Raw genomic sequence first — 275,009 nt, forward strand, 5'->3', positions numbered from 1 at the left:
AGAAAACCATTTTTCTCTCACATTTTTCTTGTCATAAACATTATTTACTGCTAAGACAACAGCACCATAATCCAAGTGTAAAGCCACTATATTTTTACTTTAAGCGTTTTCTCCCCCATTATAATTTTTTTTCTGTTATAAAGACAATGCTTAATGTGGCTAAATGTATTAAGACAGTGATATTAAAAGACCAAATTCAGTGTACACCTTATTAATAAAGCATACTATGTATACTATGTATTAATAAGGTGTGTACTAAATTTGGTCCTCCAATTTCACTGTCTTAGTAATTAAGCCATGTTAAGTATTTTCTTTATAACAGTTTTCTATGGGAACAGTTATAAACAGTTATAACAGTTTTAACATGAAACTTTGCAAGTTTTGTTCATATTCTGGGTTCATCTGCTTACCTGTACATAGAATGCATCATCAGTAAGGTACACTAAATGTACACTGAATTTAGTCTTTTAATATCATTGTCTTAATACATTAAGCCACATTCAGCGTTCACTTTCAAAGGGAACTCAATGTTGCATGAGCTCCACACTGTGGGAAGCACCCTCATGTGTGACCGGCATCTGAAGCTTATGCAGCATCATGCCTATTAATAGCTCTGCCGTGATCAGGTGATGTTGTTAGGGCAGTTAGCCCCAAGTACTACTGTAGGGCCTCCCCTAACCAAGGCTGTCCCAAGTTTTCAGTGTTCTCTGGTCAATGAACTGTCACAGGGGAACAAAAATCTGATGCTTTACATCCAATAGAATGTGGAAAAGTTAACGTCACTAAAAGACCATCTGGCAGTATGGAAACTACTGCCAACTGTGTCTCCATGGGTTCTGTCTACCATAGAAAAGTGTTACTGGGTCCAGTTCAGAGCCCCAACCCACGGTTCAGAGGTGTGCTCACCATAGTAGTCAGCACAGACAGAGCCCAATGTTAGCACAGGAACCATAGAACATGTAACCCATTCCCTGAGGGAGGGAGGTTTTTAAGGGGTTATTTCCTGTTCCTCAAAAAAGATGGGAGTATGCGGCCAATTTTAGATCTGCATCATCTGAACCTTACTCTTCGGACATACAGGTTCTGTCATGTAATGAGGTTTAGGATGGATGCAATCGCAGTTAAGAAATTTATTGAAGAGAGATAAATCCAAATCGTAAGACAGAGGCGTGGTCGAAATAACAGGCAGGGGTCAGGCGATCAACATATAGGCATAAACGAGGCAAGGCAAAAATCAAAGACGAGTAACCAGGAACAAGATAAAAAACCATGAGTAAATACAAGAAACAAGGTAACCGATTGGTAAATGACAGAGTCAATGGCAACTGTGCATATTACTTTGCAAACACATTGTGAATGAGCAGTCTCTTTTAAAGTAGTGTGATTGTGAGTGTGACTGGGAACAGGTGTGTCTGACTAGTGGTCCGGAGAAGGTGAACATGTTAGTGTGTGTTGGAAGTGTTGTCCATGGCGGCCATGTTTGTAGGCCACAGTGTGTGACAAGTTGAAATGTGATATGCTCTATGCTGTAACAAGGTATAGCAGATTCAAATTCATGATCAGTAATGATTAAAAAAGGGTTAAGTTAAATAGTCAAATGTTTAAAAAAGAGAGTTAAAAGAATGTTTATTTTTCACTGTTATTCCATTTTCATGTGTTAATACATGGATAATTCAAGTAAGTATAACGCTGATCAGTCATCTATTAGGATGGTCTGAATCCTGCACCTGGGATCGATTGCTTTGGTCTCCACCCACATACCTGGAGGAAGTGCGGTATTCTTTCATTCGAGTAAAGCTCTCGTGGAAGTGACACCAACTGTCATGCTTGTGACTTATTTCTCCTCTATATAGGTATGTTGTGCATGTTTAACTCAACTGTTTTATCCATTTTAACTTGCTGACATATTGAGAAGTACTTATATTTTGTTTCTGATAGTTTTTGAGTAGATATAAGTAAGTTTTGTCGTGTGTGTGTGTGCGTACGTGCAGGTCCCTGGTTTTGTACTTAAAACCAGAACAGCGCTAACTTGTGTTTAGCCGTAATTTGGACATGTAGAGCAGGAGAGCAGAGCGATGTCCTCAGTGGAGCAGGAGAGCAGAGCGACATCCTCAGCAAATCTTGGCATAGTGGCTTCCATGGCAGCATGCGAGACCTCCTCGTGGGTCTCAAGCTGGAGCTCTGAGGTCGCCACATTGACCTCTGGCTGGAGCTCACCAAGTGAGACCTCCTCGTGGGTCTCAAGCTGGAGCTCTGAGGTCGCCACGATGACCTCTGGCTGGAGCTCAGCATGCAAGACTGCCTCATGGGTCTCAAGCTGGATCTCTGAGGTCGCCACGATGACCTCTGGCTGGAGCTCTGGAGCTGCGGATTCTACCCTGCCCACCCACTCATAATAGAGGTGGAATGGCGGGTCAGCCTGGGGCATCCCATTGACCCTCCACCCCAGTAAATCAAGGCCGTGTAGCTGCCCTGGTTGCATGGACTCCTCCAGAAAAAGTTCCGCAAACTGAATGACATCATTGAGGGCGGTGGACCCTGTACGTATCAGCTGCTCCGCCCAGTCACGGGCTGGGCCGCAAAATCGGGACACTAAGAGTCCAAGCCACTGTTTCTTGTCAGGCTTGGGATACGCCAGGCTACAGAAGTACACCTAACAGTGGAAAAGGAACATCATTGGGTAGCTCTCCAATCCATACGTCTCCGGCGGAAGTTCGGCAGCAGTCCTCTGGGGAAACTGCACTGATAAGAAACGTGGCCAGTAATCCGCATATTTACTGTCATGATGCTCTCCTTGTTCTCCTGCTGCTTCCATGGTTTAGGCGAAGTAATCTGTCACGTAATGAGGTTTAGTACAGATGCAATCGCAGTTAAGAACTTTATTGAAGAGAGATGTGCAGATAAATCCAAATCGTAAGACAGAGTAGTGGTCGAAATAACAGGCAGGGGTCAGGCGATCAACATACAGGCATAAACGAGGCAAGGCAAAAATCAAAGACGAGTAACCAGAAACAAGTTCAAAAACCATGAGTAAATACGAGGAACAAGGTAACCGCTTGGTAAATGACAGAGACAATGGCAACTGCACATATTATTTCACAAACACATTGTGAATGAGCAGTCTCTTTTAAAGTGTGGTGTGATTGTGAGTGTGATTGGGAACAGGTGTGTCTGACTAGTGGTCCAGAGTAGATGAACATGTGTGTGTGTGTGGGAAGTGTAGTCCATGGCGGCCATGTTTGTAGGCCACAGTGCAGGATGGGAACTGTAGTATGGTTTGCTGTGACATGACAGGTTCAAGATGCTGATGCTCAAACTGATCATTCCACAGATTCAGGTTGAGGACTGGTTTGTGATGATAGATCTAAAAGATGCATATTTCCACATATAAGTAATGCCCAGTCACAGGAAGTTCCTGAGGTTTGCATTTGGAGGCAACACATACCAATATTGGGTTCTTCCCTTCGGGCTATCTGTATCCCCTCACACCTTCACAAAGTGCATGGATGTCATTCTGGCTCCCTTGTGACTCCAGGGCATCCAGGTACTAAACTACCTGGATGACTGGTGAATTCTAGCATGATCCATTGAACTGGCAATTCAACATCGAGATATTGTTCTCGCCCACATGAAGAGCTTGGGACTCAGGTTGAACCTCAAGAAAAGTATGCTTTCTCCGGTGCAGAGGACAACTTTTCTAGAGGTTATAAGGATTCTCCTATGATGAGGGCATTTCTAACCTTAACATGCGTAGAGTCAATCCTTTCAATATTGAGAAAGATAAAGCTGGATCTGGGCATTGTTGTGGATAAAAATGACATGAAATAAACACGAGGAAGACCTAGTATGAGTAATATGTAATTTTATTGAAAATTCACAGGACTGGTTGGATTCACTTTAAGATCTTTAAGAGTAACACACTATGGTTTATTAGTCACAGAGAAATATAAGAGCTGAGGAGTGCAGGCTGAGAAACACACACACTCTCGTACAGTCAAGGGCGGGCGTGCAGACATAACACACACAAAGGCCCCAACGCACACACATAACATTATGAGATAACAACATGAGACTAAGGTCTCTCTAAAATTGTTTTCTCTCTCTCCCACTTTCAATCCTAATGGTAGTCAGAAAGTCCTCTTTCAAAACATCATGGTAAATTTGATAAGCCTCTTTCAAAACATCATGGTAAATTTGATAAGCCTTTTTTTAAACATCATGGTAATGTAGATGAGCTCTTTTTAACCCTATTGGTATTGAAATCATAGTCTTTCTAAAATATATTGGTTATCTACTGTGTAAATACAGTATAAATACTGGAGCTTGAGCTCCAGGTGTCAGATCACTTCTGAGAATTCTCATTGGTGTGGATCTCGTGAGGTGGAAATAAAATCTGTACCCTTGCTTCTTCTCACTCACGGCTGGTGTCTTTTTTTCTATCTCCAACTGGGTTCACAGATGTGAGTATTTGCTTCTATGTTGAATTTTAAGTGTCTTTGGGTAATAGGCTAAATTTGGGCCAGCAGCATCCACTCCAGTCTTTATGAGAGACTGTTGGGGCTTATGGCAGCAGCAGCTAACATCATACCATTGGGATTGAGACTGTTTCAGTGGTGGCTGAAAAATTGGGGGTTTCGTTCAAGGACGAAACCTCTGAGAGTAATCAGTGTCACGCAGCAATGCCTACATGCTCTGAGAATTTGGGTCACACTCCAGGGGCATCTCCCCTGGTGGTTTTAGATGGTAATGGCAAACACCTCCCTCACGAGCTGGGGTGCGGTCTTAGACAGCTGTCCAGCACACAGTCTCTGGAGCGACCCTCATCTGGAGTGGCATATAAATCACCTAGAAATGCAGGCAATGTTTCTAGCACTGAAATTCTTTCTTTCTCAATTGAGAGGTCACTATGTGTTAGTTGTGACAGACAACACAGCGGTGGTCTCATATATCAACCACCAGGGAGGATAATGTTCGTGCTCCCTGTTCAGGCAGGTACAACTAATTCTTCTCTGGGCAGAGGGAAAGTTATTGTCAGTGAGTGCAATGTACATTTTGGGCAACTGGAATGTGGGGACAGACATCCTGTTGAGGCAGGGGCTGAGGCCCAGGGATTGGAGGCTCCATCTACAAGTGGTGGGGTCCGTATGGCAGAGGTTCGGACAAGCAGAAGTGGAAGTGTTCACCCCGAGGAGACAACACACTGCCCCCTGTGGTTCACCTTCACTCCTGCAACACCATTGGGGCTGGACGCCATTTGGCACACGTGCCATGGTCACACCTGTATACTTTTACCCTGATCGCTCTGCTCCCACAAGTTCTAGCGAGAGTTTGCCAAGACTGTCTATGTTTGCTGCTAGTAGCATCTTATTGGCCAGCTCGAATATGGTTATCATGATGCGTTAGATCCCTGCAGATGGGAATCTCTCAGGCCGGAGGGCCGGATTTATCACCCTTGGCCAGAACTATGTAAACTGTGGATCTGGTCCCTGAGGGGCACCAGCTCATAGATTCTGGTCTCACAACTGAGGTTGTAGAAACCATGTTGAACGCTAGAGCACAATCCATGAGGAAATTGTATGCGCTCAAGTAGTGTCTTTTTGTCTCATGGTGTGAGGAACATCAGCTAGACCCAGTGAAATGCACAATAGCTACGGCCCTGGAGTTCTTACGAGGACGTTTCTCAGCAGGGTTGGCTCCTTTTACAATCAGGGTTTACGTGGCCACCTTTTCGGTCAGCCATGCCCCTGTTGATGGTGCCTCTGTGGGGCAACATCCTCTAACTTCAAGGTTTGTGCGTGGTGTCAGGCGGCTGAGGCCCATCGGCAGACCATGCATAACTTCCTGGGACCTTTCTGTGGTCCTGGAAGGTCTGTCAGGTTCCCCATTTGAGCCCTTAGAGTCAGCCTCTGAGATGCTTCTGACACTAAATGTAGCTCTTCTGCTGGCCCTGGCATCTCTCAAGGGAAATCTACAAGCTCTCTCTGTTGCCCCTTCCTGCCTTGACTTTGCCCCGGGATTAGCCAAGGCCTTCCTGTGTCCTAGACTGGATTATATTCCTAAAGTGCCTACATCTGCTGCCCAGCCTGTGGTGTTGCAGGCTTTCTGCCCTCCTCCATTCCTCACACCGGAACAAGAGAGAATGCATCTGCTGTTTCCAGTAAGGGCTCTCTGTACTTACATCCACCGCTCCGGCCAGTGGCATAAGTCGGAGCAGCTGCTGGTCTGCTTTGGCAGCGACAGTTGAGGTAATGCTGTGTTGAAGCAGTGCATCTCTAATTGAATAGTGGAAGAAATCTCTATCACTTATGAGGCATGCGGTCTCACTACGCCTCTGGGCATAAGGGCTCATTCCACTAGGGGTGTGACTTCCTCAAAGGCTTTGTCCAAAGGGTTACCCTTACAGGATGTATGTGCTGCAGCGGCATTGTCAATGCTGCACACATTCATTCAATATTGCAACTTGGATATACGTTCCACTCCAGGCTTGAGTGTCTTGAAGTGACCCTTAGGCTCGGACTTTTTGAACATTCCATACCTTCAATATGACGGAGCGGGTATTCTCGTTCCCACAGCGTGAAGCCATTTGAAAGGGAACGTCTGGGTTACGCATGTAACTCTGTTCCCTGAAACGGGAATGAGATGTTGTGTAGCTTTGTCATACTGGGGCATACCTGTGAATTGCATCTTCGCTTCAGGTAATAGAGGCTGACAGCTTCTTATACCAGGTTTCTATGGGTTTTTGCTAATCAGTTTTTGGTAATCAGTTTGACCAGATTAACTAGTTCAAGTAATGCAGATGCTTGCTTCAGTAAACCACTGTGCTTTAAACAGCACACGAACACAACACTTTAAATGCTATCTCAGCCAACACACCCATGTGGGGCCCAAAAAGTTTGCACCTGGGGTGATATTTGGGCTAACCAACAGACAATTTTGTCCTCAGTTTCAATGGAGGCCCCACATGGGTTAACCCAGATGGGTTGATGATGGGCCCTTGATGGGCTCCATATCGGGCCCATATGTGTAACCAGTAGTTAATGCTTTACTTTATTAAGCAAGGTTTTAATGGGAATAATTTGTAGATGACTATTGTTACGGCCCGTGCCTTGAGTGTGTTTTTCTCCTGCATTTCACGTCATGACTCTGCTATTCTCTAACTCTGTCTGAGTCTGATTGTTTAGGTATGCCCTTGTGAATCTGTATCTTATTGCAAGCGTTGCTGATAAGACTATTAAGGACACTGAAACGGAGCATGGTAAGGGGAGAGGAGATTCACCAGCAAACAAGTTTTGTTTTCATTTATTGTGTTCTTTCTTAATTGCAGTTATTGTTGTTAATTTTGGTTGCTTTTATACTTTGGAGTTGTCCTGTTGCTGTTGGTTTGGGATTATCTTTTGTTAATTATTTTAGAAATATCTTTGTATTTTTTTCCTTTGTCATGATATGTGTTTCGTTCGTGTTATGGATAATTTCGTTATTTAATAAATGTTTACGCAATGTATGTTGGTTTCACATGTCCTTCTTTATGTTAAGTTCCCCTTTCTGCCAAATTTAAATAGGGGATTATAACATAAATTGGGGGCTCATCTGGGATAACTGTTTAATTTTGTTTTTTTGAGCAGATAATAATAATGCTGCTAAGCGACCTCCAGGTAGGTAGAGTAAACCAGGGGTACCGTGTCTAGCGCTGGCCCTAGCTACGGTTTACTGATTTATTGTTCTCTTTATTATTTTAGTTTGTTGTTTTTGGAGGTATTCCGGGGGAGGCTTGCCTCTCAATTGGTACCCTTTGAAGACTAGAGAGATTTTGGGTAGTGTTACACCACGGCGAACTCGCGGCTGCAATTCCCAGCGTGTAGTGCCGCCCAGGGACATGGCGGAAGAGGACTACACTTCCCAGCCATGCCCGTGCTTGAGTTCGCCGGAGTTCTGATTATGATTATGAGTTCTGATTACGGGAGGCGCTAAATCACTAAATCTGCCCCTGGAAAAAGCGCAAGAGGTTTGTGCATCCCTTCCTTTGGAAGAAAGTGTTCAATATGAGACTGTGAAAAATGTGATTCTCAGTGTGTATGAGTTGGTGCCTGCACATTATAGACAACGATTTTGCACAATGAACAAATCTGCCTCTCAGACATGAACAAAAGTTTAGTAATGTGCAACAAGCTGCCGTCTTGGCAGATGAGTATGCATTAATGCATAAACCTGTGTTTTTAAATCATTCGTGTGATTCTGGATACATTCACAGGAAAATAATGTTAGTTATTCTGATTCTAATATTGTCACGATTTCCCCTCTTGCTAGCGCTGTAGCATGCAGCGTGCTCGGAAACCCGAAGCATGAACTCAAAGTGAGCACACGCTTTTGGGTTTTCAGTGACATTGACTTTGTTTACTTTCGACACGTGCATTTGTTATGGTTTATGTTCTGTCTGCCCCTGTAGTGTCAGAGAGAGAGATAGTTTGTATATATTGTAACCTTATTTTTGACAGGTCTAGGTCAAAGGTCAAAAAGATACATATCATTACTCTCAGGTCAAGTTCAAGATCATTATCAATCAATCATATTTTATTTTGACAGGTCTAGGTCATCACCACCGTCATCGGACATATGTAGTTAAAGATATCTATTGTTCCATATTCTTAACTATTGATTAATCATTGATTTTGACAAGCCTAGGTCAAAAAAGGTCATCACCAACGTCATAGGACATATGTAGTTAAAGATATCTATTGTTCCAAATTCTTAGCTATAGATTAATCATTGATTTTGACAAGCCTAGGTCAAAAAAGGTCATCACCAACGTCATCGGACAGACGTAGTTAAAGACTACCAGTTTATCAGTAGTAAACTTTAAATCCGGTTTCCGGTACACACACACACACACACACACACACACACACACACACACAGAAGATACCCCTGACTAATCAGAAAAAAAGACACCTGTTTAAATATTTAGGCCATAGCTAATTGAATATTATCAGTAGTAAACTTTAAATCCGGTTCCGGTGCATTCCCACACACACAAACACACAAGTTCTTTCACATAGAATGTATTCATACATAGTATGGTCATGTGCATTCCACACACACATGCACACACACACCCCTGACCAATCAGAACAAAAGAAATTAAAATTGCTCCATCTGGTAGGTGTCGGTATAAACACCATAAGTTTCTAGAAGAAGAAGGAGGACTCACCCACCCTCTAGGTTTAAAATACTCTTGTACTTCGAACATCGTGTGCGATCTTACAACATGGCTAACTCATGTCCTGATGCTCCGAAAAATGCTCACTCTTTTTTATGACGAATAGCAAAAAATTTAGAGCATGAAAAGATTCAATATTGGGAGCTGTGCTACTGACACACACAAGTTTTTTAACATTATTTAAAAGGAATTAGAATTCCTGCAAATATCCCCTGTTTAGGCTAAAACTCATGAGTCAGGCCTAGGTCAAAAAGGTCATTACCCATCTGGACAGACGAAGTTAAAGATAATTATTGTTGCACGTTCTTAGCTATAAATTAATCATCGAATTTGACAAGCCTAGGTCATAAAGGTCATCAACAACGCCATTGGACAGACAAAGTTAAAGATGGATATCAGTAGTAAACTTTAAATCTGGTTCCTGTGCATACACATATACATACATACATACACACACACATACACACACACATACGACCCTGTATATAAAAGCGAGCACTCCATTAGTTGGACAATCAGCAAAGAGTTTAAAGAATTTCCAGACTCTATCCTTCAAAACTTCCAGACACCATGGATTTCTCAGCAGGTAAGATGTATTTTAAACAATTAAAATAGTTAATTATAAATTGAAATAGAATGTTTATGTAATTATTCATTATTTCATATTGATATTGATATAACCCTAAAACTAATCTTTCTGAGTACAACAATCATCATCCTTATCTGATCATTATGTAATCTGTTATGATACTATATCTAAATTTTATTCTTCAATACACTTATATTACAGTGCAAGACCGAGCTAAGCTCATCTGATTCTAGTGTATAGGTAATTAAAATTTGTCTCATAGATCTGTGTAGTGAGCTAAAAGGGAATTGATAAGTTATTAAAAGTATGTTTTATTTGCTTTACTGTTTTAAGCCAACAGTGTCGTAATTATTTCTGATGATGAATTTTCAGAGACATCTGATCGAGACCTTTTGAATCTGAGCTCCGCACGTAAGTCATATCATAAAATCATGAATGTTTCATGCTGTAAAGTCTTTCATATGTAATTATAACTTTGTTTGTGTCATATTCAGAAGTTGAGGATGTCGTGACTATCAGTGCTTACGACGGAGATATTTCAGGTGAGATGACATATTTTTTACCTTCTATTTACCCAGCACAAAAATAAAAAAATAAAAAACAAACCAGAAAAATAAAATAAAAACTCTTTTACATGTTCTGTGGCTTATAGATATGAGTGATGCAATAGAAGACCAAGAGGAAAACAACTTGGAAGCCGCCATTCAACAAGACATCGAATTACAGGAGATCTGCACAGCGTGATCTTCTTCGAAGCAAAGACTGCTTTATTGGAAAACTTTGGACAGATTGATAATACACTTGAAATTGGTCGAGGTACAGATTTTGTCCCTTTACTGTACGGCACACTTAAAAATGTGGCTAGATGCCTCACAGTGAATATAAAGCTGATTAGAAAAGTGTATGATAGATATGGTGCAGAAACGACCAAAATGCAGTTTGGATACAGAGACTAAAAAAATGAGAACCGAAAATTCTCCATTACCCCAAGATTTCTGCTATGAGGGAAACCAGAGTTTTTCAAATGGTCCGTTATATCATGATTCATACACAACCCTGAACCCATGTTTAACTGAAGCGATCAACCGGCTGAATGAAAGTTTAATTCCATCACAACAGGTTGTTAGTGAGAGACCTAATCAGAGTCCAAATTACAATGTATCAAACACACCGGTGACACCATACGATATATTTTCTGAATTAAATCAATGTCTGCTAGAGTTACAAAATAACTTAAATGAACACGGTCATTCAGTACAATTGAACCCTGATCTAATTGATGCAGTCAATCAGTTGAATGAAAATTTAAGATCGTCAGACCAAATTACTCAAAATGAAAACCCCAGACGAAATTCCAGTCAAACCGTATCAAGTACGCCGGTGACGTCGCACGACATATTTTTCGAATTAAATCAATGTCTGTTAGAGTTACAAAATAACCTAATCGAACAAAGACAATCTATGCAGATAAATCCTTGTTTAATAGATGCGGTGAATCAACTCAATGAAAATGGCATTATCTCCAAATCACAACATCGTCTCAACTCCAGAAAACGCTCAGGAACCTAGACCGTTATCTTGTCATGATATGATATACGAACTTAATCAAAGTCTTATGAGGATAAATGACAATCTGGTTAACTTAATCGAAAACCCCGTCAATATTCCACAAAATTCGGAAAACGATAATGAGTACAACCGTCCGAGGGAAAACATGCACTCGCCCGATATCCAGGATTCTCAAATGGAAAACATGCACTCGCCCGATATCCAGGATTCTCAAATGGAAAACATGCAATCGCCCGATATCCAAGATTCTCAAATGGAATACATGCAATCGCCCGATATCCAAGATTCTCAAATGGAATACATGCACTCGCCCGATATCCAAGATTCTCAAATGGAATACATGCACTCGCCCGATATCCAAGATTCTCAAATGGAAAACATGCACTCGCCCGATATCCCAGTTGAGCAAGATGGGAATGGGTTAGATCCTAATATTAGAATAATTAATTGTGAAATATTCAACACTGAGATTAGGAGAAGAGTGAATTTTTCTTCGATCACTAATGTCGACAGCTTTGCAGATTTTTATAATTATGTTTTAGAGATTTTAAACAGTGTGATTGAAATCGCTAACAATTTAATTTCTGCTGAGGATGTCGTCACCATTGAAATCAGAGGTGATACGATCAATGTTTCATCACGTGTTCAATTAGACAACGGTGTCATCGATTTACATTCTTTTCTGACCATGCTTGAAAGTGCAATTCAGAGTAAACGTGAAATTTTTACCGATAATACCCTTGAAATAGTCGTCCAAATCGTCCGACCACCTCGGGGTGGGGGAATTAGAAGGAAAATAGGCCATTTATTCAATTCAGAAACCATACAGAAGAAAATGAAGCATCTATACATTTTTCACAACAGAGACAACATGTGTTTCGCCTTGTGTGTTACCCAACTTTTGAATTGTGAAAAAACGATTTTGAAACCGAACAAATCGCTAGACAATTACAACACGATGTGGGATTATCCGTAAACACTGCAGTCAGCTTCACTGACGTATCAAGATTTGAGAAACATTTGAATTGTAAAATCGTTATCGTGCACTGTTCTGCTAGCAAAGCCGGATACTCTTTCTTTCAAACTAGCAAGACTCCCCACGATAAAACGATATCTGCAACGTTCGTCATGATTCCAATTGTTACAAGCACCCTAAGAGTGTAACTAAATGTCCAGAGAGCCAGAGACTATGTAGATCACAATACTGTTTTGTGAGGCATAAAGAAAAGATTCAATCGAGCAAAGGCAATTTTCTATGTGTGAAACGGGATTCTACTGCGGTAAATGTAAACGTGTGATACAGGATAAACCTTCTAATCGTGAGAATCACGTGTGCACATTCAAAATGCATACTCTGTGGCCAAAAACTCGACGAGGATATCGCGCATAAATGTTTTATACAGCGGGCTAGGAAAGAACGCGAAAATACGGATTATGTGTTTTATGATTTCGAGACTAGGAAACAGGAACTCATGTAGCTAATTTCATATGCTGTATTGATTTTAAGGGAGAGGAGTGGGTGGCTGAAGGGGATGATTGCATCAGTGCCTTCTTTAAGAAGTTTTGGTGTAATATGTACAACGGATATACTTTTATCGCGCATAATGCTAGAGGGTTCGATTCATACCTTTTGTTAAACCATTTAGTGAAAGAAGGAATCACACCCGAAATCATAGCGCAAAGCGGTAAAATTTTGTGCTTCATCAATACAGTGTTTCACCAGTCCTACATTGATAGTCTATCATTCTTACCCATGAAGTTGAGCAGCATCCCAAAAGCCATGGGGTTTTCAGAAAGCAAGAAAGGTTATTTTCCCCATTTCTGGAACACCGTAGAACATCAGGATAATGTAGGACCGTATTCTGACCCTAAGTTTTACGGTGCAGATGGCATGATGCCTAAGGATAGAGAAGAATTCTTTAAGTGGTACAGAACGGTTTCTGACAAAGTCTTTGATTTCAAGAAAGAGATGGACAAATACTGTGTGAACGACATACAAATTTTGAGAAAGGGCTGTATAGCTTTCAGAGAAGAAATTCTGGAAAGTACAAAGGTCGATCCTTTTAAATGCATAACGATCGCATCTGTGTGCATGAAAATCTGTAGAGCCAAGTTCCTGCGTAAAGACACTTTAGCTATTCCGCCGCTTGATAATTACATCACCACTCAGAAATCTTTCTCAACACCTTCCATTCAATGGCTCGAATACGTTTCTAAAACGCAAAACCTACCCATTCGCCACACATTGAACGAAGGTGAAGTCAGGTTTGGTACCTATTACATAGATGGTTACTGTGAGGATGGGGAAAACCGTAAGGTTTTTGAGTTTCTTGGATGTTTTTATCACGGCCGTGAAAAGTGTTTTCCCTCAATGACCCCGCATCCTCTTACCAAATCCATTGCTACCTTCGGAGATATCCGTCAAAAATCGATGGAGAGAATTAAGAATTTGCAAGATACTCACAATTTGCAAGTCACTCTGATGTGGGAACACGAGTAGAATGAAATGAAGAAAAACGACAAACGCGTGCTAAACTTTCTAAAAGACTTTGACTTTCCTGAGCGTTTAAACCCGCGAGATGCTCTTTTCGGCGGTCGAACAAACGCGTTACATTTGCATTATGTGACTCAGCCAGGTGAGAGAATCGATTATTTCGATTTCACCTCTCTTTACCCATTCGTAAATAAGACAAAGATGTACCCGATCGATCACCCTATCATCATTTATCGTGACTTTCAACCTCTGAAATATTACTTCGGTATCGTCAGAGCAAAAGTATTACCGCCTAGGGGTCTGTGGGCACCTGTTCTACCGTTTCGTGTAAAAAGCAAACTCCTCTTTCCTCTATGTAGAACGTGCGCCAAGCATCAGCTAAAACAATGCGATCATACGGATCAGCAGAGAGCTCTTACCGGAACGTGGGCATCTATCGAAATTGAGAAAGCTGTCGAAAAAGGTTACAAAATTCTAAAAGTGTTTGAAGAGTGGCACATTCCTAAAAGGTCTGATAAGCTTTTTACGAGATATATTAAAATGTTCCTCAAGACCAAACAGGAAAGCTCAGGTTATCCATCCTGGGTCGTTGATGAATCCTCTAAATGTGAGTACATTCGCAAATATAAGGAGAACGAAGGGATCATGTTGGATCCGAAATTTATCACCATTAATCCTGCCAAAAGATCCGTGGCTAAACTCGCACTAAATTCGTTGTGGGGAAAGATGTGTCAAAGACCTGACAGATCAAACACAACTTTAATTCGCAATCCTGCCGAGTTTTTACAGTTCATGTTCTCCGATATTTATAATGTGACTCAGTTCTTTTTTTTGAATGAGAAGGTGGCGATGGTGCAGTGGCGTTTTACAGACGAGAGACTGATTAAACCGCTGAATGTTAATGTATTCATCGGAATTTTCACTACCGCATACACTAGACTTGAGCTGTACAATTTGATGGATTGATTGGATCGGCGTTGTTTGTACACAGACACCGACAGCATAATTTTTAAAAGTAAGGAAGGTGACTGGATGCCGCTCTTAAGCGATTACTTGGGTGGTCTTACCAGCAAACTAGATGATGGCGATCAAATCGTAGAATTTGTAAGCGCAGGTCCTAAAACCTATGGTTACAAAACCGTAAAAGGAAAAAGAACCATGAAAGCTAACGGCATTACATTAAATTGTATCAATTCTGAAATTGTCAATTTGAAATCACTGACAGAACTGGTGGATGAGCGAGTGAAAAATCGGCCAATTCGTAACCACACATAACCAAATCGTGAGAGATAAAAAGGGGATTCATTTGAGAAACAAAACACAGATGAAAAGGTTCAGGGTTGTGTACGATAAGCGTGTTTTATTATCTGAGTTTACAACTCTCCCTTACGGATATTAAGACTATTCATGTATATATGTATATATAGTTTCTGTTGGTCTATTTTGTAATGGAAAATATGAATGTGACTGCTTTTGACCCTAGGATGCAACTTCCCTTTTCATGTATCGTATGTGGACCTAGTAATAGTGGAAAATCTTATTTTATCAAAATGTTGTTGGAAAACTGTAAATAGGCAATGTCAGTAGTTCCCAAAAACATTGCCTGGTGTTATACGTGTTGGCAACCTCTTTACGATGAATTGATGACCAGAATAAATATAAAATTTCTTCAAGGAATCCCTGATTCTTTGTGTGACGACGAACTATTTTCTCCCAATAAAATAAAATAAACTTGGTAATCGATGACTCGATGGAATCCGCCAGTAAAAACGACGAAGTAGAAAAGGCTTTTACAAAATACACCCACCACAGAAATCTGAGCGTCATCTACCTCATTCAAAACTTGTTTTTTCAAGGCAAGACCAGCAGAACAATCAACCTGAACACCAACTACATGGTTCTTTTTAAAAACCCTAGAGATAAATTACAGATCAGCATACTGGCTTATCAAATGTATCCGGGTAACAGCAAGTATTTTTTAGAATGCTTTCTCGATGCCGTCTCTATACCTTATGGGTATTTATTTGTTGACCTGAAAGCACAAACACCAGAAGAACTTCGTCTCCGGTCAGGGGTGTTTCCGGGAGAGAATCCGGTTGTGTATGTCCCAAAGAAGAAAAAAAAACTTTAAAGTATCGGCAACAAATGTCTGATCGATTGAAAAAAACCCTCACGTTACTGAAATCATTACATCTGTCTCCACCCCGAAGGAGAAAACATATATTACGTGATACTCCCACAGATCTCATCCTGAGCATATGTGAACTAGCTTTAAACGTGCTCAGGGGAAACATACCGCTGACGACAAAACAGTACCGGGTTTTAAAAAAACAAAAAAAATGGATCAAACTATTTGCGGATAAAAGAGCGTCCTAGAAAGAAAAAGGAAAGTTATTAATCAATCTGGAGGATTTCTTCTACCTTTGCTCAGTGTAGCCATTCCTTTTATAAGCAGCTTAATTGCACCCCGCAACAATTAACATGGAGACCGCAGAGAAAATGTATTTAGTCCCTCAACATCAGCCGATAAACTTAGAAACATCACCGCAGAGAAAACTTAAGAAAGACTGTTGAAAACGACTTGGATGATGCAATACGAGGTGTTTTGTCAAGGACTGATCTGAACGATTACGATAAGGCGAAACTCTACACGTCGGCGCTGCAAAATTTTTTAAACTTGGTTAAACTTGGTTAAACTAGGAGAGCAGGAATCCACTCAACTGACCCTGTCCTTACCTAAAATACCGGAAAGCAAAACGGAAGCAGCGGTGACCGAGTCGCCCAAAGACGAGATCGTACAAGAGGTGCTTGCTAACATTTCTGCGAGAAACAAAAGGAACGCTTCTGGACGATAACAGGAACGATAATGGTTATTTTTATTTTTAAAGGAAACACTATCAAAGGATCACACATGGTGGATTTACTTAAAAATCTCATGGCTCCTCATCGAGTATCCGATGAACGGAGACCTTTAGGCTGGAAAGAGTTCTTACAGACAATAGCCAACCTAAATATACCCTTTCCAGCAATACCTAATGGAGGTGTTCGACGCAAAATATCTGACATAAAAAGATCTAAAGATACCTCTCACCTTGTTTCCCCAACTAAAAGCAAAGACTATGATTCCGAACAAGTTTTCAAATCCCCCGTTTTTAACAGTTCTGACTGGTTTGGTTTTTGAAATGACGAGGAACAATGAATGTTATATTGTGTTACCTTTATTTCAATAAAATAACTTTTGTTTAACAATTTTCTTGTGAAGCGTAGTCATTCCACTACACATGCAAATGAAACATATCTAGAGAGTTAACACATTGTACACAAGTAAATGAATGCTTTTTATTTAATCTAGGGTACATTTTTTTTTAACAAAAGACACAACTGCATTATCATTTCTATTTAAATCTTTGTTATACATAGACATAATATGGTTAAACGAATAACCTTTAGCTTTGGAATGTGGGTCTTTGCCTCCAACATTGACACAAGCCACAATAGCTCTGCTTCTTAAGGAGGGTAAGGATCCATCCTCCTGCAGTTCTTATAGACCGCTGTCTCTGCTTAATGCAGATGTAAAGGTGTTGGCGAAAGTAATGGCATCTCGTTTAGAGAATGTACTCCCTTATATTATATCCGAAGAGCAGAACGGTTTTATAAAGGGACGTCAATTGTTTTTTAATACCCGTACACTCTTTAATATAATTTATTCAAAGCATTCGTCTGTGCTCCCTGAGATTGTGATTTCATTAGATGCTGAAAAAGCATTTGATAGGGTTGAGTGGGAGTATTTGTTTGCAGTCTTGAGGAAGTTCGGATTTGGGGATAAGTTTATTTCTTGGATTAGCCTCCTTTACTCAACCCCTAATGCCAGGGTTCAGACAAACGATATTTATTCGGATTATTTTGCTCTCGGACGAGGGTGTCGTCAAGGTTGTCCTTTATCCCCTCTGCTTTTTGCTGTCGCTATTGAGTCGCTGTCTATTGCACTAAAATCTTCTCACTTGTTTAAAGGAATAGTTCGATACGGTGTAGAATACAAATTGTCGCTATATGCTGATGATTTGTTATTGTATGTAACCGATCCTATTGCCTCTATACCAGCTGTCTTGGGTGTTCTGGAGTCCTTCGGTGTTGTTCCTGGTTATAAATTAAATTTAGATAAAAGTGACTGTTTTCCTGTCAATACTGCAGCATTTTCTCTCCAACAGTCAGATCTACCGTTTCGATTTAGTCAGTCAGGTTTTAAATACCTAGGTATCAATGTGGCACGTTCTTTATCTAATCTTTTATCAGCTAACTTCACTCCCCTTATCTCAAAGGTTAAATCTAACATTCAGAGTTGGGGTAACTTACCCCTTTCTCTAATTGGCAGGATCAATGTCGTCAAAATGAATATATTACCGAAGTTTCTTTTATTGTTCCAGCAAGTGCCTCTTTCTCTGCCAAAATCATTCTTCAATTCATTGGATAAGATAATTAATACATTTATTGGGGAGGGAAGCCACCAAGGGTTAGTAAATCTTTATTGCAGAAATGTAGACTTAGTGGAGGACTTGCATTACCCAATTTTCAATTCTATTACCGGGCTGCGCACATTCATAAACTTTGCTACTGGGTTAAATCTCCTGGATCTTCTTGGTCTAAATTGGAACTATCGTCTTGTAGGGAATCCTCTTTACCTGCTTTGGTTTACTCCTCTTTACCTACAAAACTCTACCTATATACTGATAATCTAGTTGTCCTCAACACACTTATGACTTGGTATCAATTTAGACGGCACTTTAAATTTGTAGGTGCATCCTCTTTGGGTCCTTTAGTCAGCAAACATCTATTTCCTCCATCGTGTTTGGACTCCACATTTTCAGTATGGTATGACAAGGGTATTAAACAAGTTAAAAATTTGTATGCCGATGGTGTGTTTGATAGCTTTGCCAATCTGGCATCCACTTATGACCTCCCTGTGACACATTTTTTTTGGTATTTTCAAATTCGGAATTTCGTTTCTAGATGTTTTCCTGATTTCCCCTCTGCGCCTCCTGAACAAGCTTGGGAAAGCTTGTTTTCAAACAATCCGCATCAGAGAGGAATGATTTCTAGGATTTATGATTTTATTCTGGTGCTAGGTAGTGAGTCGAGTAACAAAATTAGGAATGCGTGGGAAACGGAGTTAGGAGTACAGATAAGTGGGGAGTGTTGGGAACATGCTATAGGGAGGGTACAGTCTACCACTTCTTGTGCTCGTCTTGGACTTAGACAGTTCAAAGTTTTAAATAGAGTCCATCTGTCCAAGTCGAGACTTTCTGTGATGTATCCGTACGTAGAGGACGGGTGTGATAAATGCCATGGCTCTCCCTGCCATCTTGGCCATATGTTTTTCTTCTGCCCTGATCTCCATGGTTTTTGGTCTGGTTTATTTACCATCATGTCCACTATTCTGAGGGTAGATTTAAAGCCTTGCCCATTGATTCCCGTATTTGGGATTCCTGATGACTCAGTTCCATTGAGCTCGATACAAAAGGACGTTATTGCTTTCACATCCCTTATAGCAAGACGTTCCCTACTGTTGCATTGGAAGTCTGCTAAATACCCATCTATCTCCCAGTGGCTAAAGGACGTGATGTTTAGTTCAGCAGAAATGTTTAGCAGAAATGTTCAACAGAAATGTTCAGCAGAAATGTTTAGTTCAGCAGAAATGTTTAGCAGAAATGTTCAACAGAAATGTTCAGCAGAAATGTTTAGTTCAGCAGAAACGTTCAGCAGAAATGTTCAGCAGAAATGTTTAGTTCAGCAGAAATGTTCAGCAGAAATGTTTAGCAGAAATATTCAGCAGAAATGTTTAGTTCAGCAGAAATGTTCAGCAGAAATGTTCAACAGAAATGTTCTGCAGAAATGTTTAGTTCAGCAGAAATGTTTAGTTCAGCAGAAATGTTCAACAGAAATGTTCAACAGAAATGTTCAGCAGAAATGTTGAGTACAGCAGAAATGTTCAGCAGAAATGTTCAGCAGAAATGTTCAAAAGAAATGTTTAGTTCAGCAGAAATGTTCAACAGAAATGTTCAGCAGAAATGTTCAGTAGAAATGTTCAGCAGAAATGTACAGCAGAAATTTTCAGCAGAAATGTTCAATAAAAATGAAACTGGGAAAAAAAAAAAAAAGAATAACCTTTAGCTTTGTGACACAGAAAAACACACAGTGTTGCCCGCAGCAAACTGAAGTAAAGTTTTGAACTTGTACAGGGTTGTATTTTATTTTACAACAGTTCTTTGTCAAAAAATAATGAATCAATTGAGGAAAGAGTTCGTAGTCTGGAGGGTTTCCGTACGAGTCAAAAAATTCTCCGGTGGTTTCGTCATTAAGGCATAAAGCTAGCCAGTGCTCACCCGGCATATGTGTCGGATGTGTGTTTACGATGAACAAAGCAGGAAACTTTCTCAGTGTATGCATAGGTAGCTTGTCACAGGCCATCATGCCGTGAAATATTTTATCTATTTCAGGACAACTTCTCATAACCTCCATTAGTTCTCTGGTATCCATGCGTTACTGGTAATCAATGAGCATGTTTCTTCGATTGTTTCTTTCTAGAATACTGTCCAAACTGGCGTACACGATTAGATTCACCGTGCTCGGAAGCGGTTGTCGAAATCTGAGTTCCAGTCGCATATTTCCCGACTTTATTAATGACAAATGTTGCCCACAATCATCGTCAGGATTCAGGTTGAATATGAATAAAGTATAGCCGTTCAGGTACTCTTCTCTGTTTATTGACAAAGCCTGATCTTTCAGCTGCTTTCCTGATGCTAAAATTAAAGAATGGAATTCACGGACCACGTTACCAGACTGAAAAACAGTCTGAAAAGGTTTTACTGGATATTGAGTACCGTCTACGTAGAGCGCGATAAACTCTGCATTGTAATGTTTAAAATTAAAAGGGTTTTTATTGTACGACCCTCTGAAGGCATCGTTGTCTACCATCCCAAAGATAATGGTTTGAGGTAAAGGGCCGAGGAAAAGGTTCTCTTGTGAAAAAATGCAGCTCCCTGCAGCTAGACTGAAGGTCTTCAAACAGACTCTTTCGATCAGGTACTTGGCTGTGGCACTGAGAAGTGCTTGCCCATGACCGATTTTTACAGATGGTGAGACGGTTACTTTCTTCACAAAAAGAGATGCGTTGAGTATTTTCAGAATGAAATTTGCATTTCCTTCCTTCATCAAGCAGAATTCAGCTTTGCTGCGAACCATATTAATCCTCAAATCAATACCGTTCAGTAAAAGTTTATCCTGAAAAAATATATCCGAGTGAATGTGTCCAATCAGGTGAAAGGTGTTGCTTTCAGCACTGAAACTGGCCCTTTTTTTGAGACCTTCGTTTCGGTGGTCTGGGTCTGTGGCGTCCATATGCCCAGCTGTGTCTCTGTAGAATAGCCCGGTGCAAAATTGTGTTTCCAGGGTATCTTTTCCATAGTTGAGAAGACTTTCAAAGGTAGCATGGTATGGATATGTACTGCTGGACTGAGAAATAAGATCATCCCCGAGCATGACATCCACTTGTGAAAAAAGTGAGGCTACGGGATAGTTAACGACTCCAACCTTTGCATCGTTAGCTATATTGGAACCGTCGGGGTTCACGATTTTACAGGACATATGTAAAAAAGTGTTGTTCAAGTCGAGGTAATCCTCCCCATTTCCAGCTTCGTAGAACTCCAGGGGCCTGTTGTCCGTAAGAGCGGAAAGTGGAGGTATTTCGACATAAGTGTACTTTTCGATACTCGTTTGGGTATAAGGTAATGTGAAAATATCCAATTCTGTCTTGGTACACTCTGAGGATAGACTGTGTAAGAAAGCCATGATGTTAGAAAATGTTCAGCCGCTTTCTCTTGTGAGAGATGGAAGGATGCCTGTTGCCTCTCTGCTCGGTCTTTTTCACACTGGTCTTGAGTTTAGTAACCTTACGTCTTTTATTCGGAATCACGTGTCGACGTCCTGGGAGCCTTTTAGATTTTTTACGCGCAATCAATGCAAGGCCCGATCCATCTTGATTTTATGTCTTGTTCATAATGTTGCTCACCACGTCACTTACGAAACCTTTAGCTGCTGTTTTTAAATGAGGTTTTGCAATAGCAAATCCCCTTTTGAGGAACGGAACCACCATTCTAAAAAGACCCCTGAACAGGCCTCCTAGCCCCGACCCATACATGGTGGGGGCGCCTTGAAACCCTGGAAGGCCATTTCCAGCCTGGTGGACATAATAATCCACGTAGGTCTGTGGATGAACGTAGCCCCTATCCATCATTTTACATACGGAACGAATGTTTAGCGGGTCTAAAGTGTAGTTTAGCTATAAATTTCCCGTAACTAAAAGGTATAGGCTTGTTCTGATCCGTTTTGACTTCGATTACTATATCGGTGATGTGGTTCTTGGTGAAAGGTATGTAATGCAGCTTATCATAAGTAATTGTGACGACTTTGTTGTTTTCACCCGTTATATGTACGCATCTCAGTAACGGGGCAAAACTGTCACCAACTCGTTGATACTCGATAACGTCTGTATATACATACATCGTGTAAAAGCCTGCGTGAATATCAGCGGGGTTAGGTGCGTCTGGTTCTCGGGCCGTTATCGGAACACCTGGGTTCATACTGAGCATATATGCTATTTTCCATTAGCTTTGAACGCAAAATGTTTTTGGGACGCAATGTGTATTTTATTTTTCATAGGGTTATAGGTTATCTCAATTCCAAGTTCCAATTTCTTCATGTTTTTGTTGATTTCACTAACCAGTTCTTCGATACTTTTGTAATATCCTTGAGTGATATTAAAGTAACTGTTTTGTGTTTTCTTTCCATCCCTCTGGATAATATGACAAGGACAGTCTTCCTCTGTTAATGAGTACCAACTCTGGATATATTGAACCTCCGCGAGCGAGACTTCCCATATCCCGTTCAAATCGATTGGTTTGGTGAATTTAGTAGTGTAGTGCGCGATCTTATTATTAGGGTAAATATCCAACGACGCGTTGCTTGGTAGGGTCACAAAGAATCCACACTCTTCCATGGTTTAATGAATATAGATTTCAGCTTTGTTCATGACGATCCTTTTGTTATGTTTACGTCTTCGACTGGAACCCAGGAATTAAATTTATCGGGCCACCCCACCCATTTCACCAGGCAGGCTTTTTTCAGGTTTCTGGTCATTTCAGACAAGATTTTCTCAATTTTAAACGTCTTGTCCTTCCCGATAATGATCTTTTGCAACTCGGGTTCATAAAATGTTCCCTCAGTTTTTTCACCATCATAGTCTTGTAATTTATATACCAGGGGATCTCTCGGTATTTGTTCGGAGATTGTAAAATATTCATCCGTAAAGTTTTGCTCGTATCCTTTTTCAAACTGTCTTTTTAAACGGGAAATTCTAACGATACCACCGACTTTAAAGTTGAATTTTAATTTCTTTAATTTAGGTGAGAACAGTCCGTAGAGGGTTTTAAATACTCTGAAGGAATTGGCTTCGTTGACCTCGGCGGGTTTCATTTTGATGCTGGTAATTGTGATTGTACGCTTGAAACAGATCCTGGACTAAGTCGATGTATTTTCTCGTGTTAAAAGCGGTAAAATATCTCCACATCCTGGTCTTTCGCGTTCTGTTGAACCTTTCACACACCGATGCTTTTTGACCCGTACCCGTAGCAAAGTGAACAATGTCATGTTTTTTCATTAATGTTTGAAAATTTTTGTTAAAAAACTCCTTCCCTTGGTCAGTTTGTAGTTTTTTGGGGACTCTACCTTCCTTTAGAATGGAATCAAAGGCTTTAGTTACCTTGAGTCTTGTTTAGTAACACACATACCCAGGCATATTTGGATAAAATATCTATGCACGTAATCATAAATTTCGCGTTGTCATTACTCTCTGACAGGTTGCTCATATCGACTAAATCAGCTTGCCATTGTTCATCGATGTTCTTTACAAAAACCTTGTTTCTTTTAAACTTTGTAGATACTGGTTTATGTAGACTGTACACATCCTGCTCTGCTAACCAGTTTTTTATTTCAGTATCATTAGCTCTTTTACCTATTTTCTCAACAATAGCTCTTTGCAAACTCTCAACGCCACCATATGAACCAGGTTCTGATGGTGTATAATATATATTCTTCATCAATCGTTCAGTCATTTCGAGTGTCAAGACAAGAATGATCAAACGCAAATGTTGATTAAACATTTTATCTCAGAACACATGAGCATGGTATTACAAATTCAATCAAATTTTCCATTCTAAACAATTGATACCACACACAGGTTTAAACACATGAATAGTTTTACATTCAAACGTTTGAGCAATACATGTAAGATAAAACTTGATACACACAAATGTGTTAAGGACACACGTTATTTACGAATGTCTTCAGCATTTTGTTTTGTTTGGCTTCAGGCTCTTCTCGCAGTCAGAATAGACATGGCTTGTTTTGAATTTTCCCATGTATGAGGCGGGTCAGCAGGTTCCACAGATGAGTGAAAGGTCCAGTAGTCCACAACGTCTTCGTACACCTGATCATTGAAAATATCTTTGGTTTTCTCTTTGACCTCGTTCAGCACGGTTTTGATGTGAGGCTCATCTCGCCATTCACACACGATGGCTTCAGCGATTCCTTGAATTTTTTCCAGGGACGGAGTGTTTTTGATCCTGCACAATTTCTGACCTCTTGCCAACGTGTATTTGAACCACGGTTTAAACAGCTTTTTCAGCAATCTGTAGGTGTTCAGGTGCAGGTAGTATTCGTCAGGATCGAACAAACATGCATGTTGGAGTTGACTCGGATGATCGATCGTGCAGCCATGGCAGTTGTCCTTCAGATCTTGTTGGATAATTCTATCCAGCAGTTCTCCTGTAACCGCACGTATGATGGCCAGCACAGTGTTGGTTATACACCCGTCGGTTTCATCGTTCGTTGTCAGATAGGTCCGATTTCTTTTTCCTAGGTTTTCGCCATCTTCAAAACCCGAACTGGTCACATCATCATCATCCAGGAAAGAAACAGAGTTGTAGAAAACGGGTCTGGGTTCGCAAGCCATATCGCTTGTTGATGCTCAGAATGTTTTGACCTTCGATATGTAGTCAGACTCATTTATAGATCATATGGGAGGAGTCTTGGGGAAGGCGGAGTTTCTGCTCAAGAGTAGTATATTGACAATCTCAGAAGAGATCTTCTAGCCTTACTTTTATTTCCCTTGTTTCTTTTTCTCTTCCAATTTTTTGGAATAATTCATCGATTTGATGGAAGTAGCATTGTAGATCGTGCCAGCTGGTTTGGTCATACCTCACGTCACAGTTTTCTTTGTTATCCGGTTAATACAGCAGCACAGCGCAGTGAAACCTGGTTCTTGGAGAAATTTGTTGCTCTGATGCGGTATTTGCATTGCAGAGATGTACTGTTCCATTTATGTCTGTACGCATCCGGGGAAAAGAAGTCCATTCTAACAATGTAGTCAAAATCCATGCACCATTCTCTGAATTTTTTCCAGTCACCCTTGTTAAAAGTTATGCTCTCAGTAGCGCGGCTCCAGTGGATGTGACCCGGGACCAAGGACTTGAAAAGCAAAACGGTTCCATTTTCTGCATCGAAAAAAAATCCGGCTGTATATCCATTTGACATTACCCAATATTGTATCTTTTCATGCTCTAAATTTTTTTCTATTCTTCCCAAAAAAGAGTGAGCTTTTTTCGGAGCATTAGGACATGAGTTAGCCATGTTGTAAGATCACACACGATGTTCGAAGTACAAGAGTATTTTAAACCTAGAGGGTGGGTGAGTCTTTCTTCTTCTTCTTCTATAAACTTATGGTGTTTATACCGACACCTACCGGATGGAGCAATTTTAATTTCTTTTGTTTTGATTGGTCAGGGGTGTGTGTGTGCATGTGTGTGTGGAATACACATGACCATACTATGTATGAATACATTCTATGTGAAAGAATTTGTGTGTTTGTGTGTGGGAATGCACCGGAACCGGATTTAAAGTTTACTACTGATAATATTCAATTAGCTATGGCCTAAATATTTAAACAGGTGTCTTTTTTTCTGATTAGTCAGGGGTATCTTCTGTGTGTGTGTGTGTGTGTGTGTTTGTGTGTGTGTGTTTGTGTGTGTATATGTACCGGACCCCGGATTTAAAGTTTACTACTGATAAAATGGTAGTCTTTAACTATGTCTGTCCGATGACGTTGGTGATGACCTTTTTTGACCTAGGCTTGTCAAAATCAATGATAAATCAATAGCTAAGAATATGGAACAATAGATATCTTTAATGACATATGTCCTATGACGTTGGTGATGACCTTTTTTTGACCTAGGCCTATCTTCTGTATGTGTGTGTGTGTGTGTGTGTGTGAATGCACCGGAACCGGATTTAAAGTTTACTGCTGATAAAATGGTAGTCTTTAACTATGTCTGTCCAGTGACGTTGGTGATGACCTTTTTTGACCTAGGCTTGTCCTAGACCTGTCAAAATAAAATATGATTGATTGATAATGATCTTGAACTTGACCTGAGAGTAATGATATGTATCTTTTTGACCTTTGACCTAGACCTGTCAAAAATAAGGTTACAATATATACAAACTATCTCTCTCTAGTGTCATAGGTTGTTTCCCGTATGTTTCATGATTAGTCTCAGTTGTTTTGTGTTCACCCTTGATTATGTTTGTCATTTAAACCCCTCGTGTCCCTTGGCACTTCGCGAAGTATTGCGTGAGTGTTATCACCGTACCAAATGTTTGTACCCTGTTCCTTGTTTTGTTTCAGTCTTTGATATTGTTTCTTGTTTCTCCTTACATGCTTTTGCCTTCCTAGTTTATGCCTGTTTGCCAATCGCCTGACCCATTGTCTGTTTTGACAACGCTATTGTCTCATGATTTGGATTTGTCTGCACTTGCATCTGTCCTAACCTCCATTACATGAATTATGTGACAGAATACTTCACCTCACCATGGATGCAGCAGGAACACAGAGGAGACATCATGCCAGGGAAACCAAGGAAACTGTGCCAGCCTTGGATTTTATCCAGTTTCCTCAATGGACTGCCATGAAGCTCCCAGATCCTTATGATGGGTTTTCTTGGATATCCTGAATATTTTCTTGTGGACTGCCAATTTTATTTTGCTAGCCTTGCAGACCCCAAGCCGGAGGAGAAGTTGGCTCAATGGCTCAAGTTCATGTGGTCCCGGTTCTTTGAACCAGCCCGCCAATGGGTGTGGCTCCTAGTGGCCAAGGGAGTCAGGGAAGTTGGGAATGTAATCCAGTTTGTGGGAATATTTGTGACGGTGTTTGGGAGTCCAAAATCTAAGGCCGACCTGGAACATCTTTTTTTTGGGGGGGGCAAAGAGGGTGGCCCCCACACCAGAGCTCCAACCTGAGACACACAAGGTGGTCTCACCTGCCGAGCTCCAGCCGGAGGTCAATATGGCAACCTCCTCCCCAGAACTCCAACCTGAGACCCACAAGGTGGTCTCACCTGCCGAGCTCCAGCCGGAGGTCAAAGTGGCGACCTCCCCAGAGCTCCAACCTGAGACCAACGAGGTGGTCTCACCTGCAGAGCTCCATCCGGAGGTCAATGTGGTGACCTCATCTCCAGAGCTCCAACCTGGGACCCATGAGGTGGTCTCACCTGCCGAGCTCCAGATGGAGGTCAACATGGCGACCTCCTCCCCAGAGTTCCAGCATGAGACCTATGAGGTGGTCTCACCGGCTGAAAAATCGTCAGAGGTCAATGTGGCGACCTCAGATCCAGAGCCCTAGTTGGAGGTCAACATGGCGTCCTCTTTCTCAGATCTCCAGCACGAGACCCATGAGGTGGTCTCATCTCCAGAGGTCAAGCATAAAGTCAAGTTCCTGTCCGAGGTCGAAGAGACAGCCTCCCAAGCCACGTTCCTGTCCGAGGTCGACTAGACAGCCTCTTAAGCCATGTTTCTCACTGAGGTCAACGAGGCAACCTCCAACACCAAGTGTTTGTACCCTGTTCCTTGTTTTATTTCACAGTCTTTGATCTTGTTTCTTGTTTCTCCTTACATGCTTTAGCCTTGCCTAGTTTATGCCTGTTTGCTAATCGCCAGACCCATTGCTTGTTTTTGACCACGCTATTGTCTCATGATTTGGATTTGTCTGCCTGCCTATCTTTAACAAAAGCTCTTATCTGCACTTGCATCTGTCGTAACCTCCATTACATGAATTACGTGACAAAAATAAGAGCTAACCCATCAAGCCTGAAATTCATAGAATGTGGCTATTGTCATAAAGTGAGACATATGATTTCTGAGTGTCGAATTTTAAAATGAAAACAAAAGCGACAAGATTCTCTGCTGACTCAACCTCGCAGTTCAGTATTAGTGAAACTGTCTCAGCAGCCCACAAGTTCTGTATCGCCTGACGAGTGTTTGCAACCTTTCGTGTTTGTCAGTTTTGTATCGTTGACTGGTCATGTTGAGGACCAGAAGGCTGTGAAGATCTTGCATGATATGGGGGGATCTCAGTCTTTTATACGGATCGACCCTCTGCCTTTTTGTGCAGAGTCATACCTGTCCCTCTCTATCGCATCTGGTTGTCGTCTGATTTAGTCTCTGGTTGTTTTAATGTAGCGGTCCATTCTTCCCTACCTGTGCAAGGTATTGATTTTATCATGGGAAATGATATCGCTAGAGGCAAAGTAATGTCAGTTGTGCATGTTACTAATACTCCACTTACCAATCAACAACCTGATTCGCTCGCAAAAAACTTCCCAAATGTGTTTACTGCTAGTCTTCCTGACGGAGACCTGGGTTAGTCCTGGTGAGTCAACCGTCTTTGAGGAACTCTGTCCACTGAACTGTTGTTTTATTAGTACTCCAAGGCCTTCTGGTAAGGGCGGTGGGGTTGCTATGGTTTTAAAACAGTCACTGAACATTCGGAGAGGTTCTGTTGGGATTTACTCGTCGTTTGAGGTGCAGTGTGTTGTGTTAGAGTCGACCTCTTCCATGCTAATCTGTGCTTTGATCTATAGGCCACCTAACCCGGACAATGCCTTTTTAAGTGATTTTTGTGATTTTTTAACTTCTATTGTTCCGTTGTATGATCGTTTGTTATTATTGGGTGATTTTAATGTGCATTTCTACTGCCCTGGTCGACCCTTGGTTACTGAATTTTGTAATATCTTGGATTCCTTTGGTTTTATTCAACGCATAAATCAGGCAACTCATGTCCTTGGTCGTACACTAGACCTTATATTGTCATATGGAACCGCTGTTGATGATGTTAATATTGAAGATGCTTCCTTCTCTGATCACAAGCCCATTGTTTTTAAGGTCCCTGCTGCCAGCTCTGCCGTTATGACTAGGCCTTCAGGATATTATTCTCGTTGTATTAATTCACTCACTGCCTCTCAGTTTAGTGAAAGTTTTCTAGCTAATGCTGTTGAAACATCTATCTTGAGTGCTGCAGAGTCTTCTTCTGGCCCTGATGATTTGATTGCCTTATTATACTCATTTTGCTCCAATATTTTAGACTCCATTGCCCCTTTTAAACTGAAACAACCAAATCGTAAATCTTATTACTGGCTGGACGATAATACTCGTTCTCTCAGACAGGCTTGTCGTAGAGCTGAGCGGAGGTGGAAGCATGATCAGTTAACGGTGTCCTTCCAGATCTTTAAAGATTGTTTGTTTAAGTTTCAGAGTGCAGCAAAGTCAGCTAGGTCTAGGTATTTCTCTGACTTAATTGCTACACACTGTCATAGACCAAAGATCTTATTCACCACGATAAATTCAATTATTAATCCGAGTTGCCAATTCCATGGGGAACCTTCGGCTGAACTTTGTGAGAAGTTTTTAAAGTTTTTTGCTGATAAAGTAATTACCATTCGTTCTTCCTTCACTTTGCATTTATCAGAGCTGTCCCCAAATTCACTGGCTTTACCGGGTTCATTTGATCAATTTGAACACGTTTCTCTAAAGGAACTGTGTGATCTGGTTAACCAGATGAAAATATCATCCACGTCACTTGATGTTGTTCCCGCTGTGCTTATGAAAGCAACCTTTTCTGAAATTGGCCCCAGTATCCAAGTGTTGATAAATTCTTCTCTGGATGCAGGGGTGGTCCCAAATTGTTTTAAGCATACTATTGTTCAACCTTTGCTTAAGAAACAGGGTTTGGATGAAGGTTGCCTTAATAATTATCGGCCTGTCTCTAAGCTACCGTTTCTGTCAAAGCTGCTAGAGAAAGTGGTACAATCTCAATTGCTCCTGTTTTTAAACTCAGCTATGTTATTTGAACCTTTACAATCTGGTTTCACTGCTTTTCATAGCACGGAGTCTGCTTTGTTAAAAGTGTCCAATGACATTTTACTCACAGTGGATGCTGGAAAAAATACTGTGTTGATGCTATTAGATCTTACAGCTGCCTTTGATACTGTAGGCCATAACATACTTCTCTGGCGCTTAGAGCATCTGTTTGGTATCAAGGGCACTGCCCTACAATGGTTCAGCTCATATCTTGAGGACAGGTCTTTCTCGGTAGCGTTGGGTAATTTCTGCTCTTCTTCTAGTCCTATTATTAGTAGTGTTCCTCAAGGTTCCATTCTGGGCCCACTTCTTTTTAATTTATATATGCGGCCGTTGGGGAATTTTATTAGGGCTCACAATGTCTCTTTTCATTTATATGCTGATAATACCCAGTTGTACATTCCTTTGAAAGCTGGTGACTCCATTCAGCCATTGCTGGACTGTCTGGATGACATTAAAAAATGGTTGACAAATAATTTCCTCTGACTTAATGAAGACAAAACTGAAATAATTGTTTTTGGCCCCCTGAGATTGAGAGATGGTCTCATTAACGAGCTCCATAATCACTTTCCCTCAATTTCTTCCCAGGTTCGGAACCTTGGCTTCATTCTGGACTCAGAATTATGCTTAACCAAGCAGATAAATTCGGTCGTTAAGACTAGTTTTTATCAACTACAGATTATTTCGAAACTCAAAACATTTTTGTCTTTCCAGGATTTGGAGAAGGTTATTCATGCTTTTATTACTTCTCGCTTAGATTACTGTAATTCATTATACTTGGGTCTTCCTCAGTCATCTCTGGCTCATCTTCAGATGGTTCAGAATACAGCTGCAAGGCTGTTGACCAGGGCAAAGAAGTTTGATCGTGTCACCCCAATTTTAGCATCGCTTCACTGGCTCCCAGTCCGTTTTAGGATTCAGTTTAAGATTCTGTTGTTTGTTTTTAAAACTCTTAATAATCAAGCTCCTTCCTATCTCAAGGATCTTCTTAAACCACATTCATCAAACAGATGTCTAAGATCTTCTGATAGGTTTCTTTTGCATGTCCCTCGTTCCCGGTTAAAAACAAAGGGGGATAGAGCTTTTGCTGTTGCTGCCCCCCATCTATGGAATCAACTGCCACTGGACATCCGCCTTGCACCTTCTATTACCACTTTTAAAAATAGGCTTAAAACTTATCTCTTCTGCCAGGCTTTTTGATCAAATTTTCAATTGTTTAAACAAATTTTTAATCAATTTTTTCCATTGTCCATTGTCTGTTTTTATTTGGTCTAATTCTGTTTCTATGTTATTTTCCTTACTCTGTGCAGCACTTTGGTCAGCTTTGCTGTGTGAAACGTGCTATATAAATAAATTTTACTTACTTACTTACTTACTAGTGCAGTTACGACATGCACTCAGTTGAAACGTCTTGTTAAGGAGGATGAAATGTATTTAGGCAAGTCTGTTTTTGCAGATATTTTTGAGAAGGATGCATTCTCTGAGCCTTTGGATGCTCCAAAGTCTGTTGTTTGTCCAGATCCTGACGTATTTCTGCCTATTTCATGTGAAGTTTTTACTGAGGCTCAGAAAAGTGATCCTACGCTAGAGAAATTTCGTTTAAGTGCTGGCATTAGAATGTCACTGCCATGTAACCATCAGTTTTATTGGAATAACACTGTGTTAATGCACAGCTGGAATGCTCGATTATTGAGTGATGAGAATTCGGATTGGAATGTGGTCCATTACATTGTGGTACCCTTGAAATTTTGACAACATATTTTGAGTTTGGCACTTGATCATCGTTGGTCTGGACACTTTGGTGTAAATAAAACCTACAATCGGGTGCTCCAACACTTCTTTTGGCTGGGTGGAAAGCTGACGTGTCTCGATACTGTAAAACTTGCCATATGTGTCAAGTAGAAGGAAAACCCAATCAGATTGTGCCACCTGCTCCACTTCATCCTATTCCAGCTACAGGTGAATCATTTGAACAGGTTCTTGTAGCTTGCGCTGGTCCACTTCCACAAACTAAATCTGGTTCTCAGTATATTTTAACAATTATGTGCGCTGCCACACAATTTCTGGAAGCGATACCATTATAGAAAATAACTGCAAAATATGCCACTAAAGCTCTAACAAAGTTTTTACTACGTTCAGATTGCCGAAGACTGTTCAAACTGATCAAGGCTTGAATTTCTTGTCTAAATTTCTAAATGCATTGAAAGCTCTGAAAGATACATGTTGTATCGAGTGCCTATCATCCAGAAGCGCAGGGTGCTTTGGGTTACACTGAAATCTACTCTGTATAAATATTGCCTGGAGACGGGGAATAGGTGGGATGATGGAGTCCCTTTGGTTTTATTTGCTGTTCGTGAAGTGCGGCAAGAGTCACTTGGTTTTAGTCCATCCAAATTGGTTTTTGGACATAATGTCGATTTTGTTTCAGCCTGTGCTGTTGCAAAAGAAGCGCTTTCTCTCTCGCAAAAGAAAATTAAGCGTTGTTTTCACAAGCGAACTGTTGCGTGTAATTTTACACCGGGAGAAAAAGTGGTAGTGTTGCTTCCATCCCCTGGTTTTGTAGGTCCATATGTGGTTAAGAGCAAGATGAGTGACCCTGATTACATAATCCATAACCCGGAGCGATGATGGAAGACACAATTGTGTCATGTAAATATGCTGAAACCATATCTATGCCGTAATGAGAAAACTGACAAGGCAAATAACCTTTCCGAGCGTAAACCACATCTTGTGCCAAGGGTAGAACAAGTGTCTTTACTGTCTCATACCCTGGATACTGTAGATGATGAGATGATGGATTAAAAATGTCCACGGAAATGTTAAATTTTGACTTGGTGGAAAGTCTGGTACATCTGTCATCCACCATTGAGGTGGGTAATGCCGTCCCAATGAAGCAGCATGCGTATAGCTGTCCAGCAGGTAAGAGTGAGATTATGAAGCATGAATGGAATATCTAGTCCAGGATGACTTTGCTAAAAAGAGTAATAGCCCTTGGAGTTCACCATGTGTTTTAGTGCCTAAAGCTGACAAGTTTTTTTGTACGGATTTTTGCAAAGTGAATTCTGTTACTGTACCGGATGCATTTCCATTGCCGCGTATAGAGTATTGTATCGATAACCATGGCACCACTTGGTACATTACTAAACTAGATCTTTTAAAAGGCTATTGGCAGGTGCCATTGAATGAACGTGCCTCTGAGAGTTCCGCATTCGTAACTCCTGATTCCTTCCTTCAGTGTACGCAGATGGCGTTCGGACCTCGAAACATACCCGGTATGTTTTAAAGGTTAATGTCCATGATTTTGGGTGATGTTCCAAATTGTAATATCTACTTAGATGACGTAGTCATTTATTCTTCTACATGGGTTTACCACATTTATACATCGCACAATGTTTTTAGTCGATTAGCAGCCGCATCCTTAACGTTAAACTTGATGAAACGCGACTTTGCATAAGCTTCCGTCACATATCTTGGAAAACAGGTTGGAAATGGTCAAGTACATACCATGGACACAAAAGTGACCACTATCCTTGTGTATCCTGTACAATGCAAGAGTTGCAACGATTTTTAGGGATGGCTGGCTAGTACAGATGCTTCTGTAAGAATATCTCAACTGTGGTTGCTCCTTTAACAAAAATGTGCAGTCCTAAAGTTGTGTCTGTGTACAAAGTCTTTCCTTTGCAGTACTCCGGTGTTGTCTGCTCCTGACTTGGTTCATCCGTTTAAGCTTGAGGTGGATGCCAGCACGAGCAGCAGGAGTTGGAGCTGTCCTGCCTCTGGATGGTGCTGATGGCCTATCTCAAACAGTGTCTTATTTTTCTGCTAAATTTAATGGTCACCAACTGAATTATTCTACTATTTAAAAAGAGGCTCTGACTATGTTGCTTGCTTTGCAGCACTTCGATGTGTATGTCGGATACAGCTCTACGCCCATCATTGTCTACATGGACCACAATCCATTGATTTTCTTAAATAAAATTTACAACCAACGGTTGATGTGCTGGGCTTTAATGGGTCAAAATTATCTTGAGATCCACCACAAAAATGGAACTGACAATGTCGTGGAAGATGCCCTTTCTAGGTAATTGTTTAATTTTAATTTAATTTTCTTAAGTAATACTGGGTTTGTATAATTAATTCTCTTGTTGCTTTCACTACAAGCTTCACCCAGAACCTGTTTTGTGGGGGAGTGTTACAGCCCGTGCCTTGAGTGTGTTTCTTGTCCTGCATGTGATGTCATGACTCTGCTATTCTCACACTCTGTCTGAATCTGATTGTTTAGGTCTGCCCTTGTGCACCTGCATCTCGTTGCAAGAGTTGCTGATTAAGTCTATTAAGGACGCTGAAGTGGGGCATAGCAAGGGGAGAGGAGATTAACCAGCAAACAAGTTTTGTTTTCCTTTTTTTGTGTTCTTTCTTAATTTTAGTTATTGTTGTTAATTTTGGTTGCTTTTATACTTTGGAGTTATCCTATTGTTGCTGGTTTTAGTTTATTATCTTTTGTTAATTATTTTAGAAATATCTTTGTTTTTGTTTTTTTTTCCCTTGTCATGATACGTGTTTCCTTCGTGTTATGGATAATTTTGTTTTTTAATAAATGTTTATGCAATGTATGTTGGTTTCACATGTCCTTCTTTGTTACGTTCCCCTTTCTGCTGAATTTAAACAGGGGTTTGTAATACTATAATAACTTGTAAATAACTTTTGAAAACTTGATAAGAAAAATGCAGTGAAGCTCCTGCCAGACTTTAACTTGTACTGTTCATATCTGCATTTCTGAAAACTCTAAAATGATGTATTCCAAAAACAAAACAAACAAACAAAAAACACCACAGTGCCGCATCTCACTCCTCTGTCCCCTTTACAAAAGAGAAAATAAATTAATCAACCATTTTGCCACTCTTATTTATTCCCTTTTTCACGGTTAAATCAGATGCATTTATGACAAAGAACTGCACAGATGCAGATGTCATGACAATCTATCTATAAATCCTCATGTAAAATATAGTGATGGAGAATTCCGGCTCTTTTTATTGAGCCATTTGGCTCAGCTCAGCAATAAGAGCCGGCTCTTTCAGCTTCCAAACAGCTCTTCATTTTGTACCACTTCTGGCATTTATAATTCAGCTAAATTTACCAATATTTTGACCTATGATTAGTATGTGTACGCATATATCACTTAAATAATTCAATGTAATTATACTAAACATTTAATTGTACATAATTTTGAATTATGTTTAGCATAAAAACCTTAAATAATGTAAAAACATCAAACACTATTACACATGTATTGAATGTTTTATTTATATTGAATAGGGCTGCAACTAATTATTATTTTTGATAATAGATTAAACTGTCAATTATTTCTTCGATTAATAGATTAGTTGGATTAAAAATTAAAATTTTATTTTCTGTACTTCATAAAAACAAACAAACATGATATTTCATTTCAAATTCTTCCCAATGTTGTTCTTCAAACATTGTGCAAGATATTACAAGTATCTATGTGGGCTATGCTATACATTGTGCAAAGGATTTTAAAAAAATATTAACATTATATTCTGAAAACAAAAAAAAAACAACAACTGATTGTCCACAAGCTTTAAAGCAAAAGTTAAATCACCACATTAAAAATGTTATAAAAAAAGAAAAGAAAAAAAAATCACAAAGTAAGTGATAACTGGTAAGAGGTTGAATGTTCTTCATGTTCTTCAGTAACACGCACATTCACTCATCTGAACACAGTAACATTACTTGATTCTGTAAATGTACGACACTTCTTACATATGAAACATACAATTACATGTTATAACCCCATTACAGTTACAGCTCTTATAAAAATCACAATTACTTTTGTTTCTAAATATAGCTAAATATACCATCAAAACGTATTTGATCAAAATGAATATTTTAGTCAGAGTTATTGTGCTTCCTTTCTATTGCGCACTGTTTGATTGACATGAAGTTTAATGAAGACTCAGGGTGAGTCTTTACTGTCAGGGTGAGCCTTTATGTAAAATGGAAATATTGGCATGAATTTCTAACATTTACAGATAAGAATATAAATGTAAAAATATAATTTATTTGCTGAAGAAAACATGTCTGGAACACTTTAACAGCACATGCATCTGTAGAAACATCTGACACGACAAGCCACGTTAATACACTTACGAGTTTGTTTGAAGCACCTAATATAAAACATTCTCATGTTTTTGACAATTTGGATCATGCACTTTTCCCTCAGCAGTTCACTCTTTGACCTCCGCTGTTTTTCAGATGTGTTTTATTCATAGAAATGCATTTTTCACCATTGTGAAGTAACGTCACTATTGGGAGTTATCCACAGTGACGTCACAAACCCAACTAATCGATAATCGTTGTCGATTAGTTTAATTATCGATTATTATCGATTTTATCAATTAGTTGTTGCAGCCCTAATATTGAACTATCCAAAACACAAACCATTGCAAACAAATCACACTCACTACGCTGTTGGATGTACAATTCTAATATGGCTGTGAAGGTTAGTAGACCCTGCTCCATATGATATTTTTACCTTACCAATTCTACGTTCTGCCTTTATGTTGTCTATATTATTAAAATCCATGTATTAAATGTATTAAAATGGAGAATGTTATCACACGTGATTTGTCACATGCACATATACGTCAACACAACATTCAGTTAGTGGAGTGCATGGAGTGCACGTGGCCGAGCAGTGTGGCAAAAAGATCATCCTATTATTCTGTCTTGCATTAATTTACAAAAATAATAATAATAATAAATTGTCTCTCAGACAGGAGGTGGCTCCCATCGTTCACTTAAAGACTCGTTCGTGAATGACACATCACTAGTAAAATATAGTGGCTATGGATGAGAGGGCAGTTGACTGCCAGAAGTCAAAGATGTCATATTTAAGTTTATGTTCTGCTTGTTTACAGTTGTTTGATAAATTGCTATTAAACACATTCGGACAGATTTTAATTGCTAGTTTTATTTACAATTCTTATCGTTTTGGTTATGGGGTGCCAGAAATTCAGGAAATGGAACACTGTCTTCTAACAGTAAAAAAAGAGGGAGTCAGCTACCCAGGGATGTTAGCTAGCTGTAATTCTAATGTGACAAGAAGCCAAACGAATGTTTTGGTTAACATTATGTTGTGAAAACAATGTATTTCTAACACATTTTAGTTTTCAGTTCTGATATAATAATTTAGTTCTTACCTTGGGCACACTGAGTGACAACAAAGTCTCCTTTGGAAAATGAACAGCACTATGGCAGTGACACGAATGGAAAAGTCAGGGGGTGGGGGATGGGCATTACTGTGTCAGATCTCGCGAGATCCTGCAAAAAGTTTTGCAAGATCTCACAATAGTCTTTTTTTTTTTTTATCCATGTCCATGGGCTCTTGATACTTTTAAAAAACAGACAATTGGGTAAAATTGCAGGAGTATTGGCATTTTTAGATTTTGATTAGATTGTAGAAGTAGCTTAACTTACCTGCTATAACATTTGAACATTAGTCCGAGTGTCAAAACAACAACAATAACAAAAAAACATTTCAACGGTGCATATGTGTATACTATCTCTGACCCATGTAATCAGCCTATATCGGACTGATTGTGTTTGCACTTGTCTAGCCCATTCGGTAAACCAAAATGGACCCTATTTGTGTTGCCCATTTTGAGCCCATGCACTCATTTCCCATTAGTGACACAACTAGGAGCCACATAGGGAGCCCCATATAAGATGCCCATGCCCACTCGGTACCCCTGTAGCCTAAGTGTAACCCCATGTGGGGCCCATATAAACATGTTGGCTGGGATAATTAATATGATGCTGTTCAGCTTTATGTGACAAATAGTGCCACGCATGGTTGAAAGAAGTAGTATGTTCTTTCTGAACTACTCCTCAATTTGTTTGTCTTTTCTGGCCATAAAAAACTGCCTTATGTCTGTTCCCTCTCTCTTACTCATGACATCACCAGTGTTAAATTAAATCTGAGTGCAAAAATAAACCTCTGCTATTTACATATGAAAAGGTGATTGTATTTTCAATTTATTACCAACCAAAACTATACACAGACAAAACAGACATTCATATGGTAGGCCTATTGGTATGGGGCAATTTAGAAAAGAGGAACAAAAAGAACCACAGTTTTTGTATGATACACCTCAGTATGCCAGTATGTCAAAATTATATTGAATTGATTCCTAACCATTTAACCGCTGAATGGATGATCACGAGAGAACACGCGTACACACATAACTTATTGTTGCCATAATAAAGGACGTAACTTTCATGCGCGAGCATAGGCGCGCAATTAAAATACACGCTGTGAGAAAAGTAGCCTATATGGTCTAAATGACATTTTTGTGGTTGTAAATTATTTGTCCGAGTCGTATGCTATGTTAATTAACAGTATTTTATCAGTTTGCTTCCTTCACAGCGAAATCTTAAACTGACCTCATGACAACAGGTAAACTGTTAATTTCACCATAAACATTTCATTTTGATAAACTGTGCATGAAATTTATGCTCGAGATTCAACTACATTTAGATTATAACATTTATTTTCCAAGAAAAAACTGTCTTTCAAACACAGCATTTCCCCATGCTATCTCCATTGTATTCGGCCGATTGAGTGCACAACTGCATGTTATTTCCCGCATTTAGTCTACTGCGCTCATGCATTGACAATAGTATGACCCATTTTAGGGGTGGTCAACTTTATATTGACATTTTCTTTTCAGATAGACTGAGCAATGCGAACTATTTGTCACTATTAAAACTTAGTAGTGTATGACAATTTTCAAGACTCCCCCTTACATCCTGTTTTGATTCTCGGGGGCGGGAAAAAAATTCAATTAGTGCTCATTGGAAGCACCTGTTCTCCTTCGGAACTGGGGGATCACCCACATTTCGCCCTTTTCCCTGTTGGCGTTAGTGAACCGTTAAGACGCTTTGCGTTCTCTCTAGAATACGGTTTTCTTTGCAATGCAGAAAGCGTTGAAGAAGTATTTCGTGAACATGGATGAGTACCTAGCCAGTCTCGGTTTATACCGAAAAATGATGGCTCGGGACGCGTCCTGTTTATTTCGAGCTGTTTCTGAGCAGGTACTCTGTTTTCACTTTAAAATAAACGTGGGAAAATAAGGGGGTTTGCTTACCGTCTCCCAGAAGCTCGCTGCAGCTAGTCCAGTTAGTGTAGTTGAAGCGTTGTTCCTGAGTAAATAGCTAGGTTGATTTTGTGTCCTTTATAATCTGTGTAACTTGAACGACTTTTTGTTTGTTTATGTCGATAGCTTTATTTCTCCCAGAATTACCATCAAAAAATAAGAAAAGACTGCGTCAACTTCATGAGGGCCAATAAATACAACTTCGAGCCTGTGAGTTAATTTAGTTTTTTCCTTTTTCCCCCTCCCTCAGATTTTTGTTTGCTGAAATAAGTTGTGGCCTTTTTTTTTTGTTGTTGTTTTTGTTTATTGCAGTTTGTTGAAGGGTCTTTTGAGAAGTATTTGGAGCGTTTGGACGACCCGAAGGTTAGTGTATTTGAATTAAACAGCGCTGCAGGTGTCCTGACAAATTATTCTGCCTAGGGTGACGGCCTCATAAGAGATTTCGCGAGCGCACTTCAGTTTTGCTCACCCATAAGTTCATCCTTCTTAATGTTTTAATGCTAGAGGCATATTCTGATCTTGAGTTAGCCTATCAAAATATGCTACCTGTAGTTTTATGATGAAAGCATTTTCTGAAAGGGTAAAAAAAAAAAAAAAAAAAAATTTAAGTGGACAAAATAGCAAAAAATTTGGGATATTGTTTCACAAAGACCAAACTGTGTTGGACTCCGGTGAAATGGAAAATAATTGAGACTGAAAAAAAGTTGATGGAAGATTCTTGCAGGAAAAAACTTATCACGTAACTTAAAAATGGTAGCCTTTCACAGCAACAGCTAGTTTTGTTGCACCATCCAGGTTCCATTAATTATAAAAAAAAACAATGGAGATTTATGACATACAACATTTGATCTGGCAACGTTTGAGCATTTGACATTGTGCAGTTGCTGGGGTTTGTGTAAAATGTGACCTGATGTGCTATTTAAATTTACTTTTAGGAGACTGTGGGCCAAGTGGAGATTAAAGCTTTGTCTCTGCTTTACAGGTGGGGTATTCTTTAAAGTTGATTTACTGTATTGTTAATTTTGACACAAAAAAGTGAGTGTTCCAATTTCTGGTCCCTATATAGACTTAAACCTATATTGCAGTAGGAAATAATTTAGTTTCCAAAATTTCCCAAGTAAATATAATTGATGCACCTTTTACTGTGATCAGGGTTTAGAAGAAACTAGAGTATCCATGTATTATGTGGCCACCCATAAATCATGTGGCTAGGTGTAACTTTGTGGTTGGATTGTGATGTAAATATGGTGTTTGGTGCAGGCGACACTTCATCATTTACAGGTACCCTGGGAAGTCACCAACTGAGATTGGAGAGGAGGATCACTTGTCTAAGGCGAGTTGTGATTGATCAGTAGTGCTTGGTGTGTAAGACTGGGTTGCTTTGTTGGCAAGAGGTCTAAACATGTAAACATGAACTTGGGGTTATGGAAATTTTTATTTATTTATTTATTTATTTTTTTATTTTAACCAGAAAGTGCTGTAAAGATGCACGTTGGGTTTTGGCAGCTTTCACCCTAAAGTGCTGTAAAGGTTTTGGAAGTATCTGCTGTTTGAAAACAACAAAAAAGGCCAATTATAGTACATAATTTGTTTTAATGCTCTGAATTTTTATTGTGTATATATGTGTATATTAGGGATGCATCAAATGTTCGGCAACCGAAATTATTCGGCCAAAAAAGCATTTTCGGCCGAATAAATTTGACCGAACAGAGACGTGTTTGATGACGCGACCAAATAGCCTAGCAACCAGAGTGAGACGAGCTAATGTCACGACCTTGATGAGGGGGTGCGTGCATGCACGAGCTACGTGCATGAGCCACGTGCTCTTCGGATGTTTACTGTGGACATGTGGATTTGTTTTGTTTCTGTTCCGGAGTATTCGGTCACGTGGCGAGACGTAAGGGAGGCTGGGAAGCTGGTAAAGACATATTTATTTAAGGGCAGGCAGACAAATCCAAATCGTAATCCAAAAAACGTAGTCAAGACAGGCAAAGGGAATCAAAGTCGCAGTCACAGAAAACGGGGTCAAAACAAGGAACATGAACTAGTACTATGGACTGGGAGCGGAAAAACCAGTGGGGACTAAATGAACTAATCTATAGTTTAAATTAACTAGATCTATCAAGGAACATAACATTAACAACGTATCTAACTATACTATATCTACTATAATACTCCGCGAGGTGTACAGGGACGCGAGCGGTATACATCCCCAATATGATAAGCTGTATATAACCAAATAGAACCATTTTTTGCACTCTTGTCAATGCACTTTTTAATGCACTTTTTGGTTGTAGGCTACAGGGTGTTACATTCTTTCAGCAGTCAGTTATAGGCCTAACATGGGCTATTCAATGGGGGCTCAAGGATGATCACATAATATTTTTATTTTATTCATTTATTTATTTAAAGTTATATTGTGCCTTGTTGGTAGCCTATGCCTGCTGGAATGGAAAAAAATCACATTTTGACTATTTAATTTATGCAATGGTGAAAAAAATGGATGGCAAAATAAATGGGGGAAAAAAAACGTATTTTTTTTCCCCAAGTTTGTCATTATATTCGGTTTCGGCCAAGAATTTTTATTTCGGTGCATCCTGTGTGTGTGTGTGTGTGTGTGTGTGTGTGTGTGTGTGTGTGTGTGTGTGTAATATATTTTTTATATATATATATATATATATATATATATATATATATATATATATATATATATATATATTACACACACACACACACGGGATGCACCGAAATAAAAATTCTTGGCCGAAACCGAATATAATGAAAAACTTGGCCGAATACCAAACACGTTTTTTCATTTATTTTGCCACTTTTTTCACCATTGCATAAATTAGTCAAAATGTGCTTTTTACTATTTTGTCTTGCTTTTCAAAGACAAAACTACAATTTCAAAATATTTAACACTGAACATTTTTCTTTTTTTCATTCCAGCAGGCATTGCCTACCAACAAGGCACAATATAACTTTAAATAAATAAATGAGTAAAATAAATATATTTTTATGTGGTCATCTTTGAGCCCCCCTTGAATAGCCTATGTTAGGCCTATAACTGACTGCTGAAAGAATGTAACACTCTGTAGCCTACGACAAGAGTGCAATAAATGGTTCTATTCGGTTATATACGGCTGATTATATTGGGGATATATACCGCTCGCATCCCTGTACACCTTGTGGAGTATTATAGTAGATAGAGTATAGTTAGATATGTTGTTAATGTTATGTTCCTTGATAGATTTAATTAGTTTAAACTATAGATTAGTTCATTTAGTCCCCGCGTGTTGGTGTTTCGGCTCCCAGTCCATAGTACTAGTTCATGTTTCTTGTTTTGTGTTTTGACCGTTTTCTGTGACCGCGACTTTGATTCCTGCTCTGCCCCGTTTATGCCCGTTTGCCGCTCGCCCGACCCTTTGCCTGATTGACTACGTTTTTTTGGATTACGATTTGGATTTGTCTGCCTGCCCTTAAATAAATACGTCTTTACCTGCTTCTGTACTCTACTCCCTTAAGTCTCACGACGAGACAGAATACTCCGGAACAGAAACAAAAATGCACGTGTCCACAGTAAACATCCGAAGTGCACGTAGCTCGTGCATGCGCGCGCCCCCTCATCGAGGTTGTAATGTTCGCGCGTCTCACTCTGGTAGCTAGGCTATTTGGTCGCGTCATCAAACGCGTCATTGTTCAGTCAAATTTTTTCTGCCTTTTCACTTATTTCGGTTGCCGAACATTCGGTGCATCCCTAATAAATAAATATAATTAAAAACAAACCCAGTCCATCAGTTACCAATTTAAGCTTCATTAGACCTACCGCACCTCCTGTAATCACTCTTTACTTTTGCAACACAATATAGTCAGAGAGTACTGTTGGAACTTGAACACTTGTTTTTTCATTTTCTATCACTGCACTTCATACAGAGTGCAGTCACTTTTGACGTTTACAGTATTTTTATTTTGACTTCTGAATGATGGATTTAAACAGTAATTTATTGTGTATGACAGATTTTGCTCTGTTGCTCAAATAATGGCCACTATGACATTGTGTACCCAAGGACCTACCCAGTGAATGCAGCATTATGCCAATGTGAGTTTTGCATAAGCCTTCAAATTAAAGTCTACAGCCAGTGCTAGTCTGTTTGACACACTTTTTTTTTTTTTTTTTTTTTTTTTAATTGTAGCTGCATTATAGATTTAACCACAATAGTAAAATAAGTATTCTTAAATAAGTGCTTTTCAAAAAATTCCCTTAGGGATCAGTAAAGTACTCCTATCTGCATGGTGTACATCCTTAGGCATGCGTACTCTTTCATGAATGGAAACGGTTTGGCATAAGGAAAAAAGTGGTTGGATCTTTAATTCTATTTCTTTGTTTGAAGCCCTGCTATATGAGTTGTTGTACACACATGTTCTTGGTGTCGAAGAGGAGGATCTCCATATGGCACTGGATGGGTTTAGAGGAGGAGGAAGGCGCTACAGGAACAGCTTCTCTGGGTGCAGTGAAGATGCTGGTTATGATCCTGTTGAGGACAGTTCTCCCAGGTCTTGCTATACATTTTGTTTTGGTTCACAACTAAATGAATTGTAAAAGGGGGTGGGGGCTGTAATGCCCAATTGAATTTTGACGCAGCTTAACAGTGATTGAATTGGAGAGAGAAAAACCATATACAACTGGTTTTCTGAATATCTCGCCTGGATGCTATAGATTTGTCCCTAATAACTGCTGCTGTAATCATAAAGACTGTCTTGTGCTTATTCCAAAACCCTTATTCACAATATGCTCATCCTTTCATTCTTTCAGCATGCATTACTTTTTGACTCTACTATTTTGCAACTTGTAAGAGTGAAGTCAAACAGTACACTTTTAAACAAACAAACAAAAAAAATCCAGTATTAACCAGCAGTTGACTGGGCTCCCTTTGTAGTCCGGTTCCTTTCAAGGTTTCCTCCTCATTTTGTTTCAGAGGGTTTTTTTTTTTTTTTTTTTTTTTTTTTTTTTTTTTTTCCCCTCTCTCTTCATGCCAGTGTTGCATCTGGCTTGATCTGAGATCTAAACCCTTATTTCTTCAAAACTGCTTTGGCAATGTCTGTTAAACTTTATACAAATAGGAATTTTTGTTTCAAATAATATAAGGGACGTAAGGTTGTTTGAATTAATTCAGATCCAGTTCACATAACCATAAATGAAGGCAGTACATTTTATTAATATTCAGTTTTGTATATTAGCTTTATCCTTCTCAAATTAAATTTTTATGCACTTTTATATAATGTGCATTACTTTTATAGAGAGGAGTGGGAGCCAAGTGGTCATACCCGCTCTGAGGAAAAAGTTAAAGTTGGAACTGAAGACCAAAAGGTAATGGAATCCAAAGTGTCTTACGGAATAAAACCATGTACATTTGAGTGACTTGACAGATTATGCTTTGGGAACTTTACTTCAGGCTACGGACGGCCCAGCAAAGATTGCTCTTCCTTACAAGGTACTGAAAGCCTTAGACCCAGAGTTGTACCGCAATGTGGAGTTTGACATGTGGCATGACAGCCGAAAAGGTGAGATGTGGATTAAACACAATCGCAAACAAATTATATGCAACGGAGTATTGATTCATGTTATTTTTTCTAAAGGCGTGCATAAATTAGAATACTCCACTGTAGTTCCCCCTCTGTGGGGTTTTTTTTAATTTTTTTTTTTTAATATAAATGGTTTTCCAGACTCAAGCTGCTTCCGTGGCATGCGTATTGTGTGTGTGTGTGTGTGTGTGTGTGTGTGTGTATATATATATATATATATATATATATATATATATATATATATATATATATATATATATATATATATATATATATATATATATATAAAAAAAATATCTCTCTCTCACACTATCTAAACTGGTGGGCTAGTGTAACATACCCAGTGTGTTACTGCTTTGCCTGTCAACCTTTAAGATAATTTATACAACTTCTAAAGTAGTTCCTACTGTTCACCAGCATGTGTCCTTTAATGTCTGTAGTTTAGTAAGTGGCAAGATTCAGCAACAAGTAGTACATGTTAGTTCGTGGTGGCACATTGAACCAACAGGAGTGCATTTAGATGTACAGTGGTACTCGAAAGTTTGTGAACCCTTTAGAATTGTCTCTCTGTGCAAAAATATAACCTAATATAAATAAAACATTAGATTTTCAAGTCTAAAAGATGACTGAGAACCCAATGAGACAAATATTATACTAGGTCACTTAATTATTGAGAAATGATCCAGTGTTACATTGGATTAGTAGTTAATTTGAAGGTGAAATTAGTCAGGTGCTTTCAATCAATGGGATGACTATCAGGTGTGAGTGAGCACCTTGTTTTATTTAAATAACAGGGATCTATCAAAGTCTGATCTTCACAACACATGTTTGTGGAAGTGCATCATGGCATGAATGAAGGAGATTTCTGAGGACCTCAGAAAAATAATTGTTGATGCTCATCAGGCTGGAAAAGGTTACAAAACCATCTCTAGAGTTTGGATTCCACCAATCCAGTGAGACATTGTGTACAAATGGAAGAAACTCAAAACCATTGTTACCCCAGCAGTGGTCAACCAACAAAGATCACTCCCAAGGGTGAGATGTGCAATAGACCACCAGGTCACAAAGACGGTAACTTCTAAGCAACTAAAGGCCTCTCTTATTGGCGAACGTTACCGTTAATGAGTCCACCATCAGGAGAGCACTGAGCTATGGTGTGAATGGCAGGGTTGCAAGGAGAAAGTCACTGCTCTCAAAAAAATAACATTGCTGCCTGTCTGAAGTTTGCTAAAGATCATGTGGACAAACCAGAAAGCTTTTGGAAAAATGTTTTGTAGCTGGATGAGACCAAAATAGAACATTTTGGTATAATTGATGAGTGTTATTAAAACAGAAATTAAAACAATGCATTGCAGCATAAGAACCTTATTCTATCTGTAAAACATGGTGGTAGTATCACGGTATGGCCCTGTCTTGCTGCTTCTGGGTCAGGATGACTTGCTATCATTGATGGAACAATGAATTCTGAATTATACCAGCAAATTCTAAAGGAAAATGTCAGCACATCTGCCCATGAACTGAATCTCAAGAGAAAGTGGGTCATGCAGCAAGACACCGACCCTAAGCACACAAGTCAATTCTACCAAAGAATGGTTAAAGAAGAATAAAGTTAATGTTTTGGAATGGCTAAGTCCTAACCTTAATCTAATACAAATGTTGTGGAAGGACCTGAAGCAAGCAGTTCATGTGAGGAAACCCACCAACATCCCAGAGATGAAGCTGTCCTCTACTGAGGAATGGGTTCAAATTCCTCCAAGCCGACATGCAGGACTGATTAACAGTTACCGGAAACGTAGTTTGTTCCAGTAATTGCTGCACAACAGGGTCACGCCAGATACTGAAAGCAAAGGTTCACATATGTTTGCCACTCACATGTATGTAATATTGGATCATTTTCCTCAAATAAATGACCAACTGTATGTTTGTCTCATTTGTTTAATTTGGTTCTTTGCCCATGTTTAGGACTTCTGATGTTTTTGGTATTTATGCAGGGATATAGAAAATTCTAAAGGATTCACTAACTTTCAAGCAGCACTGTACATATCAAATAAGTTGGCATTTTTCTTTTCTGTGTGATGGATGGGAGGGAAAAAATGCTGGTATCAGCAGCCTGTTGACTAAACAATGCTGTGAAAAAGATGACTTCTGTTTTTGTACATCTCATACTAAATTGTTTCAGAAATGAAAACAAAGGCAACTTGAGTAAACACAAATTTAAATGATATTTATTGAAGCAAAAAATGTACCCAATACCAACTGGGCCTGTGTGAAAATGTATTTGCCCCTGTAGTTACTAATTCCCCAAATGTGTGAAACTGCATGAAATTTATAATTGGGGATACCTAAACCATGTTCAGTCAAATTAACATTAACACTTAAATATAACCTTTTAACAGCATGAAGTTGGTTAAAAGGTCTTACCCAGTCACACACTGTGCCAAAATTGAAAATTCCAAAAATGATGAAGAATGTGATTGAAATGCATCAGTCTGAGAAGGGTTACGAAGTTATTTCAAAGTCTCTGATCCCAGATCAAAGGACCAAAGTGAGAGCCATTCTCTCCAAATGGGAAAACTGTGCACAGTAGTACACTTTCCCATAAGTGGCCAACCTTCCAAAATTCCTCCAAGAACACAGAAACTAATCATCCAACAAGTCATAAAAGAGCTGAGGACAACATCAAAGGACCTACATGCCCCTCTTGCGTCTGTAAAAGTCACTATTCATGACTCCATTGTCAGAAAGATGCTGGGTAAAAATGGCATTGATTGAAGACTGGCGAGGTGAAAACTACCTCTAACCTAGAAGAACTTTAAGACTCGACTGCATTTATCCAAAACACTCCTTGATGATCCTCAAACTTTTGATAGGATGTTCTTTTGATTGATGACTCGAAAGTGGAACTGTTTGGAAGACGTGGGTACTGTTACATCTGGCATAAATCAAACACAGAATTCTACAAAAATAACATCATACCTATGATCAAGCACGGTGGTGGAAGTGTGATGGTGTCGGGCCGCTTCAGGGCCTGGGCAACTTGCAATAATTGAAGGAAACATGAATTCGACCCTCTACCAGAAAATCCTAAAGAATGTCTGTAAGTAGAAAATCAAGTGCAACTAGATCATGCAGCAAGAGCTCTCTCTCTCCACACACACATATATATATATATATATATATATATATATATATATATATATATATATATATATATATATATATATATATATATATATATATATATAAAATCTATCGCATGAAAACCTGCCCTTATCGGTGCATCTCATTCATATATTTCATGCTATCGGCCGATTAGTTTAGACTTCCGATGTTCAGGGCCGGTTATATTCGGACAATAAAAAGAAGGCAGGAAAACGCATCGATTTTTGTAAAGATGTCTTGTGCAGAATGATGACAACTGCAGTTTGTAAGCTCTGTAATCTCTGCACTGTTAAAACTTTACACTGGAAGTAGCAGCAGTGAAGCGTTTAATCGAGTCTAATCCCCCCACAACCTCCGCACTACTGAATTAAAGGGGCAGTACACTGTTGAAAGATTTAAATGAAGAGGAGTTGAAAAAATGTGTATATATTGCACAGAAATATTTTTAGAGTGGTATTTCATATGAAGTTAATGTTACTATGGAGTTAATATCAAAAAAGCTTAAATTGGTCCTATATATATTTCCAGTTTGATGTTCAAAGATAAAGTAGAAATGCTTTTGTTTGTGATGACTGAATGTGAACCTAACAGGAGGTGTTTGAGAATTCAGTCACTTAATTCTGATAATATGAATTAATAACGTTCAGTAAGTTAAAAAAATCTTACTTTAATCTTCAGACATTAGTGTTAATTTGAGTAATGTTTTCTGTTTGAGACCAGTTACTGTGAAACAACTTGTTGAAATGGAGAGAATAAAGTTTTTATTTGCATTTATTTCAGAATTGTGGAACTATTAATTTAAAAGAAGGCATAAAAGGTAGCACTATCGGTATCTGCTGAGAAGTTTAGTATTGGTGCGTCTCTAATTTTATTTATTTATTTATCTATTTATTTATATGGATGGATGGATGTATAAAAGCTAGCTGCAAGCAGTGAGGGCAGGCCCAAACACTATGGTGAGTACAGGAAGCGAGTACCGTAGAGTAAGTTGTTTTGTGCTGATGTTGGGTTAAACCCAGGTCTAAGGCTTTACAATGTCCTAATGAATCTTTGACGTGTGTGCCGAATTTCATGAGTTTTGAGCATGTTAAGGGCCTCAAAAGTCCCTGAAACCCCACAACATTAATAATTCTTAGTAAAACATTTGGGCCCTAATAACTGTTTTCTCAGGTTACCTTTGTTTTATGTTGTATTTTGTTTGAAGATCTAAAATTATTTAGAGATGCACAAAAATAGAGGAAATCAAATACTTTTTCGCAGCACTGTACTTGTCTTCCAGGCAACTAGAGATGACAAACTGACAGCCAAGACTGTCTTTTTGTCCTGGGTGACCAGGTTACTGATTTGTCTACTCCTAATGTACATGAGTATGTATAGCGCAGATATTTGTAGGATGGTTACTTCTTAAATTAAGCACTAGTATTATGCACTACACTGGAGTAACACCCCAAAGTGTAATGAACCTATGACATTAACCTGTGCTATAATAGATGCCACTGGTACGGTCACTTATTTTTTCCTTAACTAACTTCAGTACTTGGAATGTCCAGCCATTTAGGTATATGACTGACTATAGTTTTAGCACTTCATCTGGGTATTTATAGTCTATTATCCTAGCTCGGTTTACCGGTTTACTATGATTTGAGAAGCATCTCTGTTTAAACAAATTAACTAATCTTTTTATGGTGTAGTAGAGAGGGAAAGCAGAAAACTATGTAGTGGTGCCTTCCAGAAATTATGGTAGCAACAGTCATGCTTACAAGCCATTCAATCCACTCATACTTTTAGAAAAAGAATCACATTCCCTGTCAGTATTAGTAATGTCAAGATGTATGATAACTGTTGCCTTCGCTATTAAATTTACGATGGTAACTTGGTGTTTTCAGAACTCCAGAAGACTGATTATATGGTGTTTGCTGGTAGACAATATTTCTTAGGAGACAAGTGTCAGGTATGACTGTCTGGGATAACGTTGGTGTTAGTTTGGTGAGGTTTTGTGTTTTTGTTTTTTTTGTTTCTTTTTCTTTTTTTTTTTTTAAATAAGTTTTTAACATTCAGTATACGGCCAAACGTTTGGACACCTGACCATCACACCCATATGTGGACCTTCCCCAAACTGACTAGAAAGTTGGAAGCCACAATTGTATAGGATCTATTTTGTATGCTGTAGCATTAGTTTTTTCACTTGGAACCAAGAGGCCCAAACCTGTTACAGCATGGCAGTGCTGTTGTGCACAAAACGAGCTACATAAAGACATGGTTTGCCAAGGTTGCAATTGAAAAACTTGAGTGGCCTGCACAGACCGCTGACATCAACACCACTGAACATATTTTTGGGATGAATTGGAATGCCGACTGTGCCCCAGGACTTCTTGCCTAACATCAGTGCCTGAACTCACTAATGCTTTTGCAGCTCCATCGGTAAATCCCCACACCCAAGCCCCAAAATCTAGTAGAAAGCCTTCTCTGAGGAATGTAGGTCATTATAACAGCAAAGGAGGGTCTCAACCTGGAATGGGATGTTCAAAAAGCTCATATGGCTGTGATGGTCAGGTGTCGACAAACTTTTCACCCTTTAATCTTTGTTTATTTGCTCAGGTACGTTTGGATCCAAAAGGCAAGTACTACAATGCTTTCATCCAGGAGGTAGGGACTCATCCCAGTGCAGTGACCGTGTTTATTGAAGAGCTAGGTGAAAAGTGAGTTTTACGTAAACAAATGTGGGTGTCGTATGAATCTGAGAACAGTTCTTGGTATCTAATAAAACTTTGTTAAAGTGTACCTCAGTGTCATCTGCTGTGTCTTAGACACTTGGTGTCCTTGACTAATCTGAAGCCAGTGAATCCTGTCCCAGCATGGAACATTACACCAAGCAGGAAGACCAATTCCTACAGCCATGCTGAACAGTACCCAGGAGAGCTAGGTGACCTTCTTTTCTGTGTACCAGCTGTAACACAATGTTCTATAAATTGGAATTTTCCTAGTAAACAAGTTGATTTCAGTAGTAAGATGAGTATGCATAGATGTCAATACCCCTACAATTGGCAGGTTGTTCTGTATAATACGTTTGAGATTATTGGGAGAATCGGGTTTTATTTTCTTTTACAAATTCTAAAATTTATACCAACTTGTCTTATTATAAATGTCTGTCTGGTCCAGATCCGGAGCTGTGTGTGAGACGCAGATTTCTCAAGAAATCTCGGGGTAAAGAGGTGTTGATGACCATGTCGTATGGCCGCCCTCAGGCTGGCCTGCCCCCACGTCTACAGCCTTGCCCAGGGAACCTGGCACCTGTGCGCAGTCCAGGAGTACACTGCCCTCCTCCACCCCAAACAAGTGTGGCCTATGAGCACTATCGCCCACACTCTCCAAGACCACCACGTGGATATGGTCCATCTAGGTTAGGCAACCTGCTTCTTAATGCTCCTACAGTTGTTGAAGTGCAGGAGAGGAGTGTAATGTGTGTATGAAAATTAACTGATCAAGAGGGATTTTTTCTTCTTGTCTTTATTTACTCTCTGCAAGTAGTTAAATGATGAAACAAATGTGACACTTTTTTATTTATTTATTTGGAAAAAAGGAAAAAAAATGCATTGTTTACCTAAAAGTTAATAACTTTAAACTGAGGCACAGTCATGTGAAAAAATAAGTACACCCCACGGAATTTTTATTTATTTTTTTTTTTGAACAAGCGAACATTTGATCTGCTTTAAACCGGTGCCTATTAATAAAGTTGATGCACTCTATCAAATGACATGACACAAAATGTACATTTTGTATTAATTTTCACAAGTTAAATTAACAAAATTAACAAACGATCAGTCACATTGGAAAAAGTACACCTCCATACATTTCACACCTCCAAATCCAGAATCAGGTGTTCCACATTGGGTTAGGGAGTGCAGGTGGAACCTGTCTTATAGCCCTCTAGTGTCTGGTGTTCCCTTTGCTATTGAGGTGTGTGGTGGTGTCATGCCAAGATCTAGAGTTCTGTAAGGCCTTCAGAAAAAAGGCTGTGGATGCCTGAGTCTGGCAATGGATTTAAGAAGACCTCAATTATTATAACATCATTCCACTGTAAGGAAAAATAATTGACAAATGGCACAGACTTCAAACAATTGCCATTTTGTCCAGGACTGGCTATCTCGGCAAATTCAGCCCAAGAGCAGACTGTCTGATGCAAAAAGAAGTCATCAAAAACATGAAAATTTCATCACAGGATCTGCTAGATCCACCAAAGTCTTGCAACTGTTGGTGTCAAAGTGCATACTTTGACAATCAAATGGATTGCACAAAATTTTACCTGCATGGGAGGTGTGCCAGGAAAACGCCTTTGTAAGAATATTTTTCCAGTGAGCACATAGGCACTCCTTTAGGAGTAATGTGCTCAGGACAGACGAATCAAAGACAGTTGTTTGGTCACAGTAATGGCAGACATGTTTGTTGCGGGTTAACACAGCTTTTCCAAAGAAGCACTTCATGTGAAGCACTAAATGTCAAGCACGGTGGTGGAAATCTTATGGTTTTGGGTCCCTTCACTGCCTTGGGCACTAGACAGCTTGCATTCATTGATTCCACTATGATGTTTGCATTAAGTCTGCTTGAAGATAATTTGAGGCCATCTATCTGAAAGTCGACATTGAAGTGGACCTTTCAACAGGATGATGATGATCCTAAGCACACTAGCAAATCCACCAAGGAATGGCGCAAAAAGAAAAGGAGGGTTATGGAATGGCCTAGTCAAATCCCGGATTTGAATCCCATTGAAATATTTGGGGGGGGGGACTTGCAAGAAAACCCTCAATCTTCCAACTAAAAATGTTATATGGAAGCATGGTCAGAAATTCCAGCAAGCCTGGTAGACCATTATGCAAAACACCTACAAGTTATTTCTGCCAACGGGTGCAATTCACCTTCTGAGGCCAAGGTGTACTTACTTTTTCCACAGACGAATCGCATCTATTGTTTCTGTTAAATGATTTTAAAAATGTTCCTTGTGGTTTTATTCAAGTACATCAACTTCATTAATGGCACTGTTTCAAAGATGATCAAATGTTTGCTTGTCCAAAAAAGCCAACAATTTTCATGGGATGTATTTGTACTTATTTTTTCATTTGACTGTATATGGTATGTAGCCAGCCTTCGTGACAGTGGAATTTGTGTAATTTCTGATTTCTGTATGCCAGTGCTTTGTTTCCTGACCTCTTTATGCTTTTTCTGTTCTGCTCAGAAGTTCAGCACGTTTCCTGAATAGACACCATTTTATTGGACCTGAGGTGGCCTACTATGCCAGCCCTAGTAAACGCTGTTACCAGAGTTTTGACAATTATTCCTTCAAGTCACGGTAAGGGGAAAATGTGTGAACTCCAATATTGGAGTTCACTACTATGAGTTATCACACAAATATGTACAAAAATTAATTTCCCCTCAAAATAAAATGGCAGGTAAGCCAATTGACGTACCTCTAGAATGACTGACAGCTGTGTAGGTGTTCCTCACTCCTTCGGTCTCTTTGCTTCTTCTATTTTCCACTTTCTAAATTCTGCCCAGTCTGTCTCCCCACTGCCCTTTGCTTTTGTCATATGCTCCCTACATTCTTCTAATACCTTCACATTCAGAGTTCTTGTCTTCTACATTAGGCCTGCCGCAATTTCATCTGTGCCTCATCTATGTGGTCCCATGATCTCGTTCACTGGACCAGCCTTCCAGGAAGATTTGTCCTATGAATTTCCCCATAATCTCAAAAGGATTAATACACACATGCATGTGTCACTTTTCTATTACTTTTCTCTTACTGCAGTTTTACTCATTCATCCAAGGCATTTCAGGTCACCTGTGTGTGACTATAATAATGTTTCCTGAAAACTATGCATTTGCATAAAAAGTCTCACCTCCAATTTGTTATTCATATCGCCACCCAGTTCAGGACCCCATCACAGGGTTTACTGGCTATTTGCTTGCTATGGGGGAGGAAACTCACTCTATGTAGATTGTCGAAGATCTTCAGTTAAATTTGTCCTCAGTCCCAGAGGATGACTGATCTGGGATCTTGGAATCATGCTGGGGGCGGGTGTATCTAACGAGTATCTAACATTTCTTCTGATAAGTTCACTAATTATACCATAGCTTAATTGTTCATGCATAAAGCTCAAGCGTAATATAAAATTTCTTCCATAAACTCTGTAATATTAACTGTCAGCCTGGAAGCCCTGTCCCCTTCCCTCCCATCTCCCATTAGATGGCCTAATCGCTCATCTCAATTTTGCCACTTCAAATTTGCACCGATGCGGTTTCCTCAATTTGATAAGGTAAATTGAGATTGTTTTGAATGCGTTAATGTGAAGTGGGTGCCACCAAGAAAGAGGGAAAATACACTATGGCCAGAAGTTTGTGGACACCTGACCATCGCATAAACATGCTTTTTGGACATCCCCTATTCCAGAATTAATTCCCCATTCCTAAGAATGCAAAGGCTATCTAGTAAACTGGCTGCACACTTCCTCCCTATTAACTGGTAAAGATACCCTTATTTTTATATATATATATATATATATATATATATAAATAAAATGTAGTATGTTGCAATGGTATCAATTGAAAAATATCAACAAATTGATGAAAAGACTCACATAGTGTCCATTGAAGCCATGTCTCATGAACAGGTACAGGTCATAAATTTATTCCCCCTTGCAAAATGTGTAAAAAAAAAAAAAAAATTCAATGATCATATTGCATTTTTATTTAGTACAGGATGCCCAAGAAGTCATGATGCCTTAAGAGCCAGGGGGATGTAAACTTTTGAATAGGGTCATCGTTGTAAACTTTGTTTTAAAGCTTTTTTTTTTTTTTTTTTCATCATTTAGCACAGCTCTTCAGAAGCTACATAAGAGAGAATTTTTCTCAGAAGACAAAATAACAATTTATGAAGATCATCCTGTTCAAAAGTTTACATCCCCATGGCTCTTAAGGCATCATGTTGTCATCTTGAGCATCAGTGAATGTTTGCATCTCTTTGTAATACAGTAGTTTTGTATGAGTTGGGGATGTGACTGAGAATTTTTCTGCTTGTGGTCTTGGCTTTTGTGTGGCTGTTACTTTTGCCACGAACCACCTACCTAAACATTGTTGCACTCCAAGTACTCCCCTTCACTGTATTCCCTAATGGCCTCTTTCAGCAGGATAATGCACCCTGTCACACTGCAAAAATTGTTCAGGAATGGTTTGAGGAGCGAGAGTTCAAGGTGTTGACTTGGCTTCTAAATTCCCCAGACCTTAATCTGATTGAGCATCTGTGGGATTTGCTGCACACAAAAGTCCAATCCATGGAGGCCCCACCTCAGTTTATAGGACTTACAGGATCTGCTGCTAATGTCTTCCAGATACCACAGCACACCTTCAGAGGTCTTACACAATATATTTTATATTTATTGTGTTTCAGCAGAAGCAGGCGTCAGATGCAATCTGTAAATAAGGAGTGTCAGTTTAGCTTTGTGCCTGAGTCTGGAGAGGAAGCCCAGGACTTGGAGGGGAGCATCACATTCTATGAGATGGAGGAGGCAGAGGAGAATGCTTTCTCTCCCATTGCTGTTGGTGTCACGCTAGCCTGAATAACTACTGACTTCAGAACAACTTGCATGATTTACCTTTTCTTCTGAATCTCTCTCTTAAAATGTTTTTGCAGGGACAAGCTGTTGCCAGTACCATTGTACCTGGTGCTGCTACTTACTGGGTGCCAAGAGGCCCAAGTCCTATTCCACCAGGCAAACAACCTATAACGTCGTCTGAGGAAGATACAGACGAGAGAAGCACCACTGGAGGCCATGGTGGCCTGCTTCTTGCCTCACACATTTTGTATATTTAGATAATTAGACTTTAAATATGGAAACATTTACACATTGTCATCTTTTTTACAGGAGAATACTCAGAGGAGTACATCTTTTCTGCTACTGGTTAGTGTATCTTTACAAAATCTGTGTGTCATGCCTCACTGTGGTCTACTAGCTTTGATGTATCATGTTCATTTGCATTGTGTTAAATATTGCGCCTCTTGACTTCTTGCAGATGCAGGATTTCAGCGTCCAACTGTTTACACTGCTGAATCTAGTGCTAACCTGGTACTGCATGATCTTTAGCTTGATTACAAAACCCTCCATATCTTAATTTGTCTGAAATTAATTTGACCATCTATATCAGCTTATTTTACATGCATTCCTAAATACTCCAGCGGGGATATATATATATATATATATATATATATATATATGTATATATGTATGTATATATATATATATGTATGTATATATGGAGATATATATATATATATATGGAGATATATATAAAATAAACAATATAAAATCTTTTATTCTACGACACCCTGTGATATCTCTATTAAAAAAAAAAAACCCTAATGTACTTGCTTTAAATTGGTGACCAAGTATATTTCAGATGGAGATAATGTCGCAGCAAACTGCATGCATGGCGTTTCATAAAAATGTAAGTATTATTGATTCTTATATTTTTACAGACCATTCAAGAGGGTGGATCACGTGCTGGATCACCACAAGAGGGCGTTGCTACCTATAGTTACTCACAACAGGTTTTACTACATATACTACATCATAATGCAACTGACTGTACTGGACCATTTAAAAGCTCTTCACTTTTGGTGTATTTGTCTGCCATTTGCTCACTTTTTGCCTTTTCACTCTCTTGGTGTTTGGTATTTTGGTGTGATGTCCATTTGTCAATTGGTGATTTAGGTAGTGGTGAAATCAGCAGTCATTTCTTCCTCTCAGCCAGTGAACTCTGCCCCAGCTGCTATTTTTACATCCAACTCCTCTCCAAGTGTGAGTTCTCAGAGCTCTCCAAATCACCTGCAGGCTTCAAACATGACCCCAGGGCAGCCACCACCCCTACACACACTGGGCAGGCCAGGTTTGTCCAACACAACATTTATAATGGCATGTGTGCCATTTATAAATTAATTTCCAAAGTAGTACTTGATTAATACTTTTGTTATTAGCTGCAGGGTTTCCAAACAAAATTAACTCTGTAAGAAAGTGGAAACAAGGGGTTTTGTACCTTGCTCTGTGTAATTGGGTTACTTTGTCATGCTATTTATACATAAATTAATGAATAAAGTATTAGTTATTTGATAGGTGGCCATTTAATAAACACTTGGTCATTGGTTATTACAAGGTTGCAGAGTCAAGTGACAAGTATGCTTCAGTTTTGATTACTTAACTACTTGATCAGTTCAGAAATCTCCCTCCCTTGTACTAGGATTACTCGGACAATTTCAATTTTTTTTTTTTTTTTAATTTTATTTTATTTGTATAGCGCTTTTTACAATAGACATTGTCTCAAAGCAGCTTTACAGAAATATCAACATGGTATACAGATATTAAAGGTGCGAATTTATCCCAACTGAGCAAGCCACTGAGTGGCGACGGTGGCAAGGAAAAACTCCCTAAGATGTTTTAAGAGGAAGAAACCTTGAGAGGAACCCGACTCAGAAGGGAACCCATCCTCATCTGGGTAACAACAGATAGTGTGAAAAAGTTCATTATAGATTTATATGAAGTCTGTATGGCCTTAGGAGCAGCCGTACTCCCAGCAGTCTGGAATTAGAGAAGATTTGAGCTCCATCCAGAGGCAGAAAGGATCTGGATCTCTAGTATCTCCATAAATTCATGTGGGGCTCGGCGAAAGGAGAGAGGGAGAAAAAAGATAATTATGACTGCGAAGTAGTAGAACAGAATCTAGTCAGGGTAGGCTTGAGTAAACAAATACGTTTTAAGCCTAGACTTAAACACTGAGACTGTGTCTGAGTCCCGAACACTAATAGGAAGACTGTTCCATAACTGTGGGGCTCTATAAGAGAGAGCTCTTCCCCCTGCTGTAGCCTTCACTATTCGAGGTACCGTCAAATAGCCTGCATCTTTTGATCTAAGTAGGCGTGGCGGATTATATAAAACCAAAAGGTCGCTTAGATATTGTGGCGCGAGACCATTTAGTGCTTTATAGGTTAATAAAAGTATTTTATAGTTAATGCGAGATTTTACTGGGAGCCAATGCAGTATTGATAATATCGGTGTGATATGGTCGTACCTTCTAGTTCTAGTTAGGACTCTAGCAGCTGCATTCTGGACTAACTGGAGCTTATTTATATTCCTACTGGAACATCCAGACAGTAAGGCATTACAGTAATCTAATCTAGAGGTGACGAATGCATGAACTAGTATTTCCGCATCATGTAGTGACAATATGTTTCTTATTTTAGAAATATTTCTGAGATGAAAAAAGGCTATCCTAGTAATATTATCTACATGAGCATCAAATGATAGGCTGGAGTCAATAATCACTCCAAGGTCTTTAACTGCTGCACATGATGAAACAGAAAGACCATCCAGAGTAACCATGTGATCAGAAAGATTACTTCTAGCTACACGTGGGCCTAATAAAAGTATTTCTGTTTTATCAGAATTAAGTAGAAGGAAGTTAGTTAACATCCAATGTCTAATGTCCTTTACACAATCCTCAGCTTTACTAAGCTTCTGTCTGTCCTCTGGCTTCGCTGAAACATACAACTGTGTATCATCAGCATAACAGTGGAAGCTAATTCCATGTTTACGAATAATTTGACCTAGGGGTAGCATATATAAAGTAAAGAGCAGTGGGCCTAAAACAGAACCCTGTGGAACTCCAAAAGTAACCTCAGTACGCATGGAGAATTCACCATTTACATCTACGAACTGATAACGATCGGTCAGATAAGACCTGAGCCAGGAGAGGACTGTTCCCTTAATACCAACAACATTTTCTAATCTATCAAGGAGAATAGTGTGATCTATAGTATCAAAAGCTGCACTAAGGTCGAGTAACACAAGCAGAGAGACACAACCCTGATCGTAGGTCAGTAGAAGGTCATTTACTACTTTAACTAATGCTGTCTCTGTGCTATGATGAGGTCTAAACCCTGACTGATACATTTCATGAATGTTATTCCTATCTAAGTACGAGCATAACTGCTTTGCTACAACCTTTTCTAAAATCTTAGAGATGAAGGGGAGATTTGATATTGGTCTATAGCTGGACAGTTGAGACGGGTCAAGATCAGGTTTTTTAATCAAGGGTTTAATAACTGCTAATTTAAGTGATTTAGGTACATAGCCAGTGCTTAGGGAAGAATTGATTATATTTAGAAGTGGTTCAATTACTCCTGGACAAATCTGTTTAAACAAACATGTAGGTACGGGATCTAGTATGCAAGTTGATGAATTGGCTGAAGAGATTAATGTAGCTAGTTCGGTCTCTCTAAGCGAAGCAAAATACTCTAAACATTGATCTGATATTGCTACATTGTCATGTAATGGGTTTGTTACAGTACTGTCCGGTTTTAATTTAATGGCTTGTATTTCACGTCTAATATTTTCAACCTTATCGATGAAAAATTTCATGAAATCTTCACTGCTATGTAATGATTGAGTGTTTCAACAATTTAACTTTCGAAGGCATGGCTTTGGAGAGTACACTAAACCAAGGGGCTGTATATTGGCTTTTGAGTTGAAAATGGGCAGCTTACTGACTGTACCTTTTGAGTCTGTGATTATTTTTATTTATATATATATATATATATATTTGTGTGCGCATGTGTCTCTGCTCCTACTTAAAACAACTTGGTTCAGACAAGTGGGTTTTTTTTTTGTTTGTTTTTTTGGCTGTAGACCCATTTATCTCGCAGCGCGCGCTAAAGTGCTAACTCATTGCCGGGTTTTGGCATTACAAAATGACATCCCTGCGTCGCTCTTTGGTAACTAGCTGTAAGTTTATAAAGCGCTTGATTTGATATGCAGCTGAGTTTTCTATGAGCGGAGGACGAACTTTAAATGTCAATATCGCAGTCGATCATGTTCATGTAATCGTGGGCAGTCAAAATTGTAATCGATCAATATTCGATTAATAGTGCAGCCCTATGTTTTGGAATTACAGCCATTTGAGTCCTTGCATATGCATGGGCTCAAAAGTACTTGGACAGTCATTAGGATTATTTTTTTTTTAAAAATTGGATGCAGTTAATGTCTGCCTGAAATCTGGAACCCATGGACATCGTCAAATGCCAAGTTTCTTCCCTTGAGATGCTTTGCCAGGCCTTTACTGCAGCCGCCTTCAGTTGCTGCGTGTTTGTGGGTCTTTTGTCTTTAGATTTGTCTGAAGCAAGTGAAAAGCATTCTCAATTGGCTTGAGGTCATTGACCATTTAAGAACATTTAACTTATTTGCCTTATGAAGCTCTTGGGTTGCACTGTGAAGCACCATTCCCAGTTTTGCAGCTTTTGACTCAATTTGAGCAGAAAGTATAGCTCTATACACTTCAGAATTCATCTTGCTACTTCTAATTAGCAGTCAAATCAATAAACGGTGACCCAGTGGCCTTTTTTCTTTGTTTTTATTTATTTTATAACTAAAATAAGGTTTGTAAATCTAATCTGGCATTCTTGAGTGTTACCAGTGGTTTGCCTCTTGAGGTAAACTGTCTATTTACATTCATGAAGTAGGACAGTCACTCTCCAAATACTTGCTCACGTAGTGTGAAATATTTTGCATATATAATATATATTTCTATTTCTCTTCAGTGTGTTAATTTGTTTGCCTGTTATCATCTACCCATGTATTCATTTATTGTTTGACCTTGCTCCTGCCATGAATATAGCACTTGATGCTGGCATGGTGTTAAAAAGTAAGCATCTTACCTGCTCTTCCATTTCCAGTAATATCCATGCCGTTTCCTCCAGCATGTCCATGGTTTGTGAACGAAATGGGAGAACCAGTCACTGTGGCCCCGCCTCCATCTTACTCTTATGACCCCAATGGCAATGACCTACCTAGAGGTCAGAGCAGTCTAGCTGCAAACAGTTCTTGGGTCGTTTCCCTAGATCTGTGTATTAATGTGAAACTAAGCATTGCATTTTTTTCACAGATTGCAAGGTTCTCCAGTACTTTTTCAACTTGGGTGTGCAGGTAGGTAGCAGTAATATGTCAAAGAGGCAGTAGTGTTTTCAGTACCATTATTGTTGCTGCTTTACTATATATTCTATTTCATTGAAATGAAGTTTGTAAAACACTTTCAGACGTGACTAACTATCCATAATACACATGTCTTATGGATAATACTGTACTGTTAGAGAAAATATGCAATACAATAGCCAGTTCCCCTGTGAGTACTGATATGCAGTTGAAAATTTGTCTCCGCAGGCTTATCAGCAGACCTACTGGCACTCCATGGTGCCCATTCAGCAGGTGTACCCACAGCCTTGTGGGGAGCCCCAGTTTCAGCCTTACCCAGGTTCAAGTGTCTCTGCAAGCCCTGACCACACAGTGCCCCAGCCATACCTGGAATCTGCTCGTTCATGCCCACCCCCTCAGGGTGAGACACCCAGCAATTGTCAGCACCTCACAGCCAGCACCACCTCTACAAGCCTCCATACACACAGCTGGTGCCATCAGCATAGAACTCCTCATAGTCTGCCCTACTTTCCCCCATGCCATATGTCTCTTCATAGCTCTTGGTACTGTCAACCCCCCTACCCACCCCCCCCCCCAAAAAAAATTGCATGCATATTTACATTTTAAATTAAAACCTCCAATATGTTTAAACCAATATGAAGGAAAAACACAGCCTTCTTAAGCTGATAAATGCCTTCTCTAGCCTGTGCTACCTTCAAACACTGTGCACTTAGATTAAAAGAATCTGCCAACAGACAACACCTCGCCAAGGACTGAGCTCATAGCAAAAGGTTCAAACATCACTTCAGAGATATTCAGATGAACACATTTATGTAAAATATAATGCCGCATTACATCTAAGTGATAAATCGGTGGCTGGCGTCATTTTCAACCTCTGCACGTTGAGTGTCCTCAGTGCAGCCTGTAGCCTGATGTATTGGTTTAAATCAGCTACTTACTGGATGTTGTAACCCTAACCTTGGATAAATTACTCACTGACATGCTGTCTGTGCTGTCAGTCATTTTTCTGTCACTTTCCTGTCTAAATAAATTTACGCATGCGTAATTAAACGGTTATGTTATTAAAACCTACTATGGTGCATGTTTATACCATCCAGAACATAGTGAATCAAATCCAATATGTGATCACACTACAGGCTGCAGTGAGGACCTGTTGGACATGTTCGACCTTTACTGTTATGCTGCATAGGCGTAGGTAATGTTAAAAAAATGTGCAGTGTATCTCTTGGGCCATAATCCAGTGTGTTATGATTAGTGTCTACCTTTTTTATAAAGACTAAACCTAGGAATGTAATGCTCTTTTTAATTAATCTTTTGAACAGTCTGTTTTAATAATGCCAGCTTCCCAACAAAAAGTAATTTGATGTTTGAAAACCTGTGAATAATTGGGCAATACTTTCACCCCTATTTTCAGGCACCACTGTGACTGTGGAGTCCCCCACTGTGGTAACACCAGGCACTGCATTTTTCCCATTGGTGCAGGAGCAGTGCCAGCCATCCCTGCAATCATCCTATGAGCCATACATGCCTGTGCTTTCTACCACCTACCACTATCTTACACCCTGGACTTCTGGGCCCATCCCGAATCCACGCTTCCACCACACCCCGTATTGTCCCTCCTCCCACACTCATTTCAACTACATCACGACCTCTACCCCCACTTCACACTTTATGGCCCCTGCACAGTTTGTGCCCCCTGGTATGTAACGCCTCATTAGTCCCGTTCTGAATCACTACTTCACTTTTTATTTATTTATTATTTATTTTTTGTTCTAATTAATATAATTTTAAACGGTGTTCACCTTTTTTTGCACTTGTTTGGGTTTTGTAATATTGAATATTGGTTTGCTGTTTTATTAAAGAGTTAAGTTTCTCAGTATGTAGCATACCCATTTGCCTCTTATTTTTGTGTTTTTGCTGGTTTTAGAAAATCCCTGAAGCAATTTAAAGGTGTGCTGTGTAAGTTTTGGCCCGATTTAACTTAAATAAAACTACATGCATTTTGCGAAGAACACTGCTTGGTTGTACTTCAGCTCTGCGTGTCAGAGGGAATAAATATGGTTTGCGTCACCGGGCAGTGCGAGGGGGAAATTGGATATACACTTTTTTATTATTATTATTATTATTATTATTATTTTAAATAAACCAGCAAAGGGGTTGAAACACTAGCAGGAAAACAAGGTGTGTACAGTGCATCTGGAAAATATTCAGTGCTTCACTTTTTCCACATTGTCATGTTACAGCCTTATTCCAAAATGGATTAAATTCATTATTTTCCTCAAAATTCTACAAACAGTACCCCATAATGACGACATGAAAGAAGTTTGTTTGAAATCTTTGCAAATTTATTAAAAATAAACAAAAAAAAGCATGTGTACATAAGTATTCACAGCCTTTGCTCAATACTTTGTTGAAGCACCTTTAGCATCAATTACAGCCTCAAGTCTTTGAGTATGATGCTACAAGCTTGGCACACCTATTTTTGGGCAGTTTCTCCCATTCTTCGTTGCAGGACCTCTCAAGCTCCAGCAGGTTTGATGGGGAGCACAGGTGCACAGCCATTTTCAGATCTCTCCGGAGATTTTCAATTGGCTTCAAGTCTGGGCTCTGGCTGGGCTACTCAATGACGGTCATGGAGTTGTCCTGTAGCCACTCCTTTTGTTATCTTGGCTGTGTGCTTAGGATCATTGTCCTGTTGGAAGATGAACCTTCGCCCCAGTCTGAGGTCCAGAGCACTCTGGAGCAGGTTTTCATCAAGGATGTCTCTGTACGTTGCTGCATTCATCTTTCCCTCAATCCTGACTAGTCTCCCAGTTCCTGCTGCTGAAAAACATCCCCACAGCATGATTCTGCCACCACTATGTTTCACGGTAGGGATGGTATTGGCCAAGTGATGAGTGGTGCCTGGTTTCCTCCAGACATGACGCTTGCCATTCAGGCCAAAGTGTTTAAGCTTTGGTCTGAGTCCTTCAGGTGCCTTTTGGCAAATTCCAGGCGGGCTGTCATGTGCCTTTTACTGAGGAGTGGCTTCCGTCTGGCCACTCTGCCATACAGACCTGATTGGTGGAGTGCTTCAGAGATGGTGGTTCTTCTGGAAGGTTCTCCTCTCTCCACAGAGACATGCTAGAGCTCTGTCAGAGTGGCCATCGGGTTTTTGGTCACCTCCCTGACTAAGGCCTACCTCCCCGATTGCTCAGTTTGGCTGGGCAGCCAGCTCTAGGAAGAGTCCTGGTGGTTCCAAACTTCTTCCATTTACGGATGATGGAGGCCACTGTGCTCATTGGGATCTTCAATGCTGCAGAAATGTTTCTGTACCCTTCCCCAGATCTGTGCCTTGATACAATCCTGTCTCGGAGGTCTACAGACAATTCCTTGGACTTCATGGTTTGACTTGTGCTGACATGCATTGTTAACTGTGGGACCTTTTTATATAGACAGGTGTGTGCCTTTCCAAATCATGTCCAATCAACTGAATTTACCACAGGTGGACTCCAATCAAGTTGTAGAAACATCTCAAGGATGATCAGTGGAAACAGGATGCACCTGAGCTCAATTTTGAGTGTCATGGCAAAGGCTGTGAATACTTATGTACATGTGGGGTTTTTTTTGTTTTGTTTTGTTTTTTTTTAAATAAATTTGCAAAGATTTCAAACAAACTTTCACGTTGTCATTATGGGGTATTCGTAGAATTGAGAAAATAATGCATTTATTCCATTTTGCAATAAGGCTGTAACATAACATAACAAAATGTGGAAAAAGTGAAGCGGTGTGAATACTTTTGGGATGCACTGTAAAGTTCCAGTTTACACAAACATATGAGCAGAGCATAAGGTAAGATAATGTACTTTGCATGGCACTGTAGCAGCTAAACCTATAACTTAGTTGCGTCTTCCCTTGGCTAGTGACTCCAAACTAGCCTAGTTAGAAAAGTTTTCAGTCTGGTAGTCCTACAAACAGGGATGACACCCAAGGCAAGTTTTATTATAAATCTGGTTTCTGCTCATGGCATATGTTGACAGCCAAGTTATCTTGGCTTCCATAAAACAATTCTTGGGCTACTAGCTGGAAAAAATGCATCTGGGCTCAGCCCTGGATGATGAACAGTCCAGCTAATGTCCCTAGTTTTGACTAATTGGAAACACTTTTTTTAAATTAAGTTACAAAAGGTAACACAACTATTACTAGTCTGATAAGGTCAAACGGGGTACAGGTGGTGGCAGCTGTGTTTTATTTGGAGTAGAAGTGAATTGTTCTTTTTCATAACTAAAGCAAATGGAGATTATCATACTGCTTATAGAACATTTGCTACTAGGCTCAAGAGAGAAAACCAGTTTAGATGGAAAGGGTCATAAGCTGACTAATTGGACAGCTGAAAACATTAATGTAGCTACCCCTTAGGTTTATAACTTGTGTGGTCCTTGAAAATAAAATCCAGCACTTAACAATAACAACCCATACAGAAATCAACCTTTATAATAGATGTTGCTTTACAGTGAACTCTGTTCGAGAGCTACATGGCTGGCTATCATTTCAATGAAATATCTTACCTGTTGAGTAAGAAAAAACCATCTCCCGTTCTTGGTTTTTTTAGGACAGGTGATTCCCTGGAGCTTTGACATTTTGTATGGTCTGTGATCTTGGTCGTTGTGACCACTAACCTACGCTACTCCCACACCTTACACGTGAAAAAGTAGCTGGAGCTACCTTTTTGTTTTATGGATATGAGACTCCTTTGGGCAAATGATGCATGTATGCAATTTCCTGCGAAATCCATCCTGACAAGTTTAAAATATAAATATAATAGGCTTACTGTAGTGAATCGGAGTAAGACCAAAACACGGTATGGAAAATGGATTTATGATGTACTTACTCATTATATTTTGATTAATTTGAACAAAGTTACATAGTTTACCTTTTTTTATTTTTTTAAACACTACAGTGCTGTTTGTTTGGAATGAATAATGCCTAGAATGCAGGTCAGCACCACGTACAGCAGCCTCAGGAATCATGGCGTCCATGGGCGATTACCCATAAGGACGGAATTTACTTTTTTGTTGTTTGTTACTGCGAAAAGAACAGAAAACCTGTTTACTCAACTTGCTTACAATGGATTTCAAAGGGTGGTTGGGGCAGTAGATACCTTTTTGTTTAGTTTTTTCTAAATGCATAAATGTTTTGAATTCTTCAGCCAAAGGGATTTGTAAAGTCACTCTCTATAGTCTGTCATTTCAGAAACCTTTTTTTTTTTCCTCGAGATTTTTTGCCCAGAATTTGTGGTTTTGAATTGTGTGGGTCTGATTCTTTATGGATGCCACGAAACTTTTAGAAGGTGTAAGTAACGAGGATTACTTTAATGCTAAATTTTGAACATTGGAACAATAGAGTGAAACATGGTAGTAATTACTGTACATATAAGGCACATTTTAAACGCCCCAGGCACTGGGTTTACACAATCATGGATTTTAAGTAAACAGCTGTGAATGACTGAATAGGTTGTAAGGAAGATACATTGACTGTCCACTTTAACAGGAACACATGTACACCTGCCCACGTATGCAGTTATCCAATCAGCCAATCGTGTGGCAGCACCACTGTGCATAAAGTCATGCAGATACAGGTCACAGCAGAAGACCGCATTGGGTTCCACTTCTGTCAGCCAAGAACAGGAATCTAAGTCTATCATGGGCACATATTCTCCCAAACTGGACAGGTGAAGATTAGGAGGGGGCTGGATAAAGAATCAGCTGGTCTTTTTCCAGTCTTCAACTGTCCCGTTTCAGTTAGTCTGTGCTCAAGGCTACAGATTCTTGTCCTGCTCACAGGATTTAATTTTTTTTCCCCCCACTACCATTCTGTGTAAACTCTAGAGACTGTTCTGTGTGAAAAATCCCAGGAGGTCAGCATTTTCTGAAATACTCAAGCCAGCCCATTTGGCACAGACAACTCTGCTACAGTTGGTCACAGAGCAGATTCTGTGACCCCCATTCTGATGTTTGATGTGAACTGAAGCTCTTGACCTGTACATGCATGATTTTTTGCATTTTGCTACTGCTACATCATTGGCTGATTTAGATAACTGCATAAATGAGCAGGTGTACAGGTGTTCTCAGTAAAGTGGACAGTGAGTGTAGCTTGATTGGTTAATTTTTAAATTACGTTCATTGGCAATTTGTATTACTGAGAATCACTTTGTTTTTGCTTTATATTTTAGATTCTGTTTAAATATATAAAATGATTCAAAGTAGCCAACATTTAGGGCTCCACCATCATCAGTATGTGTATTAAACATTTTTTAAAAACAGTATTTTTGTGTTTTGTATGACTATATTTCAGTGTTTTGAAGCAGAAGTTGGGGAAACTGACAATTGCAAAAACTTTCATAATCTGTACCAACAATTCTAAGAACTTTTCCTAATGTCCATGAAAATTATAATTGGTATAAAAACTTTTAGCTTTAAGTTTAGTTTTGTTACCCATTTCTATACAATCCTTCATTTTCATTAGGAAATTATAGAAATTCAAAGCAAGTTATCCAAGTTGATGAATCCCTTGCCCTGAGACAAACTAAGCACAACACAACCTGCTTTATCTATGTTTTGTATGAAGTTATTTTTCTACATTTTGCAAAGCTTCAAAAAAGTAGATATCAAGTTAACTTATTGGCATAAATTAGACCTTATTACTGAACTACAATAGTGTAGAGGCTATTGAAAATTTGATTGCAACATCCTATATAGAAATTAAAACAATATTTTGTTAATACATTTCACAGTTCTAATTAATATACATGAATTTATTTCTCATTGGGGTATTTGCTCCCTTTTACACTACTGTTTTTTGTGAATTTACAAAAGCTCAGATGTTAATGTGATGTACTTTAGTCATTCACTGGAGACAAACTACTTTTATCCATTGCAGACATGCTCACTTCTCTTCTAAAAAAAAAAAAAATGTACATGCACAAGTCATTATTGTTCAGATGCTTTTTTCCAAATGTGGCATTTTGCATGAAATGTCAGGGTTACATGCCTCTCTATAATCAGAAATTTGGCTTTTGCCCTGGGGGCTTTGTGTTTAATCTGCCCTTGTTTTCCTGCATAGTGACAAATGGATAATCTTTTGACTATAAGGGAAAATTAAAGTCTCTGAACTTGGAGTGAGCTATACTTCTGAAGGCTCAAAGGGAAAAATTGTATAAGGGCACTTTGGCAATGTTGGTAAAGCCTAAAATGATACTTTCCAAACTCTTCCTACTTTCCAAATGCAATTCTACTCTTGTTGAGTTTATAGTTAAGCTCATAAATGCACATTTCTTGTAACACCTTAGAAGCCAGGGAAGCATTATTAAATAAATAACGTGAGTGATGTATTGATGGCTATATGTAGCTGTTAAAAGTATATGTGCAAATGGCATTTGATGTGTACTTGTAACAAAAAAGAAAGCATTGCAGTAGGAGTCATTGATTCAAATGCACTCTCATATTGCTGAAACTGAATCATTAACATTCTCAATACAGTATTTAAAGACTACTTATTTGCTAATTATAGGCTTATGTAATAAAAGCAAATATATATATATATATATATACACACAAGTGCTGTCCAATGCCTGTACTGATATGAACACAATCGTGGCAGCATACTCTTTGTGCAGCCAATTAGAGCTGTGTGGTGATTGACTCCTCCTGATCCCAATAAGAGGAATCAATGCTCTCACAAGGCCCTGGCAAGCCCTGATACAGATCCTCACTAGAGGAGAGCAAGAGGGAACTGGAGGCAGTCAGGCTGGAAGCACAGTGTAGACCAGGGGGCCTTAGCAGGAGATCATCTGTATCATTTGCCTGCTCTGACATTGACGGTGTTTGATTCTTGTCTATTGCACCAGATTCTCCTCCGAGCATGTGCAGGTGCATGCTGCTTCTTGTCAGCCAGTTCTCTGGCTGTGCTTGGGGGTCTCGCCAGGACGTTGGCGGTTGCAAAACCCCATCTGAAATGCTGTAGGTTTGTTGCTGCTGGGGACTCTTCAAGCGTGATTGAGCAACGTGTCCATTCACACGACGAAACAGTGATCCTAAACGACGCAGTGAGTCTTTTTTTGAGCGTGAGAAGTGCCGCAAGCGGCCACTTGTCCGCACGAATGATGAAGGGGACCACCTGTTTTTCTTCAAGCCATTGCTTTTTAGTCCATCATCCACATCCTCCAGACCTGCCATAGAGCGAAATAGAGCTGAAACTGTAAATTGGCCTTCACGCTTTCTCTTGTCTGCCTGGGCAAATGAAACAGAACCTGACTGAGCTTGTCCTCCAGGCCTTGCTCCTCTGTTCCTCATCTCTGTATCTTCCTTTTCATCTTCTTGCTCAGCCTCAGGTTGTGTGGCCTCACTGCTTGAGGAGTAGGTGCGGCGTGGCGGCTTGCGGTTGCCCAGCAGGTCCAGGACCTCGTATCGGAAACTTGAGATGTCCTGTTTGAGCTCCTTAATGGACCACATGGGAGATGCAAATTATATTAAAGGGAGAGCAAACCACATGAACCATAACACTCAATTACAGGAAATATTTGTCTATGTAATGTCTGTAATGTAATCTAGTGGAAAAATTCTGATGATTTTTTTACATCACAAAAACCTGCCATTTTAACATGGGTGTTAAAATGGGGGGGGGGGGGGAAAGTGGGCTTCAATCAAACCTATAATTTTTAAGAATGAAATTTTATATAAAGATATGTGAAAACTAGTTCAAGTTTTTCTTAAACCTAAAGTTATAGCCAAGATCTTACATAAGACACATAAATATATAAAGAACAGCCATAATCAGATGTAAGTCTCATTTATGCTTAAACTGCAGTACAGTAATGTTTACCCAATGACTATATATTTTCTACATTATAACTGTAATAATAAAATAGCTCACCTTGAAGTTTTCCTCAGTCAGCCCTTCATCGGTTTTGGTTCTGCGGATCATGGCTGCCACATATCTTTTCACCAGATTTTTGATCACTTCCTAAAACAATTGTACACAAAAAAGAAGCATTAGTGAGTTCATGAGTGTACAGGTGTTCCTAATAAAATGGATTGTGATTCTATGTTGTAAATGATGCATTCAAACTCAAGTGCATGTAGTTATACTTTCTGTGGTTCCTGTCTTTTTGGACACCCTGTATTTTTCTTATGGTTATTGTGGCTCTAGAGTGCAAAGGAAGAAGTAGAGTTTTCTTTTGTGGTGGTGGTGGTTGTTAAGCAGAGTACACATTTGCATATGAATTTTATTTCCAGTTTATTGCGAAAGAGAATAACAATTTGAAGCATGTTTATAACATGCATTAGCTGGAGGTGAAAGTCTAGAACCAAATATATAAAATATATTAGCATACATTTGAATAAAGAACAAGTCAGATTTAGGCACTACCTAAAAAATGCCTACTGAACACTGGGTTAGAGACAACTAGACTATCTGTAGTGCTCCCAGGTGTAGAGGTACCCTATTTGGCCACATTTGGGGAACAGACACAAATGAAGTGTATAAGCAAAGATGCCCAATACTAGCGGTATCAAATGTGTTTGCTTGATGTCTTCTACACTGCACACTGAACAACAAACATCTTTCACAAATTATCTACTTAATATTTGATCAACAAGAAAGTTGTCAGTTGAAACAATGGAAAGGATTATAAAACTCCTTCAAGAAGCAAATCTGACATGGAGTGTGTCAAAAGATGCTGGTTGTTTCCAGTCAGCTGTGTCTAAAATTTGGTGCAAGTATAAACAAAATAGGACGGTTATAAAAGGAAAACCATACGGGTAGACCCATAAGGAAGACGGCAAATGTCAGGATAAAAAACTGAAAGCAATATGCCTTGAAAATACAAAATGAACAACAAAACAGATGAAAAACAAATGGACGGAAACAGGAGTCAATGTTTGTGACAGAACTGTAAGAAATCGGCTGAATGAAATGGGATTTTCATATAGAAAAGCCAAACGAAAACCAGCACTAACACCTAAACAGAAGAAAACATGGTTACAGTGGGCTAAAGAGAAGCAATCATGGAATATGGATGATGGGATGAAAGTGATATTCAGTGATGAATCATGAATCTGCATTGGCCAAGGAGATGATGCTGGAACTTTTGTCTGGTGCTGTTCTAATGAAACATAAGATAACAATCAAATTTCCCCACTCATTTATGATTGCAATTATGGGTTGCATGTCAGGTAAAGGACCAGACAAGACCACAACAGTCAATGCACAGGTGTACATTGAAATTTTGAACACTTCTCTCATTCCATTGATAGAAAATAGGTTTAGTGATGAAGTCATTCTTCAGGATGATAATGCATCTTGCCAAAGAGCAAAGAGTATTAAATCTTTTCTTCAGGAACGGCATATCAACGGCAACATGGCCAGCAAACAGACCGGCTCTCAAGCCAATTGAAAATTTATGGTGGAAATTTAAAAAAAAATTGGTCCATGACAAGGGTCCATCCTGCAAACCTGATCTGTCAACCGAGAAAGTTGGAACCAGCATGATGTAAAATATTGTTTTTCATTAGTGAAGTCCATGCCTCAAAGAAAAAAAGCCAGAGGAAGAGCAGCAAAGTACAAATTGTGATTTTTAAATTTTTTTTGATGATTCCATAATTGTCATATCTCAGCCCAACCATGATTCGGTTCCCCCGGAAACACCGCTAACTACAAACATGGCCGCTGAGGACTACAGTTCCCACACACGCATGTGCTCACCTTCCCTGGAGTTCTAATCACACACACCTGCGTCTCATTACAAACACACTCACACTACAGTATAAGAGAGACTTTGGAAGCAAAGAAACTTCGTGAAATAATGTTCTGATTATTAGTTTCTCAGCCATTCTCTAAGCCCTTTTCTAAGACCTTTTCACGTGGGTTTACTGCAGTTACCTTTGACCAGTGTTTCCGTCTCCGACCTCGATTTCGGCCTAGTCCCGTTTTGTTTGTTTGCCTGATCGCCTGACCCTCGCCTGTTTACCGACCACGAACTTTGTCTTTTCCAATGGATTATTCTGCCTGATTCTGTCACCCGCATCTGCTTCCGTCTTCAACCACGGTACCTGACAGTATTTTTTTTCTTTTGATTTTGAAAAAAAAAAATTGCAAAAATGCCATTAATTAAAATACTTTCATTTAATGTATTTGAGGCATGTTTCAAGAAACCAGAATGTTCTGCTATTAAACAAAAATTGGTTTGTGTCATATCTGTGATTTGTTTATTTACTACAAAGTAAAAAAAAGCCAGGTGTACATTCTCGAAGTGTGGTGATTCCATAATTTTTGCCAGGGGTAGTATATCATTTTCACTGGCCACAGTATGGATGCATGACAGTAGTTCTTGGAGTTTATGTCAACTTTGTTACCTCAACAACCTTCTCAATTATAATATTAGGTATTCAAATAACAGCTTCATCTTTACTAATTATATTGCTGCTATACATTACATTACATTACATTTATTCACTTAGCAGACGCTTTTATCCAAAGCGACTTACAAATGAGAACGATACAAGCAAAGCGATATCAAGCAGAGAACAATACAAGAAGTGCTACCATACAAGATCTATTAATTGAATTCCAGAAGAAGCAAAGTGCAGAGTAGAGGTGTAAGTGCATTTTTTTTTTTTTTTTTGTATTATGAGTTTGTTAGGTGTTCATAGCCTAAGGTGGGTCTTTAGTTGTTTTTTGAAGATGGTGAGAGATTCTGCGGTCCGGATTGAGATTGGAAGTGCATTCCACCACTGAGGAACAGTTAGTGTGAAGGTTTTGGAAAGGGAGGGGCTTTCAGAGGGGCTAGCACAATGCTCTGATACAGTGATGCAGCACAACATTTGTTTGCTTACTAACAAACATGGCTAATTTTATTATTCACACAAAAATCCTACAAGAATCCTGCAGGAATATGATGCAGATATCCTACAGGATTTTCAGATCATTTTCCTGTAGAAATACCTGCAAGAATTCTGATTAGAAAGTCGGGGGTTCAAGCCCCAGCACTGCCAAGCTGCCATTGTTGGGCTCTTGAGCAAGGCCCTTAACCCTGTCTGCTCCAGGGGTGCTGTATCATAGCTGACCCTGCGCTCTGACCCCAGTTTCCTAACAAGCTGGGATATGCGAAAAACAAAATTTCACTGTGCTGTAATGTGTATATATGACAAATAAAGGCTTCTTCTCTATTTAAAACAAACACTTCCTGCAGGATTATTGTGCAGGATAGATCTGATATTCTGCAGGATATGGGATATACAGAGAAAATAACTAAAGTAGTTTTACAACTGAATTATTTTATTTATTGAAACAATGTCACATAATGACTGATGCAATCTGTGGAGTTTCCAAGCCTTGAGTTCAATTCATACCCAAAAATAAATAAATAAATAAATAAATAAACTAAAAGGTAAGAAATATTTTTGGGAATAATAAAATTAGCCTTGTTTGCTAATAAGCAAGCTAACGTTACGCTAACCGCGTATATAGAGTCGCAGCACAGAATAATAATGATCCCACTTTTCAAGATTGCGAATATAGTTGCCATATGACAACTGTATTTGCAATCTTGAAAAGTGGGATCATTATTATTATCATAATATTTATCATAATATTATCATTATCATAATTATCAGCGACAAAACTAGCAACTTTGGACAAAAAGTGGCTGAGAGTTGATCACACGGCAGCTGACACGGACGTGAATGTAAAAAGAAGCAAGCGCAGGTGTCCCACTGATTGATTTAACAAGGTCATGGCTAATGAGATGCGCCCTTCATCCCAATTTGCATAATTCATATGCAAATGTTTTTAGAATGCAAGATGAATGGAATGCAACATATTTACATGTAAAATAGTACAAGTTATTGCAGCCTAGTTCTCTTGTTCAAAGTAGTTATACTGTTCAGAAACATTTTTGATAATTCATGTTCCATACCTGGCCGTTATATAGCCTTATAAATGTCATGTCATTTTTAAAAAACATAAAAGTTATGAAAAGTAATAATAAAAAAAGGGTACAAAAACTCAAACAAACAAACAAAAAAAAACTAGAAATCTATACAGATTATAGATTATCTATTATATGTAGATAAATTTTATATAGAATAGGTAATCATTATACCTGGTCTCCTCCAATATGGGCGGGGGGGGGGGGGGCGTGCCACATGATAGGGGAGGCTTGGGGGGGCTTTAGTTACAAAAGTTTGAGAACCTCTCGTTTATATCGTCCGCTGAACGTTCTCCAACTGAACTAAATGGTTTTTATTTATATAAATAAAGCAAAACGACAGTGCTGCGGGGGACAAGGGTAATCAGTGTATGGCCGAACAAAACACCGGTAACACAGACTATCACTCCTTGTAAACATATTATGCCTTTTTTGCAACTATATGTTGCATACATCTTTGCAACTATCTGTCTCATATTAGCTCACCCTCTTTTCAACAATGTTGATAAAGAAGCTGTGCCTTTCGCTGACTCCTTCAGTTATTCTTTAATTTTCTGCCCTCTCTGTCTATTTGGCATCATGCCTTTGCTGACTATATAACACACATAATATAACAAGGTTACTTGCATGTCTGGATATGTAACAAACTTGAGTAGCTAGTACTCACCAATACATTCCCTCTCAATCAATTTGAAAACTACCGATGATAAACATATAAGGGTGTTTTCACATACAGTTCATTTTAAAAGAACCAAACCCAGTTCAATTAAAGTGAACCAGAAAGAGAACCAGACAAAAGTGACCTCAGTCAGAAAGAGAACCCGGTTCTTTTTTTTTTTGTCCTCTTCAGCAATGAAGTGATCTCAGACCCTTTCTTATTCACACCACAACTTCATAAGAACTCAGACCCCAGATTGCACCCAAAATTTCATCAAAGTCATCATAGAAGGGACAGGAATACTTAATTTCAAAGGACTCACCACTTCGACGCATTTTGTCACAGGTGCTCATGTACTTCTGTCGTAGATTTTTTTTTTTTACTTTTACCCAGCATTGTAGTGCTGCTCTATTATAGCCTCTTTCCTTCATTTTTTGAGAAAACAAAAGAAACACTTTTCAAGTTCAAGTGGCCTTTTTGTCATTTCAACCATATACATTTGGTACAGTACACAGTGAAATGACAGCGTTCCTCTAGGACCATGGTGCTACATAAAACAACATACTAACCACATGAGATGACACAGAACTAAATAAGAGCTACAAACATTCTACACAAAGTGTACTTGCAGACGTGTGCTAAAAATACAGGACAGTCCAATACTACTAAAACAGGACAATAGGCACAGTAAGTGACAGGGTAGTGCTGAATAGTGCACAGTTTTAGTGTGGAAGTGTCTGATATAATAGGTAGTGAAGAAGATAGGTGGCAAGGAGTAACAATATAATTTTAAAATGGTATAAATATAAACATAACATGCTATGACTGAGTATTCAGCAGATTAGCTTATACCAATATGGACATAGCAGTGATTGTGGTAGCAGCCAGGTAAAGTGTATAATAGTGACAATAAATTAAATACTATATTTTTTTATAATACAGTAGCAGCAAAAATGCAACAGAATCAATGAAGGAATGTACAAATATTGGGGGGAGTGAGTGAGCATGTGTTTGTGTGTGTGTGTGTCCAGTCTCTTAGTATTGAGGAGTCTGATGGCTTGGGGGAAGAAGCTGTTACACCGTCTGGCCGTGAGGACTGAAATGCTTTGGTACCTTTTTCCAGACAGCAGGGGGCTGAAGAGTGTGTGTGAAGGTTGTGTGGTGTCCTCCACAATGCTGCCGGTGTGTGTGGTGTAAATGTCTGTGATGGAGGGGAGAGAGACCTCGATGATCTTCTCAGCCGTCTTCACTATCTGCTGCAGGGTCTTGCGATACAATTAGGTGCAATTTCCGAACCAGACAGTGATGCAGCTGCTCTGGATGCTCTCAATACTTCCTCTGTAGAGACTGGTAAGGATAAGGGGAGGGAGATGGGCTTTCTTCAGCCTTCGCAGAAAGTAGAGATGCTGCTGGGCTTTCTTGGTTATGGAGCTGGTGTTGAGGGACCAGGTGAGGTTCTTAGTCAGGTGAACACCAAGGAATTTGGTGCTCTTGGCGATTTTCACGGAGGAGCCCTTGATTTTCAGCGGAGAGTGGTCACTCCGTGCTCTCCTGAAGTCAAGAACCATCTCTTTTGTTTAGAGACATGTTGTTGGCTATGCACCAGTCTGTTAGCTGCTGCACCTCCTCTCTGTATGCTGACTTGTCGTTCTTGCTGATGAGACCCCTCACGGTCATGTGATTGGCGAACTTGATGTGATTGGAGCCGTGCATTGCTACACAGTCGTGTGTCAGCAGAATGAACAGCAGTGGACTGAGCACACAACCCTGAGGCGCCCCCGTGCTCAGTGTGGTGGTGCTGGAGATGTTGTTCCTGATCCGGACTGATTGAGGTCTCCCAGTCAAGAAGTCCAGGATCCAGTTGCAGATGGAGGTGTTCTGGCCCAGTGGGTTCAGCTTTCCAATCAGGTGCTGAGGAATGATTGTGTTGAATCCTGAACTGAAGTCTATGAACAGCATTCGAACGTAGGTGTCCTTTTTGTCCAGGTTGGTGAGGACCAGATGTAGGGTGGTGGCGATGGCATCATCTATCGAGTGGTTGGTGCGATACAACTGCAGCGGGTCCAGTGACGTGGGCAGCAGGGTCTTGATGTGCCTCATGATGAGCCTCTCGAAGCATTTCATGATGATGGATGTTAGTGCAACGGGACAGTAGTCATTGAGGCAGGACACTGAAGACTTCTTCGGCATGGGGACAATTGAGGTAGCCTTTGGACTAGCACATTGGAACGGTGGCACTGCTCAGGGAGATGTTGAAGATGTCAGTGAAAACATCTGCTAGTTGATCTGCACATCCTCTTTTTATGTTCTTGTGTTGAGGATATTTGGCATTTAATGCGATCCTCTTTCCAAATTTCAAGAAGTGCACAGCTCTCCTACTGAGACCACACAACCTTGTGACCTGACATGGTGAAAAGTTTTGTGTCGTTTTCAGCAGTGACGGAACATGGCTGCAGGTATGGCAAGCCTCCATTTACATTTGTTGAAACAAAATGCAAAGTGGACCGGGACCTCAGTGCTTTCACATATCACAAAGAAATGGAACCACAAATGAACCATACTCGAACAAACATACTAAGTTCGCTTTTGGGTCCTTTTAGGGGGTCTGAGATCACTTGGTTGGTTCACATATATACATTGAACCGCTCAGAGAGCATTTGGATTGCTCAAATGAACTAGGTGTGAAAACACTCTAAAATGCTGCTAATATTACGAAAAGGTTAGCAGTAGAGCTAGTGGTTTCACCATACCTGTCTGCCTGTTGAAGCAAGACACAAAGCGATTGCACCATGACGAGACTATCTGACTGCAGACTCAAGTAGGACAAATAAATAGGAAAATTCTTCGACTTTCTTGTGATTAATTTGCTACTGTTTTGTGCACATTCTCGTGTTAATTTGCATTAAAATGCTTTTTACATAATATAATTGTTTATTAATTAAAGTTGAGAGGGACACTTTTAAATAACTTAGAAAAATAGCAGGGGAGCCCCCAGGCTCCCCTTCTGCACGTCCCTAGTCAATTTGTGACAATGTTGTGACATTAAAAAAACTCGCCATGTCCTCAAGAATTTCAGATTTATCCTGCAAATAGACCTGCAAGACATAATTCCTGGAGGATATAATTCGTGCATAATTTTCCTTCATAGAATTTACTGCAGGTATTTCTACAGGAAAATGAGCTGAAAATCCTGTAGAATATCTGCATCATACAGTATTCCTGCAGGATTTTTTGTAAGGGAGATTCTATACACAGAAATGACTGGTTCACCTCCCAAGTTCCTACTTCAGTCAGAGCATTTCATTCCTTTGTCATGTGACCGCTACTCGCCTTAGTATCTACTATCAATAATACTAACGTAATGTATTATTTATTTAGGAATTATCATACAATTATCAAAAGACATGTGCAATAAACATTTTCTGAAGTTCAGTCCTCCCCTTACAAAAAAAAAAAACCCCTACAGGGATCCTGCCGGAATATGGTGCAGCTACATATGTACAGTGCCCTCCACTAATATTGGCACCCTTGGTAAATATGAGCAAAGAAGGCTGTGAAAATTGTCTTTATTGTTTAACCTTTGGATCTTTTGCTCAAAAAATTCACAAAAATACTCTCCTCTCATGGATATCAAACAATTGCAAACACAACACAGGTTTAAAAAAAAAAAAAAAAAAAAAAAATACATATCTTTGTTAAATATAGGTGTGCAACAATCATTGACACCTCTATGAATTCATATGAGAAAAATATATTTGAAGTATATTCCCATTGATATACATTATTATTATTTTTTTAATTTATTTTTTTTAAGTACACCACGGTGATAAACCATGACTTCCTGTTTCACAGGGGTATAAATATGAGGTAACACATAGGCCAAATTCCCTTAGTCATTCATCACAATGGGACTATATTGGTATATAGCTGTGATGTGCAGCAAAAGGTTGTTGAGTTTCACAAAATGGGAAGTGGCTATAAGAAAATAGCACAAGCATTGCAAATGGCAATTTCCATCATCAGGGTAATAATTAAGAAGTTCCAGTCAACTGGAAATGTTATGAATCAACCTGGAATTGGATGTGTTCCTACAATGTGTCCACATACTGTGAAGAGGATTGTTTGAGTGGCCACAAAATCTCCATGGATCACAGCTGGAGAATTGCAGAGCTTAGTTGCATCTTGGGGTCAGAAAGTCTCCAAAACTACAATCCAAACTCACCTACATCACTACAAGTTGTTGGGAAGGGTTTCAAGAAAAAAGCCTCTACTCTCATCCAAAACCAACTCCACCATCTTCAGTTTCCCAGACACGACTGGAACTTTAAATGGGATTGGGTTCTATGGTCAGATGAAACCAAAACAGAGCTTTTTGGCAATAAACATCAGAGGTGGTTTTGGCACACACAGAGAAGTACCTCGTGCCCATGGTTAAATATGGTGGTGGCTCTTTAATGATCTGGGGATGTTTTTCTGCCAGAGGACCTGGACATTTTATATTAAATTAAAACTTGATTGCCTCTGCCAGAAAGTTTAAAATGGGCCGTGGTTGGATCTTCCAGCAGGACAATGATCCACAACATACATCAAAACACAAAAATGGTTTCCTGACCACAAAATCAAGGTCCTGCCATGGCCAACCCAGTCCCCAGCCTTGAAACCCATAGTGTGGGGTCAACTGAAGGGGAGAGTCCACCAGCATGGACCTCAAAATTTGAAGGATCTGGAGAGATTCTGTATGGAGGAATGGTCTCAGATCCCTTGCCATGTATTCTCCAACCTCATCAGGCATTATAGGACAAGACTCAAAGCTGTTATCTTGGCAAAGGGAGGTAGCGCAAAGTATTGATTAAAAGGGTGCCAATAATTGTTGCACACCTATATTTAACAAAGATATATTTTTGATAAACCTGTGTTGTGTTTGCAATTGCTTGATATCCATGAGAGCAGAGTATTTTTATGATTTTTTTTAAACAAAATATCAAAAGTTTAAACAATAAAGACAGTTTTTCACAGACTTCTTTGCTCATATTTACCAATGGTGCCAATATTAGTGGAATACACTGTACAGGGGAAATAACTATAATGATGCATACAGGGGAAATAAGTATTTCAGAAATAAATTATTTTATTTATTGAAATTATGTCACATAATGCCTGATGCAATCTGTAAAGTTTCCAAGCCGGAATGTAATTCACACCTTAAAAAAAAAAAAAAAAAAAAAAAAAAAAGGTAAGAACATTTTTTGTAAATAAATTAATCGTGTTTGCTTGTAAGCGAACTAGTTTGCTAACCGCTGTGTATAAATAATAAAATTAGCCATGTTTTCTAGTAAGCAAGTGAACATTACACTAACCGCTGTGTCACAAATACATAACTGAACAGTAATTTAGTACACCATAATGATTAAAGAAATTGTTTAAGAGTGGCACTATACCTCTACAGACACACTATGGTTGGTGACAGATGAATTTGTGCATTCAAATACCTGTGCGACTATGGTGCGAAAGAGTGACGTCGTCTCGGTGAATCTAATCTTTCCTCGAAAACCATTCATTGACATGCCCGTTCTGTAAATTACATTTTTATGCCAATAAAAGTGAAAAGTGAGTACTCTGGGGCATTGTGAATGACTCATTGAACCATTTACTCAACCAATTAATTTCTACCATTTTTTAAAATTATTTTTGTAGACTACATAACCTACAGATATTTTTCATTTACAGTAAATAAATTGGATAGATTAAGACTATCCTGCAGGATATATTAAGTACTTGGGAACTTTACTTTGTCTGCAGGAGGTGTGCAGCAGTCCTTCAGGAATTATAAAATCCTGCAGGATTCACCCCCCGACCCCCCCTTGTGCAGAGAGTGTGCTGATATTCCTGCATGTTTAATTCTAAAACTTATACAAATATACTGCACAGTTTGTCATTGAGTCCTGCAGGATTTCATAATTCCTGTATACCAGCAAGCATCCTGCAGAAAAATGAAAATCTTGCATGATTCCAGTAGGGTTTTTTGTAAGGGCTATGCGGCTGACGTGACAAAAGAACAAAAGACTCAGACCAGAAGACTCGGGAAGTGAACAAACCATTTCTGTTTCCTGTATGTAGCGTATACGGCTGCCACGTGACAAAAGAATGAACGACTCGGACCAGAAGACCCAGTTGAGTCTGTTTCTCATTATTTGTTGGCTGCATCATAATTTTTTCCTTATTTGGAATATGATCAAAGTTTGCGTTGGGACAATTTGGCTATTGAAAATTTAACATGTGAACTTAATTCTGCTCAAATGACCAAAATGAATGAAATGATTTGAATAAAGATTTGTACATTTTGTTGATTGAGATTCAAAGATCCAAGTCAGTAAAATGATCATATCTTCCCATCACTAATGGTTACACACTGCAGTGCCTCCCACAACCATCACACCGGCAGGATTCTGCCGGAGGCATTTGCTTTATGATGAACACACAATGGGGCACAGATGTTACAGTTTTAGCAACACACTGATCCCCAGAGGTCGAACTGTTTTCGAATTAAAGTGTGCCCTTTCTACCTCCCCCATGAATTTAGTTCAGTCATCCTTACAGTGGTGTACATTCCGCAGACAAAACAAAAGCATTGGGCGAACTGTACCGCACCATTAATGAAATAGAAATTGCATGTTCTGAAGCTGCTTTCATCATTCTTGGGGACTTTAATAGGGTGTACATGAACATAAGGTTCTTCCCAACTACTACCAGCACATTAATTTTCCCACATGAGGTGAACAGACTTTGGATTACTGCTATTCATCACTAAAGCAGTGTTACAAACCTAACCCCCTCCCTGCCTTCTGCAAAGGTGATCACATTAGCATACTGCAATGTCTTAAACAGGAAAAACTTTTTGTAGAGCAGTTCACAAATGGAGTGAGGATGCTGTCTTCAGACTGCAGGATTATTTTGAATCCACAGACTGGCAAATGTTTCATGATGCAGCAGGAGTCAACATAAATGAATATGCGGACTATGATAAGCTACATCAAGAAATGCACAGAGAATGTTGTCCCAACAGTTAACGTAAAGTCATTTCCCAGCCAGAGTCCATGGGTCACTGGAGAGGTGCGTGCCAGGCTGAGAGCATGAACTGCAGCCTTCAACTCTGAGGACCTGATGGTCTATAAGAAGTCCAGGTATGACCTTCAAAAGGCTATCAGATCTACCAAAAGAGATTCAGGGACAGAGTGGAGTCAAACTATGACCGTGTCAAGCTCTGATACCAAACGCATGTGAAGCAGTCTGTACACAATAACAGATTACAAAGGCAGGAAAAGCAGTGATCTGTCTACGTCTGCCTCCTTACCAGATAAGCTCAACACATTCTACACTCACTTTGAGGCAGGCAATACAGTCCCTGCTGTGAAAATACCTGATGACCATGACACCTGCCCTCTAACTACTCCCGAACTGAGCAGGGCCTTTGAGAATCAATGCTCAGAAGGCACTAGGACCAGATGGCCTCCACTAACATCCTTAATCTCTCTTTGAATCTGACCGTGATCCCCACAAGCTTCAAGCAGACCACCATCATCCCTGTGCCTAAGAAAACTGCTGTCTCCTGCCTGAATGACTACTACCTTGTAGCACTGACATCAGTGATCATGAAGTGCTTTGAGCATCAAATCTCATATCTGCTCCTCTCCATGGCACCTTGGACCTGTTCCAGTTTGCTTATCGCTCTAATAGATCAACTGACGTTCTACAGAGAAGAGGTCAAAGCACATTCAACATGGTGTGATGTCAAGAATCTGTCTCTAAATGTCAGCAAGACCAAGGAGATGATTGTGGATTACAGAAAGAAAAAAAAGGTGGAGAGAGTTAAGAGCTACAGGTTCCTTGGTGTCCACATTGCCCATCAATGTCTCTACTCTCTGAGGAGGTTTAAGAGGTTTGCTCTGACATGATGTCAAACTTCTACCACTGCACCATAGAGAGAATTCTGACCGGCTGCATCACTGTTTGGTACGGCAGCTGCTCTTCCTATGAATGTAAAGCTCTTCAGAGAGTGCTGAGAACAGCAGAGCTCATGACTGGAAATAAATTCCCGGCCTTACAGGACATTTACCAAACATGCTGTTTGAGAAAGGCCAGCAGCACTCACCCTGCTTGTTACCCGTTTGTGACACTGCCATCTGGTAGATGCTTCCGTTACATTCAATCACAGACAACTAGACTGAAGAACAAGTTTTATCATGTCATCAGACTACTAAACATCCTGTAGTCCTTCATCTAGCACTGCAGCACTTTATTACTGCCACTTCCGGACACTTACAGTGGTGCTTAAATGTTTGCGAATTTAGAATTTTCTATATATCAGCATAAATACAGTATGACCTAAAACATCATCAGATTTTCACACAAGTCCTAAAAGTAGACAAACGCAATTAAACAAATGAGACAAAAAATTATACTTGCACATTTATTTATTGATGAAAATAATCCAATATGTGAGTAGCAAAAGTATGTGAACCTCTAAGATCAGAAGTTCATTTTAAGATGAAATAATAACCTTATCCCATCTGTAAAACATGGTGGTGGTAGTATCATGGTTTAGGCCTGTTTTGCTGCATCTGTGTCAGGACAGTTTGCCATCATTGATGGAACAATGAATTCTGAATTACATCAGTGAATTCTAAGGGAAAATGTCACAAACATCTGTCTCTGAAGAGAAAGTGGGTAATGCAGGAAGACAACAAGCCTAAGCACACAAGTCATTCTACCAAAGAATAGTTAAAGAATAATCAAATTAATGTTTTGTAATGGCCAAGTCAAAGTCTGTATCATCAGTGCAGTTATCACACTAAACAACTCAGGACACACATGTGCATCTCACAGGATAACTGTTTAATTTTCTTCCCTTTCTCTCTATGCCCCTCCCATTACACCAACACTGCTCACGCATTATAGGTATTGTTGTCTATATCAGTACACCTCCCACTTTGAGCTAAGCAGTGCATTCACTCTCACTTTTGGCAACTGTAACTTTTCTTTTCAACACACTGTTTGAATAAAACTCTTAACATTAACTCATTTTCATTTCAACACTTTCTAAACATAACTTCTTATTTTAACACTTTTTTTTGTCTCTGTCTAGAGACAGAGACCAAAAAAAAATGTGTTAAAATAAGAAGTTATGTTAAGAAAGTGTTGAAATGAAAATGAGACTTTCTTGTCATGGTTTACATACTTCTTAATAATTTTTTTCCCCACAGACATTTATCTTTTCACTTTTTTCCAAGAACATCTTATAGTCCCATTTAAACTAACTGCACTAAAAGTTCAGTCTCTCAGGAGGATTGTAAACCCTGCCTGACCTAGTGACACCTTCAATGGGGCGGAGATGTTTTTTGTTTCTCTGCACTCCTCTATCTGTATGCACCAGGTATGATCTTCGAGTATGAGCCGGTCTGCAGACAGAACCATAGATCCTCTCAGTAGCAAGCCACACTTTTTGGTCATGGTGAAGCTGGGGTAAGGGATTTGACTTATGGCGGTAATTGTAATTCACTGCCTGGTGTTTCCTCACTTCCTCATCCTTTTTCCTGCACTCCTGCTGGTCCGGCCACATGGGCACCAGCTTCCCTAGGATTTGAGGTAAGGTGGTGTGTAGACATCTTCCCATAAGCAGCTGGAAAGGGAAAATCCCTGCTCCAGAGGTGTTGGCTCTGTAGGTCAGTGGTCTTTTTCCTTAGCCCACAGTCCTTTGAGTATGTGAACAGCCCTCTCAGCCTCTCTGTTTGCTTGGGGATAGTGTGGACTGCTTGTGGTGTGGTTGAAGTTGCAAACTTTTGCAAACTGTTTGTGTGTGAGACAAACTGAGGGCTATTGTCTGACATGACCTCCTCTAGGATGCCATGGCATGCAAAGACTTCTTTGACTGCTCTTACCATGACCTCAGAGGATATAGTTTTAAGATTGGCAACCTGTATATATCTTATATGTCCACTATAAGCAGGTATGTGTTCTTTGCCCACTCAAAGATATCCATGACCACTTTTTGCCATGGATGTTCCGGAACTGAAGTAAAAAGTAAAAGTGGTTCACAGTGGGGGACTCTGTGTTGATTGCATGTGTGGTATTGCTCACAGGGCTCCATGGTAACAATTTCTTTAAGGAGCACTAGTGTTCCTAATTACAAAAATTTAAGAGCACAGTCAAAAATTTAGGAGCACAGTTGAAGTTTAGTTTTTTTATTTTAGAGATGGTAACCTTAATGTGCCACATTATAACGCACAAGCAAGCATGAGAAAACTTGAGCTTGTCAATTATGACAGAATTTAGGAACATAGTATTTTATATATATATATATATATATATATATATATATATATATATATATATATATATATATATATAACGTACCTTCTGATAAACTAAATTTAAATTTAATATTTTCAGTTAATTTTACAGGCTGTATGCAAAAAAACAAAACAAAACAAAAAAAAAAACAACCATTAACCTGTTCCACCTTGTAAACAAATACAAGAAACCTCAATGTTCAGTCTCTGAAGTCTGCTCCTCTTAAATATATTTAAAGCTACACTGCTAGCCATTTTCCACTGTCATGGTTCTGGACTGGAGCCAGTTCTTGAACTGCTCTGCATATATTGTGTATATATCTGAATAATCTCATACAGGATGTCACTGAGTGAGTTCACTTGTCCACCAGATGCAAAGCGCTTTTGTTTAACAGTGTTCATTACTGATGCTCCGATCAGGATTTTTTACAGCCGATACCGATATCTTGTCATCTTGATCAACCAATACCGATCCAGATACCAATCTTTTTTTGTTTAAGCTTTAATCAGGAGGTCTATCATAAACAGCTAAATGTAAGCTCTCTGCTCATGGTCACTGTTAATTGAATTAAAATAATAGCAATGAGAAACACTGTCGGTTAATTGATAAGCATAAAATATTTATTTTTAAATATCTTAAACAATAGAGTGTCCTAATTAAAAGTAGACCAACACAAAAATTATCCATATTAGGAAAAAGAAGGCTAATTGCCTTCTGAGAAAATAGCCTACTAAGCTTAATGTCAAATTGATATTAAGTGCAACCTATAGTAATTAAACATTATTTCATTTCTCATTATATTTATATTTTATGAAGTTATTATAATATCAATTTTTTTTTATAATAAATGATTTATTTATAACTAAGCACATTTTCTGTCTTTACATTCTATTTGTTTCAGTTGTTCCTTTTAGATGGGTTCCCCAAGTACTGTGTTGCCATGTCTGCTGATAATATTGCATTTTTGGAGTGATTAAATCACAACATGAAAACAGGAGTTGACTTTTCTAGTGATATCTGGCAACCCTGAGTTTAAATGAAGTGAAGCACTGTCTAATAGAGTTGGTGAAGAGAGAGCGGCAGCATACTGTATGTTTGCAGACTAAACAGTTGCTACTCTTGAATATGATTTGTGAGGAATTATTTAATAAAGAAGTTTGAATTAAACCCCACCTTGTAGCGTTAGCATTATTATTAATTTACTCCGCCCGACGATGCTGTGTCTACACGAGCATGTCACTGTTGCAGGCTCAGGTCATTTTGCGTGATCAATAAAAGATGGTGGTTTGTGAGATCGGCAAGTTGAGAGAAGCAGATGATGTGCAGAGTTACTCTCGTCATCATAATGGCTTCTTTGCAGTATTTACAATCGGTGCTAAAACTAGTTTCAACTAAAAAATCCAGAAAGAAACACTTACCAGTTACTGTTCGCCAGGGTCAATAATCGCTTCTGCTGAGGTGATGAAAAGCAGTGCAAAGTAACTGTTGCGCGGTGTACATGCATTTTGGAGTTGTAGTTTTTATTCCGATTGTATTATACAACTCCGAACAGGTCACTCGCACCGGTGAGAATAAATATATTTTCACAGTCGCACAAAGTACTTTTCACTTGCAAATGTGAGTGAAATGGTCACACTGTAGAGCCCTGGCTCAACCATCTGGTGAATGTTTGATGATACCAGGCCACCATACTGAGCTCTGGCATGACACTTTGTCATTCCTTGGTTGCTGTCATGTATTTTCATCAGTATGTCTTTCTGTAGAGTCACTGGAATTATAAGTCTATCTCCTTTAACAGGATTGTCACCCTTTTATAGATTTGATCCTATTTGAGCCCTTTTTATCTGCTCCAAGTGGCTGTCTGTCATTGGGAGCGAAGACACAACAACATCTACAAAGACAAGTACATCTTTTTCTCACTGCAGGTCTGCTTTGGAGGGAGTCCCACTCAGAGGCGCACATGAAAGTGTGTCTGTTGTGATTAAACTTTCACCTGGGACATGTTAGATGTCATAAATGAATCTCAACAGATGAAGGCAGAATCTGAGGACTCCGCACCACAGCAGTGGTATGAGAGGTTTATGGTCAGTAAATGTAGTGAAGTGTAGACCATTGATAAAACCAGTCTTTCATATGCCCACATCACTGCCAGTGCCTCTTTTTCAATTTGTGCATATCGCTTCTCAGTATTCGTAAGACTGGATGTATATGTGACAGGTTTCCATGTGCCATCATTTTACTTCTGCATCAAGACAACACCTACCCCATAGGAGGACAGATCTGCTTCAACTTTTGTCTCTCTTTCGGGAGAGAAAGCAGCCAGCACCTTTGGTAAACTCAGTTCCTCTTTCAGCCTGCGAAAGGCCCGTTTCTGCGGTTTGTCCCATACCCATTCGTCTGAGCAGTTCTTTCAGTGGCATGGTGAATGAAGCAAGTTGTGGTAAAAAGATAGTTGGTCATCCCTGGCACTCTGTGTACATCTGCAACACACTTTGGTTCTGGCGTGTGGAGGATCGCTCTGACTTTGCTTGGGTCTGCCTCAAGACCATTTGCTGTGATTTTGTGACCCACAAAAAGCATTTCGCTCTTAGTGAACTCACATTTTTCATTTAGTGAGATCTACTGACTGAATTTTTGTCATTATTATTATTATTATTATTATGATGTAGCTCAAGGACACTTTACAATATTAATACAATAATACATAAACAATGCCCAATCATAGACAAACATAAAAAATAAAAAACACAATACAGATAGTACAGTCATTGAAGGTGAAAGACATTAAGACAAATGAGAACAAATTAATTTTGGAGTTGGGATTTAAACTCTGATATATGTGATGCTGCCTAGAGTCAGAGGGAGTAAATTCCAAATCTTGGGTGCTACTAGACTGAAAGACCTGCCACCCATGGTAGAGAGAGAGAAGGTGCAATGTCAGCTGTGTGGGAATTTTTCACAGTAAAAAAAGAGGACATCAGAATTGCAATTTGCAACACCTGACAATGCACTGCAATGCATTGTACTGCAAGCAGGCAGTAGAACCAAAACCTTCAAATACAACTAATTTAATTTATCATCTAAAGTTTTGCCATAAAGATTATCACACTGTCACTGCCAAACAAACAACATCCGGTACCGATTACTAGCGCTGCTGTAGCACATGCACTTCAGAGCATGTTAGTTCAGTAGGACATAATGAAAGATGGTGCATTCTGTGCTGCGAGAGCCATGGAAGATTGTGGTTTGAACAGTCTTGGCTCACTCTTCAGTTAACCATAAACAGAGGAGTTCTGAGACAGTGTAGCATCTGGCAATAGGGAAAAAGAATGTTGGACACTTTAAACATTCTCAGCTCACCATTTCGATACAGACAGCACTAGGATTTTCAAAAAAGGTGCTCCAACAAGATATTCCAACATGATGGAACAGTACATATTATATGATTTCAAGTTTGTTAGCGGAGAAGCAGGCAATTGGTGCATATGGGGCAGAATACGAGCTTCCTCCATCATTCAGCACATTTCAGTGTGGCCTTATTGGAAATGCAATAACACTCCTTGTGCCTTTTGAAGAACTGATTAGAGAAATAAGTTCACACATGGCAACTCCTGCAGACGTGATTCCCACTTAGTTTCCCTCGCAGTTAAGGTTTTCAAATAAAAGCAACTGTCCACTGTATATGTTTGCCTTTTGTTTTTGTAATCAGACTCAAAATCAGACAGAAACTTGAGTCTGACCAAAAAAAAAAAAAGAAAAAAAAGAAAATCAAGGTTTAGAGTTATCATTTTAGATTTATTGCCCAAAATAGGTTATCGGCTTCCAAATATAAAGAATTATCGGTTACCGGTATTGGCCAAAATTTCCATGTTGATGCATCCCTATATATAATGAATAGTAAAGGTACAAGAACTGATCCCTGAGGGACACACAGTTTCAGAGAGACTGTAGGCGACTGATAATCTTGCACTGAGATGTAAAATTGTCTATCTGTGAGATATGAAGCAAGCCATGAGAGAGCATCACTTGTGACACCGATATCCGAAAGCAGGAGAGAATTAAGTCATGACAGACAGTGTCAGAAGCGGAACTAAGATCAAGTAATAGAAGACTATAGAGTAATAGAAGAAATAGAGAACTTCAGATTGAAAGGGGTCAAAGAGTTTATTTTGAGCAAGGATAGACTGCAGCTGGGAGGCAACAATACTTTTTAGTATTTTGGAAATGAACAGTAAGTTAGACTAAAAATTATAGAAAACAGTAGGGTCCAAGTTTTTTTTTTTTGAGAACTGGAGTCACTGCCGCAGTTTTAAGTGCTAAAGGGAGAGAAGCAGAAGCTAAAGATCTGTTTATGAAGTGTGAGATACAGTGGCAAGAAAACGTATGTGAAGCTTTTGGAATTTCATGGTTTTCTGCATAAATTTGTCATTAAATGTGATCTGATCTTCATTTAAGTCAAGGGTATTGACAGATATAATGTGTCTAAAATAACAAAAAAAAAAATATGATATTTCATGTCTTTATTGAACACACTCATTCAACATTCAAAATGGCAGTGGAAAAAGTAAGTGAACCCTTAGAATTAATAACTTTTTGGAACTGTTGCTACTCTACCACGGTCTATCCATTTGTAGAATGTTTGCCTAACTGTAGACTGGTGAATTTCTAAAGTCTTTGAAATCACTTTGTAACCCTTGCCAGCATGTAAATCAACAATTCTGGATCATACATCCTCTGAAAGCTCTTTTTGGCAAGGCACGGCTCACATAAACGTGTGCTTCTTGTGCAGAACAAACTCCAAAAGTTTGAGGGGTTTTTATCAGTCAAAGTAGCTGTAGTCCACACCTCCAAACTCATTTTCTTAACGAGACTCCAGATGTGCTAAAACCTGACTCCAATTAGCTTTTTTGAGGTCATTAACTCAAGGGTTCACTATACTTTTTCCACAAGTACTATGAGGTTTTTTTGGTTGTTCTCAATAAAGACATGAAAGATCAGAATTTTTTGTGTTATTATTTTAGACACATTATATTTGTCAATACCCTTGACTTAGATGAAGATCCGATCACATTTTATGACAAATTTATTCAGAAAACCATGAAATTCCAAAAGGTTCACTTACTTTTTCTTGCCACTATAGGTGCAGAGAGGACAGAATGACAGAATTTGTGGAGAAATGTAGAAGCAGGATCAAGCTGGCAAGATGAAAAAATGGATTTCAGTATTAAGTCATTGATAGAAGAGGGGTTCTAAAATCTGAGGTCTTGCCTTGTCCTGGCGGACAGCATTCAACTTTTCCTGGTAATAATTCAGGAAAGAACAAGAGAGTTCTTTAGACGCGTGAACATTATGAGCTGGAGGTTGAGTGAGCTTATTTACCTTAGGCCAATTACTTGCTTTATTGATAATTGTAGAAATATAGCTAGTTCAGAGCGATTTTGTATGTGTTGAGGTGATCAATGAGAGCTAGACAGTGAACATTAACACCACTTTTCCTATAAAGCCGCTCGAGCCGTCTACCAGTGACTTTTAAGGCATGGAGCTCAGGTGTATACCAGGGTGAAGTGTGGGAGGAGGGAACAGACCTAACCTTAATAGGAGTGTGCTCATGCAAAATATCAGAAATAACAGATATATCAAAGACCTCAGAAATTGTAGAGGAGGCAGTAGACGCAGAGAATAAACAGATTTAAGGTCCCGATACCATTGTTTAACTCCATTTCTTTTGAGCAGGTAGACTGAGAATAAATTCAATAAGCTTATGAACAGAGATGCCAATGTAAAAAAAAAAATAATAATTAAAATAAATAAATAAATAAATAAATAAAAGCAATATCTAACCCAGATTTATAGATTAAATCAAGAGTATGACCATGAGTGTGAGTAGAAAGTCACATGTTGAGTCAAGACGTACACGGCTGTTTAAAGCCCTAAGTTGGGATGGTGAGTATCCCATCTCCATTTCAGTATTATCACCAAAAATGAAGCAGACTAGGAGCAGAAAGGGAGCAACTGCCCGAGAAATGTTTACCCTGACAGATATAATATAATATGGGCCACCAGGGATACCACGTTAGCCAGAGCCCCAACTATCACATCACCAATATACAGCTCACCAGAAGGAAGGCAACCCATCCAAGCTGTAAGCATTAATCAATCAGCATAACTGATCTGGAGAGCATTAACTCACCAATCTGAGCCAACAGCGGTGGTGAACATAACGGGGAGAAAGCTTGCAGCAGGCCAATGGCCAAACATTCATCAGGCAGCAAGGAAACCCCCCTACAAAATTATCAAAAGAGTCAAAAACTGAAGCGTTGAAGGTGAGGGAACCAAAAAGCGAAATAATCCACACAAGGCACAAACAAAACAGACTATGGTCCAGGTGCGAAATGGCAGCGCACAGCATTCTCACCCCGGAGGTGATTAAGGGTCATAGTAGGGCTGCATGATTATGGCCAAAATGATAATCCCAATTATTTTGATCAATATTGAGATCTCAATTATTTATCACGATTATTCAATGATTTTAGTGACAACATATTTTTCTTGTACTTTCACATTTAAATAAACAGACCACTGCTTTCACCTCCATGTTGTGCTACATTCCTGCCAATGTACAAATCTTTGCATCAAATTAGACTGATCCTTAAAGTACATCATCTCGTAGAAGCAAAATATAAATAAAATTGTTCCCAAAATATAGGATAAGTAAAAATGCCATCAACCAAATGAAAATATGCATCAAATATAACAATATGTAACTAAATAAAAACAATTTAGGCGTATGCAGAAAAGGCAATAAGTGTTTACAGGAGGAGAGACGCAAGACAATTTCTTTTAGGAGATTACAAAAATTTACGAGCACAGTTGAAGTTTAGTTGTTTTTTTTTTTTTTAAAAAAGAGATGGTAGCGTTAATGTGCCACAATATAACACACAAGTAGGCATGAGAAAACTTGAGCTTGTTAATTATGACAGAATTTAGGAACATAGTGCGTGATCAATAAAAGATGGCGTTTGTGAGATCGGGAAGTTGAGAGAAGCAGATGATGGTCAGTGTTACTCGTCATCATAATGGCTTCTCTGCAGTATTTACACACTTGGTCAGTTGACTGAGGTGAGGAAAAGCAATGTGAAAGTAACTGTTGCGTGGGGTAGATGCATTTTGGACTTCCTGTAGTTTTTATTCCGATTGTAGTATACAACTCCGAACAGGTCACTAGTACCGGTGCAAATAAATATTTAGTCACAGTCGCACAAAGTACTTCAGTCGCAAACACGACAGAAATGGTCACACTGTTGAGCCCTGAGTTTATCTGCAAAGTCTTTTCCTGTTCAGTGTGATGAGGTTTAATGTCCTCGACAACCTCTATAGTGCCATTTAGCATCGTGCTAGCTAGTGTCATGATTTCCCCTCGCACAAGCGCTGGAGCTCGCAGAGAAACTGGAAGCTCGAGCGCTAAAATGCTAACCCCATTTCCGGGTTTTGGCACTACAAAATGACATCAGCCCTGCGCCGCTCTATGTGACTGGCTGTAAGTGTAGGAAGCGCTTGATTTGAGTGAAGAAAACAGTGGAGTTTTCTATGAGCGGAGGACGAACTTTAAACGTCAATATCGCAGTCGATCATGTTCATTTAATCGTGGGCAGTCAAAATCATAATCGCGATCAATATCCGATTAATTGTGCAGCCCTACTTTCTTCCTCAGTCACTTGATGATTACGCCTCTGTCTTATGGTGACGGAGGTCATGTTGGGAATAAAAGGTGATGCTGACACAAAAAGTAAACTGAAGAAAATCATTGTCAGTGACTCTGGGTGTCTGCTAAAGCTAATGGCATCACATTACGTACGTATGACATCATGTGCCACTGACTGAGGAACAGCTTATACTTCTGGTTAGTAAAAAACTAATGTGTTCCATTTGAAACAATATTACCTTTATAAAATTCACACATTAGACCAGTCGTTCTCAACCTTTTGTGAGCTTTGGAACCCCAACATATTTCGAACAATCCACAAGGACCCCCTCATGCCACAACAATTACAGGCTATATATTTAACAGGCATTTCTATATATGTTGCTTTATTTTATTAATATTTAAGATTAATAATATTAACATTGGACTTTTAAAATTGAATCAAAACATTTCAAGATTTTATTTTTTACATTTTCTTGTTGGTGTGACATTTAATTTGACTCTCTGAATTATCCTTTGTTTATTTCATCCATCAGTGCAACACTTGAACTTGTCTACCACTCAGGTTTTTGCAAATTATCATTTCATTTGTAAATAAATTTCAAATAAATCAATGAATGATCGTCAGCTCAGCTAACATGACATTTGCGAATAACCAAACTGATTAATTTTAAAACATCTCATTTCAATATGTTTTGATATATATATATATATATTATTTAAACATTTTTAAAACTTTCCTATGGACCCCCTGCAATTACACCACTGGCCACTAGGGGTCCGCAGACCCCGGCTGTGAAACAATGCACTAAACGGTAGAGTAGTGCATAGTGTATAGTACGTCATTTGGGACACAACTTTAGTATTTACTCTCCGGAACATGTTTTCGGAACAGAAGTAACAATAAAAAAATTTTAAAAAGTAACGTGCCATGCGCAGACCAACTAATCAATAATGAGAGTCGTTGACAACGATTTTCATAATTGATTATATCGTTTAGTTTTTGCAGCTCTATTTAAATGTGAAAGTGCAATAAAAATGTTGTCCCTAAAAATCAATTAATAATTGTGTTAAATAATTGTGATCTCAATATTGATCAAAATAATCATGCTTATCATTTTGGCCATAACCGTACACCCCTAGCTGAAACAATGTGGTGTTCTCTCTTAACCCATTTGTTAAGGTTTGTCAAGTCCACACATATACAGATCTTTCCATTTGGCTTGGGGACAATACCCATCCATGAACACCATTCTGTAGAACTGCTCACTTTTGAAATCACCCCCCATTGTCTCCATTCAGTCTAGCTCCTATTTCACTTTTGCTCTTAGAGGTATGGGAACATGGCAGGGTGTTAATAGGGCATACGTCGCCTCGTTCTGCAGTTTGATGTGATATGGCTCTTGCAGCAAATATAGGCCTGTGAACACTGAGGGGTAAGCAGCAATGAAGTCAGCGTCTTGTTGTGTGACAGATTCAATGTGGTGAGCAAGGTTTAGGGCCTCTATCGCTGGTAATCCCAGGAGTGTATTCATGAGCTTATTAACAACATATACATTTTGGGTGCAGCTGTGTCCCTTTGCACTCAACACACTGAAAGGATGTTGCGCCCATGGCCCATACAATACCTTTGGAGGCGTCTTTAACTCACCAAATTTGTTTGCATTGGAAATGTTCTCTGGAACAGCAGTCATGGCAACCCCAGTGTCCTGTTTGAAGTTGACGGGAGACCCATTCACTGTAACCGTCTCTGTTAATTCTGTAACCTCAACTGTAGACACTTGTCTGAGAAAAGCATAGTCCTCCTCAGAATATTCAATTCCCTGCTGCAAGACCTTTTTTGTATTTCCGGCATGGGCGTAACTACGCATTCTTTGGGGTGGTTGTGTCCCCCCCGGTGTTGAGGAAATACCAATCTGTCCCCCCCAATATACAGTACAAAATATTTTCTATATGTCCCCCTTTAATGAACCCTGCCAACGGTCTGTCTTTTCTTCATCTATTCTATTTATTTATGTCTATTCCTTTTTAATATATTTCCGTTTGTTAAGGAAAATAGGTGTGTGCCCCCCCAATTGTACACTTGGTTGCGCCCATACTCAACGCAAGTTTGTTGATATATTTTAGCAGCTCAGTCTGAAAGAAATGGAGACAGCAGCCAAGCGTAGAAAAGTGCAGCAGAACATACAAGCTTTTTTTGAGACAGTAAGTAACTAGATACCTAAATAGTAGGTAACCCTCGCTTAGTATAGAAGGCATCATACCATGGCCTGGTTTGTTCTTAAGAACGTCAATAAACTTTTGACATTTGCACACCCACGAAGTAGGCTAGGCTAATGTCAGTTCCAGTTTTTGACCATTAACTTTACATTCACTTGCAAATCCTCCTGCCGAGTTCGTTGTGAACCCTCACGTTGTGACAGACTGTTATAAATGCGAGTGAAAGTGAGGAAAGGTGCACAGCATTTCGTTCCTTTACACTACATTTGGGCTAAGGACAACTAAGTGATTTTACAAATATAAGGCTCAGCATAATGCTGAGATGTGCTAGCTTGGCAACGAGAGATATGGAACTAACGTCTGAGTTGTGGCCATATTGTAGTTATCTATTCAGAACTAGTTATGGCAGTTTGTCTTTAGAATTAAGAAAAGAAAACTCCAGTACCCTTTACATAGCTAACATTTCAGGTTACCACTATATATTGTTGTACACTTTGTACACTTATTACATAGCAAGCTAAACAGCATGATGACATTAACATAATAAATGACACCAGGTACACAAACAGAATATTCAGTTTATCAAATTAAAATGATCATCTAAGTCAGTCATTGCTCTTCTGGGAAAATATTGGTACCTGGTCACAATGCAGGCAGCACAGCATTGCTTGGAAGCATCTGTGGGGAAATTGTATTTACAACATATATAGTGTTGAATTTAGCTTCATAGGTAGACATCCTTTCTGAGTTTGTTTAAAAGTCGTGATTGCATGTTTAAATGTTAGCGTGTGTGGTTTGCCTGCACAAATCTTAGCTCGCCTCTACTTGGTATGGTAGGTTTCATGGTAGGTTATGGAGCAGAGAATACATCTTCCCACAGGACGTCCACAGCACCCCCACAATTTCCCCATGCTGTGGGAGCTTCTATCACTCAGAAATCACGTGAATTCAAACGGTAACAGTAATCCTAAAACTATGTTCTAAATATGTGAATTTTCAGTATCAAACTTTGGGGGGGGGGGGGCTTGGACCCCCCCAATGTCCATACCATGGTTACGCCCTTGATTTCCAGCCCTTTGCATCTTTTGCTGGACAGTCTTTCCAAGAATGTCACCCCCGCAACTGCCAGTCTTTTTGTGTTGGCTTTTGTTTCCCCATCACTGTTTTTGTCTGTTTTGTTGATTGTCATTTTTACTCTGATTGTGTTTAAGCTATGATTAGCCATTGCTTCTGCCCCGTGCAACACTGCTTGAAGTTTCTTACCCATTTCATTTTGCCGTACGTCCTGTATTGCTTTGGCTAATGCCAGATCAGGGTCTAGTTGCAGACGTTCAGATAGTCCCCAATCTCTAACCCTACAATTATTAGATCTCTGATAAACTCCTCTTTCAATGTGCCACAATTGCAGTGTTCAGCCAGTTTGTGTATCGCTGTTATAAAAGTCTCTGCATTTTCTTCGTCTTCCTGGCATCGACGGTTAAACTGGGCACGTTCAAATATGACATTATGTTTGCCGACCATTGTTTTCGAGATGCTTCTACAAAGCTGTCATATTTCTTTCTGTCCGACTCACCCAACGGTAGTAGCGCGAGGATCTGCTTCTGAGTCATCTCTTTCGTCCCTCATAAAGAGTAAGGAGTTGATTTCGTATTCCTTCGGCTTTGTACTCAGGCCGAATGGCCTGATGAAAGCATTCAAATCGTCTAATCCACCTTGGAAAATGCGCAAAATTGGTCAAATGGCTCTAGATGTGATATTAGCACTGCTGCAACAGCCATATTATTTTGTAATCCGCACAGTTTCTGCAAGTTTCGCGCACGATTCTTTCAGTTTTCAAACTCCGGTTTTCGGCGCTCTAACCGGTCTACTATCACGTTTTTCAACTCTACCGCAAATGTGGTCTATTTCGACCTACAATATGGGCCATTTCTGACACCATGTATCATCAGTAAAGTTATCACATTAAACAAGACCCAGAACATGTGTGCATCTCACAGGATAAGTATTTATTTTCCTTCCCTTTCTCTCTCTCTCCGCCCCTCCTCTTACACCATTACTGTTCGTGCTTTATGGGTAATGTAGTCCCCTATCAGTACAAGTCCTGGCCTTAATCCAGTAGTAATGTGGTGGAAGCATCCAAAGCAAGTAGTTCATGTGAGAAAACCCACCAACATCCTAGAGTTTAAGCTGCTCTGTGTTGAGGAATGGAATAAAATTCCTCCAAGCCGATATGCGGGACTGATCAACAGTTACCAGAAACATTTAGTCGCAGTTATTGCTGCACAATGGTGTCACACCAGATACCGAAAGCAAAGGTTCACATATTTTTGCCACTAACAGATATATAATATTGGATCATTTTCCTCAATAATAAATACCAATTATGATTTTTGTCTCATTTGTTTAATTCAGTTCTCTTTATCTGCTTTTAGATAAAGAAAAGATGTGAAAATCTCATGTTTTCGCTCATATATATCCAGAAATATACACAGATCTATAGGTTTCACAGATTTTCAAGCACCACTCTAGATATTTACCATTCAGATTTACTATGTAGTATTTTTATACTTGTATTTACTGTTCTGGTTTCTTAAAACCACACTCTGCCATTGTCCACCACTGTTTTCACTGACCTTATTACTTTACAGAAACAGCTCAACCATTCACATCTAAATATGTTTGTTTGCATCTAATAAGTGTTGTACTGTCAACGTCTTAATCTGAGCTTCATCACAAGCATTTTTTTTTCCCAGTGTACCCAGCGTAACTGTGCAAATGACAAATAAATGACTCTTAACCCTTGATCAAGATACAAGTCCAGTAGTGCAGGCTGTTGGTGGAAATGTAATGGTCAGTAGTTCAGATGCACTGTGCCATTGAGACATCCTTTAATGGTCATCAGGAGCTTCAATGTGCATCAGGAAATTATTGTCCACACTAAATTCCATTCATTACTACATTTTAGCTACACATGGAAGGACAGTTACAAGATAACACATGATGGAACAAGGCATTTAAGGAATCCAGTTTACATTATATCAGTGACATGCCCATTTCCTGGATCACTGTGCTGCCATCCAATTTGTAGAAATGCAATGATTCCTGCATGCTAAAACATTCCTCCATAATGCAGCCAGCATCATCCATCAGTGAGGTCTTCCTTAGTTTTACCCCTGGTTTGTTTGCTCATTTGGGTCTCAGCTGTTTGCACACATTAACACAAACAGTAGCCTCCAAGAGTTTAATGTTGCTTTGTGATTCACATTTGAGTAAACTGTGTCATATTTAAAAGTGAACAGTTAAATTACCTGATACTGCTGGTTCTGAATGAGGCTGTCAGCATGTCGTTCCTGCAAAAAAGAACAATATTATTACAACCCAACAGTGTTCATTAGCATTGTGACGTGACAGTTCAATTGCATTCAATAATCAGCACACAGCTGTGCTGTTCTGTTGTGCTTTGCTGTGATAGGCTGGTGATAATGATAATGCATGGATGCAACTAAAGAGTTAAATGTGTTGATCTTTAAATGCTATTAGAATTATATGGGATTTATGTGTGGTTGCTATTCAGTTATATCATATTTAAGCAGGTTTACATTTATCCATCTGGCAGTATGCCTTCTCTCTACATTACTCGAAACTGAGGCAGAATTCAGTGCATATAGTGCCTTGCATCAAGAGCCTTGCTAAAGGGTCTAACAGTGGCTCTCTGGAGACCTCACTACATGACAGAGGGGTATTTGGACCAGGCCTGGGATTTGAAACCACAACATTTACCCACTAGCACATAACCATAACCACTAAACAGTCACTGTACCAGAAACATCATTAAGTGAAAGAGGGGGGATCTTTTTTCTGTTCATTTTAAAAGCACCTCTCACCTTCTCATTCTTCCAAATATAAATTTTAGCTGCCTTACATAACTTATTATTTGATTCCAAAAAACTGTACACTGTGTGTGGGCATCTGTGGGTGAGTGAGTTTACAGGGGAGGAGCATAAAATATATTCAGAAAAAGGAAAACTGGGCAGAGAATTCAGATGCTGATGGAAGACATCATATTAGAGGCACTGGCACTGTTAAAACATGGTTGCCTAGAAACTGCCTCTGGCCTGCAGTGACTCAAGGCTGGACAGCCAGACATTTTTTAAGCATTTGTTCATCTAGATCACTGTTCTAAAACAAACATGAGAAAGGTTCCTCAGTGTGTAGTGTAGGAAAAATGCTAATTGCATGCTTTAACTGCAGAGTAATATATCACATTTAAATGGATGTCATTTGACCCCTTCTTGCTTCTGCAGATTATATAAGTAAGGGGTGTGGACACAATTCACTCATTTGCTTGTAAAATAGGCATTCCTTTGAGTGCAGCACTACAAAAAGCTGCTGTCTTTAATTTATTATGCAACACAATATAGGTTTATTACCTTCCTATGGCTAAATGCACATTTCATGCCTTTTAAAACCACAAAATTTCTGTGCTGCACTGGTTATGCAACATTCATCTGTAATATCTATGGTTGGTAAAGTCTGTCTCAAAATGTATATGAACTATGCATGTTTATACTTTTTGATATCAAGTCTTAATTTGGCTATGACATGTCAATTATTTATTGTGACAAAAATGTATTTATTTATTTATTTAATGTTTTGCATAGCACCTACCTCCTGATTTCCTCTCATGCTGTCACTGGCATGAATCTCATTACAGGTATTGGTGCTGACAATTTTCTACTGCTTGAAACTGTTATCACTGGTGCTTTAGGTCACTGTGTCCCTTGCATTTATCATCCTTCTCACTTATCAAACACAGAATTCACAGTTCTTTCCCCTAAAATATTGTATGTCTGTGAAAGAAAAACCACCTCATTAATCTTATGTGGTAGTGTTTGCACTATAATTTAAACTCTACTTATCCCATACAAACAAAAATACTCCGATTATAAGGACAGTGGTGAATTCCCGTGGTAAATAAAATGGTCTGCATCTGACAGTCACAAACTCTACCAGCGATGAACAGTAACTAGAAACTGGCATGAGTTCTTGCACCATTCCATTTTGATGTAAGCAGGGTTCCTTGGTGTTCACCTGATGGAGAAGCTAACCTGGTCCCTCAACACCAGCTCTATAGCCAAGAAAGCCCAGCAGCATCTCCACATTCTGCAAAGGCTGAAAAAAGCTCATCTACCACCCCTCATCCTCTCCACATTCTACAGAGGAACTATTGAGAGCATACTGAGCAGCTGCATCACTGCCTGGTTTGGAAATTGCACCTTATCATATCGCAAGAGCCTGTAGCATATAGTGAGGACAGCTGAGAAGATCACTGAGGTCTCTCTTCCCTCCACCATAGATATTTACACCACATGCTGCATCCACAAAGCCACCAGCATGTGGATGACCCCTCACACAAACCTCACCCTCCTGCCATCTGGAAAACAGTACAGAAGTATTCCCTAAATTCAACTGAAAAAGCAACTTGTAATGATTTCTCCAGTTTCAGAATTATTCAACCCCCTGAATAGAATCCCTTACAACAGCACAAATATGCAAAACAAGTGTTGTCTCAAGCACACCTGATGCAACTAATCAAGGGCTTCATTACTTGCACCAGGTGTGCTTGAGATAACCTGGATGGGACAGAAAAGGAAGCTATCAATGGCTGCAACCAGATTTCTGAGATGGCAGGTTGTAAAAAACCCTCAAGTGACTGCATTTCATTATAAGTTGCAATTTCACTCGAATTTGGGGAAACCACTTGAAGCATTTGTTGTGTTGAACTATTTCAATTGCTTTTGTTTGATTTGTTCATTGCAAACAGCTGAAAGTCTGTAAATTTTGACAATAAACCGATTTGCAATGGGGGTTGAATAATTTTGATTGAAACTGTAAGTGCCATTTTTGTTACTCCTCCTCCAAATTTGGCTCAAATCATCTTGAGACCTGTCTAAACTTGCAGAAGTGGTGGGGAGGCCCAGACTGATGAGAAAAGATATAAATACCTTAGATGTTTTTAAATTGCAAGAAGAAAAATTTTCAGGTCAGAGCAAAAGCAAGTACAAGCACAGGTCAAAGTAACAACAGATCTGGCCTTGAGATCCACTATCGTGCAGAGTTTAGCTCCTACCATAGTCAAATACACCCGAACAAAGATCTTCAGAATTACTAGAAAATTGTGGGCAGGTAAGTTTGGAGTTTGGAGCAAAACTCTGCAAATTTGAAGAACCCTGTAATAGATAATGTTTCACTGTTGCCAATATCAAATGTACTAATATTTTAGTCCTCATTGACAAGCATAAACTATCGTATCTCAATCATAAACATAATTGTTTATGATTTCTCCAAACAGAATTCTCATTTAATGAAAAAGTTTTATTTTAATCTTATCCATCCACAAAACATTTTTCCAATAGCCTTCTGGCCTTGTCTATGTGATCATTAGCAAATACAGACAGGCAGCAATGTTCTTTTTGAGAGTAATGACTTTCCCCTTACAACCCTGCCATGCACACCATTATTGTTCAGTGTTCTCTTGATGGTGGACTCATGAACATTGACATTAGCCAATGTGAGAGGACTTTTCTTGCTTAAAAGTTACCCTTGGTTCCTTTGTAACCTTGTGGAGTATTACACATCTTGCTTCTAGAATGATCTTTGTTGGTCGACCACTCCTGGGGAGGGTAACAATAGTCTTGAATTTCATAAACTTGTACACAATCAGTCTAACCGTGGATTGGTGGAGTCCAAACTCTTTAGAGATGGTTTTGTGACCTTTTCCAGCCTGATGAGCATCAACAACTCTTTTTCTGAATTCCTCAGAAATCATCTTCGTTCATGTCATGACGCACTTCAACATACATGTGTTGTGACTTTGATAGATCCCTGTTCTTTAAATGAAACCGGGTGCTCACTCACACCTGATCGTCATCCCATTGATTGACGATACCTGACTCTAATTTCACCTTCAAATGAACTACTAATCTTAGAGGTTCACATACTTTTTCCACTCACAGATATGTATAATATTTTTTGTCTCATTTGTTTAATTTGGTTCTTGTTGTCTACTTTTAGGACTTGTGTAAAAATCTGATGATGTTTTAGGACAAATGTGTGTCACGATTTGGAAGCAGAGACGGATGCAAGTGCAGATTTTCATGAATACCAAAACAAAAACACAAAACAAGGACTATGAACAGGAAGCAAAACACTAAGGCAAGAATAAAACATTAACAAAGACCATGAAAACAAAGACCGAAACGACAGCAACGAAAGACAAATGTAAGACTAGGAATGAAGTGCAAACTATGGCTATATACACATAGGTGCTCGTTAAGTGAATGAGAATCAGGTGCAGGTGGCCATGTGATGATGCTGTGTGGTGCAGTGGCTTCTGGGAACTGTAGTAAAGAGTCTCTTCTGGGATATCCATGACAGAACACCCCCCTTCCTCTTTAACGCGCGTACTAAATCTGGGAGGGGGTCCGGGATACCCAGAACAGAGGTCCCCAAGTGTTCCAAAGTTCCCTTGAATGTCATCTCTCACAGGACCATAAAGAGGACACTTGGCATGTTCTCTGGGGTATGGACATGGGACAGTCTCTTCCATACCACAGAGAGATGACACAATATCTCCAGCCTGGCTTGGGCATGGAGTGATAGCCAACACCCAGCCAGCAGGGGGAACGAAGCGACGTTAACCACGGAGCTAGAGCGGGAAGCGACGCGCTCCGCGAGGCCAGAGGGTGGAGCGACGCTCTCCGCGAGGCCAGAGGGGGGAGCGACGCTCTCCGCGAGGCCAGAGGGGGGAGCGACGCTCTCCGCGAGGCCAGAGGTGGGAGCGAAGTTCTCCACGAGGCCAGAGGTGGGAGCGAAGTTCTCCGTGAGGCCAGAGGGAGAAGAGAAGTTCTCCGCGAGGCCAGAGGGAGGAGCAAAGTTCTCCGCGAGGCCAGAGGGAGGAGCAATGTCCTCCATGGAGCAGGAAAGGGGAGCAACATACGGTGCAAGGCAAATAAAAGGAGCCACACTTTAGGCAGAGCATGGAGGCAGAGCGACGTCCTCAGCCAAGCAGGAAGGCGGAGTGACGTCTGAAGCGGTGCCTGGTGTAGTGATGTCCAAGCTGGAGCAGGGAAGAAACGCGGAGGTCTTGGCAGCAGCGGGAGGCAGAGTAACGTCTTCAGCTGAACAGGGAGACTGAGAGGTGTCCTCAGCTGAATAGGGATGCTGAGCGGCATCCTCCGATGAGCAGGGAGGCTGAACAACGTTCTCTGTCGACACGGCAGGCTGCACAAGATCTATAGTGGGGGGTGGAGGGTGCGAGATGGTTCAGCCTGGTTGGAAGGGTCCTCCTTGACATACCCCGTGATTGACGTTAACCACTCCGCTTCGTTCCCCCTGCTGGCTGGGTGTTGGCTATCACTCCAAGCCCAAGCCAGGCTGGAGATATTGTGTCATCTCTCTGTTGAGCCACTCCCAGTTGGCTTGAATGAGGGAGAATTTCCCCTCCTTCTCCCACCTCTTGAGCTCTAAAAAAAAAATCTAATGCATCCATGTTAAGGTCTTGCGTTCTGTGACAATTTAGAAGCGGAGGCAGATGCAAGTGCAGATTTTCAGTTTTTATGAATACCAAAACAAAACAAGAACTACGAACAGGAAGCAAAACACTAAGGCAAGAATAAAACATTAACAAAGACCATGACAACAAAGACAGAAATGACAGCAACGAAAGACAAATACAAGACTTGGAGTGCAGTGCACACTGTGGCTATATACACATAAGTGCTTGTTAAGTGAATGAGAATCAGGTGCAGGTCATGTGATGATGCTGTGTGGTGCAGTGGCTGCTGGGAACTGTAGTCTGGAGTCCCTTCCGGGATATCCATGACATCATGCAGAAATATAGAAAATTCACAAACTTTCAAGCACCACTGTATAATGGGAAGGGTTCGGGTCTCAGTCTTATTATTCAAAAGTCACTTACTGCTTTTATTACAGGTGAAACAATACCACAGCTCTATTTATGACACTGTTATTTTGTAAAACACACAACTGAACACTGTAATTCCATATTTGTATAAAATCTATTTATGCATGCCAACTGTACAACTGTACTAAAATGATATATCAGAGTTCTTCAAATCTGGCCTTGAGGTCCACTATCCTGCAGAGTTTAACGCCTACCATAATCAAATACACCTGAACAAAGGTCTTCAGAATTACTAGAAAATTATGGGCAGGTAAGTTTGGAGTTTGGAGCAAAACTCTGCAAATTTGAAGAACCCTGTGATAGATAATGTTTCACTGTTGCCAATATCAAATGTACTAATATTTTAGTCCTCATTGACAAGCATAAACTATTGTATCTCAATCATAAACATAACTGTTGTAAAATATTGTTAATTTATATAATTTTTTATGCTTATATTACATCTGTTCATTTATCAAAATGCATGAATAAAGTAGCTTTATTATAAAGCTTAATAAAGCTTTTCCCAAGATTTCTACTAGAATCTCAAACTCTCAATTACAGCAGAATGCTACTATAGAGGGCTTATTTCTGTGACAATTTCAAGTTTGTATCTGGTCCCCCACCAGAGGTATTCATCCCGAAAGTGAGGGGAATTTTTACAAAACACACTTCGTGCCCCCATAAAAAAAAATAATAATAAGAGAAGTCTCAAACCTGAAACGTTCTGCTTGCACTCTATAATTACCCAAGTATGCCCCCCCCCCCCCAAAAAAAAAAAAAAACTAAGACTTGAACCCTTCCCATTATAAATTGACCCTAAATGTGGAACTGTGAGCAATCATGAGCATTAGATTTGGCCTTAAGTTTTGAGTCTAAGGAACAAGAATGCTCAAAATGTCTATATAATCTATATGTACCTTGTAATGTGCTCTAGAGATTGGGGAGCTAGGACCATCCTGAGCCGAGATATTGAGGTTTCCACAAACATATGTTTAACCAAAATTTGTTGTGTGCCATAATACAAAGAGGGGGGAAAAAACAGGTGGTTTTGCAATGCAATTCATAGAGGTAATCACTCAAGAAAAATTTAAAATGGTCAAGCAAACAACTTTACAATTTTTGGACCACTTGAGACGGACTGAAATGTGTGTGATGGTCAGGTGTCTACCAACCTTTGTCCATATAATATAACTGCACAATGTACATTGTTCTTAATCCTTATGTGACAATTAGCATACCCTAATAATCTCTCTCTCTCTCTCTCTCTGTGTGTGTATATATATATATATACACACAGTATCTCACAAGTGAGTACACCCCTCACATTTTTGTAAATATTTGATTATAACTTTTAATGTGACAACTCTGAAGAAATGACACTTTGCTACAATGTAAAGTAGTGAGTGTACAGCTTGTGTAACAGTGTAAATTTGCTGTCCCTTCAAAATAACTCAACACACAGCCATTAATGTCTAAACCGCTGGCAACAAAAGTGACAACCCTAAGTGAAAATGTCCAAATTGGGCCCAAAGTGTCAATATTTTGGGTGGCCACCATTATTTTCTAGCACTGCCTTAACCCTCTTGGGCATGGAGTTCACCAGAGCTTCACAGGTTGCCACTGGAGTACTCTTCCACTCCTCCGTGACAACATCATGGAGATGGTGGATGTTAGAGACCTTGTGCTCCTCCACCTTCCGTTTGAGGATGCCCCACAGATGCTCAATTGGGTTTAGGTCTGGAGGCATGTTTGGCCAGTCCATCACCTTCACCCTCAGCTTCTTTAGCAAGGCAGTGGTCGTTATCATGCTGGAATACTGCCCTGCGGCCCAGCCTCCGAAGGGAGGGGATAACGCTCTGCTTTAGTATGTCACAGTACATGTTGGCATTCATGGTTCCCTCAATGAACTCTAGCTCCCCAGTGCTGGCAGCACTCATGCAGCCCCAGACCATGACACTCCCACCACCATGCTTGACTGTAGGCAAGACACACTTGTCTTTGTACTCTTCACCTGGTTGCCACCACACACACTTGACACCATCTGAACCAAATAAGTTTATCTTGGTCTCATCAGACCACAGGACATGGTTCGAGTAATCCATGTCCTTAGTCTGCTTGTCTTCAGCACACTGTTTGCCGGCTTTCTTGTGCATCATCTTTAGAAGAGGCTTCCTTCTGGGACAACAGCCATGCAGACCAATTTGGTGCAGTGTGTGGCGTATGGTCTGAGCACTGACAGGGTGACCCCCCACCCCTTCAACCTCTGCAGCAATGCTGGCAGCACTCATACATGTATTTCCCAACGATAACCTCTGGATATGACGTTGAGCACGTGCACTCAACTTCTTTGGTCAACCATGGCGAGGCCTGTTCTGAGTGGAACCTGTCCTGTTAAACCGCTGTATGGTCTTAGCCACCGTGCTGCAGCTCAGTGTCAGGGTCTTGGCAATCTTCTTATAGCCTAGGCCATCTTTATGGAGAGCAACAATTCTTTTTTTTTTTCAGATCCTCATAGTGTTCTTTGCCATGAGGTGCCATGTTGAACTTCCAGTGACCAGTATGAGGGAGTGTGAGAGCGATGACACCAAGTTTAACACACCTGCTCCCCATTCACACCTGAGACCTTGTAACACTAACAAGTCACATGACACCGGGAAGGGAAAATGGCTAATTGGGCCCAATTTGGACATTTTCACTTAGGGGTGTACTCACTTTTGTTTCCAGCGGTTTAGACGTTAATGGGCTGTGTGTTGAGTTATTTTGAGGGGACAGCAAATTTACATTGTTACACAAGCTGTACACTCACTACTTTACATTGTAGCAAAGTGTCATTTCTTCAGTGTTGTCACATGAAAAGAGATAATCAAATATTTACAAAAATCTGAGGGGTGTACTCAAATTTTGTGAGATACTGTGTGTGTGTGTATATATACACACACATACTATAATGAACTTCCTGGACACACAATTGCACTTTTTGACCATGTAGTACACACTTATAGAAGGGAATTACTGTCACCTCTGGCTTGCTCATTAGGGATAAATTTATAAAGTTAAAATTTATATCCTGAATTTACTCATTTCTGCGAAGCTGCTTTGTGACAATGTCCATTACACTATAGATAAAAGCACTATACAAATAAAATGAAATTGAAATTGAAGTGAACTGTGGGTCTATAAATCAGGGTTCCCTGCCATTTAGAACCTATGCCAGTCCAACTGGAACTCAGTGTGAAAGTTCCAGGGAACAATGGCTGTATTTATATCAAACACTATATTATAGTCACTTTGTTTAAGATCATGGCATGCATGCTCAGTAGAAGGTATCCATGTGATTCTCACTGCTGCTGTCAGTTATCCAGTATTCATAGAAACTCAGTTAAATATGCAGCTGCATTTCCATACCACTAATTTCTACCATACATCATTTTACTTCAGGGTCACAGTTTTTACACCAAATTGGATTAGTTTTGGAACAGATTGCAGGTGGAAGAAACAAGTCCATGTGTGCCTTTATTTATTTATTTATTTATTTATTTATTTATTATTTGATAGTTTAAAATTAGTCCACAGACACCAAGATATTGTTTAAAGCAAATAATCTAAATTAAATCTAATCAATTTCTGTAAACTGTGTCAAACTGAGGGGAGGTGTAAGTGTAGACTGTGTATCTTTGCTATGTACACAACCATTTCTGTGCAGTGGGCAGTGTTGCAGTGTATGCTTTTTGTGTAGGTGGGCTAGCTACCACATCACATTTAGGAGAGCACTCTAGTCCGAAATGAGAATCAAAGACTATACATACAGTATCTCACAAAAGTGAGTACACCCCCTCACATTTTTGTAAATATTTGATTATATCTTTTCATGTGACAACACTGAAGAAATGACACTTTGCTACAATGTAAAGTAGTGAGTGTACAGCTTGTGTAACAATGTAAATTTGCTGTCCCCTCAAAATAACTTAACACACAGCCATTAATGTCTAAACTGCTGGCAACAAAAGTGACAACCCTAAGTGAAAATGTCCAAATTGGGCCCAAAGTGTCAATATTTTGGGTGGCCACCATTATTTTCCAGCACTGCCCAAACCTTCTTGGGCATGGAGTTCACCAGAGCTTCACAGGTTGCCACTGGAGTCCTCTTCCACTCCTCCATGATGACATCACGGAGCTGGTGGATGTTAGAGACCTTGTGCTCCTCCACCTTCTCACTGAGGATGCCCCACAGATGCACAATAGGGTTTAGGTCTGGAGACATGTTTGGCCAGTCCATCACTTTCAACCTCAGCTTTAGCAAGGCAGTGGTCGTCTTGGACGTGTGTTTGGGGTCGTTATCATGCTGGAATACTGCCCTGTGGCCCTGCTCTGCTTCAGTATGTCACAGTACATGTTGGCATTCATGGTTCCCTCAATGAACTCTAGCTCCCCAGTGCCAGCAGCACTCATGCAGCCCCAGACCATGACACTCCCACCCCCATGCTTGACTGTAGGCAAGACACACTTGTCTTTGTACTCCTCACCTGGTTGCCACCACACACTCTTGACACCATCTGAACCAAATAAGTTTATTTTGGTCTCATCAGACCATAGGACATGGTTTGAGTAATCCATGTCCTTAGTCTGCTTGTCTTCAGCACACTGTTTGCCGGCTTTCTTGTGCATCATCTTTAGAAGAGGCTTCCTTCTGGGACGACAGCCATGCAGACCAATTTGATGCAGTGTGTGGCATATGGTCTGAGCACTGAAAGGCTGACCCCCCACCCCTTCAACCTCTGCAGCAATGCTGGCAGCACTCATACGTCTATTTCAAAAAGAAGCTGTACACTCACTATTTTACATTGTAGCAAAGTGTCATTTCTTCAGTGTTGTCACATGAAAACATATAATCAAATATTTACAAAAATGTGAGGAGTGTACTCACTTTTGTGAGATACTGTAGATATGGCATTAAAACACAAGGATGTTCATTAAATTTCAAGTCAGGTGACTAAAGCTGGTTTAGACCAGACAGGGGGATGATGGGTAAATGTAGCATAGTTCCTAATAAAGTGCTCAGTGAGTGTACTGTATGTACCTACAAAGTGCGAGGCTTTATACCGTTATAGGTTAAGTGTTATCCCTAACCATCTATAATGGCCAGTTTAATCCTGCAGGATCGCACAGTTTACTTTAACTTTTTTTCTAATGGACTTCTAATAAAGGGACATTGTAGGTGTTGAAAACCACAGCAACTTAATATAAATTAAAATCTAAAGCAATGCAATTCCATGATTGACAGAAATGCTGATTTAAACACTTCTAAATTGATGTGCTTCAATACAAATGCTGCTGATACCACTGAATACAGACAAGTAAAAATACTTGAGAATTTTTTTCAGTGATAATTCAATTGGTTTATAATTGATGACAAGGTTTTTTTTCCCCCCAGCACTGTTCAAAACAAAGTTAGACTCCTTAACTTCTATCAATTATTTCTACAGTGACACATGGAATTTGCCCTTGTTTTCGTTATGTGCAAGTAGGAAGGCTTCATCCTGTGCTAGTGCTCACAGATATGTGCAGTATAAAGTATAAATCAGCCCTAAAACAATTGTGTGGTTGTTCTTTTTGGCTAATTAATGAACAAACTTAAACTGTATTGAATATACATGTTTTTGTCCCTGTTCTTTTATTTACCACCAACATTTTGAGCTAGTTCCAGGGTTTTATTATTATTATTATTATTATTCATTCCAGTTTTTGAGCTGTATTTGGGCCACAGTTTTTTTTTTGTTTTTTGTTTTTTTTGCTGAGATCTCTGCAGTTTGCTACATTTATAATTACTACATTAATATATAGAATTGAATAAAAATGCCTCCTGACGTCCTGGACACAGTTTATTTTGTCATTTGGGACAGATTTGGGATGGTTGGAGAAATTTTGGAAAGAATGCATGTATAAAAATGCATGTATAATGCATGAGTGGGCTACAGTTTTTCCCACAAGTCAGATTCAAAGTCAGAGTCAAATTTCAAAATGCAGTTGGAGGATTTTCCGTAAAAAAAGGAACGTGGAATCCAGTGGGTCAGGGGCTTGGGCAAATGTGCCTCAAGAAAGCAGAAAGAAGAACCAACTTATTTTTGTTTAATTATTATTTGTGCATGCAGTTATTTTGTCACAATTATACAATGGGTCCAAAAGTTTAAGAACACCACTGAAAATGCTTCTGACATTCTTTTGTAGCACAAAGGTTAAACCAGATGATCCATGTTCGATCAAATCCATCAGCATGTCATCTGAACACGTGCTTCTATGGAAGGGATAAGACTCATGGAAAATCTGACCTTTTGTACAAAGGAGATAACATGGTCAGTATCACAAATTGCTTAAATTTAAATAGTGACCTAGTGTCACGTAATGGAGGCTGAAACAGAAGCAAGTGCAGGTTAGGTAGTTTAATACAACAGTCCAAAGGATAAGGCAGAAGACAATAATCATGAACAGGCAAGGGTCAATCGAACAGACAAACAGTCCAAACTAGGCAAGGCAAAGAGACAAGGTCATAAACAAGAGCAAGGTCGAAACCAGAATAAACAAACACTGTATCAAGACTTGGTAACGACAGAGACAGAAGGCAAGTGAACATGTACTTTGCAAAGAGTAAATGCATAGAAAGTCCTTTTAAACTGTGGTTGTGATTGTGATGTGAATTGTATGCAGGTGTGCGTGATTGGAATGAAGGTGAGTGTTCTAGGAATTGCGGTCCATGGCGGCCATGTTTGTAGGCCGCAGTGCAGGATGGGGAATGTAGTCACTGGTTTGCTGTGATATGACGCCTAGAAATTCTGTAACATCTTGAATATTGAATAGTCAATACTGAATATTGAACATGCTGCACATTTTTCCCTTTTTTGTTGTTTTTAGTATTTTCAAAATTCTAAAACTTTCTGTTTATTTCTAGTTTTAAATGAAAAACAAAAAACAAAAAACAAAACAGATTTTCAATGTGGTCTCAGACTTTTGGACCCCAATGTATTTAGTAGTCTACTGTAATCTTAAGAATCTTCATTTTTAAATTTCGATCTTAACTAGCTAGCAAGATATAGTACACTGTATTAACGAATTATAACAGTTCATTCAGCTAATTAGTTATGTAACAGCCAGATATCACCTTCAACTAATATAAATGTATAATATAAATATAACTATATAAATATGTATAAAAAATATGGACATCAGGCAATTTTAAACATCTACCTCACATGTACGCAGGATGGAACAAAATGCATCCACTTCTAAATTGGTTAGGACTTTAGTTAATTAATTTTATCTTCAGTAACAAGAAATATTGTTACAGATCTCTCTCTCTCTCTCTCTCTCTCTCTCTCAATCTCTGTGTGTGTGTGTGTGTGTGTGTGTGTATGCATACTCATGCACAGTTTCAATGTTTAAAATACTGAATGTATTATCAAATTATTACACACAATTTTTTATTTTGTGAATACAGTGTAGGCCAGTCATGTAGGAGTGTGATTGCCCCTATCAAGTTATGTACACATCTATACTTCTATGTGTTTTCAAATACGGTATTCTAGATATTGTCAAGATTGGTTGTTTTTTATGGCAGAATTGGAACTTTATATTGTCTTCTGTTACTTCAATGCTCTATCACTAGACAGTAAATTGATAACATTATGAAGTTACCAGTTATAAGGTTTATAACAGAAGTGTATATTGCACCTCCTGGTCAGGTGGAACTAGGCAGGACAAATACAGACCCTCATGGGAAATCTGAGCGTCTAAAGTGTTTATTTTAGTGTATTACACATGCACAGCCAACATTTGGTTTTGCAGCATCAAAATCACTGGAATATATGTAACTGTATCACTTTGAACTTTGGGATAGTAGGATTCATTGTCTGGGATGGTTGATGTTAGACTTCAGGACAGTACCAGGAGGGTAGGGGAAAAGGTCATCATTTCCTCCATAACCCTTCAACTCCCTTTTTAGAGCATCTGATTGACAGGTCTACCTTGTTGCCAGTGAAAAAGCAAATGCAAAGAGAATTGCAAAAGTGATTTATATTTGTCAAATTGGAGTGTGAGGATTCAGAAAGTACAATCTCAAATGTAACGATTGCAATTACCATTTCAATATAGCAGTATACCAGCTTAGACACTGAAAATTAAATGTCAAATAGAAGTTTAAGTTTGAGTTCATTTTAATTTTAGCAGCAATCATATAACGCTATGTGCAGAAATTTCTTAAGGCTAATTCTTTTGCTTTTGCTGTACACTGAAGACATTTGGATTTGAGCTCAAAAGATGAATATGAGACATCTCAGACATCTACAGCCATGGGAAAAAGAAAGTACACCCTGCTTCAATTCTATGTTTTTATTTAAATAACAATTGTGTGGTCCTCATCAACTTCAATAAACAAACAAATAAAAAGAGTAAAGCAATTTTCATAAACTGGGTGGGGAAAAAATAAGTACACCTTATAATTCAGTAAACCAGCTTTAGCAACAATAACTTGAAGTAAAATTTTTCTTTAGAGGTTTATCTGTCTCTCATGATTTTGGAGAAATTTTGGCCCGCTTTTCTTTACAACATTGATTCAGTTCGTTGATGTTTGAGGGCATTCATCTATGCACAGCTCTATTAAGAGCCGGCCACAGCATCTCAATTGGGTTGATGTCTGGACTTTGACTTGCCCATTCCAACACCTTTTTTCCCCAAGATTTTTTCTTCTTTAGCCATTTAGATGACGATCAGCTGGTGTGCTTGGGACAGCTGCTGGACAGAAGGCCTCACATTTGTCTCAATAATATTCTGGTATAAAGTGGAGTTCATTGTTGTCTCAATAAATGCAAGATTCCCAGGTCATCTGACTGCAAAACAATCCCAAATTATCACCCCTCCACCATCATTCTTGACAGTGGGTATGAGGTGTTTGTGGTGACTTGATGACCAAACATCTCCACCTTGGTGTCATCCAAAGGATATTGTTCCAGAACTTTGTTCAGATGCAATTTTGTATACAAAGTCATTGTGCCATATTTATATTATTTTTCCTAGCCACCCTTCCAGGAAAGCCACACTTGTTCACTCTTTGTCTGATTGTGCTATCATGAACATAAAGATGTGTTTAAACATAAAGACACAAAAACAACAGTCAGTGACATCACTAACAGCCTCCACAGGGCAGGGGTGAAGGTATCACAATCCATTTGAGGAAGACTTCAAGAGAAGAAATACAGAGGCCATACCATAAAATGCAAACAACTCATCAGCAGTAAGAATTAGAAGGCCAGATTGGAGTTTTATGGACTGTTGAGACCAAGATTAATCTCTACCAAAGTGATGGAAATGCCAAAGTGTAGAGAAAGAAAGCATACGCTCATGTTCAAAACAATGTCAAGCTTGGTGGAGGTAGTGTCATAGCTGGAACAGACTCATTAAACTTGATGATGTAACTCATGATGCTGAATAAAGTTCGAGGTCTACAGAAATATTTTGTCTGTCAATTTACAGCGAAATGCATCTCATTCTAAATAGCAGGAACTTCATTATGCAGCAAGACAATGACCCAAAACACACTGCCAACACAACAATGGACTTCATCAGGGCAAAAAACTGGAAGGTTTTAGAGAGGGCAAGTCAATCACCAGACCTTGACCCAATTGAGCCTGCATTTCACCTCCTGAAGAGAAGACTGAAGGAAGAAACCCCCAAAGCAAACAGCAACTGAAAGCAGCTGTGGTACAAGCCTGGAAAAGCACCACAAAAGAAGAATGCAACAGTTTGCTGATGTCATTGGGTAGTCAGCTTGATGCAGTTATTGTAAGCAATAAATATGCAACCAAATATTAAGTGTTGTTTACATTAATTTACTTTAAGTCTATCTGTTCCTATACTTTTGCTCACCTAAATAAATTAGGTGGTCAGACACCAAAGGTGCCATGTTCTAAGTTTTTGTTGTTGTTGTTGTTTTTAACACATCTAGATGTAAATATCAGAAAATGAAAGCTGAATTTCTGCTCTATTGTCTCATATTCATCTTTTAATACCAAATATAAATGTCTTCAGTGTATAGCAAAAACAATAGAATTGGCCTTGCATATGTTCATAAGGGAAATAGAATTGCAAACATGTTTAAATTAGCATTATACAATTAGCATTTAAATTTGAATGAAGCATGGAATTCAGTACATTTCCATGTTCTCTGAAATAGAGAGACAGAGGAGGCTAGAAAGTGTACACACATATAATGTAAATTATTGTGTGTTTTAAATGTGTACCAGAATGGGAGGATCCTTTTCTATAAGGTCAGTGTGGTGACACTTACTTTGGGAAAACCAATGCTTGCATTTTTGTACTCTGTTCAGATGCATTGGTAACCATTTCCTGCTAACTGCATTGTGGTACTAGACTTTTTGTTGTCTGTTATTTTAGTGTCAGTTACTACGTTTACATGGACAACAATAATCCAATATTAACCCGATTAAGACAATACTCTGATTAAGAAACTACCATGTAAACAGCAATTTTTTAATTACCTTAATCCGATTAAGGTTATACTCGAAGTAAACACAAATCGAATTAAGACATGTGGAGTACTCCTGTTTTACTTGCATTATCGATGTGTATTACAGACATGTAAACACCTTAATCACACTATTAAAGTCATTTGTCGGGAGGACACGATCACAAACTGCAGTGCTCAACCGTTTTACGGCAAACAAAAGAGCACGGCTGCGTCCGAAACCGCGTACTTACCTACTACAGGCCTATAGTAGGAGAAATACATGTATCTCGACTACTATAGAGTAGATAAGTACGCGGTTTGGGACACAGCCCACGGCTTCAAGCAGTTGTCTATTTGCACGTATAGCATGAAAATAATTAACCGCACTTGAAGCGTTCGTAAAAATTTTTAATAAAAACACCCAAAACTGTATACGGTACCATAACGAAGACCACCTGTATGTTAATACATGAAATTCTGGAGGAACGTCGGACAGCTTGGCGCGGTGACGTAATGACGTGTGCCGTTAATCGAACTATGTTCTATAACGTAAAACGGGAACATGAAAGGAATATTCTAAAAGCGACTCATGTAAACACCTTAATCACAGTATTGTCTTATTCAGAATAAGGTCAATAATTAGATTACTGCTGTCCATTTAAACGTAGTCAGTGTTGTTTGCACCTGGCTTCCATGTTAAATCATGCAACCCTAAGAGGAATTTTTTGTTCTTTATCACTCAGTGCATTTACATGGACAACAATAATCCAATATGAACCCGATTAAGATAATACTCTGATTAAGAAACTGCCATGTAAACAGCTGTCTGAATGTTCTCTCCATTTATGTACTAGTTCAGTTAGTTCCATATTACACTCTATTAATCTATTAAACTCCATATGAATTAACATGGTATACTCTCTATGTAAATCTTTATGTATAAGCTATTTGGTGTGTTGCATAATAAAAGCTATAACTCTAGGGGTTTTTTTTTTTTTTAGCTTTTTCTTTCTCCACCTATCCAGCTTTATATAAGACCTACATCGAGACATCATACTAACCCTGTGCTACCCCTCTAGGCCAGTGCCCAATTTTAGTAGTGACATAACACATTAAGGCTGTCTAGGCTTTGACCTAGCACACACCACCATTATCCATCAATGAATACATAACCTCTGAAGGCATACCGTGAACTCTTTGAGGTTGTCATGTTTGTGCTGTTCCTCAGGGGTAGGCTGTCCTCGACCATAGAAACGGCTGTGCAGCCAGACACACAGGTACCACATCGACTTGGGACTGGGGATGATGTTGAATGGAGGTGGAAGCGTCCCTCCTTCATCAAAGTAGCTCATCCACAGCTTGGTGCGGGCAAACTTCCACTCAATATCAGCATGATCCTGAATGTGGAAACAGAGTTAGATTGTTGAGTATTGTCACTCATTTAAGTTGCTTCATCAGTTGTTTGTGATCTGGGAGAACATTTTAGTCTGGAATCTGACTGAATTCTACATTGTTCCATCTTTCTAATTTAACAAACTTGTGTGTTATTAACATGATGAGAGAAAAAAAATTTATATACAGATGGATGAAGAATGAAAAACCTAAATAAATGAGTGTATCAAAATAAACTATATGGCCATACTTGACTTTTACACCCATATGTGGGTCTTCCCCAAACTTTTGCCACAAAGTTGGAAGCACAAGTATTGGATGTCTTATTTAGAATTAAGTAAAAGGCCCAAACATTTTCCAGCATGTCAATGCCGCTGTAAGTAAGGTCTAAAGTAAAGTCAGGACTAAATCTGGAATGGAATTTTCAAAAGTCACATATGGGTGTGACGGTCAGGGGTTGACAAACTTTTGCCAATATAGTATAAGTGCAGATGCTTCAGACCAGTGTGCTGCATATTACTATTAAGCAATAGCATAACAGAGCCACCTATTTTCCTTTGTCAACCGTCTCTGCATAGAATTATTACAGTAAAGTTGCAGTGTATAAATCCCCTCATCCCCATATCTATGTACATGACTCTCCAAAGGGGATATTTTTTCTAACTTTGTTATTTTTCTAACCTGAGAAAAGCCCATTTGAATTTTTACAGGCCATCAATATTTTTGGGCTAGAAAGATATGTTTACTAGTTTACTATGTTCAATTCTTGGGTCAATGCATAAGACCAATTTACAAGTGATGTAACCATTAAAATCAGATGTTTCAATGTTTTTTCCAGACCTGATATCATTTCATTTCAAATAAAGGTCAAATCAAAATAAAATATCTTATTCAGGTGTAGTGCCACCACAAGCCACCAGAATAACTTCACAGAGCCTTGGCATAAATTCTACAAGCCTCTGTAAGTGTATTGGATGTAAGAACACAATTCTTCGAAAGGATCAAGTTTGGATGATGGTGATGAACTGTCTAAGCTCCAACATCAACTGGGTTGCTCTTGTGCCCATTGAATGGGGCAATGCCCATCCTGAAGAGACAACTGCCATCAGGAGAGAAATGTTTTATTACATCATATAAATCAGTCAGAATAACTTTTGTATTGATTTGTAGTGACCTGTCGTCTAAGGGGACAAGTAGACCCAAATCATGCAAACACAGTCCACTCTCAGCATTACGGGAGCCTCATGATCCCCTTACTGTAGACCTGTACCATTCTTTTGGCCACATATGGACTCACAAATTCATCCAATCCATTTTCCATACCACTTGAAACGGGGTCGCTGGGGAGCCTAGAGCCTATCCTAGGGAGCTCGGAGCACAAGGCGAGAGACACCCTGGACAGGGTGCCAACCCATAGCAGGGCACAAACACTCATACACCCATTCACACACTACAGACAATTTGGGAATGCCAATCGGCCTACAACACATGGCATGTATTTGGACTGGGGAGGAAACCGGGTAAACATGGGGAGAACATGCAAACTCTGCGAACACAGGGCAGAGGCGGGATTCTAGCCCCCACCAGGCAGTGCAAGGCAAATCTGTTACCCACCATGCCCCCCTGGACTCACAAACTCATTGAGAATACAGTGAGTGAAGACTCCAATGTCCCTATGACTTTGTTACATTTTTGCACAGCTGAACTCTCATATGTGCAACTCTACTACAATAACCCACTGATCATATGCTGCTTTGACATTCTGACATGAAAAGTTAATGATCTTTTTCCTTACACTGTCACAAAGCAGCTTTACAAAGTGGGAAAATCTGGCATTCCACAGGCACTACCAAGATCAGGCTGTCCTTCCAAACTGGGCACACAGGCTAAAGGGCAATTGCCCACATATATAATAAATATTTATTAATACAGGGTAATACAGGTGTCACGAACTGTATTCTGGGAAGTGGAGTTTGTGGCCTGCGTGGACCAGAAAGCAGAAGAAAGTGGTTACTGAAGATGAATGAATAGAAGATGTATTAAAGGAATGTAGGTGGTATTTGTGCTGTGTAGCAATTCCACACTCTAGTCCTTCATGTTGTCCTGGATCAGGGCCCGATTGGCCTGTGGGAAGAAGCTCCTCCTCATTCTCGCTATGTTGGATTTCATAGAGCAGAAGCACTGTTTAGATTTAGCAGTTAAGCAGTGCTTAGATTTTTCTTTTACTTTTAGATTTTTTTAGGATATCTAAATAAGTTATTTAATTTTAATTAAATTCCTGTAGAAAGTCACTTCAAAAGGAGCAGAAACAATTCTAAAATACTTCAATTTTATGTCGCAACACAGCAAAAATGGAAATAATCACTAGGGTGTGAATACTTTCTGGAGGCACTGTACATTTAGATCATGAGCAAGCCAGAGGCAACTATGGAAAGAAAACTATGCATGGCCATCATAGCAACTGCCTGTGTACATTTCCAATCCCATTTACTTATGTCTTTCCCATACACCTAAATGCAGATGTCATTTTAGACACTGTTCTTATTGAACACAGCCAGATAAGCAGTCTTTATGACTGATGCTCCTACCAACCGTGCCCCAATAATAAACCATTTTTATACATCACAGAGCTTAGTAGGATGTCAACTGTTTGATTATATCATGCAGTAAGTCTGTGTAGAAGTGCTTGTTATGTTTCTTCACTCATTCATATTTTTCCTTTTTAATTCCTTACCAGTATGTGCATTAGAAAAAACTGTTAGCATATGGATCTGGCTAGTTCTTGATATCAGGCTCTTTCAGTGCACTTCATTGCTTAGCAAAAAAATGACAAACTAAAAATGACAACTATTGATTTAATTTCATGCATGAAACAAGACCATTGCTGGGACACTAAACAACAGGCCAGTAATAGAAGGTGAGCATAACACAGAACTAATGTAATAACCTTCTCTAGAAGTTCATTGTTGACTGTCATTCTTACAGTACTTACAGCAATGAGCTGGTAGGAATTGTTCATCATAGCTATGAGCATGTTAAGCAGCACCACCAGTGAGATGACATTGTAAGTGCCAAACATAGTGGCCCCAACAAATTCTGTGAATTCGTGCCGAGCTTTCACGTTGGTTACGTAGAGGCTGAGCAGACCAAACACAGACCAGAAGAGAGACTGAAGTGTCTCAAATAACCTAAATGGAAAGGATAGAAAAAAGAGCTAGCCTGAGTGATAGAGAGAAAATGCAGACAGACAGACAGACAGATACACCCACACACCCACACACACACATACACACACACACACAGACAGACATTCCACTCAGGTAGGCAAAATAAAAAAGAGAGACAGATCGGTCTCTGTATGATTCAAGGACAAACATGAAACATCAGATGAGATTTGTCACCAACATCATTATTCAATGCGGGTTGAAGGAAAGTGGGAGACTGCTGACTTAAAGAAAATACAAGTGAGTGATGGTTCTTCATTTTTTTTTTAAATTACATTTTATTCCCTCCCAGGACCATGCATTCTGTCTTCATTGAAATCTCCTATATTTTTGAGCATGCTTTTCCCACAATACCTGAGGAGTGGGTTTTATATGGTGCACATATGATCACATCTTCAGACCTCAGCGTCAGTCCTCAACCATAATAAAAGGCTTGTCAGGTCTCATACAGTTAGGCATCGGGCAAACGGCCTCAGACATAAAGGCATTGTGTGAAACGGCCTCATACATAAAAGCATTGGGTGAAACAGCTTCAGACATAAAGGCATTGGGCAAAACAGCCTCAGACACAAAGGCATCAGGCAAAACAGCCTCAGGCATAGAGTAAAGGCACTGGGCAAAACAGCCTCAGACATAATTGCATCGGGTAAAACAGCCTCAGACATAAAGGCATCGGGCGAAACGGCTTCAGGTGGAAGGTTCGCATTACCCCGCTCCCAAGTGATGTCAAGTCTGCACGTGGTTTGGAGGCAGTTCAGAACGGTGGATGCAGACAAATGGGTAGAGACAGAAGGTAAGCCATACCTGATATACTTTATTCTTCCTTTTTTAAATTAACTGTTACATTGATTAAGTTCTATACAGAAGAGGATATTTCCCACTGCAATTATTTAGTATTATTTGAGGGTTTTATTTGCACATTTAAAAAGTTAGCTAAACAAAATGTTGCAACTAGCTAGGTTGAATGTTGGTGAGTTAATTTTTATAAGTGCAAAAAAATTCGTAAATAATACTAAATAATTGATGCCGAATGAATAGATGCTTTTTTGTCATATGTCACATGAGAACTGATGCTGAGGTCTGAGGATGTCTTAATATGTACACTGTAGTTTTATTCTCTCTGAGAGAGGTTGAAAGGTGATACACTATCAGTAGTTCTTCTGTAGGCCTATCTGGTAACATTTATGGCATTTGTTCTGATACAAAATTTCAAACATCAGAAAAATCTCGTTTCATAACTAACTTTCAGTTGCACTACAAACAAAGGATGTGCCTATTTTCTTTTAATAAAGAGGAAATTTAAGGATGTCCAAGACGCTTTCCTCACTCACGTGGAGAAGGCATTGTTCTGCTTCTCACAGCGGATGCCTTTGCAGTGGTTTGGCTCATCGGCTGCCTCAGTTTCATAGTAGAAATAAAGCTGGTTGAGACCATTAGCGAAGGCCAAGAGCACCAGGCAGTAGATGAAGAGGAACTTGAGTATATCAAGCAACATTCTGCCCAGTGAGATCTGCAGTGGACCCAGGTGAGAATTGGCTGTGAAAAGTGAGATGAGCCGAAGCGAGCTGAAGATGTTGGCAATGGCAAACAACGCTTCTGCAATCAGTGTTGGGTGCCACATCTCCCACTCTTCACGAGGACGGGAACTGTTGTACTGTCACAGACCCCCCCAAAAAAGATAGTCATAAATTAAACCGTAATAGGATATGTTAGATTTTGTTTTCAGAACAAAAGTGTTCAATTCATTCAGTAAACTACAGATAAAATAGGTACACTATATGGCCAAAAGTTTGTGGACACCTGACTCTCACATCCATATGTGCTTTTTGAACATCCCATTCCAGTTTCAGTCCCCCTATTATAACCTTCACTTTTCTAGGAAAACGTACCACTAGATTTTGGAACGTGGCTGCAGGCATTTGTCAGTTCAGCCACAAGAGCAGTATTGAGATCAGTCACAAAAGGCCTGGGGTGCAGTTTGCATTCCAGTTCATCCCAAATGTGTTAAGTGGGGTTGAGGTCAGGGCTCTGTGCAGGCCACTGAAGTTTTTCAACTCCAACCTTGGCAAACCATGTCTTTATGGACCTCACTGTGTGCGCAAGGGCACTGTCATACTGGAACAGGTTTGGGCCTCTTAGTTTCAGTAAAGGGAAACTGTAATAGTACAGCACACAAATACATACAGTGGGGGAAAGAAGTATTGAACGCATCAACATTTATTTCAGTAAATATATTTCCAATGAGGCTATTCACATGAACTTTTCACCAGACTTTGGTATAAACTCAAGAAATCCACACATATAAAGAAATCCAAACATTTAAGTCCATAAATGAAGTTATGTGTAATAAAGCAGAATGACAAAAGAAAAAGCATTGAACACGCTAACTGAAATTTATTTAATACTTAGAGGAGAAGTTTTTGTTTGTAATGACAGCTTCAATACGCTTCCTGTATGAAGAAATTAATCAGCTGCAGTATTGAGGTGTGATTTTGGCCCATTCTTCTAAACATATTATCTTTAAAATCTTGTTCAATTGGATTCAAGTCAGGTGATTGACTTGGCCATTCTAACACCTTGATTTTTTTTTCTCTGAAACCAATTGAGTTTCCTTTACTGCATGCTTTGGATCGGTGTCCTGCTGGAAGGTCCACCCAAGTCTCATCTTCATCATCTAGGTGGATGGCTGCAGATTCTTCTCAAGAATCTCCCGGTAAAGGGCTCCATTCATCGTTCCTTCAATTATGTGAAGTCTGCCAGTACCATGCGATGAAAAAATGCTCCACAGCATGATGCTTATACCTCCAAATTTCACTGTTGGTATAGTGTTTTCAGGGTGATGTGCAGTGCCATTTCTTATCCAAACATGGTGTGTAGTATGAGAGCCAAAAAGTTCAATTTTGCTCTCGTATGACCAGACTACACTCTCCCTGTATTTCATAGGCTTGTCCAAATGAGTTGTAGAAAACTTTAAACAAGCTTCGACATGCCTCTTCTTTATTAATGGAGTCTTTCAGGGTGAGCGTGAGCAGTGGAGTGCATTGCTTATTGTTTTCTCTGTGACTAAGTGTTTCTGGAGCTCTTTCCAAGTGGTCCTTGGCTCTTGGGCTACTCTTCTGACTATTCTTTTGACTCCCTGGTGAGAAAACTTGCGAGGAGCTCCTGTGCGTGGCCGGTTGATGACAGTGATGTTGCTTCCACTTGCAGATAAATGTCCCAATGGTGCTTACTGGAGGATTCAGAAGTTTTGAAATACGCCCGTATCCGATTCCATCAATATGTTTTGCAACAATAATGTTGCGAAGGTCTTGGGAGAGCTCTTTGCTTTTACCCATCATGAGATGTTTCTTGTGTGACACCTTGGTAATGAAAAACCTTTTTTATAGACCATCAATTTACTAACCCAGCTGATATTAATTTGCACAGATAGGAGGTATAATTACTTATGGATTTCAGCTGGTTCCTTGCCTTGGAGAACTGCTTTTTCGTAGCATATTTAATACTTTTTTCCTGTGTCATTCCACTTTATTACACATAACTTTATTTATGGAATTCTTTATATTTGCAGATTTCTTGAGTTAATACTGATGTCTGGTGAAAATTTCATATGAATAACTTCACTGGAAATATATTTATTGAAAGAAATATTGACTTGTTCAATACTTATTTCCCCCACTGTACTATACAATTGTGTGCTTTCAACTTTGTGCCAACAGTTTGGGGAAGGCCCATATATGGGTGTGATGGTCAGGTGTCCAGAAACCTTTGGCCATATGCTATAGTGTATCTCTGATTAGTTAAACATTATAATTTACAATTTTATCATTTTAGTTCAAATTTCATATGTGAGATCATCTGGGGAGTTTACCTTAAAGTAGGCCACCATTTTGAGAGATATAGTGGCTAGGTAGAGAGAGTTCATAGCAAAGTCCATCAGGTTCCACCAATCATGAACATATTCAGTAAAGCCTCCATCCCACATCTCTTTAATCTCAGCCCAAATAAAGCCTGCAAAGATGAGAACAAGTGTCTGTGTAATGGTATTCAGGAATGTCACCATGAAGGTTATACTTAAAACACCTGTATATATCCAGACCAAGCTGCTTTAAGACAAAGAAATTGCTCTGTTTTTTTCTGATTTTACCTGTCCTCATGAAATGATGAAAGATTTGACTGAATCATTTTGAGCCTGCCTTTGATTCTGCTTCTGAGTTGCCAAGGAAAGTTATCAAAATACAAAACATTGTGACTTGACCTTGAAACATAATTTTCTCTGCATTTGTCCTAAAACTAATAAATGAATTTACAAATAATTATTGAGTTTCTATTGTTATTTGCTTCCTAAAAGTGATTCCTTAACCATAAGTTTCTGTTTTCTACTTGAGAAAAGTTATGCTCATTAATGCTGCACTAAATTACCATTAAGCAAAGTTCATGTATACACTTTATGTCAAAAGCATCTATACACAATTTCAAAATCAAGTGACCGCACCTGCTAAAATTTAAGGTCCCATTAAGGTCACTCTATACTATGAAACATTTTCATTATAAAATATCTGATTGTTCAAGTGTGAAAAGGACTATGGCAGCAATATTCCTTTAAACCAGAGTTAGTATTCAACATATAATATGCATAATTATCATGTTCATGTGCAAGATGCATATGCAGTACTGTTTTACCAGGGTATGTTAGGGTTTGTAGAGTTTGTGGGTTTATGATTTGTATATTCATAAAAGATTTTTTTTTTTCTGATGAAGGTAAAAGTGCCATCATGTCAAGCAGTTTATTGTTCATTACAGAACTTTTTGTGTTTTTCAAAAGCACTTTTGGGTAACTTTAAGAAAAATATGTTAAACTAAAAATAAATATTAAGACATGTGTAAAACATGTAACACACAAACTCTTTACACTGAACAAGGTATTTTTAGCAACTTCTATAAGCACAAACAAGCATTCAGATACTGGCACTGGGCAATTAGGTTTCTAAGATGTTGAACAGACAGACAGACATGGGATGCCTGAATGACTTTCAACATAGTACCACTACAGAGACATACATTATATTAATCAACAGGCATCCTTACCCAGAACCCAAGGTAGGATCATCCATTCCACAATGGTGGGTGGTGGACCCTGAACATGCAGGTCAGTTTGCACAATGTGCTGTGAGGCCAAGAGCAAGAGGAAGAGGAAGGTCAAGTATGAGGCAGTATGACAGATAAATTTTATGAAGGGTTTCTTGATAAAGAGACCCAGTGTGCTCTTTGGTGCCAGCAGGTAGATGATGGAGAAGACAGGAAAGAGTAGGCCAATGGTGAAACATGTGATCAACTTCACCACCCAGTGACGTCGCCGCCATCCAGGAAAGCCATCGTACCACAGTGTGGCCAGTAGCTGCTGGCAATTGGGTTGAGCCACAAACTGTATCAGATAAAGACAGAACACTTAGTTATACAACACTCAGTAGTACTATCAGAACAGAATAATCTACTGAAAAAACAAGAAATAGCTGGGACAGCACTGCTGATGTCGATTTGTTTTTAAAAGATAAAAATGCAATAAAATTGTAGCTGTATTTACTAATATATATTAATTATATATTGAATGTGCAATATAAAATCAGTTTCACTCCAGTTAATATGCAGTCAGGGGAAAAAGAATGTACACCTTCCTTCAATTAAAAGTTTCTAGTTATCAGAGCTTAAATAGCAATTGTGTAATCCTCACCAACTTCAATAAACAAACAAATAACCTCACGTGACAACAGAAAAACACACCAGATTTCAATATGTAGTCATTTTTCCCCAAAAAGTAAACCAACATTCAGAACACACACACACACACACACACACACTTAATAATAATAGGTATTTATAAGGATTAATAAGGGCATCACATAGAGTGGCAATTTAAGTAGTCTGCAATCATGTTTAGGGAACGTAGGACAAAATTAAAGCTGCAAGCAGCGATGAACGATCCCTCGCACCTGGGTGTACATTGGGGCTGCTCTGCCAGGGGAATGCCATTCCATTTTTTTTTTTTAGCAGTTTTTAGCACTTGTATGTTGTTAGGTGTGCATCACGATGTAAAACATGTAATTTCCTGTTGGCAGTAGGTGGCACTATGACTATAACTGAGTATTGGCATGTAGGTGTCTTCAGGCGAGGATTCGTATCAAACATGTGAAGTTTTGGGAAGATTCAGCATTGTATGTTTGAGTTGTAACAACTTCCTGTTTAAAAGCAGTAATAGCAAACTTTAGCATTTAGCTAAGTGTTGGTAGAATGTTATAACATGTTGCTAGCATATTTTGTATATGTTACTAGGAACACATTAGTGTAAAACATGTCACTTCCTGTTGCCAGCAGGTCGCAATATGACTATAACTGAATATTGGCATGTAGATGTCATCAGGGCAGTATTCGTATGAAATGTGAAGTTTGGTGCAGACTGAACAATGTATGTCTGAGATAGTGAACAATGTATGTCTGAGATAGTGTAAAAACTGTTCATGTTGCCAGCAAGTGGTGCTATGACTATAACTTAATAACAACATCCTTTTTCATGGCGAAACATCAAAATTTGTGAGACCACCATGCCCACGCTGTGCAGAGAAAACTCAAAAGCAGGCCTTTAGATGAGAATCACCGAATATGATGTCAATCGTTCATTAAAGTATGAGGCCTGGAAATGGCAAAAAAAAGAGCAAAAAATTGAAGGAAAAATCAAAATGGCTGCCTTCCAGTTGAGTTTAGACCGAATTTTGTAAATGTAGATAAAATGCGCCTCGCACATTGTTGAAATTTTGTAGGTGGCGGTATCAAGCCATATTGCAACACTCAATTCTAGATCCCCTATGAGATGTAAAATTTCACAATTTCTGATGCTTCTGCAAGGGTTAGTGAGTTTTCAGGTAAGTTTAGACCCTCTAAAATGCGATTCATTTCATATTGAAATTTGTCAGGACACCACGGACACACCCTTCAATGAAAACTCAAAAGCTTTGCAACTTCGCATTGCCAAGGCCTTTAGAATAGTCTGACTTAACATGATGTTGATCTGCTGAAATCTCAGGGAGGAGATTGTTAAAGTATGCAGCCTTTAATGGTTGTTGGCAGTAGGTGGTGCTATGACTACAACTGATTATTGGCATGTATATATCTTCAGGCCAGGACTTTTCTAAAACATGTGAAGTTTGGTGAGGATTGAACATTGTATGTCTGAGGTAGTGTAAAACATATCACTTCCTATTGCCAGCAGGTGGTGCTATAACTATAACTGACTATTGGCATGTAGATGTCTTCAAGCCAGGATTCATAGAAACATGTGAGGTCAGATTGAACATTGTATGTCTGAGTTAGTGTAAAACATGTTACTTCCACGCCCACACCATGCAGCAAAAACTCAAAAGCTTTGCAATTTAGCATCATCAATGCCTTCAGATGAGATGGAACAAATATGATGTTGATCTGCTAAAATCTCTAGGAGGAGTTTGTTAAAGTACGAGGCCTGGAAATGGCAAAAAAACAGAGCAAAAATTTAAGAGAAAATCTAAATGACGGACTTACCGATGAGTTTAGGACAGGGGTTCAAGAGAAGTTTTAGTACGTATTGGCATGTTACATATGTTTACCAAACTTCGTACAAGTAGGTGACACGTAGCGCGACCGCACATTGGTGAAACTTTTGGGGTACGTTTAGGCCCTCTAAAATGCGATTCATTTCGGAAAAGAAGAAGAAGAAGAAGAATTAAAGCTTCAAGCAGCGATGAACGGACCCTCGCACCCGGGTGCACACTGGGGCTGCTCTGCCAGGGGAATGCATTCCATTGTTTTAGCACTTTTTAGCACTTACATGTTGTTAGGAGTGTATCATGATGTAAAATGTATCATTTCCTGTTGCCAGCAGGTGGCGCTATGACTATAACTGCATATTGGCATGAAGATGTCTTTAGGCTGGGACATTTATCAAACATGTGAAGTTTGGACTTCCTGTTGAGTTTAGGGTATGGGTTCAATAGAAGTTTTTGTACATATTTGCATCTTACACATGTTTACCAAATTTCGTACATTTAGGTGAAACATTGCGCGAGGCGCACATCGGTGACATTTAGTAGGGGGCGCTATCGAGCCATTTTGCCACACCTAAGTTAAATGACCAAAGAAATTTATCATTTTTGCCAGTAGGTGGCGCTATGACTACAACTGAGAATTGGCATGTAGATGTTCTCAGGCCGGGACTGTTATCAAACTTGTGAAGTTTGGAGCAGATTGGACATTGTCTGTTTGAGTTATAACAACTTCCTTTTTCATGGTGACACATCGAAATTTGTGAGACCGCCACGTCCATGCCATGCAGCGAAAACTCAAAAGCCTCACAATTTAGCATCGTCAATGCCTTTAGATGAGACTGACCAAATATGATGCCAATCTGATTAAATCTCTAGGATGAGTTTGTTAAAGTACGAGGTACGTTAAAGTACTGTTGTGTTTTCAGATATGTTTAGGCCCCCTAAAATGCGATTCATCGGAGAACGGACGAAGTAGAAGAACAAATGGAGCAGATCCAATAGGGCTTCGCACCAGTGGTGCTTGGGCTCTAATAATACACTGAGCAGATCCAATAGGGCTTCGCACCAGCGGTGCTTGGGCCCTAATAATAATAATAATAAACAGAGCAGATCCAATAGGGCTTTGCACCAGCGGTGCTCGGCCCCTAATAACATTAAACGGAGCAGATCCAATAGGACTTCGCACCAGCGGTGCTCGGGCCCTAATTAGACAACCCAGTCAGACCTTGGAAACTCTTTTTTTTTCCATGTGTGTTTTGCTACCTCAACTGTGAAACCACAATGACACATACAGTGGGGGAAAGAAGTATTAAACACATCAGCATTTTTTTTCATTAAATATATTTCCAATGAGGTTATTCACATGAAAATTTCACCAGACATCAGTATTAACTCAAGAAATCCGCAAATATAAAGAATTCCATTAATAAAGTTATGTGTAATCAAGTGGAATGACAGGAAAAAAGTACTGAACACGCTAAGAAAAAGCAGTTCTCAAAAGCAAGGTAAGGGAAGGAACCAGCTGAAATCCATAAGTAGTTAGAAAGTAATTATACCTCCTATCTGTGCAAATTAATATCAGCTGGGTTAGTAAATTGATGGTCTATAAAAAAGCCTTTCGTTACCAAGGTGTCACACAAGAAACATCTCATGATGGGTAAAAGCAAAGAGCTCTCCCAAGACCTTCACAACCTTATTTTTGCAAAACATATTGATGGAATCATATGCAGACGTGTTTCAAAACTTTGGAATCTTCCAGTAAGCACCATTGGGGCCATTATCCACAAGTGGAAGCAACATCACTCCATCATCAACCGTCCACGTACAAGAGCTCCTCGCAAGATTTCTGACCAGGGAGTCAGAAGAATAGTCAGAAGAGTAGCCCGAGAGCCAAGGACCACTTGGGAAGAGCTCCAGAAACACTTTTCTCTACACCATCGTCACAGAGAAAACAATAGGCAATGCACGCAACCGCCATGGCCTCTATGCATGCTCACACTACAAGATTCCATTACTAAAGCATTACTAAAGCACTAAACTAAGGCATGCCAAAGTTTAAAGTTTGCTACAACTCATTTGGACAAGCCTATGAAATACTGGGAGAGTGTAGTTTGGTTAGACGAGAGCACAATTGAACATTTTGGCTGTCATACTACACACCATGTTTGGATAAGAAATGGCACTGCACATCACCCTAAAAACACTATACCAACAGTGAAGTTTGGAGGTGGAAGCATCATGTAGTGGGGCTGTTTTCATCGCATGGTACTGGCAGACTTCATATAATTGAAGGAATGATGAATGGAGCTCTTTACAATAAGATTCCTGAGAAGAATCTGCAGCCATCTACCAGATTGGTGAAGATGAGGTGGACCTTCCAGCAGGACAACGATCCAAAGTATGCAGCAAAGATAACACTCAATTGTTTTCAGAGAAAAAAAATCAAGGTGTTAGAATGGCCCAGTCAATCACCTGACCTGAATCCAGTTCAACAAGATTTAAAGACAATATGTTTAGAAGAATGGGCCAAAATCACACCTGAATACTGCGGCTGATTAATTTCTTCATACAGGAAGCATCTTGAAGCTGTCATTACAGACAAAGGCTTCTCCACTAAGTATTAAATAAATTTTAGTTAGCGTGTTCAATACTTTTTTCCAGTGTCATTCCTCTTTATTACACGTAACTTCATTTGTGGACTTTAATGTCTGAATTTCTTTATATGTGTGGATTTCTTGAGTTAATACCAAAGTCTGGTGAAAAGTTCATGTGAATAGCCTCATTGGAAATATATTTACTGAAATAAATGTTGACGTTCAATAATTATTTCCCCCACTGTACTTTCATTTGTACTCTATCTAAGTGTCCATAAAAGTTTCTTGAATAGCACTGTGGATGTGTTTGGACCAATATAACCCTACTGTGTTTTGTGCTTCAGGAAAAGCAATAGTTTGACTGTAAAAACATACCAGAAATGATAACTTTTGGTGTTACCACTCTTTTAATTAGTTAACAGTTGTTATTATTATTGTCATAACCATATTTATTACAATGTTTTTCAACATTTTCAAGATGTAGTAATGTTCTGGTTTTATTTGCAATTTTGATGTTTGGTGTGTTGTGGTATGTCTGTGTGTGTGTGTGTGTGTGTGTGTGTGTGTGTGTGTGTGTGTGTGTGTGTGTGTGTGTGTGTGTTTGTGTGTGCGTGCGTGAATGGAGAAATATTGTAAAACGCGTTGTAGAACCACTAAGGTTAAAAGGCGTTATATAAGTGCAGACCAGTTACCATTATATCACATGGACTTGTTGAAACTAACAACTTTCATTGCCACTATTATTTACAAACCTCTGGCTTTATACCAATGTATGACTGGTCAAGGAGGATATTACGTTCCTTTCAAAAGTTTTCCTCCTACTTTTCTGCATCCAGTGCCTTTCCCAAATAACTTGCAACCTACACTATAGTTACCTCTTTCTGGTGGTACTTGATGGCCAGCTTGAGCTTGGCCAGGTCTCTGCATTCTCGGGGGTCCAACTCTTCACTGTGGTCATCACGGTGGTTGAGGATCGTCTCTAGCTCACGGGAACTTCTTGCTTGGTCCAGCAAGTCTTTAGCAAAGAGCTTGCATTGCTGTGAGAGCTCCTCATACTCCTGCCGGAATTCATTCTCCACCTTGCTGAGCTCCTTCAGCTCCCAGCCTAGACGGAACGCTGTAAGAATAGGGTCCTCACTGGACAAAGCAATGAGTGAAGGACTCGCCAGTGTCTTGTAGATGTTAAGTCGGGAGCGTGAATGCCGCAGACTGTCCACCTCTGAGCTGGACACACACTCGACACAGTCACAGCGGATCTGGTGTGGCCGTGGTACGGTGACCTTGCGCTGGACAAGTAGTTTGATGATCTCATAATTGTTGGTGTGTGCAGCCAGCATGATGGGAGTGATATCAGGTGTGAATTCTGAGAACTGGGTGTCCATCATAAGTGCGGGTACCTAATAATAAAGAATATTAACGTAGTTATACATACCACAATTTTTTTTTCTTGATCCCTCTTCTTAGTAATCTCAAGATCTGGAAATAACAAATAGTTTTCCAATAGTTTTCCAAAAGAAATCATGAGAAAACTACATAGTAGGCCTAAAGTAATCTAAAAATCATAGAATTTTTATAAAAAGCATAACAATTATTGTCAGAAACATAATTTTGTGTAGTATTCAACTTACAGATGGGTCTATAAGTATTTGGGCAGTGATACAATTTTTGTCATTTTGCCTCAATACACCACCACAGTGGATTTAAAATGAAGCAATCAAGATTGAAGTGTTGACTTTAATTCCATAATTTAGGAGCAAGTACAGAGAATACCTGATCACCCTTTGACTTTTGCTTAGACTGCGGTACAGCCAACAACATTTGAGCAGACTTTAAAAAGTGTGGCTACACCCCGATCCTGGCCAATTGTTCTTGGGGTATTACGGACATTATAGTTCATTGGTAATTGTTGAGAAAGAAGCCTTGCATGTGCAGGGTCAAGCCATGTCTCAGTTAAAAATAAAGTCCAGATTATGTGATACAAAGAATCATATAGTATAAACATTTTACACTGAAGACGTTTGGGTTTGAGATCAAAAGATGACTATGAAATGATAGATCAGAATTTCAGCTATCATTTCCTGATATTTTGATGTGTTAAACAACTTAAAACATCACACCTTTGGAACAGAGAGTCTTAAAGTAAATTAAAGTAAACAACACTTAATATTTGGTTGCATATCACTTGCTTGCAATAACTGCAACAAGCCGATGACCCACTGACATGACCAAACTGTTGCATTTTTCTTTTGTGCTGCTTTTCTAGGCTTGTACTGGTCCAAAGAATCTGGTTCCAGAACTAGGCAGACTTTTTATAGATGGTTTCTATCAAAATCTAATCTGGCCTTTCAGATCTTGAGTGTTATCAGTGTTTTGTATCTTGAAGTAAACCTGTATTTTACATTCATGAAGGTGTCTCTTGATTGTAGACTTTGACAATCATATGCCTACCTCCTCGAATGTGTTCTTGACTTGACTAGATGTTGTCGTGGGTTTTTCTTTGCCAATAATTCTGTGATCATCCACGTGGTCTTCTACGATTTGTGGTCTTCCAAGCCTTTTGGTGTTGCTGAGTTCACCAATGCATTCCTTCTTTTTAAGAATGTATCGAATTGTTGATTTAGCTACTCCTAAAGTTTCTGTGATCTCTCTGAAAGGTGTGTTGATTTTTCAGTCTAATGATGGCCTCCTTCATTTGCATTTACTCTTTGGACCCCATATTGAGAGCTCCCATAAACAGCTATGCAAATTCAACACTTGGAATGAACTAAAGACCTTTTATCTCCCTAATTTGTCAAGAAATAACAAGGAAACAGGCCGAAACTGTTTTTCTGTCAATTGTCAAATTACTTTTTAGCCTGTTAAAATGAATGGACTATGTAAAAAAAAAAATGGCTGAAATTCCTAAATGGTTAATGCAATGTTTCTGCTAAACCTCTCGAATTAAAACTGAAAGTCTACACTGCAATCACATCTACTTTATTTCAAATCAATTGTGTTGCTGTACAGAGGCAAAATTACGAAAATTATGTCACTGTCGAAACACTCGATAGTATTTTTTTTTGTAGTATTACTCGACATAGTAGTATTTAGATAGTATTACTCGACAGTAAATTTATAATAGAACCAACAATACCAAAACAAATGATGAACCAAAATACAAAATCAAAATAAATGATGTTTACATACAACATTAACAGCATATTACAAAAACACTAAAGTATTTATGGATGTTCAGATATACATTCATGAAGTATTCATAATTTACATGAGACTAATTTGGTGCAATAGATTCAGAGAAATTGCTTTCTAAAAAAATTTCTATGTTGTTTTCAATGAAACTGTCCATGCTTGAAAACTCAAAAAAGGTACTTACACTATTGAGTATAAGAGTGTAAAGCCAGTTTTGGAAATCTTTTATCTTTTATTTTGAAGAAATAAATCTCTCCAATAAAATGAAATACTATCCCATATAAATGTCAGGTAAAATAAAAATACTTAAAATATGTTGGTATAACTATTCATGAATATCTTGAAATGAGATTCATGTTTTATGATGACACCAATCCTATTAACTGTTAGCAGAACAACCATAAAAGCACATTACAGAAGTAGAAAAAATCTTGTTCTGTAAATCTTAACAGGTCTCTACATTTCCCTTTGTTTGCATTTTCCCAGTAAAACATTTTGTTTTTATGAAATTTTTAATTAATTAGGTCATCTCAGTAAAACAGGTGAAAATTAAAGGTTTCTTGAGATACACTATATGGCCAAAAATTTTGTTAATCCCAAAGGTGTTCACTGGGGTTGCTGTCAGGGCTCTGTGCAGGACACTTGAGTTCTTCCACACCAGCCTTGGTAAACCATGTCTTCATGGACCTGATTTGTGCACAGGGGCACTGTCATGCAGGAACAGTTTTGACCCACTTAGTAAAAGTGAAGGGAAATTGTATTACTACAGCATGGAAAGACATTCTATGGGCAACAGTTTAGGGAAGGCCACAGTAAACACAATGTTTTATCTTATGACATCAATAACTTGAGATTCTGAGGAAACCATTTTACTGAACTAGCTAACATTGAAAAACAGGGTAAATAAAATATTTCACAGGTCCTTTAGGGCTTACACACACACACACACACACACACACACACACACACACACACACTGATCAGCCATAACATGATAGGTGCAATGAATAACATTGATTATCTTGTTACAATGTGACCTGTATAGGGGTGGGATATATTAGGCAGCAAGTAAACAGTCAGTTCTCAACACTGATGTGCTGGAAGCAGGAAAAATGGGCAAGTGTAAGGAGCTGAGATACTTTAACAAGGGCCAAATTGTGATGGTTAGACGACTGATTCATAAGAGGCAGGGCTTGTGGGGTGTTCCTGGTATGCAATGGTTAGTATTTGCCAAAAGTGGTCCAAGGAAGGACTAAGCTGTTCTAGCAGCACAGCACAACCTACACAATATTACACAGGTGGTTTAAATGTTATGGCTGATTTATATATATATATAGCGATTGTTATTAATTATTATTAATTATTAGTATTATTAAGCGATTATTCACCCAGGCGAACAGTAACTGGTAAGTGTTTCTTTCTGGTTTTTTTCAGTTGAAACTAGTTTTAGCACCGATTGTCAGACAGAAGCTGTAACTGCGCTTCCTTGTTGCTACGAGCTGTGTACATGTTGCTAGATTAAAGCTAATTCCAGTATTCATATTCGTTTTCATTCGTTCACGCGACTACTCTTCGTTTTGCTAATCAAAGAGGCGTGCTCAGCTGTGAAGAACTGCAGTATTTAAGAAATAAGAAACGCTGAGGCGGAAGCATCAGCCCTTGTCGTGTGAAGACCAAGCTCATGTAAAGACCTGCTAGTCTACCTGCGCAAGTCCACCGAGCAAGGACACCGACAAGACACCACTCATGCTGCTAAGTATACTCCCCCCCCCCCACTTTATTCCTCTTGCTGTTTACCTGTTTACACATTAATATGTGTCATCAGTTTATCCCTGTTATTTGCCACAGGTGCAGACCGCGGTATACTCCCAGAAAAGTACGCAACTTTGACAACCTACGCTCTCTGAATGTGGCCTCTGCAGATTCCCTCTCATTCTCAATCGGACTTTGGAACTGCCAATCTGCCGTCAACAAGGCAGATTTCATTCCTGCCATTGCAACCCACTCCAACCTCAGTGTGCTGGCTCTGACTGAGACCTGGATCCATACTGAGAACACTGCCACACCTGCTGCCCTAGCCTCCAACTTCATCTTCTCCCATACCTCATGTCTAAACAGACGAGGCGGTGGTACAGGTTTGCTTCTCTCCGAAACATGGAAATTTACCTGTCTTTCTCCCTCTTGCTCCTACACTTCCTTTGAATTTCATGCTGTTGCAGTCACTGATCCTGCCAAAATGCACTTTCTTGTTGTTTACCATCCTCCAGGTCAACTGGGGAAGTTCACTGATGAATTTGACATGCTACAGTCCACCATCCCGGATGATGGAACTACTCTTGTGGTCCATGGTGACTTCAACATTCATCTAGACAAGCCACATGCAGCTGACTTTTTTGCTCTCCTTCCCACATTTGACCTCAAGCAGTTCGCCACACCAGCAACCCACAAAGCTGGCAAACAGCTCGACCTCATCCTCACACGTAATTGTACCACACACGGTCTTCTCATTACTCCTCTCCACACCTCTGACCATTTCTCTCCCCTCACCCCCTTCAGTGTCTCCATCCTCTATCTCTTTTCATCGCAATATTCGCTCCCTTTCCCCCTCACACTTCTCCTCTGTTGTCACAACCTTACTTCCCTCTGATAGACACCTCTCCTCACTTGACTTAAACAACGCAACTGACATGCTATGTTCCACCCTAACATCTTCTCTTGACAGCATTTGCCCCTAACCTCCAGACCTCCTCACACATCACCCTGTAGCCCTTGGCTCTCAGAAGCTCTGCGTAACAACCGGGCCAAACTAAGAGCATCTGAAAGGAAATGGCGTAAATCTAACAATCCAGCTGACCTAACCAATTACTAAACACTTCTCTTTTTCCAATAACATCTCCATTGCTAAAACCACATACTACCAAGAGAAGATTGGCAGTTCTCCCAACACCCGCACTCTCTTCAAAACCTTTTCTTCTCTTCTCTGTCCCCCTCCTCCCCCTTCCCCTACCTCTCTCACTGCAGACAACTTTGCCACTTTCTTTTCCAACAAGGTTACATCAATCAGGAACCAGTTCTTAACCCCAGACATGCATAGACCGGCTCCTCCTCCATGTAACTCCCAACTGACTTCCTTCTCTCCCCTCTCAGAGACTGATGTCTCTAAACTCCTCCTCTCTAGCCATCCCACAACCTGTCCTCTTGACCCTATCTCTTCTCACCATCTTCAGTCCATCTCTCCCACACTATTACCTGCACTCACACACATCTTTAACACATCCCTCTCTACTGGCACATACTCTACCTCATTTAAGCAGGCCCGGGTTACCCCACTGCTAAAAAAAAACATCACTTAACCCTGCTGTGGTTGACAACTACAGACCTGTTTCCCTCCTCCCTTTTCTTTCCAAAACTCTTGAAAGAGCCGTTTTTAATCAACTCTCCAATTTTCTCACACAGAACAACCTCCTGGACACCAAGCAGTCTGGCTTCAAAAGCAATCACTCCACGGAGACTGCTCTGCTTTCCGTCACTGAAGCCTTATGACTAGCAAGAGCAACCTCTAGATCATCTGTCCTCATCCTACTCGACCTCTCTGCTGCTTTCGACACTGTGAACCATCAGATCCTCCTGTCAACTCTCTCCAGCGTGGGCATCACCAGAACGGTTATGCGCTGGGTGGAATCCTATCTCTCAGACAGATCCTTAAAGGTACTGTGGAGGGGAGGTATTTCTGAAACTCAGCAATTCACAAGCGGCGTTCCACAGGGGTCAGTTCTGGGTCCACTGCTCTTTTCTATCTACACTACATCAATGGGGCAGGTGATTGAGTCTCATGACTTCTCATATCATTGCTATGCTGATGACACCCAGCTCTTTGTCCTTCCAGCCTGACGATCCATCCGTCTCTGCACGTATTTCTGCTTGCCTGTCGGACATCTCGGTCTGGATGAGGGAACACCACCTTAAGCTCAACCTGGCAAAATCTGAGGTTCTCGTCATCCCAGCCTGTCCCTCACTCAACCACAACCTCACTGTATAGCTCGGCTCAACCACATTCAACCCAACCAGGACGGTCAGGAACCTTGGGGTGATTCTCGATGACAGCTTGACCTTTACAAACCACATCTCAACAACTGCACGGTCCTGCAGGTTCATGCTGTACAACATCAAGAAAATCAGACCTACCACACCGAACAGGCTACACAGATACTAGTCCAGGCTCTTGTTATCTCAAAACTGGACTGCTGCAACTCACTACTCTCGGGCCTCCCGGCCAGCTGCATGAAACCCCTCCAAATGATTCAGAATGCAGCAGCACGCCTCGTCTTCAACCAGCCCAAGAGAACCCATGTCACACCCCTCTTCATCTTCCTCCACTGGCATCCTATAGCCACCCGCATCAAATTCAAGGCATTGATGCTCACATACAAAACCTTGTCTGGAACAGCACCTTCCTACCTCAACTCCCTCCTGAAGGCTTACGTGGCTCAAGGTCCCTTTCAAGAACGTTCAAACTAACTGTTCCTCAGTGGTGGAATGAACTTCCAACCTCAATCCAGACCGCAGAATCTCTCACCATCTTCAGAAAACAGCTAAAAGGCTAAAATAATAAATAAATAAATAAATTACTCTGGCACTTACACTTCTACTCTGCATACTTCTTCTGGAACTCAATTAATGGATCTTGTATGGTAGCACTACTTGTATTGTTCTCTGCTTGATATATCGCTTTGCTTGTATTTTCTTATTTGTAAGTCGCTTTGGATAAAAGAGTCTGCTAAATGAATAAATGTAAATGGGTGTGTATATATATATATATATATATATATATATATATATATATATATATATATATATATATATGTGTGTGTGTGTGTGTGTGTGTGTGTGTGTGTGTGTGTGTGTGTGTGCATATATGCAGATACAGATCAAGAGCTTCAGTTAATGTTCATGTCAAACATCAGAATGAAGAAAAAGTGTTAGGTCACAACAAGACCTCAGAAAAGTTATTGATGCTCATCAGGCTGGAAAAGGCCAGACAGCTCCACAGTTAAACAGACGGTGTACAAATGGAGGAAATTCAAGACCATTGCTACCCTCCCCAGGGGTGGTCGACCAACAAGATCACTCCAAGAGCAAGACGTGTAATAGTTACCCAGGGTAATTTCTAAGCAAATAAAGGCCTCTCTCACATTGGCTAATGTTAATGTTCAAGAGTCCACCATCAGGATATCACTGAACCACAATGGTGTGCATGGCAGGGTTGCAAGGAGTAAACCTCTGCTCTCCAAAATGAACCTTGTTGCCCTTCTGCAGTTTGATAAAGATCATGTGGACTAGCCAGAAGGCTATTGGAAAAATGTTTTGATGGATGAAACCAAAATAGAATTTTTGGTTTAAATGAGAAGCGTTATGTTTGGAAAAAGGAAACACTGCATTCCGGCATAAGAGCCTTATCCCATCTATGAAACATGGTGATGGTAGTATCGTGTTTGGGCCTGTTTTGCTGCATCTGGGCCAGGACGGCTTGCCATCATTGATGGAACAATGAATTCTGATTTATACCAGAGAATTTTAAAGGAAAATGACATGACATCTGTTCATGAACTGAATCTCAAGAGAAAGTGGGTCCTACAGCAAGAAAACAACCCTAAGCACATAAGCTGGGCTACTAAAGATTGGTTTAATAAGAATAAGGTTAATGTTTTTGAATGGCCAAGTCAAAGTCCTGACCTTAATCCAGTAGAAATGTTGTGGACGGACCTGAAACAAGCAGTTCATGTGAGGAAACCCTCCAACATCCCATAGCTGAAGCTGTTCTGTACTGAGGAATGGGCTAAAACTCCTCAAAGCTCATGTGCAGGACTGATCAACAATTATCAGAAATGTTTAGTTGCAGTTATTACTGCACAAGGGGGTCACACCATATACTGAAAGCAAAGATTCACATACTTGACCAAATATAATATTTTTGTCTGATTTGTTTAATTGGATTCTCTTAATCTACTTTTAGTGTGAAAATCTGTATCTATATTATGCAGAAATATAGAAGATTCTAAAGGGTTTACAATCTTTCAAGCACCACTGTATACAGTAGTAAAGATATTGACTCGATTTTCAGTTTCTTATTTTTTTTTCTCTTGCTCTCTAGGACTGACAACTTTATGTATAAGCTCAGCTTTTCCAAAGAGAGAGTCTCTTTGGAATTAAAAGAGAGTCTCTTTATGTTAATACGACCTAATAAAGCTGCAGCTGAACACAGGCAATCACTAGTTATAATTTTTAAATGGACATGTTGTTACTTGCCTGTTTTTCACCGCTGGGTTTCCTGTAGGATAGCAGCAACTCCACTGCACCCACCACCTCCTTGCGAATGGCGTATAGCAGAGCATCTCCCACATGCACACCATGACTCAGCAGCAGCTCCATTACCTCCAGATTCTCGTTCTCAATGGCGATCAGAAGGGCACTGCGTCCTAGCGGGTCCAGACAGTTAACATTAATATTGTAATAGATCTCAGCCTGTTCAAGGGCCATCTTTACACCTGCATAGTCCCCTTTCTCTACTGCACTTAGGTAGGCACGCTCCTCTGTTGAAAGCTCAGCCTCGGCCCGCACAATTTGCAGTGGTATCCGGTCACGGTATGGCGAATAACTCGCCTTCTTGTAGTACAGCTGCGCCATGGGGTTCATGAGAACTCAAGATCTCAGCAAGCTGGACAGAAATGAAACAATGAATTGGTTACATTTCAGGACAGTGTGATGAATAAGGAATAAAGAATGTCATCTCCAATTTGACTGCTATATAAACAGATGTTTCTTTGTCATTCTTTATCAGTCAGTACTACAGATTGTACTACTCAAAACTTTTGGGTTCATGCAGACTCATGATCCACAGATACTGCCATGCACAAGACCACATGAAGCTGGGCAGAAATAAAATGTAGACCACATTAAATTTTAATACTTTAAAACAATAGATTATGATGATTCCTGCCCCTCAGGACCTCTAGAAGTGCTCATTGCAATTTCCATTTTTGACCACAGGGTTCAATACTGCCACTGTGTGGAGCTCTGTAGAGCTAAATGAGGCAGTGAATATGCTGCTCCGTGATTACACATCTAGAAAGGGAGGAATGCAATGGAAGATCGGTTTATAGCTGTCAAATAGCTTTAAATGACTGGTTAGTTTAGCTTTAAATGACTGGTTAGTTTCTTGGTGTAATGAACAGAATCTGCTGTTTGTTAATAACTGGAATCTGTCCTGGGAGCGTCCTAGGTTGTTTCATCCTGATGGACTGCACTCCAGCAGCCTCGGAGCAAAACTGCTGACAACATCTCTAAGGCGCTACACTCCAAGTGTAGCCTACTTTAAGTACATCTTCCTACAATAACCATCTTCATCATAATCAATGTTCAATTAATAGTCCAGCACCTGTAATACATACTATAGAGACTATGTCTGTTCCCCGAACTATAAAAATACAGAGAAAATCTCGGAAAGTCTGTCTTCGTAACCTAATTAACATAAAATTAAATCATACTGAATGCACATCCAGCACCTTTAATCTGAAGCTAGGACTATTAAATATTAGATCTCTTGCGTCTAAGGCTCTTATTGTTAACGAAATCATTACTCATCAGGAATGTAATTTAATGTGTTTAACGGAATCTTGGATTAAACCAAACGAGTACATAGCATTAAATGAAGCCAGTCCTCCTGGATACAGTTATGTACATCAGCCTCGTTCAACTGGTAGAGGAGGAGGTGTTGGTCTCATCCATAGTCAAAATCTAGGCGTGACACAAAAACCTAGTCATAAATTTAATTCTTTTGAAATTCTTTATACCAGTATAACTTATGTAGCCACAAAAAATAAGTCAATTCCTCTAATTATTATATACAGACCCCCAGGGCCATATACTGAATTTCTTAGTGAATTCGCAGACTTTATCTCAAACCTGGTTGTGTCTGTAGATAAAGCATTAATCGTCTGTGATTTTAATATTAATTTTGATAACCTGGAAGACCCTCTGAGAATAGTGGTTGTGTCCATCTTAGATTCAGTAGGGATTAATCAGAAAGTAATCGGGCCTACTCATAATGGTGGTCACACTCTTGACCTGATACTAACATTCGGATTAAGAATAGAAAATATTATAATTTTTCCGCAGTCTGAAGTTGTCTCAGACCATCATCTTATCTCGTTCATAATACATATTGATCAGAATATTTCCACCTCGCCTCGCTACTGCGTAAAACATACTTTCACATCAGCTACTGCACCGAGCTTCATAAATAAACTCTCAGAAGCATCAATTAGATTTGGATCACCATCAGATCCGATAGAACTCGATCAGGCGACTGAAAGCTCAACACTCCGCTACACGCTAGATAGAGTGGCTCCACGCAAAAGAAAAATAATTAGAGAAAAAAAATTAGCACACTGGTATAACAATCAAATGCGTACCTTAAAACAGACAACTCGACAATTAGAATGTAAATGGCGTCAAACCAAACTGGTGATATTCCAAACAGCATGGAAGGAGAGCCTCCTGAAATATAGAAAATCTCTTAGCGATGCTAGAAAAATCTCTCTCTCCACCTTAATAGGAGATAACAAAAACAATTCTAGATTTCTATTTAACACAGTAGCAAAATTAACTAGGAATAAAACCACTACAGAGAGAAACACTCAATCATTACATAGCAGTGAAGATTTCATGAAATTTTTCATTGGTAAGGTTGAAAATATTAGATGTGAAATTCAGGCTATTAAATTAAAACCAGACAGTATTGTATCAAACCCATTAGATGATAATGTAGCAATATCAGATCAATGTTTAGAGTGTTTTGCTCCGCTTGGAGAGACTGAACTAGCTTCATTGATCTCTTCAGCCAATTCGTCAACTTGCATACTAGATCCTGTGCCTACATGTTTCTTTAAACAGATTTGTCCAGGAGTAATTGAACCACTTTTAAATATAATCAATTCTTCCCTTATCACTGGCTATGTACCTAAATCACTTAAATTAGCAGTTATTAAACACCTGATAAAAAAAACCTGACCTTGACTCCTCTCAACTGTCCAGCTATAGACCTATATCAAATCTCCCCTTCATCTCTAAGATCTTAGAAAAGGTTGTAGTAAAGCAGTTATGCTCATACTTACATAGGAATAACATTTATGAAATGTATCAGTCAGGATTTAGACTTCATCATAGCACAGAGACAGCGTTAGTTAAAGTACTAAATCACCTACTACTGGCCTCTGATCAGGGTTGTGTCTCGCAGCTTGTGTTACTCGACCTTAGTGCAGCTTTTGATACTATAGATCATACTATTCTCCTTGATAGATTAGAAAATGTTGTTGGCATTAAGGGAACAGTCCTCTCCTGGCTCAGGTCTTATCTGACCGATCGTTATCAATTCGTAGATGTAAATGGAGACTTCTCCATGCATACTGAGGTTACCTTTGGAGTTCCACAGGGTTCTGTTTTAGGCCCACTGCTTTTTACTCTATATATGCTACCTCTGGGTCAAATTATTCTTAAACATGGAATTAGCTTCCACTGTTATGCTTATGATACACAGTTGTATGTTTCAGCGAAGCCAGAGGACAGACAGCAGCTTAGTAAAGTTGAGGACTGTGTAAAGGACATTAGACATTGGATGTTAACTAACTTCCTTTTACTTAATTCTGATAAAACAGAAATACTTGTATTAGGACCACGTGTAGCTAGAAATAAGCTTTCTGATCACATGGTTACTCTGGATGGACTTTCTGTTTCATCATGTACAGTAGTAAAAGACCTTGGAGTGATGATTGACTCCAGCCTATCATTTGATGCTCATGTAGATAATATTACTAGGATAGCCTTCTTTCATCTCAGAAATATTTCTAAGATAAGAAATATATTGTCACTACATGATGCAGAAATACTAGTTCATGCATTCATCACCTCTAGATTAGATTACTGTAATGCCTTACTGTCTGGATGTTCCAGTAGGCACATAAACAAACTCCAGTTAGTCCAGAATGCAGCTGCTAGAGTCCTAACTAGAACCAGAAGATACGACCATATCACCCCAATCTTATCAACACTGCATTGGCTCCCAGTGAAATCTTGCATTGATTATAAAATACTTTTATTAACTTATAAAGCACTAAACAGTCTCGCACCACGGTATATAAGCGACCTTTTGGTTTTCTATGATCCGCAACGCCTACTTAGATCAAAAGATGCAGGCTATTTGACGGTACCTAGAATAGTGAAGGCTACAGCAAGGGGAAGAGCTTTCGCTTATAGAGCCCCACTGTTATGGAACAGTCTTCCAATTAGTGTTCGGGACTCAGACACAGTCTCAGTGTTTAAGTCTAGGCTTAAAACGTATTTGTTTACTCAAGCCTACCCTGACCAGACTTTCTATTATGCTAATTCCCAGTCCTAATAATCTTTTCTCTCCCTCTCTCCTTCTGCCAAGCCACACACGATTTTATGGAGATACTAGAGATCCTGATCCTTCTGATCTCTGGACCTACTTGATCCGTTTTGGATGTCCTGCCTCTGGATGAGGCTCTAATCTACTCCAATTCCATACTGCTGGGACTACGGCTGCTTCTAAGGCCATACAGACTTCATATAAGTCAATAATGAACTTTTTCACAATATCTGTTGTTACCCAGATGAGGATGGGTTCCCTTCTGAGTCTGGTTCCTCTCAAGGTTTCTTCCTCTTAAAACATCTTAGGGAGTTGTTCCTTGCCACCGTCGCCACTCAGTGGCTTGCTCAGTTGGAATAAATTCGCAACTTTAATATCTGTATACCGTGTTGATATTTCTGTAAAGCTGCTATGAGACAATGTCTATTGTTAAAAGCGCTAAAATTAAAATTAAATTGAAAATAGGAAAAAAAATTTAACTCATTGGTCACTCAGAAGAGGTAATTGGTATTTCAAGAGAATTTAAAATGTAATTAGGGAATTTAAAATGTGTGGATATATATGGAGAATTCTGCCTCATCTACCCCTAGGGACGAGTATAAATACTACAGTAGTATGCAATTAATAACAACACCAGCACTTAATAAAGTCTTCTTTAAAATAAAGGAAGCTAGAGACCATTTAATTGTCAGCTCAGCTATTATTATAAATTTCCTTTGGCATTCTCCAGTGGAATCTTTCAGTGGAATCTGTCTTTTTAGTGATTAACTGGCATCCACTGATTATGGGATTTTAACAGGAGTTCATAGTTCATTATTATTATTTTTATCTAACAATATATATTTTAATTGACAGACTTTGGAATATTGTGTCATTTCAGTTCTGTTTCTTTTCATGGAGTTTAATGTGAAATACACTGTACGTTGTTCTATATTATTACAGAACATGCTATGTGAATATCATATGGACTAATCACTGCAAAAGGTTTTAAATGGTGATTATGGGTATTTCATTGAAATCCTCTGGAATCATATGTGAATATGGAATACAATGTCAAGCCTTGAGGACTAAATAGTATATCTCCAAGCAAGTAGTGGAGGATTCTGAAGTGCAGTAAAGAGGCATTTACAGTGCATCCGGAAAGTATTCACAGCGCTTCACTTTTTCCACATTTTGTTATGTTACAGTCTTATTCCAAAATGGATTAAATTCATTATTTTCCACAAAATTCTACAAACAATACCCCATAATGACAATGTTAAAGAAGTTTGTTTTAAATATTTGCAAATTTATTAAAAATAAAAAGCAAAAAAAGCACATGTACATAAGCACATGTACTTATGTACATGTACATGTGTACATTTGCAAAGATTTCAAACAAACTTCTTTCATGTTGTCATTATAGGGTATTGTTTGTAGAATTTTGAGGAAAATAATTAATTTAATCCATTTTGGAATAAGACTGTAACATAACAAAATGTGGAAAAAGTGAAGTGCTGTGAATACTTTCCGGATGCACTGTATTTCAGATATGCATATAAATCCATCTCTAAAGAACTACCAGCTGTATGGATCTGCAGTGATATTGATCTAAAAAGAAATGCCTTAATTCCCCAACTTACTTTTGTGCTTGTTCTGCAGTCCTCCCAGTATGATACCTCCCCAGAAGACTGAATTAATCAGAAGGATAAATGTTTTACAGAGTTCTGTGTTTGATCCTGATAAACACACTAGACCAACTCTTGAAACTGACAGAAGCATGATAGGGAATTGATCCTCACTGTTCTAGTATAGTATAGGATTCAGCTCATAGTGAACTAAGAGCCTTAACTATACTTATGATACATGTTTATTTCAAATGCAAGTTTAAGGAGGGGTGCATAGCCCACTTAATTCTCTACCATGTTCTCTTTTACTACTTGGGGACTTGGGTCTTAGAGAATAATATCCATCCATCCATCCATCCATCTTCTTCCGCTTATTCCTTCTTCAGGGCCACGGGGAAACCTGCAGCCAATCCCAGGGAGCATCGGGCACAAGGCGGGGTACACCCTGGACAGGGTGCCAGTCCATCGCAGGGCACATACACACTCACACACACACACCCATTCATACACTACGGACACTTTAGACACACCAATCAGCCTACCATGCATGTCTTTGGACTGGGGGAGGAAACCAGAGTACCTGGAGGAAACCCCCACAGCATGGGGAGAACATGCAAACTGCTCACACACATGGCCCCAGTGGGAATTGAACCCCGGACCCTGGAGGTGTGAGGCAAACATGCTAACCACTAAGCCACCGTGTGCCCGAGAATAATATAAATAAATGAAATTTACTTATAAACACTTTAGTGATTTAATTAGAGCTTTAAATTTCAGCCATAACGATAAAACAACTGGCAGGTGAAGCGAATAACATTGATTATCTCATTACAATGGCACCTATCAAGAGGTGGGATATAACGCAGCAAGTGAACAGTCAGTACTTGAAGTTGATGTGTTGAAAGCAGGACAAATGGGCAAGTGTAAGGATCTGAGCGACATTTACAAAGGGCCAAATTGTGATGGTTAGATGACTGGGTCAGTGCAACACGAAAATGGTAGGTTTTCTGTGGTGTTCCCGGTATGCACTGGTTAGTACAGCAGTGTTGGAAAGTTTGTGAACCCATTCAAAGTTTCTATCTGTGTAAATATGAGATAAAACATCATCAGATTTTCACACAAGTCCTAAAAGTAGAAGAGAACTCACTTTAACAAATGAGACAAAAATATTATATTTGGTCATTAATTTATTAAGAAAAATTTTCCAATATTACACACAGTGGGGGAATTAAGTATCAAACTCGGCAAAAAAAATTTCAGTAAATAAATTTCCAATGAGGTGATTCACATGAAGTTTTCACCAGACTTTTGTATTAACTCAAGAAATCCACACATATAAAGAAATCCAAACAGTAACTCCATGAATGTTACACAAGTTATGTGTAATAAAGAGGAATGACACAGGAAAAAAGTATTGAACACGCTAACTGAAATTTATTTAATACTTAGTGGAGAAGCTTTTGTTTGTAATGACAGCTTCAAGGCCCTTCCTGTATGAAGAAATTAATCAGCTGCAGTATTGTGTGTGATTTTGGCCCATTCTTCTAAACATATTTAAATTTTGTTCAATTGGATTCAAGTCAGGTGATTGACTGGACCATTCTAACGCCTTGATTTTTTTCTCTGAAACCAATTGAGTGTTTCCTTTGCTGTATACTTTGGATAATTGTCATGCTGGAAGGTCCACCCACGTCTCATCTTCATCATCCTAGTGGATCGCAGCAGATTCTTCTCAAGAATCTTCAGGGAAAGGGCTCCATTCATTGTTCCTTCAATTATATGAAGTCTGCCAGTACCATGTGATCAAAACAGCCCCACCCCATGATGCTTCCACATCCAAACTTCACTGTTGATATAGTGTTTTACGGGTGATGTGCAGTGCCATTTCTTCTCCAAACATGGTGTATAGTATGACAGCCAAAAAGTTCAATTTTGCTCTCATCTGACTCGACTAAACTCTCCCAGTATTTCATAGGCTTGTCCAAATGAGTTGTAACAAACTTTAAACGAGCTTCAACATGCCTTTTCTTTAGTAATGGAGTCTTGTGGGGTGAGCAGTGGAGTGCATTGCCTATTGTTTTCTTTGTGATTATGGTACCTACTGCCCCAAGTGTTTCTGGAGCTCTTTCCGAGTGGTCCTTGGCTCTCTGACTACTCTTCTGACTATTCTTCTGACTCCCTGGTCAGAAATCTTATGAGGAGGTCCTGTGCATGGCCGGTTGATGAAGGAGTGATGTTGCTTCCAATTAAGGAAAATGGCCCCAATGGTGCCTACTGGAAGATTCAGAAGTTTTGAAATACATCTGTATCTGATTCCATCAATGTTTTGCAACAATAAGGTTGCAAAGGTCTTGGGAGAGCTCTTTGCTTTTACCCATCATGAGATTTTTCTTGTATGACACCTTGGTAATGAAAAGCCTTTATATAGACCATCAATTTACTAACCCAGCTGGTATTAATTTGCACAGATAGAAGGTATACTTACAGATTTCAGCTGGTTCCTTGCCTTACCTTGCCTTAGAGAGCTTCTTTTTCTTAGCGTGTTCAATACCTTTTTCCTATGTCATTCCTCTTTATTACACATAACTTTATTTATGGACTTTACTGTTGTGAATTCTTTATATTTGTGGATTGCTTGAATTAATAAAGTCTGGTGAAAATTTCATGTGAATAGCCTCATTGGAAATATATTTACTGAAAAAAATGTTAACGCGTTCAATACTTATTTCCCCCACTGTATGTGATTGTCAAATGTATTTGAACCTTTAGGATTAGCTGTTCATTTGAAGTTGAAATTAGAGTCAGGCATTTTCAATCATTGGGATGACAATCAGGTGTGAGTGAGTGTCCTGTTTTATTAAAAGAACAAAAAGTCTGATCTTGTTTGTGGAAGTATGTCATGGAATCAACAAAAGGATTTTTTGAGGACCTCAGAAAAAGAATTGTTGATGCTCATCAGGCTGGAAAAGGTTATAAATCCATCTCTAAAGAATTTGGACTCCAGCAATCCACAGTCAGACAGTAAAAATTGAGGAAATTCAAGACCATTGTTACCAGAGGTGGATAAATTAGCCAAAAATGTTACTCAAGTACAAGTACAACTACTTAAAAATATTTAAATACTTAAAAACTACTTTAAAATAAATTAATTAAATAATAAAAGTGATAATGTTAATAATTTACTTGAGTAAGCTTGCTACTTGAGTAATGAGAAAACTACTCAAGCAGCAAGCTACTAGTTATGTCGGATCTGATTAAAATGAAAGGAAAATCCTGAATCTCAGACTACATGGAAAAGTGTAAGTCACACCTCTCCTCGAAAGGCTGCATAGGATATGCTGCTTCATCTTGAACAAAGGTTTTATATCATATAAGAATATGATATAAAAGCTTTGTTCAAGATGAAGCAGCATATCCTAGTCCTGTGATGAACCTGTCATTTCCAAAACAAAATCTCTCTTACACACCTACACACACCAAAAAAACAAACATTTTCTCAACAGTTGACTGTCTTTATTTTCACTTCACAAACTTGTCAGCATCTGCATTTAAACAAGACAACAGAGAACAAAAGAACAGACTATGGAACGGAACAGATGAGAAAGTGTGTAGAGAGTGGTCATTGCAGACACTTTCAGAGCGGTGCAGCAGATTGTGAGACTCATGACCTCATAATATGTGATATGAACTAATTATTAAAACTACATATATGCATTAACATTTAACAGTAATGGAGGAATGACACAGAATGTAGTAAAAGTACATTCTGTGATTAAAAATGAACTTGAGTAAGTGTATAAGTATGGCTAGTTAAACTTACTCTTAAAAGTAACTTTTTTTCCCCAAAAAGTTACTCAAGTAAATGTAATGCATTACTACCCACCTCTGATTGTTACCCTCGCCAGGAGTAGTCAACCAACAAAGATCACTCCAAGAGCAAGACATGTAATAGTCATTGAGGTCACAAAGGAACCCAAGGTAACTTCTAAGCAAGTGATAGCCTCTCTCACATTGGCTAATGTTAATCAGGAGAACACTGAACAACAATCGTGTGTATGGCAGGTTTGCAAGGAGAAAACCACTGCTCTCCAAAAAGAACATTGCTGCCCATCTGCAGTTTGCTAAAGATCAAGAGGACAAGCCAGAAGTATAATGGAAAAATGTTTTGTGGACACATGAGACAACTTTTTCATTTAAATGAGAATAGTTAGGTTTGGAGAAAGGAAAACACTGAATTCCAGCATAAGAACCTTATCTGTGAAACATGGTAGTGGTAGTACCATGATTTGGGCCCGTTTTGCTGCATCGGGACCTGGATGGCCTGCCATCATTGATGGAACAATGAATTCTGAATTATACCAGAGAATTCTAAAGGAAAATGTCAGGACATCTGTTCATGAACTGAATCTCAAGAAAACATGGGTCATGCAGCAAAACAATGACTCACACAAGCATTCTACCAAAGAATGGTTAAAGAATAATAAAGTTAATGTTTTAGAATGGCCAAGTCAAAGTCCTGACCTTAATTCAGTAGAAATGCTGTGGAAGGACCTGAAGCAAGCAGTTCATGTGAGGAAAGCCTCCAACATCCCAGAGTTTAAGCTGTCCTATACTGAGGAATGGGCAAATGTGCAGTACTGATCAACAGTTACCGGAAATGTTTAGTTGCAGTTATTGCACAAGGGGCTCACACCAGATACTGAAAGCAAAGGTTCACATAAGCCACTTTTCTAATGCACAGTATGGCTCGACTCGACTCAACTCGACTTGCTTTTCTTTTCTGAGCTTGCTTTCCCACTGCAGTTTAGTGCTGCCTCAACATGGGTGCCATCTTCCACTCGCCTTCACGCAGGAATAATGTTGTATTATTGAAGCCCTGTACAAATACAGGGTCAGGCCGTATTCCAAATGCCTTTCCTGTTCACTGAACATGGACCCTATTAAGGATGTAAAATAACAATGTTCTAGAACCTACGTAGTGCTCGATATGACTGTTAGATTCAGCTGTGACATGAATGACTTTGATAAATGCCTGTTTCGAAATCGGTAACAAGCAAGCTGCAAAAATCTAAGACAGAAAACTTTGTTGTAATTTTATCTGTAATGAGATAAATGATACATAATTTTCAATTAACAGAATATTACCATACGCAAAGTATGTATTAAATGGCACACATTTATTCAGGCAAAATACAGAACCACTTCCCTACTCCCTCAGTGCGTGGATTACATTTAGTATCGGCTCAGCTCGCTTGGAACCTCGACCGAGGTGGTACTAAAAAATGTATCAGGTACCAGGTACTATCCACAGTGGAAAGGCCCCAGAAAGCGAGTCGAGCAGTACCGTGCAGTGGAAAAGCGCCAATACTTTTGCCACTCAGAGATATGTAATATTGGATCATTTGGCTCAATAAATAAATGACCAAGTATAATATTTTTGTCTCATTTGTTTAAGTAAGTTCTCTTCTACTTTTAGGACTTGTGTGAAAATCTGATGATATTTTAGGTTATATTTATGCAGAAATGTAGAAAATTCTAAAGTTCAAAAACTTTCAAGCACCACTGTACCTACCAAAAGTGGTCCAAGGAAGGGCAACCTGTGAACTGGCGACAGGATCACGGGTGCCCAAGACTAAAGGATCTGCTGCTAAAATCTTGGTGCCAGATACTACAGCATACCTTCAGAGGTCATGTGGAGTCTATGCTTCGATTGGTCAGAGCTGTCTTGGCTACACAAGGGGGGACCTACACACTATTAGGCAGGTGGTTTTAATGTTATGATTCATCTGTATAAGTCTATAATATAAAAGTGATGTTCTCAAACTGTTTTCACCAAGCGCAGTCTTTAGACTTATCAAATAAGAACATCCACAGCCATCTTTCAGGTGTCCATGTGGTACCATCCACAGCAATACCATGGTGATGGTAATGTCCATGTTTGGTATAAGCTAATCTGCTGAATACTCAGTCATAGCATGTTATATTTACATTTATACCATTTTTAAATTATATTGTTACTCCTTGGCACCTGTCTTTTGCACTACCTGTTATATCAAACACTTCCACACTAAAACTGTGTATTGTTCGCCGCTACACTGTCACTTACTGTGCCTATTGTCCTGTTTTAGCAGTTACTGTACTGTCCTGTGTTGTTAGCACACGTCTGCATGTGCACTTTATGTAGAATGTTTGTAGATCTTATTTAGTTCTGTGTCGTCTCATGTGGTTAGTTTGTTGTTTTATGTAGCACCATGGTCCTAGAGGAATGTTGGTTCGTTTCACTGTGTACTGTACCAACAGTATATGGTTGAAATGACAATAAAACCACTGGAACTTGAACCACTTGAACTTCTCCTAAAGGAGGTGCCAAGCAGAAGTATAGGATCAGGCAGGTACACTGTTGAGGCAAATGTTAATTTTCATAAATTCCTCATTCCCTTGACACATTTTAAATACTAATTAACTCTTTTGAATGACCATTTTTTTTGTTTGTTTCCATTTGACAGATACAAGCTGAAAATTCCATAGATTTACTTGCCTTTCAAGAAGTTGCACAGTTGTGGGGGAGCACAATCACTGCTCCGTTTAGCACAGTACTTATTATTGCATCTAGTGGTCAAAAATTGGAACAGCAACAGGTGCTAGTAGAGGAAAGCAGCAGACAGGACTGTTAATGGCAGGGTGGTTTTATGCCAAATTAGTTGAAAAAGGCCACAAACATCAAAGATGTTTCATTGCAAATAGTTGTTATAAATCTAATAAATTTCCACCAAAAAGGTGACATGTAAGTGCAGACAGTGTGTCTATGATGTACAGAACCTTTTCTATTGTAAGATATAGTGCAATGTCTGGGATAAGGAGAGGGGTATATTATGGAATGAATAGTTTATGTACATCAGAATTGTGTGTGCACCATGGTGACCTTGCGTCCCTTTTCCAATGTTTTAACTTTTTTTTTTTTGCTAGTTTCAGGTCTTTAGTGTGATTTTTAATATGTAGTTGGGCTGGAAATTCTGCTGAAACCTGACAACCCGGGTTTGTCTCACTTGAAATGACAATGGGCTGCTTGCACAAACACTTCTGCATTATAATCAAAATGGCACTTCTGCTTCTAGCTCGTCCACTATAATGGCAGTGGTACTATTTTACACCCAGTGTCTGCAGGAGCTCCCGAAAATGAACATCAGTGACGTTCATCATGTATGTAAGAACACTTGCATAGCTCTTCCTAGTAAGCTGGAAAAGGCATCAGGCTGTATGCTTTGTCATACCTAAACTACTATGAATGTAAGAAAATATGGATTAATAGTAATGAACACCCAGACACACAAACACAAATAACCAATCACCCATCTAGACACACAAACACCAACACAACCAACCCCTCCCCACACACAAATAGCCATAAACCATATACCTCCATACACAAAAACAGCTACACAACCCCCAAACACATATGCCTATCCCCCACCCCTATTCAGAAACAACTACACACACATACATGCACACACACACACACACACACACTTGCATGTATAAATAGGTGTCAGAAGATGGAAGCAGCCTTCGGATGTTTATTGAATATAGAATGAGGTTCTGACCCATATACCAAGCATGATGGATGGTAATGTTTTTTTCCACACTAGCATTAACTTGTTTGTTGATTGCTTTTCTGCTTGGGCAGTGAGATGGCAAATGCAGATCAATGTACTGCAGTCTGTTTTGCAGCTGCAGGAGAAACAAGCCAATCTGAACACTGCATGCTTAATGTAACTTGATTATAGTGTTTACATGCAGCTACTCATATGATCATATTTACTGCTACACAGTGAATAATTTATGCCTTTTGCTCTGGTCTCTCTAAGTAAAATGTGCTATAAAAGCGAATATCCATGAATATGCATTGTCATATAAAATGTCATATGTATGACATATATATTATGTATATTCTGCATGTTATATAAATATATAATAACAAGTTTTTCTGTTGAATTGCAGCTTTCCAGGTTTTTTCTTTATCTATGGTGATTTGTCCAGCATAGACAGTGTAGGGTAAGGGTTAATGCCACTGATTCAGTGTACTTGTAAAAAATATCCAGCATATGCTTGAAATATGGGTGGGTAGAGCAATGCCAATGTGTGTGTTTCAGCTAGAGGAATTACTAATTTGCAGCAGACAAACAGCAATGCCCTCAGTGGACCAAACAAGCCATTTGCCTGTGGACAAAATTGGTAATTAAAAAACATTACTTTGTTAGGAGAGCGAAAGAGCAGCATAGTGTTTGCCATTTGTGTTAGAGAGAGTGATAGGGAGCAAGAGAGAGAGAGTGTGAGAGAGAGTGATTAAGTGTGTGTGTGTGTGAGAGAGAGAGAGAGAGAGAGAGAGAGAGAGAGAGAGAGAGCCAGTGGACAAATCTAATGTCAGTCACATTCTTACACTTCCAAGTGTTTTGGTGGGTGTACAAATGTTTACCCTTTTCATAACATGATCATTTTCTTGTTAGTATATATATGTACCACAGTCATGCTAATAAAGCTTGTTTGAATTTGAGAGAAAGAGAGAGAGAAAGAGATTGAGAGAGAGGCAGGGCTGTAGCTTGAGCCCAACGCTATTCAGTATATACATCAATGAACTAGCAAGGGCTCTGGAACAGTCTGCAGCACTCGGACTTACTCTAGTAGACACTGAAGTCAAATGCCTCCTGTCAGCAGGTGATCTGTTGCTGCTGTCACCCACAACAGAGGGTCTACATCAACATCTAGACCTCCTGCAAACCTTCTGCGCAGACATGGGCTCTGTCAATTAACCACAAAAAGACTAAAACAATGATATTCCGAAAAAGACACAGTTGCCAAGACCAACATCATAACTTCACATCAGACAAAATCAGAGAAAAAGCATGAAGCACTTTTTACACTATTAAGACAAATATCAAAACTGACATCCCAATCAGAATCTGGCTAAAAAATAATTTAATCAGATCTAGAACCCATTGTGCTCTATGGAGGCAAGGTCTTGGGGCCACAAAACCGAGGTCTCGGTTTGGACACAAATCAAGAGTTCACTAAATGGGACAAACACCCAATAGAGACTCTGCCTGCATAGCAGAATTAGACTGTACACGCTAATAATTAAAATTCAAAAAAGAGCCTTTAAATTCCATGCCTACTTAAAAAATAATGACTGTGCTGCCAAATTCAGTTCTAATCACATCATTAAGTTTGCTGATGACACTACAGTTGTGGGCCTCATCAGCAACAATGATGAGTCAGCATACAGAGAGGAGGTGAACCAGCTTGCAGAATGGTGTAGAGACAACAATCTATCTCTTAATGTTGATAAGACTAAAGAGATTATTGCTCACTTCAGAAGGACTGAAGTGGACCATTCACCATTGCACAGCAACGGAACAACTGTGGAGAGAGGCAAAAGCTCCAAGTTTCTTGGTATGCACATGACAGTGGACCTCTCCTGGACTCTCAACACCACCTGCCTAGCCAAGAAGGCCCAGCATCACCTCCACTTCCTCCCATACTCACCTCATTCTACAGAACGATGATAGAGAGTGTCCAGACCAGCTGTCTCAGGTACAGGAACCGCACAGCCTCTGACTGCAAGACCCTACAGTGAATTGTGAGCTGTGACAGCTGAAAAGATCATCAGGTTCTATCTACCCACAATTAAAACGTCAATCAAAAACTGCTGCATCCGCAAAGCCACCAGGATTTCAGTATTTCAGACCTCTCTTACCCCTCTCATGGACTCTTCACCCTCCTGCCATCTGGCAGAAGGTACATGAGCATCCATGCCACCACCAGCAAACTCTGCAACGGTTTCTTCCCTGAGGCAGTCAAATTACTCAACACTCTGTTGCCTCCCAAAGCTCACCTGGGAGAGTCAAACACCTAACCCAGTAAGACTCAGTACTCAGTACTCCGCACTTTACATAGCTGCAACAGTCACTTAACATTATGGAACTAGTTTTTGCTCCCAATATTGCAGCTGTACATGTGCTGCCACATGCCACAGTAGCTTACAGTTTACAACCCATGTTCTGTGTATTTATTGTCTTGCACTCATCTCACACTGCTATGTATTGCACTTTATGTAGTCTTGTGTACTTTTCTTTGTTGCACCATGGTCCTGAAGAAATGACATTTCGTTCCAATGTATACAAGCTACAATATATAGAGGATTGACAAAAAAAACTCACTTGACTTGACTTGAAAATAATGACACAGAGACCCTCCATTACAAAGCCCTAAGATACCAAGATCTAACCCCAGAGAGAAGTCCCATTAGTCAGCTGATCCAAAACAAGTCCAGCCAAACCCCAGCACAAAACCCCTGATAGACCAAATTTTTTAAATTTGTAATACTCTGGCACTTACACCTCTATTCTGTGCACTTTCTTCCTCAAGCACTCAATTAAATATCTTGTATGGTCGCATTACTTATATTGTTCTCTGCTTGATATATTGCTTTGATTGTATTTCCTCATTTGTATGTCACATTGGCTAAAAGTGTCTGCTTAATGAATAAATGTAAATATCTAAAACACTGTACAAAAGCAACAGCTCCACAAAGTAAATTAGAATGTTATCTGTCCCTAAACAGAGAGTAGAAATTGTAAGTATACTTGCACATAGTGACGGACCCAAAAACCTTCAAACATTTACAAAGAACGCTGTTTATTTGAAGACCATGCTAAATTTTTCTTAGTTTAGAACTTTTCTTAGTTTAGTTTTCTGGACTTCCGTTTCTGGTTGACAGGGTACGCTGGTTATTCCACCTGGAATAACCTGCAGCATGCAATGGGAAATCAACACTTCGGTCCGGCTGCGTATGTGAATTGTACGACTTTGTGCTCACAGTGCACTTCGGAGTATCAACGCCTTGGCCCGGCTATGAGTGTGCACTTAATGACCATGGACGTAAAGTACACTACACACTCGCTTCTGAATTTAAAACAGAGCTCTTATTGTCTAGCTAAAGGCTCTTACAAACTCTGACAAGATGCTGGATTGCTACATCCTAAATCATATGTCCATCAGGGTTTGAGGCGCAGTTTTGCTGTCTCATCCTCTCCTAACATCTTTGTCCCTACCTGTCGACATAAGACCAACAAAACGTTTCATACTGGTGTTGATCACAGTAATTTAATATCGGTTCCCCGAGTGGAGATTAAACCACTGTCGTCACCGCTTCAGAGCCCGGCTTATGCTGCATTATTCAATGCGCGGTCCGTGAATTACAAGGATTTTCTTACAGATAAAAAGCTGGACTTCTTATTTGTAACCAAAATCTGGCATAACGAAAATATTGGGCTCCTGCTTAACCAGGTCACTCCAGCGGGCTTTGGAGTATTAGATCTCCCGAGGTTAACTGACAGAAGCGGAGGCATTATTGTGGTTTACAACCTGAAGTTCACTATAAGCTCTGTGTCCTTTCTCCAGTTTTCATCATTTGAATGCCTGGTCTTGAGTATTTCTGCTCCTATATCTACAATCATTGTGACAGTCTATAAACCACCTAAGGCTAAGACACATGCAGCTTTTATGTCAGAGTTTGCTGACTTACTGTCAATGTTGAGTATGAAGTTCCACAGAATACTAATTGGGGAGACTTTAACATTCATGTGGACCAGACTGACTCTGACGGCTAAGGAATTTCTGTCGGTACTTGATTGTTTTAACGTCACACAGTTTGTAACTGACCCGACTCATAACAAAGGCCCTACCCTGGATCTTGTGATTGCAAATGGCTCATTTGTATTACATTTTTCATCTGTTGACATTGGGCTGTCAGATCATTTAGCTGTCTGTTTAATCTGGAACTTTATTATCCAAGTGAGCCTACCATCCAAACAGTAACTTTCCGGAAGTGGAAGTCGATTGATTAGACAGTTTTCTCCAATTCTGTTGTTTCCACCTTTAGCGATCTGCATCGCTCATCGCTGGAAGAGAAAGTTCTACAGTTAAATTCTGCTCTTGCTACTAATCTTCACTCTTTTGCTCCCCTAAGGTCACATACGGTTACATTTGCCTGCTCTGCTCCCTGGTATAATGACAATCTGCGCACTAGAAAGGCTGCTTGTCGGAAAATGGAGTGTAAATGGCGCCTTACTGGCTTGAATGTCTACTATCAAGCGTGGAAGGATCTTCTGGGTGATGACAGAGCATTAATTGAGACTGAAAGATCATCTTATTTCTCTCAGACTATTGTAAACAATCAAGGAAATCCCATACACTTGTTCCAAACCATAAACAGATTGCTTCAAGTTAATGCTGTTGCCACCCTGCCTGTTTTTCAGCAGCTATGTAATTATTTTCTTCAATTTTTTAATTCTAAGATTGATGATGTTCACAAACAAATTTCCATCACATCTGACTCCGCCGCTTCACTCCTTCATCCATCTGGGTTCGCTGGTGTTTCTTTCACTCATTTCTCACTGTTTGATTCTGAGGCTCTCACAAGGGAGGTATCCAGCATGCTGTGATCGCTCGGCCTCCATTATCACTTTTTTACTGATGATACCCAAATCTACATTCACTCAAAATCTGGTGAAAACCTTGATGTTTGTTTTCTTTCTGACTGTATTTCTGAGATAAAAACATGGATGAATAATAATTTTCTGTGCCCGAATAGCGGTAAAACCGAAGTTATGCTTATAGGTTCCCGTCATCAAATTCTCAAAGCTGGTTCACTGTCTCGGTTTGTTGATGGCTCTGCTCTAGAGACTCTAAGTAAATGAGGAACCTTGGAGTAATTTTTGATTCCAGCCTTACATTTGATTCTTTTGTTCAGAGCACTGTTAAAGCATCCTTTTTTCACCTCAGAAATATAGCAAGATTTTAGCCAGAGTTTCTAAATCCACACTCAATAAACTCCAATATGAACAGAACTCTGCCGCCAGGATCCTGACTGGGACCAGGAAATACAATCATATTACTCCTGTTTTGGAGTCCTTGCACTGGCTCCTGGTCAGGTTCCATGTCGATTTTAAAATTATGATGGTGACATACAATGCATTACATGGCTTGGCTCCTCATTATTTATCTACTTTATTAATCTCTTACACCCCAAATCACAGACTGCACTCCTCACAGTGTAATTTGTTAACTGTTCCACAAACCCACTTAAAATCTATGGGTGACAGGGCTTTTTCTGTCTATGCTCCTTCCCTTTGGAACACTCTCCCTCTTGAACTTAGGGAAGCTCAGACCTTTGACATTTTTAATGATTGAGCTCAACTCAAGACTTTCTCTTTTAAACTTGCATTTGATTGCTGATGTCTACTTTTATTGTTATTATTATTATTATTATTATTATTATTATTGTTGTTGTTGTTGTTATTTAAAAAAAAAAAATTCTGTGTACTGCTTATTTTGTGTACAGTGCTTTGAGAAGCTGCTTTTAAAGGCACACTATAAAATAAAGTTGTTTATTATAGGGATGTCACGATACCAAAAATCTAGTAGTTGGTACCTATACCACCAAAAGTACACGATACTCAATACCAAAGTCGATACCATGATTGTGATAGGTGTGGTTTAAAAAATATATATATATATATATATATATATATATATATATATATATATATATATATATATATATATATATATATATATATATCTGTCCAGTCCCTATATATGCACATGTATGTATATATATATATATATATATATATATATATAAATGCAATAATGCTCTGTGGACTGCTCTCATAGGACTGGGCCTTACTACTCCGATGTTGTTCTCTCATGTTAAATATTAATTAAATTCTCCTGTATCTGCATCTAAATGTACTGTCCCCTCCAAAAATATTGGAATAGAAGGCCAATTCTATTAGTTTTTTTTATATACTTTGAAGACATTTGGGTTTGAGATCAAAAGATAAATATGAGATGATAAATCATAATTTCTGCTTTAATTTCCTTATATTTACATCGAGATGTGTTTAAAAACCAAGGACATGGCACCTTTTGTTAGAACCCACCAATTTTTTTTAAAAAAATATTTGAACACGTGACTGATAGATGTTTCTTGCTGCCCAGGTGTGTCCTGTTAAATTGATTGTTTAAAGAAAAGCTCTGAATGTCTACTCTTGGTTTGGGAGAGAGGTTTCTCCTGTGAAGACAACATTTGTTGTTAAAAAGGATAAACCAAAAGACCAGAGAGAAAAGCAGGAAAATCTATCAGAGCCATTGCACAAACATTGGGCATAGCAAGTACAATAATTTGGAATGTCCTCAACATTAAAGAAAACACTGGTGTACTAACAACAAGGCATGGAACAGTTCTGCCAAGGAAAACAACAGAAGTTGGTGACCAAAACACTGTGAGAGCGGTGAAGAAAAACCTCAAAACAACAGTTGGTGACATCACCAACAACTTTTATAGAGTAGGAGTGAAGGTATCACAATCCACCACACCTGCTTCTGGAATGGGCTCACTAATCTTTATTGATGATGTAACTCATGATGGTAGCAGCATAATGAATTTAGAAGTCTACAGAAACAATCTGTCTTGTATGTCCAATCGGTCCAATTTGCAGATAAATACAATACGTTGACACAAAAAGCACTGAAAGAAGCTACAGTACAAATCTGGAAAAGAAAAATGCAACAGTTTGGTGGTGTCAGTGGGTCACTCAAGTGTTATTTACATTCATTTACTTTAAGACTGTCTGTTCCTATACTTTTGTTCACCTAAAAATTGGGTGTTCTGCCACCAAAGGTTGTATAATGCATCTAGATGTAAATATCAAGAAATGGAAACTGACATTCTAATATAATGTATTTTTGCTAAACATTGAAGACATTTGAAGGCACCAATGATAAAACGATCAGAGTCACATTGTGCTGGAATTCCAGAATTTGAATTTAAAAGTTCAGAACCTTCTTATGTCATAATAGTTGAGAACAGAGAAAATCTTGATGATATGTTCACTAGACCCATTCATAGTCTTTATGAAGACACCAAAAGTTATCAGCCATTATTGTTTACATTGTGTTAATTGAAGCATGAAAAAATGCTTGCGCGGATTCTGATCTTTCTTTCGTGGGTATTCACAGTAATACAGTGATGAACTTATACTAATTTATTCAATTGAGCATAATCAACATCACTTAAATACTGAAAACTCACAGAATATACATTATACGTCAATCTCAACTTGAATATTATTAATTATTAATTATTAATATTAATTAATTATTAATCATTAATATTAATATTATATTGTTATATAAATATTAGAGCAATTAATAATGAGATATGTTGAAGAAATTTGACAGTAAATTAACAATGAAATTCACTCAGCTGGGTGTCCGTCATTACTCAAAGCCTATTGGCTGATTTCGGTCATGTGACTGGACTGTGATCATTTTTCCATAGCATGTCTTTATTTTAAATGGAAAATTCTGTAACCCTGATCTTTCTATCATCCAAGTACATTTATGAGATCATTCTTCAATGCTCAATCAATAGCCGTGGATGCACAACTCCAAAAAAATACAGTTTTGTGACTGATCATTTTTTCATTGTGGTCTTCATTTGGGTTTGAGATCAACAGCTGAAATTCTGATCTATTGTTTCATATTCATCTTTTGATCTCAAACCCAAATGTCTTCAATGTATAGCAAAAACAATTGGCCTTGCTGTTCTGATACTGTCAACAAGGCCAACAACAAAACCATTTTGTATATTGTGTTTAACCCCTGTAAATGATGGCAAAAATCCTCACTTGATCTCTGCTGGCTTTTGATCAGCAGAGATCAAGCAGAAGACTTTTTTTGTGTGTTGTTTTTACAAAACCACCCCATCATTCATGCGCATGGCTCACAATGTTCCCAGAGATGAAAATGATTGAACATTCATTAAATATTTAGGTGAACCAATGATACAAAAAGGTATTTCCTAGGCACAGAAATTCTATTATATGGCCATAAAATGTGTATAAATTATACTTTTCACATTTTGGTACAAAATGTGATTAAATTAATTGTAAAGAAGTAACAAAAACTGTGCATCACACGTGCTCAGCACAGAAATCATTTTATGTGAGTGGTATCTGACAGATATTTGGTACCAGGACTCATAACTCCTCCTGTCTCTACATATGCACTGGTTAAATGTGCTCTAGTGTACACAGTGTGACTTGCTGCAACAAATGCAATTTTAAATTTTATTCAATTATATAATTGTATTGTTTTCATTAATCTTTTCTAACAAAGTATGCATTGGCTAAAGCTCAAATTCCACATTGTACATAAACTGGGCATTCCTATTATTGCTCATTAGGGATGTACCGAAATGAACATTCTTGGCCGAAGACGAAGCCGAATATAAGCCGTTTTTTCATGGTTTTTTCATTTATTTTGCCATTTTTTTTCACCATTGCATAAATTAAATAGTCAAAATGTGCTTTTTACTATTTTGTCTTGCTTTTCAAAGAAAAAATCAATTACAAAAACTACAATTTCAAAATATTTATTTAACACTGAACTTTTTTTTTCATTCCAGCAGGCATAGGCTACCAACAAGGCACAACATAACTTTAAATAAATAAATTAGTAAAATAAAAATATTTTTTAGGTGGTCATCTTTGAGACCCCCTTGAATAGCCTATGTTAGGCCTATAACTGACTGCTGAAAGAATGTAACACTCTGAAACCTTCAACAAAAAAGTGTATTGACAAGAGTGCAAAAAATGATTATATTCGGTTATATATGGCTGATTATATTTGGGATATATACTGCTTGTGTCCCTGTAAACCTCGTGGAGTATTATAGTAGATATAGTATAGTTAGATACGTTATTAATGTTATGTTCCTTGATATATTTAGTTAGTTTAAACTATAGATTAGTTCATTTAGTCCCCACTGGTTTTTCCGCTCCCAGTCCATAGTACTAGTTCATGTTTCTTGTTTTGTGTTTAGACCCTGTTTTCTGTGACCGCGACTTTGATTCCTGCTTTGCTCCGTTTATGCCTGTTTGCCGATCGCCCGACCCTTTGCCTGTCTTGACTACGTTTTTTGGATTACGATTTGGATTTGTCTGCCTGCCCTTAAATAAATACTTCTTTACCTGCACCTGCTTCCGTACTCTACTCCCTTAAGTCTTGCGACGTGACAGAATACTCCGGAACAGAAACAAAACAAACGCACGTGTCCACAGTAAACAATGTCACGGTTGTCAACATCCGAAGAGCATGCTCTCGCTGACCACTCGTGCACGTAGCTCATGCATGCGTGTGCCCCCTCATCTCTCCAAGCCTGCTGCCGGAAGTGGAGGTCATGACATTCGCGCATCTCACTCTGGTTGCTAGGCTATTTGGTCACGTAATCAAACACGTCATTGTTAGGTTAAATTAATTCAGCCTTTTCACTTATTTCGGTTGCCGAACATTCGGTGCATCCCTATTCCTCATACCACATTTTTATTCATCTCAATTTGTTTGTTTGAAAAAGTATATTCACAATAAATAATTAATTAAGGCATACAATTCAGAAGAATTATATGTTCCAGCCAAAGACACCAGGGCCTTCTGGATTGGTAGAGAGGAATAAAAGGACACACAGAATATGCTTAGGCTGTTAATCTTAGGTAAAAGCTAAATGGTGGGGTTAAGCAGAACCACTGCCAGTATTGAAAACACATGGCACTCAGTCTGATATACTAATTAGTTACGTAGGCAGTTATTTACTAGAACACAGGAATGCAAGGCAGCAATTCTGTTGTTTTTCCTTTCTTTACTTGTACATTTTATTTTCTAACTGAACATACACTCGCTGTCTACTTTAATAGGAACGCCTGTACAACTGCACATTCATGCCATTATCTAATCAGCCAATCATGTGGCAGCAGCACAATACATATAATCATGAAGATACAGGTCAAGAGATTTTCACACACAACAGTCTAGAGCAGTGGTGTCCAATCGTATCCAGAAAGGGCTGCTGTGTTTGAAAATCTTTGAAATACTCAAACTCATCTGGCACCATCAACCATGCCACATTTTTCCCCATTCTGATGTTTGATGTGAGCATTAACTGAACCTCTTGACCAGTATCTGCATGATTTTATGCATTGTGCTGCTGCCAATGCTGTGACTCAGGTGTGGCTTCTGCTTGGTTGGAATGAAAACCAGAACCTACACCTGAGTCAATTGCAGTGACGTGTGGTGAGGTTTGTGGCTGGGGAGGCACTGACTCTTTCAAAGTCAGATTTACAAATAGCAAGTACAAGTACATGTACTTGTAAATACAAGTAGCACAAATTCACCATTCAACTGGCTGCTTGCTGGTTATGTTTCATATCCTATATCAGCATTCTTTACACACACGTAGGTAAGGTACATATTTGGCCAAAGAAGAACATTAAATTTATAGTGGCTCTGAGAGTGCACATTTGGTCTGCACCCTCCGTGTGTTCTTAATTTGCCATCACAATTCCACAATTCATACTCATTCAATACAAATGAAAGTATATACAGTCCACAATAAAAAGACAAACGTAGTTTTATTCTTTAAAATAACTTAATTTTTTTCTTATCTTGTTTTATATTTTTCTTATTTATTATTTTAAAAAAGGGCTGGTCTTTTATTTTTGTCGTGGACTGTACAGCAGTGTATGCATGGTCTTACCTTTACTCGTCTATCATTACTCACATCATCAAATCCCAAAAACGCCTCCTTACTTCACAGGCCACCTCACTTCACGCCACATAATGCAAAATGACAGAGATCTGGGCTTTGTTTGTGACATCCATTGTCTTGTCTACTTCTACAGCAACAAATAGGGCTGCATCTCCTTTTTTTATATCATTTCTAATCACATCACTTATTGCTTCAATTAAATCGTTCTGAATTCTGTTTGATAAGCCAGAAAACAGTGGATGTCTCCAAATGTCTAGCTAACCTAACATCTTTCTCAGCAAAAGTATGTAATAGTTCTACATAGTTGCCACGATTAGAAGAGGTCGTATTCTCATCGTTAGCACGAAATGCTAATTGCTGTTTGGCTAGGAAGCAAGTTGCATTAATGAGGTCTTTTAAAATCTCTCGGTTTTCTTTTACCTTAGCATTGTGGACGCTAACATTTAGTCTCCGCTGTTCGGAATGTGAGTAGTTGAACTTTCATGTCTGCTGAGGCTTCTTGGTATATTTTTCAAGTCACAAAATCCTGTTGTAGTCCAGACATTGTCACCCGTTGAGAACAAAAGGCAGGGAAAGTAGAAAAGACGGTTTCTCATAGCACAACCACGGAGCCAGTGTTTTCGAGTGTACCACTCCATTTGAAAAGAGCGTGTTATCTTCTGTCCCATCGTTTGAAGCAAATCTTTTAGTTCCGGCATCGGTCTTCCATTATTTATCACTTCCAGTTTTGAGAAATGTTTTAGCTTATATATAAATCTTCCATTTTTGCAGTCAGGGCAAAAAATAAAAATAAACAGACTGATGCAGTGCACTTGACTTTTTTAGCTAGCATATTACCCACAATGCCATTTGTCTGTAATACGTGAAGAAGAACAATAGCAGAACAAGCCCGTATGCTCTCACACGCCCCTTCAGTAAGGCAGAGGTACTGGCTGCCTCCCCTCCTGCTTTTTCACTGCGGTGTTATGTCAGATCAGCAAGACTAATATGTTATACACATACGTGAAATACATGACCTAGACTATGGAATGTGAGGACATATAATAAAAGTGTGTACAACCATTACATTGGTGACATACAGAGAGATCAATTGCACGTGCTCAAGTTGAGCAAAAAAAAAATGAGCAGCTCAAGCCAGTTTGTGAGGGATTGCGCAATCCGAGAGGAGGCTCAGCTCGTCGTTGCCTCCCTTCACGTCTTTCCCCATATTTGAACAGGAAAATACACAAATTCAGCGATATTGACTATAAAAATCATTGGACTGATTTTAATCATACAATAATTATAATTTCTATCACAGATCAGTGGACAAATATTTATTTATTTATTTATTTAGAATCATTATTTGTTTTTTACATTTCATGATGACACAGGGGAGGCACTGCCTCCCCTGCCTCACCTGGCCGCATGTCACTGGTCAATTGAAAGCCAAGCTCGACTGATTAAATTGGAAATAGGTTGGAATCAGGTGTGGCCCCTGTTTGATTGGAATTTTAAAAAATTTGCACCGACACTGGCCCTTTGCAGATAAGATTTGACTACTCTGCCCTTGAGTTTACACAGAATAGTGCAAAAAAATCACACCCAGTTTCAGTGACTCTGTGCCCATGATTCTTGAATGACCTCAGATTCTTGTTCTTGGCTGACAGGGGTGGAACTGATGATGTGCTCTTCTACTGTTGTAGCCCATCCACCTTAAGGTTTAATGTGTTGTGTGTTCTGGATGCTTTTCTGCTCACCACAGTTGTAAAGAGTGCTTCTGTGTGAAATTCCCAGGAGATCAACAGTTTACTCAATACTCAAATCAGCTCATTTGGCACCAGCAACCATTCCATGGTTAAAGTCACAGAGATAACACTTTTTCCCCATTCTGATATATGATGCGAACATTAACGAGCCGCTGAACACCTGAGACACTGCCATCAGGTCTGACGACAAGACAGCCCTCACAGCAAGGGCCAATGGTAAATATAAATGGTCTGCATTTATATAACACTTTTTTAACCTTAACAGTTCTGTAAAGTGCGTTACACTGTTTCTCATTCACCCATTCACACACACTCACACCAATGGCTGCTTGCGGTTCAGTGCTTGCCCAAGGCCACTTCAGCATGTGGAAACATGTGGTCTGGGAATCTAACCGCCAACCCTATGATTAGTGGACATCCCTCTCTACCACCTGAGCCACTGCCACCCCACTGCCAATCTGTCCCGGGCTATCAGAGAGGCAGAGCACAACTACACAGATAGAATCCACAGTTACTTCATAAACACCCATGACACAAGGCATATGTGTCATGGCATTCATGCCATAACAGACTACAAAGCTACAACACTCACTCCCAGATGCACTGAATGATTTCAACACATTGTTCAAAGCACAGAACAACATACCAATGGAGAAGACAACCCCAAATCTCATCGACCAAGTACTTTGTCTGTCTGCAGTAGGTGTCAGGAAAACTGTGTCCAGAGTTAACCCAAGGAAAGCTGCAGGTCCTGACAAAATACAAAGAAATGTCCTGCCTGAATGACTACTGGCCTGTTGCTCTAACACCTATAATCATAAAGCAGTCTTCCCACCACACTGGACCCATTTCAGTATGAAATCAAATGAAAACGGCTCAACAGAGGATGCCATATCTGCTACTTTCTACTATATCTTTCCCTGACCCATCTAAACAAAAAAGACAACTATGTAAAGATGCCTGTCATAGACTTCAGTTCAGCATTCAACACAATCATCCCACAACAACTGGTAACAAAGCTGAGCCTGCATGGTCTGACCACCTCCCTCTGCAAATGGATCCTGGACTTTCTGAGTGGAAGAGCCCAGTCCGTCAGGATCCCCACCTCCAGCACCACCACACTGAACACTGGCACCTCCTAGGGCTGTTTGCTCAGTCCACTGCTGTTTACCCTGCTGACTCAAGACTGTGCTACAAAGTTCAGTTCTAATCACATCATCAAGTTTGCTGATGACACTACAGTCGTAGGTCTCATCAGCAACAATGATCAGTCAGCGTACAGAGAGGAGGTGAACCGGCTTGCAGAATGGTGCAGAAACGACAATGATGTTGATAAGACTAAAGAGGTGATTGTCGACTTCAGGAGGACCCAAGTGGACCACTCACCACTGCACATCAACAGAACAACAGTGGAGAGAGTCAAAAGTTTCTTGATGCGCACATGACGGTGACCTCTCTTGGACTCTCAACACCACCTGCCTAGCCAAGAAGGCCAAGAAGCACCTCCACTTCTTGCAGAGGCTGAAGAGAGCTAAACTCCCCTTTCCATCCTCACCTCTTTCTACAGAGGGACGATAGAAAGCGTCCTGACCAGCTGTCTCACTGTGTGGTATGGGAACTGCACAGCCTACAACTGCAAGACCCTACATGAATTGTGAGAACAGCTGAAAAGATAATCAGAGTCTTTCTAGCCACCATTGACACCTCATTCAACAACTGCTGCATCCGAAATGCCACCACTATTGGGGACGACCCCTCTCACCCCTTCCATGGACTCTGGCAGAAGGTGCAGGAGCATACGTGTCACCACCAGTTTCTTCCCTGAGGCAGTCAAATTACTCAACAATCTGCTGCCTCCCAGTGCTCACCTGGACTAATCAAACACCTAACCCAGTATGACTCAATACCACTGCACATTGCCCTTTACATAGCTGCATCAGTCACTTCTATGTTATGGAACTCGTTTTGCTGCCAATATTGCTGCTATACTTGTTGCTGCTAGACTACACAACAATTTACAGCCCATGTTCTGTGTATTTATTGTTATGTTCTGTGTATTTGATGTGTTTTGCACTCATCTCACACTGTTGTGTATTTGCACTTTATGTTGTCTTGCATACTGTTCTGTGTTGCACCATGGTCCTGAAGAAACTATATTTCTTTACAATGTATACAAGCTACAGTACACTTCAATTATATTGGCACGCTTGGTAAATATGAGGAAATAAAGCTGTGAAAAAATGTTGGGGGTTTTTTTGGTTAATCTTTTGATCTTTTGTTTAAAAAATCTTTGTTAAATGTAGGTGTGCAACAATTATTGGCACCCTTTTAGTCAATACTTTGTGCTACCTCCCTTTTCCAAGATTACAGCTCTGAGTCTTCTCCTATAATGCCTGATGAGGTTGAAGAATACATGGCAAGGGATCTGAGACCATTCCTCCATACAGAATCTTTCCAGATACATTTCAAGGTCCATGCTGGTGGACTCTCCTCTTCAGTTCACCCCACAGGGTTTCTGTGGTTTTCAAGTCAGGGACTGACATGTCCATGGCAGGACCTTGAATTTGTGGTCAGTAAACCATTGTTGTGTTGACTTTAAGATTTCTGCCATAGGCAGTCAGGTTTTCATTTAATATCTCTTGATATTTGATAGAGTCCATGATGCCATGTATCCTAATAAAATGTCCAGGTCCTCTGGCAGAAAAATAGCCCCAAAACATTAAAGAGCCACCACCATATTTAACCATGGGCATGAGGTACTTTTCCATATGGTTACCTCTCTGTGTGCACCAAAACCACCTCTGGTGTTTATTGTCAAAAAGCTCTATTTTGGTTTCATCTGACTATAAAACCTGATCCCATCTGAAGTTCCAGTAGTGTCTGGCAAACTGAAGATGCTTGAGTTTCTTTCTCGATGAAAGTAGAGGCTTTTTTATTGAAACCCTTCCAAACAACTTGTGGTGATGTCTGTGACTTTGGGTTGTAGTTTTGGAGAATTTTTTACCCCAAGACGCAACTAACTTCTGCAATTCCCCAGCTGTGATCCTTGGAGATTTTTTGGCCACTTGAACCTTCCTTTTCACAGTGCATTGAGACAATATAGACACGCATCCAATTCCAGGTTGATTAAAAAAAATTGCTGCACATCACAGCTATATTCCTTGGTCTTACCCATTGTTATGAATGATTAAGGAAATTTGGCCTATGTGTTACCTCACATTTATACCCCTGTGTAATAGGAAGTCATGGTTCAACATATATTTAACAAATATATATTTTTGATAAACCTGTGATGTGTTTGCAATTGTTTGATATCCATGAGAGCAGAGAATTTTTAAATGATAAAGACAATTTTTCACAGACTTCTTTGCTCATATTTACCAAGGTTGCCAATATTCGTGGAGGGCACTGTATATAGAGGAATGACAATAAAAACCCACTTGACTTGACTTGAACTGAAGCTCTTGATCTGTATCTGCATGATCTTATGCATTGTACTGCTGCCACATGATTGACTGATAGGATAACGGCATGAATGTGTACATGTGTTCCTATTAAAGTGGATGGTGAGTGTATACAGAGAGATCAGTGAGCTGCTGTTTACATTAGGCTACTGTTTCTGAAACAAATAAACTAAATACTAATTAGCCATGAATTTTGGCCACAGAAGCCATGGCCTGATGACCTTTTAACTGATAGAGAGCATTGGTCATGGCTTCTGTGAGGCCACTGTAACCAAAGGAGTTTCTGAAAATATATTTTTGGTGTAGCTTAGTCTTTCCAGTATTGCACTATAGTGGCATAAACATGACAACAGATCTTCATTACATTTCTCAATGGAGGAATTCACATTTCTCATCACTTAGAGTAGACTGTTGGGTAGTAAAACCCTTATTCAAAGCACCAGCACTAGTCTTTATTTAAAGACTGCATGCCAGTCATTTGTTATATGTAAACACAATGTCCTCCTGGAATAGAGGAGACTAAGCAGGCAGGGTCACACTCTGTCTGTATTATGAACTGTGTGTTTCTAAAGTATACATGGACTGCACTTTTCTACCCCGAGGCATTTGTCATCCTACACCAACTGACACAGTGGACATTTCTGGCCAGTATAGGTAGAAGAACTAGTGGGAGTGTCAGATGTTGTGAAAGGACTATTTTAAATGCTTTTATCCAACAAAGTTAATGGTAATTATCCAATTATCAAACCCACTTGGAATTATTGTGTGTTTTGGTTTCCCTCTATTACTGTGTTGTAATTTCACACCCCCAGGATATTTCAGTGACTGTATTTGAAAGGTATGAACAGAAATGTTAAAAAACAACAACAACAGGGAACTAATATTATATCATCATTGACACTTTGCTGATTCTACAATTTTACCCTCTCATAGAAAAAGACAGAAAAAAGCATCCAGTGCATAACCCATAATTACCTTTTGGCAGATTTAGTTCAAATTAAGTTCAATGCTGAAGTTGCAGGGGCAGAAATTATGATGATTAATTACTAAAGCCTGTGTGAAAGATATAACAAGGGTTTAGTTTTCTTTTTTGTTCAGCCAGCTAAATCCAATTTGTTGCAGTGAACTGATGCAAAATGATTCTTAAAATAGATTCTTAAAATTTTGTGCTGTACTGCACTGATAAACATACAGCCATCATTAGGCAATATTGATTGATTGAATTCATTGCAAATTGACAGAAGATGCCTAGTCTATCCCATGTCCTCCCATCAATTTGTGGCTTCAGGCTTTCTGGTCTTTAGAGAGTGCTGCCTTGGGAGATTCATTGTACATTTAATACATTCATTGTACATTTAATACACATTGTACATTGTTAATAACCAGTTGGGAGATGAGTGCAGCACTGAATTGTGTTTGTCTTCTTTGAAAAGGTTGCTGTTGTGAGAGAGGTCACCTGTCCCTAAAGGCCTTGAATAGAATAGTCTGGATTGGAGTAACAAACACATACAGCATACACAGCTGTTGCTCGGTTTGGATATGAGGATAGTGCAGTACAGCTAGAGCTAAAATTGGACCAGGCATAACATCAATGCGTTTGTTCTTGATGTACCAATTTGTGCTGTGGGTTGCATAAATTCAGTGCTGCAATGTTAGCTGCTTTTATATCTAAAAGTCTTGTTTTAACCTAATTGCAACCTAATCAGTGCAACTCATTTGATATGTTGGTGCAATTTACTAAACGCTGTAAGTTGATCCAGAATGAAATATTCACTAAAAGCAAGATTAACAGATCCACATTTACATACTGCAGGGAAAATGCATATTGAGCCTTAGGCTGAAACAACACTTTAACATTTTCTCAGACATGATTGTGCATGTGAACTCACCCAAAAAACATTAGCTTTACATGGTTCACCTCTTTGGATTTTCAGTGCAGTTCTGAAGAGGATGAGTTTGGATTTCCAGTTTGGCTTGTTCGTTCCAAAAGGGAAACATGTGGTGTGAGTGGGTTCAAGCCCAACTCAGTGAATCCATCAGACTCCATCAAGGTACGAATACTTCTACTTAAAGCTCATCATATTTCTCCCTGTAAATGAGGAAGAACTCCGTGACGGCCAGCAACAGAAAGCACTCCATTCACCCCCACACCTCTCCACCACTAAAGAGCAAATGTGGAATTACACAGTCAAAAAAGCAAAAGGATGAAAAAAATCCACAAAAAATTACTTGGGTTAAAGGGAAGGAGTATCCTTCTTCATAGTGGTGGCCATTCTGAGCTGCTCTTGCCATTTTCTTTCGTTCCATGTTCTCCTGTTTCATAGCCACCGTGTCTGGTGTGCACTTGCCTTGGTTGTCATGGTTGCCAGATTTAGTGTGTTCTCCATTGCTCTACCTCTTTCTCCCTCTTTATCTCTCTGTCTCCCTGTTTCTTTTTCCTTGTCTCATGCTGTTCCTTCTGGTTGTTCACTGATTTCTCGCTTTTTCTCTCCTCAGCTCGATCCCCTCCTTCTACTCTCTTTCCCTCCCCTATTCTGTCTGTCTCCCCTCCCTCTATGCAGCATCCCTCAGTACCCCCCTCTCTGTCCTCTCACCTCCCCTTCTCCACGTTCAGTTGTTTTTGCCCATCTTGTCAGCATGTCTTCTCCCTACTTCTTTAAAGCCTTTTTTTTTAATGTAACAGCAACTGGTCTTTATCTCGGCTGGGGTGCTACCGGCATTAAACATGCTCAGGAGAGGCTGCCTCCTCAAACTCAACCCTAATTCTCTGACTGACATCCTCTTATTGTGCTGTGAACAGGGCTGGTGCAGTCATTTTTATGGTAGTTGTATTTGTATTTCATATGGGTGACAATGTATGCAGATTTCTTTCCCTCTACGCTTCCTCGCAGTGGGAATGATGATTAGAGGTGCAGGTGCATTTTCTACCTATCAACTCAGCTCTCTTGGAAAATAAAACAGGCATGTAGCATTCATTTGTTCATATAGCTAGGCTGGAGCAGACTGTGAATCAGAGAGCAACACATTTGTGCTTTTGTGTGCGTGCTTCTTCTGCTGCTGTTACACTTGCAAACAGAACAGCTGCCCTGGGATACACCCACCTTCGAAAACACACACACACACACACACATCAGATCAGATCATAACACTTCTCTCCAGACACAGTAGCAGCCAGCAGATAAGTGGCATTGTAGCGTCTCTCTGCTGCATTATTTAAGTGTGATGCTGTTTTCTGTTACAACCATAGGTTTGCAGTGGTTGCTTAATGGTTAACATGTTGGACTACTGATCAGAAGGTTGTTACTTCAAAACCTCAACTGCTCAGTTGTATAAATGAGATAAATGTAAGGTGCTCTGGATAAGGGTGTCTGCCAAATGCTGTAAATGCAAATCATCTGCAAACAGTAGAGCAAGTAAATTTTGTTTTCCTATGTCATTCCTCCTATTAGATGATAACTTTAATAATCCTCAGTTCTTGTACAATTAACATGTGTAACACATAGATAAAACATTTGTTGAATTTTATTAGATGACTTGCAGCCCAGATGTTCACTAAATAGCTCATTAACTCTCTAGTGTACTCCTGAAGATTCAGAAGTTTTCCCATTTTCAGGATGAAGTTAGAATTTCTCAAATGCTCTTTGCATGCTTCCTAAGAGGCTATGGATGATCTTGTTAAATGGAAGTGAACACCCTTTTTCTTCAGAAAGTCAAGCATGCCAGTGTTACATTCTCTAACAGGTTGTTATTCTTTTGTCATTTGGCAATTTATAATGCATGAATCATTTAAATGTTCCTGCCACACTAATGACCCCTGTGGACACTCAAAGTAACTGTGTTGATGAGTGCTGGACTCATTGAAGGACCTTTTGCTAAATGGCAAGGATTTCACATCAGAAAGATACTGACCATTCACAGATTTATACAGGTATTTAAAGAGTTCAAAGCATTTATGAAGACCATTGTCAACAGTGGAAAATGTCGTTCCTAAAAAGAAGCATATACACTCACTACACTGTAAACCCGGATAAGTTGATTGTACTTAAAAATTTGAGGAAAGTGGTTGCCTTAAAAAAATTAAGTAATGTTTACTCGATAACTTAACAGAACTTAACTTTATATATATATATATATATATATATATATATATATATATATATATACACACACACACACAGACACACACGAGGGGAAATAAGTATTGGATGCATCAACATTTGTTTCAGTAAATGTATTTCCAATGAGGCTATTCACATGAAATGTTCACTAGACATCAACATCATTATTGTACCACTGTATATATAAATAAAATAAATGTCAAATTTCTATAAAATATGAACATTGCAAATAAGAACTGAATCAAACCACAAAATCAGTGCCAATATCATAAAAGATGCACTTCAAGATTACATATTAACCACTTGCTAGTGGAACAGTAGTATAACAATTGGGAGGCCCATTTTACACTGTTATCTAATTTTTCAAAGATTGAATTTTGGGTGTCAGCATACCTCCCAGGTTGAGCAATACCTGCTGAATAAAGTGGAAACTGTTTTTCATACACTTAGGATAGTCCAGGTTAGGGATGTCACGATACCTAAAATCTAGTATTCGATACCGATACCACCAAAAGTACACGATACTCTATACCAAAGTCGATACCACGGTGTGGTATAAAAATAAAATTAAATAAATTAAATTACAAACTCTCCTGGAGGACATCCTCCTCTGGCTAATACTGGCAAAGAGAGAGAGAGAGAGAGAGAGAGAGAGAGAGTTTAGTTATCAAACAGTGACAATGAGTGGAGGCTACAGTGGAGGTGCAGCACTCCTAAACGCGCGCGCGCGCGCACACGCGCACACACACACACACACACACACACACACACACACACCTTATACTCTGAATGCAAGCATTAGTTTAAATTCACTGATATGGTGGCAGGCCAAAAAGATTTATTTAAAGCATGAACATGTGAATAATTATTAGTGACATTAGGCTACATTTTGCTGACAGGACACGGGCTGAATGGCGATGCATGGTGGCCCATTAGGAGGTAGTTCATAACATTGCAATGAGTTAGCGTCATTAACAAATAACTGGCTATCGCTAACATTACATGGAGCATAACGTTAGCTGATTTCACGGCTACAATGCCAGCTGCCTCAAACAAATATAATATAGCGAACGTCCTTCAGGTGCTTCACCAAATTCTAGGTGTTTCCTCGCTTTGTTTGAAATGAACGATAGCATCGGTTGCACACCAACTTCACAATATCAATTACATGTTTGTTGTTATCCGCCTTGAATGTGAAGTATTTCCATTTCGCATACCACCTTTCCTCTCAACGAGTCGCGGTGGAGCTAAACTTCTGTAGTTTTTCCCGTATGCTTGTAGTTGTTGTTGTTCTTCTTCACCACTTGTGGACCGACTAAAACGCTTGCAGGTTTTTGCTGCCCCCATCAGGTCCGGAAGAATTGCAACCTCGGTACCTCCATTAGAATCAGTTTAAACGCTACGCCAGAAAAACAAGTACCGTCACGTTATTTTTTGAAAATGCTTAGTTTTAGTCTTTATTAGTTTTAATGTCAGTTTTAGTCTTTTGTAATATGGGTTATTTGTCAAGGCCAGAAAAAGTATTGTGTAATAAAAACATCATACAATTTTAGAAATATGTATTCAACAATAACACCAGTACATAAAATGTACATATGGGCACAAATATGTAAACAGTCTACACAAGACGCCGCCGTATTTGCTATGCGTATTTACTAACCAGCAGCTATCGGTTCGCTGGTGAAAGCACTGCTGTAGTGTTCTCTGTCCTGCGGTTGTCTCCATCATGCTGCCTAGCCCTGTACCGGGGTTAGCTTCTGTTTCAGGGAGGGAGGCTTGGCTTTCTCCTTTACCTTATTAAGGTAAACTAGGTTAGCCTCCTTGTGTTTCTTCTCAAATGTTCTTTCAAATTCATGGGATTTTTCCTTTTAATAAATTGTCTACATATTTCACCACCTTCCACTGCAAGACACTTGCTTTTATCTGACACACAGTCATATTTAAAAGTAATCCCAAATATGACTCTGCCGCTTTCTACCGACTTTCGGTACCGCCATCATGCCAGGTAAGGAGCATGGACTATGGTGTGTTCAATTTGACATGGAATGTCGTAATTTCTGGGTTCCCAGTTGGAAATGCCAACTCTGAAAGATATTTGCTCTATGAAAGACATTGTCAAAGACGAAAACTAAGCGCACTTACTCTATAATTGTATTTTATTTTAGTTAGTTTTGCAAACAGACAATACAGTTTTAGTTAGTTATCATTTTTTTGTAGTGCCTCATTTTTATTTCGATTTCAGATAACGACAATGTTTTTTCACACCTAGTTTTCGTTATTTTGTTCGTTTACGATTATAACCTTGCTTGGTACCGAAGTATCGGTTCTTGTGACATCCCTAGTCCAGGTACAGGGCATAAATCAGTCCGAAAAGAACACAGAAGGCCTGAGGCAGGTCGGCCAGTTCATCCATCACCAAACTCCCTTCCAAGATGATGCTCACTTTGAATGGGTTTAGCTGAGGACTTTCTGATTCAAAGCAGAGGATTCCCACTGGAGTTTGACTGTATGAGTCCTTGTCAGTTACATCCCAACAGAGAAAGAAACAGATTGAAGAAAAAATGTCCGCTGAACTCGCCAGGTAGGGGTTAAAGTGGGAGAAAACATCCAGAATTGTTTAAAACAATGTTTTTCACTGTTAAAAATGAACAGACAAAAAAATGTTGGCGAGTTCAAGCGGGATCGTGTCCACCGCGCTCGAGTGAAAAACTAGCTAGTTAAAAGCTGAAAACAATGGGGTTTTTTTTGTTTGTTTTTGTTTTTTTTAACTACTCACAAACAGCACCTCGACTGGAAAAAAAAAACAATAAAAATTAACAGACGAAAAAATGCCTGCCGAACTCACCTGGCAGGGATTCAAGCAGGAGAAAACATCCGAAATGGTTTCAAGCAATATTTTTCACAGTTAAAATGAACAGACGAAAAAATGCTGCCTGAACTCGCCTGGTTCAAGTTCAAGCAGGAGAAAACATCCAAAATTGTTTCAAACTATATTTTTTATTACTCACAAACCTCTCAATGGAAAATAGAAACAATAAAAACTGGTTAAAACATACTTTCTAACCTCTCATCAACAGCTCCTCGAATTCACTTGCAACCACAAGAAAATGGCTTCCCTTAACTCTGCAACATCTAACCAGTGGGGAGGCGTGGTCAGGACAAAAATGTAATAATTTTAATCCATTTAACTTATGTCTACAAATTAGCAGAATCTACTTAAAATTTTTAGTAAGGTACTCAAACTTAAATAATTTAAGTATGTTGTAATTAAATTGTTAAGTAGATACAGTATCTCACAAAAGTGAGTACACCCCTCACATTTTTGTAAATATTTGATTATATCTTTTAATGTGACAACACTGAAGAAATGACACTTTGCTACAATGTAAAGTAGTGAGTGTACAGATTGTAAAACAGTGTAAATTTGCTGTCCGCTCAAAATAACTCAACACACAGCCATTAATATCTAAACCACTGGCAACAAAAGTGAGTACACTCCTAAGTGAAAATGTGCAAATTGGGCCCAATTAGCCATTTTCCATCCCCGGTGTAATGTGACTTGTTAGTGTTACAAGGTCTCAGGTGTGAATGGGGAGCAGGGCCAGGCCAGGCAAGATGGCCTAGGCTATAAGAAGATTGCCAAGACCCTGACACTGAGCTGCAGCATGGTGGCCAAGACCATACAGTGGTTTAACAGGACAGGTTCCACTCAGAACAGGCCTTGCCATGGTCGACCAAAGAAGTTGAGTGCACGTGCTTAGCATCATATCCAGAGATTGTGTTTGGGAAATAGACCTATGAGTGCTGCCAGCATTGCTGCACTATACACCACACACTGCATCAAATTGGTCTGCATGGCTGTTGTCCCAGAAGGAAGCCTCTTCTAAAGATGATGCACAAGAAAGCCTGCAAACAGACCAAGACCAAGATAAACTTATTTGGTTCAGATGGTGTCAAGCGTGTGTGGCAGCAACCAGGTGAGGAGTACAAAGACAAGTGTGTCTTGCCTACAGTCAAGCATGGTGGTGGGAGTGTCATGGTCTGGGGCTGCATGAGTGCTGCCGGCACTGGGGAGCTACAGTTCATTGAGGGAACCATGAATGCCAACATGTATTGTGACATACTGAAGCAGAGCATGATCAGTATGCAGTATTCCAGCATGATAACGACCCCAAACACAGCTCCAAGACGACCACTGCCTTGCTAAAGAAGCTGAGGGTGAAGGTGATGGACTGACCAAGCATGTCTCCAGACCTAAACCCTATTGAGCATCTGTGGGGCATCCTCAAACAGAAGGTGGAGGAGCACAATGTCTCTAACATCCACCAGCTCCGTGATGTCATCATGGAGGAGTGGAAGAGGACTCCAGTGGCAACCTGTGAAGCTCTGGTGAACTCCATGCCCAAGAGGGTTAAGGCAGTGCTGGAAAATAATGGTGGCCACACAAAATATTGACACTTTGGTCCCAATCTGGACATTTTCACTTAGGGGTGTACTCACTTTTGTTGCCAGCGGTTTAGACATTAATGGCTGTGTGATGAGTTATTTTGAGGGGACAGCAAATTTACATTGTAACACAAGCTGTACACTCACTACTTTACATTGTATCAAAGTGACATTTCTTCAGTGTTGTCACATTAAAAGATATAATCAAATTTGTGAGATACTGTATGAAATCTGGGCTAACAGTGTATACACTTTATTAGGAACACTTCTACCACTGCAGTTATCTAATCAGACAATTATATGGCAACAGCACAATGCAGGTCACGAGCTTCAGTTAATGGTCACATCAGAATGAAGAAAAAGTGTAATCTCTTTGACCTTGATCATGGCATAGATGTTAGTACCAGAAGGGCTGGTTTGAGTATACCAGAAACTGCTGATCTCCTTGGAATTACACACACACACACACACACACACACACACACACACACACACACCAGTCTCTAGAGTTTACACAGTATGGTGCAAAAAAAAAGAAGAAAAAAACATTAATAAGTTTTAATAAACATGAATAAGTGACAGTTCTGTGGGTGGAAACCCTTGCTGATAAGAGAGGTCAGAGGAAAATGGCCAGATTGGTTCGAGCTACCCAGAAGGATATAGTAACTCAAATAATCACTCTTACAACCACGGTGAGCAGAAAAGCATCTCAGGATGCACAAAACATCAAACATTGAGGTGGATGGGCTGCAACAGCTGAAGACCACATTGGGTTCCACTCCTGTCAGCCAAAAACAGGAATTTGAGGCTATCATGAGGACCAGAAAAAAAAATCACCTGGACATTTTCTTTCAACTTTTCTTCAACTGTCCAGTTTCAGTGAGTCTGCACCCTTATAGCCTCAGATTCTTGTTCTTGTATATATACTGAGACCAGATCTGAATCCAATATATTTGAATGATATATAATGTTTTTGCAAGAGTGGGAAAATATTGCAAAGTCAAAATGTGCCACACAGATAGACTCAGGCCCCAAAAGACTGAGTGGTGTAATAAAATCAAAAGGAATTTCACACTGAGAGTGGAAAAAGTTCTGACATAATTTATCTTGGTTTTATATACACAGAGGCATATCTACAGGGCAGGCAAGGCAGGCAATTGCCTGGGGCCCTGCATACTGAGAGGGCCCCTGATATTTAAATAATCAGAAATTTTCATCTTAATGCCCAGTAACATCTCAGCAACCCCCTTAAAGGGGGCCCCTTTTCGGGGCACTAACACATTTGAGGACTCATATTTGCTCCTGTGCCACCCCTTCACACTAGAGTTGGGCAAGATTTAATTCCTGAAAAATTAACTGATTAACTAAATTAACTAATCTGGCTGTTACGGAACGGGAGGTGGAAGCAGAAGCAGGTGCAGATCAGCATCTTTATTTTTACACAGCAGACAAAAGACAGGAAACGCGGTCTATACATTACATTCAGAGGTTCAAATACTCATTTAATACTGCGCGAAGTGCACAGCAACATGAGGGGTTTAAATAACAAACACAATCAAACTAAAACACAGACACCTGGAGTAAATCAAGACACACCCTCGAACATCAACTAATGCTTAAACAGAAGGAGGACCAAAACCAAAACAAAGACACGTGTCCATATGCCACAGTTCAGTCTCAGGCATGTCGACGCTGCAGTGCCATCTGCTGACGGGAGCGTAACAGAACCCCCCTCCAACGGCGGTCCAGGGCCCCTGTGTGAGCTGTCTCTCGATGCATCGGAAAACAAAGCGGCCTTTGCCGGACATCAGACAGGCGGAGCACTACCCCCAGTGGGGTTGAAACTCGGGGCAACGCCCCGCACGGGGCTGGAACGCTGGGCGACCTCCCCAGTGGGGCTGGAACGCTGGGCGACCTCCCCAGTGGGGCTGGAACGCTAGGTGACCTCCCCAGCGGGGCTGGAATGCTGCACAGCTTCCTCAGCAGGACAGGGCAGCGGGACAGCTTCCTCAGCAGAACAGGGCAGCGGGACAGCTTCCTTAGCAGGACAGGGCAGCGGGACAGCTTCCTCAGCAGAACAGGACAGCGGAACAGCTTCCTCAGCAGAACACGGCAGCGGGACAGCTTCCTCAGCAGAACAGGACAGCAGAACAGCTTCCTCAGCAGGACAGGGCATTGGGACAGCCTCCTCGGTGGGAGAGACCTCCCCGCGGGTCTCCAGCTGGAGCTCTGAGGTCGACCTTTTGACCTCAGGTGGAGGCTCCGAGGTCGCCACGTTAACCTTGGGCTGGGACTCTGGGGCTGCGACCTCCTGCTGCTTGCGTTGCGCAGTGTGGTCCCCCGGCCACGGGAAGCCCCAGTAATTCGTGTAGCTCGGCTGCCCGCGTAGCGCATTGTAGTCCTCTGGCAGCGGGGGCGGGGGAAACTGTGCGGGGTGCGACGTGGCGCATGGCCCAATTTGCGGCCGAGGTTATTTGATCCAGAAGGCGGCCAGTCTGAGCTAGCAAGTTACTCGAGTCCCAGAACGACCGACTCCACTCCTCAAACTCGGCAATAAAGGTGGCGCTCATGCTGGTCTGCTGGTTTTCACACAAACAGGTTTTCACACAAACGTTCAGGTACCACTTCCAGTTTTATTTCACCTTATTATAAGATGAATCATTGGTAATAGTTAACTAGGGTTAGCATGTTTTGAGTATCGTTAGCAGTAGGTACTGCGAATGATGTTCACAACACTGGCGGCAGCACTTGGCAAGTACCGGTACTGTGTCTCTTGCCCTTGTGAATCAACGCATTATGTTAGTTAATATGTTAGTTTCTCCCAGGGGCTTAAACTGGCCTCTGCATTGGGGCTGTAGGCCTGAAGATTTTTTCTCTAGCCCCTAATAATTCTCCTCTTGGAGTGGTTTGTCACTATGTAACTGAACGTCAGTAAAAGAAGACGGCAGTGTTGTTATGTTGTACCTTCCGCGCTGTATTTTATCTTCAGTAAATTGAGGCAAGAGCAATCAGACAGGGTTCACAGGAAAATACAATGCAATGGAAATACACTGGAAATACTTGTGTCTTTTTGGCTGACAGGTCTCTAGCTCACAGAGTCTGTTATATAGATATACGCTGATTTTTTAATTTTGTTTATTTATTTTTTTTACCAGTAAAGGAGTTAAAATTGAAACACTAACATCCTCTCATGCTGAGCCAGGAAAACAAGGTATGTAAATGTCTGTATGAGATTCAAGTTATGTGAATATGATATGAGCAGAGCATAAGGACAGCTACCGTACTTTTCATGGCATTTTCAATTCAATTTTCAAATCAATTTTATTTGCATAGAGCTTTTTACAATGGACATTGTCTCAAAGCAGCTTTACAGAAATATATATAATATACATATAAACACAGGATACAGATTTTAAGTGCGTGAATTTATCCCTATTGAGCAAGCCGGTGGCGACGGTGGCAAGGGAAAACTCCCTAAGATGATATGAGGAAGAAACCTTGAGAGGAACTAGACTCAGAAGGGAACCCATCCTCATCTGGGTAACAACGGACAGTGTTAAAGTAAAAGACAGTTCATTGTGGTTTTTACATGAAGTCTTTGTTGAACTAGTCCACTGTTCACCAAAGGAGACCCGAGTGCAAAATTGTATGTGGTAATTGCAGTCCCAAGGCCATAGTAGAAACCATTGTCCCAGCAACCACAGCGATAATGTCCAGGGTAACAATTTCTTCGGTAACAATTTCTACGGTAACAATTTCTTCTAGGAGCACTTGTACTCCTAATTACAAAAATTTAGGAGTACGGTTGAAGTTTAGGGTTTTTTTTAGAGATGGTAACGTTAATGTGCCACAATATAAAGCACAAGTTGGCATGAGAAAACTTGAGCTTGTCAATTATGACAGAATTTAAGAACATAGTGTGAGACAAATTAATATACAGACAAATTAATGACAAATTAATATACCTTCTGATAAAGTAAATTTAATATTTTCAGTTAATTTTACAGGCTGTATGCAAAAGACAACAACCATTAACCTGTTCCATATTGTAAAAAATAAAAAAAACCTCAATGTTCAGTCTTTGAAGTCTGCTCCTCTTAAATATATTTAAAGCTACACTATTAGCCATTTTCCACCGTCATGGTTCTGGGCTGAAGACAGTTCTCGAACTGCTCTGAGTATATTGCGTATATATTTGAATAATCTCATATAGGATGTGATTGGGTGAGTTCATTTATCCACCAGATGCAAAGCGCTTTAGTATAACGGTGTTCATTACTGATGCTCCGATCAGGAATTTTATAGCCGATACCGATTTTTGATCTTGATCGACCGAAACCGATCCAGATACCAAACTTTTTTTCGTTTAAGCTTTAATCAAGAGGTCTATCATAATCAGTTAAATGTAAGCTCTCTGCTCATGGTCACTGTTAATTGAATTAAAATAATAGCAATGAGAAATACTGTTGGTTAATTGATAAATAAACAAGCATAACATATTTATTTTATTTTATCTTAAATAATAAAGAGTTCTAATTAAAAGTAGACTAACACAAGCATGATCCATATTAGGAAAAAGAAGGCTAATGTCAAACTGATATTAAATGCAACGCATAATAATTAAACATCATTTAATTTCTCATTTTATGAATTTATTATAATATCTACTTTTTAAATATAAAATGTTTTATGTGTAACTAAGCACATTTCCTGTCTTTACATTTTATTCGTTTTTTTTTTTTAATCAGTTGTTCCTTTTAGATGGGTTCCCCCAGTACAGTGTTGCCATGTCTACTAATAATATTGCGCATTTTGGGGGATTAAATCAAAACATGTAAACTGGAGTTTATTTTCCTGGTGATATCTGGCAACTGTGAGTTTAAATGAAGTGAATGCACTGTCTATTAGAGTTGGTGAAGGGAGAGCGGCAGCGTACTGTATGTGCACACTGAACAGTTGTTATTCTTGAATATGATTGGTGATTTAATAAAGAAGTTTGAATTAAAATCCACCTTGTAGCGTTACCATTATTATTAATTTACTGGCACCCGACACTGCTGTGGCTACACGAGCATGTCACAGTCGCAGGTTCAGGTCATTTTGCATTATCAATAAAATATGGCGGTTTGTGAGATTGGCAAGTTGAAGCAGATGATGTAGTGTTATGCTTGTCATCATAATGGCTTCTTTGCAGTATTTGCACACTTGTTCAGATGACTAAGGTGATGAAAAGCAGTGCGAAAGTAACTGTAGCATGGTGTAGATGCATTTTGGACTTGTAGTTTTAATTCCGATTGTATTATACAACTTTGAACAGGTCATTCACACCAGTGCGCCTAAATATTTTTTCACAGTTGCACAAAAAACTTTTCAGTTGCAAAGGAGAGTGAAATGGTCGCACTGTAGAGCCCTGATGTCCATGTGGAATTGAGGTCCACAACTATTTCATGGTACTTCAAGCGGTACCATCCTAAGCAATCTCCAGACTGTAGCCTCCAGTTGATGAGCGCTCCATCCAGAGGTAGGGCATCCGGATGGATCAGGTAGGTCGAGCGTGCAGAAAGGGTCAGGATCACTGGCATCTCTATAAAATCATGTGTGGCTCAACAGAAGGAGAGAGGGAGAGGGAGGTAAAGAGAGGGAGAGATTATTAGGTATGCTTACTATCCTGTGATGGATAGATAGTGTACTTTGCGTAAAAGAAAGTCTACTCATGGTAACCTTGAGTAAACAAATACATTTTCAGCCTAGACTTAAACACTGAGACTGTGTCTGAGTCCCAAACACTAATTGGAAGGCTGTTCCATAACTGTGGGGCTTTGTAAGAGAAAGCTCTTCCCCCTTCTGTAACCTTCACTATTCGAGGTAGCAACAAATAGCCTGCACCTTTTGATCTAATTAGGCGTGGCGGCTCATAGAAGACCAAAAGTTCGCTTAAGTACTGTGGCACGAGACCATTTAGTGCTTTATAGGTGTCACGTCTCGAGACGTAAGGAAGATAGGGACGGATGCAAATGCAGTTTTACAGTTTTATTGAAGAGAGACACAGGCAGGTAAATCCAAATCGTAATCCTCAAACGTAATCCAGAAACATGCAAAGGTCAGGCGATCGGCAAACAGGCATAAACTGGGCAAGGCAGGAATCAATGTCGTGGTCACGGAAAACAGGGTCGAGAAACAAAACGAGAAACATAAACTATAGCGAGGAACTGGGAGCGGAGAAACCAGCGTAGACTAAATATACTAATCTAAACATGGAACATAACATGGACAATAACTAAGACTATGACTACGGTAAACTATCATAAGGAATTCTAAACTAAGTATCTTAACTATTCTAATCTAATATTCCACGCTGTGTGCTGGGAGGCGCGCGGTATATATACAAACATGATCAGCGTCAATTGCTGACGGCTGACACCAATCTAGACACACGTGAAATAACAGCCAATGACAGAACAGGGAGGAGACATAACAGAAACATAACAAAAAGCACGTGTCCAATGTACACAATGTCAAGATTGTCAACAAACGAAAAGCAGGTCCTCGCGCACCTTGCTCGTGCACATGTGCCCACATGATCTCCAGTGCGCTGATTAAAGGGGAAACCGTGACATAACCCCCCACCCCCCCATGGCCGCTCCTCCCAGAGCGCCATGAAACATCCCTCTCTATTGGCGGTCCCGGCCCCCTGAGCAAAATGTCCCCAGCTGAACCAGGAGACTGTGCGGCATTCTTAGCACAACAAAAAAACAGATCGACGTCCTCGGCAGAAGAGGAAAGCGGAGCGACGTCCTCAGCGGAGCAGGAAAGCAGAGTGACGTCCTCGGCGGAGCAGGGAAACAGAGCGATGTACTCAACAGTGCAAGAAAGCAGAGGGACGTACTCAGCAGTGCAGGAAAGCAGAGGGACGTACTCAGCAGTGCAGGACAGCAGAGGGACATCCTCGGCGGAGCAGGAACGCGGAGCGACGTCCTCAGCGGAGCAGGAAAGCTGAGCAGCGTCTGCGTGGCAGGACAGCGGGACAACTTCCTCAGCAGGACAGGGCAGCAGGATAGCTTCCTCAGCAGGACAGAGCAGCAGGATAGCTTCCTCAGCAGAACAGGGCAGCAGGATAGCTTCCTCAGCAGGACAGGGCAGTGGGACAGCTTCCTCAGTGGGACAGGAGAGGGGAGCAATGTTCTCTGCGAGGCCCGAGGGAAGCTCAAAGATTTCCGCGAGGCCATAGATTGAAGCAAGGTTCTCCGCAAGGCCAGGGAGAGTAGTGAGGTTCTCCACGAGGCCAACGGGAGGAACGATGCTCTCCGCGGAGCATGAGGGGGGAACGATGTCCTCCGTGGAGCAGGAAGGGGGAGTGACATACGGCGCGCAGCAAAGAAGAGGAACAACGTTTTCAGCGGAACATGGAGGCAGAGCGACATCCTCAGTGAAGCAGTATGGCAGAGAGACGACCTCAGCCGAGCAGGACAGCAGATCGACGACCTCAGCCGAGCAGGAAGGCAGAGCGATGACCTCATCCGAGCAGGAAAGTGGAGCGAGGTCCTTAGCCAAGCAGGTAAGCAGAGCGACCTCCTCAGTGGAGCAGGCAAACAGAGCACTGTACTCAGCGGTGCAGGAAAGCGGAGCGACGTCCTCGGCAGAACAGTAAAGCAGAGCGACATCCTCGGATGAACAGGAGTGCTGAGCGGTGTCCTCAGCAGAGCAGGCTGAACGATGTTCTTCATTGACTCGGCAGGGAGGGTGGGAGATGGAACTAGCCCCGACCACAGACTCCCACTTGTAATAGATGTGGAACGGCAGGTCACCCTTGTTTGCCACATTGACTCCCTTCAACAGTTTATCTGGGTAGTAGCTCTGCCCTGGATCCCCAAACTCCTTCAAAAATAGTTCCATAAACAGCTTACTGTTCTCCCGTCCCCGGGATCCCATGGCTGCTAAACACTGTGCCCAATGGGTCAAAAAACCGGGACACCATGAACCTTATCCATTGCCTCTCGCTGGGCTTAGTGTCCGTTAAGCTCGAAAAATATGTCTGGCAGTCAACCAGAAAATAGTCCGTAGCCAAAGAACCCATCAAACCGATCTGGAAGATCCACGAAAGTCTCTTGCGGAAACTGGATCGAATCCAAGGCGGGGATGGTTTGCGTAGCGTGAAGTCTCTCTCGTCCTCGTGCTGCATCCATGATAGGCGGAATATTCTGTCACGTCTCGAGACGTAACAAAGATAGGGATGGATGCAAAGGCAGTTTTACAGTTTTATTGAAGAGAGACACAGGCAAGTAAATCCAAATCGTAATCCACAAACGTAATCCAGAAACATGGAAAGGTCAGGCGATTGGCAAACAGGCATAAACTTGGCAAGGCAGGAATCAATGTCGTGGTCACGGAAAACAGGATCGAGAAACAAAACGAGAAACATAAACTATAGCGAGGAACTGGGAGCGGAGAAACCAGCGTGGATTAAATGCACTAATCTAAACAATGAACATAACATGGACAATAACTGCTGGATGGTGGAGAATTGCTGCGCTGCTCATCAGCTGCCAGCCGTGTGTGTGTCAGTGGCCCCGCCCCACTGCCATCATCCATCATCCGGCTGTCCAAAACATTGGTAGTGCTGAAGCGGAGCTGTCTCTTCAGCACCACAGCGGCAGTCGCGGGAGAAGCACTCTTTACTTCTTGTGCACCAGCCTCCGGCCTGTCACCACATGGTATAAAGAACTTCAAAAGAGTTATAAATAATAATAATGAACTTTATTTTATAAAGCACCTTTAAAAGCAGCTTCTCAAAGCACTGTACACAAAATAAGCAGTACACAGAACAATAAAACATATAAAAGTTAATAAAAATAACAACATTAATAATAATAATAATAATAAAAAGAAGACATCAGCAGTCAAATGCAAGTTTAAAAAGTGTGTCTTAAGTTGAGCTTTAAAAATGCCAAAGGTCTGAGCTTCCCTGAGTTCAGGAGGAAGAGAGTTCCAAAGGGAAGGAGCATAGACAGAAAAAGCCCTGTCACCCATAGATTTTAGCCCGGTTTGTGGAACAGTTAACAAATTGCACTGTGAGGAGCACAGTCTGCGATTTGGGGTGAAAGGGATTAATAAACCAGATAAGTAATGAGGAGCCAAGCCATGTAATGCCTTGCATGTCAACATCATGATCTTAAAATCGACATGGAACCTGACCGGGAGACAGTGCAAGGACTCCAAAACAGGAGTAATATGTTCACATTTCCTGGTTCCCGTCAGGATCCTGGCTGCAGAGTTTCGAACATATTGCAATTTGTTGATTGTGGATTTAGAAACTCTGGCTAAAACGGTGTTACAGTAATCCAACCGAGTGACAACAAATGAGTTAATCAACTTTTCAGCCACAGAGAAGTTTAGCATTGGGTGAAGTCTAGCTATATTTCTGAGGTGAAAAAAGGATGCTTTAACAGTGCTCTGAATAAAAGAATCAAAGAGAGAAAGTTATTATTCATCCATGTTTTTATCTCAAAAATAAAGTCAGAAAGAAAACAAACATCAAGGTTTTCACCAGATCTTGAGTGAATGTACATTTGGGTATCGTCAGCAAAAAAATGATAACGGAGGCCGAGCGATCGCAGCAGATGCCCAAGGGGAGATAGATAAATATTGAAGAGAAGAGGGCCTAAAACTGAACCCTGAGGAACACCAGTGAGCACAGAGCTAGTGTCAGACCTGTAACCACCCATAGAAATAAACTGGGAACGGTCAGTAAAATAGGATTTAAAACAGTTTAAAACTGTCCCAGACACACCAAAAACACTTTCAAGTGTAAGTAAAAGAACATGATAGGTAAGGTAAGTAAAAGAACATGATTCACAGTATCGAAAGCAGCTCTAAGATCAAGAAGAATAAGAATGGAAGTAGCTCCAGAATCAGAGGCCATCAACAAGTCATTGGTAAATTTGACCAACGCTGTTTCAGTGCTGTGAAATTTACGAAAACCTGACTGAAGGGGTTCAAAGAGGTTATTAATTGTAGGATGATTACATAGTTGAGAGGCAACAACACGCTCAGGAATTTTTGCCAAAAACGGAAGATTTGAGCTGGGACGAAAATTGTGAAAATCATCCACAGCAACATTTTCTTTCTTTGGTACATTTGTAACAGCAGCAGTCTTTAGTACTGCTGGAACGACCCCAGTCTCCAATGATACATCTATAATGCTGAAGATAGTAGGGCACCAAACATCGAAGGACAATTTAAATTGGTTTGTGGGAATTGGATCCAGTAAGCAAGTGGTTGCTTACTGGATACCTCCCTTGTGAGAGCCTCAGAATCAAGCAGGGAGAAATGAGTGAAAGAAACACCAATGAACCGAACGAAGAAGTGGACGAAAAAGTGAAGAGGCAGAGTCAGGTGTAACAATAAGTTCTTTGCGAACATTATCAATCTTAGAATTAAAAAACTGAAGAAAAGAATTACATAGCTGCTGAGAAACAGGCAAAGTGGTAACAGCATTAACTTGGAGCAATCTGTTTATGATTTGGAACAAGTGTCTGGGATTATTTTGATTGTTTACAATAACCTGAGAGAAGTAAGATGATCTTTCACTAATGGAGATTAGTGCTCGGTAATCACCCAGAAGATCCTTCCACACTTGATAGTAGACATTCAGTCCAGTAAGACGCCAGAATTTAACTGCAGAACTTTCTCCTCCAGCGATGAGGGATGCAGATCGCTTAAGGTGGAAACAACCAAATCGGAGAAAACTGTCTGATCAATAGACTTCCACTTCTGGAAGGTTACTGTTCGGATGGTAGGCTCACTTGGATGATACAGTTCCAGATTTAAGAAGACAGCTGAATGGTTTGACAGTCCAATGTCAACAGATGAAAACTGTGATACAAACGAGCCATTTGCAATAACGAGATCCAGGGTACGTCCCTTGTTATGAGTCGGGTCAGTTACAAACTGTGTGAAGTTAAAACAATCAATTAGCGACAGAAATTGCACATGAATGTTAAAATCTCCCACAATTAGAATTCTATCAAACTTCATTCTCATCATTGACCCTAACCCTAAGTCAATAAACTCTGACATAAAAGCTGCATGTGTCCTAGCCTTAGGTGGTTTATAGACTGTAACAATGAAAGTGGATATGGGAGCAGAAATACTCAAGACCAGGCATTCAAATGATGAAAACTGGGGAACGGACACAGAGCTTTTGTTGAACTTCAGGTTATAAACCACAATAATGCCTCCACCTCTGCCAGATAGCCTCGGGAGGTCAAATACTCCAAAGCCCGCTGGAGTGATCTGATTAAGCAGGAGTCCATAATTTTCTTTATGCCAGGTTTCGGTTAAAAACAACAGGTTCAGCTTTTTATCAGCGCCTTGTTATTCACGGACCACGCATTGAATAACGCGGCATAAGCCAGGCTCTGAAGCAGACACGACGGTGGTTTAATCTCCACACGGGGAACCAATATTAAATTACTGTGATCAACACCAGTATGGAGCAGTTTGTTGGTCTTACGTCGACAGGTAGGGACAAAGATGTTAGGAGAGGATGAGACAGCAAAACTGCGCCTCGAACCCTGATGGATATCTGGTTTACGACGTAGCAATCCAGTGTCTCGACAGAGTTTGTAAGAGTCTTTGGCTAGACAATAAGAGCTGGCGTGTAGTGTATCTTAAGGCCATGGTCGTTGAGTGCACACTCACAAGGCCAAGGCACTGAAATTCTGGAGCGCATTGCGAGCACGAAGTCGTACAATCCACATACGCAGCCGGACCGAGGCGTTGATTCCGCGTTGCACGCTGCAGGTTATTCCAGGTGGAACACAGAAATAAAAACAATAGTCCAAAGTATATAAAATGGCACCACCACGTCACAATCGTAATGGCACTAAAAACAATATAACTTAAAAAACTCGCAGTTATTTAAAACAATATGACTTAAAAACAAGCGAAAACAAACAGATCTCTTTCTCCACGGCCTCCAATTTCAACAGCACCATATGCAGCTCAAGCGAGTCCTCATCTGCACTCAAAGGTGGAGAAACAACCGACATATACGCCTTTAAAACAGCGGCGTGAATGAAAGAAATGAAAGAAATGTGAAATGTAAAACAAGGCTAGTGGTAAGGTGATGCTAGTGGGCTAGTCACGGATGTTTGTAAGATCTGATGAAAACTTAGCAACAGTGCAACGTTACGATTGTTTTTTATCTAAAATAGTATTGGTGATATATGTAAATGTTATAAAAGTAAAAATTATATTTTTAAAGTATAGAAATTTAGAAAAAATAGCATCAGCTCGAGGGACACTGCTTCCTGCGACACTGCTTCCTGCGACTCAGCAAGACAACCTTCTTTCCTTCTTACTGTTATTCATTCTTTCCAAAGAATATTTTGCATGTTCTCCCCGTGCTGTGGGGGTTTCCTCCGGGTACTCCGGTTTCCTCCCCCAGCACAAAGACATGCATGGTAGGCTGACTGGCATGTCTAAAGTGTCCGTAGTGTATGTTTGGGTGTGCGAGTGTGTATGTGATTGTGCCCTGCGATGGATTGGCACCCTGTCCAGGGTGTACCCCGCCTTGGTCTCCAAATTGGGCCCAATTAGCCATTTTTCCTCCCCGGTGTCATGTGACTTGTTAGTGTTACAAGGTCTCAGGTGTGAATGGGGAGCAGGTGTGTTATATTTGGTGTCATCTTGCTCACACTCCCTCATACTGGTCACTGGAAGTTCAACATGGCACCTCATGGCAAGGAACTCTCTGAGGATCTGAAAAAAAAGAATTGTTGCTCTACATAAAGATAGCCTAGGCTATAAGAAGATTGCCAAGACCCTGACACTGAGCTGCAGCAGGGTGGCCAAGACCATACAGTGGTTTAACAGGACAGGTTCCACTCAGAACAGGCCTCGCCATGGTCGACCAAAGAAGTTGAGTGCACGTGCTCAACGTCATATCCAGAGGTTGTCTTTAGGAAATAGATGTATGAGTGCTGCTAGCATTGCTGCAGTGGTTGAAGGGGGGGGGGGGGCTCAGCCTGTCAGTGCTCAGACCATACGCCGCACACTGCATCAAATTGGTCTGCATGGCTGTCGTCCCAGAAGGAAGCCTCTTCTAAAGATGATGCACAAGAAAGCCCGCAAACAGTTTGCTGAAGACAAGCAGACTAAGGACATGGATTACTGGAACCATGTCCTCTGGTCTGATGAGACCAAGATAAGCTTATTTGGTTCAGATGGTGTCAAGCGTGTGTGGCGGCAACCAGGTGAGGAGTACAAAGACAAGTGTGTCTTGCTTACAGTCAAGTATGGTGGTGGGAGTGTCATGGTCTGGGGCTGCATGAGTGCTGCCGGCACTGGGGGAGCTACAGTTCATTGAGGGAACCATGAATGCCAACATGTACTGTGACATACTGAAGCAGAGCATGATCAGTATGCAGTATTCCAGCATGATAAGGACCCCAAACGACCTCCAAGACGACCACTGCCTTGCTAAAGAAGCTGAGGGTGAAGGTGATGGACTGGCCAAGCATGTCTCCAGACCTAAACCCTATTGAGCATCTGTGGGGCATCCTCAAATGGAAGGTGGAGGAGCACAAGGTCTCTAACATCCACAAGCTCAATGATGTCATCATGGAGGAGTGGAAGAGGAATCCAATGGCAACCTGTGAAGCTCTGGTGAACTCCATGCCCAAGAGGGTTAAGGCAGTGCTGGAAAATAATGGTGGCCACACAAAATATTGATACTTTGGTCTCAATCTGGACATTTTCACTTAGGGGTGTACTCACTTTTGTTGCCAGCGGTTTAAACATTAATGGCTGTGTGATGAGTTATTTTGAGGGGACAGCAAATTTACACTGTTACACAAGCTGTACACTCACTACTTTACATTGTAGCAAAGTTCATTTCTTCAGTTTTGTCACATTAAAAGATATAATCAAATATTTACAAAAATGTGAGGGGTGTACTCACTTTTGTGAGATACTGTATGAAATCTGGGCTAACAGTGTATACACTTTATTAGGAACACTTCTACCACTGCAGTTATCTAATCAGACAATTATATGGCAACAGCACAATGCAGGTCAAGAGCTTCAGTTGCTGTTCACATCAGAATGAAGAAAAAGACCTTTGACCTTGATCATGGCATAGATGTTGGTACCAGAAGGGCTGGTTTGAGTATATCAGAAACTCCTGATCTCCTGGGAATTACATTAAAATTCCCACATTCCCGAAATTGTCATATTAAAAGATATAATCAAATATTTAGAAAAATGTGAGTGATGTACTCATTTTTGTGAGATACTGTGTATATATATATATATATATATATATATATATATATATATATATATATATATATATATATATTTTTTTTTTTTTTTAGGGATGCACCGAAATGAAAATTCTTGGCCGAATCTGAAACCGAATATAATGAAACACTTGGCCGAAAGCCGAAGGCTGAATACCGAATGCGTTTTTTTCGCGCTTTTTCCATTTATTTTATCTTTTTTTTTTTACCATTGCATAAATTAAATAGTCAAATGTGCTTTTTACTATTTTGTCTTGCTTTTCAAAGAAAAAAAAAATCAATTACAAAAACTACAATTTCAAAATATTTATTTAACACTGGATATTTTTTTTTTTCATTCCAGCAGACATAGGCTACCAACAAGGTACAATATAACTTAAAATAAATAAATGAGTAAAATAAAAATATTTTGATGTGGTCATCATTGAGCCCCCTTTGAATAGCCTATGTTAGGCCTATAACTGACTGCTGAAAGAATGTAACACTCTGTAGCCTACAACAAAAAAGTGCATTAAAAAGTGTATTAAAAAGTGCATTAAAAAGTGCATTAAAAAGTGCATTGACGAGTGCAAAAAATGGTTCTATTCGGTTCTATACGACTGATTATATTGGGGATATATTCCGCTCGCGTCCCAGTACACCTCGCTGAGTATTATAGTAGATATAGTATAGTTAGATACGTTGTTAATGTTATGTTCCCTTAAATAAATACGTCTTTACCTGCTTCCGTACTCTACTCCCTTACGTCTCGCGATGTGACAGAATACTCCGGAACAGAAACAAAACAAACGCACAACTGAAGAGCATGCGCTCGTGCACGTAGCTCGTGCACGCGTGCGCCCCCTCATCGCTCCGAGCGCGCTGCCAGAAGTGGAGGTCGTGAAATTCGCGCATCTCACTCTGGTTGCTAGGCTATTTGGCGCGTCATCAAACACATCATTGTTCGGTCAAATTTATTCGGCCTTTTCACTTATTTCGGTTGCAGAACCTTGATGATTACGGCTTACGGCTCATGGAAATCAAATATCCAGTGTATCAGTGTATCCAAATAAAGAGTTTATAATACAGAAATGTCAATCCAGAAAGAGCCCTAATCAGCTAATTAACTCAAAACACCTGAAAAGGTTTCCTGAGCCTTTAATCTCTGTCTGTTTCAGTACACACAACCACAATCATGGGGAAGATTAAAGTAAATTTTGCATTATGTCCCAGAGTCTGGCAGAAGAGTGGAGAGGCCCAGAATTCAAGTTGCTTGAAGTCCAGTTTGATGTTTCCACAGTCAGTGATGATTTGGGGTGCCATGTCATCTGCTGGTGTTGGTCCACTGTTTTTTTCCAAGTTGAGAGTCAATGTAGCCTATCAGGAGATTTTAGAGCACTTCAGCTTCCATCTGCTGACAAGCTTTATGGAGATACTGATTTCCTTTTCCAGCAGGACTTGGCACCTGCTTACAGTGTGTCACGTTTCGTGACGCAACGGAGATAAGGACGGATGCAAGTGCAGTTTGAACAGTTTTATTTAAGAGAGATACAGGCAGGTAAATCCAAAACATAATCCAATAACGTAATCCAGAAACATGCAAAAGGTCAGACGATCGGCAAACAGGCATACACGGGACAAAGCAGGAATCAAGGTCGCGGTCACGGGATACAGGGTCGATATACCAAACATGAAACATAAACAATCGCGAGAGACTGGGAGCGGAGAAACCAGCGTGGACTAGGACTATGACTATGACAAGGAATCTAAATGAAGTATCTAATCTATTCTATATTCCACGCTGTGTGCTGGGAGGCGCGCGGTATATATAAAAAACATAATCAGCCTCGTAATGGCTGACGGCTGAGGGCAATTCAGAGACACGTGAAACAATAGCCAATGACCGAACAGGGAGGAGACATAACAAATGCACGTGTCCAAATGTCACGATTGTCAACAACGAAAAAGCAGGTGCTTGCGCACCATGCTCGGCAGCGTGCATTCACATGCTCTGCAGCATGCTGCTTAAAGGGGAAGTCGTGAAAGAACCTCCCCCCAAGGGAACTCCTCCCGGAGTGAAACATCCATCTCCATTAGTGACCCCGGCCCCCTGGGCAAAATGTCCCAAGCAGAACCAGGAGACCGCACATCATTCTTAGCGCAACAAAAAAGCAAAGCAACATTCACGGCAGAGCAGGAAAGCAGAGTGACGTCCTCAGCAGAACAGGAAAGCAGAGCGAAGTTCTCAGCAGAACAGGAAAGCTGAGTGACGTCCTTGGCGGAGCAGGAAGGCATAGTGACGTCCTCGGCTGAACAGGAAAACAGAGCGACGTTCTCGGCAGAGCACAAAAGCGGAGCGACGTCCTCGGCCAAACAGGAAAGCAGAGTGACGTCCTCGGCGGAGCAGGAAGGCAAAGCGACGTACTCAGCAGAGCCTGTAGGCTGAACTTTGTAGGCTGTGTCAGCGGATTCGGGCGTGAGCATAACTTGGTTGGACAGGTTAGCAAACGTAGCCAGGAGTAGAGCTTGGTTGTCTGTTTCAGCAAACTTGGGCGTGAGCATAACTTGGTTGTCCCTGTCAGCTGACTTAGGCATGAACAGAACTTGGCTATCAGTGTCGGCAGACTCTGACGTGAACAGAACTTGGCTGTCAGTTTCGGCAGACTCGGGCGTGAACAGAACTTGGTCGGCCGTGTCAGTGGACTCAGGCTTGAACACAACTTGGTCAGTCATGTCGGCGAACTTGGGCTTGAGCAGAACTTGGTCGGTTGCGTCAGCGAACTCGGGCTTGAGCAGGGCTTGGTCGGTCGTGTCGGCTGACTTGGACATGAGCAGGGCTTGGTCGGTCATGTCGGCTGACTTGGACGTGAGCAGGGCTTGATCGGTCATGTCGGCTGACTTGGATGCGAGCAGGACTTGGCTGTACGTGTTAGTAGACTCGGGCTTGAGCAGAACGTGGTCGGCCGTGTCGGTAGACTCGGGCTTGAGCAGAACGTGGTCGGCTGTGTCAGTAGACTTGGGCTTGAGCAGAACTTGGTCGGCCATGTCAGTAGACTTGGGCTTGAGCAGAACTTAGTCGGTCATGTCGGCAGACTTGGATGTGAGCAGGGCCTGGTCGGTCATGTTGGCTGACTTGGACGTGAGCAGGGCTTGGTTGTCCATGTCTACAGATACCTGGTTGGTCAGGTCAGTAGACTTGGACATGGGCTGAGCTTGGTTGGTCAGGTCAGCAGACGTAGACATGAGCAGAGCTTGGTTGTCTGTTCCAGCAGACACATGGGACAGTAACTGGGCTTTACAGTGGATCTATGGAGCTGAGACCCCTCCTGAACCTCAGGCTGGAGGTCTGGTGCTGGAGCCTCCCTGTTGACCTCTAGCTGGAGCTCAGCCAGTGAGCCCACCTCGTGGGTCTCAGGTTCGAGCTCTGAGGTCGCCAGGTTAACCTCAGGCTGAGGCTCTGGAGCTGAGACCGCCCCGTAGGTCTCATGCTGGAGCTCTGAGGCCGCCATGTGGACCTCTGGCTGGAGCTCGGCGGGTGAGACCTCCTCGTGGATCTCAGGTTCGAGCTCTGGTTCTGAGGTGGCTACGTTGACTTCTGGCTGTAGTGTCATAGGGGCTTTTCTGTGTAGACGCTTGTGCTGACGCCAGCTGCTCTTGAAGCATTCCTTAGAGCAGAACAATGCTTCCTGGAGACCCAGCTTCTTGCAGGTGGGACATTGCAGCTGAGTCTCTTTCCCGCAGCCCTCAGTCATACATCTTGGAGAAACCTTCGCTGCATTGGCCGGAACCTGAAGCAGATCGGTGGAGACTGCCCTGTCAATCCCCTCATAATAGAGGTTGAATGGCAGGTCAGCCTGGGGCTGTCCACTGACTCTCCACCCCAGTAAATCCAGAGCATGAAGCTGTCCTGGCTGCCTGAACTCCTCCATAAAAAGTTCCAAAAACTGAGTGACATCATGGAGGGCAGAGGACCCAGTACTCACAAGCTGCTCTGCCCAATCACGGGCCGGACCGCAAAACCTGGACACCAAGAACCTGATCCACTGTCTCTTAGTAGGCTTGGGATACACCAGGCTGCAGAAATATTCCTGGCAGCTGAAGAGGAACTCCAGCGGGTAGCTCCCCAATCCCGCTGTCTCTAGCGGAAGTTCGACGGCGTACCTTTGAGGGAACTGCACGGACGAAAAATGCGGCCAGTAATCCGAGCGTTTCCCGATGAGGTACTGTCCTGCTACTACCCTGGTTTCTGTAGCGTGATGTCTCTCTCGTCCTTGTGCTGCATCCATGGTATGGCGGAATATTCTGTCATGTTTCGTGACGCAACGGAGATAAGGACGGATGCAAGTGCAGTTTGAACAGTTTTATTTAAGAGAGACACAGGCAGGTAAATCCAAAACGTAATCCAATAACATAATCCAGAAACATGCAAAAGGTCAGACGATCGGCAAACAGGCATACACGGGACAAAGCAGGAATCAAGGTCGCGTTCACGGGATACAGGGTCGATATACCAAACATGAAACATAAACAATCGCGAGAGACTGGGAGCGGAGAAACCAGAGTGGACTAGGACTATGACTATGACTATGACTATATACAAACATAATCAGCCTCGTAATGGCTGACGGCTGAGTGCAATTCAGAGACACGTGAAACAATAGCCAATGACCGAACAGGGAGGAGACATAACAAAACATAACAAATGCACGTGTCCAAATGTCACGATTGTCAACAACGAAAAAGCAGGTGCTTGCGCACCATGCTCGGCAGCGTGCATTCACATGCTCTGCACCACGCTGCTTAAAGGGGAAGTCGTGACACAGTGACAAAACTGCTAGTAACAATTTACTGACAATTTGCTGACAATGGTATTACTATGCTTGATTGGCCAGCCAACTCTCCTGACCTGAACCCCATAGAGAATCTATGAGACACACCAGACCCAGCAATACAGATGAGCTGAGGTATTATGGAAGGCTTGCATTCCATTACTATGAAAGTTCCACGTTTGGAATTAAATTACAGAAAAAAATTTACTTTTTCACGATATTTTATTTTTTGAGATGCACCTGTATGTATGTATGTATGTATGTATGTATGTACACACACACACACACACACACACACACACACACACAAAGTGCCCTCCACTAATATTGGCACCCTTCTAATTTTGGCTGTGAAAAATGTTCTTTATTATTTAAATTTTGATCTTTAATTTGAAAAAATCACAAAAATACTCTTCTCTCATGGATATCAAACAACTGCAAACACAGGTTTATCCTATATATATATATATATATATATATATATATATATATATATATATCTGAGACCATGTCTCCATACAGAATATCTTCAGATTCCCTTCAAATTTTGAGGTCATAGAAATCCTCTACAGGTTTTCTATGGGTTTCAAGTCAGGGGACTGGGATGGCCAGAGCAGGACCTTGATTTTGTGGTCAGTAAACCATTTTTGTGTTGATTTTGATGTATGTTTTGGATCATTGTCCTGCTGGAAGATCCATCCATGGCCCATTTTAAGCTTTCTGGCAGAGCCAGTCAGGTTTTCATTTAATATCTGTTGATATTTGATAGAGTCCATGATGCCATGTATCCTAACAAAATGTCCAGGTCCTGTAGCAGATAAGCAGCCCCAAAACATTAAAGAGCCACCACCATATTTAAGTGTGGGCATGAGGTACTTTTCCATATGGATACCTCTCTGTGTGCACCAAAACCACCTCTGGTTTTTATTGCCAAAAAGCTCTATCTTGATTTCATATGACCATAGAACCCAATCCCATTTGAAGTTCCAGTAGTGTCTGGCAAACTGAAGACGCTTGAGTTTGTTTTAAGATGAGAGTAGAGGCTTTTTTAATGAAACCCTTCCAAACAACTTGTGGTGATGTAGGTGACATCGGATTGTAGTATTGGAGACTTTCTGACCCCAAGACGCAACTAACTTCTGCAGTTTTCCAGCTGTGCTCCTTGGAGATTTTTTGGCCACTCAAACCATCCTCTTCACAGTGATACATACTGCATCAATGCAAGATGCAGTATGTAAGAGTAAATTGAATACTACTTACCATTAATGCGACTTCCAAATATGCAAATTCTTCTGTCCATTCGGACTGGAAAGGACAATACTCGTAATTTTTTCTTTTGGCCATTTCACCTTTGTTTAAAAAAAAACTGAAAACAAACTGGCTATGTAGTTTTCAACTCATTTATGAATTAGACCCAGAAATTACCATTCTGCTCCACATTGTCCAATGAAATTTAAGCTTGTTGTGCCACATCGTGATTGGTTGGTTGATACATGAAAAACTGGCATCAAATCTGAATTATGTAATAATTTAAAATATATAACATGCAGAGTTTTAATTTACACACTAGCTGACACACACTAGCTTTCGTAATTTGTGATTGTTTTTATTTATTTTTGTCACCGCAGTTGAGTCATAGGCAATTATCGAAAGAGCCATATTCAGTATGGCTCGCAACCACAGGATCCCGACCCCTGTTTTAGACATTTTTTAGACATTTAGGAATTGGAATGCGTTGAGGTATATTAAGGTAGTAGATCTCCAGTAGGAAGGTAAGGTTGTGGCATGGTAGACGGTAGACAGGCTGGTTTGAAAAGTTCAGAAACTGTTGATCTCCTGGGATTTTTGTGCACAATGGTTCACAATTTCATGCACAATACAGATTACAAAGCATGGTATAAAAAACAGCATTTCTGTGGGTGAAAGTGCAATGTTGATAGGAAAAGTCACTTTAACACTAACAGTTTTAACAGTTTTTTAATTAATAATTTAAGAAACTACATTTTTGTTTCTACATTTAATCCCTAAATGGTTCAGAAAAAATAAATAGAAATAGTAGTCTATACTGTCATGTGTTTGGCATAAGGGTAACACTATAGAAAAATATCTAGTATATCTAGTAGAGAAAAATACTAGCTCATTATCTATGATTATGATATCACTGGAAGAAATTATATTCTTCTTTAAGGCATGAATTCAGTTACTTATGCACACAGTGTTGAAATATTTGTCCAAATATTACAATGTTGTTAATATTCTATTAAATATGTCCAAAATGGGAGCTTATTTTCTGGCATGACTAATTTTTGCCTACAGGTCTAGAATAAAAACAGAGTAATAGAATGCATTTAAAGTGGACTTGCTATTGACTACCATGGAGAAGAGAATTGCATGTTGTTGCTATGATTTTGGCCTCTTAAAGCCAAATCCTACGCATTATTCCTGAGAGTGTACATGGCCTCCCACATCATACTAAATAGTGCCAGCATTGATGTGCAAGCTAACATCGTTACACTGAAACAGCTGAAGTGCATGACTGATCATCTGCCACTAGATTACTTTCAGTTGATTACAGGGTGTGAGGTGCTGGGACTATTTCAAATCCACTGATGCATATTTTTAATTCCTTGCAGACAAACGTACACAAAAATGGTTTCCTGACCACAAAATCAAGGTCCTGCCATGGCCTTCCCAGTCCCTTGACTTGAAACCCATAGAAAACCTGTAGGGTGAACTGAATAGGAGAGTCCACCAGCGTGGACCTCAAAATTTGAAGGATCTGGAGAGATTCTGTATGGAGGAATGGTCTCAGATCCCTTATCATATATTCTCCAACCTCATCAGGCATTATAGGAGAAGGCTCAGAGCTGTTATTTTGGCAAAGGGAGGTCGAAAAAGTATTAACTAAAAGGGTGCCAATAACTGTTGCCCACAAATATTTAACAAAGGTAGTTTTTTTTTTATAAACTTGTGTTTGCAATTGTTTGTAAATAATTATTTGTAAATAAAATTCATTCTCCGATCCTTCTTTGTGAACTCATGTATAACATTTTCATAGAAGCTGTACGATTTCTTCAGTTGGTGCAGCACCCGATTTTCATTGGACATCAGAGCAAGGCCACTCAAGCACCGTTGTCCAGTAGCATTGCGTTGGAAAGTCTTGATCCTTTTCAAAGCAGAAAATGTTCTCTCTACTGATGCAGTAGTAGATGGCACCATTAGAAACAGCTCGCATAGTTTGTACAGTTCAGCCATGCCACTACACAGGCCAGTGGAACGCATGAACAATGTCAACTCAGAGACTTTTCTCCTTGTAAGTTCAGGAGATGCATATAATACTTTCAGCTCATTGCACAAAAGGACATCGTCGAAAAAACATGCACATGTTTCTTACAAAGAGTTGAATGCAGTGTCTGGAAAGTTCTTAGCGTACTCCACAAATTTAGAAAAATCCAACAGGCTAAGAAAGTCCAATTTTTCCAGGGAGGAAAGCCTCTTCTCCATGTGTAAATCAATGGTGTCTAAAATTTTGAAAAAAAGATCTTGATATTGTTCCTTTTTGTCAGCACCTTTGTTCCTCTTTAAAGAGTCAAGATGTTCCTCTATGTGCGCATACATGCGATCAAACTCTCCTCACTGTTTTCTTCATTTCCATTACACATAACCCAATGTCAGAACCCTTTGATTGGAAAATGTTGAAAAGCATGTCTGTATGAGAGAAAGCATCCGAAAAAAGCTCCAAAACAAAAATAAATATGAAAATTTTGCAAAAATCCCCCAGCTGACAGAATAGATTTTTCATCCCAATCCAATGGGTTGTTCACTATGCTGTCAAAGAGCTCTATCAAGGATTCATGTTTCTCTTTGGAAGTGTTGACTAAACGAGATGTATAGTTCCATCGTATAGGTGCAGCTTTGGGAAATTGCCTCTTCACAATTTTATCCGAGGCCTGAGTGCGCTTTGCTGAGGTGGTGAAGAAAGACGCTAGGCAGTTCAAAGTGGAAAAAAAAAACTTGCAGTCTTTCAGAGTGCTGCAAGCTTGTGAAAGCCCTAAATTGAGAACATGAACACAGCAATGCAGAAAAATTGCACAGGGGTATTGAAAGGAAATTCTCTTATATCATGTATTCTCTTATATCAGGTGTTTTCCAAGTTAGTTATGGGAGGGTCTCCCTCCAGCCCGGTTCTTCCGTCTCCTGGCATGACACCCAGAGACTGGATTGAGTCCGTGTTAGGCGGATAATATACGGTTCCATATTTAGATTGTTTATACGGGTGGTCAATTGCATGCGCACCGCAGCTTCAAATTATTTCACTCTGTGGTTCCTTTGAGCCGCGGGTATTTGCTCAGATCAAACGAATGATTTATGACGGGGAAGGTGATCTGTCTTGGGATTATGAGTATATGGCAAAATGTTATATGGGATGGCTTCGTCTACTCCCCTTATGGAATAAACATTATAATTTGAAAGACAAATTACCTAAAACGTTCCATGTGAATGATAAGACACCTTGCACACCACCACGTAGAACTAAAGTTTTAAGCCTAAATTCCAGTGCCGCCGCTGCTCCAATTTCGAAGCAAAAACCCACTCGTGCTAAACCGCACATATACACAGCGCGCGCGCTGTCCTGTCGTGCTCATCTCCCATTGACCGGTCCTGATTATCGTTTAGGCACATCATGTCATTACTGTAAGAAACCTGGCCACTGGGCTCGTAACTGTCGTGCTAAAAAACGAGATCAGCTGCAAAAGAGAGGTCAAGGTGGCCGTGGTCGTGGTTTTAGGGTAAGAGGAGGCCTGCAGTATTTTCCTGCACAATCTGTCCTATATTATCAGCCTGGTCAGTATCAGCCCGCTCCTCATATGTATGGCCCATCTCCCGTCCCCGCTGCTACACGTAGGGCGAGGTCCCAATCAAACCATCAGTCAGACACGTTTCCACCTCGCATAGCTTGACACCATGTGTGGTTTAGTGTGGTAGATTGTGCTCTGTTGTTTCAGTGTTCAGCCACTGTTTGCATTTATGTAAGGGGACGCCAGCTGACCAGGACACACCTGCCAAAGGGCTACCTTGGCCCCATGTTTTCTCGTGGTGTGGTGAGACTCTTTGCAAGATCTCCATGACAACGCCTGTGTGCTGCGATACGGGACGATCTTCTGATACCTTCTGAGTCAGAAGCTTGCTGCTGAACTGCAACCTTGAGACTGCTAGAACATCTGCCTCACAATGGATTCAAGGTTTCACGTACAAAATTGCACCTAGGTAAAACAGAAGTCAAATGTTTGGGTTTTCTCTTATCAAAAGGACAGAGAAGGCTGTCGGATGGCTGGATGTCGGTTGTGATGACTTCTCAGCTGCCCGCTACAAAACAGCTCAGGGCCATCGTTGAACATTCGATCCACTTTTGACTCCTGGGACCCATACTCCAGTGACACACACACCTGAGACTGTTTCTGCATTTAAACATTTAAAAACTGCTTTTCCTCTCCAGCCCTGGGTCTGCCCGACTACACGAAACCTTTACCATCTGCCCACTCATGAACACTCTGGGGGTGGCACAGGAACATGCTGGACTACCCGGCTGTCTGCGGGCAGTGGCTGGGCAGTGGCTGGGAGTGCTGCTCTTTTGGTAGCAGATGCCGAACGATTGGTCTTGTCACACCCTTTGGTGTTGCACACGGCCCACCAGGTGAAACGGGTGTTATCCAACATTGAAACACAACACATGACGGCTCAGCGCAGAAGTGGTTATGAAACTATTCTCTGTGCTACCACAAATTTGACCATTAAATGCTCCACCGCTCTTGACACAATTGCTCATGCTCTACACCGTCTGCTAAATTCACAGAATGACACCATTCCTTTACTTGAAAATCATGATTGTTTAAAAGAAATTATTTCTTCATGTAGCATTCGATCTGATCTGTCTGATACTCCTTTGTTTAACAGTAAGTATGTTTTTGTAGATGGATCGTGTTCTAAGCCCGTGGATGGAGTTTTCCAGTGTGGGTATGCAGTTTGTACTCTACCAGATGTGGTAATTGAAGCACATTCGTTGCCATTTAATTCAGCTCAAGCAGCAGAGCTTTTTGCTCTCACTCGTGCGTGCACGATATTTGAAGGTCAAAGAATCACTATTTTTACAGACTTGCGCTATGCCTTCGGTGTAGCTCGATTTTGGAAGGATTTGGCTTCAGCGAGGTTTTAAATCCGTGGATGGTAAGCCAATCTCACACTCCACTCTAGTTGACAATCTAATCTCTTCCTGTGCTAAACCAATAGCTCTCGCGATCGTCAAAACAAAGGCGCATCTAATTGGCAACACTGTAGAGATATGCGGGAACGCGCTAGCTGATAGACATGCAAAACTGGCGGCTAGGTCACAATCACCTTGTCCTTTTTTAATGTCTAACGTTGTTCATTTTTATACTAGTGCTTTGTTGCCGGGGGTGGATTTTGCCCTTATGCAATCACATGCAACCCCTGAGGATTCTGATTACTGGCGAGCACAAGGAGCCTGTCCAGATCACCATGGCATCTGGTTTGATAAAGTAGGTCGTCTTTGCATTCCCACCTCTAGCGCACTTTTTCTAATACGTGAGTATCACGGTGTCTCACATCGTTCTCTATCATGAGTGTTGTCTGATATGACCTCCACATTTTGTATACGTGACTTACGTCCTCAAATAAAGACACCTCTCTCACGATGCTTGATATGTCTACAAAACAATACCACTGATTCTGCTGTAAAGCAGAGGCCTTTTGATGCTTTTTGAATGTCTGCAGTTCAATTTTACCCATATGCCAACCGTTTTGACTGCATACAATGTTGTTGGTCATTGTAGATCGTTTCTCTAAATGGGTTGAGGCTTTTCCACGCGCGAAGGAAAATGCTAAAACTGTCGTCAGGATTTTGGCGAAAGAAATCGCACTTCGGTGTACCTTTGCAAATTGACTCAGATAAAGGCACCGCTTTTACATCACAAGTAACTCGACGGCTTTGTGACTATTTAGCTATTGACTGGAAATTTCACATACCATACCACCCACAGTCATCTGGTGTAGTTGAGCGTATGAATCGCACTCTGAAAGACCATCTGAGCAAAGCAATGCAGCAGCGAAAGAGTACTGCCTGGCCTGACCTTCTACCTGCCGTTCTTACGGAAATTCGAATGACGCCATCTAAAACCACAGGCCTTTCACCCTTTGAGGTGTTATTCGGTCAACCTTTCCCCACGGCTTGGAAAATGTCTACTAACCTTTCTCTGTCTGCAGGAAGTAGTGTTGATATTCATCTAGACAACTATGTGTCTAAACTGCTTGACATTTTGCAGGAAAAACATGAATGTGTACGTGCTAAATTACCATTGCCCTCAAGGAATCCCACACATAGTTTTGTTCCAGGTGACCAGGTGCTGCTGCGGGTTCCCAAGTGGAACAAACAACTAGGGGAGCCTAAATATGAGGGACTGTATGAGGTTGTAGCTGTTACTAGAACTGCAGTTATGACCTCAGAAGGACCGATCTGTAGACATGCAAGTTGGTTAAAAAACTAACAAATGAGCTCTGACCATTCTATTTTTCCTCCACCTATTCTCTATGACAGGTTGCCAATTCGGGAACGTACCTGTACCCCTGACGAGGTCTGAGCATCGGTGAACATGTCTACAACGGAAGGAAGTCCTGTCCTGCTGGCTGACCTGATTCACATTTTACACATATACATATAGTTTTTCCTGTATTAGCTCTCATCACAAAACCATTAACATGTTTTTATGTTATTTTCTTTTGCTGTTCCTGTTACTGTGTATATTTATACCCCCAACATATCCTCATGGGGTTGATCCTCCTAGCCAAGGTGGATGGAATGAATCTGATGATTCTCATTTTTCAAATTCTGACAGTCCTACAGCCGAGTCTGATGTCTGATGATTTACATATTGAACATTTTAATCAAAATGCATACTATAAATATTCAGTTCTTACTGTGAAGCAAATGCGCCTCACTACACCCTGTTTTATCTGCGCTGTCATGCCGCATAGCACCTTCCATCCTTTCACCTTTTATCCGATGCGAGAAACATATCAACATCTGTGGTGCTCTGTAGCCGTCGGTCTTAGACGACACCGGTACGACAATATTGATCCACGGCGTCACTATGTTATTACGCCTTTTAACGTCACCGCCAGTAAAAATAAACCCTTAGTAGGCGTTGATAAACCAGGTGCTACTCCATATTGTAAAGATCTCCCCTATGATCTCGCTGACCATGAAACTAATTGGCCTACTAATTGTCTGGACCCCCTGTACTCCTGTCAAGAGGAAGGGTCTTTTAAAACGCCTCAGATACCGCTAACCTTGCATCAATCTGTCCGGTTACCTAAAGGTAATAAATTCGCAGTATGTTTTTATCGTGAAGTATCAGATAAAGTACCTGTAGCCCCTTAAACTATAGGAAAAGATGGCATGACATCTATGTGTATGGGTGCTCTTTCTCCTTATCATTTTGAGGAACTCGTCACACCCCCTAAATTGATTAACCCTAGCGAAAAGATTAACAGAATTGGTGGATGGTATACTGATAAATGGACTTGAAAGGACTGCCCGATACTTCTTTATTGGGCTTTCCGGTGTTTGGAGCAAACACAGTAGAGGACCATTACTGGGTTTGTGGGTTTAGGGCATACGCTTCTCTCCCCCATGGCTGGTATGGTCTCTGCACCTTTGCTCGACTCACTGATGGAATGTACGTTGTGACAACTGAGGATGTAGTTCATCATGTTCCTACTAGAACAGTAAGGGTCACTGTTAGTGTCCAGTCCATATATGCCCCGTCTCTTCCTAAGAGCCGACGTTCAAAGGGGGCTTTATATACTGCTTTCGATCTTTCTGAAGTCCCGAATGAACATAAAGTGTCAACAAAGGCCAAACGATTTTGGGCCTCTATTTTTCCTAGATTTGGAATGACGGAGATGTGGAATTTCACAGAAGTAACTCACTACCACTTCTCCGTGTTTGTAAATGCTACAACTGAAGCCACTGACTCTATTAACGATGAACTGACCGCACTTAGATTAATGAGTACCAAAAACCGACTCGCTTTGGATCTGATGCTAGCTAAAGAAGGAGGAGTGTGTGCTATGGTTGGTGAACATTGTTGTACATATGTACCCACTAATGATGCTCCCGGTGGTAACATTTCGCATGCTTTAGAAAAGATGAAAAAGGTCACCGAGGATCTCCGGCGAGATGAGGAAGGTAAAACCACTTGGGGTCTTTGGTGGGACTTATTCGGATGGTTTTCCCCTTATGCATCTGCCATCCTCCCTATTATTGTGGTTCTCATCTTTATCTTTCTATTAGGCCCCTGTATTTGTGCCTGTATTTGTCTTCAGGTATTGTTTCCGAACTTTTGCCTACAAGCCATTTAGTTCACCGGACATGACAGCCGCACCATCATATGTTTGGCCGACAAGTTTGGAGCCACATTCCATCCCCGCTATGGCAGCAAAAATATGTTCTGCTAAGGCAGTGGCTGATCGGTCAGTGCTCAGATCGGAAAACCCCACAAATCGTCAGAGTTATGCATGTAACCCTGTTCCCTGAAAAGAGAACGAGATGTTGCATTTAGCATAACAGTATGGGAACGCCTTGCGCGCGTGACCGGTATCTGAAGCTTGTGTAAACTCATGCCTCTACTTATAGGCCTGCCATGATCAGGTGACGTGGCAATTAAGCGCGTCGCATGATATATATATATATGGCACCTGTGAACCACGCCGCCAGCCTCTATTATCTGAAGCGAAAACGCAATTTACAGGCCTGCCCTGGTATGACAGTGCTATGCAACGTTTTGTTCCCTTCTCAGGGAACAGGGTTACATGCGTAACCCCGACGTTCCCTTTCAAAGGGAACTTCAACGTTGCATTTAGCATAACAGTATGGGAACGGGAATACCCACTCCGTCATACCGAGGGTACGGCCTGTTCAAAAATACCCAAGCCCGAGGGTCACTGCAAGACACTCGAGCCCGGGGTGGAATGAATATCCAGGCTGTAATAACAAATGAATGTGTGTGGCGTAGACCACCCTGCAGCCGCACACACATCCTGCAAGGATACCCCTTTGGACAAAGCCTTTGAGGAGGCGACCACCCTAGTGGAATGAGCTCTTATGCCCAGAGGCGTGGCAAGACCACGCACCTCTTAAGCCATAGAGATTGCTTCCACTATCCAATTCGAGATGCGCTGCTTTGACACAGCATCACCTTTACTGTCACCGCCAAAGCAGACCAGCAGCTGCTCCGACTTACGCCACTGGCCGGAGCGGTGGACGTAAGTACAGAGAGCCCTTACTGGACACAGCAGGTACATCCTCTCTTGTTCCGGTGTGAGGAACGGAGGAGGGCAGAAAGCCTGCAACACCACAGGGTGGGCAGCTGATGTAGGCACTTTAGGAATATAATCCGGCCTAGTATACAGGAAGGCCTTGGCCTTAGTTAAACGAGTGTTTCCTGCCTTAGTTGAACGAGTGTAAATAAAGACTTTACTCCTGCGCTTACTTCCTGTTGAGTCCTGTTTCGTTGAAAGCTGAGACTTTCTTGACAAACAGCTCATTGTGAATTCCGACTTTAAATGGTAGAGCGTATCACGTACACACGATACCATGGCATTGACAATATGAAGCACTCAACAGGATTATAATACAGAGCGCAAGACAAAAGGACAGTGCAGTCGCTGATTGTGGAATAAAATTCTAAAAGACAGACTGCTTAACATGTTGATTTTATTTGTTTGCGTCTGTGGATTAATTTAATAATTCGATCCGAGATGAAGCGAATAAATTTGTGTGGGAATTTCCTGCATTATAAAACCAAGCTTTTGCAGGAATGGTTATGAGCAATCCCATGCTGAAATTCAAGCCCTGGGAGTTATTGACAGCTAATAGTAACCAGTCTAAACTCTGCATTAAAGTTAAGAATGTAAAGATGATGTAGCACTTGTATGCTCTGATACAACTTTATTGAGCTACTGGACCAGTTCTAGGTTCAGATGGAGTGGGGTAACGGTGAAAAAATTAGACCAGAGACCAGGTACTTTAAATACAAAAGCCGGCAGTTTACTGAAGGACAACAAAGACAATACATTAAACAGACATCAGAACCAATTAATAGTCCTGCAAGTAGCAAAAGGTAGGTAGAACCCACTTTAATCCTTTTTTTTTTCCCTCTTTCCCTTTCCTTCACCTAGGTCACAAACAATATGGTTTACCTAGCTTATTTTATTAGATTAGACCGGTCTAAGTATCTTATTTTAGGTTAATAGGGTGTGCCTATTTTCTCTTTTTTTATCCCTTGAGTTAACTCTTTTTTCCTTTCCTTACAGGTGAGAAAACATTTATGTCGTTTCCAAATCAAAGTCAATTCAAGTAAAACACTCTTAAACCTTGAATCATAATATTCACAATGATGAAACCGCATACAATGTAAAGTAACCCTTCAGATCCAGTTCAAGTTCAGTTTCACTTATACCTTCAAATTCAATTAAGATCAGTAAAGTTCAGTTCAGTTCAGTTCAGTTCAGTTCCAAGGGAAAAATGAGTCCCAACACTCCTACCGCTCTGGCAGCGAGTTTACCGGCATCCCATCGTACACAGCAGATCCTCTCTGGCACGAAGAAGCCGAGTTGTCTCTAGAAACTTTGTCCATGTCTTTGGCTCGCCATCTTGTATCCCGTGTCTGTGTGTGTGTGTGCGCGCGTAGTCCCCACACGCCAGACTAAAGTCCAATTTCAAACAGGAACATAAACAACAATAAATAAATAAATAAACTAACTAACTAACTAACTAACTAACTGACCTGTAGAACAGGTCATAAAAGAAATAAATTATTCTAACCACATGAATAAAGCAAATACCCTTTTACAATTTCTGTGAAACGTAACATTACTGCTACATTACTGTACATGTTCAACTAGGCCTCAGAATAGCGACAGAGAAGTACCTCTCTCCTGCCGTCAGGCCGATAACATCTTTTTCCTTTACATGAGCTAAAACTCACATTTAATCAACTTAACACAATATAAATTCACACTTTGCTTCTTTAACTAACTCAAAGTTATTACTGGTAAATAGTGTTTGCGGCTTTCTCCAGAGTTACATCATTAGCTCTTTGCTACCGTTTACAGCATTCACTTCACAATGGCATTTACAACACTTCAAGTAAAAGGGGTTGAAACTCATCAAAAACATTGTGGTTTTCTTGTATTTAATCTTCATAATTGCCCAAGCAGGTAAGTATTGTTTTTGAGCTTCTAAATCAAGTCTTCACAAAAGCTTTTAACTTTTTAACTTGTTAGTCTGCCTGCTTCTCCTCTCCGCTCTGCGCAGTGCTGCTTCAAAACGGGCCAATGAGTCTCTTAAAGGGGAAGCGTCACCACAATTTCTTACAGCCATACTTCTATTTGTTTACATTAAATCACTGTCAAACTGTTTTAACCATTCTTAATTGTTTCTTACATGTATGTGTTTTAACCGATTAGCTTATTTATGCATTTTATGGATTATTTATTGGTGATAATTCAATGTGGGTTACAATGAGGTTTAATTGGTTATGTAATGTTGGATAGAACGGTGGACCACTGTATCAGCTCATAGCAGGCACATACTGTGCAGTAATTAGAGAACGTTTTGTGGAGAAATGAAAACCTGTTACACCACAACAATTATTTTCACTCGCTCAAATGCTTCCATATATATTTTGAGGTCGCACAGGTCAAATTTTGGGAGCATGTGCGACCAAATTGGTCACAAATTTGAGTCTTGGAAAATTTATGGTGGAAATTAAATAAATTAATCCATGACAGAGATGGAAACTTGAGTCTGCGACTTGGACTTGAGTCGCACTTAAGTCGCAAAAAAAATAACTTGTGACTTGACTTAGACTCGTCAACAACTGATTTGAGACTTGACTTGGACTCGTGAATAACTGATTCGAGACTTGACTTGGATTCAAGTCATTTTGGTTTGGCAGTCCTGATTAGGTTCTCTCTTTACTACCCCACATGACAGCATAAAACACTACATATTTCTATTCGTTCCTGTTACACCACGGCCAGCAGATGACACTGCGGCGCGGCTTCTGACTGGACACGTGACTGTTGTTTTGGTTTGTTCGCTTCCTGTTTAGACATTGGCTTATCTGCGAGGGTGTAGCTTAGTTTGAGCCAGGTGTCCATGTTTAGTTTGATTATGCTTGTTATTTAAACCCCTCGTGTGGCTGCGCACTTCGCGCAGTATTATATGTTGTAATGTTAAGGGATTATAGCGATAGCTCTGTGTGTGAGTGCCAATGCGTGTAGCATGCTAGCGGTCTCATGTCTCTGTTCTGTTCTCGAGTGACGCCTAGACTATAGTTCCATGTTTATCCCAGTTGATCTTATTCAGTATAGACCGTGCTCCCTGTGTTTGTCGATTTGTTTGTTTGTTTGTTTGTTTATTAATAAAGACTTTGATCTGCACCTGCATCCGTTTCCAGTCCCGTTCCGTGACAATTCCTCATTCCTTCCTTCCCTATCAGTATGTGCTGCAGGCTGCAGCAGCAAATATCACAACAATGCATCTCTAACTTGTATTATTATATACAAGTATGACCCTAAGGCATGTGTTCATCACCCATTGGAAAACAAAAACAATAACAATATAACCTAGTCTTACCTTGTGATATTCTCTGTGTCATTTAATTTGAAAAGCTATCAATTAATCCGAAGGGTAGCTGCAGTGTTACACAGCTGTCAGGGGCTTGCTTGCTGTCCATTTTTCAAGAAGTGCAAATGTCCTTTGAATGTTTTCCCCCCAAGTATTAGCTATCATATGCATATAATATCAGAGTTTACCAAGTTAAATACACTCTATGCACAATCGCTTCCGTATTTTGTCTCAGCCAGCTCAGTTACATCTGGTGCCACGCCGGAAGCCATTTTCGCTATTGTTGATAACTGTGTGAAGATGGCGCAGGAGAGTATGACATATTACACTTTGTTTACTTTGTTTATTACGCTTTGTTTATTACACACTGTTTACAAAAGTTTCCCCAGATTACCATGAATGACATTAATCATATTGTGAGGCAGTCAGCTGTTCCATTCTATTGAATCGTTCCACTTGCCTGTTCGAAGCTGAATGATATGGTGTGGACTGGACCTTGGAGACTTGTAACAGGCAACCAATGTCTGTGAACAGCGAGTTGAAAGTTCCGTACTTGGTCAGTGTGAATCTCGACGGGATACCAACCTCTTTGCTGTTGTCTCAGCTCCTTGTTCGGGGACAGGGAATGCCTCTATCTAGCGGTTAAACTGGTTGATTATGACAAGGATGCACTTGTTGCCTGGCTTGGATTCTGGGAATGGTCCTAGGACATCAAGGTGGAGTCAGTCTGTAGGCACTCCAGCTTGGTACTTGTGGAGCTTGGCCCTGTCCATTGGACTGTTTTTCTTACAGAAACTACACTGTGGGCACTTTTTGACAAAATAGTTGTGGTAACACCTGCGGAGCGTCATTTCCTCCCCTGCATGACCCGCTTGTGCTGGACTGTGACAGGTTTAGAGTACCTTATTCATTAGGGAAACAGTAACAAGTAAGCCTAGAGATTACATACCTCCCATGACATGGTCCCAACGTTAGTAGAGGATCCTATCTCGTATCTCCACTTGAGATCAACACAGCCAGTATTTGCGAACTGCTGGGCTCTGCATCATGACCTCTTCCTTAGCAGGCAAAGAACCATCAGACATCCATTTATGGAAGACTGAAAGATCTGGGTTAGCCAACTGAGGCAATTGAGGCCTTGCGGTTGCAGCCAGTTTGTGGAAGCCTACATAACCTACCTACCATTAACATGACTGGGACTGCTAGTGCAACTACCCTCATTCTGACAGTCAAGAGAGCATGTATGTCTTATTGCCAAGGGGATAACAATGCTGGAATCAAGCATTTTCCTGATAGATGTTTCCTCCTCATTCCAAAACTCTAAAGGGGTGTGTCGTACTGGCTTTCAATACTCTTAGATATTCATGTGTCAATCCTGTTTTCAATTGACACAGGAATATCTAAGCCTGTCGACAGGCTGTTACTTAGCAGGGCTACTAACATCTCTTGTTGCTCTTCAGTGAGCGTTTCACTTGCGGAGGTGAGCAACTGTCTGAGATGTTCTGGAAGGTCAAGAGCATTTTGTGATGACACTTTTCTTATATTGTGCTTATCTTGAGGCTTATTGTTAGGGTCTTTTGTCATTGAGCCCCCCCTTTGCATACAACTGAGCAATGACTGGAACTGAGCAGGTTCTCTCTTTCTGCCCTCTTTAACATCAGGATATGCTTCGATGAGCACACACAAACAGACTCCCCATGATAACGGTTTACTGGAAGCTGTGATGTTGCATAACCTGACTGGGATTCTCTGTTCCATGTTAATCATGATGCTACCTGACGACAATCCATCACCCAGGCTAACAGGCTCTAGAACAGCAGGGAGTTCTGGTTTTGGGTCATCTATCACACCCCAAACTAGACATTCACACTCTGGCAGCATAGTGAAATCACTCCCAAACATCACTCTCAAAATGGCAGAGTCTGGCCCCTTGCCTTCAGATATATAGGCTGGTATGAGTTCAGAGCCCATGAAAACTTTACCAAAGGCATGTATGGTGAAATCAGCAACTTTTAAGAAATCTAAGCCCAGGAGCAGGGCATCAAGAATTGGTGCAATGCAAACTGTCCACTCAAACACTTTTTTGCCAATTCTGAATTTCACTTTCATGCCGCCTGTTGCTGACATCTCCCTTCCAGTTTCTGCATTGTGGAGACACACGTTTTTAGTACTGAAGGCGATTTAACAGGTAGTTTGCTGTATGTCTCTTCAGACATCATTATAGCCTCAGCACCAGTGTCTATAACTGCATTAACTGGTATGCCATCAACGGTCAGCAAGATTATTAAACTGGGCCTTCGACTCTTAGCTCTGATCACATGTATAATAGATGAACTCTGCCCCTCATGTTCAGAGCGATTGTCACTTTGGGGCTCCATTTTGGCCATAATATTGATAATGAGACTAAAACAGGAGTACTCCACATGTCTTAATTCGATTTGTGTTTACTTCGAGTATGACCTTAATCAGATTAAGGTAATTAAAAATTGTTGCTTACATCGTAGTTTCTTAATCAGAGTATTGTCTTAATCGGGTTAATATTGGATTATTGTTGTCCATGTAAATGCACTGATTGTGAATGAACTTACAAGTCATGCTTTTAGGCGTTTGATTAAACTGTTCAACAATCCCATCCGTTTGTGCATGATAAACATTGGAGCAAATCAGTTTAATCCCCAACAATTCATATAGCTTGCATAGTGTTTGTGACATAAATGATGTGCCCTGATCAGTCAGGATATCTTTTGGGACCCCGACACAGGAGACTCCGTGCAGAGAGATTGTGGAGAGACACCACTTCTGGGTATCGCGTTGCATAGCCCACACATACATACACACACACTCTCTCTCTCACGTGGCGTGTATCTCTCTCCATCTCATCCTCACCTCCATCTCATCTCATTTCACTACAACAGAGTACAATCATTACCACTTACCACTTGCCTCCACAGCTGGCGAGAGCTCGGCCAGCTATCTTAGCGGAGTTGGGTTTCGCAGCCTCGCGGATCTGGGCCAAGGTGGCTCTGGTCCTGAGGATCCCATATGGATCTGGAGGAGGACCGCTGCTCTATTTCTTGCTCTGTCTTCCGGATCCATCTCTCCGCCAGGTTTTTGAGCTCATGTCATGACTCCTCCTTCCGGTATGGAGAGTTAACCCACCCTCTCTGACTCAGAGGAGCCAGAGGGGAAGCCATTGCACTAAAAATGGAGAGCAGCTATCAAACATATAAAAAGCTGCTTGAAGTGATTACTAGGGCTGTAGAGAAACTGAATTTAGACTGCCCAGGGAAGAGGAAGTGGCTCATGGCAGGCTGGATGAGTGCTATCTCCCCAGTTAAAATCAATCTCCCTCACACCTCAGAAAACTCCCCTTTTTTCCAGAAGTGCATGATGAAATATCATACTTCTTGCTTGATATCATGCTTCTTGGGAAAACCATACACCACCCATGTTTATAACCCCATGATGTCATATTATTTTTATTGTGGGGAATGAATAGTACGGGTATTTGGCTATACCAAAGGTGGAGGAGGCGCTTGCGAGCTACCTCTCTCCATCGATGTCAGGGAATTTAGAGGGGCCGGCTTTGCCATCCAAGCCATGTAAAGCCATCTTGGCATTGATTGGCAAAGTCTATGCGGCAGCGGGTCTCGCTTGCGGGGCACTGCATACAATGGCAGTGTTGCAGGCTTACCAAGAGTGAGCTTGACAGTAGGGAGGGAATTGGGCCTGAGGCAGTGGCAGAGCTTTGCTGCACCACAGATTTGTCTCTTTGGGTGAACAAGGCCCATCATATTGTCCATTCAGTGTAGCTTGGTTGTGGTGAAGAGGCCCCTATGTCTCAACCTCTCAGGGATGGGGCATAAAGATAAGGTCTCCCTGCTGGATGCCCCTGTTGAACCTTCCAGCCTGTTCAGCAGCACAGTTAACGCCATCGCCGATAAGTTTCGCGAGGCAGAACAGCAAACTGCGGTGTTCAGCTAGTTCCTTTCCCATCGTGTCAAGTTTGCCTAGGCATCCATGAGTGGAGCCCAGGCAAGCACTAGTGCAAAGGAGGCACAGAAGGCGAGTGTGGTGGCCCGCCTCCCCCGCAGAGAGTCAGGGGGACCAGGCGGCCACAGTCAGAGCCTGCTTATAGGCCTGATCTGAGAATGATTATTAATGCCAAGCAAGCAAAAAACGAGCGGCCCTGATGGGCCATGGAGAGAAGTATCAGGGCCGTGAGGTTGTTAGGGCAGTTAGCCCCCAGAATTACTGTAGGCCCTCTCCTAGCCAATGTCCTCCCAAGTTTTCAGTCTTCTTTAGTTGGTGAGCTGTCACAGGGCAATGGAAATTTTATGCTTTTCCTCCAACAGAATGTGGAAGAGTTAACGTTACTAAAAGACCATCTGCCAAATGTGTTTCTATGTGTTCTATCCACCATAGAAAAAGGTTATTGGGTCCATTTCAGAGCGTGACAACACCCCCAGTTCAGAGGAGTGCTCACCACAGTAGTAAGCCCAGAGCAGAGCCCAACGTTAGTGCAGGAAGTAAGATCCCTCTTGGACAAAGGGGCCATAGAAAATGTACCCCTGTCTCTGAGGGAGGGAGGTTTTTACAGCCGTTATTTCCTGGTCCGCAAAAAAGTTCAGGGAGTATTTGGCCAATTTTAGATCTGTGCAATCTGAACCATACTCTTCAGACATACAGGTTCAAGATGTTGACGCTCAAACATATTGTTCCACAGATGCAGTTCGAGGACTGGTTTGTGACAATAGCTCTAAAAGATGCATATTGCCACATAGAAATATTGCCCAGTCACAGGAAGTTCCTGTGGCTCAGGTTGAACCTCTTGCTTTCTCCTGTGCAGAGGACAACTTTTCCAGGGATTATAAGGATTCTACAATGATGAGGGTGTTTCTATCCTCAACATGCATAGGGTCAATCCTATCAACATTGAGCAAGATAAAGCTGTGTCTGGGCATCCCTTCCAATCTCTATGAGAGACTGTTGAGGCTTATGGCAGCAGTAACCAACATCATACTTTTAGGGCTTATTGCACATGAGAAAAGTCAGGGGTTTCATCTCAGGATGTGTGTGCAGTGGTGAGGTGGTCTACGCCTATGTGACTACTATGCAAATATGTGTTTACAGTATCATACATGTCAGGTTAAGCATGTTCCATTCTCTTCCAGTTCAGCTACAGAGTTCCTATATATTAACTGTTAGAGACAGCGTAAGAATGATAGTAATGCCATGTCCTGGCCTCCCAGGAAACACATACATTTATACAGTGAATATACTGAATGTACTGTAAGTTGCTTTAAATAAAAGTATCTGCCAGTTGATTAATTATAAAAGCATGTGTCATTGTTTTTTCTTTTAACAATTACTTAAAACATACCAATCATTGGTTAATTTATATCAAAACATGATTTGCTTCACCATCATCATGAAGACTCCTGTCATGTAATGTGGACTGAGATAGATGCAAATGCAGATAAGAGCTTTATTAAAGAGAGGCAGACAAATCCAAATCATGAAACAAAATCATGGCCAAAAACAGGCAATGGATCAGGCGATCTGCAAACAGGCAAGGCAAAGCATGTAATGAAAAATGGAAACAAGATTTAAAAAACTATGAAACAAACTGAGGAACAACATACAAATGGTTGGTATGTGGAAATCTCACGCAATACTTTGCGACGAACAAAGTGACACGAGGGGTTTAAGTACTAAAAATAATCGGGGTGAAACACAAAACAGCTGAGAGTAATGACACACAGGGGGAAACAACCACTGACGATACAGGGGCAGAGACAGGACAGAAATCACAACAAAACACACGTGTCATAAGTAAACAAAGTCAGTGTCACTGAAACCCAGAAGCGCGTGCTTGCGCTTCAGAGTGCGCTGCGTGCTCCAGTGCTTAGCACAAGGGGAAATCGTGACAGAACCCCCTCCAAAGGCGCTACTCCCTGAGTGCCAGAAAACACTCCCTCCCCTGGCAGCCCTGGCCCTCTGGGCAAAATGCCTTCACGGCCCCTCAGGTCCCAAGGTAAGCATTGTCCAACAGATAGCAGGCTCCTCAAGGAGGGTCGCTGGACAGCACCCAGGCATGGGAATCTGGGTCATCAGCTGCAGCAGGGCGAGAAGGCAGAGCAACGTCCTTAGTGGCACAGGAAGGCCGAGTGATGTCCTCAGCGGCACAGGAAGGCAGAGCAATGTCCTCAGCAGAACTGGATGGCAGAGCGACATCCTCAGTGGCATGGGAAAGCGGAGCAACATCCATAGAGAAGCCTGGCCTAGTGACATCTGTGGTACCTATTTTCACCTATTAATCAAACACTATTAAAGACTTTTTTCAAAGTTAGGTACTTATATCAGATAGCAGTTTGGAGAAAAAATACTCAGAGAACCAATGAGTGAGGAAAAGTAAAAAGGGTCCAAGTTGATTGTTCCACTATGTCCCAAGAGTGATCTAAATACCCCAGAAATGTGGCTCCCTTTTTATACAGTTTTTCACTCTCAGTGCCCACCCCTGGTTTCGCCCGATACCAATATATTTAAGTTTCAGGTGATTTCCAAAACCATTATCATAACCAGTGTGTTTTTCCATTATGTTTATTCTATCTTTTCTGTACTTCCCGAAAACCTTTATAACCATGTTTCAGATGTTTTCCAGAACCATTATGTTTGACCTGGCTCTGTTTTCCTTTTTAAAAAATCTAACTCCTACTTTCTTATGGCATTTTAACCATGGCTGAGTTATTTATTCATACTGGCGTTTTAAAGATATGTACATATATCCTTGTTTTTAAAAGTATGCCTTTATTTGACTTTATTGTCCTGTGTGTAATCTGGCTCAGTGAGTACATGGGTGGGTATATGAGTACATAGGGCGGCTGTGGCGCGGGTGGTAGAGTGGGTTGTCCACTAATCGTAGGGTTGGTGGTGCGATTCCCGGCCTGGGTGACTCCACATGTTGAAGTGTCCTTGGGCAAGACACTGAACCCCAAGTTGCTCCCGATGGCAAGTTAGCACCTTGCATGGCAGCTCTGCTACCATTGGTGTGCGAGTGTGTGTGAATGGGTGAATGAGACACAGTGTAAAGTGCTTTGGATAAAAGCGCTATATAAGTGCACCATTTACATGCCCTCTGTGTGTGTTTCCCCTTCTCTATGTTTGTGTGTTTCCCCTTCTTCTGCTAGAGCTGGTTAACGATTAACTTTTTGTGGAGTTTCTATGTAACATGAGTGTTTTTGGTTTCACTGGGTTTTTTTCTACAAGGAAGGTGACTCTGTTCTTTTTATGGTCTTTCAGCCGATCGACAACCCTTTTTCCCTCAATCCTTTGAAGACCTTGGCTTTGACCTGAATACTCGCTACCAACTCGCACATCTTTCTGCAGACCTGTCACTTTTGATTGAGGTTCTACAAGCTACCCCTGATGCTTCTGGGTTTCCTCCACCGCTGAGATACAGAATGTGTCCAGCTAAGGTGTGCGTGGATGCTTCCACGCAGACAGAATCCTGAGTGTCATTCTCTGTGAACTCTGCAGGCTGAAGTTGGTTTTCCGTGTCAGCAGACTCAGGAGTGAGCAGAACATGGTTATCCATCTCGTCGCCCTCGGACAGGAACATGGATTGAGAGGGTGTCTTGTCACCCTCGGACAGGAACATGTCTTGGGAGGCCGTCTCGTCGACCTCGGATAGGAACATGGCTTGGGAGGCTGTCTCATTGCCCTTGGACAGAAACATGGCTTGAGAGGGCATCTCGTCGCCCTTGGACAGGAACATTGCTTGGGAAGCCGTTTAGTCGCCCTTGGACAGGAACATGGCTTGGGAGGCCGTCTCATTAGCCTCAGACAGGAACTTGGTCTGAAAGGCTGTCTCTTTGACCTCAGACAGGAACTGGGCGTGCTCTCTGTGGTTCAGGTGTGGAGCAGTCTCTTGCGCACCACAGAGAGACAACATATAGCTTGAATACGGATGGCTACTGCACAGCCAGTGGGAGGAACAAAGCTCAAGGTGGAGCCTGAGGGGGAAGCGACGTTCACTATTATGCTAGAGGGGGTGCAAAGTTTTCCGCGAGGCCAGAGGGGGGAGCAAGGTTCTCCACGAGGCCAGGAGGAGGAGCGATGCTCTCTGTGAAGCATGAGGGGGGAGAGGCCGCTGTCTTGATCATCTACCTGGCACGTTTTATGCAGCCAGTTGGTTTGGCTAGCGTTCTGTAATGGATCATCAATTATCATACTTGTATTGTTCTCTGCTTGATATATCACTTTACTTGTATTTCCTCATTTGTAAGTTGCTTTGGATAAAAGCATCTGCTAAATGAATAAATGTAAATGTAATAGCTGATTAACATCAGTTGTTGCAGAGGTATTACTGTCTGCAGGCTTGGAATATACTGTACTTTGGGGGATTTAAAAAAAAAAAACTGTTGGTTGTGTTATATTAGTTTGTGCATTTTCTTTGATGTGCCCCACTCTCATACTTCTTGACATCCTGCAGCTTTCACACTACATTGCTAGTCAATGCTGGACAGGTTAAAGGTTCATGAAACCCCCCTCTTTCAGCTCAAGTCTACCTCACAATCTTTTCAAAAAATGCAAATTAAAGTGGATGGCTGTGAGAAGAAGGGAGGGGAGTGGGCGTGGCAAGGCAAGATAGGGGAGGAAGAGTTGGGGCAAGCAACTGTCATTTGTTAGTGGCCCATGCCAACTCTCACTAAAAATCAGGGGTAAAGTGTGAGGAATTGTAAGATTTATAGCTGGCAAAGTTAAAGTCCAATGAAATACATTGACTACCATCTGTTTTTTCCCTTTAAAAGTGACTGAATGTCCTGTTGCAGATATTAGATTAATCATAATTTCATATAATTTTTACATATACAGTATCTCACAAAAGTGAGTACACCCCTCACATTTTTGTAAATATTTGATTATAACTTTTAATGTGACAACACTGAAGAAATGACACTTTGATACAATCTAAAGTAGTGAGTGTACAGCTTGTGTAACAGTGTAAATTTGCTGTCCCCTCAAAATAACTCAACACACAGCCATTAATGTCTGAACCGCTGGCAACAAAAGTGAGTACACCCCTAAGAGAAAATGTCCAAATTGGGCCCAATTAGCCATTTTTCCTCCCCGGTGTCATGTGACTTGTTAGTGTTACAAGGTCTCAGGTGTGAATTGGGAGCAGGTGTGTTAAATTTGGTGTCATTGCTCTCACACTCCCTCATACTGGTCACTGGAAGTTCAACATGGCACCTTATGGTAAAGAACTCTCTGAGGATCTGAAAAAAAGAATTTTTGCTCTACATAAAGATGACCTAGGCTATAAGAAGATTGCCAAGACCCTGACACTGAGCTGCAGCATGGTGGCCAAGACCATACAATGGTTTAACAGGACAGGTTCCACTCAGAACAGGCCTCACCATGGTTCAAAGAAGTTGAGTGCATGTGCTCAGCGTCATATCCAGAGGTTGTCTTTAGGAAATAGATGTATGAGTGCTGCTAGCATTGCTGCAGTGGTTGAAGGGGTGGGGGCTCAGCCTGTCAGTGCTCAGACCATACGCCGCACACTGCATCAAATTGGTCTGCATGGCTGTCATCCCAGAAGGAAGCCTCTTCTAAAGATGATGCACAAGAAAGCCGGAAAACAGCTTGCTGTAGACAAGCAGACTAAGGACGTGGAAGAGGACTCCAGTGGCAACCTGTTAAGCTCTGGTGAACTCCATGCCCAATAGGTTTAAGGCAGTGCTGGAAAATAATGGTGGCCACACAAAATATTGACAATTTGGGCCCAATTTGGAAATTTTCACTTAGGGGTGTACTCACTTTTGTTGCCAGCGGTTCAGACATTAATGGCTGTGTGTTGAGTTATTTTGAGGGGAGAGCAAATTTACACTGTTATACAAGCTGTACACTCACTACTTTACATTGTAGCAAAGTGTCATTTCTTCAGTGTTGTCACAATAAAAGATATAATCAAATACTTACAAAAATGTGAGGGGTGTACTCACTTGTGAGATACTGTAAATGTTCATATAAACTATTATTATTATTATAAATGTATAAAAATTAGAGATGCACCAATACTAAATTTCTCAGCCGATACAGATAGTTCTGCCTTTTATGCCTTCTTTTAAATTAATAATGATTAATTCCACAATTCTGAAAGAAATGCAAATAAAAACTTTATTCTCTTTGTTACGTTATTCTATATATTTCTGTTTGCTCTATGTGCCATTTGTGTGTCTATGTTGGTGGTGGGCTGGGTTTTCTTTTGTCTCCTCCCCCTTCTCTAGACCCCACCTACTGCATCCGGCTTGCTGCTCTACGATCACGTCTTGTTCCTGCCTGCTCCAGCCTTGTGCGATGGGATTGGTTGCCGGCACGCTTCCGGAAGTGTACTTAAGCCTCGTCAATCTTCATCCCAGGGCAGATCATTGCCATTTGTGTTGTGTGTAGAGACAAGTGCATTTCGCCTGTGTATGACTATTTCGCCTGTGTATGACCTTATGCCTGTTTTGACTTTGTTTATGCTCTGCCGCATTACGATTCACGTGATACCCTTATATATATGTATAAAGTATTTTGTTATTTAACACACTAATAGTCACCTTTGTAAATAGTGCATGGTTACTAGTGGTTAGTAGGAAGTCGGCGCCATTTGTGTTGATTCATCTTTTCTCCTGTTTTTGGGTTAGCCAGGGAGTGAGGGAAGACGGGGTATTTTTGTTTTCTTTTCTTGTAGTTTAGTTAGTTTTCTTTGCTAAAGTTAGAGGGAATTTTTGTTTATTATTTTGGCCTGGCTGGCTTCTGAAGATTAAGACCACTGTGTATATAAAAGGTGCTCCATTTGGAGAATAAAAGCAAAACAAAAGCAATCTTGGTCTTGCCAACCCTTTTCCTTTTTTTTTTTTTTTTCTTCTTTTTTTTTTTTATGTTGCGGCCCGACCTAGACCGGGTTCGTAACATCTTCATTTCAATAAGTTGTTTCACAGTAATGTAGGAAATTATGTAGAAATTTAGAGTAATAAAATATAAAGAATTGAAACCTCATCTGATATTTGAAAAGCAGCTGAAATTCAGAGATGAGCTGAACGGGTTTGTGCAGTCTGTGTGTATGTATGGCAATATGTCTATGTGCATCTCCAAGGGCAACAAGCAGTGAGGCCCCATGCACAGTCAGAGAATGTAATGCATAAGCAGCCAAAAGTACACACACGTGCACACACACACACAGAAATGGGTTTGAAACAGGATTCGTATATTAGAAAAAGAATACATAGAGAAAGTATTACTTTTTCACAACAATGGGTTTTACATGAGATCTTGAAGGAAACATAGTTTCTCTGTTCACTGTCCAGGGGATCTGGGTAGCCTGGGTACACTTGGATGCAGAAGGATACTTGGGTATCTGTGTACCACAAGACACTGTAAAATGTATCTGATTGGACGCATCCAGTTTTCTCGTCTTAAGAGGAGACATAGTAAGGCGTGTTTGAGTAGATGCATCCACCTTTCTCTTTTTGAGAAGAGGTCCGGTAAAACATGTTTGAGTGGAGACATCCATTCTTTTCTTCTTCAAAGGAGGCCCAGAGGTCTGCCTGGATGAACCAGGGTTGAACCAGGGTTTGAACCAGGGTTGAACAAGGGTTTGACCTTACATCTAATCACAAAAGCAGAAAACATATGAAGGCTGTTAAAATGGCAAGCCTAAACATGAAAGCACATAGAGCAAACATGAGAGTCCATAAATACACTGTATAGGAATAGCTGATGTGGAAAAATCACTCACCCATGGTACAGGCACACAGTGGGAGAATGTAAAAGGTAGTATATTAACTCGTCCTTGGTAGGAGAAAGGCTCAAGGGTAAATAAAGATTAAGCAAAATGGTAGAGAACATATAGGCCCTTTAATGCAATGATGCAAATAGTGACATTCGCAGGAGGGGAAAGTAAACAAAGAGAAAGATAATGGTTAATTTACAGATGCATTAACTGGAAAAACTTGGAGCCAGTTAGAAATAATGGGAAAATATGTAACTAGGACACGTGTGGAAGATTGTGATTGGATGCACCCAAAAGGGAACTGTGAATGATTGATTAAAGCTAGATATGGTGCCATGCCTGAAATGTATATAAAGAGCATTTGCTGTCTTGCTGACTCCTAATAAACCTGCTTCGTCTGAATCCAGTCTTCGTGAGTTCTGCTGTGTTATTTCTCCTAATAACAAGTCAGATAGCTTAATTGAGTTTATAGTTTAAATTTGTGAGCTAGCAGGGTCAGTGTAGGTTGAAGAGGCAAAAATATCCTGCAGTAACTGGTCTCATAAACAGAAAACACATTATTCAAATTAACATTAACACATTAACTAAATTCTGAAGATTAAAGTAAGATTTCTTAATTTATTGAATGTTATTAACTCATATCGACAGAATTAATTGACTGAATTCTTTAAAAAAAAATTCTGTTAGGCTCACATTCACTCACCACAAACAAAAGCATTTCTACTTCACACTGAACATCAGACTGGTCATATATAATATAAACTTTTTTATATATTAACATTAACTGGATATGAAATTTACTACTCTACAAATATATTTTTCTGTGCAATATATACTTTTTTTTCACCTCATCTTCATTTAAATCTTTCAGTGCGAGCAGCATGGCAAAAAAAAAAAAATGTAGACATGACGCTACTTCACTGTGATTACATGACTTCCGCTTCACTGCTGCAGCGTCCGGTATTCCACATATAATCACAAGAATGCAAAAGAAAGAAGCCAATTAAAATAAACAAGAAAAGACAAAAGCAAAAAGAACCAAAAAATAATAATAAGCACACAGCCCAGCAGCAAAGGCACGAACCAAAGGGGCAAAGCAAAGCTGCATAGGAGCAAAAGCAAAACAGTAGCGCTGAAAGTCAAGCCATGCAGCCCTCACGTGAAGAGACGTACACAGGCATGCTACTTAGCTCATCTAAAATATAAAAACAAAATAAATAAACTAAAATATACATACCCATCAGTTTGCTATAATACAAAGAGGATCTACATACCAAGCATGTGGAAACCACACCATTCATAGGTAGCCCAGACTCGCGACTCCCCAGGAACACAGCTGAAATGCAGAAATCCTGTAACTACAGTGCACAATAAGTGAAACGAAAGAACTAAAAAAAACATAAGGAGACATACCTGGAAGGAACCAGCAGCAGCTATCCAAAAACACTATTATGTAGATACAAATAACGATTTACGTTGTAAGCACAACACCGGCAAGGGCACTCAGTCAGCCACGCATACCCGGAGTACACACAGACACTACTGCCAAAAGAAAGATGATCAATAAATGCAGATGCACCAAAAACAGATTATCACAAACAATTAACAACACACTTTCAATTCTGAAAAAGATGGCACCTGAAGTGACGGTTGACAAAAAGTGACACAATACCCGGTAGCATACAGCCGCCTTATATACACTTCCAGAATAGCTGCTCATGACTTACACACTTAAGAAGTCGGGGAGATCACTTAGGAGGAGATGCAGCACTTAGCTGCACTCTACTACATTCAGTCACATTAGTAGACATGAACCAAAGTATTGTCACCTCTTGTGGGACAGGAGACATTTTGGGAAAAATCTAGGAGGTGCAATTTTTAGGTTGGCATGATTGAAATCACCAGCAATAATAAAGGCACCATCTCAAAGTTTTGTTTGTTCTTTCATGGCTAGTTTAGCATTAACCTCAGGCAGCAGAGCTCCACAGCAGCGATTATGATGCATGTAAACTCATGCGGTAGATAGAAGGGTCTACATTTAATATTGAGGTACTCAACATCAATGTACAGTAATCACAGTGTCTGTACACCAACCTTTGTTTACATATATGCCAACACCTCCTCCTCTGCCTTTTGCCAGTGTCCACTGCTGTTCCGTCAGCTCTTGCGTCGCTCCATTGCACTGTTTGGAGTGCAGCCATTGAGCTAAGTTTCATATTGAAAATCATAACATTGCAGTCCATAAGTATAAGTGATTACAGTCATTTACTTGATTACAGTCAAGTATTTACTGACTTATCTAAAGCTGTATTTCGTCAATCTTGTTCGGCAGAGACCTTACATTAGCTAGAAATAAGCTAGATAGTGCAGGTCAATGAGGGTTAGCCTTTAGCTTAGCCCGGAGGCCTTCGCATTTGTCCCATCTTTGTTTACAGTTTCGGCCTGTCGGATTGGCTGAGTTGCCCGGGTGTGGTGTTCTGATAATTTCCAGAGGTAGCTGGTGAAAGTAGAATCCATTGTCTAATGCAATGTCTGTGCATCAAAGTTTTATATCCAAAAGTGATTTTCAGCTGTATGAAATGTATGCATAGCTGAATTGAACACCTAAACAGAAAACTGCTAAGTAGATTATCGCCATTTTTGCAAAAACTAGTTGGACACCGAGCATAGTTTTGCACTTAAAGTGTCATGAAACACTAAACTACATTTTGAGATTTTATCAGAAGTGTTTGTGTCGCACATCATAAAAGACAATGTTAGCATCCGTTAATTTAAATTGTAGGAGAAAACTGGTTAATTTTTATCTTTTTTCCGCTGTTTTTGTCTTCCAGGTTTAAAATCTCGTCGTGTCACACATCACAGGCAGTGACGTGGCAATGTATTATAATACTTCGATGATGCATCGGTGTCTCATAATTACTCATGAGCCTGTGTGTTCTTATCCTATGAGAAGATGCTGTCTCTTAATTATTCATGACAGCACGTGATGCTTTCCTACAGATGTAGTAGATGAGACAGGTGTTCAAATGGGTTGCAAGTGTTTGTTACAGTGGTCTAAGAGTTCGAGTGTGTTGTCTCGGGAGAGAGAATTGGAGAAAGGTGGACTTCGGACTTGCCCATGAAAGCAGTTTGCATCCTGGCACTACCAAGTTCCGAGAACTATTCCATCCCTTCAAATGAGGAATGTGTCCAATTTTTAACCATAACAGTTTTAATAGCTAGCTACCATTCTGACACTTCTCCCATCCACACTGCCTCCGGTTCGAGGAAAACAATATAATAAAATAAATTATAAAAACTGTACATACAATATATAATATAATAGCTCTGTGAGCCGTCGCATGCAAAACTATGCAACGAGAGTACATGTTCAAGGGAAAAGCCTTGGCCTTTTTATTCATGAAAAGCTCGAGCCTATTAGCTAGCTACCATTCGAACACTTCTCCCATCCACGCTGCGTCCGGTTTTGTTTTGTTTTCCTCCATAGTCACACCAGAGGCTAATGGTTCAAATAGATAGGGTAGAGGACCTGTGTACTGCTGTCACTGCAAACTTTTTGTCATTATGCATCTTTGTTGTGAGTGTTCTGAAGGCTCATCCCCCTGATCCTCCCCTGCCTTTCTCTGCTACGCCCATCCCCCCCTTCGTCGCACAGCCATCTACGCCCATTTAAGTTGCATTTTTCAAAAACATTGAGAGGTAGACTTGAGCTGAAAAAGGGAGGTTTCATGAGCCTTTAACAACGCAACAGCCCGCTGGCATATTTTATGTACATCTGCGTGTATTGCTACTATCTGCAAACCTTAAAATTATTTTCAACATTTTTTAATATTTATTTAAAAACTTTTAATTTTCGCGCAGTCAGTAGGACCCTCTACAGTGCAGGGTCCTGGTATATCACCAGGATATAGAGGCAAGTAGGAAAAATCATTGGTGACCCGTCCCACCCTGTTAATTGGACGCGTGTCTATATTGTCTCAACGCACTGTAAAGAGGATGGTTCGAGTAGCCAGAAAAAACTCAAAGGACACTACTGGAACTTCAAATGGGATCGGGTTCTATGGTCAGATGAAACCAAAATAGAGCATTTTGGCAATAAACACCAGTGGTGGTTTTGATGCACACAGAGAGGTAGCCATATGGAAAAGTACCTCATGCCCACGGTTAAATATGGTGGTGGCTCTTTAATGATTTGAGGCTGTTTATCTGCCAGAGGACATGGACATTTTGTTAGGATACATGGCACCATGGACTCTATCAAATATCAACAGATATAAAATGAAAACATGACTGCTTCTGCCAGAAAGTTTAAAATGGGCAGTGGTTGGATCTTCCAGTAGGACAATGATCCAAAGCATACATCAATATCAACACAAAAACTGTTTACTGACCACAAAATCAAGGTCCTTCCACTGTGGTGTGAACTGAAGAGGAGACTCCACCAGCATGAACCTCGAAATTTGAAGGATCTGGGGAGATTCTGTATGGAGGAATGGTCTCAGATCTCTTGCCATGTATTCTCCAACCTCATTAGGCATTATAGGAGAAAACTCAGAGCTTGTGTCTTGGCAAAGGGAGGTAGCACAAAGTATTGACTAAAAGGGTGAGAATAATTGTGGCACAATATTTAACAAAGTTTTTTTGTTTGAAATTGTTTCACTGTAAAACCGGATAGTTCGTTTAACTCAAAATTTTTAAGTTGATAAATCAATTTCAAAGCCAAATACACTTAAATATATATATATATATATATATATATATATATATATATATATATATATATATATATATAATAACTCAAACTTGTTATATTTAAGTGTATTTGGCTTAAAGAAATTGATTTATCAATTTAAAAAATTGTATGTAATTAGCTTCCTCAAATTTTTTGAGTTAAATTAACTTATCTTTTTTACAGTGTTGATATCCATGAGAGCAGAGTATTTTTGTAAAAAAAAATAATTAAAAAAATAAAATAAAAAAAAATTAACAAAAGATCAAAATGTTAAGCTATAAATACAATTTTTCATAGCCTTCTATGCTCATATTTACCAAGGGTGCTATTAGATTTCCATGTATCCCAGAAATCTCAGATTATGCCTGTCAGATCTTCCGTCATGCCTTCCAGCCTGTTCACCAATTACTTCTATTAACTTTTAGTTCTGTGCTGCTATGAGCTAGAAAATGTGATTTGCCTCAGAGCATTTCAGATCGATCTGGGGAGCCTAAGTGAACACACATGGACACATGCATGCTCAAATAGATATCCGAGTTTATTCATGCAAACCAAGAGTATTTATACACATTGATAACAAGCAGTGCGTGGACGGTTTCTACTGGTCCAGGTATCAGACAGATTTAAACAAAACACACAGCACATAGTCATAATACAAAATAAGTCCTGTGTCATGTTGACATGGAAATATATAATAATGTAATCAAGGATAGCAGTTGATCAGCTTATTTAAAGAGGTAATTAAATTAATACATTCATCATAGGTATTTGATAGCAGTTCATAATATAAGAGAGTAGATGATATAAGAGAATTTCCTTTCAGGTGCCAATATTAGTGGTGGGCACTGTATATACTATATATCATTACAATTATTTATTATATATCACAAATAACAGAGTACCACTCTGTTTAATGCATTCTGAATGGCACCCAGCTGCTATTTTTACCTCTTTCTAAATTACAACTGAGTCTACCATTTCCACTTACATTTGCATATTAGGATAGTAATTGTGTTGTGTTGTCTGTGTGTTGTAAACTGAGAAGAAAAAGAAAAACGCCTAATACACATAAATGTATATGGTGAATAAATTGATTCTGAATGTACATACTAATTTTCAAGTAAAAATTTGAATTTTGAGACTTTTATGTAGGTCTGTGTTTATTGAATTCATGCTTCTTGATCTGAATTATTTAATGCCACTACAATTATTAAAGAGTTAGAATAAGCCTTTAATCTGATTTTTGAGACTTAGAAAACTACTGAAATTTCTATTTCTGTCAGTGAAAGAGATTGTTTTAGTTTCCTTCCATAAAATGGCAGAAACAAGTTAGTGCACTCTAAAAAAAAAAAAAAAAAAAAAAAAAAAAAAGGGTTAAAAACAAGTCCGTTATTTTTAGCCCAAAGCTGGGTAAATATAGGACAGAACACATTTTGGGCTAAACTAACCCAAGTTGGGTTGTTAATTTTAACCCAGCAAATGGGTTATTTTTCAACCCAAATGATGAGTTCATTCTTACAAAAATGCTGGGTTCATTTTACTTCATAAATGGGTTAATATTTTCAGGGTTATTTTTACCCTTTGAAAATGTCAAATATACCACATTATAAACAAAGATGTCAGCATAGTATCTCCTTTATTTATACACAAGAAGGTGTTCAGAAATTTATTGCTAGAGCTGCTAATGTGGTGTTTGTCTTTAATTTATTTATTCATTTACATGTGATTCATTTACATGAGATTCATATTCATGAGATTCATATTCAAGTGATACATTTTCATGTGATTCATTTACGTATGATTCATTTACATGTGATTCATTTACTAATTTGCTTCTCTTTAAATCCAGTTTTAGACTGTGATATTACAAAGGTCTTTCCAGATTATTACTTGCTACACTGTATGAGATAACCCCAGTAAAATTGCCTGAATTCTATAATATAATTTGTTCACCCTGTTAGGTTTAAATCCTCTAAAAACAGATTTGCAATTAAATAACATTACATCCTTCAAAGCATTGGCATGTTCTGCTTACTCTCACAATCCTCCAAACACCCACACACCCAAAGTCTCCATAAACAAATGAGATAGCAGTGTATCCTACAAAAACCGAACATTGTCCACAATGTGAAAACAACTCGGAGAGTAAGCTGGACTAACCAACAAAATTACCAAGTCTGATAAACAGTCTGCACACAATAATAAATATAATGTCCTTACCTTTTAAAGACTTGTAACAATGTGGTGTTTATATATAGACTTTGAAGTAAATGACTCAAATAAGTCATATATTTAAGATGAAAACGTCATGAGGAAAACTGTCAGTCCTGAGTTGTTATTTCCAGCCTAAATCACAGCTAAAACACACAATATAGTAGACATTAATCCATCCATTATGCTGTTGTTAAATTGGTAACAAGTGATGCATTGAAACAAAAAGGATTAAGGGCACAATGCTGTCATTATTCTGTATACAGTACATGTACAATGCATACATGTGATTAGCATCATTACCTATAAAGCTTAAATTTGAGCTAATTTTTGAAAGCTTGTGCGACATCGGGTGGTTTATTGCTGTTAGTGCATAGAACACAGAAAGATTAGTAGGCACTACAACATTGTATTTCTTTTTTTAAATAATAATAGTACTATCACATTTACATATACCAAAATTATTGACAGTATATGGAATATTCTAAATGAATGAAAACATTTTGTCATTCTTAAACAACTTATATTACTTTTGATATATATATATAGTTTGTGAGCTTGCCTAGTTTACTGATCTTTTTTTTTTGTTCGATATGGGAAATAAATGCTGAGGACTGTGGCTCAGGAGCGTGGGTTTCTCTTTTATTTATATATTTTTTGATGCATCATCTTGTTGATAATCATTTTCTCGATAAAACGTTATGTCGAGCTAAGTCTAGCTCACAGCTGGCAGTGCTCCTCCTAAGTCATTTCAGTTTAGAAACCCAGTGGCTGTGCAGTAACACGTTTTAACACAACTTGCACATAAATGCATAGGCTTGACTGTAATTGTAATGAAGGGTCAACGGAGTGAAGATCCATGAGCAGCTTTAAATGAGGTAATATAAACAGACGTAAAGGCAGGCACAGATCGATCACAGACAAACTCAGTGTCATAGGCAGAACAGGGGCGTAGTCGTTATACAACACACGGTCAGGGCAGGCAGCGAAGGTTGAAAAACACGTAAACAGTCCAGAGTCATACACAGGCTAGATAAACTACAAAAGAAATGCTCAGAAATGTCCGCAGAGAAAAATAAGACTTTGCAAGGACGCAGAGTGTGAGTGAATCTTAAATAGTCCATGAGAAACGTGTGTGTACGATCAGTTCCAAGTGTGGTGTTATGGGAAAGCAGTCAGTACTTGGGTGATGGTGCCCTCTGGTGGTGAGTGGGAGGAACCATACAGGCCTGATACGTGACAGTAATATTATACTTTCATAATGTCAATTATGTAAATCAGTGGAAAGTCAAAAACAAGGTCTGTGTATTTTTTTTTTTTTTTAACTAACTTTTGATACTTTATCTCAGTAACCTTTCATGCCAATTTCAAAACTGTATTTCAATAACTGAAAGCAACCTATTATGTCAAAAATCCCTTGAGATAAAAGGAAAAGTTGTAGACAAATTTATGAACATCTTATATTGAAATTACAATGATGAATTTGATTAACTGTGTGGTTGAGCCACCTGTTAAAGTGTTCATATTAACTCTGAACTAAAATAGGCCAAAGAAGACACCACATGCTGTCCCTGTTGTCCGTTTGATGGGTGTTACAGAGCTGCTTTGATGATTTAGAGGTTTGGATTATGAGATCAAAAGCAAGAAAGAAGCCACTGCATTCTGCATATCACCAAGACTACTCAAATAGTCATAATTGATGTGTAATATAATGATGTATGTGGGTGTAAATTAATGTATGTAAATTAACATACTTTTCAGAAGGGTGACATTTCTGTATTATAAATTCTTTATTATAATATTTTGAGATACTGGAATTTTGATTTCCATGCCGTAAGCCGTAATCGTCAAGATTAAAACAAAAAAGGCTTGAAATATTTCATTTTATGTGTAATGAATCTGGAACATATGAAAGTTCCACTTTTTTACATTTACATTTTTACAATTAATTACAGAAAAAAATTACTTTTCTATGATATTCTAATTTTTTTTAGATGCATCTGTACATCTAGATGTGTTAAACAACTTAAAACATGGCACCATTAACATCACGTGTTAGATAAAGCTTGTGCTTTTGATTTTTACTCGATTGTATGTGATTAGAGCACAGATGCCACAGACTGTTAATTTTTAACAGACTGATCGCACCGCTGTTAATTTTTTTGCGGGGAGTTGACAATAACTTGCATTACGGAGGAGCTGCTTGATCTTAGAAGTCTAAAGGGCACAATAACAGCTAAGGACAATTTTGAATCTGTGTCAAATGCAATTGACAAGATGGAACTTAAATGGAACAAGCTGTGTGGAGTTACAACGGATGGGGCTCTCGCTATGACAGGTGAGCGCAAAGGAATGTCCTCTATGGTGTGTGCCAAGCTGAAAGAAAATGGAGATGAGGCTGTTAAATGCACTGTATCATCCACCAAGACGTCCTCTTTGCCAAGACAGTCCAGCTTGAGGATAATGATAATGATAATTAGTCTTTATTAATCACATACATGTGCACAGTGAAAATTTTTCTTCGCATACCCCAGCATGTCAGGAAGCTGGGGTCAGAGCACAGGGTCAGCCATGTTACGGCACCCCTGGAGTAGAGAGGGTTAAGGGCCTTGCTCAAGGGCCCAACAGTGGCAGCTTGGTAGTGCTGGGGCTTGAACTCCCGACCTTCAGTAACCCAAAGCCTTAACCGCCAAGCCACCACTGCCCCTGTGGTGTGATGAACACTGTTCTGAAAACTGTCAACATAATTCGAGCACGAGGGCTGTACCAGAATTTCAAGCTTTTCTATCCGATGTCGATGCTGAATACGGGACCTATTGTACCGTTCTGAGGTACGCTGACTAAGTTGTGGCTCCGTGCTGCAGCAGTTTTATTCCCTGAGAACAGAAATTGACAGTTTTTGAAAGAGCAGGACCGACATCTTCATGAGCTGAGTGACCCTCTATGGTTGGCAGACCTTGCATTTTTGGTTGATCTTACTGATCATCTTAACACACTGATCAAGAGTCTACAAGGCAAAGAACAGCTTGTGCCACAACTTTATGTGCACATGAAAGCTTTTTGAGACACAACTACGCAACTTCAATGTTGTGCACTTTCCCACGCAGTTCAAAATCAAATGTGCTTTTTCCAAAGGCCGACCTTTCTGCTAAAAAGGGGAAATGTGTGTCTGTGATCACATCTCTTATGACAGAATTCAGTCGGCGCTTCCAAGATTTTTCTGTCATTGAGAAAAAAATCAAGCTGTTCTCTGTCACGTATCAAGAAACTCTGGACTCCACTTCCCATCAGCCACTGCACTGCTCTAGTTGTCACATGACCATGTGTATATATATTCCTGGTCTGCACTATGTGCTTGTCTTTCGTTGTCTTAGACTCTTGTTGTTTATGTCTCGGTGTTTTTGTGTCATGCCACAGTGTTATACCAAGTTGTGTTCGTGTCTTTGTTTCATAATACGTTTGTTTCAATAAATGTCATTATCTGCACTTGCTTCTGGCTCAACCTCGATTCGTGACAGAACGAAAGACCCACTATCAGAAGCAGCAGATCCCCACGATGGATGCCTGGTTTGAAGCATATGCGGAGTAGTATTTAGGACTGCTGGAGCAGGGAAGAAGGACAGATGAACTGCTCACGCAGAATAACCGCATGCTAGGCCTGCCGCAGCTGGACAGACTATGCACCAGGCCACACCCGGCATTCGTAATGGATTACGCCAGGACACGCCGACGGGAGGGGGAATTTTTGGTCGGGGCTGAGACCAACTCCCACCCTCCCTCCCCTATTATGGATCTCGCTCAGCCATCATGCTCCGCCGAGGACGTCGCTCCACTTTCATGCCCCGCCGAGGACGTCGCTCCGCTTTCATGCTCCGCCGAGGACGTCGCTCCGCTTTCATGCCCCGCCGAGGACGTCGCTCCGCTTTCATGCCCCGCCGAGGACGTCGCTCAGCCTCCCTGTTCAGCTGAGGTCATCACTCAGCCTCCCTGTTCAGCTGAGGTTGTCGCTCAGCCTCCCTGTTCAGCTGAGGACGTCGCTCTGCCTTCCTGTTCAGCTGTGGACGCCGCTCTGCCTTCCTGTTCAGCTGTGGACGTCGCTCTGCCTTCCTGTTCAGCTGAGGTCGTCGCTCTGTCTTCCTTCTGTTCAGCTGAGGTCGTCGCTCTGCCTTTCTGCTCGGCTGAGGTCGTCGCTCTGCCTTCCTGCTCGGCTGAGGTCGTCGATTTGCCTTCCTGCTCGGCTGAGGTCGTCGCTCTGCCATCCTGCTTCACTGAGGATGTCACTCTGCCTCCATGTTCCGCTAAAGACGTCGCTCCTTTTCTTTGCTTCTCTCAGTATGTCGCTCCCCCTTCCTGCTCCACGGAGTACATCGTTCCCCCCTCATGCTCCACGGAGAGCATCGTTCCTCCCTTGGGCCTCGCGGAGAACCTCGCTCCTCTTCCTGGCCTCGCGGAGAACCTCGCTCCTCTTCCTGGCCTCGCGGAGAACCTCGCTCCCCCCTTGAGTCTCATGGAGAACATCGCTCCCCTCTCCTGTCCCGTGGAGGACGTCGCCCCGCTTTCATGCTCTGCCGAGGACGTCGCCCCGCTTTCATGTTCAGCTGAGGAAGTATCTCAGCCTCCCTGTGCCATTGTGGAAGGCGCCCGGCCTCCTGGTTTTGCTGGGGACATTTTCTCCAGGGGGCCAGGACCACCAGATGAAGGACGTATGATTTTGGGCGCTCCGGGAGTAGCACCCTTGGGGGAGGGTTCTGTCACGTATCAAGAAACTCTGGACTCCACTTCCCATCAGCCACTGCACTGCTCTAGTTGTCACATGACCACCTGCACCTGATTCACGTTTTGGTTAATGAGCACTCATGTGTATATATATTCCTGGTCTGCACTATGTGCTTGTCTTTCGTTGTCTTAGACTCTTGTTGTTTATGTCTCGGTGTTTTTGTGTCATGCCACAGTGTTATACCAAGTTGTGTTCGTGTCTTTGTTTCATAGTACGTTTGTTTCAATAAATGTCATTATCTGCACTTGCTTCTGGCTCAACCTCGATTCGTGACATTCTCGACTCCCTTCCTGGTGGATGCAGAAGAAGTGGAAGAGGGTCTGCAATTGGAACTTATCGAAATGCAGTGTAATGATTCTCTGAAGAATCAACATCAGCTCCTCTCATAACCTGACTTCTACCGGTGCTTGGAAAAGGCCAAGTTTCCTCTGATGAGAAGCTACACAAAAAAATTATGTGTCTGTTTGGCTCAACATACATATGTGAGCAAACATTTTCTCCGTTAACTCTGAACAAAAGCAGATGACCAACATCTCTGTGATGTGCTTCGCATCTCAACTACCAAACTTACTCCTGACCTGCCAGCCATCCTTCAGTCCAAAGCGCAACATCACTGCTCCCATTAAGTACAACACTGTTCCCACTATAGGTGAATTAAAAATATATATATTACACAGTATTCATGCATTAATAAGCTCAATTATTTAATAAATTCAGTCAATTCAAGTTTTCTAACATTAACATTTTCTAACAAATGTTGACGTTAACAAGCCCAATAACTTATTTGTATAATAAGCTTAAATATAGCCACCCGTTTCCCCCCTTATTTTTCCCACTTTATACAGGGCTGTGTGGGGATCACCATCCTGACTAAGAAGCAATCTGAGGTTGCTGTTTTGAGAATGAACTGCCAATCCTTTTTGTAACAAAAATATGAAAACCAATTCATGTAAAGTTGTGATGTAGGCTGTTTTTTTCTATAAGCATATTCAATAATCAAGCATAATTTACCTACATTTGACTGATATTGCTAACTTTAATACACAGAGGTGAGGCGAGGCACCTCTGGTGAGTGGCCCAGCCCTTTGTATATTTTTTGTATGTGGCCCTCAGTCAAAAAAGTTTGAACACCCCTGTGCAAGAGGGTAAAGGATGAGAGGTCATGGTCACAGTGAAGAACTCGGGAGACCAGAGCATATAAACATACACATGTTGTCCGATCATCTACTCAGAAGTTCTTTTACTATACTCAGTTATTTCTTCGTGTCTTCGCTATTTTATACTTTCGAATACAATGGCTGTTTTTTGTACATACGTTTGTTTTTCACAGAATGTGTTCACCTTATAACGAAGCAGTCACATATTATTTGGTCACAACTCTGCACGCAAGTCTGGGTTTACATGGCATGGATAATGATGCCATTGTGTGTAAGTAGCCTAACTTTGTGAATTAACCGTAACTTTTTTTTTTTACTGTGGTTACATTATTTATTTGTAAGACCCATTATGAGACCGTACACAGGAACTTCCAGCACAGTCAGCCAGCGCTTGCTGCTAAGGCTACAGCCATTAAAAGTTCTGCCCGGTGTCATTCGAGAACAAAGCAGGTAAGATTTTTTGGATTAGATTCATTGTTGGTCAGTGTGACATTATTTTTCAGTGAGCTGTATTGTGAACACGCAGTGCATTGTGCAGTACTGATTATGTGTTCTGTTTACAGCTGCTGGAAGTGAGGCAGAAAGTACTCTCTGGAGAGGTGTCATGATAGACCTGATGTCCGATGAGGAAGACGGCACCTTTGAGGGGGTAACAAGGTGGATTGTGTGACCCCCACGTTTCCGCAGCCAGTGTGACTCAAGGCCATTATCAAGGACGAAAATCCCACTTTTCATGCAGTGATGCGTGACTGGTAAAAAAGGTCTCAGTACCCTTTAATGTCACGTATCCTGTAAAGTCCTCCCATTTGATTACCTGATCCTTCACTACCATACCAATAGAATGAATAGTAGTGGAAGTTAGATAAACTTCTTTGGTAATCTTGGTGGATTAAAAGAAAGGTGGCAAAAAAATCCAAGGCAGCCAGTATATTAATTTCCAGTATACAGTGGTGCTTGAAAGTTTGTGACACTGTAGGGATAAAGCAAATAACAGCTTCTATTATTCCTCTTTCCTCTGTCAGCTTTCAGCCTCTCTGTGTTAAGAGTAGAGTGTTTCTCTTCTCTATGCTACCGCGCTGATGTGGTTTGCCTCAGAGCGTATATGGCATCGGAGAGAGTCTGATTGAACCACACTGACACACAGAGTAGTTCAGAGAGACTTCTGGTTTATTGCAGATTTCACAGAGGTTTATATACATATACAGAGGTACAAATAGCCGGGGTAGGTGTACTGCTGTGTGGAAATAATATGGCAGTTAAACTCTCTGGCCACGTACGTGGAAAACATCTTAGGCAATACAAGAAAATACAGCAGGTTTTGATCATATATGGTATAGTTTGCTTGACAGAAAATAGGAAGTTCCTATGGTGACATGTTTACTGGCATGTACACAACAGACGGGTTCTGGAAAGTTCATGAGACAGAAATTAAACTATAACCTAAACATACTTATACATATATGAGGGAATAGAGAATAGAGAGTTTCCAACAGAAACCATTAGAATTTTCTACATTTCTGCATAAATATGACCTAAAACATCAGATTTTCATACAAGTCCTAGGTAGACAAAGAGAACCCAATTAAACAAATGAGACAACATATTATACTTCATTTATTTATTGGGGAAAATGATTCAATATTACATATCTGTGAGTGGCAAAAGTACGTGAACCTTTGCTTTCAGTATCAGATCTGACCCCCTTGTGCAGCAATAACTTCAAATAAACATTTCTGGCAACTGCTGATCAGTCCTGCAACAATGGTTTTGAATTTCCTCCATTTGTACACAATCTGAATGTGGATTGGTGGAGTCCAAACTCTTCAGAGATGGTTTTGTAACCTTTTCCAGTCTGATAAGAAACAACTCTTTTCCCAAGGTCCTCAGAAATCTCCGTTGTTCATGCCATGATACATGTCCACAGACATGTGTTGTGAAGATCAGACTTTGATAGATACCTGTTCTTTAAATAAAACAGGGCGCTCACTCACACATGATTATCATCCTTTTGATTGAAAACACCTGAATTTAATTTCACCTTCAATTTAATTGCTAATCCCAGTGGTTCACCTACTTTTGCCACTCACAGATATATAATATTGCATCATATTCCTCAATAAAGAAATGACCAAATATAATATTTTTATACATTTGTTTAAATGGGCTCATTTTGTCTACTTTCAGGACCATGAAAATCTGATGTTTTAGTGTATATTTATGCAGATAGAAAATTATAAAGGGCCCACAAACTTTAAAGCATTACTGTACATCATTCCAGTAGACAATAACTGTTACAAAACAAGACTTGGACAGGAAGTAAGTGCAGGAGTAAAGCCTTTATTTACACACTAAAGTCACTAGTACAGGAGACGGGAAAACGGGTTCAAAACAGAAACTAGCTTTGAGGCATGAAACACAAAACTTAGAACCAGACTATGAAACAATACAGCGTAGCACAATAATCCATCAACCCGTTTTACACCTATACTCATCTAGCGTTTGGCTATTGCATGAAACTATACATGGAAATATTCAACTAAGGCTATGGCATGGAACAAGAAACCAGAACAAATCAGAGTAACACTATCGTTTAGCACATTTACTCAGATACTCATTAACTAGAACCGAGGCGTGATACATGAAAACAAACATGACACCTCTATACTCGTTTTGCTAAGGCATAAAACTCTCGTTTAACTAGGACATGAAACTCTCATTTAACTAGGACATGAAACTCTCGTTTAACTAGGACATGAAACTCGGAACAAGAAACTAGACAGGACATGGAAACTTTACCGTGTGGCACCATTACACTTATCGGTCTCTAATACCATGCGAAGTGCGCAGCAACACGAGGGGTTTAAATAACCGGTCACAATTACCTTAACTGCTGACAGCTGGTAACACTTGAAAACACACCCTCGCATCTCTGCCAATAACTGAACAGGGAGGGGACAGAACAGAAATTAAAACAAGTGCACATGTCCATTGTAAACAAAGTCTCCATGTAACGAGCAAGCATGTGCTCGCTCTGGTTTGTGTACGCCCGCGCTCTCCAGTTCTCCATGCATGTCGTCGCCGCAGCACCATCTGCCAGCGAGATCATGACAATAACTCAGAATATTTTATATTTATCATTTTTTCCGATGTAAGCCACAGGTCTCAGGATTTATAAAACACATTCGGAAAACAACAGCTGACACACATTTGGAAAACAACCAATGACAAAACAGGGGCGGAGACAGAACATAACCATAACAAAAGCACGTGTCCAATGTAAACAAAGCCAATGTCATTGAAGACCAAAAAGCATGCATTCGCTAAGGGCTCGCACACCTGGCTCGTGCACGAGCATGCGCTTCGGTTTTCCAAGCATGTTACAATACTGCAGCGCTGACTCAAGGGGAAATCGTGACAATTATATAGTCTAGTTGTGAATTTAAACAAACAGAAAAGAGGGACAAATGTGAAGATGTTGCTCTAAATTTATAAGAGAACTTTTCTATTGCAAAGTTAGACAACTCACTATAGAAATAAAACAAAATAAACAAAAATTAAGATGTTAATGTGATATGTATATTGACTGCATAAACAACTGTAACAACTTTAGCTACATTAGCCTAAATGCACTATATTGCACTAACAACTATTGAACATCAGCTAAAGCCACATTAGTCTACTGTAAATGTGTACTCATAACATAAACAATTAATGGCATGTACCTGTAAATTGCTACCATTCGTGTGTGAGTGTGTGTGTGTGGATGGGTGAATGAAACAGAGTGTAAAAGCACTTTGGAACCACTAAGTTAAAAAAGCGATATATAAGTGCAGACCATGTAACATTTGCATTTTTATTTGATGTAAGAAACTGTAATTTCAACAATATGAGCTTAGATTAGATGTCAAAGAATTTCATAAACCAGCCAGTTAAAACAGATTGCTATTTGTGCATCTCAGAAATCTTTGTCAGGACAGAAGTGCATAAAGCGCAGAAGGTCATTAACCAAGGCAACCCCAAAAGTTTATTAAATGCAGCTGTGAGCTCACAGTTTTTATAGGCACATTTATCTGCTCTAAATGTAAATTTAAATGTAAATCTTAAACATTAATCTAAATGTTATATATAGATTGAGCAAAACATTGTCGAGCAAAACATTTCGAGAACATACAAATTTATACCGTGTCTTGACTGATGCAAATTTATGTCTTGAATGATGACACTAAGCAAGTGCAACAGGCAGCAGAGAACCTCATTCAGAAGTGATTATCCCTATCTGCCCTGTTAATTTAGAAGACTTTATCATCCATAATTTTTATTGGAAGTTGTTGAAATGAGCTTACAGCATGACTATCATGATTGTTCTCCCTTCAAAGCACCCTCCAATGGAATCACTTACGCTGTTTGGTACACAGGGTCACTCGTTAAATGGCTAGTCTCTATACCACAGTATAGTTGGTTTTATATTGGGATATTTGCTGCACACACGAGATTCTCTCTTCTATTTATCAAGTAATAAACACACAAAAATGGTGTATTTTATTACACTGGAGTGGACAGAGAGCCAAGTACAACTGAATATATTTTTACATTTTCTCCCATTAAAGCTCACTGAAGCTAATTTTTCAGAAATGCACCATAGACATCAGCACCATAAACATATAAATAGACATCTCATTGGCCGATTTGGCCCATTGCTTCAATATGTCAACGCATCTGCCATATTGAACTGGGCAAGACTGCTCTATAAACAAATACAAGTAAACGGGGAGCTGCAGTTTTTCCGGATAAAAAGCACAATAACATTTACATTTCTCAACCGATTTCAATGGTTTATGATCTACATGGAGTACAAAAAAATTATGTCTCTTGTTAGGTAGAATCTCAATAGTAAGACTTGGAAAATTATTCATTGTCATAATTAATTGTGAAAAGTCATAATTGTGAAGACATCCCTAATGTAATATACATGAAATGTGCATAAAGGTTTTTCATTGTGGAAATGGCTTTTTCCGTCTTCAACTCCATCATTTAGCTTTCCTTGTGCTCCAGGTCAGAACACAGCTCATTCACTTTGAAATACTGGGGGAAAAAAAATAGAAATTTTTTTATATATATATTTTTAAATAATTATTTAAGTACTAATAATTGACCATCATTGATAAAATTAAACAAAATCAGCAAATACAAATCAAATAGTAAGACTCTGGCAGTCAGTCTCCTTTAAATATTTTTATTAGCAATAAAAGGATAGAGATATACTCCAAAACAGACAATTACAAATATAGTTATAAGACAATCCTTTATGGACGAGGTAAAACATTTACAGTTACAGTGCATCCGGAAAGTATTCACAGTGCTTCACTTTTTCCACATTTTGTCATGTTACAGCCTTATTCCAAAATGGATGAAATTCATTATTTTCCTCAAAATTCTACAAACAACATAATGACAACGTGAAAGAGGTTTGTTTGAAATCTTTGCAAATTTATTAAAAATAAAAAACAAAAAAAAGCACATGTACATAAGTATTCACAGCCTTTGATCAATACTTTTTTGAAGCACCTTTAGCACCAATTACAATTACCAATTACCTCATGTCTTTTTGAGTATGATGCTACAAGCTTGGCACACCTATTTTTGGGCAGTTTCTCCCATTCTTCTTTGCAGGACCTCTCAAGCTCCATCAGGTTGGATGGGGAGCGTCGGTGCAGAGCCATTTTCAGATCTCTCCAGAGATGCTCAATCGGGTTTAAATCTGGGGTCTGGCTGGGCCACTCAAGGACATTGTCCTGTAGTCATTCGTTTGTTATCTTGGCTGTGTGCTTAGGGTTGTTGTCCTGTTGGAAGATGAACCTTCGCCCCAGTCTGAGGTCCAGAGCGCTCTGGAGCAGGTTTTCATCAAGGATGTCTCTGTACATTGCTGCATTCATCTTTCCCTCGATCCTGACTAGTCTCCCAATTCCTGCTGCTGAAAAACATCCCCACAGCATGATGCTTCCACCACCATGCTTCACTGTAGGGATGTTTTGGCCAGGTGATGACTGGTGCCTGGTTTCCTCCAGACATGACGCTTGCCATTCAGGCCAAAGAGTTCAGTCTTTGTCTTGGTCTTGGTCTGAGAGTCCTTCGGGTGCCTTTTGGCAAACTGCAGGTGGGTTGTCATGTGCCTTTTACTGAGGAGTGGCTGCCGTGTGGCCACTCTACCATTCAGGCCTGATTGGTGGAGTGCTGCAGAGATGGTTGTTCTTCTGGAGGGTTCTCCAGGAGCTCTGTCAGAGTGACCATCGGGTTTTTGGTCACATCCCTGACTAAGGCCCTTCTCCCCCAATCGCTCAGTTTGGCCGGGCGGCCATCTCTAGGAAGAGTCCTGCTGGATCCAAACTTCTTCCATTTACGAATGATGGAGGCCACTGTGCTCATTGGGACCTTCAATGCTGCAGAAATGTTTCTGTACCCTTCTCCAGATCTGTGCCTCGATACAATCCTGTCTCAGAGGTCTACAGACAATTCCTTGGACTTCATGGCTTGGTTTGTGCTCTGACATGCATTGTTAACTGTGGGACCTTATATTGACAGGTGTGTGCATGTCCAATCAATTGAATTTACCACAGGTGGACTCCAATCAAGTTGTAGAAACAGCTCAAGGATGGTCAGTGGAAACAGGATGCACCTGAGCTCAATTTTGAGTGTCATGGCAAAGGCTGTGAATACTTATGTACATGTGCTTTTTTGGTTTTTTACTTTTAATAAATTTGCAAAGATTCCAAAAAAAACTTCTTTCACGTTGTCATTATGGGGTATTGTTTGTAGAATTTTGAGTGGTAAAGCATTTATGTGTTGATGATGATAATAATAATAGTAATAATAATAAGTATTATTATTATTATTATTATTATTATTATTATTATTGTTATTATAAACACCAAGCTATTAAATCACTATAACCTATCAATACACCTACTCTTTGGAGATGAGCCAGGAGTTAGCTCCATCTCTAATCCTGGTGGTCCGACCTGTCCTGTCAAAGTCCTCCGGCTTGAAGTGCTCACTGCATAGAAGTCAAAGTACATTTACAAATATGAAGGTGCAAAATATAAACTAGCATATGCAAACATGAACAAATGTGCAAAAAACCTGAATAAAAAATAATTCGAGAGTCATAGTCTAGTGTGCATCATTGAGCTTGGCTGTCCTTAACATCATCACCATCACTCAGTGAAGCAAAGACGGTCCACTATGATATACAGTAACAAATTGCAAGACCTGCATTTGTAAATAGTCTTGCTGTATTTCTTCCTTTGAAGGCAGAGTACACAGTAAACAGAGCACACACCTGCAACACTTCACAAACACGATGAACTTGTGGCTTCATCAATTATAAAAACCACAATTCTAGACCTTATGGCTAGAATTCTGTCATCCATTGCCAGGTTCTGGTGAGGTTGGTAGTATGCCCTGTATGTCACTAAGAGCTGCTTCCTGATGGGCTTCACATGCAAGAGCAATTAGAGCCAGTGATGTCTTTTAGCAGGTCATTCAGAAGATATGACCACATCACCCCATCTTATCCACACTGCATTGGCTCCCAGTAAAATTTTGCATTGATTATAAAATGCTACTATTGACCTATAAAGCACTGAATGGTCTCTCACCACAGTTCTGGAGCGAACTTTTGGTCTTTTATGATCTGACATGCCTACTTCAATCAAACAGTGCAGGCTATTTGTTGTTACCTTGAATAGTGAAGCAGGGGAAAGAGCTTTCTCTTACAAAGCCCCACAGTTATGGAACAGCCTTCCAATTAGTGTTTGGGACTTAGACACAGTCTCTGTGTTTAGGTCCAGGCTGAAAACATATTTGTTTACTCAAGCTTTTTGTTAATATTTTTTTTCTTAGGTAAAGGAGCAGATCTAGAAGGCTCACAGGCATAAAGTGCTGTGGTGAACTGGGATGTTTGGATGCTGTCCCCTCCCCCCACCTCACTTCATTATGGCACCTCTCATGTTTACCCAGGTTTGTTGATGGTGGAGTGGCAGGCTGCCTTATGTCCCAGGGCGCCCTCATGTCTGTGTTACCTACTGGTTCTCCGTTTTCATTATGCTGTCATAGCAAGTCTTGCCAGAGTCCCTGCTTGCACTCATGCAAAGTGCATTGTCCTTAACCATTACAGGACAATAAGCATACCCAATCATATCTAATCTCTCATTCTCTTTCCCTCTCTCTCCCTCTCTTTTTCTGTCGAGCTACACATAATACTCCTGAGATGCCAGTGATCCTGACCCCTTCTGCTCTCTGGACCTGCCTGATCTATCCTGATGCCCTACTTCTGGTTGGAGTTCTCATCAATTGGAAGTCACATGATGCTGCTGAGGATGGCCCCACATGGTGTAGCCTACAGATCATTGAAATTGCTGAGGATGGTATCACTTAAAAACCATAAGATGGACCTCAATTCATATGATCAGTTATGCTATGATGGCTAGGACCACAATTGCTATTATAGCTTTAGGACAATTACCACAAATAGGTTTGCACTCACGTCTCCATCAGTGAACAGTGGTTCCCTTTCAAAGCGAACTCTACGTTGCACTTAGTATAAGGCTGTGGGAGCGCCCTCGCGTGCGACCGGCATCTGAAGCTTGTGTAACATCATGCCTGCCGTGATCAGGTGATGTGGCAATTAAGCGTGTCCCTGATATATATATATATCTTTTTGTACTTGTATATATATATATATATATATATGGAACCTGTGAACCGCGCCATCAGCCTTATTATCTTCAGTGAGTCTGCATGTCAGTCATTTGTGTAAAGAAACAAAAAGACGCTTCATTTCCTCTTTATCTTTTCTCAAAATCTCTTGACTTTCCTATCCCTTTAAAAAAACAGAAGAAAAAAAAAGAATGAGCGAGAGAGAATTCAAAAAGTGTGTTACGCCTTGCTCCCATTTCATCATGGGGGAGACGGACACACTTTCTGTGTGAAGTGTTTAATGGTGGAGCATGCCACAGCAGCCCTCGAGGGGTCTGACTGTGAGCATTGTGTATGCTTTACAGTTAGGCAGCTCCGCTCATGACTCGCTCTCTTCTCGGCTGAAGGGAGATGGGTTTCAGAGCCTCACGGATCTGGGCCAGCCACTGCCGAGGCAGCCAGCTGGCTCTGATCCTGGGGATCTCATATGGATCTGGAAAAGGAGCCGGAGATGAGCACGGCTCTATCTCTTGCTCTGTCTTCCAGGTCCAGCCCTCCGCCTGACTTTGGAGATCACTGCACAACTCCTCCCTCCGCTATGGAAAGCCAAAACACCCTCGCTGACTCCGAGGAGCCAGTAGAGGGTGCCATTGCACTAAAAACCGAGAGCAGCTTTCAAGCATATAAAGAGCTGCTTGAGGTGATTATTAGGGTAGTTGAAAAGCTGAATATAGACTGGCCCGGGGAAGAGGAAGTGGCTCGTGGCAGGCTGGATGAGCGCTTCCGCCCCAGTGAAAATAATCTCCCTCACACTGCAGAAAACTCCCCTTTTATCCAGAAGTGCATGATGAAATATCACGCTTCTGGGGAAAATAACACACTAGCTGTGTTTATAACCCTGCGACGTCTGATTACTCAGCCATTGTGGGGAGTGAGCAGCACGGGTATTTAGCTATGCCGAAGGTGGAGGAGACACTTGCGAGCCACCTGTCTCCATCAACGGCAGATAATTTAGGGGGACCGACTTTGCCTTCCAAGCCATGTAAGGCCACCTCAGTGTTGGTTGGCAAAGCCTATGCGGCAGCAGGTCTTGCTTGTGGGTCACTGCATACAATGGCAGTATTGCAGGCCTACCAAACAGACCGGTTGAGTGAGCTCAACACTGGGGAGGGAATTGGGCTCAAGGCAGTGGCAGAGCTGCACCACACCACAGATTTGTCTCTTCGGGCGACCAAGCAAACAGCCCATCATATCGGCCATCCAATGGGTAGCTTGATTGTGGCAGAGAGGCACCTATGACTCAACCTCTCAGAGATGGGGGACAAAGATATGGTCTCCTTGCTGGACGCCCCTGTTAAACATTCTGGCCTGTTCGGTGGCACGGTTAATGCCATTGGTTGCCATCAGGTTTCGCGAGGCAAAACAGCAAACAACGGCATTCAGCCAGTTCCTTCCCCCTTGTGTCGAGTTCACCCAGACATCCATGAGTGGAGCCCAGGCCAGTGCTAGTGTGAGGGTGGCACAGAAGGCAAGTCTGGTGGCCTGCCTCCCCCCGCGGAGAACCAGGGGGACCAACTAATAGGCCTGATCTTAGAACAATCAGAAAAGCCATGCAGGCAAGAAAGGAGCTCACCACAGTAGTCAGCACAGAGCAGAGCCCAATGTTAGCACAGGAAGTAAGGGAGGGAGGTTTTTACAGCTGTTGTTTCCTGGTCCACAAAAAAGATGGGAGTATGCGGCCAATTTTAGATCTGCATCATCTGAACCCTACTCTTTGGACATACAGGTTCAAGATGCTGATGCTCAAACTTATCATGCCACAGATTCAGTTTGAGGAATGGTTTGTGACAATAGATCTAAAAGATGCATATTTCCAAATAGGAATATCGGCCGGTCACAGGAAGTTCCTGAGGTTTGCGTTTGAAGACAACGCATACCAATATCGGGTTCTTCCCTTTGGGCTAGCTTCATCCCCTCACACCTTCACAAAGTGCCTGGGTGCTGCTGTGGCTCCCTTGCAACTCCAGGGCATCCGTGTACTAAACTACCTGTTAATTCTAGCATGATCCAGGGAACTGGCGCATCAACATCGAGATGTTGTTCTTGCCAACATGAGGAGCTTGGGGCTCAGGTTGAACCTTAAGAAAAGTATGCTTTCTCCAGTGCAGAGGACAACTTTTCTCGGGGTTATATGGGATTCTACTATGATGAGTGCATTTCTATCCCCAACACACGTAGAGTTGATCCTATTAACTTTGAGCAAGATAAAGCTGGGTCTGGGCATCCCCTCCAGTCTCTACGAGAGACTGTTCAGCCTTATGGCAGCAACAGCCAACGTCATACCATTGGGCCTATTGCACATGAGACCGTGTCAGTGGTGGCTGAAAAGTCAGGGGTTTTGAGGTGTGGTCTCACAGTCTCTGGAGAGGCCCTCATCTGGAGTGGCATATAAATCGCCTAGAGATGCGGGCCGTATTTCTAGCACTGAAGTTCTTTCTTCCTCAATTAAGAGGGCACCATGTGTTAGTTGTGACAGACAACACAGCAGTGGTCTCATATATCAACCACCAGGGAGAGTTACGTTCATGCCCCCTGTTCAGGCAGGCAAAACTAATTCTTCTGTGGGCAGAGTGAAGGTTCTTGTCAGTGAGTGCTTGTTGAGGCAGGGGCTGAGGCCCAGGGGTTGGAGGCTCCATCCACAAGTGGTGGAGTCCATATGGCGGCGGTTCAGCCAAGCGGAAGTGGATGTGGTCGCCTCTGAGGACACAACACACTGCCCACTGTGGTTCGCCCTCACTCCTCCCGCACCATTAGGGCGGGACACCATGGTGCACATGTGGCCGAGGTCGCATCTATATGCTTTTCCCCCAATCGCTCTGCTCCCACAAGTTCTAGTGAGAGTTTGCCAAGACCATCTCATCTACATCTGATGCTAGTAGCACCTTATTGGCCAGCTCAAATATGGTTCTCAGAGATAATATCCCTGCTAGACGGCACTCCTTGGGAGATTCGCAGGGATCTACTGTCTCAAGCCGGAGGGCTGATTTATCACCCTCGGCCGGAACTATGGTTAACTGTGGGTCTGGCCCCTGAGGGGCACCAGCTCATAGATTCTGGTCTCACAACTGAGGTTGTAGAGACCATGTTGAATGCTAGAACACCATCCATGCAGAAATTGTATGCGCTCAAGTAGTGACTTTTTTGTCTTGTGGTGTGAGGAATGTTTCTCAGTGGGGTTGGCTCCTTCTACAATCAGGGTTTACATGGCCGCCATTTCGGCCAGCCATGCTCCTGTTGATGGAGCCTCTGTGGGGCAACATCCTCTAACTTCAAGGTTTATGCATGGTGTCAGGCAGCTGAGGCCCATCTGCAGGCCGCACATACCTTCCTGGGACCTTTCTGTGGTCCTGGTAGGTCTGTCAGGGGCCCCATTTGAGCCCTTAGAGTCAGCCTCAGAGAAGCTTCTGACTCTAAAGGTAGCTCTTCTGCTGGCCCTGACATCTCTCAAGCGAGTAGGAGATCTACAAGCTCTCTCTGTTGCCCCTTCCTGCCTTGACTTTACCCCATGATTAGCCAAGGCCTTCCTGTATCCTAAGCCGTATTATATTCCTGAAGTGCCTAGATCTGCTGCCCAGCCTGTGGTGTTGCAGGCTTTCTGCCCTCATCCGTTCCTCACACCGGAACAAGAGAGAATGCACCTGCTGTTTCCAGTAAGGGCTCTCTGTACTTATGTCCACCGCTCCGGCCAGCGGCGTAAGTCGGAGCAGCTGCTGGTCTGCTTTGGCAGCGACAGTAGAGGTGATGCTGTGTCGAAGCAGCGCATCTCTAATTGGATAGTGGAAGCAATCTCTATTGCTTATGAGGCACTTGGTCTTGCTACGCCTCTGGACATAAGGGCTAATTCCACTAGGGGGGGTCGCCTCCTCGAAGGCTTTGTCCAAAGGGGTATCCTTACAGGATGCGTGTGCTGCTGTAGGGTGGTCTACACCACACACATTCATTTGATATTACAGCCTGATATTCATTCCACCCCGGGCTCGACTGTCTTGCACTGACCCTCGTGCTTGGGTCTTTTTGAACAGGCCATACACTCGGTATGACGGAGTGGGTATTCTCGTTTCCATAGCGTTATGCTAAATGTAACATGGAATTCCCTTTGAACTCTGGCATGTTATGAGACGTTGCGTAGCTTTGTCATACCAGGGCAGGCCTGTGAGTTGCATCTTCGCTTCAGATAATAGAGGCTGACGGCACGGTTCACAGATGCCATATATATCATGTGACGGGCTTAATTGCCATGTCACCTGATCACAGCAGGCCTATAAATAGGCATGATGTTACACAAGCTTCAGATGCTGGTCGCGCACGAGGGCGCTCCCATAGCATTATGCTAAATATGTTCCTTCTCAGGGAACAGAGTTGCATGCGTAATGCAGATGATAAGTTCAACAAAACAGACTTCATGTAAAAACTGTAATGAATTTTCCTGGTTACACAAGTGCACTATTTGACCATTTAGTAGTAGCACATTTATAGGAGGGATGTATTTATAATTGCACTATCCATTGTTACCCAGATCAGGATGGGTTCCCTTTTAAGTGTAGTTCTTCTCAAGGGTTCATCCTCATATCATCTCAGGGAGTTTTTCCTTGCCACCATCGCCTCTGGCTTGCTCATTATGTACATGTTGGCATGGAACAAAAAGGAGTGGCTCTTAATTTCATTGTACATGTGTATAGTGACAATAAAAGGCATTCATTCATTAAGGATAAATGCATACATTTATTTATATCCTGAATTTATATATTTCTGTAAAGCTGCTTTGGGACAATGTCCATTGTTAAAAGCACTATACAAACAAAACTGAATTTAATTCTATTTATCGTCTTTTCTGCTCATGATTTGAGGAAAAGTCACATGACTTTTCATAATAAGGCATAAGTTTTTTATGCACATTTTGGAGATCTTATTCGCATCTGGTGTTTCCATCCAGTGTTGTTTTATGTGATATCCCAAAATTTGCATACAAATAAGTAGATGGATACATGGCTACTGACCCCGATCTGAGTGTGTGTGTTTGTGAGTTAAAGGTACAGCCCTCCATTCACAAACCAGCACTTGAGCACATTCCCACTTACACATACCCCTACCGCTTGCTGGCATGGCTCCGTCCACTGGACTGGATCTGGTATTCCTGTTTTAGTGAGATCAGTCAGCAGGCTGGTGACATCAAAATAATTAGGCACATGCCTCTGATAATAGCCAGCCAGCTCCAGTAACTGTCTCACCTCCTTTTTGGTCTTAGGTCTCGGGCAGTCCACAATCGCTGCTGTCTTATCAATTTGGGGACGCACCTGCGCATGACCCAATTGGAAGCCCAGATAACGTACTTCCACCCATCCAGTCGTACACTTCTTTGGGTTTACCATGCGTCCTACCGATCTCAGTGAACTCAGAACAACCCTCAGGTGCTGCATGTGCCACTGCCAATCATTACTTTAGATAACAATGTCATCTAAATAGGCAATATCATACCCAGCGTGTAGATGGAGGATTCTGTCCATGAGTCGCTGGAATGAATCAAGGGGATCTGCCAATATCTCTTTGTTAAATCCAGTGTCAAATAAAAGTGAGCTGCACCTAACTGACCAAGCAGCTCATTAATGCAAGGCATTGGGTATGCATGGAATTTAGACACCACGCTTACTTTTCTAAAATCCACACAAAAACATTCTGGCTTTGGGCACCGAAATCACTGGGCTGCTCCAGTCATTGTAGGTGAATCCTAAACTGTCTGTGGTTTATTTATATGATTTTGAGCGATTTTCTTGTGCTTTTGGGTCAGTAGTGGTGTATGTCTTGGAGTTCTGGCATGGAAACCTTCTGCGTTTAGTACGTGCCTTACTGTGCTCACTGAAACCTCAGTGTCTGTTGCCACCAATCTTGCTGCAGGTCTTTTGCAGTCACTCGAGGGTTTTTCACAACATGCCTTCTCAGAAATCTGGTTGCAGTCATTGATAGCTTCCTTTTTCTGCCCTGTCCAGGTACCCCTATCCTGTTCAGGTATTTCATGTATTCCAGCTCAAGCACACCTGGTGCAGCTAATGAAGTCCTTGATTAGTTGCATCAGGTGTGATTGAGACAACACATGTTTTGCATATTTGTGCTGTAGCGAGGGATTCTATTCAGGGGGATGAATAATATTGAAACTGGAAAAGTCATTATAAGTTGCATTTTCAGTTGAATTTGGGGAAACCATTTGAAGCATTTGTTGTGTTGAACTATTTCAATTGCTTTTGTTTGATTTGTTCATTGCAAACAGCTGAAAGTCTAAATTTTGACAATAAACCTGATTTGTAATGGGGGTTGAATAATTTGCATTGCAACTGTGTGTGTGTGTGTCTGTATATGTATATATATATATATATATATATATATATATATATATATATATATATATATATATATATATATATATATATATATATATAATTAAATAATTCTCCACTTGGAGTGGTTTGTCACTATGTAACTGAAGGTTAGTAAAAGAAGACAGCCTGTAATTTTGTATGTTCAGTGAACAGAGGCAAGACTAGTCAGACAGAGTTTACAGGAAAATATGTGGAAACACTAATGTCTTATTGGCTGACAACTCTCAATTTTGCCAAATGTTAGCTCACCCAGTCAGTGTGAGGAAAAATGGATATTTGCCAATTTTTTTTTTAAACCAGTAATGGGGTTGAAACTGAAACACTATCATCCTCACATGCTGAGCAGGAAAACATTGTGTGTAAATGTCTATATGAGTTCCCGTTTATGTGAACATGATATGAGCAGAGCATAATGACAGCTAGCATATTTTGCATGGCACTGTAGCAGCTAAACCCATACAGAGATAGCTTTGTTGTGCTTCCCGTTGGCTAGCAACACCAAATTAGCCTAGTCTCCTGTTAGATAGCCAAAATGTTTTATTTTTTAATCGCTCTGGTAGTACTGTAAACAGTGATAACAGCCGTAGTTTTATGATAAATCTAACTTTTTGTCCAATTTTCACAGTTTTAAGCAATTAGTCCTTACAAGCAAGGAAAAAAATGTATGCAAACAGTCTATTTAAAAGTTTATATAATATTTTTAATATTTTTAGGGTTTTTTTTTGTTTTTTGTTTTTTGATGGAGAAGTATCTGGGCTCAGCCCCAGATTATTAACAGATAAAGCTCTTGGTGGTCTCCATAAGGGACCAGGGTTGATTGAGTCACTGTTTTTAGATTTACCTCTGGTCCAGTGAAACTTCGGTTTGTCCACATCAATCACAGAAAGGATCCATTGATGGGAACATATTGGAAAGCTTCAATTTGGAAAGGTGAAGTCTATCTTAAACTGCAAAAGTAGAACGATGAACTCGTTCTTGCGCTGCATCCCATTGCATGTCCATGATAATTATTCCAAGGTCTTCTTGCCATGCTTCCCTTAGGTGTTCTATGTGGCCCTGTCTTCATACTGAGAAAGTTTATTATATATGATAGATATACCTACCTTAGTAAATGGATTAGGTAGAAACAATATATCCATCGATGAACTAGGTGGTTTATAAGGGGATGATAGAAAATTCTTTTTGTCAAAAGTACGCACCTGCAAATACTGAAAAAAGTGATCATTGGGTAAATAAAAATTCTGTTTCAACTGTTGACATGAAGGAAAGCTTATAAAAGCTAATAAACAAATCTTTGAGTGAACAAATACCTTTCTCATACAAGTATGAAATAATGAATCTGACAAAGAGGTAGGAAATGAGTGATTAGCAGTCAACAGGCCATGCAATATAAAAATGTCTCCTAATTTGAGTCCATATCTTGAAAGAAAGAAAAACCAGAAGATTTAATAATCAAAATGGTATAGGTGTAGATATAGCTGAAAAAATTTATCCTGGCCATGAGGAGGGGAAGCATGCATAATTTTCTATACCAATCAGTCAAACTTCTCTGGAGCCCAACGGAAAGAGCTCTTGTATTACATGACCAATAACACAACTGGATGTGAGCTAGTCCCATACCTCCCTGTGACTTGGGCCTTTGTAAATAAGTCTTCTTAAAAACAAAACAAAAATAAATAAAAAATAAACAAAAAAGAAGAAGAAAATTGAAGAGTACCAAATTTTGCCTTTTAAACTGAACATTAATCCTCCTCTGTCTTTTTACAATTGAAAGACACACCATGAACCTTTCTACAAAAAAAGAGCATTGACCAACCCACATTCAGAGCTGTGAATAAGGACACCTGACTTGCCACTAAGCTCCTATCAAAGAAAAAAAAATCTTTTAAGTCTACAGACCAGCCTTGGAAACTTATATAAGCTATGTAATCTATACACATCCTTTTTGTTCATATATAAACTTCCCTCTATGATAAAACCACATTAAATTAAATGAAATAGGCCAATAATGTAAAAGGGAATAAAATTAAATAACAATCCTATATTTTGTTCAAACAATCCCTTTACATCAAGCAGTGTATATAACATAACCAGATTACCATCCCAATACCCTGGTCGGGTCACTCATCTTTTTCGGTTGAGGTATGGACTTTCTTTTCCATAAATTTCTCACCATTTTGCAGATTGTCAAATGTGTATCTGGAGCCTTCTATGGTGATTGCTAGTCTTGCCGGGTAGTATAGGATGTAGTTTATACCTGCGTCTCGCAGTTTGGCTTTCACCGGGTCAAAAGCAGCTTGTAGTTTGCCAACTTCTGGGCTCATGACAGGGAAAATATGCATGGGGGTCCCTTTATAGTGGAGACAATCTTTGCTTCTGGATAATTTTAAGATTTTTTCCCTATCAGAGAAGTAGTGAAAGTGAGCTATTATGGCTCGGGGCCTTTCTATTGGCTTTGGTTTTGGAGCAAGAGATCTGTGTACAATCTATCATCACAGGAGAGTCCCCCAAATTCTTGAACAATGTCGGATTTCCAGCTTCGGCTCCTTCTGTAATACAGACGAATCTCAGATTCTGTCTCTGGCCACGATTCTCCAAGTTCATACATTTTTCATGTATTTTTTTGTGTTCCTTGATCATTGAGTCTTGAAATTGTTCTAAAGCAGTCACTTGGTCCATCGTGTCACTTAAAGATTTGCCCATCTCCACACATTCTCTCATAGATTCAGCATGCACTTCATGCAGAGCGGATAAATCTGCAAAGATTTCCTCTCAAAGTGCACAAATATCTGCTTTTGCCTCTTCCCAAATAGACAAAATATCTATCTTTATCTATTGGAGTAAGTTCTCAATTTGTAACTTAATATCACTGGCAACGGCTTATCTGTGTGACTGAAGCTTGGCCCTGAGTGTTTTTAGTGAAATGGGTGAACTTGCCTCAAGTGCTCGCTCCACCAATTTCCCCCGCTGCTCTCTGCCGTGGATTTTCAGCATGATTTTTTTTTGATGGGTTCTGTTTTATATCTGAGAGCACTGCTTAAAATATCTGAACAAGTAACTGATTGATAGATCGGCTGGTATGAATGATGATAATTGGTTGTTAATTAAGAGGAGCTCCCTTCTTTGCTACTTTTACTCCTTGAGAGCAGAAGCGGAAGCCCCTGAATTTCGCTTTTATTCTTAGAAGGTCCCCCCAGTTTTCCTAAAAAATATTGAGCACACCGCGAGGCTTCCCCCCATACATTAACTAGAATGAGGAAAATCCTGTGGAGGCCTGCTGGACCTCCCGTACTGCAAATAACAGGGGCTCTAGCCATTTATCCAAACTCCTCACGTAGTTGAATTATGTTTTTAAGTGTCTGATTAAATCGTTGAACCAGCCCATCTGTTTGCGGATGGTGAACACTGGTGTGAATCAAATTAATCCCCAACAATTCATAAAGTGTTTGTGACATGAAAGACATGCCCTTATCAGTCAGGATCTCTTTCGTGATTCTGACCTTGGACATAACACAGAAAAGTGTCTCCGCAAGATTACGTGCAGAGATATTGCAGACAGGCACCGCTTCCAGGTATCGCATTGCATAGTCTACTAGAACTAGCATAAAGTGCTGCCCTCATGCAGTTCTATCTAATGGCCCAACGTGGTCCATGCCAATTGTTTCGAAAGGGACGTCAATTAATGGGAGGAGGTGCAATGATGCTTTTGAGGTGGTCAGCGGATTCACCAGCTGACATTCACGACATGCCGCACACCACCTGTGAACATCACCGCAAATGCCCGGACAATAGAAGCGGGCCATGAGAAGGCCGTGTTTTATCCTGACCTAAGTCCTTCGCCACCAGATTATGGTGATTCGCCTGGAATAATCATCCCAAACGGCTCTTCAGAACCAACAACTGGGTTATTTCTTTCTGCATGTGAGTTTCCTGCATCACTCAATATAACCTATCCATAATAATCGCAAAATTGGAGTTGAAGACCACAACATTAGGCTGAATTTGCTGACCACTGATTATTCTCATGTGGTCGAAGGCGTCCCGGAGGCTCTCATCAAGCAACTGCTCCAAGTGGAAGTCCCCAAGGGGAAGTCCCCGAGGGGAATCCCTGCCATGATTGAAGGGGCAGAGCTCCCCCCACTCTTGATGTCCCCCTGATGTGGAGCTGACATTGACTGCCCTGGCACTTCCTCCACAGCCAGTGCTGTGCACAATCCACACAGTTTTTCACTATTGCAGCAGGACCCATCCATAAACATTTATCTCTGGCTCGAAACCCTGTCCAATATGTCCCCAGAATTAGTGGGTGGGTGAGGCAAGGACTTCTCCAATCAGTCAGAGAAAGAGATCTGGATGTATGGCTTCCCAAAAGATACAGAGATGAGAAAAAAATGGTTGGCCCTGTCAACAGAAGCAGCCTGATCATCACAGGAGATTACAGTAACAGAAAACTGTGTGTGGTAAGTTATGTTTCACTTGTGGCTCAAGGCTCCATATATTTACTGTCATATATATGTAGTGTGAGATGAATGAGTTAAGTGATGCGTGTCTACTGCGAGAGGAGTATTACAGCCTATTACAGGTGCAGCAGAGGCTATTTAACCTGGATGTGTATGCTGTATGGAGTGCGACTGTCTGTAAGACCTGCCCTGTCCTTTTTGTTTGGCTCAGTTGCTCCATTTTTGTTTTTTTCGTTGCTTTGCCCTGCCATTGCTTCGTTCTGCAGCTGCTTCATTCTTTTTTTGTTGTTGTTATTGTGGTAATTCATTTTGTGTTTTCTTGTGGTGTGGAGGCTTAATGGGGTTTTTGTTTTTGTGAGCTGTAACAGTTGTGCTGTGATTTTTTGGTTTTCTTTTGCTTTTCTCGCTTGGTGTATTTTGTTTGCTACTAATCCCAACCACACCATGGAGAAGGGAGCGATGTGAGTTGTTTCCCTCTGTCTTTCCAACCATTTAGTGCTCTGATGCATATATAATTCGTGCCTGCTTCCTTCATCTAAATTGGTTTGAGGGATTTTGGACAATCTCTGTTTAAGCAGCCAAAGTCTGGGTGGTGTGGTAATGTGTTAGAGTGGGATTAGATTTGTTTGTTTATTTTTATAATTTTTATGTGTAACAAAGGTTAGCCCTTTGATTATTTGGTTTTGTGTTGACTTGAATGTATATGTTTTGTGTTGTATGTGTATTAGTGTGTATTACTAATACATTGTTTTATATACAAGACCTGAGGTCCTGCTGCTGTGGTGGTAAAATGCTGGTTCACTGGGTGGTGTGCCCTTACCTGGTGTGGTGAGTGGCGTGTAGTGAGTTTGTGAGTGAGCATGTGTTTTCTTGGCCACTTCCTAAAAGAGGGCCTCCTGTACATGTCCCTCAGCCCTGTATTTTTGTGTTTGTATTAGATGGGTTATTTTGATTTACTGATTACTCTTCCTGTATATTTTTTGGTGTGAATGTGTTTTCATTTGATTTGTTTGTGTTTTTTTTTTATTTATAAGAGTTCCGTTAAAGGCCCAAAAAGTGGCCGGAGAATTTTATTGAATGTTATTTTCTTTTGAAAACTTTTATTTTCTTTTGTTTGTTAATAACTTCTTTCTTCTTGAATCTTTGTGGCCATTGTAGATTCTGATTTAGTGATTTTTTGCTTTTTTTGTTATTTTTATTCATTGTGTACATTCTTTCTTGTGCAAGTTTTGGTTCGGTTGCCATATTTTCTTTTGGGTTGGGTCTTTTCATTTGATCGAATGAAATTAAAGTTTTTTTAATTGTTAATAATAGTCTATTCTTTATATGGGAGCCCACGCCTCTGACCATCTCTTTATCTGATAAGAAACATCTGGGTTACACATGTAACCCTGTTCCCTGAGAAGAAAATGAGACTGCGTTTAGCATAACACTATGGGAGCGCCTTCACACGCGACCGGCATCTGAAGCTTGTGTAAAATCATGCCTATTTATATGCCTGCCATAGGCCTACGCAACGTCTCGTTCCCTTCTCAGGGAACAGGGTTATATGCGTAACCTAGACGTTCCCTTTCAAAGGGAACCCCACGTTGCATTTAGCATAACACTATGGGAAAAGAGAATACCCACTCCATCATACCGAGCGTACGGCCTGTTCAAAAAGACACTTGAGCCCGGGGTGGAATGAATATCCAGGCTGTAATATCGAATGAATATGTGTGGCGTAGACCACCCTGCAGCAGCACATATATCCTGTAAAAATACTCCGTTGGACAAAGCCTTCAAGGAGGCGACCCCCCTAGTGGAATGAGCCCTTATGCCCAGAGGCATAGCAAGACTGTGTGCCTCATAAGCGATAGAGATTGCTTCCACTATAAAATTAGAGATTTTCTGCTTTGACACAGCATCACCTCTATTGTTGCCGCCAAGCAAACCAGCAGCTGCTCCTACGTACGCCACTGGCCTGAGTGGTGGACATATGTACAGAGAGCCCTTACTGGACACAGCAGGTGCATTCTCTCTTGTTCCGGTGTGAGGAACGGAGGAGGGCAGAAAGCCTGCAACACCGCAGGCTGATGTAAGCACCTTAGGAATATAATCTGGCCTAGGATACAGGAAGGCCTTGGCTAATCACAGGGTAAAGGCAAGGCAGGAAGGGGCAACTGAGAGAGCTTGTAGATCTACTACTCGCTTGAGAGATGTCAGGGCCCACAGCAGCGCTACCTTTAGAGTCAGAAGCTTCTCAGAGCCTGACTCTAAGGGCTCAAATGGGGCACCTGGCAGACCTGACAGGACCACAGGAGGTCCCAGGAAGGTATGCACGGCCTGCAGATGGGCCTCAGCCGCCTGACACCATGCATAATCCTCAAAGTTAGAGGATGTTGCCCCACAGAGGCTCCATCAACAGGGGCGTGGCTGGTCGAAAAGGCGGCCAAGTAAACCCTGATTGTAGAAGGAGCCCACCCCACTGAGAAACGTCCTTGTAAGAACTCCAGGACTGTAACTATTGCGCAGTTCACTGGGCCTAGGTGACATTCCTCACAGCACAAGACAAAAAGCCACCACTTGAGCGCATACAATTTCCTCATGGATGGTGCTCTAGGGTTCAACATGGTCTCTACAACCTCAGTTGTGAGACCAGAATCTATGAGCTGGTGCCCCTCAGGGGCCAGACCCAAAGTTTCCATTGTTCCGGCCGAGGCTGATAAATCAGCCCTCCGGCTTGAGACAGTAGATCCACTCTAAGGGCTCAAATGGGGCACCTGACAGACCTTCCAGGACCACAGAAAGGTCCCAGGCATGGCTGGCCGAAATGGCGGCCACGTAAACCCTGATTGTAGAAGAAGCCCACCCCACTGAGAAACGCTCTTGTAAGAACTCCAGGTCTGTAGCAATTGCGCAGTTCACTGGGTCTACAGTGGATCCTTGTGGATGGGAATCTCCAAAGGAGTGCCATCTAGCAGGGATATTATCTCTGAGAACCATATTTGAGCTGGCCAATAAGGTGCTACTAGCAGCAGACATAGACTGTCTTGGCGAACTCTCGCTAGAACTTGTGGGAGCAGAGCGATCAGGGGAAAAGCGTACAGATGTGACCTTGGCCACATGTGCACCATGGCATCCAGCCCTAATTGTGCCGGAGGAGTGAGGGCGAACCACAGCGGGCTGTGTGTCGTCTCCTCGCAGGCGAACACATGCAGTCCCGCTTGGCCAATCCGCCACCATATGGACTCCACCACTTGTGGATGTAGCCACCCATCCCTGGGCCTCAGCCCCTGCCTCAACAGGATGTCTGCCCCCATATTCCAGTTTCCCAGAATGTACTTTGCACTCACTGACAAAACTTTCCCTCTGCCCAGAGAATAATTAGTTGTGCCTTCCTGAACAGGAGGCGCGGACATAATCCTCCCTGGTGGTCAATATATGAGACCACCTCTGTATTGTCTGTAAACACATGGTGACCTCTCAATTGACGAAGAAGAGATTTCAGTGCTAGAAATATGGCCCACATTTCTAGGCAATTTATATGCTGCTCCAGATGAGGGCCGCTCCAGAGACCATGAGCTGGACAGCTGTCTAAGACCTCTCTCCAGCCTGTGAGGGAGGCGTCTGTCATTACTAAGGAGACACCCTTAGAGTGTGACCCAAGGCTAGAAACCAGGGACACTCAAATTCTCAGAGCACGTAGGCATCGCCGCGTGACACTGATTACTCTCAGAGGTTTTGCCCTTGGACGAAACCTCCAACTTCTCAGCCACCACTGAATGGTCTCCTGTGCAATAGGCCCAATGGTATGAAATTGGCTGCCCATAATGTCCAATAGTCTCCCATAGAGACCTGAGGGGATGCCAAGATCCAGCTTTATCTTGTTCAATGTTGATAGGCTTGACTGTAGGCATGTTGGGGATAGAAATGCCCTCATCGTAGTAGAATCCTTATAACCCCTAAAAAAGTTGTCCACTGCACTGGAGAAAGCATACTTTTCTGAGGTTCAACGTGAGCACGAAGCTCTTCATGTGGGCGAGAACAACATCTCAATGTTGATCCGGAAGTTCCCTGGATCGTGCTAGAATTAAACAGTCGTCCAGGTAGTTTAGTACACGGATGCCCTGGAGTCACAACGGAGCCAGAATGACATCCACGCATTTTGTGAAGGTGCGAGGGGATAAAGCTAGCAATATTTCTATGTGGAAATATGCACCATTTAGATCTATCGTCACAAACCAGTCCTCAAACTGAATCTGTGGAACGATAAGTTTGGGCGTCAGCATCTTGAGCCTGTATGTCCAAAGAGTACAGTTCAGATGACGCAGATCTAAAATTGGCCGCATATTCCCATCTTTTTTGCGGACCAGGAAATAACGGCTGTAAAAATCTCCCTCCCTCAGGGAACGGGGTACATGTTCTATGGCCCCTTTGTCCAAGAGGGATCTTACTTCCTGTGCTAACACTGGGCTCTGGTCTGTGCTGACTACTGTGGTGAGCACACCTCTGAACCGGGGGGGTCGAGCTCTAAACTTGACCCAGTAACCCTTTTCTACAGTAGACAAACCCATGGCAACACATTTGGCAGTAGTTTCCACACTGCCAGACAGTCTTTTAGTGATGTTAACTATTCCACATTCTATTGGAGGGAAAGCATCAGATTTTCATTGCCCTGTGATAGCTCGCTGACCAGAGAACACTGAAAACTCAGGACAGCCTTGGCTAGGGGAGGCCCTACAGTAGCACTGGGGACTAACTGCCCTAACAACCTCATGTCCCCTGATCCGTCCCTTCACGGTCCCTCAGGATCACTCTTCTTTGTCTGCTTGGCCTTTATGACCATTTTCAGATCAGGCCTAGTAATAGGCCGCAACTGTGGCCTCCTGGTTCCCCTGGCTGACTGCGGGGGTTGGCGGGCTGCCATACTCGCCTTCTGTATCTCCACAGGGGAACCTGTGTGCTTTCAGATCGGGTAGAAATCTGTGGATTATAGTGAGTTCCTGGGGTGGGAGACCCCGGGTGGTGTAGTCAACGTAGGAACCATTCTAGTCTAGTTCTCTATATTCTCTGGCCGTCAGACCGCTGTGGTGGCCACATATACACATACACTGCAATGAAATTGTGATTGACAATTATAGGGTAATATCTGGAATGTGTGTGGAAATTAAACTAATAAGCCAATCTGAAGACACATTTTGAGGCAGAGCAAGTCACAAGAACAACAAAGGCCAGCTGAAATTGAGGGCTGATGATGTTCCAACCATATTTTTGCATCGCCCTGAGCCAAAGAGGAGGAAGGGACCTGTAGTGAGAAGTACAATGGAATCTACTGTATATGTTCAGGCAGTGGCCAGTGAATAATGTCGTCATTATTTACATATTTCTAATTTCAATGACTAGCTTACACACCCTCCCTATAACTGTAACAATACCAGGTCATCATTTTAGAGGGAGGAAGTGAGGGAAGTAAGAAAAGTGAAAGAAGGGAAAGTGAGGGAAGAGAGAACAAAGAAGGTGAAGAAGGTGACTGAGTAGATTGAGAGGGACATTCCAGGAGTGAGGAACTGTCATGGAAAACAATCTTTCCAGCCTAAGTCAAAAAACTTCAGAGACAGAGAGTTAGTAGATGTCATAAAGTAGATAAACTTTATTGAAACAATAAAGTGACACATTCTGCAGAAAGTCTGAAATATGCAAACACACACAGCACTTTTTATACTTTCCTTCACAGCGTACTCACCGTAGGCAGAGTTTTGCCTTTTCTCATTAAAAACAGACCAATCTTCTTCGCCACAATTAATTATTCATGTCTATATGTTATCTCAAATTTGTGGAGCATGCGCAGCTAGTTGTTTTTCTTGAAAAGGTTTCACAAGGACAAGGTTTCTTTTTTACAAAAAGGTTTCATGCAGAGTCCTGACCTTGACCAACACTCTCTTCTTAGTCCTCAATGAGCATCTGTCTGTCTCTATCTGTTGTCCCAGTTGATATCCACCTCCCTTCCTGAGGCCCTCTCCTAACTCCCTAATTGGTATCTGGCCTCAAGGTTAATTACTTACAAAAGCAAATATCGAATGCCAATTCATTGCTGTGCAGAAAAGTGCCAGCTTATACAGAAGAACAATTATTGTACAGTAAGATACAGAATTCATCTAACTCAATACACACTTAGAATATAAGTGTGTTATATAAGTGACTAATAACTTAGTCTCCCTTTCCCTAACCACAAAAATCAAGACAGTGTTTGTAAGTGTAAGCATGCATTTGGTTTAGCACTTGCCCGTGGTTGTCACGGTAATGTAGAATACACAGTTGATTAAGCACACATAGCTGATACAAGTATAGACTGATAAACATGAATACAAAACCATTTTCTCAGTTTGATTACAATGATAAATCAGACATGGACCACCCTATCTCTAAACACACTTGATTATATTTTAATAGAAAAATGGAAAAAATAGAAAAAATGGAAAAAGCATAAAAAAAAATCCATCACATCCTTTCTCAGGGGATGTCTTAGCAATGTTTGTCTTCAACCCAGATACATTGCATATCGCAGGGGCCACCCTTGGGGAGAGGTCAGGTTAGTACTTACACCCAGGGCATGGTTCATCAGGCCTGTTCTTCGTCCTCACTTGAGGAACTGGAATCTGTTCCATCCTGTTCCAGCTGATCAGAGATCCACTCTGGCTCACTGATTGTCTCATTCAGCTCTAGTTCAATACTGTTTTGTAGACCAGTCAAAGGCTGCAGAGTCAACTGTGGAAAGGTTGTCCTGGAAGGGATGTCTGCTTGGGCCTACTTCTCCTTCGGCAGGTGTTTCAGGCTCGTCAGAACTGCTCTCAGCAGCAGGATCCCTTCTTTCCTCCTGCTCTGTTGGTACGACCCCTGACTGACTTTCTTCTTTGCCATCGCCTGAGACTGCAGTTGGTTCTCCCTTATCTTCATTTAGACCCTTTCTCACGTCTTGGCTTGTCCTTTCTTCTGAGATGTCAGCCACTGGATTGTCCCCTTCGATCACCTGATCCTCCTTCCTCCTAGGTCTTAATCTAGGTGCTCACTTTGTATGGCCCTTCCCTTCTGGGCTCGAACACCCCTAGGTACACCTGTTCTCCAGGAGTCACTGGACAAGGAACTTGTGTCTCCTCTCTTTGTCCCCAGCTCTGTTCCTGTGAATAGATGGCAGTTAGTTATCACAAATATGCTCTTAGTTCCATCTGCAGTCCTTCATAAGGACCTCTCAGATATGGCACAGACATGGGTCGACCCGTAAGCATTTCATGCGGTGTTAGATGCATATTTCTGTTAGTCTCCATGCGATAGTTCATTACTGCAAGAGGTAGAGTATCTACCCAAATGAGTTTAGTGTCAGCACAAATTTTGTTAAGCTTAGCCTTAAAGGTTAGTTAGTTAAAGGCCCTAGGCTCGATTCCGAGCCATGGCAACTTGATGGATGAACGATCTGTAGGAAGATCGATCATGTGCCAGTTGGATAAGTTGGGCCAAGCTCTTCTCCGTTGTTGTCTTGATGGTGTCGAGCCACCGGGTTGCTGGTCTTCCTCTTCTTCTTGTTCTTTCGATGCGTCCCATCATAACGTCCTTCTCCAGTGAGTGATCTGTTCGTACAATGTGTCCAAAGTAGGTAAGTCGTAGTTTGGTGATCCTTGTTTCGAGAGACATGTCCGATTTGATTTGCTCCAATATAGATTTATTTGACCGTCTGGCTGTCCATAGTATCGACAGGATTCATCTCCAGCACCACATTTCGAAGGCGTCGATTCTTTTCTGTTCTTGTTTCTTGACTGTCCAGCTCTCACTGCCATATGTTACAATGGAGAAGATAAGCCTGTGAACAAGTCGTGTCTTTGTGGGCAAAGAAATGTCCTTCAATTTGAAAATTCTGTCCAATGATTTCATCGTTGATTTTCCCATGGCTATTCTTCGTTTCACTTCTTCGAGAGTCGTTGCCTTTGCGTTGATCATTGATCCAAGTAGGCTGAAGTCGTTGATAACCTCAATTTCGTCTCCATCCAGGTCAAGGGTTCATCGATCGTAATTTTCATTGGTCATCACCTTGGTCTTCTTGAAGTTCAGCAACAGTCCCATTTCCTGGCTCTCTCTTTTAACTGTCTGCAGTAGGTTCTTCATTCCTTCTTCAGTGCCCGCTATCAAGCTAGTGTTGTCCACATACCGTAAATTGTTCACGTTTCGGCCTCCAATTTTGATCCCTTCTTCGACCTCGTCCAGTCCGACTTTTCTGAAGATTGTTTCCGCGTACAAGTTGAACAAGAACAGTGACAGGATGCAGCCTTGTCTGACGCCTCGTTCCACTCTGAACCATTCGGTGTTTCCATATACCGTTCGGACGGTTGCTTCTTGTTGACCATATAGATTTCTGATGAGGCTAGTGAGATGGTCTGGTACGCCCATGTTCTTGAGTGTTTTCCATAGTTTCTCATGATCAATGCAGTCAAATGCCTTGTTGTAGTCAATAAAACACAGGTACAGACTCTTCTGGTATTCTTTGGCCTTTTCCATCATCCATCGAACGTCTGCGATGATGTCACGTGTGCCTCGGCCTTTTCTGAACCCCGCTTGTTCTTCTGGAAGTTCTCTGTCAACGTAAGGTTGTAGTCGTCTTTGTATGATCTTTAACAGAATCTTGCTGGCTCCGTCATTTGCTGTATCAGCTTGTTGCGCCGGCGGAGCTTGCGTGCATGTGTGATGTTAAGAGCTATACCGTTGGCAGTGTATTCTGCCAGAAGGGCCTCCAAAGGCGGACAGGTCTTGACTGAGGTGCCAGACTAAGTATACAGCACAACATCGGAAGCAGGGCATTGCACGTTGACGACGGATGATCAATTTCGATTGACAACGGCAATAACGTTGATTCAGTGTAGCATTTTCACGGGCGCTACATTACTGCACGGAAGAAAGGCCCGCAATCTACTTCCGAACACTTTGCCAAGAAAACTTTGATGGAGAACACAACAAGTGAATTTCGATATAGTGCTGGAAGATGTGCCCCTAGGCTGGAAAGCACTCAAAAAGCTACTGGGGAAGAGCCGATGGTCAACTTCAGTATGGTCGATGCCTATGACGCGTCAGGATCAAAGCCGCAAGGTCATTCTGAAGCTGATGTTGCTCGACCGAAAGAGAAGATCAGAAGCTTCAGAGATGTTATCAAATTTGGAACATGGAATGTCAGAACAATGAATCAAGGAAAACTCGATATTGTCAAAGCCGAAATGGAAAGAGAGAAGATGGACCTACTCGGAATAAGCGAACTAAAGTGGACTCAATCAGGATATTTTCGATCCAATGAACACTGGGTATACTATGCTGGCAATGAAACACACCGAAGAAATGGCGTGGTGTTTATTCTTAACAAAAGGCTAGCAAACACCGTACTCAAATACAATGCGATCAGCGACTGAGTGATTTCGATATGCCTTCAAGGATCGCCAGTAAACATCACAGTCGTCCAAGTTTACGCACCAACAACCGATGCAGAAGAGGAAGATGTTGACCAGTTCTACAACCAAGTCCAAGACGAAGTCGACCGAACACCGAGTCAGGACATGCTTATCATCATGGGTGATTTCAGCACAAAAGTGGGACACGGCAAACAAGGAAACACTGTTGGAAATTTTGGACTCTGAGATAGAAATGAAGCTGGCGATCGCCTAGCTGAGTTTTGTACTACAAATCAACTTCTGATCACAAACACCTTTTATCAGCACCACAAAAGATGGCTTTACACATGGACATCACCGAACAGCATGTACAAGAACCAGATCGATTATATATGCGTCTGTCAACGATGGAGGTTGTCGATAATGTCAACAAATACGAAACCAGGTGCGGATTGCAGAACCGATCATGAACTTCTATCGTGCAAGATGAAAATTAAATTACGGAAAAAGACTGAGCCGAAACTTGACTTTGCCAACATACCAGAAGCATTTTGGAAGAATCTTCACAATCAATTTGATGTATTGAACACAGAAGATAAAGAGCCAGAAGAGTTATGGACCGAAATACAGACCATGATTGTAGCAGAAATGAAAACAACACTGCATGTGAAGAAAAAGACAACTCAACCATGGATATCGGAAGGAACGCTGAAAATTATAGAAGAAAGAAGACAAGCCAAAGCTAGAGGCAACAAACAGGCAGCAGATGAAATCAGCAAAATGCTGAAAAGAGTTATTAGAAAAGATAAGGAAGCATTTTACCAAACTATGTGCAAAGAAATTGAAGATGAACATACGAAAGGAAGATCAAGAGCAGCCTACAAGAAGATCAAGCATATCTGAAGGAATTTTCAACCAACGATGGGCATGCTGAAAGACAAAAACGAGAATATACTATACGAGCCAGAACAAATCAAAAATCGATGGAAAGTGGTGCCTTAAAGGTACCACTTACCTTTTCCACTATTCCCTGTGACTGAGGGTGATAAACACATCAAAATTTTACTTTATTCACAGTTACTGTAATACTGTTTTAAACAAATGCTGAGCCATTGTCAGAGCTAATCTGAGATGGTATGCCAAATCTAGGAATTACCTCTCTGGTCAGAAATATAATCACTGTTCCTGCACTGTATGTACCCTACTGGTGCTAATGTTCCCTTTCTGACATTGTTTTGAGCACAAATTTCACACTCAGATAAAAAAAAATAAAATTATCCACCATTGCCTGTAAGTACGGAGACCAGTAGTCTTGCTGTTTTATCTTTTCCATATCTTATCCCTCGTGCACTGGTTAAAACCATGCGCATCTGAAATTCATACAGTGAAAAGTACAGTAGGTACAATCAGAAATCAATTAAACTATTTTTTCGGATGTTCCAACACTTTTTCTAAAACCTCTTTGCTTTCAAACATCTCCAAACAGATGACACAATCCATGGGCATAAGCAGAGTCAGTATCTATATATTAGCAATTCTACCCTTAACCAGTTCGCACTCTGTAGTGATAGCTTTTAATTCAGCCAATTGGGCAGAGCAGGGGTGCTCATAATGTTTGTAAAATTTCAGAGACAAAATCTTTCAGATGGAATGCCCAAAAAGTTCAAACTTAGACTCGAGGAAATATGAATTTCAGCTAGGCAATCGTGAGTGTTCTCAGTGACTGGCTCAACAGAATTTAATTAGGCAATACAACACTACAGTTGGTGTATTAGGCACACTAATAGGTTTAATAGTAAAATTTTGGTGACACATAGAATAACCTCATATCCTGTTCTTTGTTGAGTTGTCATGTGTTGCATGTGGATATAACTGAAAATGGAAGTGATTTGGTGTGATGAGTGTAAGATCAATGTGAGAGAGAGCAAATTTCCCAGTGGTCTGCCCTAAGAGAGCAGCTGCAGCCATGGCACACAAACGTGCTGGCAATCCTTGTGCCACCAAATCCAATGTTTTTGATAAATAAACTAAAGACCTGTAAGTGCCCCCATACTCCTGAGCCGGAACCCCCCAGCGGCTCCCCCTTCCTCAGTCACATATAAGTGAAAGTCTTTTTTGTAGTTTGCCAACCATAGTACAGGTGCAGAGCATAAGTCCATTCAATCTCAGGTTTTTCCTTAGAACACCTGACTCTTAGGATTTTGTCATGAAAAGAGCCATCAGTGATCCACTGATGACCATAGTTGATACCGTCCAGGAAGCTTAATATTTGTTGTGTGGTATGGGGCGGAGGACGACCCCAATAATGTCCTGTTGGCCTTGGGAGCATGCGAGGGAGTCTCTGACCACAGAGGAGTAGACTGCAGGTATATTACTGATTTTGGAATGTTAAGGCAAGTAATGGCCTTAAGCTCTCAAATGCAAGCACACTGGAAAAAGAGCTGAACACAGGTCAACAACAGAAAAATAATAATTATCATGTGGAATGGAAGAGGTTACAGTAGGGACATCAGGCACTAATGGTAAATGGCGCACTTATATAGCGCTTTTATCCAAAGCGCTTTACACTGTGTCTCACTCACCCATTCACACTCACCCATTCATGCCCTTCCCATAGGTGGATATATCCACTCAATGTTTCAGAGAACCAGGGTTATGAACAATAACTTATTGTTTTATCGCCATATAACCAGAGATTACCAACACTGCTCACATAAAGTTTTTCTAGTAAGTGTATTGTTGCACTTGTGATCTAAGAATTATACTCCTATCATCAGGCAACATGGTTATTCCTTTAACATTATATATTGTATTGAGGATTTGATAAGATGAAGAAGGTGAAGTGATATGCTATTAATTATCCTTGAAAACTCAACACGTGTCACATCAACATTCTTATCCTTGATCAATTTTTTGTAACTAAGTGAATCTCCAATAAAATTTTAAATGAAAATGATATTCTTCTCAACACATTTTTTGTTAAATAAGGTCATGTTTCTATGCAAAACATGCTGCTTACACTACACAATACATCCGTGAGGTGAAAAATGTTAAAGCCAACTTCCACAAGACTAAGGCCTGTTTCACACTGGATGAGTGAGCAGAGCAGAAGCATTCACACTGCACACTGAGGCAGTGAGCAGCATGTAGCAGGAGCAGAGCAAAAGCAGCAGTGCCTCGATCATTTCAGCGGTGAGTCTATTTTTGCTGTATTGCTTGATTGTGGAATCCTTATATTTGTTACATCCCAAAAAAAAACTTTAAACTGCCAACGTTTTATTATGGCCATGTACGACCCCAAGGCAGTCTAAAATGTAGTCGACTGTGACTGACGTCACTTCCAAATACAAACACACTCGTTAGTATACTCCCACCCCCAACACTAATTGGCAGGTTTCTGTGCAAGGCACTGGAAATGCAAACGCAAAGGGATTTGATATTCTGTTTAGGCTTGTCGTGGAAATTAGACAATGCTCACAGACTCATCCTCTGAAGGTAAAAAGGTTTATTACAGAAAGATGGTTAATACAGGATAGAATAAAGCAGGATAGAATAATGAGAGCACTCTGAAACACTAAACCACTACTATATATATATGAAACGCAGAGCATGACATAATTCTGTGTACTAATAAGAAGCAGTTTGAGGCAGTTCAAACAGGCTTTGTTTTAGAATATTGGACAGACGAACCTTAAACAGAAGAACATGTTTGTGTCTCTGTAAGCAGATAAACATTCTCTACTGATCTCAGTGACATGACATGGCCTTCTTAGGCGTTATCCTCAGATGAACATGAACAAGAACAAACTTATTACAAAGTAAAAATTAGTAATTTCCCTCACATTTCCCCCATTTTATCATTACAAAATATGATAAATAAAATTAACAGAGAAATTGCAATGCTGTGATTACATCAGAACTTCAGAATCCTTTCACGGTTCAACTGAATTCAACATAAAACAGACATATTGAAGGTGCTAAGGCTGTTTTTGTGGATATAATGTATCCTGTACTCAAGCAAGCTCATTTAGGGTGAAATGAGAATCGTCATGGTCAAAGGAATATTGACAATAGGTGTGAAATGGATGTCAATGGGTCATCATCGTCAGTGTCGCTGGGAGAATCTGATACCCAGTCAGGTTTAGGATACAAGTCAGGTTGGTCATCATAGGGATAGTAATCAGTCTTTGTCAACATTACTGTTTGGTCATTAGTGATTTCAACGAGCGTGAGAGACTGCTCCGAACGAGAGAAACAATACAAAGCAAAATGAGCAAGACAAGAAGAATTATTGCACCTATTGGTAGAGAGATGGTTAATATCCATGAGCCCCAACACCCGAGTACTGAGTTCAGCCAATCAAACCCATCTCGCTAGTCTGTGGAGGGTTTCGTATCACAGACTGCATGTGTTCAATGATAGAATAACCATTATGTGCGTGACGAGGGGACGTGTGACGTTGTGTGGGTAGCACTGTTGGCAATGATTCTTATGACCAAAGGTGATACAGAACGGTTTACAGAGGCGGCCAATATCTTGGCATACGGGCTTTTAACTACTAATTGTCATCCAATCTGTAGCACTAGTCTACTAAAGACTGTGGGACCTATAGAAATCACATCGCCTTAGGCACTTAGTCCCGTCACCACGATCAGATAAATAATAAATTTGGGTAAAAGTGTGTGCGTCATGCACTCTTTCTGCTGCAACGATGTGATTGGCGTGATTGATCATTAAGTCTTCCACCCAATAAACATCAACATCGCGCTTTGGTTGATCTTTCCAGCTTAAGGCCCCCCCGGACCCCCAGTGTTGTTGGGAACGGTCCCAGTGATTTGTGAGTTTATTTTGTAGACAGGGCTTACTAACAGATACCACCTATACCAGGAGAAGGGTGCACGATTAGGAATAGGTTTGTATGTATGAGTGGATGTGCAGGTCGACATCAAATGATTTCTGTCTAGTTTGCAACAGTAGTCTGTGGTCAGGGAGCTTTGGGGCGTAAGAGGTGCGGTAGCAAAGTCACGTCATCTAACCTTTGTCCTGGTCACGTGGCTATATAGTACGCACTAAGGAAGTTCAGTCCTACTAAGAGTACAGATTCTGTGTCGTCAACATTTTCTCCTAAAACTACATGTCCGTGATTTCGCAGGCTACAAGATACCACTTGGTGTCTTGTGTTGTGTAACCACAAGGAACTGGTGTGAGAATGTGTGTTTGAGTGCAGTGTGTCATATGTGTGGGTGTGTATATGCGGATTGTCTCTCGTGAGCGTTGGTCCTCCTAGAGGCCTCTTGATAGAGAATTACGGTCTAGTTCTCCTATTGCAGTCCCATCTTCTCCAGCTCAATGCTTGGTTCTGGCACCCTCCTGCAGTGGCTTGCACCCTCATCCATGTGACTCTCTGATTGACTTTCACTGCTGAATAAGTGACAAAGAGAATCTGGAATGGCCCAGACCACCATGGCTTGTTCCACCTGGTCCTGCGGAAGTCCTTGATCATGATCCACTCTCCAGGCTTCAGAACATGCAGCAGACCTGTGGCTGGAGCTGGAAGCGCTGCCTTTATCTGCTTGTGGATAGAGTGCAGAGCAGAGGACAGGGTTGCATATTAATTTAACATTGCATGATCACATGCTGCAGCGTCAGGAAGAGGAGCTGTCACAGGTCCAATTCCTGTGTGTAGAGATCCCCCAAACAGTATCCCAAAGGGGCTAAGCCCATCCTAAGCCTGTTTCAGAACAGCATTTGCTCAGTCTGTTTTTTAGTGTCCCATTTTCTCTCTCTACCACCCCACCACTAGCTGGATGATATGCATAGTGCTGCTTTAAGTCAATACCCAAATATTCACCCACCTACTTAAGGGCATGGCTCACAAAAGGTGTGCCATTATCACTGGAGATTATCATTACCACCACCGCGTCTGAGTCCTGTTTGAACGTAGGGATGTGGCCTTCTCTACCTTCAAACCTCAACCCATGTTATGAGTTGCGCAAACAGTGTAAACAATTTTTTTTTTTTTTTAGAGTAATTAGAGAAATCAATGCTTTATCACAACTATCATGCCCCCTTTTGACGCATGTTCCCTGCCATGCGTCAACTTTGAAGACAAGGACAGCCCTGGGGGCACCGCCAAACTCCGTCAACAACCATGCAGCTTGCTTTGCTCCACACCGCCTTTTCCTCATCCGCGTAGCCCATGCTTAGAGGTCTGAAAGCTGTAAAGAAGGAGTGATTATTTTCTTTTGAGTTTTGGGACCATAGATGCAGCTGCTTGCTTTGCTGCACTGTCTGCTTGAGCGTTTCCTAGGAAAACATGGTCTAATTTGTTAGTGTGTGCATCACATTTGCATACTGCAAGAGTTTTGGGGAGTAGGACTGCATCCAGCAGCTCAGAGAATAGTTTGTGGTGGGCTATGTGTGTTCCTGAACTCGTCAAGAAGTTCCTGTGTTTCCAAATTGTCCCCAAATCATGTACTACCTCAAAAGCATACAGTATCTAACAAAAGTGAGTATACCCCTCACATTTTTGTAAATATTTGATTATATCTTTTAATGTGATAACACTGAAGAAATGACACTTTGCTACAATGTAAAGTAGTGAGTGTACAGCTTGTGTAACAGTGTAAATTTGCTGTCCCCTCAAAATAACTCAACACACAGCCATTAATGTCTAAACTGCTGGCAACAAAAGTGAGTACACCCCTAAGTGAAAATGTCCAAATTGGGCCCAACACATACATCAAACATTTTAGAAAACATGGGAGGAACAGCAATACTAGGAGAACAATCAGACAGACAGGCACGACAGAGTGCATTATCCAGTAACCCCATCCTACCCACAGGGATGAGAAAAAGGAAAACTAGGAATCATCCACCTCGGGAGGAATCATTACGGCCTGTTTCATGTGATGTATGATGTTAGTTATATTGTGTGAGTTTTCTGCTATGTAGAAACAGCATGAGGCGTTTTACATACACCTCCACACAGAATAGGACCAACCTATTCTGAACCACGACCTCCCAAAGGGCCTTCAGTTTGTTATTAATTACGGTTAGTGCCTCCTCAGTGTCATTAGCCAAAGAGAGAAGAATATATGTTAAGCCATTGATCTTATAGTTGTAAAGTAGCTGTTCCCTTTCAAAGGGAACTTTGACGTTGCGTTTAGCATAACACTATGGGGAGCACCTCTCGCGCGCGACCAGCATCTGAAGCTTGTGTAAAATCATGCCTATGTATAGGCCTGCCATGATCAGCTCATGTGGCAATTAAGCACGTCGCATGATATAAATATGGCACCTGTGAATCGTGCCATCAACCTTTATTATCTTCAGCAAAAGATTGCATGTCAGTTGTTTGTGTAAAGAAACAAAAAGACACTTCATTTCCTCGCTATCTTTTCTCACAATCTCAGAACTTTTCTATCCCTTTAAAAAAAGAGAAGAAAAAAAAGGAATGAGCAAGAGAGAAAAATATGAGTGAGAGAATTCAGGAAGTGTGTTACGGGTTGCTCCCATTTCATCATGGGGAATAGTGCACACTTTCTGGGTGAAGTGTCTAGGGATGTAGCATGCGATGGCAGCCAAGAGAGGCTGCGCATGGTAATACCTATATTAAGCAGCTCGGCTCGTGACTCACGCTCTTCTCAGAAGCCGAAGCGAGTTGGGTTTCAGAGCCTCACGGATCTGGGCCAGCCGCCGCCAAGGCAGCTAGCCATCTCAGGTTCGGGGGATCTCTTATGGATCCGGAAGAGGAGCCAGAGACAAGCGCTGCTCTATCTCTTGTTCTGTTTTCCGTGTTCAGCTCTCCGATGGATTGTGGAGCTCGTGTCATGACTCCTCCTTCCGCTATGGAAAGCCAACAGGGGAAAAAAACAACACACACACAAAAATAATAGTAATAATTCCTCTCTGACTCCGAGGAGCCAGAAGGATGTGCTAAAAACTGAGAGCAGCATATAAAGAGTTGCTTGAAATGATAAGGCTGGATGACCCTTCTTCTCCCCAGTGAAAGTAAATCCTTCACACTGCAGAAACTCCCCTTTCTTCCAGAAGTGCATGACAAAATATCAGGCTTCTGGGGGAAAACCATGCATAAGCCGTATTTATAACCCCATGATGTTGGATTATTCGGCCATTGTGGGGCATGAACGGCATGGCTATTTAGCTATGCTGAAGGTGGAGGAGGCACTTACGAGCTACCTCTCTCCATCGACGGCAGGTAATTAGGGGGGCCGGCTTTGCCATCCAAGCCACCGTGTAAGGCCACCGTGGCATTGGTGGGCAAGGCCTATGCGGTAGTAGTCTTGCTTGTGGGTCACTGCAGACAATGACAGTGTTGCAGGCCTACCAAGCAGACTTGCTGAGTGGGCTCGACATATGGTGGCATTCAGCCAGTTCCTTCCCTGTTGTCCTGAGTTCACCCGGGCATCCACGAGTGGAGCCCGGGCCAGCACTAGTGTGAGGGAGACCCAGAAGGTGAGTATGGCAGCCCGCCAACCCCTGCAGACAGCCAGGGGAACCGGGCGGCCACAGTCGTGGCCTGCTACTAGGCCTGATCTGAGAATGGTCATAAAGGCCAAGCAGGCAAAGAAGAGCGGTCCTGAGGGGCCGTGGAGGGTCTAAAAGGTGCATATTTACACATAGAAATATCGCTAGCTTTATTCCCTCACACTTTCATAAAGTGCATGGATGTCACTTTGGCTCCATTGTGACTCCAGGGCATCCGTGTACTAAACTACCTGGACGACTGGTTAATTCTAGCAATCTAGCGATCCAGGAAACTGGCGGTTCAACATCGAGATGTTCTTCTTGCCCACATAAAGAGCTTGGGGCTCAGGTTGAACCTCAGAAAAGTATGCTTTCCCCAGTGCAGTGGACAACTTTTCTAGGGGTTATAAAGATTCTACTACAATGAGGGCGTTTCTATCCCCCAACATGTGTAGGGTCAATCCTTTCAACACTGAGCAAGATAAAGCTGGATCTTGGGAGACTATTGGCGCTTATGGGCCTATTGCATAGGAGACCGTTCAGTGGTGGCTGAGAAGTTGGGGGTTTCATCCAAGGACGAATCGTTCCACAGATTCAGTTTGAGGACTGGTTTGTGACGATAGATCTAAAAGGTGCATATTTACACATAGAAATATCGCTAGCTTTATTCCCTCGCACCTTCATTTCGTCCAAGGACGAAACCTCTGAGAATAATCAGTGTCATGCGGCGATGCCTATGTGCTTTGAGAATTTGAGTTTTCCCGGTTTCTAGCCTTGGGTCACACTCTAGGGGTGTCTCCTTAGTGCAAGACGGTAATGACAGACATCTCCCTCATGGGCTGGAGCGCGGTCTTAGACAGCTGGAGCGGCATATAAATTGCCTAGAAATGTGGGCCATATTTCCAGCACTGAAATTCCTTCTTCCTCAATCGAGAGGTCACCATGTGTTTACAGACAACACACCGGTGGTCTCATATATTGACCACTAGGGAGGATTATGTTTGTGCCCCCTGTTCATGCAGGCGCAACTAATTCTTCTCTGGGCAGAAGGAAAGTTTGTCAGTGAGTGCAATGTGCATTCTGGGAATATGGGGGCATTGGTGGCTCCATCCACAAGTGGTGGGGTCCATATGGCGAGGTTTGACCAAGCGGGACTGCATATGTTCGCCTGCGAGGAGACAACACATGGCCCGCTGTGGTTCGCCCTCACTCCTCCCGCACAATTAGGGCTGGACACCATGATGCACATTTGGCCGAGGTCACATCTGTATGCTTTTCCCCCATCGCTCTGCTCCCACAAGATAGTCTATGTCTGCTGCTAGTAGCACCTTAATGGCCATCTCGAATATGGTTCTCAGAGATAATATCCCTGCTAGATGGTACTCCTTGGGAGATTTCCATCTGCAGGGATCCACTGTAGACCCAGTGAACTGCGCAATAGCTACAAACAAGCCGGAGGTCTGATTTATCACCCTTGGCCAGAACTATGGAAACTATGGGTCTGGCCCCTGAGGGGCACCAGGTCATAGATTCTGGTCTCACAACTGAGGTTGTAGAGACCATGTTAAATGCTAGAGCACTATCCACAAGGAAATTGTATGCACTCAAGTGGCAACTTTTTGTCTTGTGGTGTGAGGAATGTCAGCTAGACCCAGTGAACTGCGCAATAGCTACAGTCCTGGAGTTCTTAAAAGAACGTTTCTCAGGTGGGTGGGCTCCTTCTACAATCAGGGTTTACGTGACTGCCATTTCGGCCAGCCCTGGCCCTGTTGATGGAGCCTCTGTGGGGCAACATCCTCTAACTTCGAGGTTCATGCATGATGTCAGGCAGCTGAGGCCAATCTGCAGGCCGCGCATACCTTCCTGGGACCTCCTGTGGTCCTGGAAGGTCTGTCAGGGGCCCCATTTGAGCCCTTAGGGTCAGCCTCTTACATCAGCCTACATCGGCTGCCCAGCCTGTGGTGTTGCAGGCTTTCTACCCTCCTCCGTTCCCCACACCGGAACAAGAGAGAATACACCTGCTGTGTCCAGTAAGGGCTCTCTGTACTTATGTCCACCGTTCCGGCCAGTGGCGTAAGGTGGAGCAGCTGCTGGTCTGCTTTAGCGGCAACAGTAGAGGTGATGCTGTGTCAAAGCAGCGCATCTCTAATTGGATAGTGGAAGCAATCTCTATTGTGTATGAGGCACGCGGTCTCGCTACGCCTCTGGCCACAAGGACTCATTCCACTAGGGCGCTCGCCTAAAGGGGTATCCTTACAGGTTGTGTGTGCTGCTGCAGGGTGGTCTACACCACACACATTCATTCGTTATTACAGCCTGGATATTCATTCCACCCCGGGCTCGAGTGTCTTGCAGTGACCCTCGGGCTTGGGTCTTTTTGAACAGGCCATACCCTCGGTATGATAGAGTGAGTATTCTCGTTCCCATAGTGTTATGTTAAACGCGACGGCGAAGTTCCCTTTGAAAGGGAACATCTGGGTTACGCATGTAACCCTGTTCCCTGAGAAGGGAACGAGACGTTGTGTAGCTTTGTCATACCAGGGCAGGCCTATGAATTGCGTCTTCGCTTCAGAAAATAGAGGCTGATGGCGCAGTTCACAGGTGCCATATTTATATCACAAGACCCGCTTAATTGCCACGTCACCTGATCATGGCAGGCCTATAAATAGGTATGATTTTACACAAGCTTCAGATCCTGGTCACACGCGAGAGGCGCTCCCCATAGTGTTATGCTAAACGCAACGTCTCGTTCCCTTCTCAGGGAACAGCGTTACAGGCATAACCCAGACGTTGTGCCACCACCTAAAAATAGAGACCACCCTATGCTGGCACCAGGGGTGGTCCATAGGTCGGCTAACGTGTACCCCATGAATTTGCTAGGGACACCATGTTTGGTTATCCTATGTGAGGGAGGGGCCCAGGGATCAGTCATATGAATAGAAACAATGGGGATCATGAAAGCAGGATAACAACATCCTGTCCAAAGGAAATCACTCCGGATTTCCATAAAGGCTCTCTGACCACATACCCATAACACAGTATTAGTGCTATACAATTTGGTGAAGGGGCACTTAACATTAAGAAAGAATTGAGTGC

The 275,009-nt window shown here is 40.6% G+C and overlaps 3 protein-coding genes and 1 long non-coding RNA gene across 5 annotated transcripts in view; 1 reads left to right on the forward strand and 3 right to left on the reverse strand.

Annotated features, from left to right (window-relative positions):
• The first annotated feature begins 39,060 nt into the window (after positions 1-39,060).
• On the forward strand, positions 39,061-63,362 carry alg13 (ALG13 UDP-N-acetylglucosaminyltransferase subunit). The gene is made up of 24 exons (XM_053649252.1): positions 39,061-39,282; positions 39,471-39,554; positions 39,657-39,707; positions 40,280-40,326; positions 40,605-40,677; positions 43,362-43,443; positions 43,736-43,898; positions 44,643-44,712; positions 44,798-44,906; positions 49,976-50,040; positions 50,688-50,788; positions 50,897-51,012; positions 51,249-51,489; positions 53,323-53,433; positions 55,528-55,675; positions 55,771-55,912; positions 56,003-56,038; positions 56,151-56,203; positions 56,614-56,685; positions 56,849-57,023; positions 60,883-60,978; positions 61,068-61,108; positions 61,343-61,532; positions 62,529-63,362. The coding sequence occupies exons 1-24, from the start codon at positions 39,163-39,165 to the stop codon at positions 62,819-62,821; spliced, it is 2,679 nt and encodes an 892-aa protein (XP_053505227.1). The 5' UTR covers positions 39,061-39,162; the 3' UTR covers positions 62,822-63,362.
• Positions 63,363-68,050: 4,688 nt separating this feature from the next.
• On the reverse strand, positions 68,051-172,444 carry LOC128622106 (short transient receptor potential channel 5-like). Of its 2 annotated transcripts, none has more exons than XM_053648339.1 (11): positions 170,276-172,444; positions 138,763-139,171; positions 130,143-130,664; positions 124,188-124,524; positions 122,971-123,110; positions 120,434-120,756; positions 118,871-119,066; positions 115,674-115,883; positions 98,314-98,355; positions 70,025-70,114; positions 68,051-69,588 (listed from the first exon to the last, which is right to left on the reverse strand). In XM_053648339.1, exons 2-11 carry the CDS (start codon positions 139,147-139,149, stop codon positions 68,773-68,775), a joined length of 3,063 nt encoding a protein of 1,020 aa, XP_053504314.1. In that variant the 5' UTR covers positions 139,150-139,171; positions 170,276-172,444; the 3' UTR covers positions 68,051-68,772. The 2 variants fall into 2 exon arrangements, with proteins under 2 accessions (XP_053504314.1, XP_053504315.1); XM_053648340.1 differs by lacking the exon at positions 170,276-172,444 and adding an exon at positions 153,182-153,444.
• Positions 172,445-177,894: 5,450 nt separating this feature from the next.
• Positions 177,895-192,123, reverse strand: LOC128622621 (uncharacterized). The gene is made up of 2 exons (XM_053649267.1): positions 191,974-192,123; positions 177,895-182,534 (listed from the first exon to the last, which is right to left on the reverse strand). The coding sequence occupies exon 2, from the start codon at positions 179,342-179,344 to the stop codon at positions 178,628-178,630; it is 717 nt and encodes a 238-aa protein (XP_053505242.1). The 5' UTR covers positions 179,345-182,534; positions 191,974-192,123; the 3' UTR covers positions 177,895-178,627.
• A 76,516-nt stretch (positions 192,124-268,639) lies between these two features.
• Positions 268,640-275,009, reverse strand: part of LOC128622874 (uncharacterized) — a 9,380-nt gene continuing 3,010 nt past the window's right edge. Inside the window, exon 3 of the long non-coding RNA XR_008388456.1 lies at positions 268,640-268,995. This is a non-coding gene — a long non-coding RNA (uncharacterized LOC128622874). The remainder of the gene's footprint in view (positions 268,996-275,009) is intronic.

The sequence above is a fragment of the Ictalurus furcatus genome, chromosome 18 (genome assembly GCF_023375685.1).
Source record: "Ictalurus furcatus strain D&B chromosome 18, Billie_1.0, whole genome shotgun sequence".
Taxonomy (NCBI): domain Eukaryota; kingdom Metazoa; phylum Chordata; class Actinopteri; order Siluriformes; family Ictaluridae; genus Ictalurus; species Ictalurus furcatus.

Coding starts and splice junctions, on each gene's coding strand:
- LOC128622106 (XM_053648339.1), bottom strand. CDS start 139,149: ATGAACCCCATGGCGCAGCTGTACTACAAGAAGGCGAGTTATTCGCCA. Junction 115,884..118,870: donor ATTCCTACCAGCTCATTGCT/GTAAGTACTGTA, acceptor TTCCACATTCAG/GATCATGCTGATATTGAGTG. Junction 70,115..98,313: donor TTCAGAACCAGCAGTATCAG/GTAATTTAACTG, acceptor CAATTGTTTTAG/GAAGTGATCAAAAATCTGGT.
- LOC128622621 (XM_053649267.1), bottom strand. CDS start 179,344: ATGCGCTACGCGGGCAGCCGAGCTACACGAATTACTGGGGCTTCCCGT.
- alg13 (XM_053649252.1), top strand. CDS start 39,163: ATGCAGAAAGCGTTGAAGAAGTATTTCGTGAACATGGATGAGTACCTA. Junction 39,283..39,470: donor TTCGAGCTGTTTCTGAGCAG/GTACTCTGTTTT, acceptor TTATGTCGATAG/CTTTATTTCTCCCAGAATTA. Junction 61,109..61,342: donor TTTTCAACTTGGGTGTGCAG/GTAGGTAGCAGT, acceptor TTGTCTCCGCAG/GCTTATCAGCAGACCTACTG.